The sequence below is a fragment of the Myotis nattereri genome (genome assembly GCF_964212035.1).
Source record: "Myotis nattereri genome assembly, chromosome: 12".
In the NCBI taxonomy this organism is placed as follows: domain Eukaryota; kingdom Metazoa; phylum Chordata; class Mammalia; order Chiroptera; family Vespertilionidae; genus Myotis; species Myotis nattereri.
Window position 1 is genome coordinate 58,618,543 of NC_138087.1, and position 241,886 is coordinate 58,860,428.

A 241,886-nucleotide genomic window follows, 5' to 3' on the forward strand; every position below is an offset into this window, starting at 1 on the left:
AGAGTTGTTCTCGGTTTTCATTCTGAAATAGTTTAAAAAATGAATATGACTCAAACAGGGCTTAATAATTTACAAAGTTTTCCCACAACTATCAATTCATTTTCTTAATGAACAAGTGAAGTAGATAAGGCTGTATCATCATCATCATCATTCCCATTTTATGGAAGAGGAAAGAGGGGTTCAGTGATAAGTGCATTGCTCATGATCACATAGTTGAATTTTAGAGGAAAGGATTCAAATACAGGTCATCTGACTTTTTCCACCGTATAATATTGTTTATTAGATCACAAACCATCCTAATGCAATTACCCAAAATAGAAGAGAATGTTCACTGTGGCTTCTTTCATAACTCATTCAAAGTACCAAATTCCTGGATACCAAAGCAGCAATTTGTAAGAAAAGGATTAAATTATGCCAGGGATTTTCATTGATATTAATTTGCACTTTTGTGACTTATTTCCCAAACCATGCTATTTCTTTGAATTGGGAAGACCTAAGAAGAATTGTCGTGAAGGGATATGGAATCAAGGAAATGATGTAAATCCTGTCCCTGGATTCATTTCTGTAGAACTGTTACTGGTAGTAGATGCTGACCTTTAATTCAGAGTTCCTAGAATCCCAAAATAGGAACTTAAATATAAAAAATATCTTTCATGGCAATACAAAAACTAAGATTGATGGGAAATAAAGTACAAGCATCTGAGAGAAATTTCTGCTAAGGCAGAAAGGGCGACTTTGAGAAAGAACCTATTCAGGCTTCACCTCTGGAAATAGACACCATTGAGAAGTTCAGGAGTAACTTTGTACTTCTATTTTAATCTGTCTTCTGAACTAGAGGACCAGCGACTGTGCCAGTGAATCAGAAAATGTGCCAGTGTTCCTGATCACAGGTGCTTCTCCACGAGATGGCTAAAGTACTGTACCTCACATTTGTATATTTATTCAGAAAAGGTAACTGGGAGATGTGAGAGATGTACCCTTTAGTTGCTGTAAATGCTCTGTCAGGAGTTTTTTCAATGTATTTTTATTGATTTCAGAGAGGAAAGGAGAGGGAGAGCTAGAAACATCAATGATGAGAGAAAATCACTGATAGGCTGTCTCCTGAACACCCTCAATCCGGGCATGTGCCCATGACTGGAATTGAATGTGGGACCCTTCAGTCCACATGCCAACATTCTATCCACTGAACCAACCTGGCTAGGGCTCTAACAGGAATTTTAAAAGAATTTTTATCAGTTCAGAATCAGAAAGCATAAAGCAGTGGGAATAGGATATTTCATATGAGTGGAGCAAAGAGACACCAGAAGAAGGAAGAAACTGCTGGAAAACTGGTTTGGAATGCAATTATGCAACAATGTGTCCTCCAGTTGAGGGCAAATCTCATGAGCAGATTTGTGTTTATCTGAGAAGTGGTGTTAAGACCAACCAATTTATTATTAAGTTTGGATAGACTTTACCTAGTGGGAAGATACAGAGGTAGAAACAAATAAATCGGGGCTTTAGTAAATTAATACAAAACAAGGAGAAGGAAATATTATTCTCAAGGGTCAAGGATGTTTGTCTAACTGGGATTCAGAAGAATATTTCGTAAAACCTGACTTTGTCATTAGAAAGCAAGAAAGCATAATTCTTAAGAGACAGAATACTATAAAGAAAACTAAAAATTATAAACTAAACATGGGAGAAAACAGAACAAGATATGAAGGAATATGGATAATATAATAAGGATTTAGAGGCAATAAAATGCAATAGCAGCACTTCAAAATATGCTACTGGTAATGGTGGACCAGATGGCTTGCATCATTTTTCTTGTTGAGAACAACTAGAAAAACTAGACAAAATATAAACTATTTGTTTGAAGCCATTGGTGAGCCACTAAAATGGAAGGGGTTTGCAGGAAAAAAGATCTGGGGAAGAAGCAAACCTTGCATCTGGTACTGCTTTTCTCTTAAAGAAATTTGCTGATACTGAATGTGTTAGCCTAGAGTTCATGACAGACTAACGGCTCTGGTGGTGTGAAAGATGAAGTTCAGAGTCCACCAAAGCAGGGAGGTCCTAGTCCACACACGTGGCTTTCAGTAGAGACCACAAAAGGCTATGACCTAGGAGAGAATAAATCAGTGGGAGAAGGAGAGCAGCCCTCTCTATTGGGGGTCAGCAAACATTTTTCAGGGTCAGATGATAAATATTTTCAACTTTTCAGGCCACAGTCTCTGTTGTAAGTACTCAGTTCTGCTGTTGTAGCGTGAAAGCAGCCATAGACAATATGCACATGAATGGGTATGACTGCCTGTTGCAATAAAATTCTATTTACAAACACAGACCTAGGATCCTATTCTCCATTAACACTTGGGATTATGGAGCAGATATTGGCCATCGTGCCAGAGTTAATCAAACAGCTGCAGTGATAGACACCTGCTTCCTGAGTGGGAGAGGAAGACAGGAGGGATTCAGGTAACCTCTGGTGAGGTTTGAGGTTGCTCCTTATGTGGTAGGCTGAATAATGCCCCATTCATAATGTCCCAGTTCTAATCCCCAGAACCTGTGAATATATTGTGTTACTGGCAAAGGGAAACTAAGTTTGCAGATGGACTTAAAGTTGCTAACCAGCTGACCTGAAGATAAGGAAAGTATCTTGAATTGCCTAAGGGGTTCCAATATAATCACGAGGGTCTTTAAAAGTGGAGGAGAGAGGTAGAAGAGTCCATCAGAGTCAGAGAAGGAGATGTGACTACAGAAGCAGAAATCAGAATCATGAGATGTGAGAAAGATTTGATTGGCCATTATATCTTTGAAGAAGGAAGAGGGTTGTAAGACAAGGAATTCAGGGAGCCCTAGAAGTTGGAAGATACAAGAAAATGGATTCCTCTTAGAGCCTCCAAAAAGGAATGGAGCCTTAGTTTTACCCATTGCAACCAGCCCATTTGGGATTTTTGACCACCAGATACATAAGAGAGTAAATTTGTGTTATTAAGCCACTAAGTTGGTGGCAGTCTGTTGCAGCAACAATAGGAAATTAATACGCCCCTCATACCTGGGAGTAGGGCCAGCAATGTAAATGGGGTGAAAGGAGCCCTGTGTATAAGGAGAAGATGGAATGCTGATGTGGAGAATAAAGCTGAGACCAGCACTACTCACTTCCTTTGCAGCAAAATTATATAAATTAGCAAGGTATCAGTTCCCTAAACTCTATTCTGGGGATTAAGATCAAGAACAATTACCCAGCTATTCATAATACTTCATGATTTAATGTTCCTTTAAAATTAGCAAGTCCATAACTAACTCAGTTATTTATCCAGCCCCAGTTATGTCCATCCATACTGTTTGATTAGAACCCAGCTAATGAGATTTGAGTATAAAATTCACAAATGAATATTCCTTCCTATGAAAAAAGGAGTCTATATTCACAACCTAATGCTGACTAAGTCTCATTACGCATAAATTCATAAAGGTGCAATAGGGGCAGGATTTTACCTTTGCAGACTCAAGATGGTGACATGAGAACAAGAGGGGGAAGCATGAAGGTTACCTTATTAAACTACTTTAATTTAAAAAAAGAAGAATATTATCATGGGATGCATCATCTCTAGCTTTTGATCAAGGCATAAAGAAACTCACACAAATTGAGCCTATAACAGGATAATGTTATTAGCGACGAGGGGATTTTGTATAGAACTATACTGTGATGCCTGAAGAAGGTGGGGAGCAAGGGAGGAGTATATTTCCCTCCCCTCAGGCCTAATGAAAGGGAGGATTCTTTCCTGCATGTTTAGACTGATGTCTGACTAAAACCTGAAAATACCAGAGAGAAGCTATTGAAGCTGCCCATAGAAGCAGAGGAAAGCCTGAATCTGGAGAACAACGTATTTCCCTCCAACAAGGGGCAAATGATAGGGAGATCCTGAGGAACAGGCATGAAATTCATGTCCATTATGTTGACCTGGAGTCATTTAAAAAGACATTCTGTCTAAAGGGTTATCTTCCAGAGAATAAGGCGAGATCTCAGCAGATAGAAGCTGAGGGTGAGTCACTAGGCACAGAAATAGAAGGATATTTGTGATGACCAGATGAAGGGGAACCACTTCCAGTCGTCAGGCAGATCGAGTAGGAAGTCATCAATAGATGAGAAAAGCACCCCAACAGCTAGAGTCATTTAGAAACATCTGCCAGGTCCAAGAAGGGGCTTGAGTCGGCAGTTAAGTGAGACCTTTCCTAACTCTCCCACCCTCCACCCTCCACCCTCTGATGGTTTCTCTTGCCTCTCTCGGCTCTGAGCACAGAGGAACAGGGGAAATCTGGTGAGACAGTCTCCAGCGAGCTGGATATGGTTCCTTTCCTGAGTGATCTAAAGGCGAGCAGGGGTGGGCAAACTTTTTGACTCGAGGGCCACAGTGGGTTCTTAAACTGGACCGGAGGGCCGGAACAAAAGCATGGATGGAGTGTTTGTGTGAACTAATATAAATTCGAAGTAAACATCATTACATAAAAGGGCACGGTCTTTTTTTTTTTTTTTTTTTAGTTTTATTCATTTCAAACGGGCCGGATTCGGCCCGCGGGCCGTAGTTTGCCCACGGCTGGGCTAGAGGCTATGGCAACTGGCCTGAAGCAGGGCAGAGGGAGAGGGAGAGGATAAAAGGCTGCACTGTAGGTGGAGTTACATATTTGAAAGTCATGGAACATAAATGAATGCAGAAGACTGAGTAAGATTCCCCAGGGAACCTTCTCCCTCCCCCCGAAAATAGGAATATGGAGAATGAATCTGTGGGAATTAAATGATGGGAAGTAGAGTAGAAATTTGTTTTAAATACGAAGAACAGCTCCTCATCAAGTCCTGCTTTTCGACAAAGGCCCCTATTTATGAGTTTTCTTCCTGACATCAGGGCTTCATTCTGTGATCATGTTGAGGTCACGGGTAAAAGGTCACTTAGCATTTAAGGCCATCAGCTTGATGTTCCCAGTCTGCAGAACGAATGAATGGGACCACTTAGCCAGAAATGTAAAAGGGAATAGAACTACTATATGATTTTAGGATTAGTTACTAGTACTTTGAATCACAGTCTCATTTGCTCTTATATTTGAACAGTAATACTGCCAGTAGGGTCTTCTAGAATGCAAGGAAATGATAATAACTTGAGTAGCAATAACTACAATTTACTGGTCTATACTTTTCCAGGCCCTGACTAGACATTTTTGTGCACAATATTATTAATCTTCCCTTGGACAAAGAAGGGAAAATGTATCAACCAAGGACAAGAATTGGGTCATGGCAGAGAATTCTTATTTTAGTGAATGGTTTGTTTCAGCCTATTAATTATTTAAATAGTGATTATCTATGTTTGTCCTTCTTGCTTAAAATGAAAACTACTGATCTAAGCTTATCTGCGTAACATCTTCTAGCAATACATAGAGTGCGCTCAGGACCTTTTTAGTAGAGAAGATCTTACTATGGATCTTACTATGAGCCAGGCAGCATGCCCATCATTTTAATATACATCATCTCATTTCATTAGGGCAACAGATTTGAAAAATGGGTATCTTCCCTTCCCTTTATAAATGAAAAGACCAAGGTCACTAAGCTAATAAGTGGCAGGGCTCAGGATATAATCCCAGTGTCTGATTCCAGGACCTAGGATGTACAGTTAAGTCCTATATTCTTTCCATGATACCATTTAGAAAGTGATTTACATGTCCTACCTCATTTTATTTTTCCACATGCCCACTAAGTAGGCAAGAATAAATGATACGATGTTGACTTTACAGACTGAGCATTTGTAGAAATGAGCATAAGAGCCAGCCTAGGTAATCCAAAAAGTCCATGGGTTTTTTAGCCCCCTCTTCCCAAAACTATGTGTGATCTGAAAAGCCTGCTATTTTCAACTACGCTTGCCTTGTTGTGGCAGGCTGAAAAAAATGGCCTTTCCTCCAAAAAAAAAAAATTCACTTTCTAATCCTTGGAGCATGTAACATTACCTTGTTGGGCAAAAGATATGATTAAGTTAAAGATATTGAGAGGCAAGAGTTTATCCTGGATTACCTGGGGTGGAGAAACCCTAAATGTGATCACATGTATTCTATGAAAGAGAGATGGAGGGAGATTTAAGACAGAATGTAGAAGACACATATACACAGAGAAAGTGATGTGAAGAGGGACCAGAGAGAGATGCTGCCACAAGCAAAGGGATACTGGCAGTCATTAGAAACTGGAGGGTGCAAGAACAGACTCTCTCCTAGAGCCTCCAAAGGGAGCACAGCCCTGCCAACACTTTGATTTCTGATTTCTGGCCTACAGAACTGTGAGAGAATGCATTTCCGCTGTCTTAATTCATCAAATTTGTGGTAATTAATACCTACTATTAACTCTTAATTGGGAAGTTACATCTTCAATAGATACTTTTCCTAAATTCCGGGATGATGCTGGGAGGCAAAATAATGTGGTGATTATGTTTCTGGAATCATAAAAATATTGGTTTAAACCCAAACTCTTATCACTTATGATCTTGGGTATTATATTTAATTCCTCTAAGTATTAGTCTCCATATTTAAAAAAATTGGGAGATACCTACAAAATAGAATTATTTGAAGAATTAAATGAGGTAATTCAAGAGTAATGTAAAGTACTTAGTACAACACTAGGCACGTGATAAACATTTAGTGAAGGCTAACAATAAGAAAAATAATAAGAGCCTAAGGGACATGCTGAAAAATGTAAAAAGTAATAAAACTATCTTGCTATGTCTTATAGGTATAAGAAAAAAGTTATATGAAAAGGCAGAAAAGGAAATTACTTTTCTGAAACCTTATTTAGGAAACCTTCTTATTAGATGATTTTGAGTTTGCTAGCTTAACATTTACCATGAAAATAGATGAAAAAAAATCCTAAACAAAATAGTAGCAAATTTAATCCAAAAATATTTTTTTTAATATTTAAATATTTTTTTATAATATGCCATAAGCTTGTGGTACTTATTCCAGTAATACAAAGTTTTTATGTTTAACCAATGTAACATACCACATTAAAAGAATAAAAGAAAAAGATAAATAAAAAGGAGCCTTAAAATTGTATCAGTAGATATAGTAGAAAAACTATTTGACAGAATTTAACACCCTTCATGATAAAATTCTTAGTAAAGTAGAAATAGAAGAAATTCTCAAGCTGATCAAGAGTATCTTTGAACATAACATTGTACTTAATTGTGAACCATTAAACCTGTCTTTCCTCTGAAATTGGAAACGAGAAAAGGATGTCTACTCTAACCAGATCTATTCAGCAATTAAAAGAAAATAATGGCATAAATATAAAAAATAGAAGAAATAAAAGTGTTTGAAAAAAACTAATTAAAACTAACAAATTTAGCAAGGTTGAAGAAAAAAAGTGTTAGTGTGAAAAGAAGTGAAAAATTGGAGAACTTATACTACTTGCTCATAAGCTATACTATAAAACTAGAGTGATTAAGACAATGTGATATTAGTGTAAAAAGAGTTAGAGTCTAAAAATAACCCTACACATAAATCATTTATTGATTTTTGACTATGGTGCCAAGTCAATTAAATGAAGATAGAAAATCATTTTAATGAATGTTGCTGGAATATCTGGATATCCATAGGAAAGAAAGGGTCTCAATCTCTTTCTCACACTATATCAAAAATTAACTTGCAATGGATAATAAACCGAAACATAAAATCCAACTTCCTAAAGCTTCTAAAAGAAGTGTTCTCTTTCTATTTGTATTTTATTAACTATTAAAAAAAAAACTGTCCTTCCTTGGAAGGTACCACAACATGAATGTATCATGTATAAATGTGTAACAAATTAATACACATTGCAGCCTTATGGGAGAAACTTTATAGGAAGAATCAAGTAATTCCTTTAATTTATCCAGATTCCCTATTATATTCCATTGACCAAAATCCAATTTAGTGGTTTATAGGTGTATAAATTTGCTAGGGCTGCCATAACAAAGTACCACAAACTGAGTGACTCAGAACCACAGAAATTTATGGTCTCACTGTTCTGAGGCCAGAAGTCTGAAATCAAAGTGTCGGTAGGGCCATGCTCCCTCTGAAGACATTAGGGAAGGATCTGTTCCAGGCTTCCCTCCTAGCTTTTGGCAGTTCCTTCCTTTGTGGCAGCATCCTCCAATCTTCACATGGCCTTCTCTGTGTGTGTGTCTCTGTGTCAAAATTTCCCCCTTGTATGAGGACATCAGTCATATTGGATTAGGGGCCTACCCTACTCTAGTTTGGCCTCATCTTAACTAATTACATCTACAGTGACCCTGTTTCCAAATAAAATCACATTCTGAAGTACTGGGGGTTAGGACTTCTAGAAAAGAACTTTGTGGGGGGGGACATAATTCAATTCATAACAATAGGTTTCTACCCCCCCCCCCCAAAGAAGCCTTCCACTAATATGTTAAATTGGAATTTATAGTCCCTAAAATGGAAACCATAAATTTCATCTTTTTTCAAAACATAGGAGAGAAGAAACCTATTACGTCTCCCAAAATAATAACCATGTCTTCTCATTGACAACTCCTATAGTTTTTAGCACCATCATCCAGGTGTCCGAAGAGAGGCCGTAAGAAATGAGAATCTCATCAAGTGTTGCCTGTTGGGCTAGTTTGTGCCCCTGGATAAACACACGTGGCTGGAGGCCAGTAAGGAGTTGTCTATCTTTCAGTTTTTTATTTGCAGACATTTACATGTGCTGCCCACTTTATGATAGCTTGTCTGTATGCCAGCCATTCAAGAACAGCAGGCCTGAAAGACTGACAGGGAGTCTGAGTAAAGGCACGCTGACACTGACAGGTGGACAGGTTGACAAATTGAGAACTGCTTCCACCAGGCTCCATCTATTGAACTGGAGCCGATCAGACCCCAGACGCATCAGACTCCTTTGGAAAAATGCCATTAAGTGTTTGTTTCTCCATTTTCACAAAGATCTAGCTCAGGCAGTGGTGAAGTGAAATATGTCTATAATAAAACAGGTGATGGCCTAATTTTTCTGCTGAATTTCTCACTATGGAAAGGACTTCATCATTGGCAAAGAGCACTGCTTCTGAGGGCTTGCCCTGCTGCTCCTCACTCCCATCCCAATGGAGAATTACGACAGGAGCTGCAGGAGGAAGCAGTGCAGCTGCACTTTCCAAACCAGGCTCCCGTGAAGCCTAAGGAGCCTTTCCTCATTAGCGATGTGCAGAAGCATGGAGCTGCCCACCATAGATGACATTGGTGAGGGCCCAACACTCTGTCTGTTAGCTGCTATGAAATGGGTGTTAAAGGGGAAGCCTGTGCCTGCATGGGGCTTAATTTCAACAACAACAATGACAATACATATTTGCCAGAAACTGTGCTGGTTGCCAAACATGTTATCTTATCAAATCTTATTTATATCACTACTTTACAGATGAAACCAAGCTGGGTGATTTTCAGCCATTAGAGAATCTATGTTTCCTAGCATAATGCTATTTCCACTCATCTCTTGTACTCCTCTGCTGAATTTGATGCATATGTTTCTATCTATATGATGAATCCATGAGACCTAGGTGTGTGTGTGTGTGTGTGTGTGTGTGTGAGAGAGAGAGAGAGAGAGAGAGAGAGAGAGAGAGAGAGAGAGAGAGCGCACATGTGCTTCTATACTCTTTGAGCTGCGTAGGAAAGCCTTCACCACCTCACTCACCTTACTGCCCCTGCTTCACAAGAAATTGTACCCTATGATATCACTGGTCCTGTCTTATAGGTCCTACTGTGCCTGAAATTTTCTGGTGACCACAACATAATCCAGTCATCCACACGCTCTAGGACGTGCCCTTGTGTGGCCTTACTTCATTAAAGTAAGAAGTCTCAGAAGAGTGGCTCTTTTCCATTCAGACCTGATGGTGAAGCTGTGTGTGGCTTTTGTTTGGTTGTCCTTGGCGATATCTACCCACAATCAGCAAAACCCTATGCTGTTAAATAGTCAGGGGAGAGTCCAGCTAACTACTCTCTGCAGTTCTTCACCTCTCACCTTCCTCAGGGGCACAAGGCAGAGCTCAGTGGGACTGTGACAATCCCTATGGATACCCAGGAAGTGGGATTGCTGCATCAGAACCTTGGAGGCATCTTTTCCACTGAAACGAAGACTCCGGTCCTGAATATTTTTTCTACCCAGCTGCAAACCATTGGCAAATGTCAATCCTTTCCCCCAAACTGAGGAGAATGATGTGACGTGGAGAAAGTAAGGATCTATCAATTTATCCTGGCAACATTTCAGTGCTGTGTTCAGAGCTAGAGATAGATCTGTCATATTTCCATTCAACAAATATTCATTGAGCATCTTACTTGAATAAAGTATCACGCTGGGCAGAGTGGCTGCTGATCACGATCCATGCTTGTAGAGCACTGATTTACATGATCTTATCTAATCCATAAGTTCATCCAGGGAGGTGGGGCTTTGAAGGACCTTACCTAACATCAGTGTGAGAAATAAAGAGCAAAACCGGGATTTAAACTCAAGGTTTGGGGCTCTATTTCAATACAGTCCCTAGAGTTGGAATGTTATCTTAGGCCATGCCAATGTAGAGGGAGTTATCTCATTGGGCAGGAAAAGCAGCAACAGTATTCCTCTGGCTTCTTCTAGTTTGTTATGGTTATCAAATGGGGTCACAAGTAGAGATGAAAAGATCCTCTCTCTACCACATAGAAACAACCAACCATTTTTCTATTTAATCCTGGCTGCTGGCAAGGGAAAACCATTATACTGAAATGGGAGCCGCAACATTGCAAATGCTGCTGATGTCCCTCATGACTGGCACAGATGCTGATCTTTGTGACAAAACGAATACACTGAGCCAGCATTGCAGGTGCCACGGAAGTCCCACTGCCCTCAATACTGCTGACACTTATCAACATAGGCATGAGGTGGCACAGCAGCCACTGGACCTGTGGGGGTACTGGCACCACTAATGCGACAAGCAGGGCTGCGTTCCCTGGTTCTCTGCACACCCATGACATGCTGCTATTTGGGGAGTGGGCACAGAGCTCAACATGATCTGGTTCAGTGGAAGGGGTGATGGGATGCTCCAGAGCCAAGAGTCTTTTATCTTAGACCTAGTAAGTAGTGGAGGGATAATGTTGCAAGAGTCCTCCTGCTTCCTCTATGTCCAGGCCAGCACAGTTCACACTCACTTTGGATAAGGCACTCCTTCGGATGAGCAGAAAAAGACAGTAGCATTTTCCCCTAGATGAGACATCCCTTAAGAACCCAACATTTACTGCCACATTTCATGTCCTAGTTCTAGTAGGGAAGCATGCCTATTTATATGCCACTTATTCATTCAACAAACATAAGCTAAGCACCTATTACATACCAGGTAGAAGACCAAACTCCTATCTTCCATTGGTTCAGAGTTTATAAAGGGAGTCATGAATATAAATGTGCAGTTGCAATACAGTATGAGAAGTACTAGGCTGGAGGTAAACTGAGGGTACTATGAGATCACAGAGGAGAGGGTGCTTCATTTCCTCCCTCCTACCTGGGGGGTTTCAGAGAAGGCTCTTGGAATGAGGTAGTGTCTGAGCTGACAGTTGAAGGACCAGAAAGATTTGGGTTGACATGGTGGGGAAAGTCAGAACAGCATGTGGGAGGTACTGGGGAGAGAACATTTGGCACACTTGGAATGGTTGGGGCGGCGGGGGTGGGGGGGAGCAGTTGACAAGATTTGGGTGGTTATGAATGATAAGATTTGGGGCGATACTCATGAAGTCTTTGTCAAGATCATGAAAAACCTTGAGCATTAGGCTGGGGAAAGTCACTGAAGAGTTAAACCAGTCAGTGACATGGTCAGATGACATTTTAGATCAGCAGTTGCCAACCGATGGTCCTTGAGGTCCGAAAGGTTGGCGACTGCTGTTTTTGATCACTTCTGGGTGCAGAATAAAAGATGGAGCTGGGGGCGGGGTGGCAACAAGAACATTCTTCTTTCTCTGGGGAGTTGATGTGTTTGAACTGAACAGCTTTGGGAGCTGTGTGGAAGAAGGGAGCGCCCACCAAGCCAATCAGATGGGCCTGGCAGTCAGAGAGGTGACAGCTGCTCCTGGCACTTTCCCTGACTCCTCCTGTAGTGCAGGAGCCTCTGGGATTGGGGGCAGCTTCAGCCTGCCTGAGTGCCAAGGGACACCTGCCTGACCATACAAAGCCATGATTGGCACATGAACCCACCAGGCCTGGGAGGATCAAGGAGTTTCCAACACCACTGTCATCTTCAGGAGCCTAGAGAAGCTGACAGTTTGGAGAATGGAGACCACCCTTAGCTGACAGCAGCAGTGGTTATAGAATAGGGCTGGGCCTGAGGCCAAATGAGTTGGCAGGGTCTGCCTGGCCTCTGCCTTGCCCCCCTCAGCTCCATCTGTCTAACGGTAGGTGTCAGCCTTGAAGAGTGCCAGCCTCTGAATCTGGCCATTCAGAAAAGGGGAAGAGGACACGCAAGATGTATGCGTATGGGTGGAAGACTGCCTAAAATGTTCAGTCCTAGAAATCAGTCACAGTGTATGATCCTTGAAACATTGTTCTTACCCTTTGCTGGCTTCCCCTTTTGCCATTTATTCTTAAAGAGCTGCCAAAATTAATGTATCATAAAGACATTTTCAATGGGGCCTGGGAATAAAAACCTAATCCAAAATGCCTTAAGCAAAAATGAATTAATTTCTCAAGTAATTGAAAAGTCCAGTGATATTTTAAGACACAGCTAGGTTCAAGAGTTCAGAACTGTGTTAAGGCTTCTCTCCTTAGAGTCTTTTTTGTTGTTGTTGTTAATCCTCACCTAAGAATATTTTTCCATTGATTTTTGTTTTTAGAGAGAGAGAGGGGAAGGGAGGAGAGACAGAGAGAGAAACATCGATGTGATCGATGTGAGAGAAACACGTCGATTGGTTGCCTTCCACAGGGATGGAGCCTGCAACCACATGCCCTTGACCGGAATCGAATCCGGGACCCTTCAATCTGCAGGCCAACACTCTATCCACTGAGCCAAACTGGCTGGGGCTCCTTAAAGTCTTTTAAAAGGAGACATTTTCTTTACTGTTAGCAAAAGTCCTGGATTTTAATCTAATTTTCCTGGTCTGGATCATTTGCCATCTCTGAGACACTACAATGGCTAGGACAGTGGGCACTTCTGATAAATTAGGTCAGGGTTCTATGCCCATGTTTGTACTGGGAGGTGGTTTTCATCCCAATACTATGTGGGTTAGTAGTTGGCGAATGGTGGTTTCTTGGAGGAAGTGTGGATGCCATTACTGGTCAAAGGGGGAGTATTGCAAGCCAAAGTAACAGCTACCCAATCTTTGGTTTACCAAGCTATGTAAACTGAAGTTGACTAATTCTGATGAAGACTATCTGGTGATGATAATGATGGTCATGCTAATTATCATTGATATTTTATGAAGAGATTTGTATAGTTTGGTATATAGTTCAGTGATTTCCCGAGATTTCCTAGTCTATAGTTTAGGCACTTTGCTAGGTTCATGTATCATATTCCAGTTATAAGGACTATGGGATGATCTGAGGATGAAGAGACATACTCTTAAAAAGTTTTATCAAATAATTTTGTTATACTTTATGTCTATATCAAAGTTAGATAATTAAAATAAAATTTTCATGCGATTGTTGTACTGTTCCAGTAACACTGTAAGATTGTTTTTAGTTAAATCCTCAAGGCACTTCCTTTATACCTTTCATAGAATTGTTATTTTAGCAAATATATTTATAAACTAAAAATCACACAAATACAGAGGCAGGATATTAGGCATAATTTTCAGTAATACCTGGAATTCTAGATCTCAAATTCCCTGATTTTATTGGCATCAAACATTTAATGCATAGTGGTTAAATTTTAAAAAGAAAGAATAAATGACTATCTTACCTGGTATGTTACTCAGGAATACACCCAGAATGACATACCCAGGTATATACCCAGAACTGGAATTCCTGGATCATATAATAATTCTATTTTTAATTTTTTTAGTAACTGCCATCGTATTTTCCATAGCGACTGCACCATTTTTCATTTACACAAGTAATGCACAAGGGTTCCAATTTCTCTACAGCTCTGCTAACAATTGTTATTTTCTGATTTAAATTTTTTTATGGTAGTCATCTTAATGGGAATGAAGTGGTATCTCATTTTTTTTCATTTCCATGAAAATCACACTTTATTACCTATTCTTATAACCATTTTCATTGTGGTTTTTATTTTTATTTTTTTAATATATTTTATTGATTTTTTACAGAGAGGAAGGGAGAGGGATAGAGAGCTAGAAACATCTATGAGAGAGAAACATCGATCAGCTACCTCCTGCACATCCCTTGCTGGGCATGTGCCCGCAACCAAGGTACATGCCCTTGACCAGAATCGAGCCTGGGACCTCTCAGTCCACAGGCCGACGCTCTATCCACGAGCCAAACTGGTCAGGGCTTCATTGTGGTTTTTATTTGCATTGCACTAATGATTAGCGATGTTGAGCATCTTTTCATATGCATATTCACACATAAAAAATGGCAATTAGATACTGTATATCTTCTTTGGAGAAATGTCTCTTCAGGTCCTTTGTTCATTTTTGAATTGGGTTTTTGCTGTTGTTGTTAAACTGTAGTTCTTTATAAATCCCATTAACCCTTTATTAGAAATATAATTTGTAAATATTTTCTCCCATCCCATGGGTTGCCTTTTGATTCTGCTGATAGTGTCCTTTAATGTAGTACAATTTATCTATTTTTTTTCTACTGTTGCTTGTGCTTTTGGTGTCAGATCCAAGAAATGATTGCCAAATCCAATGTCATGAAACTTTTCCTGTTTTCTTCTAAGAGTTTATAGTTTTCGATTTTATTTTAGGTATTTTATTGATTTTGTGTTTGTTTTGTACATGGTGTAAGATAAGAATCCAACTTCTTTCTTTTGCACGTGGCTATCCGATTTCCCAACACCATTTGTTGAAAAGACTGCCTTTCGCCATTGAGTTGTCTGGACATCCTTGTTGAATATCATTTGACCATATATGCAAGGATTTATTTGGGGCTATCTATTCTATTTCATTGGTCTATATATCTGTCTTCATGCCAGTACCACAATGTTTTGATTATTGAAGCTTTGTAGTAAGTTTTGAAAATAGAAAGTGTGATATTTCCATATTTTTAAAGATTGTTTTGGCGATTCAGATCCCTGAGATTCCATATGAATTTTAGGATGGATTTTTTTTTTGCAAAAACAAACAAAACACCCCACAAACAAACCCAAAACATTATTGAGATTTGGATAGTGTTATGGGCTATATTGTGTCCCCCCCCCCCCCCTCCGCTAAATTCACATGTTAAAATTCTCCCTAGTACCTTGGAATGTGACTGTATTTGGAGATAGGATTTTAATGAGGTAATTAAGTTAAAATTAGGTCTTTAGGGTAGGCCTTAATTAGATATGGCTTGTGTCCTTCAAAGAAGAGGGAATTTAGACATATACATGTAATTGAAGGAAGACAGATGAAGACACAAGGAGAAGACAGCCCTTTATAAGCCAAGGAGAGAGGCCTCAGATGAAATCAACCCTGCAAACACCTTGATCTTGGACTTCTAGATACAGAATTGTGAGAAAAAAAATTTCTGTTGTTTAAGCCACCAAGTCTGTGGTCCTTTGCTATGACAGCCTCAGTAATCTAATACAGATGGGGATTGCATTGAATCTATAGATTGCTTTGGGAGAATGAAATTTTTACGTAGGCTGATTTCATAACTTTGGACTAAATATGTAAAAATGTTCAGCCAGCAGCTCAATTTGTGTGAGTCCAACTTTTAGTAGAGGTGTTGTTCCTACATTGGACTTACATAAGAATGTATATTTTTTTTTATTGGGGTTGAGTTTATTTATCTTTAGAGAGGCAGTTTTCTTAAGGTGCTAGTCATAATTAGAATAAGTTTACCTGCCCTATTTTAACAGGCAGGAATATTGTGCTCACACTATTTTTTTCCATTTTCTTTTAAAATATTCCTCTCATTAAACTCCTACACTACACACGTTTGTTTTAGACTAAAAATAGAATAGTTGCTGTTGCTGCCACTGTTCCATGTGGAAAACATAGTCAACTACTGGGTAGAAAAAAATAATTTTCTGAGTATACTCTTAAAATACTGTGAAAGCCACACTGACAAGGATCCTCTAAACCAGGGGTCCTCAAACTACGGCCCGCGGGCCACATGCAAATACAAATATTGTATTTGTTCCAATTTTGTTTTTTTACTTCAAAATAAGATATGTGCAGTGTGCATAGGAATTTGTTCATAGTTTTTTTTAAACTATAGTCCGGCCCTCCAACGGTCTGAGGGACAGTGAACTGGCCCCCTGTTTAAAAAGTTTGAGGATCCCTGCTCTAAACTGACAATGGAGTAAGATTTCCTATATCACTTTTGTGGTATTTTCCTACCGACAGGACAAAAAGCAGGGTTCTTCAGGTTCCTTCTACCTAATGCGTTGCTGGTGGCAGAAGTTAAAGGGCAGAAAGTGAAGGATTTGACTCAACTATAGTTTGTTGGCCAAGGTCAGTCCACCACCTGGTTTTGTAAATAAAAATAAATAAAAAAAGAAAAAGAAAAGAAAGAAAGGAAAAAAAAAATTGGAACACAGCCATTCTCATTCATGCAATTTACAGAGTTGATTGAGTAGCTGTGCCAGAAATTGCATGGCCCACAAAGTCTAAAATACCAGAGGGGCAAAAGTAGGTTTACAATTGTGAGTACACGAAACACAGAGTTTACTGTATTATTATTTTTTAATATGCGGCCCTATGCATGAAAATTCATGCACTGCGGGGGGGGGGGGGGGGGGCGGTGTCTCTCAACCTGGCCTGTACCCTTTCATAGTCTGGGAGTCCTCAGGGGATGTCTCCCTCTGCAGGAGGCCACTGGGTACGCTCCTGATTGCCTCTCCACCGCCACTGGTAGCCGCCAACACCCCCTCCCCCATTGCCGTTCCCTCCCTCTACCTGCTGGCATGCACCTTGGATGGCCTAGCATCACCTGCTTGCCAGCTCCACCCCCCACGAACTGGTCGTTCGGTCAATTTGCATATTACACTTTTATTATATAGGATTATTGTATCCTTTTCCATATGAACAACTGTAAACTTACTTTTATCCACCACTGTGTATATTATCTATTTCTTTACAGAATAATTTTGTTGACCTCTGCACCAGACTATTAATAAGTGATGACTGAGTAATTTGTTCAGACCTCTCATTTTGAAGATGAGAAAAACAAAGACTATAATACCATTGGGAGTAAAGGGTTCCATGTTGGCAGCATGGAACAGACTGAAGAAGAGGGATAGATGGGCTCTTGCAGACCAGTCTCTCCTGGATTGGGAAAGGGTCAGCAGACAGAATTGCCAGCAGTGGAATGTCTACAATGTGTAAAGACCAAGGGAGGTTGAGTCATAACTCTAACAATTCCTGGAGAAGTTTCCAAGAGGAGATGACAAGGATGGCACTAAGGACAGAACCAAACAGTGTGGGAATCAATGATTAGTATCTGGGTCCCACTTTTGGGGATGTGAAGACTACATAGGAGTTTCAGCAACAAATGTACTTGGATCCTGGAGGTTGGGCCACATAAGGCAGTAACCCAGAATACAAATCATCCAGACATCAGAAATGAAGTAGCAACAAGCATTAGGTCCAAAGTGGGTGTGATAAGTATATACTAATATATATATATATATATATATATATTAGAGAGGGAGGAAGAGAGAGAGAGGGATGTGAGAGAGTTACATTTATCTGTTGCTTCCTAAAAGCGCCCCAACTGGGGGATTGAACCCACAACTCAGGTATGTGCCCTAACCGGGAATCGGACCTGTAACCTACCAGTGCACAGGATGACACTCCAACCAACTGAGCCTCCCCACTGGGGCAACATTTTGATTCTTACAATAAATCACTAGTTTAGCCCTTATAGTCATGGCTTGACATTTTTACTGAACCAGAAAAGATTGCTATATATTCAGTATATAAAATTTATACAAGAAGAAAAACTTATAAATCTATTTTTCTGATGAGGGTGGATTTGAAAAAACAAACTTATAGGTAGAACACAATTCAAATGCAGATGGTAAGTATGCGTCATAATTATTAGAATATATTCAGAGCAGAACTTGCGTGCATACTGATCACCATAGGGTTGTTATATTATTTCAGTAACACATAATCTACTGGAGCTACTTTCATATAATTTTCTAAGAACTGAGGCATTTCTATTGCTTCCATAACTTTGGAGAATTTTATGTTCAAACACTGTGCCTATTACTGCTTTTTAAAAATTATTTCTGGATATCTTTTGTATATACGCTGTTCTGAGCACCAACAATACTGGGTTATTTTACTAACATAGGAAGTAAGGCCACTGGATGTATTTGCTGGAGAGGTGCTGAGTTCAGTGAGTGTCCAGTAGGGAGGAGGATGAATGCTAAGTCTGCAATCTGAATTTAAGGAGCATTGAGAAATACCTGCAGCCACCGAAATTCTTCCCATTAATCTCTCTCAAAACCATCTGCAGATGTGTGCATATTAATTGGCTTTGGGCATTCTGTTACCTAGGAGGAGTTACACATTAAATGGCTAAAATTAGAAGGGAGGCAAAAAAAAAAAAAGGTGAAAATACAAAGCTTGGTAAGTCAGTGTAGGGGGGCGGCGGGTGCTACAGCAGGAGACCCCAACTGCTAGAGGGGAGGGGACCTCAATCTCTGTGAGATGGGAGTGGCAGAAAATGTTTGCGGCATATTACTGAAAAACCATGCCATCTCACATTTATGTCTACATCCCAGTGTGGAGGGTGAGGGTGGGGTTATTCCCCATGCACACTGCCACACATTTTTATAGCATGCTTTTCATTTCCTGATTTGAATACATCAGTGATCAGGGTGAGGGGGTGATGGAGGAAGCCAGCAGGAAAATTGGAAGGCAGTTAGCTTTCATCTGTTTTGTTGAAGCTTAGGGGGAAAAAGTATCTCCTCAGCCTTTAAAAAAAATATTATAATAATGAAAATGTTAATAACCAAAATAATAACAGCTATTAGTTACAGAGGGCTTGCTTTGCGTTAGGCCCTGTGTTTTATGTATATCATCTCATTTAATATCCCCTGTGCTTCCTCCATGCTCCCCAAACAGTAAAATTCTCTTCTAGAACTGCCAGTTCGCCCTCTCATAGCAGCACCATAAAGGCATTCTACTTTATTTGCAATTCCAGATTTACAAAGTCTCCTTCACCCTTGACCTTGTTAGAGCTTTGAGATGATGAACAAGATGTCCCCATTCTCATCACCCAAGGCCAGGCTCAGACAAGGGAAAATGTGCTTGTTGGTCAGGCAGCCCTGCACACTTACCATAGGAGGAAGAGTCCCAGTACATCTCTACTGACAGAACGATAGAGTTGAGACCTACAGCTACCCCAGCCCCACCTCCCTGTTTCAGCTCCCACCCACTTCTTGGATTCAGAGTCCTCACTCACCTCCTGATCATACAATGCCGGGGCAGGAGGATGGCTTTCCTGCCTCAAGGCCCTGCCAATCCTAACACCCTGAAATCCCAGGGAACACTATTCACTGTTCTGAGGATAATGTGGTAACAAGGCAGATCTGTCTTGGATGCCTTCCAAGAATCCTGGTGCCAAGAGGAAGGCCTGAGAAAAATAGGCAGGGAAGTAGGAGCCCCAGATACTGTTAGTGGTTCACTATAGCGACTTCGCTGCTTTTCAGGAGAACCTGATCTCCCTTACCTGGTGCATAGAGGCTCAGACTCACTGTCCTTTAAACAAAGAGATGCTGCAATTCTATTCCTATCAACCAGCTGCCCATAGAAGAAAGCAGGCACTAACACTCAGGGCACTTATACTTTTTAACAACTTTCCCTTTCTTCTTTCCTTCCTCTGTCTTTTCTTCTAAACTTTGCCTTTGTGGGGGGTATTTAGATATGCTGTGTTCTCTCCTCTGGGTGTGCTCTCGGGTCTGATCTAATTGGCCTGCTGTTCTAATGTCACCAGGCATTATTGGGAAGACGAATGGGACTGGGGTCAGAGTTCAGCAAGAAGGCATCTGCTCACTTGCATTGCATAGAAGTGCTCAGAGATGACCTTTATTATTTTTTATTTTTTCTCTTTTTTTTTATTGCTTAAAGTATTACAAAGAGTATTACATATGTCTTCTTTCCCCACCCCCTTGACAATCCCTGGGCCTCGCCTACCCTCCAGTGTCTTATGTCCATTGGTTATGCTTATATGCATGCATACAAGTTCTACGGTTGATCTCTTACCCCCCCTCCCCCCGCCCCCCAACCCTCCCCAGCCTTCCAGCTGTAGTTTGACAGTCTGTTCGAGGCTGCTCTGCCTCTGTATCAGAGATGACCTTTAATGAAAGCCTGGGAAAGATTTGCATGGAGTAGACTGTCTTCTATCTCTCCAAAGCTGGGTGGCCAAAAGGTAGCCCTTTCCTGGAAGGACCAAAACTGAATAAACAGGACCTAGGCATCCCTGCTGGGGATGTCTTCTGCAGGAGAGAAAATGGGGAGGGAGGGAAAAGGGTGATTTAACAGGAAGGAGGTTGAAAATGGAAGCTCTTGATTGGGTCCTAACTGGCCTGTTTTGCTCATAGAACAATCTCATCAAAGAAGAGTTTCCACTCCACTCACAAAGCCTCTCACCCAGTGTCTCCACTGGCCTCAGGTTACTGCGCCAGCGCCATGGCAGGCTCAGGTTCTCTACTGGACTCCCTTCGCGTTGACAGTTCTTCCACTTTACCAAGTAGCAGAGTCCTCACCTACGAAGAAATGCTTCTTCGGCACTGGGGAGAGGGGTCAAGGGGGAACAATGGATCTATTGTTCTTTTGGCCGTCTTCCACAGGGCACGTGTCTCCCCGCTCTAACCCTGTCACCAAAGGGGGCTGAGTGTGGAGCCCTCGGAGCCTCGCCTTCCTTCCACTCCTGCTTTGTTCTCCGGAAGAGGGTTTTTGTGTGACCCTCCCCGCCCTTGTCCCATCAAACCTGTCTGGGGACCCGAGTGGACAGGTGTCTTCTGCGCTTCACAGAGTGGAAGTTGGGAGGGAGAGAACGAAGCACAGATCAGATAACTCCTTTTAGTTCAGGTGAGACCTGCCTGCGGTTCCTGCTGGACCTCTGGGGAGACGCTCCTTGGTCCCCCGCAGCGCAGAGGCTGGAGAGCAGTGCACAGAAACCGCGCAGCCAGCACTAAAGATACAGGGAGAAGAGAGCTCAGCTCACCAGGACTCGGGGCTAAAGCGGTCCCCTAGGATGGATCGGGGAACCCGCCCCGGCTTCCCGCACCGCGGGCGCTGGGAGTCCCCGCGCAGAGCGCACCTTTGCTGTGGGGTTTCCCAGTTGCCTCCCGGGAACCCCGTGGAGCCCCTGCGGCTCGGGTGGCGCCGTCATTCTCGCCTCGACCCGCATCGCCCGCCTCCCTCCGCCTGAGCTCCGAAGTGAGCGCTCAGTGTCCCTCTCTGAGCATGCGCGGCCCGGCGCTCTCACCGCCTCTCCCGCCCCCTCCGCCCCCTCCCCGCCAGCCTTTTGCTCCTTCCTTTCATTAAACAAACACGAGATCCTGAAACCTGGACCCCGCGCGAGCGGCGGCGCTAGGAGGGGGCGGAGGCGGAGGCAGAGCGCGCGATGGGCGCCGAGGGGGATCTGTGATCCCGCGCACCCCCGCCCCGCGCGCGCGCACACACTCGTACACACATACACACACTCGCACAAACACACACTCGTGCACGCCCGCGCCGCACGCCCGCCGGCTCGCTCTCCCACGCAGGGGAATGCAGCAGAGCCCGGGGAGCGTGTCTCCGGCCGCCGCCTGAATGCGCCTCGCGCGCGGAAGCGGGACGGCCCAGTAGGGCGTGCGGGAGGACGCGCCGCCACCAGAGGTGAGTAGGGCGCCCGCAGCCGCGGGCAGTTCCCAGACGCCGGGCAGGGGCCAGGTACCCGGCCGGACGCGCCGGCGCAGGTGGCCCACATCCGGCTCGTGGGTTTCCAGGTGCAGATGAACGCGGCGCGGGGGCTGTGCGAGGCGAGGGGGAGATCGCAGGGAGGCTCGCCTCCCGCGAGGTGTCAGATGGACCCGGCAGAAAGCTGCACCGTCCCAGCTCGTAAACTTTCCTCCCCTGTCATTTGGGAAACGTGGAGACAAAGGGGGCGTGGAGGCTCCCTCGGTCCCATTCCACCCTCGCGGCTGCATTCGGGCTGCGACGGAGCCGGTGTGCGAGCGGGGGCGCCCTGCAGGTAGCAGATGCCAAGTATCTCCCGCCTGGGCGGGGGCTGGGATTCGCCCCCAGATCTGTAAGCCTGGGCGTTGATTTTCCCTCAGGCGTGGGCACCTGTCATCCTTGCCTTCTCCCAACCCCCGCACCCTAGACGTATTGGGGGCTAGGGTGGGATTGTCACCTGGAGGATTGGAGGGGCAGCCTTTGGCTTTCTCGTTCAGTGCCCGTGCCAGAGGCGCCGGGGTGAGGCTCGGGTCAGTGCGGGATGAATGATGAGTTACTGAAAGGCTTGCCATAATCACCTCTAGAAACGCTGGGCGCCGGGATCTCCTCCCCCGGGAAGGTGCTGTCCTTACGCACACCCAGGCGGCAGCACTGGGCGCTGGGCTGGGCTGGGCTGGGCTGCTGTGGCAGCAGCGGCAGCAGGGGGAAGCTGGGCTTTATTTTGCCCTGGGGTTTTGTGACACACGTAGAATATGTGGAGGATTGTGGGGTTTTTTTCTTTGTGGGGATATCATTTTCCCTTTTAGCTTCTTTCGTGGGAAAGATTCTCTGCAGCCTGATATGTAGCTGGCGGACAGGCACCGTTCTGATATTTTTCGGTCCCAGGGAAGAGGTCCCCAGAAAAGGATTCCCTAAAATGCCAGGTCCATTGTGGCGGGGTCTCAGAGTGCTCCTGGGAATTGCTTCAAATCGAAAGGCTCCTTGAAACCGCAGGGACTGGGTTAGCGTGTGAGGAGTCCAGGACTGGGACAAAGGCAAGTAGAAGGGGGGCAGTCTATGGTCATTTAGGAGAGGAGTGACTAGAGGCCCATTAAGGCAGGAAAAGGTCGAGCGTGAGGCAAGGTATTCAGCAGCCTTAACGGAGTGGATCCCTTCTACTTCGGCTGTGGTTAGTGGCTTTTATTCATCAGTGGGACTCTAATTTGGAGATTTCTGGAATGTCACATCTGGAGTATCCAAGACTTGGTTATTCCTGGGCTAACCTTCAGCACAATTACAAATCCGTTCTTCAAGTCTAGAAAGTGCCATGTGTGAGAGTTTCTATCTTGATGCTCTATTTAGACGTGGACGGTGGGAGGGGCAGACCGGTATGTTTTGGGTTCTGTACTTCAGGAGCTTTGGGTTTATAGAAGTGTGGGGAACCTGGAAGCCACGCTGATGCTGACAGAGGAAAACACCAGAAGCTGGATCCAGGACTTGTGGCTGTGGGTTGTCAGAAGGTATTCTCTTCCATTAAGATGACAGGTGGAGGACATCTCTCTGCTGTTCTGGGGACCGTTTTTAATTTTTAACATTTTGTAACTTTTTTGAAGTGGGAGAAAACGTGATATGCATGAGGTTAATTGAGAAAGCTCACATATGAAAGGGAGCTTGATTCAGAAGTTAACATACTGAAAAGTGAAGAAGTTTTTGAAAAGGAATAAAAAGAAATTGGAAAAGTGATGCATATTATTAAAAACAGCTTTGCTTTTATGATATTTAAAAAGCTTTCAGTAAGATAACCTGAACGTTTTTTTATTTTTAAAACAACTAGTGAAGTAAAGACCTTTCCAGAAATAGTCCCAAGTTGAAATTGGCATAGCAGGGGTTTAAATATAATTGTCAGGATATGTCCTTTTTATTTCATGGTGAACATTGTCATCATTTTCTTTGCCAAATGTGGCAAGAAAAGATTAAAATTATTTTTTTGATTTTTACTCAAGCTGCATTTTCTCCCTTTATGATCTATTTCCTTTTCCTACATCTGCAAGTTCAATTCATTTGATTATATTAGACTGTATTTACAAGTATTCATTGACCACCTATCCCATACTTAGCACTGGAGTTCATGTCAAAATGTATAACATAGTCCTGGCCCTCAAAGAGTTTATGATCTAGTTGTGAATACAAGATTAACACACATGAAATAATTAAAGGGTAGGATAGCTCTGTACTTGACTGTAAGCCCTTAACATACATGCTATTCACTCCATCCTTACTCCTGGGTTTTCCCACATTTAGACAACATACCTCAGCACTTACTATGTGCTGGATGCTGGAGAGAAAAACACACAAAAGGAAGTAAAAAAAAAAAATAGCTCCAGCTTTCAAGGAAGAGGAAGCATAACATAGTATTTAGCTAATCGTGATGCAGTCTGATTAATTGGTATAATTGTAGGGCAGATCAAGTGCCAATAGCACAGACATGTAAGTGATTTTTTTTTTTCTTCCTCTGTGGGATTGGAGCAGGTGATCTCTGAGATATTTTTTTAAAAAAATGAGTAGTCTTTTACCAGATAGGGAAGGATAGAAAGGACATTCCAGGCGGAGGAAATTTGTGAGATTGCCCAATGAATTAGGGTAACTATAAGCCATGTGGGTAGAGCACATGGCACTGGAGTGTGGATACAGAGATGAACAGCAACTGGGGGACACACAACTAATGTCATGGAGTTAGTGTTTGGATACAAATATGCCCAGGTTGCTCTTGTAAGCACAAAGGGATTAGACATCATCTACAGGAGGGAAAGAAGGTCAAAAGGTTTCTTAGGGAGGTCGAGGTGAGCTGAGCCTTAAAGGACAAGGAGTAGAGAAGGACTTTCTAGGCAGGAAAAACTATGTAAGAGTTGGAAGTAGCTCTGTGGGCTGCAGTGAGAGATGTGGATTTTTAGCTACATGGCATAGCAAACCATCAGGCCAGAGAGAGAGTCAGAGATCAAGTATGAATGGAAATATCCCAAGCAAAAGAGCTTCAGTTTTATCCAAAAGGCTAGGAGAGAGTTCAAAAGTTGGGAAAGTTTGGGATGATAAGATTTGCATTATGGAAAGAAAGCTGTGACTACTGTGTGGAGGATGGATTGGAGGTGGTGAGACTGGAGGCAAGGAGCTTATTGTGGAAATATAGGTGTGAAGTGATGAGGATGGAGGCAGTGGGGGTGGAGCAAAAGAGCTATGACGGGGAGACAAGTGAGAAAAGAGAATCCTGCTAATCTAAGAAGGGCCTCCTTCTGTGTGCTCCTATCCTACCCCCTACTTCCTCAGCGTTCACTTGTGTAGCTCACTTCCCTGTATTTTGCTCACAGCTGCACCTCCAGCATTCATCACAGGGTAGAAATTCAATAAATATTTGTTGAATGAATGATTAAATCAGTGAGTGAGGAAGTCCAGTCATGAAGTGATGATTCCTGTGTAAGAATACTAGGTGACCCGGTTAATAATGCGGATTTTTTTCAATAGATGGAGTTACACAGATGTTGATATGTATGCGATTTGATATGTGTGCTATTTTGTTGTATTGACAACAAGCTTCAAAACTTTACATGTCAAATTTTCTGAAGGTGTTAATATCATAGATATTTTTACACTTAAAAATGTCGAATTTCGTGCCAAAAAAAAGAGCATTTGTGGGAAGTTTTAACTCATTACTTTATTTTGAAGAAAAGTGTTGCTGAAAGTTATTGTATACTTCCGGAAGCTTATGGTGAACATGCTCCATCTCAAGATACTTGTGAACGCTGGTTCAAATGCTTTGAAAGTGATGATTTCGATGTGAAAGACAAAAAATTTCCAGGTCAACCGAAAAACTTTGAAGACCAAAAATTACAAGCATTATTGGATGAAGATGCGTGTCAAATTCAAAAATAACTTGCAGGAAGATTAAACGTTGCTCAGCAAACAGTTTTTGATTGTTTACAAGCAATGGGAAAGATTTTTAAAGGCAGGAAAATGGGTGCCACATCAACTGAACAAAAGACAAGTGGAAAACTGAAAAGTCATCAGTAAAATGTTGCTTCAACAGCACGAAAGAAAGTCTTTTTTGCATCGAATTGTGACTGGCGATGAAAAGTGGGTTTATTTTGAGAATCCCCAACGCACAAAATCCGCATTATTAACCGGTTAAAAATTAATCCGCATTATTAACCGGGTCACCTAGTATTCTTACGCAGGAATTACCTAGTAGTAGACTTCCGTTTGTCCAAGGTGATCAACCTTTGGGAAGTCAGTGACAAAATGATCCAAGGAGACTACCTCCATAAGGAACTGTCCTGTGAAGTGCCAATAAGAAAGCAGCATTGTGACATCACATTTTTATATTTAAAAAATTATATTGTCAGTCCAACTTTGTGCAATTCTTCATTCGTAGTAGGCTGTTAGTAAATGTGAGTCCCTTTCTCTTTCCTGCTGATTTGTTAGGATTTTCTGATTCCATGTACTTTGCTCTAACTTTTAAGATAATCTTGGGCTAGGGAGTTTGTAAGCTCCATGGTCTCATATTAAAGAGCTCATAGCATCTTGGTATCCTGGGATGAGGGCCTGACCACCCACATTCCAGTCATAATCATGCAGCCCTAGGGATTGAATCCCTTACTAACCAAACCCACATATACTGAGTCACAATCTTAAAAATCCTTAAAATCCCAATAAGCGACGTTAGAATGGACAAAAACATGAGACTTTGTTTTCAGGTTGACTACAGGGGGTGAAAGAGGAGTTGTCAAAGGTAGCACTTGGGTTTGACCTTTGGTAGCTGGATGAATGGTGGACAAAGAATGGGGGAGGGAGGTGAGCTCAGAGGAGTGAAAGGCTTAGTGCTGTTTTGTAGAAATTGATTTTGGGGTGACACTGGAACATCTGGAAGGCACATAGCATAGATCCCAGTGTGTAGTGATTTCATGGTAAATGCCAACTATTATTTTCTTTAAGGGAGAGGATGGAGAGAGCAGGAAACCATGAAGCCAAAGACTAAGTCTTAGCATTTTGCAAAATTTAGGAACTAGGAGAAAAACAACTATCATAGAATACTTAGACAAGAAGGGAAAGAATTGGTGTGAAAACAAAAGCCTAAGAGAATCATGAGATGTGGTGGTCAGACCTCACTGAACGCATTCGACGTGTGGGTCAGGCCTTGTGTGAGGGCCCACGTGTGGAACCTTGTCTAATCCCCATGCCACCTGAGGTTCCCTTCTCCCCTTGACAGCTGAGATGCCTGAGACAGAGATTCCATTAGCTGGTCCACAGTTACCAAGCTAGTAAGTGGCAGAATGAGGTCTCAACGCCCATTTTAATAATCTTACAAACTATGTCCTCTCATCAGAGGCATAAATTACCAGGATGATTTTAAGTGCAGAGATGTTGAAAGGACAGAAAGCAGAGAACTGAAAAAAGACAATGACAAGTTCACTGGTGACTATTAAGAAAGCAATTTTAGTCCAGCAGCAATGCTGCTCAGAAGCTGTATTTCAGGGAGTTCAGTGGGGAATGGGAGCTGAGGAAATCCAGGTGAGGTGTTCCTATCAGTCATTTATGATGTCTGCTGAAGGAAAGAGTTAATGGGGCCAAAGGGAGAAGGTTCAGTGAGCCTCGACTGCAGTGATTATCAGGGGGTAACAGATGGAAAGAGCTGGTGTCTATGGAGAAGCGAGAGCATGAGAGAAGACACAGGGGAAGAGGGATACCTCTTTCCAAGAATATGGAAAGAGGGATTTGAAGACCGATAGGGGGAATGCTCTTCTCCCCCAAAACTAAATTACTGAGCTGCTTACTGATGCCCAGAGAATTCAGATCCTTGAGTGCTCTGGGAACTGAAGCAGTGTCTGCGTGCTGTGCTTTAAGGGTGTCCCTGGGGCACGCAGGATGATAAACTTAGTTTGTGTAGCACAGTGACCAAGAACACAGACTCTGGAGTTAGGCTGTGTATTAATTTTGATTGTGCCACTTATCAACTGCGTGACTTTGAGCACACGATTTACTTCTCTGTGCTTCAGACTACTCCTGCTCTTATGATGGAGATAACCATCTTAACCCATTGCCTACAGTTGTGAGGACTAGATGAGTTAATATGTGTGAAGCTTGGCAGAGAGTGCGTGCTCAATAAATAGTAGGTATTATGTGTGACAGCAGTGAGGTGAAAAACACCAAGCTTTGACTTTATGCTCCAGACTCTAGAGATTGTGTGTTTCCTCATTGGTTTAAAAATATTTTGGTTGGTTATAAATATCTGGCTGTAATCCTATCTTCCTAAGTGCAGGAATTAAACCAACAGACATGAATATGACAGGAGCAGACCAGGTCTACCATCATACGTCTAGGTGGAGGAGACGCATGCTGCGTGTGTCTACCCAAAACAACAACAAACGTTTGCTTGCTTTGAGGCTGGTCCTCACATTATTCAGGCTCCTGGGCATCACACAACAGCTACTTAGCAAATTGTTTTTAGGGAAGTGACTACGTGTATTAATTACAGCGCTTCTTTGCTACCGAGGGATGTAAACTCTAAATAGCTCATGTTTGACGTTTACAGCATTTGGGGGGAATTAAAGACCTCCCTTCTTCATGGAAATGTTTGTGGTGTTTTGGAAAATAGAAGCCCAGTGGTATGGAAGCCCTGTTATCCAGCCAGTTGACAAAAGGGCAGTGACTGGAACCGAGGTCTGACCAGTGCTCTTTGCATTACATTCTGCCAAATACTCTTTTTTATTGTTCTGCAATCAAAGACTGATTTTTTTTTTTTGTTTCATTGATCCTATTTGTGCTTCAGCCATACTAAACTCATAGTTTTCCAACGGAGGTATTTGTTTTTGCCTTCAGGTCTTTGGCCATGCTGTTCTCTCTCTCTGGAATTCCATCCTTCCTAAGCTTAACTCCACTAGTCCTTTTGGTCAAAGACATTTTTCAGGGAAAAGTGTCCTGACCTTTTAGCATTGGGGTTGGCTTCCTTTTTCGTGTGTGTTTCTGTAGTCCTCCACTTTGTATTTTTAGCACCTAACAAAGTGCTTTTCACATAATAATTGCTCAGCAAACACTTTGGATTGAATGACTGCCTAAGCAAATGACTTATTCTTTTGAGTCATTCCTAATGCCCCTATAATGCGACTTTATGTTATAGAAAATCAGCATTTTCAAGTTCAAAGCTTTACTGGAAGTTTTAGTATCAGACTTCCAAGTGAAACCAGATGGGTAGACTGAGAACTAGAGAGGCTGGGTGATTTGCCCAGGGCCATGTAGCTAAATAGGGTGAGAACTGGGGCCAGAACCCCAGTTCCTGATTTCAAGTGCAGGGCCACCCAGGGCCAGGATCAGGGTGAGCTGAGGGAGGCAGTGTCCTAAAAGTCAGGGTTGGTTCTTCTCTTTATTTAAAATGTTGATGTTTTGTTCACCTTGGGTATTTTTGCATTAATTTTGATTTTTTTTAAACATTGTGTTAGACATATTGTTTATATTGATTACTGAGTTTTTGACATCCCTTTAAATTTTGTGCCTGGATGCAAATGCCTGACTCTCTTCACACTGGTCCCAGCTCTGCTCTTTCCAACACTGGTGTAAGAATGCAGTTACACTGTGTATGGCAGGGGCCCTAATTGAAAGTAACAAAGGAAACACCATTCGACACGGTGGTGTGAGCTGTTAATAAACAGTTTCATGACCTGGCTGACCTGCTAATTAGTACACATATTCACAGTATAAAAGGCCAAGAGGAAAAAAATAAAAGTTGAATAAAAGCGTTATCTATTACCTGTCTATCTATTCATACATCTCAGGGCTAATGGACATTGTAGAGATTGTCTTCATTTGTAAGTATATGTATGCTGTTTATACATATACTATATTTTTTTAGTTTTTTAAGATCCAAGATGGAAAAAGAAGGAAATTATTCTACCCATCAGCTTGGCTAGTCTTGACTTATGGCACTACTGGCCTGTTTTGAAGATTTGAGGTCAGAAGTTAAAAACAAGCAAGCAAGCGATCAAACAAACAAACAAAAGCTTGGTGTTTCTGCCCTAAAATAAGAAAGCAAGAAAAATAGCATTGATGGAAAGAAGAAAGAGATATAAATGGAGGACATTTTAAGGAGGAATCTATCGACTAAGTAGCATCCAAGGTACAACTGTCAAGTATACATATATTATTTCCTTAATTTCTTTGGCATGCTTTAATGGGCATGAGTGTCTCCATTCTCCAGCTGAGCAAACCAGACCTTGGAAAGGTGCGTTAGCTTACCCAAGCTCTCAAACTAGAGCTTGAGTCAAACCCAGGTCTGGGTGTAAAACCTTTACTCATCCCACTTAATCCTTCTGCTTCTCAGATCACCCCATTACCTTCCGCTCTCACCACATCCTTAGGTGCAGGGCTTCGGGGGCGTGTCTGGGTTCGATGGATGGGAAGTAGCAGTTAGCTCCTCTCCAGCCATTATTTTCTCTCCCTACGCTACATTTATCTTTTCCCACTCATCAATAACAGCAGAAAGCAGAAATGCATACACGTAGGAAATAAATACCCCTTTGTGCGAATGTCATAAATTTTGATGCGACACGAATGCACAGATTTTACATTGCCTCCATTATGCTAGAAGGGCCTTTTTCTTTAGGCATTATGGCATTGAGTGTGCTAGAAATGCTCCCAGACACAGACTGAAGAAAAGGTGATCATAATTACTGGAGCATATCTGTCACGATGAGGGGGTAATGTGTTTGCACGGTTGACGGTCAAGGGCTTCTAGGGTGCTCTTTCTATTGATGTTCCTGATGAATAGCATGGAGCAGTGACCCCCAGTCTCCCAACATTTAAAATTCAATAATATCCATAATCAAGTGAAATCAGATATAATTAACAGGAAATAAAATCTGGTTGAGAGTAATGCTGTTCAGTTCACAGCTCTACAAGCTGAGAATGCTTTCTCATTATTCCCATTTCCAGGCCTGGATAGCTGTTGCTTCCATGTAAACCCCCACACTCAAATGCTATAATAATCAGCCCGCAGCCTTTTCTCTTGAGGGTCACAGGAACTGAAAAAAAAAGAAAAGAAAAAAAAGTAAGACCTTTTCATTCACATTTGTATTAACTGGAAAAAACATTGTCTCTCTGTGTGTGTTTTTTCTCAGTGTAAAAGCAAAACAGTATCTCTAGGTTTGAGGAAATCCTTGGGGTTTAGTTTTTACCATGGGCTGACATATAACATGTGGCACAAACAATTCCTGGCCTGGCTAGTTTGGAACAATTAGAGTAATTTTGCAATAAAAAAATGAATTAATCCCATTATATATGCACTACAATGTTGTACAAATGCAGATGTAATGAAGCACATGGTGTAAAAGTCAAGATCAGTCATATTGCTGCTGTAACTTCTTTCCCAGAAAACGACTCTCAATTGTTTTGTGTACGTTCCTTCAACATTTTTGATCCATTAACAGTTATATATCTTATTATATTTTCTTTTTTTTAAGGTGGGAATATACTTTACATATTATTTTACTGTGTACTTTTAGTTACAATTTTAAATGAAAGCAATTTCTTCAGATTAGTAAGCATTTGGTAAATATTAGGATGAATGCTACTTTCCATCCTAAAATAGAGCTCAGCTGACATACCCTAGGGTCTTTGGCCATCTGTCCTCCTGTATATTTTGTAGATACCATCAATGAACAATTTTCTGAGCTCCTCCTAGGAGCCACCTACCATACCCTGTGCTTTTCAGGAGGTCACATTCTAGCAAGAGATAGAGTAATGAGAGGATTTAATTTGAACACAATGAATAGCAACAGCTGTAAATTCTTCTTGATTCACAGAATTGCTGCAAGGGATAATCTATTCCAATTGTCTTATTTTTCCAGATGAGAATTGAGGTCCATTGGGGTTAAGCGACTTGTCCAGGGTCCCACAGCTGGTGATTGGAGAGGCTGAGATGACAGGCTGGTTTTCAGCCTGTTATTAAGTTAGTGGTGATTCCATTATACCTGCCTGCGAAACAACCCTCACATCTGGAAGAGGGAACTAGGGAATTCACTTTCCAACACTAGTTTAAGCAATGAATCCCTAGCAGATTGAAACTTACACCTTTTTTTTTTTAAGAGAGCGAGAGAGAAACATTGATGTGTTGTTTCCCTAAATGCATTCATTAGATGCTTCTTGTATGTGCCCTGACGAGAGATCGAACCTGCTACCTGGACATCTCGGGAAGACACTCTAACTAACTGAGCTTCCCAGCCAAGGCAAAACTTACGGTTTATGTAAACATTTTCACCTACAAATTGCTCCAGAGATTGCCTCCCTATCCTCATACCCCTCTGTGCCCATGTAAGCTCTGCCCAAGCTCCATCTTCCCCTCCTCCCTGGCTTGATAGTCTCCAAATTTAATAACTTTGAAGTTAGCAACAATCTGACCATAATGTTGAGAAGAGATGGTGCTGACATTGCCTAGGGAGGGTGTTCTGTAAACCTACTTACAGAGATTATTTTTCAGTTTGCTTCTTGCCATCTTGAACCTGAAGGAATGATTTCCACAATAAATGTGTTTTACCTGCCAACTTTAACCAAGGCATGAACCCTTCCGGACTTTAACTGATGACTTTTCTCCCTGATGGAAGCATAAGTAAAGCCCTGATTCTTAAATTCTCTAATTGTCTTTTCCTGCTGTGGAGGCAGGATCCTGTGGTGGGTGACAGCGTGGGCTGTGGAGTCAGATGGAGCTGAGTTCCAGTCCCAGCTCTGCCATTCACTGGCACTTCGATGTCAGGCCAATCCCTTGGTCTTTCTAAGTCTGAGATCTAAGTGTAGGTGGAGATAATAAAAGTACCCCTCCCCACAACCGAGATTTTGTAAGGAATAAATAACTTATTTGCCTTAATACAGAGTCGAGAATATAAGGACTAAGGAAATTGAAGCAATTATTATTCATTACTTATGATATACACATGACATATAGCTGATATAGCTCTTAGAACCACTTGGATGTCAAGCTTTCAAGTACTGGATTTATAAAAAAAAATAGAGATTCAAGTTAATAAAAAATAAAATGAAATACTGGGTTATTTTCCCTTTCTTCCATAACATTTTAATCTCCTCTTCTTTTTGGAAATTAATGTTTAAACCTGAAATTATGTCTCATTATCCTGGAAACCTCTCAAAATTTGTGGGTCTTTGTCAGAATATCACCTACAGTTGCTGCTGACCCATGCATGAACCATGGAATCCAGAAGCATAGCAAGAAGTGGGTAATGGCGGGATTTGATTATACATCGAAGCTTTGCTTTAAAGAATAAATCTCAGCCCTCTTTCTCTGCATAATTGTACTTTCATGGAAATGCTTTGGAACGGATGAAAATGTATGCCTTTCTCAAACATTAAGTCAATGTTATTAATTCCAATTGGTTAAGTGCATGCTTTAAGTCTCATTTTCCTTGGTTGTACTGGTAGGTTCCCTAGATTCCACTCATTTGCATAGAATCTTCTTCCTCTTGTTCTTCCAGCAACATGTACAGACCACCCAAAGGATGCTTTCTGTCAGGAGTTTTTCTGGCCTACCACATCCATTAGTAGCAAAGAGAAATATCTACACACCAACAGTTTTACTCAATTTTTTCTCCCAGGTATGAGATCCCCACTTCCCTCCTAACCCCCGCCCAAAAAATAATAGTAAGTTACTTTTAAGATAGATTTAGCTTTTAAGTAAACCTGCTTCAGAGCATCTAGAACTATAGGAAGAAACTTGAGCTCTCTTCTTTTTTCTCAAAAGTAATTCTGAATTATTTCTTAACTAAGAGGCCGGTGCACAAAAATTTGTGCACTGGGGGGCAGGGGGGAAATCCCTCAGCCCGGCCTATGCCCTCTTGCAGTCTGGGACTCCTTGGAGGATGTCCACCTGCTGGCTTAGGCCCTCTCCCTGGGGGATCGGCCAAAGCTGGCAGTCAGACATCCCTCTGGCAGCCTGGCAGCCCTCGGGGGATTTCCACTTACCAGCAGGGAGCAGACCCAAGCTGCAGTCGGACATCCTTAGTGCTGCTGAGGAGGCAGGAGAGGCTCCCACCACCACCGCTGTGCTGGCAGCCATCAGCCTGGCTTGTGGCTGAGTAGAGCTCCCCCTGTGGGAGTGCACTGACCACCAGGGGACAGCTCCTGCATTGAGCACCTGCCCCCTGGTTGTCAATGTGTGTCATAGTTACCAGTCATTCCCAGTCGTTCTGCTGTTATGATCAATTTGCATATTACCCTTTTATTATATAAGACTAGAGGCCTGGTGCACAAAATTTGTGCAGGGGGTGGTCCCCTCGGTCGAGCCTGCACCCTCTCCAATCCAGGACCCCTTGGGGGATGTCAGACATCCCTCTCACAATCCTGGACTGCTGGCTCCTATTCGTTCACCTGCCTGCCTGCCTGATCACCCCTTACTGTTCCCCCTCCCCCCCATGGCCTGGTCACCCCCAACTGCCCCCCTCTGCCAGCCTGGTCACCCCTAACTGCCTCCTCCTGCCGGCCTGGTCATTCCCAACTGCCCCCCTGCCAGCCTAATCACCCCAACTCTCCCCCTACTGGCCAGGTTGCCCCCAACTGCACCCCCCCACACACTGGCCTGATTGCCCCCAACTGCCCCCCTTGCTGGCCCGGTCACCCCCAACTGCCCCCCCCCCCCCCCGCCAGCCTGGTCACCCCACACAGCCTGCTCTTCAGTTGTTTGGTCATTACTCACTAAGCCCCCTGCCGACATGGTTACCCCATGCAGCCTGCTTGTTCAGTCGTTTGGTCATCCCTCACTAACCCCCCTGCCAGCCTGGTCACTCCATGCAGCCTGCTTATTCAGTTGTTTTATCGTCCCTCACTAACCCCCTGCCGGCCTGGTCGCCCCGTGCAGCCTGCTTGTTCAGTGGTTTGGTCATTTCTCACTAACCCCCCTGCCGGCCTGGTTGTAGGCAGCCATCTTGTGAGGGCATGAGGGTTAATTTGCATATTACCTCTTTATTATATAGGATTTGGGTTTAATGACTATAACTTAAGTGATTATGCTTTTGAACAAAAGGATGTTTTATCAAATTATAATTACCTGGGAAAATTACAATTACCTGGGCAATCTGTATATATAAAAGCCAAGTGACCGGAATGATGGAACGACCTGACAGCCGGTCGCTATGACATGCACTGTGGCAGCCCCCCCAACCTCCTGACTCCCTACCCTCTGGCCAGCCTGGCCCCCAATCAGCCCCCACCACCCCGATTGGGGGTGGGGCCAGCTGGCCAACCTCCTGTGTCCCCTCCCCACTGCCGGCCTGGCCCTGATCGGCCCCCATCGGGGCAGGTCGGCCGGTCCCTACCCGTGCATGAATTCGTGCACTAGGCTTCTAGTATTTTATAAATGAAGGTTATTTAAATATTGTTAAAATGTGAATGAAAAAGAATGATTGTTCTGTTGTTATAGAAGATGAAACACAGAATTGACTGTAATAATTGTTCTGTACGGGCTTTACTCAGGGTAGTTTCTCCTCTGACAGTTTTCCAGCCTTCTACCCCCTTTCTCCAGAGTCCCTTTCTTCACATTTATTTTTCTTGCTGATTGTAGACAGCCACTGCTGCTAATCCTTAGTGCATGACTCCCAACCCTCCTCCAGGTAACTTTGCAGCCCATACCCATCCCCAGCACTTGAAAGAGAACATAAAGATCATTTGGAAGTGGGGGGATGTAGTAGAAAGGATGAGACTTCAATGAAAAGGTGTGAGTTTGAGCCTTGACTACATTACTTATGCACTGCGTGACCTGAGAGTTTCCTTAATCTCTCTAGATTTAAGTGCTTCATTTGTAAAATGTGGACCAGAGTAATTCATAAAGAATCATTCTAAAATTCTGCAAAAATGCTCATTTATTAACACATTATTATTAATTCAGCATCATTGTTCTATAGAAAATGTAATTCATAAAGAATCATTCTAAAATTCTGCAAAAGTGCTCATTTATTAATACACCATTACTAATTCAGCAGCATCATTGTTCTATAGAAAATGAAGGGAGATGAAGTAACTATTCCAGGAATGCAAGGCTCAAGTTTTTACTGTTCATTTCACAATTGAAATTCAAAGCATGTCGGATGAATCAGATGGAAATGCCTGTGTTGGTTGCAGATATAAATCACCCTGGGATCAGATGCGTTTCTCTTTGATGTGACTGGGAAGTGTTCTCTGGTAAACAGAGTGCATGCTCAGCATTCATACAGGAATCACTTTACCTAATTTGCCCAAAATTACTTACCTAAAGCTATTGAGTTTTATGGTTACTGTGTTCCTGTTTTAATATGAAGTGTGTCTGAGATTACCCAGAGGAGCTGAGAAGGCTCTCAGCCTTGATTTTAAAACTGTAGGTGGGTGGAGAGTGGGGCTGCTTGCAAAGGAAAATGAAGAGGTCAGAGGGAGGAGGGGTCTGAACTGGTCCAGAAAGAACCACTTAATACGAACCTAAAATAGAAGGATAGGGCCTGCCATATAGGGCTGGGTGGGTTTGAAAGCATCAAATTCAATAAAGAAATAAAGGTCCCACGCCCTTTACCTCTGTAGAGTTGGAGAAACCAAAACCATTTGGATGAAAATCACCAGAAAAATTCAAGTGGATGAATAGGCAAAACCTGGAGAGGCTGATTGAGGTCTTCATGGCAGGCAACAGTTGAAACTGGACACATTGCTTTTCTTTGATTATTAGACATATTTGAGTATGCAGCAAATATTTATTGAATGGGTAAATGAATGGAAGAGTAAGTGAATGAGTAAGTGAGCTAAAGGAGTCATGAATGAATGGAATTACCCTGAGCTTCTGAGAGTTGAAAGCTAGATGCCGAATGGAGCAACTTAATTGGGCAAAGGGTAGGGGAGAGTGAGGCAAAAATATGCTGGGTTAGAGATTTCGAATGATTGCTCTTAACAAATGCATTTTCGCTAGATGGTGTCAGTTGAGAGGCTTGCCCCAGAGCTGTGTAGGCAATAAGCTATTATGCCACCTAATGCTTAAGGAGTTTGTGATAGCCTGGTTGGTGTGGCTCAGTGGTTGAGCACCAACCTATGAAGGAGGAGGTCACAGTTTGATTCCTGGTGAGGGCACATGCCCAGGTTGTGGGCTCCATCTTCAGTGGGGGCATGCAGGAGGCAGCTGACCGATGATTCTCTCTCATCGATGTTTCTATCTCTCTTTCTCCCTCTCCTTCCTTTCTGAAATCAGTAAAAATATACTTATAAAAAAATAGTTTGTGATGTCCTTGTCCTGCCCCAGAGATATACATAGTATAGAATGAGATGAGTGTGTAGGTAATTATCAGTTCTTCTTTGTTGGCTTTCACCTGGGCAAGATATTTAACGTTTCTGACTTTCAAGCTCCTCATCGAAAAGTGGGTCAGTAACATCTACCTCATATGATTATTGTAAGGAATGTCTAAGCTGTTTCTAAATCTCCTTCTTAATAAATGTCAGTTGCCTTCTCTTTTATTTACTCTTATATCGGCAACACCATTTAGATACAGACATGTTGAAAATGAACAAAGGATCGTAACTTCTTCCAACGTTCAGAACTGTGTATTACCTAACCAACACTGGCTTACTCCTACAATATCCGACATGCGCATGTGCATTCTTAAGCATGTTTGTGTTTATAAATGCACTAGATTGAGGGCCTGCTAAACACAAATTTCACCTGATCAGTAGCTCCATATGAACTTCACCCAAGATAGCTTCTCCTTTGACATTTTTCCATTCTTCTGTCCTTTTTCTATGAGCTACCTTTCTTTTGCATATCTTTTTATCTACTCTCTTGACCATTTTAGACAGCCCTTGCTGCTGACCCCTAAGGCGTCCCTCCCTCTCCCTCAGACAACTTTGAAGTCCCTATCTCCTCCCCGATCAATAGGAGAACTACCAAATCCCATGTTTTTCTTTTCCATCATCTGCCCCCATTTGCCATCTCTCTTATGCTAATCAGAGCCAATGAAACCCCCATTTTCTCTCTTAACTTTTTCTGAACACTTAGTTCCTTTAGTTTATTCTTGCTGTTACTGTTCTTACAAATCTTATAATTTATTGTAATGCATTTATCTTGGTTATGTGTCTTTTTTAGCATGTAGTCTTTAAATTGGAGCTTATTGAAACCCAATCTTGTGTAGTCATACTGTCCTGTCTAGATAACTCACCTTTCCTTCCCCAGAAGAATCATTTATCGTTTTTGAGTCATATTTTCACTCTCAAGTTTCCCTCCCCCCACTCTACATACATACACCTAGTCCTTTTAAACATTTCTAGAGTTTTAGATTAAGGGATATTGCTCCTTTCTTCTCTGCAGTTCTTGAAATATTTGTCATTGGCTATCATGAACTCTCATGTTCCTATTTTAAGGATGTTTCCCTCACTCCACAAAGCTGTTCATCAGAATAAGTTACAGAGTCGTCCACCTAATGACTTCATCTGCTCCTTGAGAAATGAAATCACAGAGTGAATTTAAGTGTGTTTCTGAGCACTGGGTAAATCCAGTTCTCATTTAGCCAGTGTATCTTCCATCCCCGCTCTGCCTCACCCTGCTGTCCATGCTATGGTTTAGGTCAGGAGCACACCATTTATTTTCTTCATTAGCCCAAGCAGTGTCCCTTATGCTCTTACAAAGTTATCATTTTACTATCTCTCTCCTTTTACTTTTTTTAGCCCCATTTTAGGTTGTAGCCAGCACTCCCAAGTCTGAACCATGTGATTTCCTCATCATTTGATGCTCAGTATTTGTGCTTTAAAAAAATATGTCTTGTATGCATGCATATAAGCATAACCAATGGACACAAGACACTGGGGGGTAGGGGAGGCCGGGGGAATATCAAGGGGGAAAAAAAGGAGACATATGTAATACTCTTTGTAATACTTTAAGCAATAAAACAAAATATTAAAAAAATAAAATAAAATATTTAAAAAAATATGTGTTTGAATGATTATTGGCGAGGATGTGGACAAAAGGAAACCCTCATGCACTGTTGGTGTAAATGCAGATTGATGGTGTCACTATGAAAAACAGTTTGGAGGTTTCTCAAAAAATAAAAAATGGAACTGTTTTATGATCCAGCAATTCTACTTCTGAGTATATATTTGAAGAAACCCAAAACACTGATTCTAAAGAATATATGCACCCCTATGTTTATTGCAGTGCTATTTACAATAGCCAAGATACGGAAGCAACCCAAATACCCATCAGTACACAATAAAGAAGTAGTGATACATATGTATAATGGAATATTACTTGGCCATAAAAGTGAATGAAATAAGTCAATCAGAGAAAGACAAATACCATATGATTTCACTTATATGTGGAATCTAAAGGACAAAATAAATGGGCAAACAAAATAGATACAGACTCACAGATACAGAGAACAGACTTATGATTGCCGGAGAGTAAGGGTCGCTGGGTGACAAAGGTGAAGGGATTAGGAAGTATAGATTGGTAGTTACAAAATAGTCATGAGGATATAAAGTGCAGCGTAGGGAATATAGTCAATAATATTGTAATAAATATGTATGGTGCCAGGTGGGTACTGGAAATATCGGGGGGGGGGGAACACTTTGTAAAGTGATAATCATATACACTTTGTAAAGTATATGATTATCCAACCACTATGCTATACACCCAAAACTAATACAAGATAATGAATGTAAAAAATAAATAAAATCAACTTAATTTTCTTTAAAAATATGTTTATAATGGTCATGCTATAGATTAAAAAAATAAATTCTGTCTCTAAATACATCTGTGACTAGTTTTCCTTGAATGCCTTCCTATCTTTGAGCAACCCTTCCATTTCTTTTCTTCTTGCCCCTGTTGATTAGTCCTGTGTTTCTTTTTCTAAGACTGCTGGTTTGGCTAACGTTACTAAGATATTTAGGAACTGAATTTTTATTGTGGAGGGAGGTGTTTTAGCTTAGACAAATCTTATGATTTCCTCAAATTGTACCATATTGGTAGGTGGGCACCCAGCCTATTTCATAAAAGAAACTCAATTAGTATTTGTAGATTGACTGAATGACTGAATCTCCTGCTCCTTCATTCCATTTGCCATATTCAGAAGCCACTTGGCCCAATTTCATTCTTTGTGTCTTGAGAACTGTGTCAGGAGAAATGTGCCAGAGAAACAAGTCCATAAATAGATCATTGCTCAGAGGGAGAAATGCCAAATGGCCTTGTTCTGGATCCAAGAAAACATCGGGGCTCCTGAAAAGCAAAATGAAAAATGACAACTGAGTTTACCATTTTATTGGGAAGACAAAACACATAGCCATAAGACAGACTGCATGATCCTGAGCTAGTGAGTGTTCAGATACACCAGGCCTGCCCTGAGCTAATTGAAAACCACAGGGGTCCTAGGGCCCTTCCTGTAAACTTCTTAGTGAGTCATATATCCGATAAAGTATCAGAGAAGAACACAACGCTTTGGGTTGCGAGACTGTCCTGGTAAAACGGTCATAATGAGATAGTGAATAAACCAGATATCCCTTTTTAGGAAAAGGTTTATTTTTTTAAGGTAAACTGTGAAGATTGATGCGATGTTGTTTCACGGCAGGGAGATTCTTAGAAGTATTGATTTTATAATAGGAAATATGCATATATCCTAATGCATTTGCATTACATGCTCATACTTCAATAGCCACAAATCCTCAGAGGCCAGCAGAGATTTTGATTCAGTCATTGTCTAAAGAGTGGCCATTCATTAGAACATGGATGATGAAGCCTTGAAAGACAGGAGTACACATGGCATACAATGGGTTAATAAACGTGCTATCAAAGAGCACTACAAAATGATGAGAAGTAGACAATAATAAAACAAGCAAAGGTACAAATAAGAAACTCATAAAAGGTAAAATGCAAATAGGCAAGAATCATACAAAGGGAAGTTCAACTTCACTAATAGGTAGAAAAAAGCAAAAAAGAAAAGATACCATTTTATAGCCATTAGATTGGTTAAAAATATTTTTTTAATAATTTGTATTGTCTAAAGTTTTACATATGTCTCCTTTTTCCCCACTTGACGCGCCCCCCCCCCCCCCCGCAGCCATTCCCACCCCGGGAAAGCCCCCACCGTCCCAGTGTCTATGTCCATTGGTTATGCTAATATGCATGCATACAAGTCCTTTGGTTGCTCTCTAACCACCCTCGCCCCTGCCATTTGTCTCTGGATCTATTCTTGTTCATCAAATTATGTTGATCATTACATCCCACATATGAGTGAGATCATGTGATATTTATCTTTTTCCAACTGGCTTATGTCGCTTAGCAAAATGACCTCCAGTTCCATCCATGCTGTTGCAAATGGTAAAAAGTTCCTTTTTTTTTTTTATAGCGGTGTAGTATTCCATTGTGTAGATGTACCACTGTTTTTTGTTTTTTTTTTAATATTTTTTTATTGATTAAGATATTACATATGTGTACCCTCTACCCCCCCCCCCCGCTCATCCCCTCACCCCCCCCCCCCCCCGTTGTCCGTGTCCATTGGTTAGGTCTATATGCTTGCATATAAGTCCTTTGGTTGATCCTTCCCCCTTGCCTCCACCCTCCCCTACCTTCCCTCCAAGGCCCGACAGTCCAATCACAGCCTCTCCGTCTCTGGATCAGTCCTTGTTCATCAGTTTATGTTGTTCATTATATTCCACAAATAAGTGAGATCTTGTGGTATTTATCCGCTCTCCAGTTCCATCGATGCTGTGGCAAATGGTAAGAGTTCCTTTTTCTTCTTCCTCTTCTTAAAGACTACCTTTCAGCATTCATATAATGCTGGTTTGGTGGTGATGAACTCCTTTAGCTTTTTCTTATCCGTGAAGCTCTTTATCTGACCTTCCATTCTGAATGATAGCTTTGCTGGATAAAGTAATCTTGGTTGCAGGTTCTTGCTATTCATCTCTTTGAATATTTCTTGCCACTCTCTTCTGGCCTGCATGGTTTCTGTTGAGAAATCAGCTGACAGTCGGATGGGTACTCCCTTGTAGGTAACTGACTGTCTTTCTCTTGCTGCTTTTAAGATTCTCTCTTTATCTTTTGCTCTTGGCATTTTAATTATGATGTGTCTTGGTGTGGTCCTTTTTGGATTCCTTTTGTTTGGGGTTCTCTGTGCTTCCTGGACTTGTAAGTCCATTTCTTTCACCAGGTGGGGGAAGTTTTCTGTCATTATTTCTTCAAAAAGGTTTTCAATATCTTGCCCTCTCTCTCCTTCTGGTACCCCTATAATTCTGATGTTGGTACGCTTGAAGTTGTCCCAGAGGTTCCTTACACTATCTTCATATTTTTTGAATCTCTTTTCTTTTTTCTTTTTCGGTTGGGTATTTTTTGTTTCTTTGTATTTCAAATCTTTGACTTGATTCTTGGGATCCTCTTGTCTGCTGTTGGATCTCTGTAAATTATTCTTTATTTCAGTCAGTGTATGCTTAATTTCTAGTTGGTCCTTTTTCATGTCCTCCATGGTCTCACTATACTCCTTGAGGGATTCATTAAATTTATCGGCGGTTTCCATAAAATTCTTGACAAACCTTATAAACGTGGCCTTGAACTCTATATCCAGTCGTCTGCCCTCCTCCGTTTCTGCCAATTGTGACCTGTTTCTTTGTCTCCGCATTTTGGCTGCTTCCCTGTGTTGATAGAGTGGCCCTGCGCGCCAGGTGTCCTGTAGGGCCCAGTGGCTCAGCCTCCCCAGTTACCTGGGGTGGACACTCTTGGTGCACTCTTGGTGCCTTGGTTGTTGTAGGATCACTGGGAGGAATTGACCTCCAGGCCAATTGGCTGTGGGAAGCAGCTGTGTCTGAAGTGGGAGAATGGTCCCCCTCTGACCACTGGGTACAGTGGCTCCTGGATCTAAGGAGGTGCTAATTCAGCCCCTGCCTGAGGCCACACTGCCGGAGCCGCCACGAAGAGGCTCAGCTGTGAAGCAATGCAAGCCGCTGCGGGGCCTTGGGCCTTCTCTTGGAAGTTCCAGGTCTGCTTGGCTGGGCTGTAGTTAGGTACACTCACATGCAAAAGCCTCTGCTGCAGCCTGGGTGGGGCGGGGTCTCAGGGAGTCAAAAGGGCGTAGAAAGAAGCTATGGCTGATTCTCCGCGCCCGGAGTCGCTCGTCTCAGTGTCCCGGTAACGGCTGCAAGCACCTCTGAGGGAAATCCACCCTCAAGTTCGCCCGCTGCCCCCTGACAGAGCAGCCTCTCCCCGTATGAGTCCTGGGTCCCCAGAGACTTCCCAGAACCGGAGTTCAGAGCAGTCGGGAGCTTGTGATTCAAAAAGACAGCCGCGTCCTCAGGTGCCACCCCCTTTCCACGCGCGCACGCGTGCGCGCGCGCGAGCCGCCGCCATACCTCTGCACTCAGCCTCCGCAGCTCCTCTGGCTCTCAGCGTGCTTTTCTTTTCTTCTAGTTGTAGAAATTACACTCAGCCAGCCTTCCTGTTGTTCTGGACGATGTTTGCTCCGTCCTTTGGGATATTTCTCAATTGTTGTGGGAGGCGACTATTTCCCGGTGTTTATCTATGCCGCCATCTTAGTTTTTTTTTGTACCACTGTTTTTTTATCCACTCATCTGCTGATGGGCCCTTAGGCTGTTTCCAAATCTTAGCTATTGTAAATGGTGCTGCTATGAACATAGGGGTGCATATATCCTTTCTGATTGGTGTTTCTGGTTTAAAATATTTTTAATGTTTTTATTCAATGGTGGCAAATGTGTGTGTGGGTACTTTGTACTGCTATTGATTATATGAGTTATTACAAGAGTTTCAGAACTTAATTGGAAAATATTTTCAAAACTGAAAATGTATATCCCCTTTCACTTCATAATCTGAATTTGGGGAAGATATCCTAAGGAAGTGAGGGCCTGAATTTATACACACACACAATAATAGAGCTTTTAGTAGCTAAATTATGGGGAAAACATCTGAATACTTATCAATAGGGCATTGAATAACTTATAGAATACAAAATAAAACGAAATATTGCACCACTTTGAAAAATGAGGCTTTATGTTTATTCAGAGGGACGTCCATTACCGCTTGGCAAGTAGGAAAAGAAAATTAATAATAGTAACTAAAATATATATTACTTACCATGTTCCAGGATCTATTCTAAGCTGCATATATTACTTCATTCAAATGTCAAACTACCAATTACAGTTGAGAAAATAAAGCAGAGAGAGGCTGAATGACCTTGAAGTCCACACAAGGCTTAGTGGTAGAGCTGGGATTTAAACCTTCCTGGGTAGCTCCAAAGCTGGCCCTCGTAATGACCATGGTGCACGTTCCCTCAGGCGATGGTTAATGAAAAATCCCATTTTTGTATAAAAACACAAAAATAACCACATGTATATATACACATGTACGTATCTATGCATATGTGCTTATGTTAAAAATGATGCTTCTAATAAGAGCCTTAATGATTTTAAAAAATAAGATAGGGAGATCAGTTTGTCTTTGAGCTTATCACACCCCAACAACTAAATCAAGAGCCTCCTCAAAGATTCCAGGATATTCCAGGGTCTGTGATTTTTGTGTTCTCAAAATTGATTTGAATCCCCCTCAATGGTTCTTTGTTGTTGTTGTTTTTAGCAAAATAACTTACGTACTGAGAGAATTTACTGTCCACTCTGATGAGTAGGGAGGAATCACAGAGCAGGTTGTTTTAAACATGAAGTCATGAATGTAAAAGACAGAAAAGCAATGAAAACTACGTATAGTTGAGCTTTCCAAGTGTGGCTGGGGTCTAATTTTGGGTGCTGTGATATATGTGGGGAAGGTATCCCCAGTGAGGAGCTGCTGTGTTTTCTGCTATTTCTGTTGTTCCTGGAAGAAGTACGTGTGAAGAGACAGGGGGTATTGTAAGAAGACTTTAAAGTGTTGTGGAGTAGCTAGATGAAGGATCCCAGGAGAAGGAGGAGGTTGATGAGAGAGTACTCAGTGGATCTTGTCTCACTATTGGTAATGCTAAGTCAATAGAAAACGTATCTATGAGTCAAAGTTGGCCCACGTTGATGCCAATTAATGGTGGTATTGATTGATCCCAGACAAACCAGAACTGTTCTGCTTCTAAAACCTGAAATTCTGAGCAGCTGTGCACCACTACGTCTTAGCCTTTCATCTGACTGACTCTGCACTTGTCCTTTCATCCGTCACCTCTTACCTGGACTCAGCCTTCTCTTCACAAATCGAACATTTCACTCAAACTCTACTGTCACTCTGGATTCACTTTGTCTCCTCCCACGGCTTCCTTGCCATGGTCCTTTCTGAGTTGGCGCAGCTGACATGATTGAGATGACTGGGTGGGTGGGGTTTCTCTCTACATTGTCTTTCTTCCTGTGGGAAGCTAGCTTGGGCTTGTTCACATGGTGGAGGACAGTTTCCCAGCAGTAAGAGAGGGCAAACCCCACTGTGGAAATGTTTTTCACTCCTCTGCTTGTGTTGGTTTTCTAATGTCCACCGCCCACATCAAGTTCTTGGGCCAACCCCAGATTCAAGGGGTAGAGAAATAGACTCCACATTTTGCTGGGAGGAGCTACAAACCATTGTGGCTTTTTAAAGATCTACCACGTAGGGTCGGGCACACTTTTAACTGAGACTCATCCTGCTAACCTGCCCTCCAGGAGGGCTGGGTCAATTTACTCACCCAACAGTTGCCTGTATTTCATTATCTCCCCAATACTCCTAAGTTGGTGTTAAAAAAGATATTAGCACTTAGAGTCTTTGATCAGTTAGGTGAAAGCAAAAGGGCAGGATGGAAACAATAAATCAGATACTTTATATTATAAACATTATTTTTGATGTTTTCTCTCAGAAGAGCCGTGATTCATGTGGTAAACAGCCTGGTGGCATCTCAATGTGGCTGTCACACAGTATCTAAGCCAGATGATATAAAAGGATTTCTTTTCTCCCACAAACCTGCTTTCCCTGTATTTCCCATTTCCGTTAACGGCACCAGCATTGTCTAAGTCAGAAACTCAGCTCTCCTCCAGGAACCTCCCTCTCCCTTACGTCCTTTTTCAATATCCTCCCATTACTCTACCCCCTAAATGTTTCTCATATTGATTCCATGTTTCCCTATTCCCATCGGCACAGGATTAATTCATACTTTTATTACTCCTTGCTTGGATCGTTACAATATCCTCCGTGTCCACTATCAATTACCCCAGAACACCCGCCTACTCTAATGCTTCCAGAGTTACGTTTCCAAAATAAAAATCAAACCAAGTCAATCTGCATATCCTTCAGGGATTAAGTTCAAATCCCTTAGCAGAGCATTTACGTCCCTGCTCCAGGAGAAATTGATAATACTCTACCCATCTTATGAGATTGTTCAGATAAATACATGAGACGCTGTGTGTATGCTGAATAAATGGAGGATGTATGAATCAATAAATGAACCAATGAACAAAAAGGAAGTACTCCTGTGTGGCTGGAGTAAAGGATTTGGAAGTTGTCGGGAAAAGATGCAGATTGAAGGGCAGCTGAGACTTGATTATAAATTGCCTTGTGTGTCAGGCCGACAAGACAGACTGTGGCTCTGTAAGAAACCAGGAGCATGTGATAGCCTCTGCTACTTGAAATAATCCCTAGAGAGGGAACTAGCAAACCCTATTTACAGTATAGTTCAATGTCAAAAAAATGATGATCGTAAATGTTCATTTCCATGTTGAATCACAATTCCCTGATGACAACTAGTCCACTTAATAGTCTGAATTCTATAACTTGACTTTCACAGAGTCTTCAAGTTCACAAAATAATTTCTGGAGCCCCTCTCATGCAGGCATTTCTTTAGACACAACCTTTGACCTGTGTCAGAAAATCGGCCCGGCCACATTTCTGTGGCAATGACACAGTCGATTGGAGCAGAATCCAAAATGGTTTTGGTGTACTGAAGTCAAGGTGTCATATTTCTATGAGGCCCTCCCACCTGTCCTCAGCTGTGCTTTGCACAAACCCAGGAGCCCTCTTTCACACAGGATTTGCTCTTCACAAAGACTTACCGCTGATTATCCAGTGCCCTGTGATCTCTGAGGTTATTGAAAATTGATTTCTCCCAGTGCCTTTCCCTGGCGCCAGCCACCGAAATCCTTGACCATTGATGGAGGGAGAGAATTGCAAACAAACAAATAAATAAATAAATAAATCTGAAAGGAGCCTTCTTTGTTTCAAGTCTCTGGCTCCTGCCAGGCTGCAAAGCCTTCCGTGTGTGTGCGTTTGCTGTGTCAGCCCAAAGTGAAGCAGACAGAATGGGAATTGAGGAAGGCCATTAGGAGCTGAACCAGCAGGAACCTGATAAGGAGAGTCACTGGCCCTGCTGTGAGCCGGGAAGCGGGGGGCAGGGGAGGGGGGGCTGTCTGTGGCGGGTGTGGAGACAGGTGTGCGTTTCTCTTTGCTCCTCGGTAACAGCATGGCCATTTCATAAACAGAAGGATCCATGTGGACTGCTGAGCCTGAGCTCATCAGTTCAGTGTCTAGGATTGGGAGCTGCTTTTAGTTGAAACAAATGATTGGATAAAGCAGGTATCATTGGAATGAGGTTTTTTCACACTTCGAATAAGACCTTGAAGGAGCTGCTTTCTGTACAGCGTCATCTGTAATATCATCTTGTTTTTTATTTTTTTAAGCTGACTATGAAAAAGAGCTTAAATTTATTAGTCCTTTCCTCTTCTTTGCTAATCCCAGAAGCATCCTTTTGATACCCATCTAATAAAGACAATCTCTAAAACCAAAAAACAGATTGAGATGTGTTATGAGTTCTTATTACATTCAAGACAGGGCTTACCTTTAATTCTCCAGCTGAGACAGTGTGTTTGTCTTTCTGAAAGCGGTTTGCTCAAGTGTGTCAAGTAACTCAAAGATCAGTTTATTAATTCCTTATAGAACCGGATTAGACATTCTCATTTCAAATGGCAGCTTTATGCGTACTCATTGTCTTGAATAACCCTTGTCGGGAGCCGGTCCATCCTTGCTGTTTCAAGGGACCTGGCATATATGGCATACTGTTCTTAATATGTTTGCTCACCTTCTTGGCACTATGTGTTTTAACCAAGGTCTCCTCTCTGAGAAAGGTTGTTTCCCCATGTAGGGATTTTCCCCTGAAGTTAGGGAGGGAATAAAACCCCTCAACTAAGTGCCAGGCGGGTAACTAATCACTTTAACTACGAAAAATCATGCTTAAGCTACATAATCTTTACTCCCTGGAATGGAGATAAGAAACGCCCTAACCTTTGTAATAGAGATTGATAGGATTGAATCAACTGGTATAAATACAGATGTAACAAGACAGCAAGAGACAGAACTTAGAAGACAGAACCTACACAGAACCTAGAGACAGAAGAACTTCGCTGGAGAGAACATGGCAAAAGATCCTGGACAGAAACTGGCAACAGAACCTAGAGACAGAACCTAGCGAGAGAACCTGGCTGAAGAACCTAGAGACAGAACCTGGCTACAGAACCTGGATAGAACATGGCAAGAGAACCTGACTAGAACCTGGTGACTGAACCTGGCTGGAGAACCTGGACAGAACCTGGCTGGAGAACCCAGTGAGGGAACATGTCTACAGAACCTGGCTGGAGAACCTAGCAAGAGAACATGGAGACAGAACCTGGCTGGAGATCCTAGCCAGAACTTCGCTGGAGATCCAGACCAGAACTTGGCTGGAGATCCTGGCTAGAGATCCTGGCTAGGCTGCTGATCAACTGAACGCTGTCTCTGTGTCATTCCTTCTTCGCCGACTCCGTCCACACCTTTGGGGACCCCTGGACCTGCTGGGGTTGGACCCCAGCAAACCCTAAGTATGGTTGCTACCTTCCTGCTCCTTTATTTATATAATCACTAGCCCTTGGTAGTCTGCTTCAGGTCATAGAAAATCACTTATAGGTATTTCCAACATGTACAGGGAGGCCCTTTATGTCATAATCCAATTTGATGGGTTTTTTCCCTGCATTACCTCATGTGGGAATTCTTGTTTAAACTTTATTGATCCGCCTGGTTTATTTGCTGGGATGTACAGTTTCAGGTCACATGGGTGGGATGGAGAGATGCAGTGAACAGACTTACACATTTTGAGTTTTCTCTTGCCAGTGGACACAATTAACTTCATCTCTTTTGAGCTGTCAGTTTAAAGTTGTAGTTTGTTTAAAATACAGGGACAAACATTGTTTACATGATGTCAATTCCCCAAAGCTAACCATCTCCTCTGTCTGCAGTTGGCAACTTCTACTTTCTCCAGTTATTAACACAAAAGCAGTAACAATAAGTTTCCATTGATTAAGTCTTCTTAAGTGCCAGATTCTATGTAAGGGCTTTATATATATTTATATCATTAATCCTTCAACATTCTAGGGAAGTATTATTAGTCATCATCCTCAGGCGAAAAAGAGACTCCCCAAAAAATTGAGTAGCAGAATCAGTATGAGTTAAACATCAGGATTCCCATTCATGGTTTTCTGATTCTCAATTTTATCATATAGGCTGCAGAGGTAACTTGTTTCATCTTTGGTTGTTAAAACATTTTATCTTAAATGTCTTTGAAATCTGTCTTCCTGTAGCTTTTACTCATTGGTGTTATTTTGGCTAGGTGAAGTGGCTTTCCGTTCTCTCTGTGGGTTATTTTTTATAGGCAAAACATTCCTAGTTCTTTCTGGAAGTATGTATTGGGCACTTGACCCATGGATATTCCCGTGAAAGTGTTGTTCACTCCTCAGAACCACATATAACTTATACAGAGTTTATTTTTCAATGTCTCTCCTTCATCCTTATATATCAAGAACACTGTCTTGGGTTATTTCTGTCCCTTAATTATTATTTTTCTGGTCACGTGTCTCTATCAGATCTGGACCAGGCTGCACCTATAGCATCCTCTCTAAAACAAGGGCACCTTCAAGTTTCAGCCATTCCCAAGTCATCTGCATATCCTGAGGTCATCTTACAGAGTCAGGACAACTCAGTGGACGGCCAAGGGATCCAGTTTGATTTGGGAAATCAGGTCCCCTCATTGCCAAGTTGGGCCAAGATGCTACACCTACCCACACATACCTGAACTTCTCCACTAGGATTAGATTAACATCAAATCAGAATTTCATTCCCCGAGGACTACCTGACTGTAACTCATGATACAAAAAATAATAAATAAATTTTAAAATCTACCTTTAGTATTCTATGAGAGATCCTTATATGTCCCTAGTGTCCTTTTGGTTTTGAAGATTTCTAAGGCTGGGAAAATGTTATATTTTAACAGTTGCCTCCGGTTCATTTAAAATTTCTTAATCCAGCCTCTGAGTGGTCATTCAGCTCTTGGGTATATGGCTCAGTACTGGCTGCAGAGGTCACCACCATGGGTGGGGGCCCCTGTTACTCTCCGGGTTCAGTTGCTCCTGGGATTATTAGGGTGTCATTAGGGAGAAGAGCTTCTGGTAAGTGTTGTTGGGTCACAGGGCTTTCTGTACAGAGTCTCTTATTCTCAGATTTTCCCAGAGAGAAATGTCCACTTGAATCCCTTCTTCCTTTTCCTCCCTGGTGACTTGTCGGGGTATTTAGAAAGCAATATGAAGATCCCAGGTCTCAAGGGCCCTGTTTCTTCTCCCTTAGGCCACACACACCCTTGTCTATTTCATTGAGGGAGCAAAAAAAAGAAAAGGGAGAATTTCCTCTCAGCCAGAATGAGAAAAAGAAGATTCTAGACACATTGAAAATGCATTGCAGAACAACAATGACCACACTGAATATAGTAAAAAAAAAAAAATGAACTACTTCACCTCTTCCAAGTAGTCAGCCTGGAGGGAGAGAAGGCAGGGGGCATTTCTTACTTTTCCAGCACCATTTTTGTTCTATATTCCACACATGTCTTGTGATGGAGAGAGCTGGAGGGAAGCCAGGAGAGAGCCCAGCTGAGGACTGGACCAGAGGAAGGGCCCTACACCTTCCTCCCCCAAGCAGAGCCTGGGTGGGGGTGAGAAAGAAAAGCTAGGTCAGAGGATACCAGAGCAGAGGGGACTCACTTCTCTTTTCTTAGTGAGAACCTGGGAAAGAGCTTGATCTCAGAATCCCATCATGGTGCACAGGGCCGCCAAGACTTGGTTCAGGCACTGGTGAAAACTTCTGGGGGGTTTCCCTCAGCAAAGGTAGGTTTATATTGACATGCAGAATAGTTGGACCCTGACTCCCTCGTGGACCACTAGACCGGTCATTTGTGTGGCTTCCTCCGCCCCCATCAGCCTGATTGTTACAGGAAAGCTGAAGTAGGAGAAGAAGAGCCTGATAAGTGCCATGTGACAGGAACTAAAAGAGATGTTTGTGAGCACATAGGAGATACCTTGTGGGGCCAGCAGACATTCCTGAGTGCGACTCTGAGGATGTGTGGTGTGGGGTTGCTTGCAGGTCCTGCCTGAGTCTAAGGAGAAGGGACCAGTGAAATTTGCTTTGTTATACCTACTATGATTCCATCTGTTGGTGAAGCTGGGAGAAACTCAAGCATCTCAGATGGAAATGACCAAACCCTTTGTGTCCAGTCTGAAATGGCATGGGGAATGCGGTCTTTTATTGTTCTTTGTAAGGCAGGTAAAAAAAACGTTATGCATTTCATGACAATATCCAGCACTGCATAGCATTAAAATGTTCTATGTTGTCTCATTTATTTCTCACTGATCAATTAGGTAATCATCCCATTTTATTGGAGAAAAACTGATGCCCAGAATAAAGTAGCTCAACTTAATAATTATATTAATAATAACAACTAATTAAGCCCCAGATACTATGCTAAGAATGTTACCTGTATTCTTCTATTTAATCCTTAAAATCACTTTGTGAAACAAATATTGTCAGTATTTTCTTATTTTTGATGAATAAATTAAAGCTCAAAAAAGTTAATTACCTTGCTCAGAGTCATACAAGGTCAAATAGCTGAGTCGTTCTTTAAATCCATATCTCCCTGACCTCAAAGTCCGAACTTTCAGCTACTTACTATTGTGGCGGGAGCAGAACCAGAAAGTCAGATTTTGTGATTAACTATAAAATAACCTTTCTATCTGTTTTACCTGCAGAGGAGTTTTTCATTGCATGTACGGTAGATACCCTCTTCCAATAAGTTTTTGGTATGTGAGCTTTTCATGACTCAAATGGAAGCGTATAATTTTCAGATGGATTCATTTCTCATTTCTAGTGCTTTCATTAATTTGAATATCAAAGCATTTGCTTGTTTATACACACTGAAGATTGAGCTCTCTAAAGAGAGACAAAAACAACTCTCTGAAAAGGTTTTGGCATGTTTTTATGAGTAAAAAATAGTTTGTGCGAGTCATTTAGGGTTTGTGTGTATTACACACAATAAAGCAAATGAGTATAACAAGTTAAATTGTGAATTAAAGATCCGGTAATTCATCAGCCACCTGTCTGCTGAAGACTTTTGAATTCAGTGCATATAAAAATGCTTTCTGTCACCACACAGAGGAAATAGGCAATATGGCTATAAAGTAATGACGTTTAAAATATATAAGGATGTAGACAATCCTTGGCACAAATTTTCTTTAAAATACATAAAAAATAGTATGCCAAGTATAAGCCCTCCACTCTATAGCAAGCTTTGAAGGACTATATATCTCCATGTGTGTTTTCCTCTCCAAAGTAGTCATTTTAGAGTTTATTTCAATAATACTGCCATTTCTTAAGACACCTTCAAAAGGTCCCTGGATGAATTTCTCCCAAAGTCAGTTTATAAGGAGTAAGAAAGTAATTTTCATTAATTTATTACCATCCTCCTTTCTTTAAAAAGTGGTGATTCTCTATCATATATCTAATCTCTTACCCATCCAAGCTCTGCACTGCCTTTGACTATGTCCCCAAACCAATCCCAGTGTCTCAGTGTCACCTCTGAAGAGAGCCAAAGGACTGGAGGGCGTCCCTAAAATGAGGGAATAATTTAGTAACTTCCCAAAGTGGATAATACCTGACTGGGCCCATGTACCTTTGAGTACAGACTCAGGCCTGTCCTTAAAAAAACAGCTCTGTCCGTGATCTCATTTTGCCATTCATTTTTCAATGAATCCAGAAGCAAATTTCTAGACATTGTGAGGTGTTCTTTTGAACTCTTCATCCTATTAACTTTTGCTTATGATATTTTTTAAATAACACATTAATTAAAAACTTGCAAGACACTTTGTAATTGCTTTGGAAGGAGGCTTGCGGTAATTGAGGATTTTAGCTGCAGGATATACTTCTGACACCGAATTAAAAAACAGCTCAGCCAGACATCTTGATTATGGAGCATAAGTCACATATTAAACAGTTGAAACATATTCTTTTGATTTGGTTCCTCTTTTGGATTTGCAGCAATTCACACAGACTGGTAGGGAGTTTCTTTTTGCATTCTCTGGAGTTTACTTTAAAAAAAGAGGGGGAGGTGTGTGTGTGTGTGTGTGTGTGTGAATGCTTGCTGGAGAAGTAATAACTTAATGTAAGGAGCAGTTCGTTTATTGGGATTTAGAAGAAGTCATTGTCCTAAATAAGAATAATGAAGTAGGTGCATTTTATCACTAATGCCCTCCTCTTTCAAATCCTCAGAACCCCTCTCCTACCTCCTGGAACCCCTGACATTCCTAGTATTTAATTGCCACAGTGCATGTTTCTCATCTTCACAACCACAATGGAGGGTACTGACCCAGAAGCATTTGTAAACAGTTAATTTTCAAGGCAGTAGATTTGTATTGGTGGTCTCCCAGGCACTGGTAATATGTAGTAATTGGGGACAGCATGGCCTCCCAGAAAACCATAAATCCAAACACACTGATGACTGTAGACCCCCAGGGCTAGCTAGAAAATGGAGGCTAAATTTTCACAAAACTAGGAATCATTAAAAGTGGCACCTTTACTTGGCAATAAGAACTCTCCCCCAATCCCTTCTTTTCCCACTCCCCGAATTCTCTGGAGCCTCTTTACAGTTACTAATAAGCATCTCCCTTCCAGCTTTTCCCCCAAATACTTCTACTTTCTTGCTTGAGAAATATCAACACATTCCCCTTGCCCTGCATTAAAATTGCAACCCTGGCCTCTCTAACTCGGGGCTCCCATGCCCTCTGTTCTCCTGTACCCCGGATTTTCCCCTGGGTTCCCTCTCGTACTTCAGACCATTCTTTAATCATCTTCTTTTACCGACCTATCCGTGTTTGAAATCCACTGTCTCCTCTGGACTCCATCCCTCCTGTAATACTGTTATTGAAGCCATGCCTGATGGTGGGCTTGTCCTCCCACATTCTTAGGCTATTGGGCCTTTCTGTAATGCTGGGCAGTCAGTCTCTCCTTATTTAAATTCTATTTTCTTCAAATTCCCATACCTTCTGACTTGTCTTTCTCAGTCTGCTCAAACCTAAACAATATTGTTATCCCATGCTTTATATTTTCTCCCTCTACATTTTTCCCATGTATGAGCTAATCACTCATTTCCCCAAACTCTCTTGAATATGATTCTTTATTTCCACTTCCACCGCCCTCACTCTAGCCCCTGTCCCAGTGGAATAAACTTCTAAAATCATGTCTCCTTGTCTTTGTCTCTCCCTAAGTCCTACTCAGTTTCCATTATGTCTCCAGAGTCATCTTGCTGAAACAGACCCAATCCATGCATCACATTCTTCAGAAGTTGGTAATGAATCCTGTTACCTACACACACACACACACACACACACACACACACACGCACACGCACACGCACACTACAAGCTGCTGCAGGCTTTGAGGGAAAAAGGAGGTGAGGAAGGGAGGGAGCCATCAAAGGTGATTTGTTATACTCTGGCCACTGCTTCACGAAAAGCCAAAAAGAGAGATGAATGGCATGCCTGTCTACTTGCCGCATGGGCTATCTTCAGAACAGCTCGTGTACAGATATTGTGCCTTACAGCGGGCCGTGGAAGTGAGTGAGGAGATGAGATTTATCTCTCTGGATCCCTATCATCTTCTGCTTCTTCATTGTTGAAAGTCTGATGGAGCTGAACTCCCCCACGCTGTGACTTTCAGCTCAGAAGTCGGATCTTGTGCCTGTGGTGTGGCCTTTCACCAGTCAGTGGCCGGAGGAGTCATAGAGCTGGTAGGCCTGACCACACTGACAGCCAAAGTGCATCCTGCATTCCTGAGCAGGGAACTGCTTGCCTCTGGGAAGGACTCTCACAGGCATGTGTGAGGGCCCTTGGTTGCTGCTACAGCAAAGGCAAAGTAAGAAACTGAGAGCCCCAGAAGCAAGTGAGGCCAAGAGAGATAAGTAGGCAGATAAGGTGCGTCCAATATAATGTTCAACCTCACTCCTCAGGGAGAAATTGATGAGGTTCCATTTTTCACCTATCAGATTAGTAGAAGCCAAATTGACAATATCTGGGGTTGGCAAGATTGTGCAAAAACTGGTAGTCTCACAGAGAGTAGCCGGGCACCCGCCTTGAATAGTAAGAAGTATACGCACTCATGCAGGAGAGTGCAAAGAGCTTTAAAGGGCTTGGTCTAGTGTCTGTCTGTGTGTCTGTCTCTCTCTCCAATGGGTTCCAATAATTCTGGTCCCTGCCACAAGTGAGTATGAGCTCTGTGGAGAAGGAGATTATGGACAGAAGCTGAAAGCTGCTTAGCTGACTAGAAAACAAAGTGTGACACTGACTGTGAGAGAGGAACCTCCTTCACTCAATATCACTCCAACCATGAGATGCCCTGGCCTGTCAGTGACAGAGCATCAAGGAGACTGGGATGACCAGTGGACGTGGAGGCCTGGTGGGAGAATGGAGAGATTATGTGAGATGCCTCCTAAAGATGCCTTGAAATATTAAGGGAAGGCTTTCCTCAAGATTGAGGTCTTGGAGGAAAATTACTGAACAAGCAAAACTTGAAAATGCATGTGAAGATGAACTTAGACTACCTGGGTGAATTGTCCCTTGTCTATGTTCTCAAAACATGTTTTGCATTACATTAGAGCTTGTCCTGTCATCAAGGGTAAGGATGATGTCATATTTATCTCGGTCCTCAACATATGGTATCATAACTGGCACATAGTGAAGGCTCATCAATGGTTGTGTAATGGATGAATAGATGTTTGGTTGGAGTCTCTGGAAATCAGTTCCAACTACATTAGGATGATAACCCTCAACAACTTCTCTCAAATCTGAACAAAATCTTCAGGTGGGAAAATCACAAAATATTATATGGTTGGCCTGAGTCTAGAATCTTCAGGACAGACAAGAACTATCATGCCATTTAGGAATCACTTTGAATATTTGTAAACAGCTGCATTTTTGTCCTTTGGGTCATGTAATTGCATGGGTCAAAGCTAAATAAGGGTAAAAGCTAAAAATTGTTAATGCATACAGTTGCTTGCTATCAATCAAATTCTGCCTTTTGTAAGTAGTTCTGGGGAACTCACAGTTATGACAAGGTTTGATGTTTGTATGTGTTATATAGAATCTTCATAAAACATGAGGATTTTAAGCAGATGATAAACACCACACATTAAGACCACATTAACCACCACAATACAAAACGAAAGTCCCTTCCAACTGATAGATGTTCTCTGAAAGAAGGTAATTTAAATATATATATATATATTCTTTTCAGAAAATAAATGTGTAAATGGGGCCTGGGTTTATTTCAGTTTAGCACTCCTGAGGTCACACATTGGTTTATATATTTATTTTTATTGTTTAAAATATTACATATGTTGCCTTTTTCCCCAATTGACCCCCCCCCGCCACTCCCGCCCACCAGGACAAGCCCCCACCACCCTGCCCCAGTGTCTGTGTCCATTGGTTATGCTAATATGCATGCATATAAGACCTTTGGTTGATCTCTTACCTCCCTCCCCCTCCTGCCTTCTCTCTGAGGTTGGACGGTCTGTTCAGTGTTTCTTTGTCTCTGGATCTATTTTTGTTCATCAGTTTATGTTGTTCATTATATCCCACATATGAATGAGATCATGTGATATTTATCTTTCTCCAACTGGCTTATTTTGCTTAGCATAATGCTCTCCATGTCCATCCATGCTGTTGCAAATAGTAAGAGTTCTTTCTTTTTTTACAGCAGCGTAGTATTCCATAGTGTAGTAATCCACTCATCTGCAGATGGGCACTTAGCTGTTTCCAAATCTTAGCTATTATAAAACATGCTGCTATGAACATAGGGGTGCATATGTCCTTTCTGATTGGTGTTTCTGGTTTCTTGGGATATATTCCCAGAAGTGGGATCACTGGGTCAAATGGGAGTTCCATTTTAAATTTTCTTGAGAAATCTCCATACTATTTTTCACAGTGGCTGCACCAGTCTGCTGGCTCCACCAGCAGTGCACGAGGGTTCCCTTTTCTCCACATCCTCTCCAGCACTTGTCATTTGTTGATTTGTTGATGATAGCCATTCTGACAGTTGTGAGATGGTACCTCATTGTCATTTCAATTTGCATCTCTCAGATGATTAGTGACTTTGAGCATATTTTCATATGTCTCTTGGCCTTCTATATGTCCTCTTTTGAAAATTGTCTACTTAGGTCCTTTGCCCATTTTTTGATTGGATTCTTTATCTTCCTTTTGTTAAGTTGTATGAGTTCCCTGTAAATTTTGGTGATTAAACCCTTATCTGAGAGAGCATTGGCAAATATGTTCTCCCATGCAGTGGGCTTTCTTGTTGTTTTGTTGATGGTTTCTTTTGCTGTGCAGAAGCTTTTTATTTTGATGTAGTCCCATTTGTTTATTTTCTCCTTTGTCTCCATTGCCCTAGGAGCTGTATCAGTAAAGATATTGCTAGTATATATGTCTGATATTTTGCTGCCTATGGAGTCTTGTAGGATTTTTATGGTTTCCCATCTTACATTTAAGTCCTTTAGCCATTTTGAGTATATTTTTGTGTAAGATGGTGTAAGATGGTGACCCAGTTTCATTTTTTCTTGCATGTATCTGTCCAAATTTCCCACCACCATTTATTAGAGACTGTCTTGACTCCTTTGTATGCTCTTGCCTCCTTTGTCAAATATTAATTGAGCATAATGGCTTGGATTGATTTTGGGGTTCTCTGTTCTATTCCATTTGGGTTCTCTGTTCTATTCCATTGGTTCTTGTGCCAGTACTAGGCAGTTTTGAGAACAGTGGCTTTGTAATATAGCTTGATATCTGGTATTGTGATACCTCCGGCTTTGTTCTTCTTTCTCAGGATTGCTGCAGCTATTCAGGGTCTTTTTTTATTCCAGATGAATTTTTGGAGAGTTTGTTCTCGGTCTGTGAAGTATGCCACTGGTATTTTAATAGGGATTGCATTGAATCTATAAATTACTTTGGGTAGTATGCACATTTTAATGATGTTGATTCTACCAATCCATGAACACGGTATGTTCTTCCACTTGTTTATGTCTTTATCTATCTCTTTTTTCAATGTCCTGTAGTTTTCTGAGTACAGGTCTTTTACTTCCTTAGTTAAGTTTATTCCTAGGTATCTTAATTTTTGGTGCAATGGTGAATGGGATTGTTTTTTTTTTAGTTTCTTTTTCTGTGAGTTCATTATTGGTGTATTAAAAAGCCATAGATTTCTGGGTATTTATTTTGTATCCTGCTACATTGCTGAATTCATTTATTAAGTTTAGTAGTTTTTTGTATATTAAATATTGGTGACCCTGAGTCTTGCAGAATAAGAAGGCTTTTGATAGACTATCCTTAAAAATAGAAAGCAACAAACACCCTTGTCATGCTAAATTATACATTAGCCTCTATTATTTCAGATTGATTTAACCAATTACATTTTGGGGAACATGTTAAGACTACCTTATGACAAATTATTATAGTGCATTGAGAATATACTAACTCATGAAATACTATTTAGAGAGGAAAGATAACTTAACTTTGTGTTTGGCTAAAGAGTCTTTCTTTAGAAAGATCCAGTAGATAACAATTATAAGATAAAGCAAAGAAATGATAGACTCTATATTATCATAGGACATAATGCTTCTTTGCCTGGATAAGTTCAGGGTCTGTCCTCTGGCTCTGATCACCCCCATTACACAAACTACTGGCCAACTGGGTAATTCCTGGTCTTCTGGATAATTTGGATTGAAAGTGTACTGGCTCCTATGTTTCCACTGGATTTGCGTTTGAAAGTATGGTTTACTTTATATTATTTATTCATCATTGTGTCCACCTGATTTATTTAGTCTTCAGAATGATGGTATCTTAATTTGTTATAGAGTCTTAGGTCATGCTCTGAGTTTGGTTTTAGGGGCAGCAACAAGGGCTTGGCTTGATGCAGATCACACTGTCTGTATGCCGACATATAATTCAAGTGGTGAGAAGCCCGGCATTTTAGTTAATGTAGTCAGAGTGAGATGATATGAGTATATGTTTTATAAAACATTTAAAGTGTTTATTAAGAATCCCAGAAAATCTAAAAGCTGCCAGGTAATGTCCAGATCACTCTCTTGAACCAGATCGTTATTCTTTTTCATTAAGAAAAAAAAAAAGGTTTTGATTCTGTGAACTGTACTCTTTTGGACCAAGCTGAGAGTTCCCAGTTGACAGAACATGGGACTTCGATTTCTTTACTTCATGTTGCCCTTTGGTAATAACACAGCACAATACTTTCACTCTTTTGCCTCCCAATCCAATCTCTACAGAGACCAGAGTGATCTTAAAGTATAAATTAGATCATCTCACTTCCCCGCATACAATAATGGGTTCTCAATGCTCTCAGAATAAAAATCAAATTCCCCACTGTTTGATTCAGCCCCTCATTGTGAATTGCAACTGAATTTTACATCACTCTCCCTTGTTTGAGTTAAGGTAGTACTAGCTGCTCTAACAGCTAAACCCTGAAATCTCATGGCTTGATACCCGTCGAGGTTTATTTCTTACTCATATAAGCCCAATTGGTAGAAAGAGGGAGAAAGGATGGGCCTTTGCTCTATGCAGTTACTCAGGGACTCACATTGATAGTGATAGGACATCTCACATGCAGTTTTCAAGAACACTATTGGTATTAAGGTCCAGCTGGCACTTAAGTAAATACAGTGAAGTATTTGTATGGGCCAAGTCTCATGGTGACATTTCCACCCTCATTCAGTCACGTGATTATTTGCAAGCAAGGTCCTCAATGTATAGTATCATAACTGTTACATAGTGAAGGCTCGTTAATGGTTGTGTAATGGATGAATAGATGGTTGGTCAGGATCTCTGGAAATCAGTTTCAACTACATTAGGATCAGAAATAAAATCGCTTATTGGAAAGAGATCTTTCCAAAACAACTCTACAACTCGAAGGGGCATCTTTGGTGGAAGACTAGCTGTCTCTTCCACACTCCTCTTGCACAGTAAGCTCAAACCACACTGACTTTACTCTGGTCCTCGCACATTTCTACCACAGGGCCTTTGCTGCCCATGTTGTTCCTCTTCTGGGAACAGTTCTGCTTTTTCCTCACCTTTTGGCATTGTCTTAAATGCCATCTCCTCAAAGAGACCTTTCTTAACAACTTCTCAGAAGTAGGATTTTCCAAAGCACCTTGTTGGTCTCCTTGGTAGCACTTATCATCATTGGTAGTCGTTTGATTTATGTACTTGTTCATTTCTGTTTCTCCTACTAGATTCTTAGCTCCATGAAACTAGGTAGATATTTGTCTTTTAGACCACAAAACTCCCAATGCCTGTCACAGTGCCTGACACAGTAGGTGCTCAACAAATATCTTATAAATGAAGGCAGAGGCTGTGGGTAATAAATAGGTAATTACAATATTATACTAAAACACCATTGTTTACCGCTAATATAAATTTATACATTTATGATTCTATGACTGGCTTTGACACAGCCAATGAATCATGATTACTCTGTCCTGACACTTTATATTAACCTACCACTTAGACAATAATAAAGTGACTATTTCAGTTAGCTGTTGCTGCACAATAGATTGCCTCAAAATTGAGCAAATTAAGACAACAACAAAATTCTATCCCCTGTCACAGATTTTGTGGACCAAGAATTTAGGAAGTATTTGACTTCAGTCATCCTGGCTCAGAGTTCCTCACATGGTTATGGTCAAACAGCGCTGGAGCTATGACAGCAGTGGGACCAGAGCAGGCACAGGGGGCGAAGGCCTCAAAAGCAAGTATCCCAGTGAGCAAAGCAGGAGCAGGTTGATTGTTTAGACCTGCCTTGGGAAGCATTGTGTAACTTCCGCCGCATGCTATTGGTCGAAGCCTACAGTTTCAAGCATGGAGGACACAGACCTGGGTAGGATGAGTGTCTAAGACTTTGTGGACACATTTTAAACCACCATACTGACCAGGAGGGAACAAATCATTGAATTGTAAAAGTATTTGAAGGAATTATTATTACCAGGCTTTCTCTCTCACCCTACTTTTTACACAGGCCACCAAGGAATTCCCTGGCATTGAATTTTTCCCAGTACAGAACTCTTTAAGTAGCCAAGATATGTATGTATTCAGGACTTAGTACTTGAAAAGTGCCTCCTCGTAGGGTGTTGTAGATATCATATTATGAGCACTCTGACATTGAATTGAGTATTCACTTCTTTTCATACCATTGGAATTAGGCTGCATTAAATCCTTACCGTTGCTTTGGCACATTTATAGAAAAGAGCTTTTCTCAGAATAATTTGTTTTGGATTTCTAGCCTTAATATTCTACATAGCACATTCTCTGTTTTCATTAAAGCAATTTTTAAAAACAAATGTGTCTAATATGTTTTACTTTGGTTAGAATTCCAGAGGAAGGAATTACCGTGAATTCTGTGATCCTGCTTTTTAACCATCTCATTGAATTTACTTAATGAGATGTTTTAAAACATAGATAATTTGGGTTAGAAAACTCACGGTTATATTGCTCCAAGCTTCAAAATGTACTCTTTTTTTATGAGACTTTATAGTTAAAAATATTATACTGTTCCAAGTGTGACCCTGAATAAGTATTCATTGATTTTTATATAAAGTTGCAAGAATTACCAAGAGTTCTTATATAACTAGCACCCACCTTCCCATATTGCAGTGTGTTTTTTAAATAGTTATTAAATTTTATCAAGTGTTTTCTCTGGCTCTATTACAACAATAATGTAGTTTTTCCTCTTTTATTTTTATTTATTTATTTTTATTTATTCTTTATTTTTTTATTGATTAAAGTATTATATATGTCTCCTTCCAACTTCCCACATTGTTAACATTACTATGGTACATTTGCCAAAACTGATAAACCAATACTGATACATTGTTAGTAATGAAAGTTCATACTTTATTTTTCTTTGGTTTTCACCTAGTGTCTGTTTTCTGTTCCTGGGTCCCTTTACAAGGCCACAGTACATCTATTTGTCATGTCTCCTTACACTCCTCCACACTCTTTCAGTTTTCAAGCTCTCCTTGTTTCTGGCAGCCTTAACATTTTGAGTTGAGAACAGCAAAAATGGATGGGGAACACTAAGCATTATTCTGATAGGAAGTTGAACATCGTGACTAAGAGGAAAAAAGACTTAAGGACAGAATACCATGTGTTTGATTCCTAGTTCAGGCACCTACCAGCTGTATGAAGTTGACTAAGTTCTTTCACGTTCCTGAGCTTCAGTTTCTTTATTGTGTAAGTGAGGAATAATAGTACCTTCATTATAGGGCTGATGTGAGATTTAACTGAGGTAAATAAAGCATATACTGTGCTTAGCATAATGCTCAATGCTCAGAAGGTACACAGTTATTATTCAAAGGTGTCTAAAATGCAGGTCAGCCCACAAAAGACTCTTTAAGGCAGCGGTTCTCAACCTGTGGGTCGCGACCCCTTTGGGGGTCAAATGACCCTTTCACAGGGGTCACCTAAGACCATTGGAAAACACATATATAATTACATACTGTTTTTGTGATTAATCACTATGCTTTAATTATGTTCAATTTGTAACAATGAAAATACATCCTGCATATCAGATATTTACATGACAATTCATAACAGTAGCAAAATTAGTTATGAAGTAGCAAAGGAACTAATTTTATGGGTGGGGGTCACCACAACATGAGGAACTGTATTAAAGGGTCGTGGCATTAGGAAGGTTGAGAACCACTGCTTTAAGGTATACTGTAGTTGACAATAATAATTATATTAATGCCAAACAGTTACTGAACATATACCATGTACATATCATTAGTGTAAGCACTTTGCGCATATGAACTGAATTAATTGTACTAATAATATACTAAATCCAACCAGTCTTTATGATAGTACTAGAGGTCTGGGGCACGAAATTTGTGCACAGGAGTGGGGGAAGCCTGCACCCTCTCCAATCCGGGACCCTTCGGGGGATGGCTGACAGCTGGTTTAGGCCTGATCCCGGGAATCAGGCCTAAACCGGCAGTCAGACATCCCTCTCACAATCCTGGACTGCTGGCTCCTAATCGCTCACCTGCCTGCCTGCCTGGTTGCCTCTAACTGACCCCTGCCAGCCTCATCAACCCTCACTGCCTCTGCGTGCTGGCCTGATCGCCCCTAACCCCTCCCCCCCCCCCCCCCCCGCTGGCCTGGTTGCCCCTAACTGCCCCCTGCTGCCAGCCTGGTCACCCCCAACTGCTCCCCACTGTCAGCCTGGTCGCCCCTCACAGCCTCCCCGTCGACCTGGTTGCCCCATGCAGCCTGCTTGTTCAGTCGTTTGGTCATCCCTCCCTAACCCCTTTGCTGACCTGTTCATAGGCAGCCATCTTGTGAGGGCGTGAGGATTAATTTGCATATTACCTCCTTATTAGATAGGATTATTATATAGGGTGTCTAGGGAAAATACTTCTCAAATCTCAGATGTGGGGGAGAAGACAGAGAACATTCCAAAATGAATAAAGTCATGGGCGTAGAGTAGATGTGTAGGTTGGTATATTGTTGGAAGCTGAGGAAAGTGAACAGAGCAGACAGGTCTGGTTTTAAAGAGTTATTAGAGCACAATTTTCAACCATCTTTGGAGGGCTCTACAGACCTGAATTTATGGTAAACTTTCCCATATCTTCTTTCTCAGGACTTGCTAGCCAGGCCTGGTGGGGGTGGGGGCAGGTAGGTTTTGAGGACCACCCTAATACTTAAACATTTTGAATGGGGGAGAATTCATCCACTAAGAGGAGGGAAAATGGTCTCACTTTTAGGGTGCCCATGGCTTGGAAGAAATGGAAACCTGGCCTCACTGGCTCCATGATCTCTTCCCCAAACACCAAGAGACAAAAGTGCCCGTGACTTACTAATTAGGTGGAACCATCTTAACGATCTCATGGCTGTTGCAGTTTCCACCGGGAGAGTGCGTGATTCATGTAAGGCCATCAGAACCATAACCCACGGCTTGCAAATGATGACAGACAAGAGTGTTATTCCTAGTGAGTGTATCAATTTGCTTAATTTGCACAAGGGTGACCGGGGATAAGAAATGGTCTGTTAGCCAAAAGACTACTTAAAATTACTGTTTATTATTGTGGACAAATGTTTCATAAAATAAAACAGTGGCATTCTCCTAGGATAGCTTTGGGAGCTGAAGACAGAGGAGGAAATTAACGACTGGAAAGAGTTCCCCTGATGATGCTTAAGCGGATCCAGGCTTCCCTAGTGGCTATTTTCCATGCGGATGCTCTTAAGGAGGAAAGCAAAAGAACAAACTAGCATCGTTGTTTAATAAAGAAGCTGCAATACTGCAAAATCTAAAATTTCACATCAACAGCAGCCCAAATTACTGGCTACTTGCAAAATGCTGTGCATAACCACCTTTTAAAATCCTTAGGTAGACCAACATGTTAGACATTACGACTTTCACTGTAGAGATGAAGAAACTGAGGCTGAGAGAGGTAAAGCAACTTGTCTGAGGTTAAGCCACGGCATTGGGAGTGAACCCACCCACACCTGTGATTTCTAGAGCCCATGATCGGAGCCACTGTGCTGCAGACCTGTGTCTAGAATGGACACGTCCATGTAATGCCTGAGCAGTGTTGTGGTGCTCGATGTGGGAAGTCCTAGTCATCGCAGTGAAAGCTTTCTGAGTTAGAAGGGATTGTAGAGCCTCCACAGGTTCTCAGCTGGCCTGCACTTTGTAATCATCTGGAGATTTGAAAGTTTACTGGTATACCTGAACCCCGCTCTCAGGGCCTCCGATTTGATTAGCTTCATGTGGCCTCGTTATGGAGATGAGAGGTAGCTAAAAGTTCTGCAGGTGGTTCCAATGTGAGCCAGGGCTGTGAGCCACTGACCTAGCCCGTGGTCAGCAAACTGCGGCTTGCGAGCCACATGCGGCTCTTTGGCCCCTTGAGTGTGGCTCTTCCTAAGCCTTAGGAGTACCCTAATTGAGTTAATAACAATGTACCTACCTATATAGTTTCAGTTTTAAAAATTTGGCTCTCAAAAGAAATTTGAATCGTTGTACTGTTGATATTTGGCTCTGTTAACTAATGAGTTTGCCAACGACTGGTCTAGACCAGCCCTTCAAGACAGGGCACTCCTGTGGCCCATGGACTATCAGCATCAGGATCACCTGGGAGTTGATTAGACATGCAGACTGCCAGATTACACTCAGGTGACTCGTATGCACACTAGAGTATAAGAGAACGGCATGGCCAGCTGGCATGGCTCAGTGGTTGAGCGTCAACCTATGAACCAGGAAGTCACGGTTCTATTCCTGGTCAGGGCACATGCCTGGGTTGCAGGCTTGATCCCCCGTATGGGGTGTGCAAGAGGCAGCCAATTAAGGATTCTCTCTCATCATTGATGCTTCTATCTCTCTCTCCCTTTCTTTCCCTCTCTGAAATCAATTTTAAAAAGAGAACGGCAGTGCCCTGCTCACTCCTAAAGGACGAGGAGGAGTTACAGAAGTGGAGGGCATTCTAGAGAGAGAGTTTAACTTCCAGAAGAGAAAGAAAGGCATATTCACGAACTAGAAGTGGGTCTTTGTGACTGAAGCAAAGATTACCAAGGGGGTATAAGATCAACCTTTGCGCACAGGCTAGATACGCTTCTGCCGCAGGACTTGGCGCTGGCCACTTCCTGTAGCTCTCTCAGTACTCTTTCAAATGACACCTTCTCAATAAGCTTCTACTCTCATTGTTCCTCCAGATTCATTATTTGCTCTATTTCCCCCTGTAAAACTTAAAAAATTCTAACATGCTACCTAGTGTACTTACTCTTTGTCTTATTTGCCGTGTGTCTCAAGCTAGAATCCAGCTCAGGGAATGCCCTGATTTTGTTGGTTGTGCACCAGCACGGAGAACAGGATCTAACACTTAGAAAAGGTGCTTCCTATGTATTTCTTCAGTTAACTAAGCAAGTTCTGAAGGGCTGAGCAGGTCACGCTGACTTTCCCTACGTGATTGTGAAATTCAAGATCCTTTTCAGAACGTTAAGTGGGCAAAGAACAAGATCAGATTTGCCTTTGATTTTTAGAAAGAACCTCTGGCTGCTGTGTAGCTTAGTGGGCTGTGGGGAGGTTAAGGGCTTGACTAAAGGCAGGAGGGCCAGTTTGGTGACAGCCTGTGCTAAGGGGAACAGGGCTGGACAAGATGGGATGTATTTGAGGCCTGCTTAGGAAGTTGCGTCTGCAGGGATTAGCTTAAGGGGCTGAGGGAGAGAGAAAACTCATCCTAGGCTTCTGGTTTAAGCGACTGGAAGGATGAACAGCCTCACTGAGATGGAGAGTGCTGGGGAAGAACAGATATTTGGAGAGAAAGAGTAAAGCAATTGTAAAGCATTAAGCTCTAGACTTATAGAACCTGAAGGAAATTTGAATTTCACATTCATTAAGTAACTATATATTTTTAATTCCTGGCATTATGTTAAGCCAATGAGTAAGTGATATTCATTCAAAAAATATTGGCATGCATTCCCTTACCGGAGCATACCTTTCTTTCTCCCAAACTCCAAGGGCCCTTCTTTTGCCTCTGTAACGTGTTTCCTGGGCCCATTTCCTCTACAGCTCACTTCTTCTAACTCTGACTTTCTAAATAAACTTTCTCTTAGAGTTTGAAAAAAAAAACCTACTACGTGCCAGGCATGGTGCTGGCTCCAAAGGATACAATGATGAACAATTCCACATCCCCCTGCAGTTTTGGAATTTATATAAAGAAGCAAAGTGCTGCGGCAGTTCGAGGGAGAGAGAGAGAGGGAGAGAGAAGGAATGAAATAGAGATTGAGAAATACCCCAGAGGAGAGATTACTTTCAGCTGTGAGTCAGGGAAAAGCAACTTTCTGATAATGGTAGCGTTTACACTGGAGCTTAAAGGACACCCTTTTTAGAAACATAGAGAAGGCAATGGAATCAAAGCATGGAGGCCAAAAGAATCTAAGTCGTACGTCAGGAATAGCAAATAACTTAGATCGTCAGAAATTCAGAGGCATAGGGTATTAGGCGTAAGGAGAGAAAAACTTATGAACACAGATGGAGAACCCTGAAAGCCAGGGGAAGGGTTTTCAACTGTAAGATTCTGTAAGAAATTAGCCTGAAACATAATAGATGCTCAGCACGTGTCTGTTCAGTACGTCTGTGAATCATTTTTAGTGGGGGTGATGGTTACAAAGTGCTGATTTGGGAAGATAAACATGATTTCAGTACAGATGATGGATTACAAAAAGGAGAAGTCGGGAAACGAGGCTATTTTACTAGTGTATTATTCAGATAAACTGGCTTCTGTCAAATAGCCATTATTTTTTAGTGTCAACACCATGAAAGTTTGCGTCTGGTTTTTGCAGTCCCTTGCAGGTGTTTCTGGTTAGGTGGCCCATGCAGACAGATCGCTCTCCTCCAAACTGTTAGTTAAGTCAAGCCCCAGCCTCCCTATACGTGGTGGGTCAGCTATGCTCTCGATCTTTGGAGTCTCCTCCATTTAGCTCATAGGTTGCAGAAGAGAAAGGAAGATAGGTGCTCTTGAGGGGGTCCTGCGGGCCAGCCTGAAGGAGCAGACAACACTTGCAGGCCCATTCCATTCGCCAGAATACAACTCGATGGCTTTAGCCAAGCTCAAGGGAGGCTGGGAAATATAGTCTGTGGGCCCAGAGGAAAAGGGAGCTAGTTTGTTTTATAACTTAGACTCTGCCACAGTAATGACTGAGAAATAAAAAGAGTAATTGAGGGGATGAAGAGGAAGATTTGCATTCAGTACGTTTTGGGAGAGTACCATTGACAGTAAGTTGAGTGGGCACGGAATGCGGGGGGTGGAAGGGGGAAGGGGTTGGCTGTGGGCAAAGGATACATTTTCCAAATGAAAAGATTCACAGGCCATTGAAATTATTTCCCTGATGCTTTCTATTTGAGGAGACAAATAGTCTTGTAGCAACTCATGGGAAGGTTTACAGAGAAATTTAGAAGTTCTTGCATCAATATGAAAGCTTTTTATTCTCCTATGTTTTATTAAGGAAAATAAGGTCACCATTCATGTGTACTGTTAGTTAAAAGCTTAAGAAAGCCTGCATCCAAATTGGTGAGGTTTAGGAATACTTATTGGTTTAATAAGAGATAAACATTGCAACAAAATGGGAAAAATCTGTGGGGGTTTTTTTTGTTTGTTTTTTGTTTTTAAAATACCTTGACAGATTGTTCTGAAGATTGAGGAGATAATATGTGTAACATACCTACCACAATGTTTAGCGCTTGGAAAATAAAAAGTAGCTACTATCATTATGAGGCTATACCAAAGGCAGTTCAGGAGGAATGGGTCTGAGTCGTGTGAACTAGGCACCAAGTAATAAATCACAGCATGTTTGTACAGCATGGTGATACTTTAAAAGTCTAATTTTGCTGGGTTATTTCTCAAAGGAACTTCTACTTCAATAGGAGCTCACCAATACAGGATTCTCAGCTGAGATGTGTTCTGCAGCAGATCTATTGCACAAATTGAGGCAGCTGTGCACAGCATGTGTTTCATCTCAATGACTACATGGTGAAGGGTGTTATTCAAAGGGCCACTAATCCGGGGAAAGGCTCTCTTCAATTGGCAACTTCTCAGAGCCACATGCAAAGGAAAATTTGCATGTTTCATTAAAAATGAACCAACGTATAGGTTTGTGTGCAGCCTGAATTATTTACATTTTCATTTTAAAAAATTGCTCAGATGTTATTTCCAGTCCCATGTCTTCCCCCAGTTCATTAGCCTGAATAAACTAAGTTCCCTTGGCGGAGAAATTGATTGTTGAACCGTGGGTTTCTGAGGGCTGGTTGTTGCCGAATACCCAGATAACCTTAATAAGATTAGCCTTGTGTTTTCCTCTGGGCTTTGATGATGGCAATCTACTATATTCTCCAACTAAAACCCTTGTCACACTTGACTTTTGTTTTGCTTCATTTTTACAATGTGTTCAGCTCGCAGAATAAAAGTAGATTGATCTGTTTCATTCCTTCTGAGTTTTAAGTTGTTCCTTACACAGATTTCCAGGCCCTGGCTCCTGTGTGTGTCTGTATTGAAGCAGACAGGGCTAATCTAGATGAATGTTTCATGGAGAAAGAAGACGAAACCATGAATATTAATATCCTATTATCGTGCAATGATATTCTAAACACATTCACCATAAAAATCTCAAAATATGAAAGGAAAGGATCCTGGGGTCACCTGTGTCCCAAAGCAACGAGCTAGGAAAGAACATGAAAACAAAGTATGATTTCCTAAAGGACTTTGCCACAGACACAAGCTGTGGCTCTAAGGCTTCAACCCTTAGTTCAGTTGTAAAGTCCTTGGTGGTATATTGATGCATCGGGAAAAGTAAAGCAGGCATCCAATATCTTTGTGGATCAATAAAATGAAAGACATTAGCCTGATGGTCTGTGAATGCTCACTTATATTTCAGCTTAGGTGATTAGCTATTACAGAAATCATATAAGCTGTAATATTTTTCCATTTTCCCAGAAGGGGTTGCTAGAAATGGATCAAATATTGGCTTTTCAGATCTCATGAATTATCTTAACTCCCTGAATTTTCCCCCCCAAAAGCAAGGTTCCGAGAGATGAAGCAAGCTTGCCTAAGGTAGCCCAGCTAATTAATGACAATTTTGCTCCATCACATGATAGCCCATTTGCAGAAACAGGTCCATAAATGCTCCTCTCCTAAAATAAACATCAAAGGTCTGAATGTTCTTAAATAAAATATTTTTCTGAGGTCATGGGCAGTACAGGTTACCGTAAAAACAGGTTTCCTTTCTGTAAATATGACTTTATTCTCCTGTTCTCTTTGATTGCTGTGTTGGTCATTTATTCATTAAGTACCTGGTAAACATCACATGTGAGGTTATCCTGCAGGATTTAGCCAGAGAAGGGTGAATACGTTTATGTACGAATGGGGCCCAGTAGTGGGCTAATTATCACATGATTACCCAGAGAAAAGTCCACATAATGGGAGCATATTCGGTACAATGACTATGAGGGCAAAGACTGCAGATACGAGTTTATGAAGTGCCATTAAAATCCCCAGGAGTGATCTGATTCTAAAGTGCAGGGGTTCATTTCCCTTCCCACCTGAAAGAAATTAAGGGAGATCACTTACTGCGAGCCATAGAATTTGAACCAAACATTAAGCTTCTTCTGAAAACAAGTTTTCATGGCCAGCAGTTGTGAGAAACCACTCAATGAGTGCTGTAAAAGTTAAGGTTTTTGTACGAACTGGAGAGCAGACCATTGTTAGATAATGCAGTGTCTAAGAGAAGTGACTTTTCATTTTAATTTAAATTTTTAATATTTAATTTTATTTCATTAAGAAGTGATTTTTTTAAAAACTGTTTTTGTTTAGTTTGAAAACTGAGTCATTTTAATGACTCTAACAACATAAAAAATCTTGAAAGTCAGCATTTTCTTTTATGGATTTGCAGTTTGGTGATTTGCCAAGGGTCATAGGCCTGGGATCACAGATGTAGCTTCACATCAAAATAAATCCCATTCTGCTTCTTTTTAAAATGTGTTAAATTTGCTTACAACACCATTATCCTTTTCTGTAAAATAGCTTGATTTTCTTTGACTAAGGCTAATATTACTATACTTCTGCTTAGCTGAACTGCATTCCACCAGCTTTGTTATAAATTCTACCTCCTGGTCTAATTTTCTAATTACAGATGACATGTGGAATAAATTTTCTAATTACAGATGACATAGGGAACAAAAGGTTCTTGGATGAGAGTAATGGAAAGCGACCAATTGATATAAAGTTGTTAGATGCCTATTTGGCTAGAGATGAAAGCCCTCTTGTGACTAGATCTGGTCTCCACACATTTATTTGTTCATCTAAAATTTAGTTCTTATTTGCCTTCAACCACTACAGATAAACCCAAGAGCCAGAGGAAGTGCCTGCCCACATGGAACTTACCCTCTCTAGGGCAGACAAGCAAATAATTCTAGCACACCTTCAGATAGAGACAAGTGTCAGTGGTAAGAGAATGAAATAGGATGATAGTACAGATGAAAGTGGTCGGTGGAGAGTTCCTTTACCTAGGGTGGCTAAGAAGACGCATCTGAGAAGATGAAGATCAAGGAGAGAACAGATTTAGGCAGAGGAAACAATAAGTGCAAAAACCTGAACTGAAGGAAGCATGAGGTGTTGAGGATCAGAAGATGATCAATGTGGTGGAAACATAATAGGCAAGAAGGTGGGTAGTATTAGGAAATGATGCTAGATTTGACAGAGACCTGAGCAGGTAGGGCAGTAGCTCTTCAAGTGTTGACCCTGGACCAGCAGCGTCAGCGTTGCCAGGAATCTGTGAGGAATGCAGATTCTCAGACCCTATCTAAGACCCACGAATCAGAGTCCCGGGAGTGTGGCCAGCCAATGTGAGTTTTAACCAGCTCTCCTGGTGATGGGTGCGCAAGCTCCACACCTTGTTTGCCATGATAAGGAATTTGAATTTTATTCCACACGGGAGGGTTTTAAGTGTGAAATAATGTGATTTAGGCCTTGACAAGATAGCTTTGGCCCTTGTGAGGAGAATGGACAGATTGGTACTTACTTTTTAATGGATATATTCTAACTAAAAACTGTAGCTCAGTAGGAAAGAACAATTAGCGGATTCATGCCGGGCTCTGTTTACTTTTACTGTGAAGGATAATTGTGTTCAATCTCATGCCTGAGTTCCAGATGTCCTTACCTAAAAATGCAAATAGTAATTCCCTACTGTGAGATGTCAGATAACTAAAATTCAAACATACTTGTGGAAATGCAAACCCGTTATCAACTGCGATTTTTTTCTAGATGAAACAAACAATTGGCTTTAGCAATGAAATATAATTAGGGCAATTATAAATTAATGTTGTCTATTATGCCCTGGGTATCAGAGCCCAGAGTTGGTAGGGTGTGTGTGTGTGTGTGTGTGGTGTAAAACATGCTTCATAGACTGGGAACTTAACCTTCCTACCATAAAATCCCTTTGGATATTATGGAGTTTCTCAGGGATAATTCCAGAGTGTTCTAGAACAAGTCTTCTCAGTCCCACTTATATCTGCCATTTTCCCTTCACTTCGTCTCTATTTTCCTCTCTTCCTGTGATATAACACATGAGGGTGTGTTATTTGTGCCACAACTACCACAGGTGTACCTATGCTATCTCCCATTACTGGAGGCGTTGCCTGCTGTAACATGTCCTCTGACTCCATGCCAGCATCCCAGCAAGGCTAGTGCTAAGGCTGCTCCCACGATTAGACACACTAAGCCCAAAGGAGTGCTGTCTCTACTTCTCCAAATCTCAGACATTGTGAGAGAAAGCCTCTTTTCCCATTCCTGTTTGTCTCCTCTCTCCTTGGGACTCAGGCAGGATGCCTGCTACTCCTCCCCCCCCCCCCCCCCCCCCCCGCCCCGCCCCACCCTCCCGCCCCACAGACATCTACTTTCCATGCTTTAGAGTACATTTCCTCTTGTTTCTCATTAGGCAAGCTTTACATCTGATGTTCTTGGAGAAATCTCTCCCAGAGTCTTCTGACATAGCCCAGTCTGGCTGGTGACTCTCTAGGCAGGCTGCACACCGCTCTTCACTGACATATGAGGATCCTGTTCTCTGCGTTCTTATGAAGGATTCTCTGTTCCCTGAATTCATGGTTTCCACTTTCTTGCTTTACTCTGTTTTGCTGAAAGACACCCCTCACTTTCCAAGAAGGGTGCATGAGAGATACAGCTTTTTTGTTTTGTTTTTTCGAATTTTCTGAAATTGACTCTTTTATCCTCACACTAAATAATAGCAGTTGGAAAGACTTCTAAATTAAAAATCATTTTTCCTTAGCATTTGGAAGACATTGCTCCATTGTCTTCTCATTTCCAGCGCCATTCAGAATCTTTGTGTAAAAACATATACTTTTCTCCATTTGGGAGTCTCTAGCATCTTTTCTTTCTCCCTAGAATTCTGACATTTTATTGTGAAATGCCTTGGTGTGGGTTTATTTTCACCTGTTATACCAAACCATTATGCTGATCAGAACTTAAAATCTGATATCTGTGTAGGGAATTTTCTTGAGTTATTTCACTACTGATTTCCTCTCCATTTTCTCTGCTCTATCTGCTGATTATTTATTTATTTATTTATTTATTTATTTATTTTTAATGTGAAGCTATTTGGAAATTCTGAGCCTGCCAAGAGGCTTGCTGACTCTGGTCTTCACAGTCAGGTGATTGGATGGACTCTTTTCTTGGGGGAATTGCTAATATCAGCATCTTTGGAATTTTCTTTTTGGTTACAATCCTGAGAAGATTCTGCCAGTTCCCTGGTGGGCTGCCAACCTCTGGGAACTGAGTGGATGTGGGAAAGGTCTGAGGTCTGAACATTCAGTAAGCAAAGGTGGTGTAATTCCATTGTTTTCAATATGGGGCCCAACTCTCAACTGTGCCTGGTGTCCGCCAGTTCAGAGGGCCTCTGTTCCCTTTCTCGAACATAAAGCTCCAAGCTTCCACAACATGGAAGAAGAACAGTGGGAAAATACTTTGGGGAGACAGCTGCTTCTTAAACATTCTCTCAACACATTTCTTGTCATTAGCCTCATCTTCTCTATGCCTTCCAGAAGCATTGGGTGCCATTCATTCCTGAGCCTACTGGGAGTTCTGCAATGCAAGGCAAATTGCTTCTTGCCTTTCCCTGCTGCTGATTTAGGATTTTTGCTTTTTTAAGTCTACTAAGTCAGTTACCATCCAACTACCCACTTTCTAACCCCCAACTTTTTGGTTTATTGTCTCCTCTCCCATTTTCCTTTTGTGAGTTCATACATTAAAATAATATTTTACGTGAGATTTAATAGGGTTTGAGAGGGAGCAGAACTAAATGCATGTGTTTCATTCACTGTTTTAAACCAGAAGGGCTTTCAAACTTCTCTTCTCTAGTCTCTGAATTGGGTTGGAAGAAGTAGAGAGTCATATGCATTGTGGCATCTCTATCCCTACACTTCTCATTAGAAAGCAGAAAAGGCTACAGTAAGTTAGATTTAATTTTTCCCCTGTGCTGCAATATTGACATGGTTCGATTTTGTTTCTGCTTAAGATGAGCAGGGATGTATTTAAATTTCAGAAAGTGGAATGGAGATTAGATAATAGCAGAAATCTCCTTACTGTGTGGATTGCGAAATGCGTTATCAGGGGAATCCACTGAAACTGGTGAGGAGTTGAATTGACAAAGAGATGGGAGCATAAGTATGGATCTTCTCTTGGCTGGCATTGGCTTTGGGAGGCCTAGCAATTAGTGCAGGAGCAAGCACTCTCTTCTTGTTGGGATTAAGAAATATCTGCATTATAAGCAAATGCAATGCTCTCATGGATGCATGTTTAGATATTACAAAGTTGTCTCTGAAATCAGCTCACATCTTTTTTATGTTGAGGGTTGGGGTGTTGGGGTGAGCTGGAAAGCTTTTCTTTTTTTCAAGGAGAGGATTACAATTGTTCAGCGTGGTCTCGCATGCGAAGTTCTCCTGAGGTGCGAGTGTTCCTGCATGTTGAGAAACCAGTGCTGTTGGGAGAAAGCTATAGTTGCCATACCAAGAAATTGGGTTGGATTTATGTTTAACTGCGAAGTCAAACTCAAGAAAATGAAATAGTCATTTACTACTTTGCAGTGGAAGCTTGGCAACTCCTTGTCTTTTCTGGATTTTAAGTTTGGAAGGACAGCACCAATATAATGCTTATTTATTTGGCCAGGATTTCCTAATCCCTCATTTCTGGGGGTCATTGTCACATGTGAGTAAAGAGTGTGGGTTTTGCAGTGAGACCAATGTGTGTGACTTTGATCAAGCTACTTAATCTCTCTGACTCTCAGCCTCCTTGTTTGTAAAATGAGAATTATGTTCATTATGTATGTCTGAGAAGATTAAACAAGCAAGTATAAGTAAACTGCCCAGCACATACCAATGAGGGACAGCTTTTGTCATCACCATGACTGATTGCTATTATTACTAGTCAAAGGAAGAATGGGAATGTCAGAGGGAGAAGGGGGGAGGCATCTTAGAAGTGGCTTGGGAGTGACCAAAGACAACCAGTGAGTTCAGCCTGCTTCTCCTGCAGAATCTAGTGGAAAAGCTGGATAAACTTGGTTCCACAGCAGACTAGTGAATGAATCTGGAATTACAGCCATTTGTAACAACATGGATGGATATTGAGAGTATCATGCTAAGCCAAAAAAGCCAGACAGAAAATTACAAGAACCATATAATTTCACTTATATGTGGGATGCGAAACAGAAAGCAACAAGTGAACAAACAAGACAAACAAACAAACTCATAGACACAGACAAGCATAGGAAGTTCACCAGAGGGAAAGGGGAGTGGGGAGAGGATGAAGAGGGTAAAAGGGATCCAATATATGGTGACAAAGGGAGACTAGACTACAGGTGGTAACTACACAATGCAATATACAGATGATGTATTATAGAATTGTATACTTGAAACTTAATATGATCTTATTAATTAACTAGAGGCCTGTTGCATGAAATTTGTGCAAGGGTAGGCCTTCACAGCCCCGGCTGCCTTGGCCCTCATAGCCCTGACTGCCTCGAGGCCCTGCCCACCTCAGCTGCAGCCCTGTTCCCTGTCCACTGATCATTCAGGAAGGTCGTTCCAGAAGGTCTTTCTGCCATCCAGTCTAATTAACATATTAGCTCTTTATTATATAGGATGTTACCCCAATAAGTTCAATTTTAAAAAATGAATCCTGCTTTATGGAATGTCCACTAGTTCTCCTTATAATTTCTCTTATCACACACCAGACATCCTTGTTTTCAAACCTCTTAGCTGATTTATTTTCAGAACTAGAGAGAGTATTGGGAACAAAAAGTTGAGCCAGGGAAATGAGCAGGACTCAAAAGGATCCGTGATTCAGAACTGGGTTTCTGGCATTAACAAAAAAAGGATTTCAAAATTGACTTGAAAAGAATAGCCCTTAGTCAATGAAGCTTTTTTCTTTTTCCTGTGTATCATTTCAGATACATTTCATAAAGGAGCAGGAGCCTCTGCAAATAAATGCAATGATGCCTCCTTTAAGCAGTTACTCCAGGGACTAATGAAAATCAATTGTCTACTGCAGGTAGATCTTTAATAAAAGATTGAATCAAAATGGTATTGGAAACTGTATCATGCTATAAAGAAGTGGCCCCTTAAGACGGGTAATTGCCCACCATGCAGTACCCGTTCCATTATCTATTTTAAAGGAGAAGCCTTGAGTGAGGAATGCCATGGTGAATATAAAGGTCTATCCTTCATCTGTTTACTTATTAATGATCAGATTCATTATCTTAAATGACACAGAAAGAGAATATTTCTAAGCCCCATAATAACGAGCGAATATATTTATGTGTAAACCTCAGGAGGACTCCACTTGGCTGATGTCGCCTAATTAATCTTTACGGTTTGCCCATAAGGAGGATGCAGTTTTAATGTCCTCCAATCTGTAGATCTAATAACTGAGGAACAGAGATGAATCGTGTTTGCCCTGAATAGCTGGTTTTAACAGATCTTTCTACAGACACAGCGATGAAGCCTATTCTGAGCTTTGGACACAAGGGGACTTTGACTCAGCTGCCTGTGCGGGGATGCCTGGAGGCTGTTTAAACAGGGAAAATCTGTTAGAAATGTTCAGGTGATCTTAGGTTTCTGGGGAGCAGCCTAGTCTGTGCAATGCCGTTGGGACCTAGGGCCTATTCTCTTCTCTAAATTCCAGGATCTGAGTGAGTCTTGGATGCTCTGCCCAGCAAAGTACAAGGTGGCAGTCCCTACCAATGTGAGAGAAGGCTAAAACTCCCTTGTACGTCACTACAGCCTTGTGGCTGGGAGTAGTAAGAGTGAATGCAGAGGTAAAGATGGCGATAGCAATGGCGACGATGACTTCATTTATTAAAAGCTACTCTATGCAGGCCCAGAGCCAAGTGCTCTATGTGCTTTGTTTTCTTTAATCAACACAATTCTCTGTGAAGTTGATACTAATGTGAAACCTGGGTTACTGGGAAGAAAGAAAGGTTTCTGACTTTGTTAGTAAAGAAAAAGTGGAAAATCAGAGCTTCACAGAGGGAGTCTTTTTTCCTAATGCAAAATAAGGCAACTCTAAGTTCCATGAAGACCAGGAGTCATATCTTGCTTCTTAGGCCTGGAGTACTTTAGTGCCTCGTTGGTACTAGATGTATAGTAAATTCTCAATATAGACTTGTTGAGCTGGAGAAAGAGTCAGTATAGTTCAAATCCTTAATCAAATAAAGTGGCTCTGCGGGGTCCAGCCCTGCCCACCTCTTGAAGTGCATCCTGCCTCCCTCTCGCTCTGGATGTGCGTGATCCGAGCACACTGGCCTCTCAGGGCTGCCAGGGCTGCTGCTCCCTTGTGCTGCAGAATCATTGCCCATGCTGCACCTTCTCTCTGGAATAAATTCTCATGCCCATACTGATCCTCCAGACCTCAGTCCAGGGCTGATTGCTTCAGGGAAATTTTCCTTGACTCTCCCCCTGTTGTGGACTGAATGTTTGTTTCCCTCCCCGCAAAATTCATATATTGAAGCACTGAGCTACAATGTGATGGTTGGGCCTTTGAAAAGTAATTAGGTTTAGATGAAGGTGGGTCCCCCATAATGGGATTAGTGTCTTTATAAGAAAAGGGAGAGGCCAGAGTTCTCTCTCTCTCCTTCATGGGAAGATGCAGTGACAAGACAGCCACTTACAACCAGGAAAAGGGTCCTCCCCAGACACTTGAATTGGCTGGTACTTTGATTATGGACTTCTCAGCCTCCAGAGCTGTGAGAAACAAGTGTCTGTCGGTTAAGCCACCTCATCTATGGAATTTTGTTGTGGCAGTTCAAGCTCACTAAGACACTTTCCATCCCCTTTCCCAGTCAAACTCTCTTGTTATATATTTTTCAAAAAACACTTATATTAGAGCCATTATCTCAGTTAGTATTTATGCATTAATTAGAGGAGATATTTAATTAATGTTTGCCTCACTAACAAACTAAATTCCATGAGAACATTATCTATTTTGACTCGTCATTATATCTACATTTAGCCATAAATATATATTTGTTGGATGGAAAAAATGAATAAATGGATGAATGAATTTCTCTCCTTTTATCCTCTCCTTTAAACTCTTTTTCTCTCCCTTTCTCCTTTCTTCCACTCCACTGTGCTAGCTAGGCAACTTATCATAAACACATAAGCACAGAAAGAGTTTCTTTGTCTAATTCAAATGACAATGGTAAGATCCTGAAATCATCAGGACCATCTCATATCAGGCCGAAGTGCATTCACCAACCCTGGGGCTTGGGTGGATAACTTATGAACTTTTTCAGTTACTGGTAGCTATGACATGTCAATTTACATATATAAAACCCTAAACGACTGGTCAACCGTTTGACCGGTCACTATGATGCTCACTGACCATCAGGGGGCAGATGCTCAACACAAGAGCTGGTCCCTCATGGTCAGTGCGCTCCCACAGTGGGAGTGCCATTCACCTGACCGATGGGCACCACATGCAGGCTCATAGCTAATGAGTGCAGTTGCAGTGGCGCAAGCCTCTCCCGCCTCCACAACAGCACTACTAAGCTGGCGGCGGCAGGCACATTGGGGCCAGGATGAGTGGGAGTGGTACTGCGTTTGGCCTGGGCTCCCAGCCGCCTGCCACTTCAACCACTACTACATCCCTCGGGGGTTGTCAGACTGTCGGTTTCGGCCTGATCCCTGCAGGCCTTCGGGACCCCATCAGTGCACAAATCCGTGCATCAGGCCTCTAGTACATTATATTTTTCAGTAGTTCTGATTGTTTGAAAACTCTCCATTTATCAAACCAACAACCATTTTCTTAAATTCCTTCCATTAATCTTATCTCAGCCCTCTCTTGCAATACAAGATAAAGTGATTTTCTCTTCTACTTGAGTCCCTTCAAGTATTTAAAGGCAGTTAAGACTTGTCCAGTACTATTTTCTAGGTTCTATTACTTTCAACAATTACTACCCTGTTTGTGTTTTATGGCTCTTCTCTTGCTTTTCTCCCTATCTCCTTTCTTCTTTCCCCTCCCCCGCCTTTCTTCCTCCCATTTTTTTTCTTCTTCCCTCTCTTCTCATTATTTATTTGCTTTATTTTCTTCCTTTCTCCTGCTCCCTGTCCCCCTGGGCCTTTTGTTTCCTTCTACCCGTTCCTTCCTCTCTTCCTCTTCCTTTCTCTACTTAATTCCCCCCAAAATATAAAGCAACTAGGTGATCTCTAGTTCGCATTTTCCTCTTCAGGATCAGACCTGCCCTGATCATCACAGAGGACAGGGAAGGAAGGACAGAGGGAAGGTATCATCCTTGAGTCTCTTGATAAAAATGACAACTGTGCTTTCATCCAAACTCTAGACAGAAATGTTGAACAGAGTTGAGCTATGAACAGAAACCTGGGAACGCCACCAAAACTTCCTCTCATGTTAATGCTGATCCATTAATCAACACTCTCAGTTATTAATATGCCATCACCAAGCCCATGTAGAGAATGTGAACAGTAATGTAATCACCAGGGAATCTTGAAAGCTAGATTTAATATTTCAGAGAAATCCATTCATTTATTTAGTCACTCAATTCAGTGCCCACTTAATATGTAACCCTGACATTTTTAGCTGAATATTTTGGTTGTGGCAACTATAGTAGAGCTTTGAAATTCAGAATGCCAAACTTCTGTCCATTCAGAAGTCATATAATTGGTTTCCTGTCTGTTTTGACGCAGCCAGCAAATACATCGCAGCTACTGACCAATTTTTCACTCGATCTGGGTCCTTCCGCTTTAACTTTAGAATTTCCATTCGTCAACTCAATTGACATGTAAGTCCATCACTGTGGCAGCTGCTTCTACCATCTCTGCTAAATGAAATGGAGATTGTGACCATCTCTTTTCATTAGCTCAACTGTGCTGCTTTATCATCCCAGAAGAAGCAGGCAAAGCCCCAGAATGCATTACTGACTGGATATCTGCGGCTCATGGCCAGTGTTTCTGGATGCTTCAACTAAGGTGGCCCCGTGGGAGTGCCAGATATCAGAGCAAGTTTTTGACTTAAAACTTGCAGTTATTCTGAAAGTGTGATAGGACATACTTCTCTGTCTCTCCGACCCCTTGTTCAAGTGGTCGCCACATCCTGTTATTTCTAGCTCTTAACTTTCTGTCATTTGTGTTCCCATCTTCATCTCTCCTGCTACTACTTAATCCAGACCATCATCTTCCATCTGAATTTCAGCAAGAATGCAATGCTAGCAGGGTTTCGTTCTTCCTGCCTTGCCTTCCTTCAGATATACTTCACTTTGTAGCCAGAGTGATTTTCCTAAAAGATAAATCAACTCAAGTCACTTTCTTGCTCTAAAACCTTCAGTGCCTTGCTATTGCCCTCACATGAAAGACCATGTGGTTAAAAGTGCATTCAAACTCAGTGAACGGCTTACCGTTGCTAGAACAACGTTGCCCACGTGGAGAAGGGTATTTACGTGTGGCGAACTGATATAAATTCTATACAAACAATGGCATGATTGGGCTACCCTGAAGATCACAGGAAGCAGTGAGGCAGCTGGTGACTCAGCACATTCTGTGAAGGGAGTGACACACCAATGGCATCTCAGAGGCCAGGTGCCGTAGAAGACCAAGTAACCTTCCAAAAACCATAATCAAGGAGGAGTCAGGCCTGTGTAGCTCGGTGAAATTAGCGTTGTGTCATACACCAGAAGGTCCCCAGTTTGATTCCTAGTCAGGGCATATGCCCGGGTTGCAGGCTCAGTCCCCAGTGGGGTACGTGCAGGAGTCAGCTGATGGATGATTCTTTCTCATCGATGTTTATCTCTCTCTCACCCTCTCCCTTCCTCTCTCTCTCTCTCAAAAAATCAATAGAAATATATTAATTAAAAAAAAGGGACGTGGCCAGAAGAATGCATGCCCTTTATCTCTAGGGTGGATTGGTTGGCAGTGCATACAGGGCATGGACGGCAGTATCTGAATGAGTGAGCATACAGCTGAATGATCCCATGGACATCTGATTGAGCATCGTGATCTGAATTAGCACATTTACCATCAGAATTGGCTTGTGAAACACCTATGTGTGCTGTGAAACATGTACGAACCTGTGTAGGATCTGAGTGAGCATGTGTATTATCTGAAGAAAGATAGGTGACGTCTGTGGAAGAGCATAGTGAACAGGTTAACACATGTAAGATTTAAGCAAACATTTTTAGCGACACACTGATCTGTGTGTCATCTCAGCACGCAGGTGTACTGTCTGGTGGGGGTTTGTGATGTCTCAGATGTGACTTCCATACAAGCACATGCACGATCTGAATATCGGTGTGGAACCTTTGAGCTGTTTACTATCTAAGTGAATATGTTTTACACAGCTAACACGTGTAATATTTTATTAAACGTGTATCACCTGCAGTAGTAAGGATATGATCTGCACAGGCAGGGAGAACATCTGAATGAGGATGCGTAGCATCTGTGTCAGGGAGATTCAAACTTGAGAATGTGCCAGAATCACCTCCAGGGCGTCTAAAAACACAGATTGCTGGGAACTCATCCCCAGAGTTTCTGAAGGAGAAGGTCTCAGGTCAGGCCCAAGCATGTGCATTCAGGTGATGCTGCTGCTGCTGGTCCAGGAACCACACTTGGAGAACCACGGTGTTAAGTGTGTGTGACACCCATGCGTAATGTTTAAGGGCACTGATTAACTTCTACACAAACACCTGGAACATGTGAGTGATGCGTGTAGATAAACTGAACCTAAATATGTTGGTGAAAACCTCTGAACCAGCACATGTGAAATCTGAGGGTACGTGGGGGATCTGAATGAGGGTGAGCACCATCTGAGTAGATATAACATAGAAAGTGTGTATGTGTTTTATACCTGAAGGCATTCATTATCTGTAGGACTAGACAGACACTTACAGAAATAACTACTATACATTGTGGGAAATACAGCAGTGGGTGTCCAAGGAACAAGGATGCACAAGAAACATTATCTACATTAGGAGCAGAAGCTACCAGAGGAGGGTGTGTGGGCAGAAGAGATGACATGTGAGGTCTGTTTTAAAAGCTGATTAGGAATGCTCAAGGATGAGAGGAGGCGGTAAATGGGAGAGGTATTTCTGTAAGAGGCCCCGCATAGGCAAAGGCATAAAGCATGAAAGAGCTTTGGGGAGCCACAAGTAGCTCAGGATTTCTAAAATAAAAGATGAAGAAGGAGCAGGGGGCTGAGGCTAGTGTTCCCGAGATGTCAGACCACAGAGATCCTTGCAGGCCAGGATATAGAACACGGTGTTTTGTTCCTCCCAGTCTGTGATAGAGGCTCGGTGAATGATTTTAAGCAGGGGAGTAATGTCATCAGTGTAGATTTAGAAATCTCTCTCTGGAGCTCGAGTGGAAGTACATTGGAAATGAAGTAGAAGTCAACTGCAACATCTTTTTATGACGGATGATGAAGTCTTAGACTATAATAAATGCAATGGATTGTAAGGGGCAAAATTAGAAGCTAGCTTATTTTTATTTATTTTTAATCCTCACCCGAGGATATTTTTTTCATTGATTTTTAGAAAGAGTAGAAGAGAGAGGGAAAGACAGAGAGAAATATCAATGTGAGAAAAGCACATCAATTGGTTGCCTCCTGCAGGAGCCCTGACCAGAGCCCGGGCAGGGAGGAGCCTGCAACCAAGGGTCAAGCCCTTGACTGGAATCAAACCCGGGACCCTTTGGTCCACAGGCCAACATTCTATCCACTGAGCCAAACTTGCTAAGGCATTAGAAGCTAGTTTAGGAGATAAAAACCAACAGGACTTGTGGACCTGTGCATCAGGTACAATGAATGGGAGAGACAGGGGAGGAGGGGAGAATGAATTAGAAGGAATGATGTATTTGGTATTAGACACCGTCAGTTTAGGCACTTATGCCACATTCAGAAGGAGATTTTGTATGTAGTTGAGGCCAAAGTTACAACTTTGGATTTGTCGGTAATAACTACATTCATGGGAATAGAACTGACTTGGTGAGAAGAGTGAAAAGCAAAGAGGCCAAAGATGGGGAACCCAAGGGGTCATCAACATTTGAGAGGTGGGCAGTAAAAGAGACTCAAGGAAAGGGAAATTATGGGGAATCATCAGAAATGTAGGGGGGTGCAAACATGTGACCTCATGAAGCAGTGAGTCCCTTCTAAAGTAGGGGGAAGCCATTGAAGTGACTTACAGATGGTCCCAGACAGAGCGTGTGATTCAATAGAGTCTTGCGTGCCATCCTGGCAAAGCCACTGGGTACATTTGTGGCCTTGCTCCATTAATTTGAATCTCTGGGTCTGAGTTTTAAAATATAAAAATAAGGTGGCTTCTGTTTTGTGGATGAGGCTTTAAAGGCTGTCCTTGGCCTGCTTGTTACAAGGGCAGGCTCTGAGTTGCTTAGTTCCGGGTTAAAATCCTGAAGGCATCCTTTCCTGGTTCTCTGACCCGGGGCAACTTACTTAATATCTCCAAGCTTCAGTTTCCTATAAAATAGGGCTAGCAGCAGTAGACTTGTGGATTTTGTGTGTGTGTGTGTGTGTGTGTGTGTGTGTGTGTGTGTATCCAAACAAGCCATGTATAGTGCTTCACACACTATGCCTAGTGCAAAACATTCAAACTAACAAACACAAAAACCATCAGCGGCAACAAAACCTGGTGAAAATTATGATGATGGAGGAAGTTGAACTAGAGATCATCTCTAAAGTCTTCCTACCGAGCACCCTTTGCTCTTTGCTCTTTTTTCTGTCTGATCCTTTGATGAGGGGCTCAGTAGATACCTTAATGGCCTAAAGATTGACTAGGAAGAAGGACTTGGCTTCTGATTTCTGACATATATTATACACAGTCAAGAGAAAATTATTCTGATTTTAAAAAAAAACAACAACAGCATAAAATGCAAATACACACACAAAAAAATATGGCTCAACAGAAAGTGCCCCTCCCCCACACCCTTTGAAGCAGCTGAACAGCCTGAGCTCCATGGAACCGAATAAACTGATGACCCGTAATAAACTGTTTCCTAGATCCAGTCACTGTGACTGGTGATTATTTGTTTCTCAGAATATTGCAGTTAAATGAGAAAGAGTTATGGGCTTGGGAAAAATGTGGTGGCTGATTAGTCCTCTCCCTTTTATCACACTTGGTCAGAGGATCTCATTACTTCCTTTGAGAGTCACATCTTAGGCATATCTAGAAATATGTGACGTTTACAAAAAGTGCGATATTAATGTAGATTTCTGACTAAATCTAGGACCCAGTAAGGTGGAAGTATAAAGAAGCGTGTTGCACTCAGAAAGTGAGAACATGAGATTGTACCTTTGTAGTGACAACCACTATTTTGCAATGCAAAACCATTCTCATCTCCGTGCAAAGGCAAGCTAATGAGAGCTAGTGGGGTAAAGGCTGGATCTGGAAAAGGAATAAGAATTTATTTTTTTATTTGAGAAAAAACCTAGGATTCTAGGTATTAGTTGAATGCTCATGTCTGTATATGTCTTCCATCCCAACTCCTCACACTTTGCCCAGCTCACCTCCTTGAAATACACCATCAGTGATCACAACCACTGAAAATACTGTAATTATTATGGAAATGTATTTTGGAACATACATTTTTACATGCTAGCATTTAAGAATTTTAAGAAATTGTATTCTGATATGATGAGATAAACTTAAGAACAGCTTGTCAGAAATAATTTACTGTTGTTTTGTGTGTGTGTGTGTGTAGTTGTGATCATAGCTCACATTTATTGAGCTCTTTGAATAGCAAGGTGCTGTCCACGTTCTTTATAATTAAATCCTCACAGTTAGGATGCCACCATTAGGTCTACAACGACACTGTGAGAGCCCACACTTAGGACTATTTCCCCCATTGTACAACTGAGGGAACCGTGGCTAGTGATGACAGTAATGCACCCAAAGTCACACCGCTAAATGTGGTGGAGTCACGTCTGAACACAGGTCTGCCTGGCCCTGAAGCCCAGGCTTTTGAGTCACTATGCAATACCTGTGTGTACAAAAAATATGTGCATGTAAAGTAATCCTTAGGAAATGTGCATTCTTTTACCCATTGTTGCTTGTGTTTTGCTTAGCTTGGGACAGGATATTTGTGTATTCTTTATGATAGCACTTATTGCTTTGTGTCATAATTGGTCTATATTTCTTCTTTAATTTTTTACCTTTGTTGCCATATGTCACCTGTTGGTCCAACTGAAACTCCGGAACCAGCTCTGGACACTAAGTTGGGACCTGAGGGTGACTTGTACTTCAAGAGGGGACAAAAAGTAAAAGAAAAACTAACAATTGGTTATCAGGCATAACTTTCTCTCAACATTTTATTGGCCACTTTGCCCAATATTTGGTCATCTTGTTGAATAAATGGAATAAGTGGATGAATGGAAGAATACTAGTAAATGTATAGACTCTTTAGATGTTAATGAGCCAGGTAGTTTAAACCCTTGCACAAGACAGTAAGCTCCGTAGGGGCAAAGTTTTTTACTGCATTCTTTACTATTCTATACCTAAAAACTGGTGCTTAAGAACTATCTATTGAATATATTTAAAGAATAAGTCTATGAACCTAAGAAAGACAACCCTTGTATGTTGGTATACTACAGAGCAGATTAGCTTCTCTTTTTCAAACTTCTTCCTTTAAAACCAGACTAGGAGCCTTTTAAAAAGTATTTCTGCTAAGAGTTAATCTTACCTTTTCTTAGCATTATTAAAACATCTGATTCCATATTTTCATTACCCAATTCTATTTTCTTAGTTCAGTAATGCTACTCACTGCTTGGCTTACATGCCATAGAATTCCTATAATACTGATGCATTCATAAAACCCTGTCTCTGTAGCAGTCAGACCCTTTAATAAAAATATTTTGGAGCTCCTGTGGTGAAATATTCTGGGAATAACATTTTTCTTTTATACTTGTATTTATGTAACTAAACAGCATTAAATGATCGATGCAAATCATTACGGTTTGCCAATATTCTGTTGGTGCTACTCTGGCTTTTAAAAATAGATTTTATTTATTTTGGTAAGATGGACAAACGGAAGCATTGTCAGTTACTTTGTGAAAATTTCAGATACCAGGTAGTAAAACCTTAATCACACAGTGATAAACACTGTACATTAGGATTTCCTGAGTCTCCCTCCCTGATCACAGAACAGTGCAATGCTTGATCTGATTGAACCGTGTCATTTAAGGTGACAACCAATCCAACCAGCCTATTAATGAGAAATTTAGAGGGGCACTGCATACTAGAAAGATTTTGTAGCGGAAGAACAGGATAGAATTCTTTCTCTCAAATACCAATGCTTTAAAATAAATACGTTGCTTCGATGTTAGCGCCCCCCTCCCTAACCCTCAAATTTGCTTTATTTAAACAAATTTGAGCTCAGAGGATTTTGAGCTCAGAGGATCATTTGGCATTTCCCTGCCCCATCTACACACTCTTACCAGCAGGCATACATGCCAGTTGATCATCATACGTAAAGACCATGTGGTTTTCTAACCCTATTTGAACACCCTAGCTGTATATTAGGTTAATACTGGCTTAATCACTTATACCGCAAAACCATTCAGGGTGGTAAAGACAAATTTTGAGGTGCAGTCATTTCTATGGGGTATCATGAAGCTCATGGACGTGTCTTTATTTTAAACCCACAGGCAGTAAGTCTCCACACAGAATTAAAAAGGGAGTACAGGTGGAAATAAAAGCCCACCTTCATGAATAACATTTAGCCGAGTTGGCTGTTTATACTGTCCTTATCCATTAATACTGTGCTCATATTCCCATAGCTCTTTAGAGTTTGACTACTGTTTCCATCTAAAAATATCCCAGATGATCAGCTTCAAATGCAAGCAGTATTGTTCAGTACTCCGAGTGCTGTAGAACAGAAATTCCCTCTGCCTGCATTTAATCATTGTCTCCCCTGCGTGCAGAACACGTGCACTGTTACTTGGTTACCCCAAGCAGTGCAGAGCTGAGCTTGGCAGTTTCCAAATAGTGCCTCACACTTTGGGGGAAACGTGGGAGTGAGGAATGCTGAGGGTGCACTTTCTGTCCCCCAAACTGAGACAAGAAGGGTGCTGGCAGCTGTCTGACTATGGACAGCTTGAGCAGGTATGTGAAAACTTCATCCTTGCACTGCCAAATGCTAGGGAGTGACACTTGCTTGTTTGCTTATCATTTATGTTGAAATAAATAAACCCAGCAGAAATGCGTCCTTGTCAAGTCACACAGGATGAAGCACAAACTGGCCTCGCCATTGAGATGTCTGCTTCAGTATTGGCCATTTGCAATGAACGCAGTTTGGGGCTTGTTGGGTCGATCCTTTCCTCTGTTTGTTGTTGTTGTTGTTTTTGGTTTTTTTTACTTCTTCTTTGGGATAATTTCTGAAAGATATCCCTAACTATCTGTTGGGATATTTGTAGATGCTTGGGAACCTCAACTTTGGCTGTCTTATTCTTTTAAAGATGTAGACCCTCAAGTTTAGGAGGTGTTAGAATGACAATCAGAAATGGGAGAGAAAGTGATAAGAAGAATTTTATTTTGAGCATTTTAATGCTTCTTACCTTGGAGCACGGTTCAGTAGCCTCCAATGGGAACCCTGGTTCTGATTTACCCAAATGAAAACTATGCTAAACCAAAGCAAACCCAAACCCAACAGAAAGAAGCTAGGTCAGTGTTTGTGTGCATTTTTGCCTCATGCTCTGTAAGTGATGTTCGTCCTTTAGAGGAGCAGCAAGAAAGTGGCATGAGTAAGAGATAGATGACTGTTATTGATGTTTTTAAATTTTCTGCAGATGCACAAACCAGAAAATGTATCATCCCAAGATCTTTACAAATCAGAATTCACATATATCATGGAACCTCAATTTGCATTCCTAATGAAAATTTTTATGCAGCTTCTTAAATAAAGTCAGTATTCAGTCTGCTTCAGGGGAAATGTGGTGGTGTTAAGAAAGAAGAGTCAAAATCAGACTTTATTTTATGCTGACACTGCAGCTGTTTCACATGCAAAATAACCCCCCTCAAAAAAAACAAAAAAAAACAACACACACACACAAAAAAAACACAAACCAAATACAAAAACCAACCAAACCCTTGCACTGTTGATAAACAAATAAATTCTCTCCACAAGAAACTTTAAAAATATTTTAAAAATATTAACAAAATAATTTGTGTATTTCTGCGGAAATGTAAGTAAGCCTCTATGGCTCTTTTGGTTCCGTGGCTGAATTGTGGAGAGAGGTCTGTCTGCCCAGCGATAAGTGAAGGCAGGCGTGGAAGCCTGGTGAACTGAGGAGGAGGGGAGGCCTGGAACCTGGGAGCAGACCTGTCAGGGGCAGGTGGGAGGGACACAGCTGGAGAAGGAGGGAGAGGCAGCTGCAGGGGTGGGTGGTGACTTGACAGATAATGGGACAGCTAGCTGGGTGGCCCCACAGCAGATCAGGTGAAGAGCGAGATAGGTGTCCTGAAAAGTGGACAGGAGTCGGAAAATTGAAATATTGAAAAAATCAGCAAGGCCAACAGCAGCATCCAGACCTAGGGTTCAGAGTCCGGCAATGGCTTCCCGTTGCACACAGGAAAAGTCCAAAATCCTTACTTACCAAGGCCTGCAAAGGCCTCCAAGATCTGGCTCTCACTTTCCCCTTTAGGCCCATCTCTCTACACAGACCATTGTGTTCTTTTCTTTCTTCTTTTTTTGCATCAAACAATTTTATTATTTTTTATTTTTTAAATCTTTAGCGTTGAAAGTATTACTATGTCCTCATTTTCCACCCATTGACTCCCGCTAGCCCGCCCCAGGCCTTCACCACCCTATTGTCTGTGTCCATGGCTCATACATATATGCATACAAGTTATTTGATTGATCTCTTCCCACACAACCACCCTCCCCTGTCTTCTATGCTCCTGAAAATTCGCCTCTGGTTCCTTCAAGCTTTTTCCTAACTCGGGGCCTCTCCCCATGCTGTTTCCTCTGCCTAGAATATTCCCCCTTTCTTTCCACCCACTGTCCCCAGTTTGCCTGACTCCTGCTCCTCCTTCAATGGAACCTTCAGAGAGGACTTTCCTGACCTTCCAGTTTATAAGCCTATAACCCTGCCTGCTCTGTCACAGGCCTTTTGAACTCTCCACCTGTTACCCCTGTGACCTAGGCCCTATCATCCTCCTCAACATAAACAGAAGACTGAGACTCACGGAGATCAAGAAACTTGTCCAAATCATGTACTAATAATCGGTGTGTCAGCCAGGATCTCAGCAAGGACAGACAGTGCACTTGGACCTGCCTGATTTAAGGAGCCTATAAACCTGAAGATCCAGGAAGTAGACAGGGTTGCATAGAGAGGGTCACCTGCAAACGACTGAGATATTTGTGTGAGGGGTGAAGGTAGCTGGCGTAAGGTGACCATGCAGAGAAGGAGGCAGAGGAGGGGATACCAGACCACGCTCTCTCCCTAAATCTCCTGCTAGGGCCCTTCGTTGCACAGCAGGAAGGTAAGGGAGGCAGCTGATGTGATTCCCACAGAGCAGCCCCTAGGACACAGAGCGGGGGCGGAGGTAAGATAGGTCGATTGCAAGTGGCAATGGAACAGGGATTTGATTTCAGTCTGGTTCCAGAACAGATGCTCTTATCGATGGCCTGTGTCTGTCTCTCTGGTACAAAGTGCTTAACTGGTGCTGGTCCCCATTTAATGAGACCGGAGTGGTCCGGGAGGGTTACTGAAAGCAGAGGAGGCGAATGCTGCTTCTCTATAGGGGAGAGCTAAGGGCCACTAATTAATTCACTTACTCAGTACTTTGAAGGCGTGAAGGAGGGGGCTCTTTTATTTTGTAACTGCTTGTAGCTAATTTTGTTTCTTGGAATAGTCTGATCCTGGCAGCTGCTGGAATGACTCTCCAGATAACTTCGGCATCACACCCCTGGGCCATCCTGTGGTTGATTCTGCTGCCTCATCCCGTTCTGTCCAGCCTCCGCAGTAGAGGAAGGGCGTGCTTTCAGGACACCTTGTTCCGTGCTCACAGCAGAGGCTCAGTGAAACCAAGTGCCCCGCTCACTCCCAGGGGGACGCTTTCCTCTTTGCAAAGGGAGCTTCTGGAACACGTGGAGAAAGAGCAACCTGAGCATTACATGCATCCACGCTCCGAGGCTGACTCACACAGAGGCTTGGCAACCTGTGTAAAATTAGCCTACGAGGGCGGTTGTGATCGTTGTGAGAACAGGGACTGATTTCAATTATGCGATTATTTATTGAGTGCTTACCCCGGGCCAAACACTTGGGGCTACAGTAATGAACAAAACAGACATGGTCTCATCATACTTTCAGAATTTCACTTTAAAAAGTGCAAATTGCCAGTTGAGATTGAAGGATGTCTTTTCCTCCCTTCGGGAATAAAGAGAGGACCAGGAATCAAGCCTAAAAACATCATAGCCGCGAGAGACATAAAAAACCACATTGCATAATAGCCCTTATAACAACCGTTACATAAACCTGGTGGTGAAGACTACACACCATATGGATGTGTGCATTACGCTTTTATCATCTAACTTGAATGTACACTTAGCTGCAGCTCATTTTGATGAGAGGGATTACTTCCTCTCTGTATACTGACAGCATTCCCTCGGCTTTAGTTAGGAGGGATTCTAATAGCAGCAATATAGTAAGCCACTGTATTTAGGACCATCACTGATTGCTGAGTTCCAGATCATTCTCACTGCTTAACAGTGATTCTTGGGTTTCATTCAAATATTTCCAATTTGGAAGCTTCTGTACAAGCACAGAATTTGCAAGATTTTCTAGGAATGACCACAAATCCCAACGTGGCCCTGTGGCCAGAAGTCAGTATCATTTAGACCAGCGGTTCTCAACCTGTGGGTCACGACCCCTTTGGGGGTCGAACGACCCTTTCACAGGGGTCGCCTAAGACCATTGGAAAACACATATATAATTACATATTGTTTTTGTGATTAATCACTAGGCTTTAATTATGTTCAATTTGTAACAATGAAAATACATCCTGCATCTCAGATATTTACATGGCGATTCATAACAGTAGCAAAATTACAGTTATGAAGTAGCAACGAAAATAATTTTATGAGTGGGGATCACCACAACTTGAGGAACTGTATTAAAGGGTCGCGGCATTAGGAAGGTTGAGAACCACTGATCTAGACAATCTAATATAGAGCCCTTACTCCCTGCAAGGCAGGCAACCAGGAAAAAGATGTGGTGAAGAGTGCAGGCTCTGAAATCAGATGTCTGAAAAACTTGGGCAGATTACTTAATCTCTAGAGTCTCTGTTTCCTTCTTTGTAAGTGGAGAAATTATGAACACCTCCTTCAAAAATTAGCTGTCAGAGTTAAGTAAGATAATGTACCCAGCACGGAGCCCGGCACATGGTGAGCACTCAGTCAGCCTCATCTAATCCTGCCCGTGTTCTCATCATCACTTTAGTTACGTCTGAGTCCCTCTTCTTAAATCAGTGGGGCCCTGGGATATTGAGGATTTCCTGCCCAAGAGCTGATTTGTCAGAAGAGGTCAACAGAAACAGATTCTGTGTCAGAAATGGTTTCCAGAGGAAAGTATGATGGAACCACTCAGATGGCAGCCAATGGGGGTAGAAGATAAGAGCAAATGTTCAGAGTAGAAAGCAGAGGCTTGGTCCAGAGAAATTAACCAAGGCAAGGTGTAGCTGTAACAATTTTGATTAATTACTAACATCCTAGGAGATAAATGGGCATGAGGCTATAGGCAAGCATAACTTGCAATGATGTTAAATTGTTAAATGCCACTGCCGTCTGGGACAAAGGTGCTGCCTGCATGGGTTCTGGGGTTCTGAATCTAGTGGGGCTGATATGAGGGAGCTAAAGAGAGAGAATGTGTCTGGGGCCACATCTTAGAGACCAAATTTACTTTCTTGGAAGCAGGGTCTAGAAGAGAGAGCCGAGTAAATGGAATGGGAGGTGAAGAGATAGATGTTTAGGAGGAGCGGAGCACAGGCGATCTAGAACTCGTCCCATGAAATGAGAAGGGATGCCTGGAATGCTCTCTCTGGGTTCCGGCCACACCTGGAGATGGAAGTGCGTTTTCAGCAGGAGCAGCAGACGTTAGTGACGAGAGAGGCCCTTCAGGAAGGTAGGCAAAGGTGATGAAGCCTACCTTGGACATGCTCAGGGCTTTCCATCTGAGCCTATAGACAATGCGGAGCCATAACATTATTTTCTTTTAAAATGTGCAAATGGCATAATGAAGTTTTTGTTTTAGAAAGACCTCCTTACCTGCTTCTTCTTATCCCCATTGTCCTAATTAATTGCATCTTCCTCCGCACACAGCTTAGGTCTTACCATATGACTTATGTTCCAGTTATTCTTTTCCATGACTGTCTTCCTCCTTCCAATTGTGAAATTCCTTAAAGAAAGACCCAGTGTATGAGATTTTATACCTTCAAAAAGCCTGGCTGGTGTGGCTCAGTCTTTGAGGGTCAACCTATGAACCAGGAGTTCAGGGTTTGATTCCCAGTCAGGGCACATGCCCGGGTTGCAGGCTTGATCCCCAGTAGGGGGCGTGCAGGAGGCAGCCAATCAATGATTCTCTCTCATCATTGTTGTTTCTATATCTCTCCCCCTCTCCCTCTCTGAAATCAATTAAATAAATATACAAAAGAGAGAGAAAGACACAAAGATAACGTGTTGTTTTGGATGACATCCCATGAGAAGTTTGTTTCCAGAAACTCTAGTTGGCTTGGGGCTCCTGTAGTGAGTGACAACCCCCCTGCACTAGAATGGGTCAGCTGTAATTGGGCAGGCAGCACGGAGAGCTTCCTGCGAGTCCTTTCCCTGTGTCCTTTTCATCTGTGTTTTCCAGCCATCACCTATGCTTGGCACACAGCATGTAACGTGTTTAGTAAATGAGAAGCTGGTACCTCTTCTTTGGAAGGTGGTCTTGGGTGGGACCTTCTTCATACTGGTGCTTTCCCCTCTGTTATGGTATCTGTTTGTTCTACAGACAGCCGTGGTAGTATGTTGCTTTAGCAACGTGGAAGCCCACCCAGTCTCCTGGGAAATGCTTAGAGTAAAATGATTTCCTATTTTATTGCCCAGAGCTGAACAGCAAACCCTGGCCATAAGATGTGGCCAGCAGAGGGCAGCAGAGGGCTGCAGAGCAAGGTCCAATTTTTCATAAACTTCACTCTGGAGGCCATTGAACTATCAAGAGATGTCTCTGGGTGGAGGAAGTAAGAGTGAAGAGTTGACAGGGAATGTTCATAGGCAACCAAGAAGAAGAGCCAGTAGCCCCTTAGGAGAAATTAAGGAGCTGTCCCCTTGAAAAAATTGCAACAGGTTGGGAACTGCCAATGGGATACTAGGAACTTGAGCTGAGCACAGCAGAAATGCAATCCCACGGCGTCTGCAGACCACCAGAATCGTTGGTGAGCTGGATGAGACCCACTTGCCAGAGGACCTCAAAGGGAACCTCAAATGATCTTTTGCCCTTTGATTTACTCAAAGAATGCAGTGGTTCCACTCTCTGGAAAAATTCCCTCCCCGTACGTACCCTTTCCCACATTCCTCCCCACCTAAACCACTCTTTTCTGCCTCATCTATTTGTTCTATAGGTAGCTGTGGGGGCTAGTCCTACACTCAGGTACCAACCCAGGTTTCTGTTGGTATCTCAATGGCCTCAGTAGAGGCCAATTATCTCAGTTTACTGCCATAACTAGCAGAATGTAGGAGATGTTCCTCCCTACTTTTAGCCTATGCTTTACTGCACTTTTGCTTACTGGCTAAAGAGATCTCTGGGTTCTTTCTGGTGGCTGATTCATGTCCCACATCTTCACATCTAACGTGGTATTCCAGCCTCTTCTTACTGTGGCTTCCCTGGAGAAAAAAGATCTTTACCCATATAATAATAAAAATAATCATCCACAAAGAGGGAGGAAGAGATATGGAATGAGATATCGCACTCACTTTCTCACAGTTTCTTTTTTCTTTTTTCTTTTACCCTACTTATAACAGCCAATGGAATCAATTGTTGTGAAGTCTCATTGTTGGCCTTGATGGTTAGAATTACTGACATTAGGCTTTGTGACTTACTTAAAAGAGAGGTAACATTTAAATGTTCTATTACTTTTTTCAGTTTCACTGGCCAGTGCATCTTATTAATCAACGTCTTTGTTGTTTTTGTCATCTAAGTTCATTCTTCCTCAAAGAAGCATCAAAAGCCTATTGACTAGAGCCACATTACCTGATAGGGTGTTTTTCTAAATGTGTTATCAATGGCTTTTTTCCCCCCAGAGTTGGTTAGCAATAGGTGTTATTTAGTTAGCAGCAAGTGCTATTGAATGAATGGATGGGTGAGAGCCTTATATAATAAGTACCATCCCCTTCTTTTCACCTATGACCATTCTATTTCTTCACTAAACAAGGGAAATGGTTCCTTATCATATTCTTTTAATAGATGTACATGTGGGGTCCTCAGAATGGAAAGACTTAAGGATCATTCGTTCAGCCACTGATCCCACTTTCATTTCAGAATCTCTGTACCCTTGGGAGAGAGGATGACCCCACGAAGCCCTTCCTCATCTGTCATTTCCAGGACTTAGTAGCTCTTCAGTCTCATCACCACAATTACATCGCATTGGACATGCAGAAATTATTCTTGGTGGCTTAGAGGACAGAATCAGAATCCATCAGCAGGTGTTATCACAGAGAAAGAAATTTGGGCTCAATTTAAAGAAGCATTTTCTCACAGTGGAACCTGCCCAAAGATAGCCGCTTAGGCAGAAGGTGGAAGGCTACGTATCATCACTGATCTCTCTGATGCTCCGATTGTTTTTGAAGTCTTTTGTAGCATTCAGGACACATAATGATGATGACCTTCCAGAGTGGATTTACTTGAGCCTTAGCCAGTGGAATAGTGCAATGCATCTTAGAAGCAGCAGTTAGCTTCTTTTTACCTGATGAAGAATGGATTTGCTTTTTTAATTGTTTATCTTTATTGTTGAAAGTATTTACAGATGTCCCCTTTTCTTCCCCCGTGACCATCTCCACCCCACATACACACTCCTAGGCCTTTACCACTATTGTCTGTGTCTATGGGTTCTGCATATAGAACATATTTGCATTTATTGAACTCCTATGTGCCATGTACTGTATCAGAGGCAAGGTTTGTTTTGTTCATTCCACAGGTAAGGAAACTGAGACTCAGAGGGTTTAAGTCACGTATTCAAGTTTACATCGTAACAGAGCCCAGATTTGGAGCCAGATCTGTCTGTAAGTCTGTCTTTTCAACACACTGGGCCACCTTTAATAGAAACAAAAAAGAAAAGAAAGCTACACTTGCCAAAGCTCTGTCTTCTGAGCATTACCATGCATTTTAGCCACAAGTAACAACATTCTCAATAGTAATTTATGATCAAGGAGCTGTTGTAATTCTTTATAAACCACTGTAGGGTAAACATAACTCAGCCTCATTCTACATTCATTTCAGCACATGTGTACAGTCAGTCAGTTCTCAGACCCCGGCAAGTGGAGTGATGCTCAAGGAAGGTGAAGAAAAATTGACCATGTTAGATTTGCAGGGGTAGCAAGGTTTTGATTACTGGTTATTAGTATGGTGCCAGAATGGTGAACGGGGGCAGGTAAGAACGAGTTCTTCCAGAAGGTAGCAGGTTTTCATGCCACCCTTCTTCTGGCTGAGTCTCTTTCCTCTTCTTTGGATATGGGATGTGCACTAGGCAAGCTATTTGAGGTCTGATCCCAAATGCAGCATGGCACACGGCCAAGCGATTCCACTAACTTGTGGTTTGAAGAACTCAGAAGTCAGAGTCACCCCAAGGAACATGGTCGTCAACTTCCCAGTGCTAACTGGAAAATGGGAGCCCATCCAAACAGTCCACCATTCAGTATTTATTTCCTTTATATAAAAGCAGACATTGAAACTTACTTTGTATGCATTTGTTTTCCAGGTTAGCTTTTGCAATTTGCTTTGAATGTGCATAGAGGGATTTTTCAGAAGTAGCATCTGAGCCTCAACATGGAATCTTATCTGGCAGTCTTCCCGGATCTGCCACTAAAGGCTAATCTCACCGCAGGAGCTCTGTCATACGTTATAGAGATACATACCCTTTCCAGACATTGTAAACATTGCCGTCTTCCTTTTGCTGAACAAACACTGACTTTGTCTACAACTGTTGGTTTTCATGGCATTACTAGCAAATAGCTCATTGCACTTGCTCTGTGCCCAGCACCGTTTTAAGAGCTTTTTATCTCACAACTCGGAATAGTTCTCATTTTTACAGAGATGGATACTACATCAAGCTTAATGTTTTTTTCCTAAACAGACTAGTAGAAATATTAAATGTTGACAAAATACCACCACCGCTGCCCCACAAGCTTTAGAATGATATTTAATTTAAAAAAAAAAATTTCAAAGAAGTGTATTCTAGAAGTTATTTGTAGAGTCATTTTTACTGTTCACCTTAGTTTTCAATCTTATATAACAACTAGGGGCCCGGTGCACGAAATTCGTGCACTGGGTGTGTGGGGGGTGGGGGGGGGAGTGTCCCTCAGCCCAGCCTGCCCCCTCTCACATACTGGGAGCCCTCAGGCGTTGACCCCCATCACCCTCCAATCGCAGGATCGGCCCCTTGCCCAGGCCTGACGCCTCCGCCAGAGGTGTCAGGCTTGGACAGGGGACCCCCATCTCCCCCCGATCACTGGCTCTGGCCTCCGCCCAGGCCTGAGGCCTCTGGCCCAGGAATCATGCCTGGGCAGGGGACCCCCATCTCCCTCTGATCGCTTGCTCCACCCCCCGCCCAAGCCTGACGCCTCTGACCCAGGCTTCAGGCCTGGGCAAGGGGACCATCATATCCCCCCAACCCCCGGCTCCGCCCCCCACCCAGGCCTGATGTCTCGGCCAGAGGAGTTGACCCTCATCACCCTCCGATCACCAATCACCGGATCGGCCCCTTGACTAGGCCTGAGGCCTCCGGCAGAGGTGTCAGGCCTGGGCAGGGGACCCCCAGCTCCCCGCGGTTGCAGGTTCCGCCCCTGCCCAGGCCTAACGCCTCTGGCCTAGGCGTCCGGCCCAGGCAGCGGGGACCTGCAGTGGCAGCGGGGGGCGCCGCAATCGTGGGCTTCGCTTTAGGCCCAGGCAAGGGATCCCTAGCTCCCGGGACTGCCAGCTTCGACTGTGCCCAGCTCCCATCGCTGGCTCCACCCCTACTTCCTGCTATCACTGGCCAGGGCGGCAAAGGTGCCTGATTCTCCGATCATGGCTGGGGGGCAGGGCAAAGGCGGCCCCAGGGCCGCCTTTGCCCTGCCCCCCAGCTCTTAGCTCCCCCCCTGGGTTTCCAATCACTGTCAGTGGCAGGGGGCTTCTTCCTGCTTTCCCTTTCGCCTCCCTGCATTGTGCCTACATATGCAAATTAGCCGCCATCTTGTTGGCAGTTAACTGCCAATCTTAGTTGGCAGTTAACTGCCAATCTTAGTTGGCAGTTAATTTGCATATAGTCCTCATTAGCCAATGAAAACGGTATCGCCGTACGCCAATTACCATTTTTCTCTTTTATTAGTGTAGATTTCTGTAGCTAATAAGAATCCATAGTCCACGTAATCAAATTTATTGTGAGATACTTGATGTCCCTATGAAAAAACTGCCTGTTAAAAAACTGACCCAGGGTAAACTCTGAGTTGAAGTCATTGCCTTTTGTTGTCTAACTTCCAGCTCCTAACCCAGTGGTTCTCAACCTTCTGGCCCTTTAAATACAGTTCCTCATGTTGTGACCCAACCATAAAATTATTTTCATTGCTACTTCATAACTGTAATGTTGCTACTGTTATGAATCGTAATGTAAATATCTGATATGCAGGATGGTCTTATGCGACCCCTGTGAAAGGGTCGTTCAACCGCCAAAGGGGTCGTGACCCACAGGGTGAGAACCGCTGCACCCTATAACTAACCCATCTTTCTTCTGATACCTAGTTAGCACCTGGTTACTTTCAGAGACTGCTGACTTTCAGGTCTGTCTGTAGAAGCTAGGTCAGTATTCTTCTATACCTGCCTCCAGAATTGCAAATAGTGACACTGAGTATATAGATGGCTTTATCAAAACAAACACACTGCCAAAACCGGTTTGGCTCAGTGGATAGAGCGTTGGCCTGTGGACTGAAAGGTCCCAGGTTCGATTCCGGTCAAGGGCATGTACCTGGGTTGCGGGCACATCCCCAGTAGATGTGCAGGAGGCAGCTGATCGATGTTTCTCTCTCATCGATGTTTCTAACTCTCTATCTCTCTCCCTTCCTCTCTGTAAAAAATCAATAAAATATATTAAAAAACACACACACACACCATGCAATATTTTTAAGGCTTCTTAATATCATTCTTTCCCTTAGACCTGAATTTAGTTTCATTTTGATAGATTCCCCTGGGCTTATGCTAAGGAATTGGTGTTCCTAAAGCCCCTCAGAGACTTTGTTATGGGTGGTTTTCCTATAAGCAAACTCAACGTATCTATACATTCCCAAAGGGGCTTTGGAAATGTATAGATACATTGAGTTCGCTTATAGGAAATCGAGACCAAACAATCTGAAAGTCTCCCTACGTTAGGAATGTTGAATGGCTCTACCTATAAGCTAGTCCCAAGGCTTTTAAGACACTAAGTAGAACATTTCAGTGAAGCCTTCACACTTTGAGATCAGACCGCCTGGTTTATACCAGGAAGGGCAAATATGGATGACAGTAAATGTAATGTGCCCAGTGATGACTGGGTGCTCACGGGACAGTAGGGAGTCCATGGTGAGGGGTGGGGTATGAGTGGAGTGAGAGCAAGTAGATAGTTGGAGTATCATTTCAAGAGGATCAGTGAGCATTGGGACAGGATAGAGGGAAAATGAAACCACAGCGGACATGATGTAGGGGCTATCGGATTGAGGTGGACAGTATGTCTTCTAAGGGTAGTCCAGGGATTTGTGTGGGGATCTAGAAAAGAATTAGCACTTTGGGATATTGGGAAGTTTCTTGGAGGACCTGTTGCTGTGTCTGGAGATACACTTAAAGGAAAACAGGGACCTCTAGCATCAAAGAACCATGAGGTCTGAGGCTTGCATGGGACAACCCCCAGAACATTCCAGTGACAGAGAAATTCCAAGGAAGAAAAGCCACACTAGAATCTGATAGATTTTTGTTTAAATTCAGAGAAGTTCTGTTCTCAAAAGAGTGAATGCTTTCTCTTAAGGTAGCTAGAAATCATTTTCTTTTGAGATGTAATAATGATCTTATCTCTTCTTGCCAAATCTTTGTACCATCGGAGTCGATGTGTGGCAGACAGTTTACCGAGTGCCGAGCTCAGTTCCAGTTGCTGCTCTGAGGGGGTGGGAAGCCCGCACTCCCTGAACACCAGCAAATGAGTAGGATGTTTGGCACCCAGCAGAGTGCGAGTTTAACGTGACAGAAGGGTGGCATTTGTTCTGTTGATACGCCCAAGGTCATTGGTGCTCTCTCTCAAAATATGTAGGTAATTATTCATTTCTTTGCCTAAGTCCATGAAATCTGCAGGGTTGACACACTTCTCTGATGAGAACTTTGGAAGGGGGTGACGCCACAGTGCTCTGTCTTGTAGTTTGATGTGGGTCATTCAAGTATAACCCCTGTTATGAGTAACAGAGAGATTCAACAACTGACCCAAGTTAACCCAGGCAGCAGCGGATTCTGAAACACCACCTTTTTCTTCTAACAACACAAATCCTATTGTTCTCTCAAGATTGGTACAAAATGTGTCTGTTCCCAGAAGCTAAACCTGACCAACGATACTTAATCATGCTATGCTCTTGTTTCCTATTTCCCCTTTACATTGTTTTTTTTTTTATCATATTTAGATATCCTATCCTGTTTACCCTTATCATATACATAATAATAGGTCATAGACATATATACACACAGAACTAACAGAACTAAAGGTGTTCTAACTACTTCATTGTCTCCCCAGGTAAACTTTGAGCTCCATGGGGTTTCCTTTGTCCTCTAATTGTTTAATGTCGCCATGCCCACTTGCACAGTGAACAGTACACTGTAGGAGCCAAAGAAATCCTTATTGAAAATCAAAAACACTGACTGTCCCAAATGGTCGTGAAGATATGGAGCAGCTGGAACTCCTATTCACTGCTGGTGGGAATGTAAAATGGCACAGCCACTTTAGAAAACAGTTTGGAAGTTTGTTGTTTAAGTTAAACATTCATCTACCATATGACCCAACCATTCCATTCCTAGTTATTTATCCAAGAGAAATGAAAACATATATTCATACAAAGACTTGTACACAAATATTCATAGCAGTTTTATTTGTAATGGTCTAAAACTGAAACAACCAATATATCTACAGGTAAACGGATAAGCAAATTGTGATCTATTCATACACTGGAGTACTACTTACCAATAAAAAGCAGCAAACTATTGCCCTGGCCAGTGTTCTCAGTGGTTAGAGCATTGGCCTGTGCACCAAAGGGTTGCAGGTTCGAGTCCCAGTCAAGGGCATGCACCTGGGTTTCAGGTTCACTCTCCACCCCCAGTTGGGGTGCAGAAGGCAATTAGTTGATGTGTGTCTCTCACATCCATGTTTCTCTCTCTCCCTCCCTCCCTTTCTCTCTGTCTGAACAGGCAATGGAAAAAATATCCTCAGGTGAGGTTTTTTTAAAAAAGCAACAAACTATTAATACATATAATGTGGATAAATCTGCAAATAAGTACACTGAATGCAAAACAGGCAGACAAAAAAGAGTACATATTGTATTTCCATTTATATAAAATTCTAGGAAATGCAAACTGATATACCATGTGACTGCCTGGGGAATGGGAGGGCTGGAGGAGTAGATTATGAAGACAATGAGGGAGCATTTTGGGTGATGGATACATTCATTATCTTGATTGTGCTGATGTTTAACAGATATATACATATGTCAAAAATCATCAAACTTACATTTTAAATGTGTTTGGTTTATTGTCAACTATACCTCATAAAGATTGGGGGGCGGGGGGAAGCAAAAGGAAAGCGCTGAAACTATTCTGCACCCATCACTTTCCCGTAAGTATTCCACCGTGTCCATGTTTCCATGGTGAGAAGCTTCCCCTTTGAGGCAAGCATAGAGACGACATGAGCAGATGGGACCTCTCGGTCAGGCAGAGCTGGTGGGACCCAACCGTGCTCCTGACACAGTGCATAACCCTGGGCAGGTTACTCAGAGTCCTTAGACCTCTGTTTCCTCTTCTGTAAAATGGAACTAATTATATACCCACCTTAGAGAGATGGTACAAAAAAATAAATTAGGTATAAAGGGCCTAGCACTTTATAAATGGTAACATCACACATTACATATTGCTAAGACCTTTTTATTTTCCATTTTTTTATGAGACTGGCACACAGTTATTGAGAACGTTCTCAGCTTGATTTCGTTCTCACTGATTCCCAACCAATTACTGAGAATAAAGCAACTAACAAAGAAGGAGTTGAAAATATAAATAATACAAAATCACTTCTGGGCACCTGTCCACTTCACTCTCCGTCATTTGTGCTCAGCTGGGTTGGCAGCACATGTGTGTTCAGATGTTCTCAGTGGAGAACAGGATCATACAGAGAATGTGGGTCACGGGCCAGGAGGAAACTGACCAGCTGAACAGCATCCAGAGGTACTTGAAAGAGGGTGGGTTTTGATTGAGTCTGATTTTAAATGCGAGCTCAGCCACTTACTATTTGTATGTGAAACCCTGGACAGGTTATCAAACTTCTCAGATCCTCCCTTTACTCATTCGTGATATGTAAATAACAGTCTACATGTCACAAATTTACTGTAACAAATATATTAATATTAGAAATAATTTCAAGAGTAAATATACATAGAATGGTCCTTATTCCACTTCTTATTATCAAGGAGGGCAACTTGTGCACTGATGATAAACACACAATTTAACCTGATAGTAATGGTGTTATACCAAACTTATTTTGGAATAAGTGTGTGTGTGTGTGTGAGAGAGAGAGAGAGAGAGAGAGAGAGAGAGAGAGAGAGAGAGAGAGAGATGAAATTGCCCCATCTCTCCAGTCCTTCTATTAATACTTCTTTTAAGGAGAAAATTTTGTCACATTAAAAACTAAGTGCTGGGCCTGGCTGGTGTTGCTCAGTGATTGAGCTTCAACCCATGAACCAAGAGGTCACTGGTTCAATTCCTGGTCAGGGCACATGCCTGGGTTGTGGGCTCGATCCCCAGTAGGGAGAGTGCAGGAGGCAGCCAATCAATGATGTTTCTCTCTCATTGATGTTTCTCTATTCCTCTCCCTTCCTCTCTCTCTAAAAAATCAATTTTAAAAAGCATATTTAAAAAAAGACAACTGCTGGAAGGCAAAAAACAAAACAAACAGAAAACTAAAGCAGTACTTCTGTTCCAAACCAACTCTAATTCCTAAGGCAGGCCCACTCCCTGGCCCAGGTGTGTCCATATTTGGGACCATAAGGTATAAAGGGACCACCTGAGGAGGAGCTGGACCCAGAAGCTCTGTCTGGGAGATGGAGGCAGAAAGGGCCAGAGGGAGCCAAGGAGACGGCTCTCCTCGAGGCAGGAAGCCCCTCGACTGGCCCTGGGAGGGCTCTTTCTCACACACAACATCTGCTCATGGATATGAAAGACTTGCCACCACTTCTTGTTCTTCGCTCACTTTCCATGGAGTGTTAGCACAACCATGGTTGCTTTTACAGGGCTGTCCTGGGAAGGGGAGGCAGCTGGAAATGCTGCAGATAAAATGCAAAAGTACTATATAGCATGAGCTGTGATTGAGGTTATGGGGATATAGGGGAGTTTCCCTGCTAGTTTTTTCATCAGCTTTAATTCTCCTTCACCTTTGAGTGGCTGTAAATTACTTCAGGTTTTTCCCCACCTCACCTCCTCCTCTTCTCTTCCCTCCATTTCCCTTCACAGCCCCTAGAGGTAGGTGAGTCAGAATTAGTGGAGGAGTAATTACCTCATCTGCTTCTCCTTTACCATTTATCACCCACCCACTTCCCATTAAAACCTGAGATCCTGCTTGCATGTTGCAAAGTGCCCAGAGTGCCTTGAAGAAGCATGTGGGTTCATAGGGACAGCTTATGCTGTCAGCTTTAGAGTTGAGAGAATAAATGAAGGTATGTATGCTCATCAAACCAGAGACCTATGTCACTGAATGTGTTAAAATTTGAGATCAGGAATAGACTCCTGGGTTCTCCTTTGCTGCCTTATTTGATGCCATTCAACACATGGTTTGCATGACAATGTTCTCTTTTCCTCCTACTGTAAGCTGTTTTCATCACCCTAGTCAAGCTTCCAATCTGTGTATCTTGTTACTACTGAACATTTTGCTCAGAAATCCTTTGCTTCCTCTTCAGTTTTGGTTCACTAGATGTATGTGTCTTTCTTTATGGACTGCATTTGTTCTGTTATGTTTGCTTTGCAGAGCTTTATGGACGTTTATGTATGAAAATATGTTGTGTGGTTGTGATTATTGTAAACCACAATTACCTGGTTAGGACTTGACTGTGGACTATGGTTACCCACTTTCTGAGTGGCAACATTTGGGTCCTCTGACCTGTAGTCTAGATGGACTGCTCACAACACCTGTTTTTTCAGGCCTTCAGAGCAGGCCAAGAGGTGACATTCTTTGGTAGACTAGGTGGCAGATCTGGAGGGAGGGATGTTCTGTGTATTGGGCCTTGGAGGTATATACAGTGGGGCCCTGACTTACGAGTGTCCCGACTAACGAGTTTTTTGAGATACCAGCTGTCTCTTGGCCACTTTTTGCATTGAGTTGATAGAGTAATTTGAGTTAACGAGCTTCTTAACGAGCTCGGTCTCTGAACAAATTAAACTCGTAAGTCAAGGCCCCACTGTACAGTCAAGAGAAGAAGCAGCTGGCAGGGGGGGCGCCATGTTGGTTAGAACAACTGTCGGCAGCACCGCCGGCTGAGAGGTGGGGGGAAGAGAGAAGAGTGCAGGCCAGAAGGAATGGAAGTTGGTGGGATAAAAAAAAAAAAAAAAAAAAAAAAAGAATTAATTGTACAGAAGTAGATAGAGTCTATCTGATAGACGAAGATGAAAGAAGAGCACTGAGTCTAAGCAGGGGCGCCACCAGCCCATACTTTCCCTTTGGGCGAATTAGAAAAAGTTGCCTGTTACTCTGTGGGGAGGTGGTCCTATGTTCGGGTGCACAGCTTGGTGAGCAGAGACTGACTAGGTTGGATTTTAGCTATTGTCTGTCTCCTTGGTGTGGTGTCCTTGTGCAAGGCATGGCTTGCCTACTGTCCGTGCAGCTCTGAGTGGACTGAAGAAGAATATGCTCTAAGCCAGTGATGGCGAACCTATGACACGCGTGTCAGAGGTGACACGCAAACTCATTTTTTTTTGGTTGATTTTTCTTTGTTAAATGGTATTTAAATATGTAAAATAAATATCAAAAATATAAGTCTTTGTTTTACTATGGTTGCAAATATCAAAAAATTTCTCTATGTGACACGGCACCAGAGTTAAGTTAGGGTTTTTCAAAATGCTGACACGCCGAGCTCAGAAGGTTCGCCATCAATGCCCTAAGCAGTGGTCCACCTTTAGTGTGTTACCTCTGGAGAGAAACCTTCCTCTCTGGTGGTCATATTATAATATCCTTTTACGTAATCTAGTGGGATTTACAAGTTTTCTGAACATCCTGCCTCATTTGATCCCCCAAGCAGCCCTGTGAGTGTATTGCTAGCCCCACTGTGTAGACAAACAGGCAGGTTCTGGAGATCAGGTTGCTCACAGAGAACACGTGACAGCAAGCAGCCATGATTTAAATCCAGATCCTCTGACGGAAGTCCTGAGCTTTTCCGCTGCATCAGGCTATCCGCACTGACAGCACCCAGATGGAATACATGAGGCTGTGTTTGGGAATAATCACTGCCATTCCTCATGGATAAGCCTCCTTACGCTAGGCATATGCGATAATTAAGACAACTCGGCCTCTTGTCTATACCAGGATAACTGGCCTGTCACCAAGGTCACCTGGAGGAATGAACTCCTCTGCCTCAGTTTCCTGGTATGTAAACTGAGGCTAGTAATATCTGCTCCAGATCTCCCCGGGTTGCTCATAATCATAATTATATTTCTGAATATTAAACTCCACAGGACAGGGTTTCTGTATGTTTCCTATAATCACTATCTCCAAAGACAAGAACAATCCCTGGCACAAATAGGTGCTCAATATATATTTGTTAAAAGAATACATGGATTTGAATGTTTACTGCATTGTTGGTATTGGGCAAAAGGCTTTACAAATGTTATTTTATTTATTCCTCACCACAGATCTGCAGGCTGGGTATAGTAACCTATATTTCACAGGTGAGGAAATCATGACGCCGAGGGTGAAGTAACTTTCCAGATGTCACACAGCTAGTGAGAGGCAGGGCTGGGGTTGAAGCACAAGATTGCCTGATTCTACAGTGTATGCGCTTAGCTACTAGAGTTGTTTGAAAGATTAAATAACATTAGGTACTGGATCTAGCACTGTGTGGGACACTGAGATGCTTGGTTAGTGAAAATTCCCCTTCTCATTCTAAATCTAAAATTCATGATCACTTTTATTTTTTGTACTTTTAGTTAGTTATTGAATTTATTGGGGTGATATTGGTTAATAAAATTACATAGGTTTCAGATGTACAGTTCTATAATACATAATCTGTATATTGTGTGCTCACCACCCAAATTTAAATCTAGTTCCACACACGGTAGTTATAAAATAGTCACGGGGATGTAAAGTTCAACATAGGGAATATAATCACCATATTGTTGTCTGTGTCTATGAGTTTTTGTGTGTGTGTCTTTGGGGTTTTTTGCTTAATCTCTTCAGCTTTTTCACACAGCTTTCAAACCCCCTCTCCTCTGACAACTGTCAGTCTGTTCTCTGTGTCTGTAAGTTTGTTCCTATTTTAAAATGTCTTAGGAATCTTGGCCGGCATGGCTCAGTGATTGAGTGTTGACCTATGAAGCAGGAGGTCACGGTTCAATTCCTGGGCAGGGCACATGCCTGGGTTGCATGGGCACATGATCCCCAGTGTGGGGCATGCAGGAAGCAGCCAATCAATGATTCTCTATCATCACTGATGTTTCTCTCTCTCTCTCTCTCTCTCTCCCTCTCCCTTCCTCTCTGAAATCAATAAAAATATGTTTAAAAAAATAAAAATAAAATGTCTTAGGAATAAACAAATAAAATGTTGTAGGAATAAGAGGTTTTAGTTGGTAAATAACTGGGAGCCCAATTTCTGACGGCTCACTAACAAGATTCTCTCTCCCTGTCAGGCTCTCTGTGGTGACAATTTCTTGGGGGTACCAATTGATGGCTTTTTCTCCTTCAAACACCTACCCCACGTTAGCTTTGGTGAGTCTTGTTCTCACCGTCTCACAGCTTGGGAGACAATGATACTGGCTTCTCTCCAAGGATAGAGGAGCAGCCAAAAGCCACTAACATCCCATATGGTGGTAGACACAGTTCTCTGTCTTCATAATGTATGCATCCCAAGAGGCCTCATGGTAAAGCACTTAATATTGCAATTGGTAGGGTTTTTGTGTGCAATCAGTAATCTAGCTTTCTTCACCTTTCAGAAACAGAAAAAAAATGGCATTTAGAAAATATCAAGTAAATAGTTATAATAAATTCTAATGATACAAACAGAGTTGCCGGAACCCCGGAACCCCTTACTATGAAAAGCAGACAACTGTGTGCCAACAATAAAATAGACGCAGAAGTGACCACTGTTCATGAAAAGAGGGAGCTCCCATCCTACCAAACCCCATCTACAAAGAGAAAACATGACTTTGAAATAAAAATAAACACACGGTAGTTATAAAATAGTCACGGGGATGTAAAGTTCAGCATAGGAAATATAGTCAATAATATTGTAATAACTATGCCTGGTGCCTGGTGGGCACTGGCAATATCAGAGGGGGAGAGCACTTTGTAAAGATGCGATAGTCTAACCACTATGATTTATACCTGAAACTAACATAAAATAATATTGAATGTAAACTGTAATTGGAAAAATAAATAAATAATGGGTTCAGACCCTAGCTCTGCCACTTCCTAGCCTTGTCATTTTGGGTGAGATAGTCTCCCTGCTGAGCCTCGGCCATCCTCTCTCATATGAGGGTGGTAATCCCTGTGTCGCCGGCGCTCTGGGAGGACTAAAGGAGGCAACAGATGTGGCTGACCTGGCCCAGGGCCTGGCCTAGTGGGGGCTCTTGGGTTGCCAGTGCGGAAAGTGGGTAGTCAGATAAGGTGCAGGAGGCGATCCCAAAGATAGTGAAGAGTCCATGTGTTGCCCTCACATTAGGAATGACACCATTATAGTCATTTTTGCAGCAAGGAAATGTAAAACCGAAGTTACATATGATTATAATTGGTCAAGAGAAGGGCCATTTTGAAGTAAAAGATGCAAGTGATTGTGAGGCCAGTGTCAAGGGCTGCAGCCCAGAAACCAGACCCAGACCTGAGTCCGCTGGAGCGCTTCTCTGCTCCTGCCTCAGCTGCTCCCCCAACAAGTGGAATAAACATCTACCACGCACTGGCCGCTGGAGTGAGGCAAAACTCATGAGCCTGTGGTATCTTCAAATGAGAGGGACGATGTGATCTGGAAAGGTGTCCTTGTCCCCCTCCTTGTGTCATCTAAAGGGCAAAGGCTGAAAGCAAGGTTAATACGTAGAGAAAAACACACACAACCGATTCCCTGAATGGACTGAAGCTGAGTCTAAGTTCTGTTCATTCAACAAGTGATGGTTGAGGTTCTATATACCAGAGTCTCTGCTCAGCACAGCACATAAGAGACACAGGTATTTGAAATACCAGCAAGAATGAAACGGCATTGAAATGGTTAGGGTAGTATCATTAGGAGTGTGAAAGGTTCTTTGCATTTCATGTGCTTTGGCAGGTGGTTGAAAGACAGGAGAAGGTGCCTCATCGATTGAGAGAGAACAGTCTCTTTCTCCAGGGACTTCCCCCCATTTAAATGCCCCCCTATCATCTCATCTGTTCTAGAAGGATAAATGGCCCCTTCTGAAGGGTACAGTGCTGTTTAATGACACATAATAATAACATGAATAACAGAGAAAACACCAACAAGATCGTTCTCCCCTTTAGGAACAGTGAGGGAGAATGGGGGTGAGAAGATAGCAGCCAATGACCTACCATAGAATTTGGCTGTTGTGTTGGGAGGATTGTTCTGGTGGAATGTGTAATAAGGCTTATTGAACTTCCACAATTTGATGTGTATGTACTCTTCCCAGCCAAACAGAAAGTATAGCAACTCAGTGCTAAGATGAGCAGCATAACAAGACATGAATGTGAGAAAAACGGGTGGAGAGCATGCGGCAGAGGTGAGTGACACCAAGGCCTGCCAGTAGGTAACACTCTCTGCTTCGAGGTGTCACAACGATGGCACCTGGAAGAAATCCCATGAGAAAAGGATTAAAATACGGACATTTCTATCTGGAAAAAAAGTATAACACTCCAATATCCCTGTGTAGAAGTGTCATGTGGAGTAACAATTCTTTGAATAGAAAATAAGCATTAATTACCAACTGCAAAGGACATGGGGTTCTGTTAGAGATGTTTTGAGGAGAGATGGGTCTCTTAGGACCCTCTGACAACAGGGAACATTATAATGATTCTCTCTCTCTCTCTCTCTCTCTCTCTCTCTCTCACACACACACACACACACACACACACACACACACACACAACAGGGAACATTCCAGTCTGTGAAAATATTAGCTCTTCTGTCTCATGTCATTTAATCATTGGCATCGTAAAATCTTAGGCACAAATGGGGGTTGATATAGCAAATATAATCATAATTTATTGAGCATCTACTCTGTGCCCATCACTGGGGTAAGCCTTCTGTGTAAACTACCTTATTTTTCATCATGATTTATGAGGTAGCTATTATCATTGACAGTTTTCAGAATAGAATAGAGGATTAGAGAGATTAAATACCTTGCCAAAAATCACACTGTAGGTGGCAAATCTGAGTACTCCCTGTTTGATGGAATTGAAGTCGGGTCAAAGCTCATGTTGTAATAATAATGATGGCTCTTTCCTAGCACAAGATGAGCAAGAGGATTCTAGGTTGTATATGGGTAAACACTTTAAAACCTATCTATTTCTTGAATGAAGATTAGAAAGAAATCTAACTCATGACTTCATTCTGGGTATTTTTTAAATGAGACTAAGTAAAAATTGTTGATTTAAAGGTAATTTTCTAGCCATAGCATGGATACAGGAAAGCCTTGAATAAATATGTAATTGAAATTGAGAAGCTGCAGTAGGAAATGCCCTTACCTGATTCTTGAACTTCTGTCACCAGCACCCTATATGTTTACATTCTCTAAATTTCAGTTCCTGTACCCACTCTGTGATTCCCCAACTAGATCAATCCCATTGTTGATTTTCTCTGCTCCTGTTTCTTTGATGCCTAACAGTATATGGGAAAGAAAGCATGAACTGGCCACATCACTGCATATTGTACCCAGCCCCAATTTGGTTCTCCCTGTTGGTGTGAAATTCTGTTCTCTATCCCAACCCTTTACCGTGTTTCTCAATCCAGTTCCATCTGAACATCCCTCTCACTAGAAGTTTCCTCTTTCACCAAGAAAAAACCCCATTAGAGTTACTCTTACTAGTACCTATAAGTAAACTGAGGCACAGAGGTTCAGTAACTTGCCCAAGGTCTCACTGGTAATGGTAGAGCTGGGATTCAAACCTTACCCTGGAACACAGGACCCACTAGCCTTATCAGGGAAATCCCCAACCTCCCAGCCAATCCTGCCCTCTCCCCATGTTGCCTCGTCTAACGTCCTGTAAAACTCACTCTTGCCCAAATTCTGGAAGAGCGCTCCACTGCTTCTGAGACCAATGCTCACCCCTCCGTGGCTTGCTTCCCCTTGAAAGAAGGAGATCAAGTTTTGAGCACAGTGTCACCTCAGTTCTGACACAGTGCGGTCATAGCCCAGCCACCCAGTGACTTTAGAAGGTCGCTTGACATTAGGTGAAAAGAGCTTCAATAAAGAGATGATGGAGGAAGAAGCCAGATTGCAATTGGTAAAGATGAGAAAATTACATCATATAGAGCACTCTTTAGATTAGATGGAAAGAAAAGGGGAAGGGGAGTTAGGAAAATAGAAAGGAGTAAGAGGGTTTCTTCATGGAATGAGACAAGATTGACTCCTAGGAAGAAGAGGAAGTCAGTGGGGGAGAAAGTGAGATGGGAGATGACAGGACTGGAATTCAAGTGGAGGGACTGGCCCTCATCCTAGAAACATGTGAGACAAAAAAGCAAGTACAAATCCTTTCTTTGGGAAGCGTAGGAAAAGTGAGAGTGGGAAGGAAGGCAGCCGATAAAAGATGAACTCTCAAGCCAGCTACACTGGTTGTCCCTATCTCAATCATGTGGGGAAAGTCTGGGGAACAGTGTGGCATTCATGCCTCAGAGTTTTCTCTCCAAGGGGCCGGGGAGCTGGGACATTTTACTCCAATTACCATCAGCCATTGGCTGGGGGCTGCTTCCAAGAGCTTCTGTTTTGTTTTGTTTTGTTTTGTTTTGTTTTGAGATGAGCATATGTTGCTTTGTTACAATAAATACAATATATTTTGAGAATAAAAGTACAGAGCCTGGCTCTATTTAGTATTGTGGCAATAAAGGAATGAACTAAAGGTTGTTCCATGTCCAGTTTTCCCCATATGGCAATTTGTGCTCTCACGGTGTGTGATAAAGTGTTTTAAAATTACTTTTCAGGTTACATTGTGATATATCCGTTTGTCTATCTGCCTCTCCTGTAGCCAAAGCTCTCCCAGGACTGGGATGATTATTATTCATCTTTATATGCCTAGCACTTAGGTCAGGAATTTAGTAGGTGATGAGTAAATGTTGAATAACCGAGTAAACAGTACACGAAAGAGTGTTGACAGGTTTCGATTTTAGTTCCAAGGCATGATGTTGGCAACCACATCATCCATCTTGCTCTTACCGAGGGACATAGTCAATGTACTTACATTAAAACAAACTCTGATTTGAAAAAAGCAGTGGTTATCAAACCTAGCCGACGATCAAAATATCTGGGAGCTCCACTCCCACACAACCCAATAGAAGTCTGATGGAAAGAATCTCCAGTTGTAAATAACATCGTGGCAAAAATTCAATCCACCCCAGGAAGTCCTTCAGTCCTTCAAAGTTAATATAAAAAGATCTGGGTCCAAGAGTTCTCATTCTCTGGAACTTTCAGCCTGCATTGCAGGATGTGAGCCATTATCCTCTGCTTCAGGTAAAATGTCCCCAGGCTAAGAGATGTAGAGAGTGCAGAATTGGGAGTTTGACCAGATTAACTGAAGTAGTAAGTAATGCTCAAGGGATATGTGCTGGCAACAAGAGCTTCTCCTGTGCTTGGAAGAGTGAATAGAAGTGTGGGATTTAATGGACTCTCCATTACCTTTCATGTAATAGGTGTGTGTATATTAAATCTAGCTCAGATCTTTGTTACATATCCTTGATTTTAAGAGTTAAAAGTGTGTCTAGACAGGAATCTATAAGATAAAGACCTTCTTTTTTCCATCTTACATATCTAATTGATCATCTTAATGATGCCTGACTCCATTTTCAGTAGAATTAGATAGTCTTATTTGATTTCTCATAACTGATCTTTCAGAAACACCTGGAAATGAAATTTCACTGTGAAAAATCAAATTTATGTGACTAAATACATAGAAATTAAAAATCATCAATCAGACGGTCTAGATATCTGAGTTGAATTCTCCCCCTATAGAATTCATTGCTGTGGTCTTTCTCATCATCTAGAAGGGTTCCAGGAATCTGGAGAAGGGCTGCATGTAAATTAATAGAGACTAGACATGCAATATAAATTTGTAATACATGGGGGAGCCAGAGGAGGGCTTAGCTTCAGTAACCAAGTTCTCTCTCTGAATCTCCTGACCCCTCGCTTTTTATTAACACAAATTGTCCTAAAGCAAAGAAGATATACATATCAAAGGTTAAGGTTTAGCATACAGTAGGCATTGTCAGGTTGGGGGAAACTGCTTTCACAGCAGCAGGTAATAACATGTAGATTTTCAGGTTTGGGGAAATGCCCTCTGCTGTCTGGCAGCAGGCAATAATATGTATCTTCAGCCCTGCTGAAGCCTCAAGGTTCCATCAACCTTTTGATGAAACTTCTTGCATTTATGACCTGCTGGAATTAGCCCCCAGCAATTCATAACCTTAAGATAAGTCTTAGAGCCGAAACCGGTTTGGCTCAGTGGATAGAGCGTCGGCCTGCGGACTGAAAGGTCCCAGGTTCGATTCCGGGCAAGGGCATGTACCTGGGTTGTGGGCACATCCCCAGTAGGAGATGTGCAGGAGGCGGCTGATCGATGTTTCTCTCCCATCGATGTTTCTAACTCTCTATCTCTCTCCCTTTCTCTCTGTATAAAATCAATAGAATATATTAAAAAAAAAAAAAGATAAGTCTTAGAGCCCTGGTTGGTATGACTCGGTTGGACACATGCCCAGATTGAGGACTCAATCCCTGGTGAGAGGTGAGCAGGAGGAAGCCGATCAATGTATTGCTCTCACATGGATGTTTCTCTCTCTCTCCCTCTTCCTTCCTCTGTAAAAATAAATTTTAAAAATAAGTCATAACATGTTTGGGCTCTCTTATTACAGAGACTTAAATACAGGCATTATTCTCAGATTCATTGTATTTTGAGTTGTCTTGGTGTGAAAGAGTTGAGGGATCATTTAGTCTATAGTAATATAAGTTTTGTCTAGACTTTCTTCTCTGGAGTTTAGATCAAACTGAAAATGACTTTTTGCCTCCATAAAGAACTGATCACTTTACTTTCCCTTTAATGCGTGAGTCTGCTTACTAAATACCAGAAAAAAGAATTAAAATATTTCAAAGGGGTTGCCTCTAATGAGTAGGATATGGAGGTGAGAAGAGATGAAACGGGAGACTGCTGTTGGGGTCATAAGCTTGTAGTTTTATCTGACCTTTTAAACTCAGCACATAGATTACTTTATAAATAATGGTTTGTGGAACAAGAGAGAAAGGCTAAAAGAGAGACAAGCGGGAAGAGGTGGTGAGTCAGAGCTATAGGATGAAAGAACAAAGACCCCAGGGAGGTGAAGTTAATAAAGCGGCCACATCTGAAACAAGCTGGAAGGAAAATCACGTGAAACACTTGAATAGAAGAGGGCATTGGTGGGGACTGAGTTAGTTGAAATGAACAGCCCTTGTGTTGTAAGAGGGTGTCGCTTTGCACCTCACTTTCCAGGAACCAAGACCCTGAGAGTCAGACCCTTAAGACTATAATTAAGATTCTTCCACAGAAAGGAATTATTTCACTTATTATGACACGATGATACCAGAACACAATGCAGCTCTTTTTGTACCTAGAAAAATTTGGTGGTGGTAATAGCAGTACCTTATAGGATAAAAAGATGAAGTGAGGCCCTAGTCAGCTTGACTCAGTGGACAAAGAGTGGGCCCATAGACTTAAGGGTCCCAGGTTCAATTCCAGTCAAGGGCATGTACCTCGGTTGCAGGTCAATCTTTGGCCCCAGTCAGGGCATGTGCAGGAGGCAACCAATGGATGTGTCTCTTTCACATTGATGTTTCTTTCTCTGTTTCTCCCCTCCCTCCTTCCCTTCCACTCTCTCTAAAAATCAATGGAAAAATATCCTCGGTGAGGATTAACAAAATAAAACAAACAAACAAAAAGATGGAGTGAGGGTACTAAGTGTCGATGAAAAGGCCTATTGGGTTCCTAAAGTGTGAACCTGGGGAAACCTTGAACTTCTAGAAGTGGGTAGAACAGAGAGAATGGTTTATTCCTCTCTGGCCTTCCTCTGTAACTAAAGAAGTGGTGCTGCATCTGAAGACCCAGCTGGAGAACTCCTTTTGTTTAATTCTGTGTGATACTGAAGTTTCTTTCACAGTTAAGTAGAACAGTAATCTCCACTTCCAAGGGTGGTTGTGGGGACCACATGAAGACATCAGTGTAGAAGGCAGCCTGGTTGATGATATAAAGCACCAATTTGTGCTTTTTCCTCTCTTGGTTTTGGGGGCATTTGGTACTTGACTCCTCTTTGATCAAAATGAAAGCATTCACCCAAGAAAGCCATTTTATCATGGGATTTGAGTCTTTAGACTTTTGTCAAAAACAAGGATTATACATTTCATGATGTAATATGCATAACAAATGTGAGAATTTAAAATGTAGCCTTTAAGGCTGTTGAAACAAATGCTTTTTTAATATGGACCAAACCGAGATCAGCAAAGAGCTCAGGTTTCACGGACAGCATAAAATTGGACAAATTCCTGGATAAAAAGCTTATAATCTAATTAGCCATTGGGATTCCATAAATATTTATGCAGAAGTCATAGGACTGGAAAGAATTTCAAATTAAATGTAAATGCGATTTCTAAAAAAGTCTTTGGCTTTCTTGTTCACTCCAACCTCTTATGTGCATTCAAAATGTCATTGAAATATTAAAAAAAAAAATGTGGCCACTTTAGTGTGACAAGTTGTCTGTAGCGGATTGGGTGGCTGGATATAAAACATTATTCCCCTTCAACTATTAAAGCTGTCCTTGAAAAAGAATCTCTCAATTTCCTTCAAGATCACTTGTGCTTCAGTGAATAGCATTAAACCTCTTTGCTTTTGATAATGTCACTTCATCGACAGGATTGTTTTTGCCCTTGACCTACAAGAGATACAAGTGGGAGGTTCCTAACTGAATGGCCTCATCAGCTGAAGATAAGAATGATTTCCTGATCACCAGAGCTGCTCCTAAGTGGAACAAGCTGTGAGAGTATTTTCCTTCCCTGCAGATGTTCAAATGCAGGCTCTGTACATGGTAGTTAGCATGTTGCCTCAGTTACTCCAAAATGCTCTGACTCTAGGAAACCGAAGAGAAGTTGGACGTGCCTTAGGTTGAAGAATGTATCGGGTTATTGGATATCCTTCCAATAACTTGCAAATAAGCACAACTGCCTATTGTTGTCAGAAAATAGTAGGAACTCATTAGGTTTGTTTCTATATTTCACTGTGTCTCCACATACCTTGAAGAACACATTAATAAACTGGGTTTGTATCTTTGTACTAAGGCTTACTGGCTGTGTGACCTAGGACAAGTTGTGCAGCCATTCTAATCCTCAGTTTCCTTCCCTGTAAAATGGGGATGTTAATAATAGTGCCTGTCTTGTAAGATTATTGCGGGGATTCTTAAGGCACAGCTGGCGTGCCTAGCGCAGCATAGCACATGGTAGGCATTCAAAATATGTTATTTATTAAAGGGGGGGGGCGGAAATAGTGCCTTGTAAAGATATTTCCTCATACCCCAAGATTTTCTTGTGTTTATGGAATGTTTTTACCTAACCAGAGGCCTGGTGCATGAAAATTCATGCACAGGAGGGGGAGTCCCTCAGGCCGGCTTGCCCCCTCTCACAGTCCGGGAGCCCTCAGGGGTGGGAGGTGACCAGGCCATCAGGGCACGGCGACACCCCCATCACACCTCTGCTGCTGCCACTGCCAGCGGTGCAAGCCTTGGATGGCCCTGGTTACCTGAGCCTCGGGCGGCCCTGGGTGGCTGGGGGGCTGAGGGGACTGGGGGACTCTGGAGGCAGGTGCACAGCGGGGCTGAGAGGACTGGGCACCGCCATCTTGTGGTTGTGGGCGCCGCCATGTTTGAGGACGTGACAGCAATTAGCATAGTCCCTCCTTATTGGCTGTGGGCGCTGCCATCTTTGCGATGGCATGAGGGTCAATTAGCATATTCCCTCTTTATTAGACAGGATTGCAAACTGTGTAAAAGTCCTTTTCTGAAATTCTAAGCATAGGATGGGTCCTTGGACTAGGTGACTTCCTATCCTGAGACTCCATTATTTTTGGATATTTGATTCAAAGTATTTACTGTGGGTAAATATTTCACTATTTCTTATCCCCAGATATCAATAGTGTGGCTATCCTGGGTAAGCATCATGTAGGGCGGGGAGCTAGCAGGGAGTGGTACTCAGTGGAGTTTGGAGCCCAGTGGGCCTAGTTTATGTTCTAACTTCAACACTTTCAGTCTGGTAACCATCTGAGGCGAATCACTTAACCTGAGCCTCAGTATCCACAACAGTAGAATGAGGAGGACAGACTATGCAGAATATCTGGAATGAAGAGGTAACGACTTAGTGGGTGTTCTATCCTAGGGCACTTGGTCTCCAGGAAACAATCTTTCTGTTGGCTGCAGCTGTCACTTTTCAGCCAGATGTGTCTGCATGATTAAACCCAGCCTGACCCCAAAAGCACGAATAGCTTCTGCCTTGCCTTGGTCCCAACACAAAATCAATGTAACATGTTGAATTACACTCAGATTGTGTTACTCGAAAGGCCATAAATAAAATGCTTTCCTTAGAGACAGTTGGGGCTCATCCACACATCAGTGACAAAAGTACCTGACTTCCCATGGGCAAAGCAAATGAGTTTGCGAATGGCTTTATTTACTTAGGGAAAAACTTGGGAGTTTTGTGCCAACAGCACATGTACAGGCTTCTGCAGCATTCTTCCCCCTTTTCTGAGCTGTTGTGGCAAAGCTGTCTTAGCACCATGTGCCAAACTTGAGGAAATTGGATTTATTAGTTATTATTAAGTGTAGGGCATTCTAGCTTCAACCTCACCATTACTTTTGATTCTTATTTGGGCGAGGAGGGGCTTCTAAATTCTTCAGGGCCTGTGACCTATCACTCTGCACCATTGACCATCCCTGAGCTCTAGGGGCTGTTGTTATTTTGGGGTTGCCCAGATGGATTTGCTCTGCGTTGTGGAGAACGTGGTTAATTAAGAGCTCCAGGCAGAACCCACAAGTGCTTTTTAGTTTTTCTTGCTGTTTCCTCCACCACTCCCCTTATCTCATTATCCACATTTCTCCTCCAGACTCTAGCATGAATTCCCTCCTTGTAAATCCCTGCTGGCTGAAAGGTGGCCTGCAGACTGCTACCTGCTCGGTGGCCTTGTGCTTTCTCTGTGAGGGGGGAAATGTGAAATTAACTCACATCCAAATCTGAAGCTTTTCTGAAAATGGATGTGAGCAAATGAGGTGTCCTGGGAACTAGCCAATGTTCGATAATTAATAATCCTTCTATCTGGATGAATAAGGAGATGTTTAATAAGTTTTGTTGTTGTGCTTTCAAAGCAGTCCCCTCTTATTAAGCAGAATAGTACAGTAGTGTTTCCCTAATTGATGGTGTCTGGATACGGAAGGGAAAAGCAGCAAACTGAACTGCAAGTGCTGAATATAAAGAGCTTTCATTCAACAAATGTTTACAGAGCACCTGGCATGTTCTAAACACCACGCACATTGTGTCATTTAGCCCTCAGAACCATTCCCCGGTGCAGCCCCAGCGAGACAAAGGAATAGACAGAAACACAGCAAGGCACAGGGAGTTAGTATAATTTACTTTCTGTGGTGACCTGGGTCCAGATCCACACCTGACAGCTCTAACTCCAGCGCTCAAGTCCATAGGACTGTGGCTTTTCATTGAGAATCAAAGTTACATTTACTCCTGTGATGAGGGTTGTGGCTGACCCTGGAGGAACTCTACCATTCAGTGGCGTTCTGAGACATCAGGCTGCTGTGTAGGCTGCCGGTGAGCCTGGCCAGGTTTCGTTCTGTAGGTTATAAGCTGGCCTGGTACAGAGAGAAGGGACATTATTGCAGAGGTGGTGAAGTGAAAGGAAAGGGTGTTGGAGCTAAGGCAAACTTTAATCACCTCTTCCACACTTCTCCTTGGAACGAGCATAAATATTCACCACTTTTGTCATTTAGCGCAGTGCTAGCTGCTGTGAGAGACACGGACTTGCAAGTCAGCCCAGCCTTGCAGTTCACAATCCAGAAGGAAACAGAACCCACTCACTCATGGAAAGTTAGCCATGAACTTTGGAGTTTGGCTGAAAGATAATAGGAGAGCACAAAAGGGAAGTCATAGACTGGAAAGAGGCTAAGAGATTGCCCTGCCTCATCCTTTCATTGATGTCCTAATGTTGCCTGAGATTAAACGCCACACCAATGGCTCATGGCTTATTGGCAGATCAAAGCATGATTGTTGTGAATGACTGACTGACTGACTGAACTCCGAAGGCTTCCTGGCAGAGGCAGAAACTGAACTATGCCTCGAAGGGTATGTGGAGATCGGAAAAGCAGAAAGGAAATAAGGAAAGGCATTCATATAGGTTTAGGGACTCCAATTTATCAGGGGAATACATTTACAACAGGGTATTGATTTTTTTTCCTTCTTTTATTTTTATTTTTTTAAATTTTGTTTTATTGCTTTAAGTATTACAAAGAGTATTACATATGTCTCCTTCCCCCCCACCCGTGACCTTCCCCTGGCCTCCCCTACCCCCAGTGTCTTGTGTCCATTGGTTATGCTTATATGCATGCATACAAGTCCTTTGGTTGATCTTTCCTTTAAGCACGGTGTTTTAAAAGGCAATGTGTTAATTTTCAAGAATAAACTGTTTCATGCTGCGCCTGATTCTGGGCCAGAGGAAGCTGATGCGGAAAGGACACGATTGGGATTCAGGAGGGGAGCTTGAAGAGGAGGCTGCAGCTGATTGAACAGAGCAAACAGAAAGCTCTTATCACCTGTTCATCACGACTGGAGACAGCACACAAAAAGATGTATGTTTTAGTTTGAGGGATTTAAACAAATAAGAAAAGGCATTTTGACATTCCCACCACTCCCACTCTAATCCTTACTCAGTCTTATTTGCTCTTCTAATTATCTTGAATTCACTCGCCTGTCTGTCTCTGTTGCCTTATCCTTACCCCAAACCACCTTCTCCTCTTGTCTGGATGATTGAAGTTCTCTTCAACTGGCCACCTCACTATATTCATTCCTTTTTTCCAGGGTGGTGGGAGGGAGAGATCATTTTTAATGCTTTTTTTCTTATTGTTGGTTATTTTACTTTCTGTTTGTTTGTTTTTTACAAATATACCAGAGAATCGTGCGATGCTGCCAGCATCGGACGCAATCCTGGGCCACAAATCTGCACACTCTTTTGCAACTGGTCCTGTGATGGCAGACTTTTCATCTCACCTTTACTATTGACTTTGACCCCCACATTATCTTCAAAATAAAGAAACACGCCATCTTTTCTCCCGTATGACTTTGTTGTTGGATTACCATCATTGGATGTACCTTCCTTCTGAGCTCTGGTTTGCCTCTTTTGACTGGGGCCCTCACCGTGCCACCCACACCTGTGGTCGGCAATCTGTTCAGTCATCCCCAACTCCCTTCCCAGAGGTGATACACAGATTTTCGGCTCCTGTGGTGTCAGCACAGTTGATCACAACTCCTCCCAGAAGACATGGGGAAACCCGGAATGTCCCACCAGAGGGCACACCACGTCCTCACTTCTGTAATCTTGAATTCCAGAAAGGGATGGAAAGGACCCTTTTATTCTTGTCCCACTGTTCCAAACTACTCTCCGTATCATGAACAATCCTTTCATAAAATAAAGCCGGGCATAGCAGCTTTCTTCCTTAAACCTTTCAATAGCTGACTAGTAGTCTCATAACTAATTCTAAACTCTTTAACAAGGCCTCCCTGGCCCTGTATCATCTGGGCCCTCTCTGCTCTGGTCTCTACATGTCCATTGCCGGTGCTCTTCATGCTTCAGCCACGTGGCCACGCTTTGTCTCCTGTCAGGTACTTTCCATATGCTGTTCCCACCACCCTCTTCACTCCTGGGTATCCATAGATCGCTTCTTTGGAGGAGACTTTCTTGGATCCCTATCGATTAACCCCATGACAGGACTCAGAGAGGCATTGTCTTTATCTGACTTGTCATTATTTGTTGAATGTCATCATCTTTCCAAGAGACACTTGGGGTTCAGTTGGCGAACAAAATAAGCAAGGAGTCGTGAAACATACATTTTCACAGCTAGAGAAAGATAATAAAATAAACATAATAAATTATAAAGTATGTTAGGCCACAGAGGTATAAATAAAAGAGAAAGATATAGGGTGAGATCAGGAATGCCAGATGAAGGAAACAGGTTGCAATAGTAAAAGAGAATGGTCAGCATATCTCCAATACCATATGCCAATTACTCAAGACGTGTTACGGTAAACATAAAAACTATAACTATAAAGCTATATATACCTTTGTATAAAGCCTGGCATGGAATAGTAAGCCCTCAATCCATGTTGATCAGAGCGGCGAGTGGGCAATACACTCATATAGTTACACTCATTCAAAATCCATTACAGAACAGATGCAGTCACCCCATGATCACGCAGCAGTGTAGGCAAAGCAAGGCGGTGCCAGTGTTGTCTGAGTCCTCCTCTGAAATCTCTCGTGGAGAAAGGGAATTTGTCTCACTTCTTTCTCCTGTCTTTTGTGAGACCCCAACAGGGCCCAACAGAGCTATTTAATTAACCTGTCATGAGGGCACAAGGACTTCCTGGCAGTGAATCCTAAGAGCGCCCAAGGACCAAGGAGCTAATGACACACACACACACACACACACACACACACACACACACACAACTAATCTGTTCTAGAGATTTGACGTGAGCATAGATTTGGTATCTCCACTCATGGTTTTCTCTCTCTGTGTCTCTCTTTCTCTGTCTTCCTCCTTCCCTCCCTCCTTCCTTCCCTGTCTTCTCTTCTGAAAAACAAATAGCTTGGTTCCTGGGCAGCTGAGCTTTAAATTGGAAATGCAGTCTTCCTTGGCAGAACAGCAGTGTCACAGCCTCCCCACTGCTCGGAGCAGCCTGTGACATACACCCCTGCAGGCGAGGCCATAAAGGGCTGTGTAATATCCTGGAACCATCCCCCTAAAGGACCTCCCTGCACGTTTCCTTTAGGATTCTACTCCAGCGCTGCATTTCCGCTCCTCTCCAGCAGTTTCTCACCCTGGATTGATCCTTTGCTTTTTTTTCTCTCCACTTAATTACTGACCCCATCCCTTGGATCATTCGAAACCACCGTGGCCCTGACAATGAGGACCACACAGACGTCAAAGGGAAATGTAGAGGGACCAGTGCCTGGGAAGTCTGACAAGGCGCTCTGGTACCGCCCGCCGCCCCCCAGCCCTCCCCCCCCCCCCCCCCGACCTTCAGAAGATAAATTCCCTTTCTAGGCTGTTCCTGAGAGGCCCAGGCGCAACCAGGGACTCTTATCTATCTCTTGTCTCTGCTGATCTCAAAAATGCAAAAGTTGGGTTGAAGCCAGCTCCTACATGGTTCTGATTCCCTCTCACCTAGATGATTGTGGTCCCTGATAAGTCTTCCTAACTCCAGTAGTCACCCACTCGCAGGTAAAGGGGAATTCTTTACCTTTAATCTAGTCAGTCCTACAACATAGATCATGATGACAACATGTTGTTGATACTGCAGTCACTTTTGAAATGTTATAACCAGAGCCAGATGCAAGAGGATGCAAACACTAAAGTACATTTAAGAATCATATTTACTGCCCTGGCTGGTGTGATGCACCAAAGAGTCACAAGTTCGATGCCCCGTTAAGGGCACGTACTTGAGTTGCAGGTTCAATCCACGGCCCTGGTCCAAGCAAGTGCAGGAGGCAACCAATCAATATGCCTCTCTCTCATATCGATGTTTCTCTCTCTCCGCCCCCCCCCCACTCTCTCTCTCCCCCTCCCCCACTCTCCTTTCCACTCTTGCTAAAATAAATAAATAAATAAATAAATGCCCTTGGGTGATGATTAAAAAAAACAAAATCACATTCACTGCTTTTCAATTGAGAGCATTTGGGACATATTCTCTGCCTATTTTCTCCCCAGACTTTAAGCTGAGCACAACTTTCCTTGGAATTTACCCAATGTCTGTGCCCTTCAGGGGTGGGTGCGTGCATGTGTGTCCCTGAGTGTTCTTGCTTCAGGGCATCGAGATTCCAGTTTAACTGAGCATCAAAACCTCATTTCCTTCCAGCCTTTGATTTTATTGAAGGACACATTAACTACGCTTTCATCAAGAAAAGCTCTTTGTGCCCTGCTTTTTCCAGCTATGTTTTTTTTTTCCTGGTGGAAAAGTAGGGGTAAACAATATTAACAATTTAAAAAGAAGTTAGGACCAAGCTCTGCGTGTCTTAGCATGTGTTTTCCTGGCGGTGACCCCTAGATGACCCAGGGTCCCCTTCCAACAGCCAATTAGATGGTAGTATGTTCTCTGCTTTCTCCCCAGCTTCTGGGCGTCTGCTGAGCTCTGTGCTCAGCACATCCTTATGCTACAGCTTGTTTTGGAAAGACTGGTCTCTACCAGAGATGGCTTACTTCTAGGTAGACTTGGACTCCCCCCCCCCCCCACACACACACACACCCCATTTTACTTCAGCTTTTGTTATTTCTATATAATTAAGGAACACATCTTTTAGAACAGCAATCGAAAGTGATTTTTTTTTTTAACAATCAAAGAGATCCAGAGGTAGAATTCAGTGGAATAATTTCCCCTTTCAATTTTACATCTTGAAATACATTTTAGGTTTACATTTTTATTTCTAGGCTTTCCAGGCACTTTATTTTTCCTTGTTGTCTGGGTCCAAGGTAGAGTGGGACTTATCTGGATGGAGTAAGCAGAAGGGACTGACCTAAGACCTATATTAGGACCGTATTATTGGGTTCATGCAAGACCTGGAAAGGATGGACCCCAGACCTAGCTTAGGGCGGGGTCAGGAGCTAAGGAACGGACCCAGGGCACGTGTGATATTGAATGATGGAGCTGAGCAGCTTAAGCACAATGTTAGTGTCAGCATTTGTGTACCTGCGATGTGCAGGGTGCTAAGGTTACCGTTCTGGTCACATGGAGTGAAGCAGACGGACAGTCTAGAAAAGGATCAGATATTAAACAATTATACAATATCACGAAGGAGGAGGATGAAAGTGTATAGTAGAGAGATCGGAGCCAGTCAGGCAGTTAAGGGTACTTTGCCATTAAAGATGGTGTTTAATGCCAGTCGGAAGGAGAGGCAGACATGTGCTGGGCAAACATGGAGGAGGAAGAGTGCTCTAAGAGGCGGGATGTGAGAGGGCCCAGGCCTGAGAAAGAGCTTGGCATGTTGCAGAGACTCAGAGAGAGGCTGACGTACAGAAAGGTTGGGGTGAGCAGGGAGCAGAGACTGTTATAAAATGGGCCTGGAGAGGTTTAAGAGAGTAAAAAAATGATTGCAAGCTTACACATTAGCCAGGCAACCTTCTGTCTCAGTTCTGAGAGGCCCAGGAGCAGGGGCCCTGGACATCAAGTACTGCTCTGGTGATAAGAGGCAGTGGCTGGGGGGGGGGGGGGGGGGGGGCGCTGGGCGGGGGAGGGAGAAGCAGTAAGACTGTCCATTCAGGCTTAGGGCTGAAGGGAGGTGGGTGGGAGAAACAGTAAGACTGTCCATTCAGCCTTAGGGCTAAAGTGTGAGCTAGGCATGCTAGTCTGCCTAAAAAGCCACTGATGACAATGTGGGGGCCTGGTATCCTCACAGGACCCCTGAGTCCTGTGTCGTTGGTGAAAATTTGACTGGATTGTGGATGGATTTTATGCCCTTTGTATCTCTCTGCCTTAATCTGGGCTGTTTCAAGGGCTAAACTATGGATCTAGTTCTGAGAGAATGTGGAGGGGGCTAGACTAGAGAAAAAAGGGAGTGCCAATTCCACCCTAATGTCATATGTGGGTTTTCACACTGTCATTCCTTACAAGCTTTGAAAAGCATCTCTCAAACTTAACAGTCAAGTATTTTCTTAAAAGCCTCAACAGCGCCTTCTTAAATCCCACACCATCTCTTGATGAAATCTAGTTTGCACTCGTCTACAATCCCATTTAATTTGTTCCTATCCCTTAATGTCTTTGCTGCTTTAAAAAAAAAAAAAAAAGAAAAGGTTTTTCAGCATTGGGAAATTAAATGCACACTGTGATCCTGGTTGGAGATAATGTACTGAATAGAAATGATCCAGAACAGTAAGGGGTAGCTCAGTTATACCAAGGAAGTTAATGCCTCTTTAACATGTGTCAAAGAGGAGTTGGATTTGGGGATTGTGGCTAACTCGTAATATAAGTTTTTCTTTATTTTATTTTTTTCTATCATCATTTATCCCCTTATACCACTTCCATCTGCCTCCACTCTCCCCGCCCCCTGCATCACCACACTGTTGTTCATGTCCATGAGTTCTTTCTCTTTATATTTTATTTTTTGTTCACTCCCTTATATTTTTAAATATATTTTATTTTTCATAAACTATAACTCTCTCAACTTATTTTTTTCTTGCCTTTCAGTTTTCTCTTTTCTACTGAAAACTCCCACCCCCACCTTACTTCCAATTAAGATTTGGACCACATAGAAAATAAGCTCTATTCTTCCCCTTTCTCGACATTATCTCATTTCAATCTGATACCACCTAACTCTGAGGAGCTTTTAGAAAGTTTCTCCACTTTGAAGGTTGTAAAACTCATGTCAAAGACCTGAGAATGGATTGTGCTGTCACATTCTTGCTTCCGGTGTCCCCTGACACCAGGGAAAAGTACACTGCTCGGTGGCCCAGAATCTCAATAAATAATCAGCATTCTGTATCAGAGATATTCAAGAAGAAAAAAATCAATACTCTGCAAGGAGTACTTCTCAGCGCCACTAGGGGTCCCTGTTTGAGAATTGTGTGAACCCCGATGACTATTGGCCTCAATCCTTTGATGGTTTCTCTCTGGCCCTCAGTAGTTTCCCATGCCCCTCAGCACTGCGCAGAAGACTCAAGGGGACCGATGCACAGCCTCCCAGCTCTCTGTGCAGCCTTCCCCTCTGGTGCTCTGGCCACCCTATGTTCCCAGCTCTAACTACTCAACTTGGGAGACCACCAGCCACTTTTCTGGGTTCCCCCTTTCTGTGTGTGGCCTGGAGACTGTCTCCAGGCAGTAAACTAGGGCAATCATGGGGACTCACTTCTTTTGGTTCCCACCTTTCAGGGATCACTGCCCTTCACTGCCTCACAGCCAGGCCAATGCCTTGAATACCATTGTCTCCTTTATCTCTATCTTTCAGTTGTGTCAGGCGTGAAATCCAGTTACAATCATTTCCTCTTGGCTGGAAGCAAAATCCCTCCAGGACTATTTTAAGGTTGTTTAAGATTGTTTTCTGTGCTGCTTTTTTGAGGTGCCACTTCATAAGAGAGAGTAATCTGATGATAAATTTTTATTTTGTGGCAAAATGACAATTTAAGACTTTTCTCTTGGAATTATGTTCCTGTGTCATTAATTTAATTTACAATCATTATCGGTTTTTTGCAAAGGAATTTTTAGAATTAAGAAAATTTTACCTACAAATAATTTTCAAATGAATTAAATTGTTATGAACACTAATATTTAGTCATGAATGTAGTTGTACGAATTTTACAGTTTTAGGTATATACTTACATATTTATTCATTTGGTTTTTCATGGTTTGGGTGCCTTTTTGTTCACTTCGTCTATGTTCATGAGCTCTTAACTAGCTCACAGGCCCTAGGAATTGGGCCTTATTGCACCCAATGGATAAAACAGCCCTGATTTCCTTTATGGGTTTGAAGTGGTAATAACACCACTTACAGGAGCTTTAATATCACCCCAATCATGGCCTCTGAGCTTGAAGTGCCCTTCATTTCCCCAAATGTCAGTAAGGCAACTCAATCATTTTCAGATTTTCCTCTGTTAGGTACCAAGCAAGAAAAGGTTTGTCCCCTTTGGAAAAACTGTGGCCTTTATCCCAGATGAAGCAAGTTCCTCAGCCAAAAACTTCTCATGTCCCAGGGGCTCACTTTCCGTCCCCCTAAATTAACCAGGGCCATATGCCCTCCTTGCTGTTTCTCCTCCCCACCCTGACAGGGACAGCTGCCAGTGTCTGGAGACATTGTAGTTGCCACAGCTTGGGCAGGAGGGTTGCTGCTATTGGCGTCTCGCGGGTGGATATAAGTAAATATTCAGCATTGTCCAGCATAGCCCTGAAACTGGTGTGGGCTGCATGTCAGACATAATGTTGAATTTGATCAGAGAAAGTGTTAATCGAAAAGTCCAAAGTTGGTGTCTTGGAAAAGGATATGTGTTTCAAAGTTTCATTCTGGAAGAGGTAAGGAAGGACTTAGTTAAAGGAAACACAAGTTTAAAAAAAAAGTTGGCATTAATTCATGACCTTTAAGAAAATGCTGGTGGCCATAGCAGCCCCTGTGTTCCTCTTCATACCACGGGGAAGGGTGACACAGAAACAAGACAAACAGAGAAGAAGAAATAAGCAGCAGAGCCCTGAAGCGTGTTAAGTAAGCATTCCTTTGCATAGAGAATGAAAGGTGTAGTGGGAAATTCGTTGTATCTGGCCTCGGAAGTTTAATCAAAGTCTCAAATCTCCGCTTGGTCGTTTTGGGGTTTTTTTAAGAGAAGAACCGCAATGGACTCATCTCCTAATAGAATAGTTTCAGGTCAAAATAGGACAGAAATGTTCTAAAATTATCTGCTGTTGCAGCTACTCCATTCTTACCAGTTAAGAGAATGTATTATGGCGTCGGTGTTTTGTGTTTGGGACACACACACACACACACACACACACACACACACACACACGGCTGAAGGAACCCAGTGAGAGGGATTAGTGATGTATTGACCCAAGGTGGTTAAAGCCGTGTAGTCAAGGGAGCCAGGGCAAAGAGTGGCCATGGAAGGACATCCGAGATGAGTGCGTGGGCACAATTGTCCGCAAGAGCAGAAACACATAAGTCCCTAAGTTGCAAACCCAGAGGATGGGGCACAGAAAGAGGAGATCCATGTAGGATGGACAATATCAAATATCTTGTAGCAGAAACCGTTTCATGGCATGAGGCACTGTGAAGTGCCAGGCAATTAGAATTCTGCTGATCACGGCTGTGTGCACAGGGACTCCCTGTCTGGTCGTTTTGTCTCTAAGACTGTTCATGGCTTGTATATATCATTTTCCTTTCTCTGGAATGATTATTAATTTGACTTGACTGCATTGTAGATCACTATTTTGCATTGTTCGACTACAGCCTGCTTATCTAGAGGACAACTGATATTTTTAGGTAAATACCTAAGGGACTGGTAAACATATGGTCTTACACCATGCTACGTGTTTCTGTTTCAGCCTGGACAGTTGTCGACGGTGCAGCCTTGCTTCATGGTGTAAGAAATGGCTGTAGGAAACAACACTCAGCGAAGTTATTCCATCATCCCATGTTTTATATTTGTTGAGGTATGTGTATTTTTTTTTTACCTTTATGGAAAAATTGCAATCATAGTAGCAATTTTTATGCTGAGAAATTGGAGTAAAATTATTTCATCTTATGATTGATAATTACATTTTGATAGCACAAACAGGATAAAGATTTAATAAATTATGCAATGTTTCTTTAATAGGAAGCCATAGAACATATAAACTTTACCTCCATGGGGGTACAAAATAATTGTGTTTATTATATTTCTTTTATATTCAGTGGTAACTTCAATATATTATTAATTACGAGTGCAACATTTAAATGAAGCTATTCTTCAAAAATCAATATCATGTTTCAGGAATTCAATACACCAGGCAGTTTACAGATGATGTTAGTTGATGGTCCTTTGCCCTGGAGTCCAAATAAAGAAAAAAGTCTTCAAGTTGTCTATCTCTACTGGGCATTTTTCTTCAGTGGGTATTGAAAGCTCATGTACTGTGCCATTTTCTTTGGTCATGAATGATTCTCTTGAGTTGCTCCAAGTTTGTACCCGAAAACAGTTTCTCTAGCACCTTTTTGGTTAAACTTCTTGTACCCCTTCCCATTGGATCTCCCTCTGTATGTGTTTGCTATGGAGCAGACAAAGACATGAAAATTTTAAGAAATGTAGAATTATATGATTCACATACATAAAAAAAAGCTATTCCAGGTTATCTCAACATAAGATGTTCATTTGCCAGAGACAGTGGTGTTTCTCCCTTCTCAATAGAGAATAGGTATCTAATGGTATGTTTTTATCCTGAAGATCAGGTTTCAAATATGAAAATGTAAACAGCTGAAAAGTAACTGTCAGAATTTCCTTTCAGGGTAACTGCCTGGTAATTTCCACATCCCAAGGGTCAGTCAGCTGTAGCATGTTCTTGTGTTGTGGGATCTTTTTAGCTGAGTGTTACAGGAACATGGATATTGACCCATTTAATTCGCCAGGTGAAAACAAACACTTGGATTAAACCTCTGCTTATATTAGCAGAGATATACTTTCAGTACACGTGCTATTTAAACACACTCTTGAATCAATGCAACAAGTGTTTTTATCTTTTAACTCTTGAAATAACTTCATCTATATAGTCAGGTGGATGATTTTGAGCATTCTGATTTTGGATCAATAATATATGTGTTTGATCCTTAAGTTTCACCTTATAGACACCCCTTTGTAGTTTAGATGAGCAAATATTACTTGATGATTTATTTTCTAGTGATATTTATGAATCTGTATTGCAGAATCAGGTGGAAATAGGAAATTAGGGTGGTACAGAGGTATTAATATAAGCTGAGATGCACATAGACAAGAGCTAAGCTAAATCTCTGAAAGGGTAGGCAAAGAACTCATCTCTCTTCATAAACACATATTCTTAATACTCTTCCTTTAACTTGCTATACAAGACCAAGGGTAACTCCATTCAGGCCATAACTATCCATCATGTATATTTTGAGTTCTAGTTGCTGTTGTTCATATTGGAATTGTAATGCAGGAAAAGGAGTCCTTTCTCCTGCTGCTCATCCAGGAAAGGGTAGAACACCATAGAATTAATTTTTGATGGTAAAACTTTCTTTTGTTATAAGAAAAATGAATTTTTAAAGTGAGCTGCAGAAATTGGAGTATAAGTCATCTGTCATCATCTTTATGCTCCCAAAAGCAATTTTATTGGACATTTTCTTAAAAATCAAACAGGAACCAAACCTCAAAGTAAGAGCTTTAATTTATTGCTGGAAGCTATATTTCTGAAGATTTTTTAGCCTGCTAATGCGTGAATGATGAGCTTTACTGGTAGAGCAGGCAGTAAGAGACATAAATCAGTTTTTCTGTGCCTTAACTTGACACAAACATAAATATCAGTCTAAAAATCTGGGAGAGGAAAGATAGTTTATTCTTTTTCTTGCTGCATTGTCATCCTTATTTTGCATGGAAATTTAAGATTTACCAGTGAGTTCTCTCAGAAACAAGGAGGAGAAAGAAAAAGAAAATGAATAGAATTAAGTAGAAATTGAAAGAGAAGGAGGTGAATCTCAAAGTGGCTCTTAAAACTCTCATGTGTTACATTCATCAAACATTTCTTGTTTATCTACATTATTCCAGGTATTTTGACTTAACTGAAATATCAGAAAACTTGGTCAAAAATAACTTGGGTAAAATGTCAGTTTGATCAATGAATATCTTTTCACTGTTATTTTTTAATCATGAAAGAATTCCAACAGAGAAAACAATGCAATAGACATCCTTGCACCCACCATCAAGACCACATCTTAAAACCCTGCTATATGTTCATCAAATATTATTTCAAGGAAAATAAAATATTACAGGACAGCTACGGTTAAAGTCTTACTGTCCTGAACCCAGAAGTAACTAGATTTTTTAAATTAGAGGCTTCATTCCTCTGTATGATTCACATGTGCTTTTCATATTTTTTCTCCATGTGTACATATCCATAAATAATATTTTAGGGAGATTTCACATAAGTTATACTGTACTGAACTTTTTCTTTTCTTTGTTTTGCAACTTGCCTTTTCATTCAACATTAGGTTTCTGAGATTTATCCAGATTGGCAATTATTCATTTTAATTGTTGCATTTTATCCTATTGTGTGAATATACCTATTGAGGGACAGCTTGGTTGGTTCTTTTTTGTTTGTTTTCCTAATTTTTTTCACTTTTACAAGTTGGTTTTGTTTTTACTCTTACAACTTTTTCTTTTGCAGAAAATATTCTTATTTCTGTGTTCATGTGCATGTGAGCAAGAGCTTCCCTTGGATTAACACCTAGCAGTGGAATTACTGGGGGATAATTACATTTTCAAGTTGTTTATTGCTGCATTATAGGATCAGTGTTGATATTCTTATATCAGTTTCCTTGAAAAAACTTTGCTAAACTCTATGAGTATGTCTGTAATTTTCTTAGATTTTATTTTCATTTGCAGGTAGTAACAGTTTTGTTTCATTTTTTCTGATTGTTATGGTTTTAATTTGTTTTTCTTATCTTATTGCTTTGGTACTATATTGGGTAAAAGCAGTGGTAGAGGACAGACATCTTTACCTTGTTTCTGACTTTACATCTTTACCTTATTTCTCACTTCTCATTTTTCTGTTCTCTGGCTGCTAGATTAGATTTGTTTAACCTGTTTATGTTGTTAAAAATCTGCCTGTTTTTATAGTTACGGTTTTTCTTTTATGTTCTTTCAGATTATTCTGTTATCTGAAATTATTGGTATGCTAATTCTCCTGAATGTTGTGGCTGCTGTCTCTAGCACATGGTGAATTATTACCTCATTTATGTTTATAATTTGTTTTGAGCTAATTTTTAGCAGAACTTGCTTCCTTTGTTGGATTCCTGTGGGCCTTAGGTTTTAAGAGTATTTTCTTTGAAGGAATTTTGCATGCATGTTTCTGTTGAGCTTAGGCTTCTTTATCCAGAACCCAAACTTGTACATCCCGAAAGTGTAATTAGTCCAAGTTCACTTTCCTTGTAGTCTTCTTATGCCAGCAGGTGGGTTTATATAGAGCACATTTTCTCTGAAATGAAAAGCAAACTTTCAGAACTCTGACTTTTACACGGGAGTCTCTGTTCCAACTCGAGTCCTCACGTCCTATCACCATGGCCATTAAAGCCCAAATCCTCTTACTGAGATTGATATATAACCCTTTCTCTACTCCCATCTAGGTCTACTGTAACATCAGGTTATTCACTTACTGCTCTTATTTTGAGGACATTTACTTTCTCATTTCTGTTCCTTGAACTCAATAATATTAACTTTTGGTGAGGTAAAGGTACTTACAACAAAATAGCTAAAAAAAATAGTGATCTAAATAATCAGATATTCTCTCTATGGTACTTTTTCACCCATGGTACTTCTTTGTCTCTTTCTTTCCCTCCTTCCACCTCCCCGACCTTCCTCTCTGCCTTTCTTTCACTATGTATTTTTTTTCTTCTCTCCCTCTCTCGCTGTGTTCCTCCTTTCTCCTTTTCTCTCTGTCATTTCAGCAACCCCTCTCATACTTGAGGACCTACAGAAGGAGGGTTTCCCTGGGGAAAAACACACTCATTTTGGTGATTAGAGTATCAGTTTTCCCCTAAAAATAAAAAAAAATATGAGCTGGATAAGGTCTTTTATGCCTCCACAATCAGTTCCAGATATATTCTTCCAAAAATGCTTAGGACTGAGATATTCCTTTGACAAATCTTCCCAGATACCAACAGATTTTTCTCAACAATTTCGCGGAATTCTCTGTAAACTCATGAATAACTCAGTCAAGTCTCTTTCAAATATATCTGTGCTAAGAGCAAAACTCTAAGTGGAGCTTAGCTTCCTTGGAAGACAGTATTAAGTATCAGGATTTTGGGTGTAATGAATGCAATTCTTGCTTAATGTGTACAGATGTGACAGTTTTATCATTTTGACGGTTGCTTGTACCTGCGATTTTTATTGCCTGTTTTTGACAACTCATTTTTCTCAGCTCGAACCTACTAGGTAAATGTTATAAATCCCAGCCTGGAGATAAATAATCTCATGAAGTTCTGCAAGAACTTGATGATTCTGAATATTTTTCTCAGGGGCCAGAAGTTAAAGAATTTCACGTCATAATTTTTGGAAATGTGCCATCTCAATGTTTCTCATTTTTTTGTGTGTCTCAGGTTATAAAAAACAACGAGTCTTGGTCTGGCTTTCTGATCTTTACTTACAGGTGCTTAGATTTAGCAGCTCTTAATGTTTTATTCCTGAGACTTAGATTGTTACTGTCTTAGATGTTTATGTTTAAGTCACACTGAGAACTTTTTCTCCTTTAATTTTTTATTTTTTTATTTTTTTAAATATATTTTATTGATTAATTAATATATTTATTTTTTAAAAAAAGAAATAAATGATGTAGTGGACCTGAAAGTACTTGCCAAGTAATAAGTATCTAATAAATATTAACAAAAACAATTTAAAATAACTGCTCTTACCTATTGAAACACAGATAAAAACAAACAAAAAAAAGAAACAAACCAAACACACACATACACACACAAATGCAGACACAAACACCAAAATCCTGACATTAGAGAGGGACATTGGCAATACTGCTAGGTTTTGGGGACCAATGTTTTTAGACTATATACTGAGGTGCTGTTGGATAAGATTTCAAACAAGGCAATGAAAAAATTGTGGGTCTTCTACTGGAGCAAAAGGACAATACCAATATTTAGGTATCTATTTTCCATCGTATCAAAACACCAGTGTTTAGTTTTAAAATGAAATATGGTGGTCATTACCCTTTATCCTTATCCTCAGGTGCTCTTCGGCTGAGTGAGGGCTCCCCTGTTCCTCAGCACTGAGTCTCTCCAAGTGGGATGTTTTGAGATCAAGGTTGCAGTTAAAACAAATTACCACGAGGGGAAGAGAAGTTAGGACTAAGCAAATGCATCTGGCCCCAGGGGACAAAGGATCAGGAGAGGTGGAGGTATAGCTCTGCAGGAAATCAAGTGCCTGGACTCCTAGGGAAGGACTGAGCATTGGGCCAGGGGACCTTCCAGTTCCTTCTTTTTGTAACCCTCCCACCACACCCTCTTCTTGTTTTCTAAAAATGGCAATGGCCATAACAATAAAATGTCAGGGGAGGATTTTGCATAGGCAGGGGTGAGGTCAGAAGAAAGGCACCTTTGCTCCTGTCAACATTGTAATGAAATATATAACTCTCTGCAGTATATTATTTTGCACAGTCTGCAGGTGAAATGATTTTGATGCATTTTTCTTGCATAAAATTTATCCTTTAAATATACAGTGGGGCCTTGACTTACGAGTTTAATTCGTTCCGAGACCGAGCTTGTTAAGGAGCTCGTTAACTCAAATTATCAACTCAATGCAAAAAATCGGCCGAGAGACAGCTGGTATCTCAAAAAACCCGTTAGTCGGGACACTTGTAAGTCAAGGCCCCACTGTAATATGAACTAGTCTAAGTTGTCACTGGTATGTGTGGCTGGCCAAGCTCTTATTTATTTTTTTGAATCTTAATTCCAAGATTATATGAAACCTAATTTCCAAGTCAATGCAAAGTTATGATTATTTATTCCAAAACACAAATAAACAAACAAAAGTATTCTGATCTATCTCACAGCATATAAAAATACAATTTATAGGAATGCTCACTTATAAGAAAAGAAGTATAAATTAGCTATCTGTAGGGAGAGCAGTTTGGAACTGGGTACCAAAATCTTCAAGCTTTTGCATTCCCCCTTTTGACCCCAAAAGTACACTTTAATTCTACTCTACAGAAATAATCACGGATATGGCATATTTTGCTATAAGGCTACTTCTCATAAAATCATTAATGATGAAAAAACCCTAATATTAAAATACAGGGTGTTTAAAAATTCTTTTCTTCATTAAAAAGGTGGAACATTATGCATCCATAAAAATCATACTATAGAAAAATACTTAATTCCATGAAAAAATATTCAAATTAGAATGTTAGGGGAGAGGGAATGGGTTCAGAGCAGACTATGACCTGCGTTTCTCTAGGCTTCACCAGACTGTGCATATAGCTGGCATGACATCAGTAAGAACCAAAATCTCATTGTCTGTTGCTGACACCTGCTCACAGACGATCCAGCAGCCCTGCGGTCTTCCCCAGTGAAGCCAGGATTGTCATGTGCGCTCATGAAGCCGGCTCTTGTTACTCAGAGAATTGGAGGATTCTCATTATCTCCAGCCATGCACATTCACTCCCTCAAGCACAGAAGCAACAGAAAGGCGCCTCACTCTCGTCATCACTAGCATTGTGCAGATGGGGAAGGTTAACGCTGAGCCCCTGATGCTTTCCCTGCACAGAGGCTGGGAAGAAGCCCTGCTCCAGAACTCCTCCTCTCACTCTGTCACCTGAGCTACAGTGGATGCTGCTGTGGCTGACGTTTTTTGTCTACAGCCCTCCTGGTCATAGAACTTAGACATGAATCCATGTGGAAGGACCAATTCCCAAAAGCACACACTTTAACTCTCCTACCCTCAATTATTTCCTTCTGCTTTCTCCGTGCAGATTAATTCATGGAAAATGTTTTTTTTGGGGGGGCGGACCATCAGACTCACTAACTTCCCAGACATGTTAGGCTCATGGCAGTAGATATTGTAGCCTCCAAGCCAGGTAACTTTTTCATTCAAATTCCTCAGTACAGACATAAAATGTGATGCCTTTTTGGAAATATGTGTATGTGCCTATGCAACCATATGCCTAGAAAGAAAAGATATGCATAAAAATCAGTACTCATCTCTGGGTGTTGGGATTAAACATATATATGTAAATATATATATTGCATGAATTTGATTACTGTTTCCATCAGAAAAAAATTAAATAACTAAATAACTTTTTTAAGGCTGACGTAAGTTAATGACATCCAGTATGAAATACAGAATTCTTTATACAAAAGTACAAACACTTAATTTTGGGTATATTACATGGAATTTAGATAACTTGTGAATTCATTTTCTTTTGATAGTAGACAAAAGAATACTTAGCCAAAAAAAGGAAGGCATTTCAAAGACTCATTTCTTTGGAACTATATGTTATTTCACCAAGTAAAAATTTCAACTCTATGTTACTAAAATGTAAGTTTCCCTCCACTGATAATTGTTCAAATTCATCTTTGGCATTTCCTGAGACAAAACCCTTTGAAGCTGAAATATTGGTGTGCTTTCTTTTCAGCCCTGAAGGAAGACAGTGTAATATTTGGGGGAACTTTAGATTTGAGTATCTGAAAAAATAGTTGTATGCCCTTCAGCAAGCTACTGAGCATCTCCAAGTTTCCATTCTCTCATTTATAAAAGGATAATAATAATACCTGCTTTACTAGGTTGTTCTGAGGTTAAATAGTTTTTAAGGTCCCAGCACACAGCAGGTAGATGCTCTCTAATCATTAGCTCACAGGACAAACCAGCTAGAACTACACACCATAGAAAAGCAGGCATTTGATCAGCTCAAGGGTGCCCTTGAGGTTTCTTTATATTTATGTTTATTCAGCTTACTCTGTTTTGTCATTTTTATTCGGTAACCTGTTGTGGTCTGAAGGAGAGTTATTTATAGGGTTCCAGGCAGCCAAAGTCTGCGACCTGCAAATGTTTAGGTGCCTTTGGCACGGCCTCTGGCTCAAGTGAAAACTCAAATTGCTGACTTGTCAACCTAAAGACACACACAATTTCACTGTTTAATTTGTTTGCTTTCCACAGAAATTAGACTATTTTGACAGAGTTGAATGAAAAGGCATAGTTTTGACACACTTCAAACCCAAGATGCAAAATAGCCAACTAAATTTGTCCAGTCAGTTTGGGGGGTTCTGTGTTGATCTGGCCACTGAAAAACAACCTTGGGTTGGTGAAATTTTTCCATTTGGACTGAACATTTAAGCTTGCATTGTATAAGCAGTGACAAATTCTGACATATATTTCCAGGTGAAATCAGGACCTTCATTGTTTACTGGATGTGTATAATCTTACCACATTGCCTTCCTGCTGTAGAGAATTCCATGCTGAGTTCTTTTTTAAAAAATATATTTTATTGAGTTTTACAGAGAAGAAGGGAGATAGTTAGAAACATTGATGAGAGAGAAACATTGATCAGCTTCCTCCAGCACGCCTCCTACTGGGGATCGAGCCAGCAACCAAGGTACATGCCCTTGACCAGAATCAAACCCGGGACCCTTCAGTCCATAGGCTAATGCTCTATCCACTGAGCCAAACCGGTTAGGGCTCATGCTGAGTCCTTAATGGCAAATTCCACTTTTTATTGTGAGACTCCTTCATGAGTGAATATATTTATTTATTTTTAAATTTTATTAAATTTATTATGGTGACATTGTTAATAAAATTATATAGGTTTCAAGTGTACAATTCTGTAATGCATCATCTGTATAGTATTAGTACATTGTGTATTCACTACTCAAAGTCAAGTTTACTGTCACCATACGTTTGACCCCCTTTACTCTTTTTTACTGCCCCCCACTCCCCTTTCTCCCAGGTCACCACAATACTACTGTCTGTGTCTGATTTTTTTGTTTGTTTATTTTGTCTTGTTTGTTCATTTGTTGTTTTCAGTTTTCTATCCCACATATGAGTGAATCATATGGTTTTTTACGTTTTTCTGACTTATTTTGCTTAGTATGATATTCTCAAGACCCATCCATGTGGCCACAAATGGCAGTATTTCATCTTTTCTATGGCTGAGTAGTACTCCACTGTATATATGTTCCACGTCTTCTTTATCTAGTCATCTATCGAAGGGCACTTTGGTTGTTTCCATGTCTTGGCGTACAGACATATGTACTCCTGTGTGCATTGCAGCATTATGCATGGTAGAAAAAGACAATATGTTTTTCATCTTCATATCTATTTCTTCCATCTTTATATCTCTTGATACCTATTAAAAAGAAGTTATTTTTACAGAGTAGATGCATATCTTGGGTTGGATTCCTTCAGAAACAGAGCCTGAAACAAAGATTTGAATTCAGGTAGTTTATCCGGATGATAATCCCAGAACGTCCCTGTGGAGAGCAGGGAAATGAAGAGGAATGAAGCAAATACAGGGGGGCATGAAAGAGCAGGTTCCCAGGTGGAGGTCTGGGGCTCAGTGCATGCTGGAGATGTTGGAAGGCTACCCAGATTATGCCTCAGAGTTATCCCAACTGTGGGGTGAAGAAGCTGGAGTATTTATCATACAGTAGCTGCATGGTTGTTTGAGGTTTACTCCAACGGGTGTTGATTCTGAACACTGGCCAGTCCTGCATGCATCGCATACTCCTGCACCTCAAGAAGCTCTCAAGCAGAGAGGTGCTTTGTAAGAAAACTGAATGCCAAGGGACTATGGGCAGGACACTGGCTGCCTCTGCTGTTAATGTTCAATAAACTCATTGCACGGAATTGAATGGAATTTGCCAAGAGCTATAAGAAATGTCAAGTGATCCTAAGGCCTGAAACCATTGATTTTTACTCACCTCCTGCAGATACACGTTTTCCACAGTTTCTACTTTGTCAGGACAGAGTGACTTGAGGGCAGTGCCATCCCTGAAAGCAGCTGCAAGGCAGTTTTTCTTCTAACTCCGTCACTTTTGGGATGTCTCCCATGCCCAGGCTATGTTATAGATGGAGCAATAAAAGCACTTTTTCTGCTTTTTTTTTTTTTTTTAAAAAATCAAGCTATATGGGATCCCAGAAGAGATGCTAGGATGGGGGGAAGATACTTCATGGTCCTTTGGAAACAGTACTAGGCCAGGAGGTAGGGAATGTAGGTTTCCAACTTTTGTCTTGTGTGACCTGTAGCCATGTGACCTTGCAGAATTCACCTTAAACCTTCTAATCTTCATTTTGCTGATCTGTAAAAGGTACAAATTGAATACAGAGGTTTCTTCTACCTTCAAGTATGATTGTCCTATGAAATAAAGCAATGACACCTATATCTGTTATGTGGATCAAGTAGGGATCAGTAGGAAAAATATAGCCTTAAAACATGTGCAAAAACACATACTTATTTCTGAAAGATGTAATGTGTCTACTTAGATGTAATGTGCCTGCCCTCCCCTGCAGGCCTGGCCACCCCCAACTGCCCTCCCCTGACAAAATGAGCAAAAATTTCCATGGCATTCAGAATATGTCCTTTTCAAATGTTTGTTTTTTTGTTTTCCTTAGAAACAAATGATTTCTGCCCTGGCCGGATGGCTTAGTTGGTTGGAGTATCGTCGCATGCACCAAAAGGTTATGGGTTTGATTCCCAGTTAGGGCACATACCTGGTTTCGGGTTTGATCCCTGGTCAAGGCATGTATGGAGGGCAACCAACCAATCAAGGTTCTCCTTCACAGCAATGTTTCTTTCTCTCCTTCTTCCTCTCTCCCTCACTCGCTTTATCTCCCTCTCTACTAATCAATAAAAACATTTTAAAAAATGATTTCTTTTCCCACTTACAAATGAGACTATTATATTTTTCATGTATCAGAACAGGGGAAGGAATTTGAGAAAGAGAATATGTCTTTTGTTTTTCTTGTGACTGACATGATTAAGTGGTCTGTAGAGATTAATATCTATTGAAAATTTGTGTGCTCCCCCATGTGATGCAAATTTCTCTGAATTTCTCATTTGTCTTTCTAAGCTCAGCAGGGTTAGAGTAGTATAAAAGATCCTCCATCTCTTAATATTTTAAAAAAACCACTTTGTATTTTTTTTTATTTTTTATTTTTTTGCTGATTTAGACTCTAAGTGGTGTGTAGGGGTTATTAGCACCCAGCTCAAGTCCACTGGGGATTTGTAGGGCTCACTTGCCCCAACCCCTGTCTCTTTTGAGGACTTTGTATCACACTATGAATAAGGGAAATCAGGTATTTCAAGATAGGGATGAAAAGTCATATCATGATATAAATGTTAAAGAGAAGGAGGGCTCACATCCCATGCTAGCACTACCTATAATCACCTTTGGCTCTGACATCCCCACCTGGATCCCTTAAGGGTGTTCCCCGGCTTGGCCGATGCTCAGCTGAGGATGCAGAGTGGACACCAGAACAACCTCTCCATTGCCTCCTCCGGTCTTAGAGTGATCATAGCCCCTTCCTACTGGAATCCCTGCAAAAGGAACATTACTTATCACAGTTTGGGAGAGTAGACATGCAACAAATGCATATGTGGTAAGAGGTTTTTCTGCTGTGATTATTTGCATTCTCTTGATTATTTGCCAGATTATGCTTTTTACAATCTGCAGTTATCTTAAATTTTCTTGTTTGTGTTTTTATTGTCTCACTCAGTGTACTATAACTCTATGTATAGCAAATGTAAGGTAATAAATATTGGTTCAGTGGATGAATAAATAAACCTTCAAGGAAAATCTAAATATCCAGTCCCCTTTTCTTCCACTTTCAAGAATTGAAGAAGAATGAGATAGAGAATGAACTAGAAGCATCAGAACACACTAACCTGTAGGATTATTACAAAGGCTGCCCTCTATTTCATTGTACCTGGACTGGGAGAATTAAACAGAGTTGTCTTTATACCCTCTACTAGAGGCCCGGTGCATGAAATTCATGCACTGGGGGGGGGGGGGGAGGTGTCCCTCAGCCCAGCCTGCACTCTCTCCAATCTGGGACCCCTTGGGGGATGTCCGACTCACTATCTGGGACTGCTGACTCCTAACCGCTCGCCTGCCTGCCTGCCTGATTGCTCCTAACCGCTTCTGCCTGCCAGCCTAATCACCCCCTAACCACTCCCCTGCCAGCCTGATTGACACCTAACTGCTCCCCTGCTGGCCTGATCGCCCCCAACTGCCCTCCCCTGCAGGCCTGGTCACCCCCAACTGCCCTCCCCTGCCAGCCATCTTGTGACAACGTGGGGGTGGCCATCTTGTGACATGAGGGTGTGAGGGTCAATTTGCATATTACCTCTTATTATATAGGATTGCCTTGATTTAGTGTCTGTATGTGTGTTTTGATGCTGTGGTTTTTCTCCAGCCATGGTTTGAAGGTTTTCCTACTCTAAAGTCTAAACTATTGGGCAAAGTATTCCCTTTCTTGGAGCCCATGTGCACTTTCAGAACATTGTAGCAGGGGGCTGAGATGGAATGATGGGGTGAGGAGAAAGTGGGGGTAAGCATGGGGGATATAACCCAAGCTTCTACCCCTTAAGTCAGCTCCAGGCTATGTGACATTGGGCCACTCCTATTCACCACCAATGGCAATTTTATCACCAATGGACTGTATTTTAGCGTGTGAACTAATCAAGGAATTCTTGATGGAACTATGATCTGCCTGGCTTGTCCTTCAGGAATTAGAAGGAAAAGAATTAAATAATGAGATAGTTAGGAAAACAGTGAGGACTAGAGTCTAAGGAGAGGTCCTATGAAAGACTAGTGGCCCCGTCCTAACCACAAGCATCATTTGTTCAGGTCACACACCATCTTATTTATTTTTTAAAAATATATTTTATTGATTTTTTACAGAGAGGAATGGAGAGGGATAGAGAGAAACATCAATAAGAAAGAAACATCAATCAGCTGCCTCTTGAACTACTCCTACTGGGGATGTGCCCGCAACCAAGGTACATCCCCTTGACCGGAATTGAAACTGGGACCCTTCAGTCCACAGGCCGATGCTCTACCCACTGAGCCAAACCAGTTAGTGCTCACACACCATTTTAACAGTCAGGACATTTACCAAGCTCTGAGACCTCTTGAAAAATTGAAAGATGTGGTAATACCTGGATCATATCCCGTAATGCAACCATCTCCTAGAGCTTGGAAACAGTGTCTCCTTTAAATAGAAGCTAGAGTTCTTGGTTAACCAAGTCCCATTATTACTATTATCTTATGTTCTTCTAAGTTCACTCAACTTATATTGGTCCCTATAGGCTTATAAGATTTCAACTCTGGTCTGTGAATAGATTTAGGATTATTAAAGGAACAGCACTCACTGGATATGTATTTCATTGTCAGGATGGAAGTGAATGGGCAGTCACTGACTACACTGGAGAAAATCCAGGGCTCTGAGAAATTGTGGTTCTTGCTTGGGCATCTTTAAGAGACACACACATGGAGATGTCTCTTGACCCCGAGTATCCGTTGGTGGTTGAGAATTTTTTGGTCGTGGTGGTGGGCTTTCCACTCCCTTGTGATAGCTTTCTTTGTCAGCATGCCAAGCTTTGCATTTTAGTCAATTTGTGCTGCTCTCTTTGTAAACACCCTCACCTCTTCTGGATACTGCAGCTATGCTGTAATCTTTATACTTCAACCTTCATTTGTTCCAAGTGGCTAACTATCTCTCTGTTGGAAAATATGCTTAGTCTCAGTAAATGTGTGTCTATTATTAGTTCAGATTAGTTTTGCCAAATCACTGAATGTAATATCCTTGGGGCAGAATAAATTAATACATTTGTAAAGGTAATTTCATTAACTACCTTTTCCACAGCAGTGAGAAAAAGGAGATAGAAAATGTCTAGTGAATCCTTAGAGTGATTTTCTAAAAGACCCACACAAATTCTAATTAGTTGTAAACTGCAATTTGGTCCTTTTCCCATTTGCAATGAGAGATCTCTCTGGCCACTACCACCTTCTTTAGTGGTTCCCTTTGGGCCAGACTCAAAAAGAGAAATGTCTGACATGGGTATGCCATTTTGGCCCCCTGGTCCTTGGTTTCCTCACGCACTCTCTAGCAATCATTTACTGAGTGTGCCTGTGAGAGCCCTGGGCAGTGAAAGAGAGAGCTCAGAAACTAATAACGTGGAAGAACCAGACCTATGATTCTCAAAGGGTAATCTCCAACCTGTAGCATCAACATGATGTTGGAACTTGTCAGAGATGCAAATTCGCAACTCCCACTCCAGATAGAATGAATCAGAAAGTCTGGGGGTGGGCCCCATCATTGTGTTGGTACATGCCCTCCGGGTAATTCTGACCATATTAAAGTTTAAGAGCTGGAGTGTTCTGTGTTCCGTCCATGTACAGCAGTCTACTCTGAGTTTCCTCACAGAGCTTTCTCTGAAACTAAACAAATAAACAAAGGGGTGAGGTCCATGGTATTCAAAGAGGCAGCCTTTTATCTGCTGTAAGTTCTTCCTGGCTAGTAGAGATGTGTGCTGTATGGGTATTGCAGCATAGGTGTGTTACAGACAGGACCAACCTTTCAGGTAATTCTGGAGAGGGTGAAACATTCGTTTCTTATTTATCTTTATATTTAAGGTCATTTCTCAGATTTCTTGGGCATGTTTAGTCAGCCAGTGCCTCCAGAGCCCAGTAATCAATGCTTCTTCCTTCCTCACAACCTCCTTTCCATTGTCAATTGATCAGAAAGATAGGATCGACCAATTCTCACAATGAAGGACTCATGTTTAGTCCAAACCATGGCAATGCACAGGGTAAAATTGGCAGCATATTGTGAGCAGTTGACAGTGCAATTTCCTTGCTAGCCAGAGTATTTGATTTCAACGTCACATGAATATAAAGGAATCTGGTTATTCCAGATTTGCCCATTTTTTCAGCTACTGAGGTAGTCCCTTGAAGGAATTTCTGCAAGTGTGGGTTATTTTAGCAGTGAGAAGTTTAAAAATAGCACATCGGCTATCTTCTGGATCCCAGCCTTGCAGATTTAATCATTTGGTCTGTCTTCAAGATTAACTCTGATTCCTGCAGACAGTTTGATTGTGCAGTGACGATTAACCCAGGTCCCAACCCAGGAATAATGGAGCCCTGCATGTGAGGAATGAGCAGTACTTCTTGGAAATATATGGATTATTTTCATAACCACTTAAGCTTCCTTCAGATGTAAAATGATTATTAGAATTATGAAACCAAGTATATTGGTTTAAGTATATTTTCTATGTCCTAACAATTGCTTTAAGTTGTGATCATGAGCCATGCTTTGCTAACCCCACCAACAGTGGTCAGTGCTGCAATCAAACACACAGTGGCATGCTGCCCTAGGCATACGCACTGCACCACTGGCTTTGGGGTAATGAGGTATAGATCGTATGCACCTCACAAGAAATTAAAGTAACCGTGCTACGTCTTCAGAGCACTGAGGGGGTCATTTGGAAAAAGGTAGACATGTGTAGATAATGAAGCAAGCAGTTCAGAGGCCAGTGGATCCTTAATTCAGGGGACGCAGGAGTTCCCTGGGCCCTGTGGGGTTTGTGTAGGGAAGACCCAGTGTTAGGAACAGACAGGGAAAATGAGTTGGTGCATCCCACCCACCCCACTCCCCAGAGCCGTCTTCAGGGGATACTTGATTTGCCTTGAGTGTTACAGGATTCATAATCTCTCATCAATTTCCCCCCAAAATTTGACAGGGTATCCTATGAATATGATAAAATGTACACATGTCTGTTGGCAACTTTGTTGGTAAAAATAGAGAGGCATTTAAAACCAAAAATTTAGAAGAAGAATGCAATTTTCTTTATTTATTTATCTTTACAATGGTAATTAAGCACCCCTCCATTTTTTAATCTTAACTAATTTTAATTTTATACTCATGCTTTAATTGTAATTATAGTATTATAAGCCCCAGGTTAATTTCAGAGTTAAAATTGCTGCTGAAAATAGTAATCAAAAAGATAGGAGTGGAGATTTCACAGGGGACACCCGGCCAGTCAGGAATGAACTTCATTAAGATGGAAAGAGAAGAGCCGCCCTGACACCCAGGAGCTGGCCTGGTACTGCCGGCTAGGCCATGGCGTTCTGTTGAACACAGACAGTTGCATAGGACATCAACATCGGACAGGGCCATTCTGTGACGATGATGGATGAAAACAAAAACAAGACCACTCTGAGTTCACATCTGAGCCGACAAAACACACACATTATCCAAGTAAGAAAATGCCAAACATCCCCTCTCTCAGCTAATAGGAGTGACTATTGTTTCTTTACTAGTTACAGCTTTAGTCTCCCTCTAGTCTGCCTGCCCTTAGATAAGATTTATTCAGATAATCATGAAATTATTCCTTCTTTCCGAAATTACCCGACCCAGAGCGAAGCCTGCTTCCTTGGATCTTCTTCAAATCGCTGTCAAATCCCCAGTCCCGTCGTCCTTTCTAACATCCTCTTCCTGAGACTCCCACAGTTCCCCTCGGCGTGCCTTCTCCCTCCCTGCAGTGAGTAACAAGCCCAGCTTGCTCACCTGCAGGAGTGTCCCTGGTGGCCTTGGCTAGAGAGTATTCTGGAAGTGCATTTATTATTTGGTTGTATCCATTCTGGAAAACAAATTTGAATTGTTCTGGTTATGCCCACCTCCTTGACCCTGGGCATAGCTTGCTGATACAATAACTCTGTCCCTCTCTGACTTCAGTTCTTCTGGGAGTTTTGTTCTTAATGGGTTTATATGCTGAAAAGAGTATAGTCCTTTGGACATAAAGGGTCACCTTAGAATCCAAACTGAAAATGTGTATTAGTCAGTCTAAAGAAACAGAACCAACAGCGTGGGTGGATGAGGTTGTTATTATATTAAACATCTTAGTATACTGCATGGGAAAGTAAAATAGTTTATTTAATTTTTAATTGAGTTGTTGTGGTGTTATGTGTGCACTTATAGAAACTTCTAACAGCTGTCTTTAAAAATGTAACAATTAAGACTACAGCAACCTCAGCAGGTAGCAAACTAAATCTATTAAAGCATGGAAAACAGAAAGACTATTTTAAAGATTTCACCAATGGAAAAAGAACTGCTCAAATGTCTTAACATAAGTTGCTAAGCAGAGTCACAAAGGCAATTAGAGTGAGCACAGGGGAGGGAGATGAGTGGTGATAATTAAAGCTGCCACCAGATCCACGCACAGTGCAAGCCCACACTCATCTATGAATACTTTAGAGAGGTTGATGAAGCCGTTACTAAGCCAGTCGTGTAGTGAACACTCCCCTCTGCCCAACTTCTCCCCCATGGAAAAGAGAAACCATGTCATCTCGTTTTGGCCAGGAAGCTCTGCCATTCACACCTAGTCCTTGCCCTTGCCTCTCACTGAAGATGAATGGGGCTCCCTGACACCCAGCAGCTGGATGGTCTGGGGGGCGGGGGTGGGGTTCCCCAGTTGAGTTATTCTCAGCAGCTCTGCCCAGGGTCTGGGGTGCAGGGTGCATGACCTTTAATTCACTCCAGCCATTTGGTGACAAAAGCTTCATGAGAAAAGAAGCATTTAGTGCAGAAATCTGGACGCATTTTGCAACCTCTTGATGATTATCATTACCATAAGGGCCGGGTTATGACTGCTAGGACCGTCCCACCCTTTTTCTCTCTTACACCTGGGAATGCCTGTTAGGCTGAATTAGGCAATGTTGCTGTAGTCTTAATTGTTACATTTCTAAAGCCAGCTGTTAGAAGTTTCTATAATGTGCACCCTCAGCACATGCACACACACATAACATAATTAATATGACATAGTAATATATACAATTGTGTTTAAAGAGTATAAAACAACACATCATGTAGAGGAGGTCAGTAGCTGGTTGATGAAATTAAGATGTTCTATTCCTTCCGACTCCAAGTTCTCAACATTTTGACCGCATTTCACCTCACAATACTCAGATGCGGGGAGCGCTCCAGAGCTGTGTCTGTGTCCTGTGTCTCCCCCACCTGCCCCCCACCCCGCAAGGTGACATTCATCCTCCTACTGCAGCACTGTCATGAGCCCTCGCTGGGGACTCAGGTTTGCACCCCCCAGTTGCTCCACAAACTCAGCATTTTCTCACCTGACGCTTCTCTCCCTGGTTCACTCTAAAACCCACCGATCCCAAGTAGAACTCCCCTGGCCTCAGAACAGGGGCAGGGGGTCCCCCCAGTTCTCCCTTTGGTGATGCCATCTCATATACTTGCCATTTCCCATAGTGTTTTGGCAGAAATAATGCAGCTCCAGACCTAGTTTGAGTGCTCCACTGATACGAGTAGGCCTGTCTTCTAGGTCTGAGTTTCCTAACCCCAGCACAGGGACATTTTGGACTGGATGACTTTTGGGGCGGGGGCTGTGCTGTGGATTGTAAGATGTTTAGGAGCACCCCTGGCCTCCACCCACTAAATGCCAGCAGCGGCTCCCCTCCAGGTGTGGCAACCAGAATTGTCTTCAGGTCAGTGTTGCTAGGGAGGGCCAAGTAATGTGTCCTTACACCAAATCTTTTAACCTGCCTCCTACAGTTGGTAGTTTTCATTACTTAATCCTCCCCTTATTCTATCACAGATTTTTTTACCATAGACTTGTGTGGGTTTGTGTGTTTTTTAACCTGGCATTTCTGGAAACCACTTGACAATCACCCAGTAGACCAATGTGGTGAAACAGAACAGGTTTCAGCCTAGGACAGGGCCAAGTTAGGGGACAGCCCACTGCTCCTTGGAGAGCCTCCCAGCCAGTCCCTATCATTCAGGCAGAACCTGTCTTCATTATGGGGACTGCAGTGCCCAACTGTCCACACTGCAAGTGGGATTGCTCTTCATTCTTCAAGTGCAAGGGAAAGTGACGTAACCTTGTTGAGCAGCGACTGTATACCCAGCAAGTTGCATTCTCTGTATCGTGTCTTCCTACAACCACCCTGACACAGGTATTACTATCCCACTTGAAAGATCAGGAGATGAAAACTCGGAGAGGAGAAGTAGCTTGCCCAAAGTTATACCACTTATAAAAAACAGACCATGGACCATGGATTCAAACTGGCATGTCTTCCACGCCAAAGCCTGTGCTTTTTGTCATCAAAAGTGAACTCCCACCCTAGCTGGTTTGGCTCAGTGGACAGAATGTTGGCCGGTGGACTGAAGGGTCCCAGGTTGGATTCCAGCCAAGGACATGTACCTTGGGTGCAGGCTTGATCCCCGTGCGGTAGACAGCTAATCGATGTGTGTCTCTCACATCGATGTTTCTCTCTCTGTCTCTCCCCCTCCCTTCCACTCTCTCTAAAAATCAATGGAAAAATACCTCGGATGAGGATTAATAAAAAAAAAAAAAGTGAATTCCAAGGAGATCAACCAACAAATATATATTTACAAAGAATCTATTATTTACCAAGATATATGCTCAACATTATTTGCCTTTCCCCTATCCTTCAGGAACAAATGAATGGAAGAGCGAAAGAAAGAAAATAGGAAAGATAAAGGTTGAGTGTAATGGCATCCTTAGCCCTTCCAGTGGTACACAGAGTGCCTGGAAAATCAGCATCAAAATGTAATAACAAGAGCATCTGTAGCAATGGCAGAGCAAGTTCTTCAGCAGAAGTGAAGCGCGGGACTTCTTTAGGCAGTGACACCGCGTCCCCAGAGAAATTAGCAGCAGCTAGGGCAGCCCTGCAGTAACGTGGGAATCGAAGTAGCACTTGAGAAAGAGGGTCAGCCAGCAGTATGTGACAGTTATAAAGCATTCCAGCCCTGCCCCAGATAGGTATGTCCTAAGGGACTTGGAGAAAGATAGCACACAAATGCACAGGAACATGGGTTTTGCTAAAATTCCAACTCTGCTGTTTGGAATAGAACAAATAGGAAGAATGTTTGCTCATTCCCAGGCTATCTTGACAAGCCAACTTGGCCATAAAATTTGTGCATGCTCTTTACCTGACAGGGTGTCATGTGGATTTATTTCAGCTCTGGTGAGAATGTGGCTTTTAGCTGCACCAAAATGCATCAGACAACCCCCTAACCAACTCAATCTCTATATTCCTTTTAGCTGTCATCCCAAACCCACGTAAACCTTTCACAGATTGTGAGTTAAACTCAGCCCTTTGCCATGATCCATATTATATAGTAGGATGGCACAAACATAAATAGTCATTTCTCTATTATATGTTCTGAGAATGCCGACAGCTGTATAGGATTTGGCTTTTTCTGCAGATAACTTAGAGCAGGAGCCCTCCAGTTGGGTTCTGCAGAGAATGAGGCTTCTGACAGTCTCAAAGAAGGTGAGGGATGGGGCCAGGAGAAAGCCTGTGTGATTCCTCCCTCTGCCCCATCTCCTGGGAACCTCCATGGCAGTATGCTTCTAATACTGGAGCTCTGGAGAAAATTGTGCAAACATTTCACTACTCACAAGGCTTTAAACCACAGTCCTGAAGGAAACACCATGTTTCTGCCTCTGAAAGGTCTGAGCTAGCCTCAGGATGACAGGTCCTAAAAGGACTAGAAGTCAACAGCTATAGAGGATACCAACTTTGGGGGACAAATGTCTCCTGAATTTGCATGGCAACATTCTAGTTGGCATAGACTAGTGCTGGCCATGACATCCAGAAGATAGAACTTCCAGAACTTTAGTGAAGACTATCCATCATATTCTGAAAGACAACTCCCCCTCCCCCACCCAATTATTAAATCCTTTTGCTAATTTACCTGCAGCAACAAGGACCTATAATGATAAGTTCTAAGGGGATTGCCCATCCCAACTATGGGGTAGCAAAAGAAAGCCACAGACTATTTTCTGCCTGACCAGCCACCTAAGGGTGTTAGGAAATGCATTTAATACATGGGTTGGGAAAATTATGCTCTATTTTGAGGTAGCTTGAGCTTCTCTGGGAAATGATGGCATGACAATTCTAGTATAAATGAAAAGCCCAGTTAGTTTAATTCTGTCAATTTAAAGAAAATGATATATAAATATAGATGTGAACCATATACACATAATATGTCAATATATGTAACCAAACCAGTACTTAATCATTGTAGAAAACAAGTCAGTCTTCAGATTATAGTTTTATAAAAATTTTCAGTAAATTATGGAACAATATGAAACCCCTGTTCAAACCCCTCTCCTGTTCCTATTGCTGTGCTGGAACCTGTGGCTTGATATCTGGGGCTAAATCTCGCCCATCTTATGAAGATGGACTCACAAAGCCTTTCGCTGCCCTAGATGAGCTGTTGTGAGGAATAATAAAAAGATGCCACTGAGCTTTAGCCTCTGACAATTGACAACGGGAGAGGCTGAATGCGATGGAAAGATTCTGCAAAGAGTTTTCTCTCCCAATCAGGTGGTGGATTCTTTGCTGTTGTTAATGGTTACACACTACCAATGGTTAAAAATGTTCTGCTAGGAAAATAATGAGGATTCCAGGGCCATACCCCAAAAGATACGACCCACTATTAAATTTTGAGCATTCATTTCAGTTATGGTGGGAAACTTAATTAAAGCTTCCACTTAGATGACTGAACTTCTTTTTTCTTCTCACTGAACCCAAAGTTACTGATGTCCAGGCCTCTGTCATTGAGCCTTGAGGGAGTGTCCTATTTCTTCCTTATGAAGAGGACACCCCTGTGGCAGTTTTACTTGGTGGAGAAAATGCCCTGTGGGCTCCTTCCCAGTGCCCACCAATGGCCCAGGGTTGGCGCTTATCAACACTCCGGACAGGATCGGTGGGTGTGAAAGGCTGTTCACATGTGGGGCCTGAATTTGAGCCTGCTCAGCAATCTGTCATTTGGGGTCATTTGAGGAATGGATTTTACCAGCAATTCCTCCTTAAGTGGAAAGAATCATTAAGTCAATTCCTTTAAAGCACATGGCATCTTTAATATTTCTGATGGGCCATTTGTGGAGAGAAATACTGTCACTGCTCACATGGCAGGATCCCAAAAATAGAAGACAGCGCAGACAGACTTAACAAGGGCCCTTCCTCACCTCACTGCGCAGGGCTGATTGGCTCATTCTGGTCCCACACAGCTCGCCCAAAGCGAGAGCCAGACAGACCACTACCTTACAAGAATTCACCCATAAACTCCCAGATTCCCAGAACTTCACATCTCAGGTGCAAAATGTGCAGCTGACCAAGGCGCACGCAGTGAAGATGGCCAGAAAGGAGCAACAATAGGAGGCCCCCAGCAGCCGGTGGGAGTGACATGCCTTAGACACACCTTTCCGCCCATGCTTACCTATGTACTACATTGACCTCTGGAGGCTTCATGCACCCCACTTCACATTACTTCCCCACTGTTCCTGTTCTTGTCCAGCCAAATAATAGTGCTTAAAAGTGTCAAAATTAGGACAATAAGTTGGTGACGATTAAGATGCTTTTGTAAAAATGATAGATCCACTCCTGTTACACCAAACCAGGTACATGTACTAGGGCTTGGAGGGCCCTTAGGATCAACCCATCCATATCACTTATTTAGCACTGGGGAAACTGAGGCCCAGAGACATTATGTAAAGTCTCTTGTCCAGTCACACAGTAACTTTAGTGAGAGAACGAAGACCAAACCCCATGCCTCCTGACTCCCAATTCATCAGTGTTCTTTCTACAAGACCAGAGCCCATGACTTCTTTTCATCTTTTTCAATCTCAGTCCCTTTTTTTTTTTCATTTTATTTATTTTACATTTAATTAATTAATTTTAAATCTTTATTGTTGAAAGTATTACATATGTCTCCTTTTTCCCCCACTGACCTCTTCTAGCCCACTTCCACCCCCCACCCACCCCTTAGCCTTCACCACCCTAATGTCTGTATCCATGGGTTATGCATGCAGATTCTTTGGTTGATCTCTCCCACTCACCACATTCCCCCCACACCTTCTCTCTGAGTCCCCGAGTTTACACCCTGACCTGAGGATTCCACTGCCTGTCCCCTGGGCAGGTGTCACAGTAGCTCTTCTAAAAGTGAGTTTCCTGGGACACATGTAGCTTATGTGGCAGAACAATATAGTGCGATATTAATTTGTATGTGTGTTTATCCCCGCTCCCCTACACACACACACACACACACACACACACACACACACACACACCATTCCATTTCAACATCAAGCCAGTAGCCAGGGGCTCAGTGTACTTCACAAATGCCAGGGAGCCATGCCATGAAAACAGCTGAAACTACTTAAATTCACTGACTTTTCTTGTTTTTTAGCAAAGCTTATATTCAGAGAAGGATATTCCCCAAGACTAGACAAGAGGAACAAAATGGATGGGTCTTTCAATTACTGGGGCTTATGTCCAGCTGGGTGGCAGAACTTCTGTGTGTTGGCAAGACCTCAAAGGTGACCACCACTTGGGACATCAAAGAGGCTGGACCTTGGGCCCAGAGGCTTGGAGTCCCCGCAAAGATACCTGTGACCAAACTGTGGCTCAAAAGTAGCAGAGCCACTGGAACTAGAAGGACCTGAGTGAGCAGGAATCTGAGGGCTTCGGGGCTGCCCAGCGCAGTACAGACCAGCACCCTGGGGCTCTCTGATGCACTCTTAAGATCCTGTGGAATCCCATTAATTATTATAGAATAAATTTCTGTGGCCCCATGCGATGGCAACTCAAACTCAGATATAAATTGACTTGTTTTTAAAAGGGAATTTTTTAAAATATCCTATTTTATAGGCAAAATTTTTATCTGTTACATTTGTATGAAAATTTTTATAAAAGCATAGGTATTATCTTTGCTTCAACAACTGGCATCCTGGCAACTTTCGTTCTCAGAATCTAAAAAGACCCAAATTCAAAACTAATGATTTTCCCCAAAAGATTTATGGTGGGGTGGAGGTTTTGTTTGCTCTGTGAAGTCTTTCTTGACCAGACATCCCTTCTCTGGGCTTCTACTGTGTCTTCTAAATGCACCTAGAACTGTGCCTGCCCCTCTGCATTATACTAGTTTTGCATAGGACCATCTCCCTTCCTACACTGTGAGCCCATTAAATGTGTGCCTTAGTCTTCAGGGCATCCCCGGGAACCAGCACGAACTCGGGCATGCAGGTCAATCAGTGTCTCTGTATTATGCTGCAGTCGGAGCTGTGGCTCTCCCGTAGCCTTTTTCCTGAAAAGAGGTTCAGGACGAATTGGGGATCAGCAGCTCAGGCTACGTGTCATTTCATCTTGAGGTTAAAAAACACAAACAAACCTGTGCATTCTTCATTTGACCCAATGAAAATCAGAAAGCCCGAAGTTATTTATAAGGTGTGAGGGGTCTAGCTTTTCAAATTTGTTGCTGCTGTTGTTTCAACTCAGGTCAATTCAATAAACTTAAAGGGAGTACCTAGTATATTTGGGGCACTTTGCTGTGAGAAAGAGTGTGCCTATTCACTCGCATACACACACACACACACACACACACACACACACACACAATCTGGAAGCTCCTGATCTGGAAGCTCCTGGCCTGTTGAGGAGGGTAGACAAAAACCAATACAAATGGTGAGTAAAAACCATATTGCAAATTCCCTTATGGTCATACCCACTGTAGGACCCTCTTTCAGGACTAGCATAAACCCAGCTGATTGTAACTCTGGTACAAAGACCAACCCGTGCAAGTCACATCAGGGTGGGGTGCAGGAGTACAAAGGCTGGATTCTGAAAGCAAGGAGCCCACATCCTTTATTTGGACCTGGAAGTGGATATAGTATTTTCCTCAGAAGTTTGGTGAGAATATATCACACTTAAAAGTGCAGTATTAAAAAAAGTATAAAAAGGGTGTCAAAGAAAGCATCTATATATATAAAAGCCTAATATGAAAAGTGTTCCCTCAGGAGTTTGATCTATGAGACTGGGAATTCAATAGCTCACTATGATGTGCGCTGACCACCAGGAGGAAGCACAGAACAAATGAAGGCCCTGGCCAGCAGGAAGGAAGGCCCCGGCCAGGCCTAGGGATCCTACCCATGCATGAATTTCATGCAACAGGCCTCTAGTCTACACTAATAAAAGAGAAAAATGGTAATTGGCGTACGGCGATACCATTTTCATTGGCTAATCAGGGCTATATGCAAATTAACTGCCAACTAAGATTGGCAGTTAACTGCCAACAAGATGGCAGCTAATTTGCATATGTAGGCACAATGCAGGGAGGCGAAAGGGAAAGCAGGAAGAAGCCCCCTGCCACTGACAGTGATCTGAAACCCAGGGGGGAGCTAAGAGCTGGGGGGCAGGGCAAAGGCAGCCCTGGGGCCGCCTTTGCCCTGCCCCCCAGCCATGATCAGAGAATCAGGCGCCTTTGCCGCCCTGGCCAGTGATAGCAGGAAGTAGGGGTGGAGCCAGCGATGGGAGCTGGGCACGGTCGAAGCTGGCAGTCCCAGGAGCTAGGGGTCCCTTGCCTGGGCCTAAAGCGAAGCCCACGATCGCGGCGCCCCCCGCTGCCACTGCAGGTCCCCGCTGCCTGGGCCGGACGCCTAGGCCAAAAGCGTTAGGCCTGGGCAGGGGCGGAGCCTGCAACCGCGGGGAGCTGGGGGTCCCCTGCCCAGGCCTGACACCTCTGCCGGAGGCCTCAGGCCTGGTCAAGGGGCCGATCCGGTGATTGGTGATCGGAGGGTGATGAGGGTCAACTCCTCTGGCCGAGGCATCAGGCCTGGGTGGGGGGCGGAGCCGGGGATTGGGGGGATATGATGGTCCCCTTGCCCAGGCCTGAAGCCTGGGTCAGAGGCGTCAGGCTTGGGCGGAGGGTGGAGCAAGCGATCAGAGGGAGATGGGGGTCCCCTGCCCAGGCATGATTCCTGGGCCAGAGGCCTCAGGCCTGGGCGGGGGCCAGAGCCAGTGATCGGGGGGAGATGGGGGTCCCCTGTCCAAGCCTGATACCTCTGGCGGAGGCGTCAGACCTGGGCAAGGGGCCGATCCTGCGATTGGAGGGTGATGGGGGTCAACGCCTGAGGGCTCCCAGTATGTGAGAGGGGGCAGGCTGGGCTGAGGGACACTCTCCCCGCCCCCCCCCCCCCACACACCCAGTGCACGAATTTCATGCACCGGGCCCCTAGTAAGTATATAAAACAGATATCAGGGAATTAAATGGAGAAAATAGAATATAAAGAGATAGAAAGGATAAATAAGGCACATTTAATCAATAAATTTAAACACACAAAAAAGAAACTGGACAGAGGTTGAAATTGACCATAAATTCCAGTGGGACTATTGGAGATATGATAGATTGGGAAATATGAGATTGTTTAAAAGCAGAGCCCATTGATTTCACCATAATTGCTACACAGAAACTGGGGAAACCATAATTTTAAAAGAGTAAAATAGCCAATTCATTGTAGAGGTGATTGGACAGGGTTGCTGCTAAATTTGGAGGAGAATGAGTTGACTGGGAGGAACAATAGGGAGTTAATAGAAATTTGCAGGGGTGAAATACAAACTACGTGAGCTGAAGGAATCAAATGTCGAAAGATCCCTCTCCCCAAGTCACTATATTATTTACCCAGGAGTCAATATAAAGTATTTTGAGCTGCAGCCCCCAAGGAGATTCTTCTGACCAAATTGGCCATTCCCCTGACCTGCCCTGTCAAAATCAACCAGTTCTTAGCTCAGAATGAAAAAATGATTAGGTCTGCTTCCATACGTTTGCCTTATTTATTATTGGATCAGAGGTTTGCTATTGAATCAAAGCCACAATGATATATTAATCCTTTTTTTTCAATTACAGTTTATATTCAATATTATTCTGTATTAGTTTCAGGTGTACAGCATAGTGGTTAGACAATCATGTACTTTTAGAGTGGGCCTATCCCCCCTATCTTCCCCCTCCTCCCCCCCCCCGATATTTCAAGTACCCACCTGGCCTCATAGTTATTACGATATTATTGACTGTATTCCCTATGCTATAATTTACATCTCTGTGACTATTCTGCAACTATCAATTTGTACTTTTTAATCCCTTCACCTTTTTCACACCCAGTCCCCTACCCCATCCCCTCTGTCCACCATCAGTCTATTCTCTGTCTCTATTTTGTTTGTTTTATTTTGTTTTTTAGATTCCACATATAAAGTGAGACATTAATTTTTAATTAATTCTCAATTTTATATTGAAATAAAAATAAAGAGTGTCTGTAGTTGTTTAGTAAAAATAAAAAATTCAATGTAAGATTCAAATAATATCTGTTTATTTTCCAGTTCATCAAATTTTCCACATCTCCAAGATCATAGAAACAGGAACAAAAGCTAGTTTCTTAAGTGCCTTACAGCTAATTTGGGGTCACTGATTAACTCTTCCTGGAGAATCAGTAGACATTTAGAAATGAAAATTTACTTTATTTTTTCCATGTATAAATGCAGGGAGCATAAAATGCAGAAAAGAAAAAAAAAGAAAACATCCATTGTCCAATCATTCAAAGAAATCTACTGCTAATAATTTGATGTTGTTACAAAGTATTAGCAGTAGATTTTTAATCACCCTTTTTATCTTTGTAATTAAAAGGGTGATTAAAAGGGCTTTTGCAAAATAAGATGCCTAAGTCTAAAGTACTGGCTACTTGAAAGCCTCCATCTCTGCAACAAGATCTTAACAAGCTCTTTAACGGGAAGTAAAATTCGGCCTTAAAACTGACCATAAATTTAGAGGACCCGTTTGGAGGGCCGCAGCAGCAAGGTCAGCAGATTCTAAGGCCTCTCCCGTCTCTGTGCCTTGCCAAGTGACTGAGGTGGAGAGGCAATGTAACCATTGCCTTCTGACTTTATTAATGTTTAATTCTCAGTAGCAAAAGTATACTTCCTCTTGTAAGTTCTCATTAAGTTTCTTAGAATCAGTTAACACTCTGCTTATAAGGATGTGGGTATTTTCCCTAATTACTATGATTTTGAGTACTGCTGTCAAAATCAGTGCCCTGTGTCTCACTGTCAGAGATCATGACAGCGGCGTACATCCTTCTCCCCTCCCTCCCCTGGAAACCATCCAGTCCTCTCTGGAAATTAAATGCAGTAAAAGGTTTAATAAAGTGGAGAAGAGGGGGTGAGGGGGAACCCAGACATATCACGTCTCATTTCAGGCCGTTCCAGAATAAAACCAGAATGTATTCATCAGAGTGATGAAATGTGCGGTCTGTTTAAACATTAAGGATATGGATGCTGAGTTCTGTTACTTAGGATAAATTTCATTATTGCAAAATCCAATTCATTCTGCTGAACAGGAATGCTGACATGATTTATGCTCTCAGAAGCACATTTCCCACTCCTGCTTTCTCCTATCATGTGAAGAGATATGGATGAGGGTATATGTAAATCCTGGCTTCTCCACCCCTTCAGCTGCCCCTGCTCTGGGGTAGAGTAAGTTTCATCACTGGCAAAGTTTGGAAGCAGCACTAGACATGCACGGCTCAGCTTCTACCTCCTTCCTACCCATTGGGAGCCAGATACCATGGGAAACATGTTCTGGTCTGTGCCTTCTTTGTGGGGAAGGACTGTGGTTTTCTAGCACTGTCTGTGCTTAAGTAGGTAAGTCCACCTAATTCTGTGGTTCAGTATTAGAAGATCCATCTCAACCCCATCCTCCAAACCAGCCCTTAGAAATACCAAGGGAGACTAGCTTGATCTCTCTCACACCTTCTCTCTTAATTGATTCAAAATACTTGGTGGGTGAAAAGGGTGCTATTTACTGGCTCCCTTAAAAATGAACATCACTAAACACAAAGGCTGGTAATTAAAAAGAAAACAAAACAAAAACACCACTCTATTTTTAGGCATGTTTTTAAGGAGCTTTTTTCTTTAGTCACTCTCTATTCTAAATTTTCAGTGTAAATTCTGTAACACACCCTGCCTTTTAGCATTTAATTCTGGATCTATTTAATTAAAAGGAAGGATAGAGAAGAAGCCTAGCTATCAATAGCCAGAATTTTCCTTAGCAGAAGGCTGTTATCTTCACAAATTGATATCCCCCCCCCCCCCCGTTGTATTAGGAATGATTTTTCCCCATTTTACTGGGATGAGGTAAGCTTGAATGACTAGCCCAAGTTCTCATAGCTGGTTAGCAGCAGAGCAGGGAAATGAACTGTACAGTTCGAAGGCCAGAGCTTTTTCTTCATGTAAGCTTTCATTACATCTCTCCTCACAACCCTATCTACCCTTTCACTATCAAGGCCACTAGAATGGGAGGAGAAATAAGGAACAAAAAATGTTGCCTTGATAAATAATACTTGCTGGAAGTGTAACCCAAAAATGTAGTTTTGGCTGCTTGCTGCAATGAAAGACAAACTGATAAGGCAGGTGTTGGTGCAAAAGGAAAGAGATTTATTCAGGTGCCATGCAACCTGGGAGAATGGTGGACTCTCATCCCAAAGACTATTTCCCCTTCCTGCTCAAGCCTGCAGTTCTTAGAGGGGAGGGATTTTTTTTCCTATCCAGTTATCTTGCTGGCTTTTGGCATGCTCAGGTCCTGTCCATTCATCTTTCTAGGTTTCAATGTATTGGGGCCCTATCCATGCATCTTTCTAACTTTTGGCAATGCTCAGTGGCTCAGTGTTAACCTCCCCCAGAGCCATCTTGGTCAGTGGGGGAGACTCCCTGGCCCTCTGACTGACTGTCTACAGTATCAGAAGAGGGCAGTGATTTGCCTGGAAGTCATTTTTTAAAAATACATTTTTATTGATTTCAGACAGGAAGGGAGAGGGAAAGAGAAATAGAAACATCAATGGTGAGAGAGAATCATTGATCAGCTGCCTCCTACCTGCCCCCTACTTGGGATGGGGCCCACAACCTATGCATGTGCCCTGACCAGGAATCAAATGGTGACCTCCTGATTCACAGGTTGACACTCAACCACTGAGCCACACCGGTTGGGCTGCAAGTCTGCTAGCTATAAACTGAGTTTTTTTAAGTATTTTTTTTCTGCCCCCAAACAGATTAAGCCACATGAAACAGGGATTTAGCAAAATTTCTCCTACTGCAATAATTTATTTTTTCCAGGTGCTTTTGAAAAAGACCTGTGTGAGATCCCACATTTTTTTAAAAAAAAAAATTCTTATTTGAATATGCTTTTGGTCTAAAAATTATTTGCAATTGCAAAACTATTCTGATGACTCTTTTCTTCCAAATTTGTTGAACTGATTTGAAAATGTCACTACAAAAGTCAACATTTTTTGAGTTTATTACTCAGAAATTTCTTGCCTATGAGAAGGTTAAGATTTATTCATGTCACCACAATAACAGAACCCATATTTTACAGAAATATCCAAGTGAACTTTGCTCAATGTTTATTAGTTGTAGAGTGGGGCTGTTTTCTTTCTGTGCTTGTAGGCAGTAGCAGGGAGAAATACTCTAAGGGTTTATGAAGTTGGGGAAAATATAACTCAACTGGAAACTCATGTTCTAGGAGTTCAGAGTATGACCCTCAGGGGTGAAGGCAAATGTTACAGAGGAGTATGTACTCCTAGCTCAAGTCTGCCACTTACCCGGCAGGGCCTCATTAGTATGTACGGAATGAACTAAGGCAAAAACCTGGATGAGCCTTAGGGTCGGTTGGAATTAGACAGCCATACCATGGTTCAAGTAGAATTAAATATGAGAAATCTAGAGGTGTGTCTACGTGGGTTTGATGTACTCTTCCTTTGTGTTGTTCCTTAAGATATCAAATTTTAAATCCTAGAATTCTAACTTCTAAGGTGTAACACTAAAAGCATGTTTGAGGATAGAGGGTGAGAAAGGTAGGATATTAAAATTTTCTATAAAGTGTAATCATTCATAAGTAATTATATCAGCCATCTGGCATTTACATGATGGTAGATATGGGAAAACTTGCACTTATTTTTTTATTGGTGTTTAATAATTCTTATCCCTGACAAATTACAGGGCTGTATGTGTTCTAGAGTAAAGAAATGCAGTTCTTCATGTCATACGCTGTGCATTCCAAATCTGCATATTCTCCCTTTCCCTCCCAATTCCTTTCATGATCCTGTGCCTTTACCTGTCTGTACCAGTGGAAGGAGTGAGACCAGACCAGTATTTGTTGTATTAGAGAAGTTTCTCACACAGAGAACGGTTGAATTTTACTCTCATTACAACTAAATGGGAGCTGATCACTGATGCTCTTCACCACCATGCAGATTCAGCTGTCTCCTCGATTCCTAGGACTTGGAAATACTGAATCCACAGCTGCTGTGATATTTTTTTTTCTGCTCAAAAACAATTTTTAAGGCCACCAACATCTTTCATTTATTTTGGGGGGAAAAAACCGAATATGTACATGCTGTACTTTTATTTCCTTCAGTTTCATTTAAAACAGATGATGTTTCTATGCAGATTTTTCTAAGAAAAATAGTTTCCTATCCGCTTTGATTTGTTGATCATTTTATAGTGCTTAGAGAATTACCAAGGGCACTTATTCTTCTCCTGCTGCTAGAACACCAATGCCCCCTACTGATAAATTCCCCAGAACTTCCTTCAGAAAATGAGAACATAACCCTCTGTGTTACAACAGGCACGGTACTCACCAGCCTTGTCTGAAAGGGACTCACGCTTCTAGGGTCATCTTAGTTGGCTTTATTAGCCTCTCACTAGTGTAATTTCCTCTATTAGCCTTTACTAACACCGAAGTTATTTCATGCTTGGCTGGCTTTATTACAAAAACAATTTTAAAGGTATCGATAGAGATTTGCACCTGACAAAATGAGAACCAGAACTAACAATTGATTATGATAATATAATTTCTGTTACATTATATTTACATTTAATGGGAGACATCTCTCAACAAAATACCTTCGTATTTGTCTTTGTTTCTTTGGTATTTTAGAACTTATGTCATAATGAGATTTTAAAACCTAATGCTCTTGATTTACTTGAATTCCTCCTAATGTCACCTCCATCAAGTAATTTCTTGGTTTCCCTAGTGATAGAAACATGTCACCTACCAAAGCAACCTATTGCATCTTTGCCTGCTATAACAGCTTTTGCTATAACAAATCTAATTCTTCTTAATTCTTCAAAAGTTGAAAAGAAAGAATGTTCTTCTCCTGACATTCTTTTCTTTCCCAGGAAGAATACTGTCAACTATAAGAAAAAAGACAAATACATTTACATTTGACCAAAGGGATAAAATGTCAGAATGCCAGTAGAATATAAAATTCCTATTTTCAAATGGTATGCTAATTTTTAGTCTCCTCTCTCTCTCTCTCTCTCTCTCTCTCTCTCTCTTCATTGGTTACAAAACACTTTAAAAAGTGTTATTTTTGGCCCTAGCTGGTGGTTTGGCTCAGTGGATAGAGCATCGGCCTGCAGACTGAAGGGTCCCGGGTTCGTATCTGGTCAAGGGCACATGCCTGGGTTGTGGGCTGGATCCACAGTAGGGGGCGTGCAGAAGGCAGCCAATCAATGATTCTCTCTCATCATTGATGTTTCTATCTCCCTCTCCCTTCCTCTCTGAAATCAGTAAAAATATTTTTTTAAAAAAAGAGTTATTTTTTAACTCAATAAAGGAAAGAGGAGACAAATTCCATTTCTGTAAAGTGTGATTTGAATGTTCCCAAGAACATGCAATCTCAGGGCTTCTTCATAAATGCCTAGAAATTGTTAGATCTCCTGGCTCAGCCCACATATTCTTAAGCAAGCAGTGTCATGTCAGATGCGGATTCCTCACGAGATTGGAAAATTAGTGAATTTGGACTGAGATGTTTTAATCAGCACAAGGCCAGTTGGATCTTTGTGAGACTCATATTCCATTGAGCTCTGCCACGTCTCTTCAGGCAGATGCAAAATTAAAGCTCCTAGTGCTTTCTATGCAGCCCACACCCACTCCTTTCATTTGCAGCTAATTTTGCTGTCCTAGTAGCCAATAACCAATAACAAAACAAGCAATGACCTTAAGCCAAGCACCAATAGCCACATTCATATTGCTAGCCTTGTTCTGTCACTGAGTCTTAAAAGTTGCTCTTTGCTATTATAGTGTTCCTAAGATAATGCAAGATGGTTTTATTTTTTGAGGGAACAAATTATAATATATATTTTTAAATTTTCATTGAATTTATTGGGGTGACATTGGGGAATAAAATTATTTAGGTTTCAAGTGTGCTATCGTATAATTATATATATGAAAGCCTAAGTGACCATTACAACTGAACAACTGGAATGACCAGTTGACCTGTCGCTATGGTGCGCACTGAACACCAGGGGCCAGACGCTCAATGCAGGAGCTTCCCCCAGTGGTCAGTGAGCTCCCTCAGCCAACCTTCCTCGTCAGCCAACCTCTCATGGTCCCTCCCCCCAACCTCTCCAGCTAAGGCTCTGGGCACCGGAGAATCTGGGTCCGGGAAGCCTGTAGGAGGAGAGCGACCCCAATGCTGATTGAGACAGTGTAGCAGCTTGGAGGGGGCAGAAGGGGCAAGGCAGCAGCCTAACTGCAAAGATATCAAGTAAGCACCACCACCATCTTACCTCTGCCACCACTGGTGCATCAACCACTTCTAGCTCCACTGGTGCCTTTCTGGGCTCCCAACCGCTGATTGGCTAGCACTCCTACGGCGGTGTGCCACCATTGGCCAAAGTCAGCTACCTCTCATGCTTGGGGGTGGAGCCCCGAGAAAATGTGTGGCTGAGGTAGGAAAGATGACCTGCCTGTTAGCAACTCTGCCTTGGGGAGAGTGAGGCGGCCCAAGCACGGGCAGTGAAGTAGAGCTGTATTTCCACCTCAGAGTGTAGCTGGTGTTCAGGCCATTTTGGGGTGCTCTGTCTGTGGTCTTTGCTTGCCGCTACCTCAGCACATCTACACAACTAGATCAGGGCCTGCCGCCAACCTCCTGTGGTCCCTCCCCACAGCCAGCAGGCCCTGATAGCTGCTCTCTCTCTCTCTCTCTCTCTCTCTCTCTCTCTCTCTCTCTCTCTCTCTCTCCTGTGCATGAATTCGTGCACCAGGCCGCTAGTAATTGTATATTGTATTGTATTCACCATTCAAAGTCAAGTCTCCTTCTATCACCATTTAACTCCACTTTGTCCACTTATACTTGTCCCCATCCCCCCTCTCCTTCTGGCAATCACCATACTATTGTCTGTGTCTATGAGGGGTTTATTGTTTTTGTTTGTCTGTTTATGTTTGGTGTTTGGGTTGTTTTTATTTTGTTCAATCCCTTCACCTTTTTCACCTAGAAAATGAAGTTATCTGAGTAACTGTACAGTGTAGGAAAGTAAACACATTGGGTTAAAGGCAGTCATAAAATCAAGGGAGGGTTTTATTTTGTGCTTTACACTTTTTTGTTTGTTTTAAATGTTTAAGATGTGCTGAGAGGCAGTGAAGACAGGGAGGTCCACAACTCAGAAAGAAGAAAAATAAGAGAGAGCAGTATTTCCAAGGAAAACAAATTAGTTAACAACTGAGAGTGAATGGGTGTCTTGTTTCTTTAAGTATTGCTGTTCAATTAAATTACATTTAATGTTCCTCTCATTACCATCACCCAGTATTTGAGCAATATATTTTAGACCCAAGTGTTAGGGCTTTTGTTTATCTTTATGAAATTTTTTAAGTTAAATGTAGTCATTCATTCCAGCCTGTTGAGAAATTTCCGGATTCTGATTTTGTCTTTCAGTACATAGGCTATCCTTCAAAGCCCACATCATTCACAGATTTGATAAGGCTGACTTCTAACTCACTGGCATAAGACTGAGAAATGACCACATCTAGAATTCTCCATTAATATTACTACTGTTCATTAATAAACTCACTTTGAGTTCCTCCAATATTCAATATACCTATTATCCAGTCCACTTTTCTATCTTGTCCACCAGGTTCTCAAGGTCACATTTTGCCAAGTTCCTGGATGTAATCTAAATATACCACAAATAACTAATTTCCCTGCTATGCCAACCTAGTAACTCCATTAAAGAATGAAATAAGATCAGTCTGAGATGACCTGACTCATGCTTACTGAACCCATCCTGGCTCAGAGTGATCAGTGCTTCCTCTTCTAAGAGCAAAGAAAGTTGCAAATCAACAAATAGCAGGTGATAATACCACATGTATAGTGCTACTTAGAGACTATTCTAAGGTTTTCATATGTAATTAGTTCATTTAATCTTCACATCACCCATCGGTTGGTAGATAGTATTGTCTTCATTTTATAGATGAAGAAACTGAGATATAGAGAATTTAAGTGACTCTCCCAAGGTCAGTGAGGGACAAAGGCAGGATTTGAACCTAAGCTCCCAGCTTAGAGTCAGGTGCCTTTATCACTGATTTATACCCCTTAACAGTAATGGAAAGTGGCTGCATCTGGTGTCTTTGGCCAAAATAATGATGTACAACAAACCACTCTAAAACTCAGTGGTGTGCAACAGTGATCGTTTATTTAGCTTATGGGTCTGTAGATTGCTTTTTAGACCTTACTGGGCAGTTCTGATCTTGGCTTGGCTCACTCATAAGTCTGAGAGTTGCCCAGCTATTGTCTGGGGCTCACACATCTCTGTGGGTTAATTGGCTGTCACCTGGGGTGACTTGACTCTCCTCCATATATCTAATGGCTCCCTCTAGCAAGCTAACCAGGCATGTTCTCCTGGTGAAAGCAGAGGTGCAAGAGCAAATGGGAACACACAGATGCTTTTTATACCTCTGCTTGTAGTCACATCCAATGAGGTTTGCTGCAGTGACAAGGATTCTCCCAACATCAATGCTGTTCCCTGAACCATGGGCAGCACCTCCCAGAAGGAGGGAGACCCCAGTAACATGTCACCTGGAGCCAAACCCTTTACACAACTAGATTCAGAAATCTGGCCTCCAGAGATTTTTCAAAAAGAGAGGAATACACAGAAAATAAGCAACACAAAAGCATCTCCAGCTTCCTCTCACTCCTCCTGCCTCGGCCTTCTGGATAATGTCACTGGGTGCTTACATCAACCTGTTCTTCACCTGTAATGTCAGAGAAGAGGATTTTTACAACCATAATAAAGACTGGAAGGGACTCTAAAGAGATATTTAGGAGGAAAAGTGTTTTTGGTTTCTAATGGGGTTTAGATTTACTACATGGCAATTTACAGAGCATTCCTTGTTATTAATGGTTGTCCTGGGGCGCTTGAGAGAACGTGGGCTGTAGGAGCAGTGGTCTGTGGGTATTGGCACCCATCTGGCTAGCATCTGGATCTTGAATCCTAGTCTGGCTTTTATTCATTTACTGAACAAGCCCTCATGGAGCACCCACCACACACCAGGCTTCGGGAACATAATGGCTCTGCTGTATGCACCATCCCTGGGGACCTCTTGGTCCAGGACACTGATTTTTTATAGGCTCCCAGGTGGAAGGATATATCTTTCAGGCTTAGGGTACTCATTGTAATCTTTTTAGGAATTGAAGTTGCATGATTATTATTATTACTAGAAGCCCGATGCATGAAATTCATGCAAGAATAGGTCTTCCTTCCCCCAACTGCCGGCACTGGCTTCCCTCTGGCACCCGGGACCTGAGCTTCCCTTTCAGCCCAGCTTCATCCCGAAGGTTGTCCAGAAGGATGTCCAGTCTAATTAGCATATTACGCTTTTATTATTATAGATTCCCTCTCCAACACCTCTGAGTCCTGGAACTTGCTAAGTGACTATAACCTCCTCTTGAATATATCCAGCTAAACATATTTTTTTTCTGATTCCAAGGGAATAGAGTTGCTGTCCTCCTTCATAGGAAACAAGGGAGCCATTGCCTGGGAATGGGTTTGGCGAAACCTGGCTTAGCTCATACAGCAATACCAATAGTCATCAGAACCTACTTTTGGAGGCTCTGTGATGGTGATGATGCAGGTTGGAAGGGGACAGTTGGCACAGCTCAGACCAGTACCTTGACTACACACTCTGGTTCTGACATCAAAAATGTCACGAAAATGTAAAGACACCATTGAAATGAACTTTCACACACTGGACTTTCTACCCTCTGAGGCCATGTGACAGATCAAAAGGCAGAGGCAGCAGTCAAGAATGACAAGGTACCCAATGATAAACAATTATTAACTTCCTAATATGTAACTAAGTCCCTGAACCATTTCAGCTCAACATGCCTGGCTAGAGCGAATGCTCTAAATGTATCTTCTAAAGTAATTTCACATTTCATTGAATAAATTTCCATTGACAAGGCATGCTCAGCCATAAGAACCCTGGAATAATGGCAGAGTATTTGGAGTGCTAAATGATACAGATTATGCATTGTGCCTTGTTCAGAATGTTTTAAAATGGAACAATCATTTGAAAAGGAACAAATATCAATCTGAGAGGATAACAGCAAGAAAAGGAGGCTTAGATGACTTTGCAGAACCTCCAGTCAAGCATAGATAGCTAGAGAGTGACAATTTTTCATAAGAATCGGGAGATTATGCACTCTTTCCCCTATCATTGGGTATTAGAATAATTGTCCCCCTAATTCAGATTTCTAAGCAGCTTAATTCCTGTTCTTATCTCAGTTCAATTTAGAGAGAACATAAGAACAAAAATGCTGTATCTTTTCAGTATCTGCTTCTCTAAATGGAACTGTTCAGATGACTCCAAGCTCTGAGTTTATGTTCATGGCTGGACATTCCTCTCAAAGACAAGGTAAAGAAAGCCTCTCCCACCCTAACCGGTTTGGCTCAGTGGATAGAGCATTGGCCTGCAAACTGAAAAATCTCAGGTTTGATTCCGGTCAAGGGCATGTACCTTGGTTGCGGGCACATCCCCAGGAGAGGGTGTGCAGGAGGCAGCTGATTGATGTTTCTCTCTCATTGATGTTTCTAACTATCCTTCTCCCTTCCTCTCTGTAAAAAATCAATAAAATATATTTTTAAAATAAAAGAAAAAAAGAAAGCCTCTCCCAAGCAGAGACTCAAATTGAGACACAGTCTTAGGATTGTTAGTGGGGCGGAGGTGGGGGGGAGGGGGTGGTGTATAATAACATCTTCCTAACGAAATACGTTGGCAGACACCGTAGCCTAAGATTAGAGGGGAGAACATCTTTGCTCCATTCAATGCTCTAAATTTAGTAGAATAACCATGTTTGCATCACTTTTCATGCCAAACTCCATGATACAGCAACAATATCAGATGCCAGAATTGGGGCCATCCCTGGGGCAGGAGATAGCCATCTTAACTGAAGCTACTGGCTTCCTCCAACATTAAAATAAACCATCATTGATGAGCAAACAACTGGCCACCCCCCATGCTAGGTTGCCTCTTGTGCCCTCTCCTCTGGAGAGGATACTTTGGAACTAGTTTTCTTGTTGCAGGAACATGAAGTACTTTGAAGGAGCACAGAAATGCTTCCAACATCTACTAAAAACCTTGTGATATTCCATTTCAGGACCCATTTTATGTGTCTGAACAGGTGGTGCTCCTTATGTCATCAGAGGTGGCCTAGTTCTAATCAATTGTAATGGCTGGAGTACCATGTGGAAAGAGATTGAAAGACCCAACTGGCTTCATCAGGAAAGAACCCCAAGAATTACTGCTGTCTTTCATAATTATGGATGAAGGAGCATGGCATGTTTGGCATGTTTTGATCATTCTAGTACTGTTGACTTAAAACTACTATTTTTTCTCATTTCTTTAAAGAAAACACAGGGAACAGGAAGCCTAGTTGGGTGTGGCAGATGGGTTTAGGTCCTCCACATTTTGAACAATGAAGATGTCAGCCCTGTATGCATGTCATCTGATCGTTTATTGGGTGCCTGTTATAAAACGGTGCAGGCATTTCTAAGCTACAGCTATCCAACATAGGAGCACTAGGAAAAGTGGACAAGTGGCCTGCCCCGAGACAAAGGAGGAGCTGCGCCTCCTGGAATCCCAACGAACAACAAAAGGTTTGAAACTGCCAAGTCTCTTCTTGTCACCTGCTAGGCAAGAGGCGCAGCTGCAATGGAGGACACACGTTTCCTAGAGATGACTGCCTTCCTTTCTTTTCATCCTCTCCCAGGCCCAGTACAGTATAGATATTCAACACACACTTGTTGTGATAAGGGTTGAATCCATGCTGCCTAGAGATGCTCGTGCTACACTGCCACAACTTAGAAAACACATTTTATGATGAAATCATTTGTTAAGTGATCACATTCCTGCATTAGCACTCAAAGGTTTATTGTTTTTTAATTCACAACACAGAAGGGCTCTCTGTCTCTTCCTTCCTTCTCAATGCATCCCCACTGATCTGCCTCAGAGAATACTGGGGTTAGTTCTGTTATGTCCTTCATCCCTGTCTATATTCACCACAATTAGAAACCAAGGACTCCAGGCAATCTCTCACCCTGTGGCCTCTTGTGCCCACACAACACCATCTCTAATTGACTCCATCTCCCACCTACCTGTGCACTCCACAACTCACAAGTCTGTCATCACTAGAGTCCCTTGTCTTTGTAACCTTGTCTGAACAGTTCCTTCCTCTTCTTACTATGAGCTTGGCTTTAGCAATTACATAGCTCCCTAGAGCTCTCCCGAGTGCCTATGTTTTATTTCCTCACACCCTTGTGCTACTGGCCTGGGAGACAAGGTGGGTGTCCTTGCTTCTCATCACTTCTAGACAATTGCCCTATTCACCTTAAAAACCACCAGGCTTGGCCGAAGCCGGTTTGGTTCAGTGGATAGAGCGTCGGCCTGTGGACTGAAAGGTCCCAGGTTCGATTCTGGTCGGGGGCATGTACCTGGGTTGCGGGCATATCCCCAGTGGGAGATGTGCAAGAGGCAGCTGATCGATGTTTCTCTCTCATTGATGTTTCTAACTATCTCTCTCCCTTCCTCTCTGTAAAAAATCAATAAAATATATTTTTTTAAAAAAACCCACCAGGCTTGGAAACTCATGCCATCAATTGGTACCACTCACTCTGCCTCCTTGGTGCAGTTATACAAAGTTCTGGACCACTCCCTCCCTCATTCTTTGAAGAATCTAGTTCGTGGCTCACTATTACTTTCTCTTCAACTCTGTCTCCTTTGCTCAATCATCTCATTTCTTTGACTCCTCCTTTCTCTCTGTATGTTCACTTCTAGGTGATCATATACTCTGATGACTCCCGAAATGTATCTCTACCTGCTTATCTGACTGCCTCCTGGACATTTCACTTGGATGTCTACGAGGCATCTCAAAATGTATATGTTCAAAATTAAACATCTTATTTTCCCCATCCCAAATGTACCCTTTTTTACAGCCTTCCCGTGCGACAGAGACTTCACTTTGTGCACTGCTGTTTCTCTAATGCCTGGCATAGTTTATCAATAAAAGCTCAATTAATGAATTTCTTTCCATCGTCATAATAGTAGTCGAAAACTAACCTTACACGGTATTTTACTTCCTCTCTGTTGTGAGAGAACTAAGCTGGATTTTGTGAGCTTGCTACGGAAATGCCATGGCCCAGCAGGATCAGTGATATGCCGAGTCCCTGGTAACTGACCTGTAAACAGACCTTTCCACCAACTCTGATTTCTCTGACAAGGGACTCTGCTGCACGCGAACGTGGGTTACTGCCAAGGTCACCCTGTCCAATGACAGGTGTGAAGGTGTCACTTCCCTGCCCAAAACCCTTAAGTTGTTTCCTCTTGTGTATAAATAATGTTAACGACTTCTGCCTGCATGCACAGCTCTCCGCTTTTGGGTTTGCACCTCCTTGTCATCTCTCATCCTGAGAAGGAGCCCTTGGTACACCCAGCATGCTACCCCTAAAGGTGAAGCTGGTCCCTGAACACATCTGTGTCAGTTTCCTTGACGGGAAATAACAAAAATGAGACTGGCTTAGCAAAAAAAAAGGGGGGGGAGGGATATATTAACTCATGTAACTGTAAAGCTCTCTATTTACTAACATAGGAAGATAATCAAAATATGCAAGCTATGGAGCAACATGTGCAGTGTAATTCTGGTTTATACATCTTAAAATCTATCTATGATTGTGTGTGTTCATATGGGGAGGAAGAAGTCTAGAAAAATAAATAGATACTACATGTTAATAATAATCTCTAGTGATTTAATTCTGATTAGAGTGTTTTATCATTTTTTAAAAGGTTCAATTTATGTTTGGTTCATGGTACAACCCTGCTAATGAAGTCATCATGTCCTGTCTCATAGGAAGCCACTAGACATGTGTGGCTATATAATTTTAAATAAATTAAGATAAAATAAGATTTAAAAGTCTGTTCTTCAGTTTCAGTAACCACGTTTCAAGGGCTTGGTAGCCACACATGGCTAGTAGCTACCATATTGAGAGTACAGACAAAGAACATTTCCATCGATGCAAAATGTTACTCCCACAGAGCGAAGCCTGACAAGCGAAATGAACCTAGATGCTCACGAAATTGCTTTCAGTAGGATAACTGACTTTGCTTAGATGCAGCCGGAGTGAAGCAGGTGCAGGCCTGAGCACCTGTGATCGCACAATCTCCAGGAGTGTGAGTGAGCATCGGGTCTGTGTTCATTTATGCAGCACAGTGTGTTTGGGAGAGGCACTATTACAGAGGCAACTTAACCAGTAATTTTAAGGAACATATGGAAAGTCCCTACCTGGTAATTTTTAAAGGAAAATGAGAACATCTAAATCTTGTGCAACATTGAGATTTACCTGTTTTAATTAGAAAGAAGAACAAACTGGTTGATTTGGAAAAATGTTTTTCCTTTTCTTCTCATTTGCCTAATTCCCAAGAAACTTAGCAAGGCATTTGGAGAAAGAAGAATCATGTTGCTTTCTGGTAGGGAAATGAAAATGGTATCTTAAGTACTTCTGTCGAAAATTATTTTAAAGGAAACAGGAAGCTCTACCTTGTTTTTTTAGTGTTGCTGGGGTTTTTGTTTGAATCATTAACATTTGTTCTACACAGCATGCAGAATATTCAGTGTTTTTTATATGTTTTATTCTCATTTAGAGTCATAAAATCATTTATAGTGCTTGTTTTTCCCCCAAATAGATCTGTAATTTAAAGACTCATGATGAGAAGATGATTCATGTTGTAAATAACAAATAGGAAGTCTCCATAATTTTCATTTAAGAGATAACAGTGTGATTTTAATACTTAATAGCAACTGATTTTATATATATACTAGAGGCCTGGTGCACAAAATTTGTGCACAGTGGGGGGGTGGGGGGAGGTCCACTCAGCCCAGCCTGCACCCTTTCCAATCCAGGACCCCCCAGGGGATGTTTGACTGCCAGTTTAGGCCTGATCCCACAGGGTTTGGTCATCCCTGTAGCAACAGGCCTAAACTGGCAGTTGGACATCCCTCCCGTAATCCTGGACCACTGGCTCCTAATTGCTCACCTGCGTCCCTGCCTGATCTCCCCTCACTGCCTGCCCTGCCAGCCTGTTCACCCCCAACTGTCCCCCCTGCTGGCCTTGTTGCCCCCAATTGCCCCCCGCTGCTGGCCACATCGCCCCCAACTGCTCCCCTGCCAGCCTTGTCACCCCTCATGGCTCCCCCATCAGTCTGGTTACCCCAAGCTGCCTGCTGTTCAGTTGTTTGGTTGTTCCTCATTAACCCCCCTGCCAGCCTGCTCACCCTACACAGCCTGTTCGGTCCTCCGTTTGGTTGTTTTGGATGTGACGGTCACTTAGGCTTTTATATATATAGATTATATATATTCCATTTAAAAACCATGAAACAGTAGGTGCATGAAAATATCCCTCATTTTTTAGAGCAAAATAATTACAACTCTTTCTTTTCAAAGCACCTATTAAGATCTTGCATACCAGACATCACTGTTCAGAACACGTTGATTTATATTCAAAACTTTAGTTTTAGCCAATATGCTAATAAGATGTCTTAAACAGTTTCAGGTTATATGTTTGTTGGACAGATGCCAGAATTACTGTGAGTAAAATGAATTCTAGAATCTCATCCACTCATTCAACTGATATGTTTTGAAAATCTATTATGTTCCTGTGCTAAATTGGAGTTACAGATATGAAGGACACTTTCCCTTCAGGCCTCAGTTTGGTGGAGGGAGACACAGGAAAATCAGAGATGGCGATGCAAACTGTGAGGGCTGGGGTCCTGCAGGTTTTGCCAGGGAGCTGTAGAAGCACCAGAGGAGACATCTCACCGCACTGCAGAGGTGCTCAAGGGGGACTTCCAGAGCTATTTCAGGAACTCCAGTGTTCAGCTAAGCCAGTGTGCATCCACTCTGGATTCTTCTTTACAGCATCTGTACCTAGTGTCCTATACCACAGTATTCCTAGGGATGAAAAACCCATTACATGCCCCCACCCCCAAATAAGGAAAGTACAGGATCAGACATACCATGGAGCCTCATTGAGCTCAATCCCATTCCAGTGAGCCATAATGACTAGGCAAATTTCTTTTGTTGGGCTGAAATCCTATCCTCTCCTGTTTCTCCAAGATTAAGTGGATTAGAATGTCGTAAATTACTTTTATTTGCAACATCATACATTAGGATTTTTAATGTGGATATTATTATAACACGGACAGGCCAGAGGAAGTAACAATGAAGTTCTCTTTTTTTCTTCAGAGGAGGCACAAGGCTCAAAACGATTTGTTAGGACCAATTAGAAAGCCATTCTTTACACAGAAAGACAAATCACCCTCCCTCAAGCCAGTGCAGTGCTCAGTTAGAAAACAAAAACTGCCATGATGATTCAAACACTAGGCTTGTGCATTCACTTGTGCTATCAAGGTTTGCTCACCCGGCGGCTATGTCTGCTGATTAAAGCCATATCTCTTTTACTGGAAACCTCTTTTGATTATTAATGAAAGAAATTTTAAAGATGGCAAGAAAATTACATTTCCTTTGGAAATTATAGTTTAAGTGTAGTTTCTTCAACTGGCTTTTTAAAAATTGAGAAGGCCTCAGCCTTATAGATTAATGAGATTTTCCTCCCTATGCCCACTCAAAGCGCCCCCCCGCCACCTATTTATTTACATAATAAGTCTATCGCACACATCACACCTGTCATTCCCTAGAGTAGGGCTAACTATCCCGGATGTTTTGTATTTCCAAAAGTTTTCTTTTCTTTCTTTCTTTCTTTTAAAACAAATACACTTTTATTGATTTCAGAGAGGAAGGGAGAGGGAAAGAGTGATAGAACCATCAATGATGAGAGAGAATCATTGGTCGGCTGCCTCCTGCATGCCACACACTGGGGATCAAGTCCCCAACCTGGGTGCCCTTACCAGGAATTGCACCTCCTGGTTCATAGGTTGAAGCTAAACCACAGATCCATGCCAGCCAGACACTTTTTCACATTTTGTACAGTGCAAGGCTTTCCTCCACCATAAAAATCTCTGATATTAAGTAAATTTTCAGCTGTGCAAACAGGCTCTACAACATTCTCTACATTTGTAAGGTTTCTCTTCAGTATAAAGTCTCTCGTGTACAGTAATACAACAATGCCTTTTAAAGGCTTTTCTACATTTTTCATATGCATAAGGCTTCTTCCCAGTTAGAATTCTGTGGTATTCCCAAAGTTCTCACTACTGTTGAAGGACTGACACTTCTCATTTCTGTAAGACTTATCTCAAGTATGAACTCTCTGCTGTACAGTAAGGGTTGAGGATTTGCTAAAGTCTTTGCCATATCCTCTACATTTATAAGGCTTCTCTCCAATATGAACACTCTGGTATGCAGTAAGGTTTGGGAAGCGGCCAAAGGATTTGTCACATTCTCTACATGCAGTGGCTACTCTCCAGTAGGTGTTATCTGATGGTCAGTAAAGTCTGAGGAATGCCGGAAGGCTTTGCCACACCGCCTTTATTTATGGGGCTTCTCTCCAGTAGGAACTCTCTGATGATAAGTAAGGGATGCTGAGGCAGTGAAGGTTTTGCCACATGCTCTACATTTATAAGGCTTCTCTCCAGTATGAATTTTCTGATGTGCAGTAAGGGTTGAGGCCTGCTAAAGACTTTGCTACATTCTCTACATTTATAAGGCCTCTCTCCAGTATGAACTCTCTGATGATAAGTAAGGGATGAGGAGTGGTTAAATGCTTTATCACATTCTCTACATTTGTAAGGCTTGTCTCCAGTATGAACTTTTTGATGTCGAATAATACTTGGACGGTGGAGGAATGCTTTACCACAATCTCTACATTTAAAAGGTGTCTATCCAGTATGAACTCTGATGTCAATTAAGGCTTGAGGACTGACTGAGGTTTTCCCACATTCTCTACCTTGATAAGGCTTCTCTCCACCATGAACTCTCTGATGCATAGTAAGGTTTGAGGACCGGCTAAAGACTTTGCCACATTCTTTACACTTGTAAGCCCTCTCTCCAGGATGAATTATTTGATTTAGAGTACAACCTGAGAGCCAATTAGATGTTTTACCAGAATCTTTTCATTTATAAGGCTTTCTCCAGTATAGATTTTTTGCAGTTTATTTGGATTGAATATTTGACTGAAGACTCTACCGCACGCATTCCATTTGTAAGCCTCTTCCCCAGTATGAATATTCTCTTGTTCAGTGTAATTTGAAGATTGCAGACAAGACTTGACACATTTACTTCCCTTGTGTGTCTTCTCCACAATAGGAATAACCTGATGCGTATTGTGATCGGACATTTGGTCAAAGACTTTTCCACTTTTATAATGGTTCCCTGCAAACTCAGTTCTCAGATGATTATTAATATACCACTTTTGCTTAAAGTTTTTCCAATGTGCATTCTATTGATAACTTGTGTTTCCATTATATGTACTCAGTATTATTTCAGAGAATAAGTCTTGTATTCTGGGCTTTGGGAAAAAGGCCTGGGTATCTTCAGATGACATAGCCACAGAGTCCAGGTTGCTCTAGTTCTCCAACATCACATCCATGTACAATTTCTGCTGAGCTGGGTCCAGGTATTCCCTCTCCTCCTCAGAGAAATCTATGGCCACATCCTTGAAGTTCAATGGTCCCTGAGAAGCAGCCATTTGGTCCTGGTTACCGATCCTGGTCCAGGCATGTTTTCTCAGGTGACAGTTGAGGAGACACAAAATGTGCTTTTAAAGGCATCCACACAGCCTGTTAATCAGCTCACCTCACAGCCACAGTCAGAAGGACCTGGAAATGAGGAAAAGGCCGCGTCCTCCTGTCCGCTGTGAGAGGCTCCGGAGCGGGGACTTGAACAAGGCCTTCAGCGCCTGCAGTGGCCCTCAGCCTTCACTGCCTGGGAAGGTGGATGGAGAACATCAGCTTTAAAGCCCCAAAGATTTTCTTTAGTGTTTTTGACTGGAGTGGGTGATATAGCAAAGGCCCTTATCTCACATCTTCACTTTTCTCCCCTTCCTCTGCAAGAGGGAAGTGATGCCTTTGGTGTCAGTGTCTAATGACTGGCCCACATGTTATTCTTAGCTTGCCCAATTAGATTCATTCCTATAAAGAAGTCGAACCTAAGAGTATGTGTGGATTTGGAGCAGAGGTTGTTCCAGAGCCCTAAAGGACTATATCCTATGAGAACAGCAGAGGTTGTTTTGGATATGGCTCTTTAGATTCACAGAACAAAAATCAATTGCATTATGTGAAGCCAAAAAGGAATTTTTTAAAGAAGGACAAAAGTGAATCCTATGAATCCCAGAAGCATGGACTGGCTTCCACATAAACTAAAATGAGAATCTGAAAAATCACCAGAACCAAGATTGTTCTTTCTCCCCAGGCTTTCTGGTCTCCTGGCTTTGCAAGTCCACTTTATTTTTTTCTCTATGTATCTGTCCATTAGCTTTCCCAGCTGCTCCAGGTATAGATGGCCACACTAGGCAGCTCGTAGTTCTTTGTAAGTCCTGAGTTCAAGTGATCAACAAAGACACACAAATGTCTGTGAATCGTCCAGCTGCCATGATTCAGTGGTGAGGAATTGTCCTGTGAACCAGGAGGTGACAGTTCAATTCCTGGTCAGGGCACATGCCCAGGTTGCAGACTCAATCCCCAGTGTGGGGCATGCAGAAGGCAGCCAATCAATGATTCTCTCTCATCATTGATGTTTCTATCACTCTCCCCCTTCCTCTCTGAAGATATATATATATTTTTTAAATAAAGGTCTGTGTATCTCACTTCAGATTCTTGAGAGAGAAGCTCATGCCATAGTTCAAGTGGGCTGCAAGCCAGGGAATCAGTCTTGCAGTAGAAGCATGACTGTGGGTTCATGTGTACTTCTCAGAGGACATCAGAGTCTGGACGAACATCTCAGATGATGTCAACTACCAGGACCAATGAGATATTTTCTGTCTTTTAAAAAGCTTGAGAAGTGAAATGTACATTTATCCATGCTAAACCTATAAGGAATAACAAAATACCTGATTTCTTTGATTTGGGGTTTGGTTACTCTGTTCATTTCATGCCGGTCAGAATACCTGCTCTTACATTTAATTTAAAAATAATTACTTCATTAAAATTAGAAATCAAGTTAATTATTCTAAAGTAAACAAATGCAACTTGCTAAGGAAACATGTTTCAAGTTTGGGAACCACAGAGGAAAATAATAAAAGAGGATCCTGGTGTTGAAATGCCGCCTCCGGGATCACTGCATAATGAAGGAGATTCAGGGAAAGTGTAAGAGCTGCGATTCTGCTGCCCCATTAGAGCAGTCCCTTTGAGGCTGACCTGCTCATAGAGATCGCTGAGAGCCTCTCTGCTTACATTAGTGTTCTGTGCTATGTAACAGATTGCCACAAACATGGGCATTTAAAACCACACAGCCTTATATCTTGCAGTTTCTGTGGGTCAGGAGTCTGGGTGTGAGTTAACTGGGTTCTCTGCTCGGTGTCTTATTAGGTGGAGGTTAAAATGTCAGCTGGGACTATGTCTCACCTGAGGCTCAGGGTCTTCTTCCAGGCTCACTGGTTGTGCAGAAATCAGTTCTTTGCAGCTATAGGACCGAGACCCTCAGCCCAGGAGTCAGCCTGCCATTCTTGGCCATGTGGTCTTTTCCAGTTTGGTGGTTTGTTTCTTCAGTGTCTCTGATGCTTCGACTCTTTTGACTTCACTTAAAGGTTTCAGCGGATTAGGTCAAGCCCACCCATGATAATCTCCCTTTTCATGAACTCAAAGTTAACTGACTAGGAACCTTAATTACATCATCACAATTCCTAAGTCTTTGTCATATCATGTAACATAATCAAGGGAGTGACATCCTATTATATTTATAGGTCTTACTGGCACCCAGAAAGAAGGGTTATACCAAACATGTACACCTGGGGCAAAAATTTTGGGAGCCAGCTCAGAATTCTGCCCCAAACAGCAGTCGCCAAACTTTCAGATCTCACAGACCACCAGTGGTCTGCAGACCACCGGTTGGCGACCGCTGCATTAGAACACAATGAAGACTAAAGATTAACTCGGTTCAAACTCGCCTAGGCAAAAACTCACCAGTCTTTGGCCTAAAGGAGACTTGGGCTGTGGGCCTAGCTATGTTCATAAATTAAAGGAAATCCAAATAATGTATGCATTTATTCCATCCGAACTGTTTTTGGCTATTCATCTCTTATATTGGTCTGCCTTTTTTTGTTAATTTTTTCATTGATTATAGGTACTTGTATAACATATGTACTATTACATAATGCTTTATGTATCATATGCTACGCAAAGACTTTCTCCAAGTCTTCTTATTTAATTCCACTTTCCATGTTATGTTATGCTCATTAGGGTATTTCCCCCCACTGTGGCTCAGAAAAGCCAAAGTTATATGTCTAGGATTATAAAGCCAGTCAGTGGCAGAACAGAGACCAAAGGCTAGGCCTTCATCTCCAAATTATGGGGGTATTTTCCTTCTTAATTCTTCCTTATGATATCAGAGTATAATGGCTAAATGTGGCACATCATGACCAAGAGAACATTCAGCTACCCTCAGGAATGATTTCCAGGGCCACCTTCCTTTGGTACATAACTGAGAAGAAATTGAACACAGTTTGTGTATCCTTTCTCTAACCCTCAATATCATCTTTAAAAGCTGAGCAGCCCAAGTCCTTGTTAGCATATCCTACTCCCACAGGGCAGCAGGCCTCTACAAATGGACATAGTGGACAACACCTTCAATTTTATGGAGTTTCTGATTGGTTGGTTGATTTTGGGTAAGTCATGGGCTTATGTCTTTGCCCTCACTCTCTGATACACTATACACTACACTACACACACACACACACACACACACACACACACATTCACACTCACTCAGATGAGTCTATACCACCATTGCCTCTCCCCTGCTCTCTCAGCTTCTATCAGGTCATATAAATGAGTGCTCTGCAATTGCTCCAGACTTTACAGACTGATGGAAAACACTCGTATCATCTCAGCCTCTTCTCTCAGCTTTGTGCCCTTCCCAGCTATGACTGTTTGTGACATTCACTTTTCTCTGATCTGCAGAGATCCTGGGTAGAAACACAGTGCTCTCAACCCTGAGAGGCTGGATTTCAAGTAGTGGTGGATTCTGCCTTCTGAATCCTTGTGGAATGATCAGGAATTAATGCATTTTCATATACAGGGTATATTGGATTGTCGTTCTTAGAAAGAGACAGCTGAGGGCAATCCCTGGTACATAAGCTCCTTACACCTCATTATCCCCCCCCCACCTCCACCCCCATCCCCACCCCACAGCCATAGCTGCTCCTTTCTCACTGACATCGTCAACCTTTCCACCAGCTCTTGGGTCCAGCACGGCTTCACCATCTGCTCATGTGACACCAACATGATGGCTTCCCTCCATGCATCCCCCCTAAAGGGGGCTGGAGAAGGCAACAGAGATGGCAAGTGTGCCAGCTGGCACCAGTGGTGTAAACCTAGACAGTGATGAACCGTGGCCCAGACAGAGAGGAAGAAGGGAGGATGCTGATAGCTAATTGTGCAGTGTCATCAGTGCAGCAAGGCAGACAGGCCTCTCTGCGCCTGGAAGTGGAATCAATGTGGTGTTTCTGTCCCTGCAGTAAATGCATAAGCTTTTTTTTTTTTTAATATATGGTACGAGAGAATATTCCATGGAAAAGAAATCGAGAATTGAATTGTTCTATTTTTGCATCTGTGCATCTCTAACTGACATCACTGGGGACTCTCTGGGCAGTTTGAGATTGCTTGAAAATGACAGGAAGGGGTTCATGGCTACTCATGGGGGAGCAAAGGGCAAGGGTACTCATGCCAATGGGTCTGTTCTGTCCCATAGTCTGCCCAAGTTCCCACCTACCTCTACCACCCTGAGTCTCCAAGCTTTCCTGTTCTTTACGTCATGCCCTGCAATTAATTGGTTCATTCACTCATTCGTTCAATGCTCTCTGGATGCTGCTTTCAGGGTTAAATTGGTCAGGCAGCTATTCAAAATTTCAAATTTAGACATATGACCATTATTGTTGATTTCAATATATTTGATGTTAAGACAATTCTATGTCCTAAAAGTTTCTATTAAGTCCGTTTACAATTTACACCATATGTATGTGTATGTGTATATGTATGTTTTTGCTTTTGTTTACCTCATTTTTATCTTTCCCGTTTTCCAGTGAAAGTAGTAGCCTTCCTTCCTTCCTTCCTTCCTTCCTTCCTTCCTTCCTTCCTTCCTTCCTTCCTTCTTTCGCCATTCATTCATGATTTCCCTGCCTCTAATATTTTATAATAAGGTAAGTCTACCTCTCACAGTTTATGGAACTTCTCATGAACAGATCTCACATCTACATCTTGCCAATTCTTCTGCCACTGCCCTTTGACTTTTCACCTCTGTCCTGAATGGAAACATTGCCTTGGCTCCCGCGCACCCTCTGAGAGGGTGGCCGCAGAGGCTGGGTCCCCTGCTCGCCTCGCTGTGCTGTGCCTCTCAGATGGGAGCTGTGCGTTATTTGCTGGAAGGTTTAGATAACAGATGTTACAAGGCAGACAGGCGAGCACACACTCGCAGAGCCCGGAGCATGCCGAGCCAGGCACGCACACACGCGCCAATACCAATACCAGGAGAGCTGCGGGGTGATGGAGGGACTGTGCTCTGAGGGGCGAGCGCTGCTGCGAAGCCCTGCTAATGCCTCTGTGTGGCCATGCTGTATTTTCAGCTTGTCATCATGGCCGGGACAGTGCTGCTTGCCTACTACTTCGAATGCACTGACACTTTTCAGGTGCACATCCAAGGATTCTTCTGCCAGGACGGAGACTTAATGAAGCCTTACCCGGGGACAGAGGAAGAAAGCTTCATCACCCCTCTGGTGCTCTATTGTGTGCTGGCTGCCACCCCGACTGCTATTGTAAGTACAGAAATAGACTCCCTGCTTTGTCCTCAGAGGCTAAACCACATTTCTGACTGCCTTCTCTCCTCTTTCCTCCCTTCCTGGGCATTCAGCAGCAGCCTTATCAGGGGTGTCCTGTTTCAGCCAAAACAGAGTCAGTGGGACTCTGCAATAAAAGCTCATTGAAATAGGTCTTGTCTTTTATAAGTGGCTTTTGCTTTCTGGTATCTGAATTTAAATATATATATGTGTGTGTGTGTGTGTGTGTGTGTGTGTGTGTGTGTGTGTCATAACTCAACAGGCATGGTCGGCTAATGTGTGAAGGACAGCTACTGTGCTCTTTACAAAATATATGGTGAGTGGTTTGTATTAAGAAGAGGTCTTGAATGCAAATGCTGGGGTTGATCTAAAGCCTCTGGATCAGAGTGGAGTAGAATCCCCGGGGCCTGTGTCTCCTGATGTTTTGATTGAACTTCCAGAGATGAGAGCAATCGCTTGACCTGATATTTGCTCTGATTCATTCTTGATGCTCTGGTTCTGTTCACGTTACATCACATTCAATTAAGTTGTAACTTTACCTTCATTTATTTCATTCCTTTCTCTCATGAGGCCAAAACAAAGGCCAGACAATCCTTTAGGGAAACTGTTTCAAAGCATAAAGCTCACATATTTGGATTATCTGGTAAAGTGATTTAACACTTAGACATTTTAATTTTAAAAATGACTTGGCGAGGGTTTTAAAAGAAACATTTCTGTGCCAAAACATCCTACAAAGTCAGATTGTTTGGGATGTAATCTCAGTGATCATTTCCCCACTTTTCTTCCAATAAATGCTTTCCTAACTCTGCCTCCTCCCCAAGCTGCCCTCTCCTTCTCCCTTCTTTTTTGGACAGTAATATAAATACTTGCTGGTGCGCTGAGGAATATACTGATTGCTCAGGCATTCAGCTCCAGTATTGTTTTCTATGCATATTTTTGCTTGCTTTAAGATGAGAAAAGGAATAAACTTTTGAAAGGTAATGTAGACATAAGGAATCATAATGCTTTATTATTTTAATCATTTTGATAAGACTGCTGTAGGGATGAGGGTCAGCACTGATTAAACATGATGTGTCAGAGTGATTAATACAACCAGTTTTGCAATCCGACACCTAGATTCAAATGCTGGCTGTGTGACTTTGGGCAAGCCACTCTTTGCCTGCCCCCGCCCCCATAAAAAATGGGGGTAATGTGACAACTATTTCATAGAGTTGTCTCAAGACTTAAATCAGATGATACATAAACATGACTTAGCTCGGTGTCTGGCATGTATGTACTAAGTGGTTAGAAGCAAGGGAGAAAGAACCTGTCTGGAAACCCAACCACAAAGCACCCTCAATAGTCACAACAATCTCACTTAGGATTGTCGATGCAAGCATATAGAAAAGGACTGGAAGATTCGCCTACCTAAAAATAAACATTTCTATCAGAAGAAAAAGTATATAAAACCTGCAAAAAAGTTTGCAGCATGTGAGACTCAAATGTAAATATCCTTCATACTTAAAAAGATGAACTTCCCGAAGTAAAAATGGGAGAGGACAAGAATAGACAAGTAGCAAAACCATGAGTTGGCTGTGTGCATATAAACAATTCTAAACTCACCGATTATTAAAGAAACGTAATATTTAAAAATACAGCACTTTTCCCATAGAAAATTGACAAATGTTTTAAAGAGACATAGCCCGTGTTGTTGAAGGTGCGGATGCTTTTATTCAGTTCTAGTCAGAGTGTAAGGTGATATTTTCTTCCTGAAGAGCAGCTTGTCAGAGATGTACTAAGAGTTTTATAAACTTCAGAACCAATCATTAATTCCATTTTCTGAATTTATGTTATGGAAATAACCAGAGTTTTAAAGATTTGTCTAAAGGGATTTTCATCTCAGCAGTAGTTTAAAAGTTTAAAAAAAAAAACTTGGAACTAGCTAAATACACAATATTATAGGATTGTGTAAATACAGTATGGGTCAGCCATGTTTTTGAAACACCTTTCATAGCAATGAAACCTGCTTGTGATTTATTGTTAAGATTTTTTAAAGGCTAAAAATTGAATATAGAAGGGAAACCTTTTTCCCTTCTCCAAGATAATCTAAACTTCCCTTAATTTTCTGGCTTTGTTTCCCTAGAAAAAGAAAGAGAATAGAATAAATGTTTAAACATGTCTAAAATGCTCTATGTTGCTAGGCAAAAATAAGCCCTGATTGGTGAATCCCTCTGGACTCAGAGAACTATAATTAGCCAAGGAGGTACCATGCTTTGACGTTCGAGGGCAGAGACGCCAGAAACTTGGCATGTCCATTTGGGGGCATGTCCGTGAAAGCTATGCCTATATCAGCTCCTACAGGACATGAGGCTTTTTAGCCTGGTGGGTCCTGCATCCTCTTATATACCTGTGGTCCCCTTACACCTGAGCTGTAATGCTCTGCTGGACCACGGCAAGGACACGTGCTGAAGAGGAGCATGTGATGCTGCCCCGTGGGCAACCTATGATTCCTCCCAAGGGGACCAAGGCCACGTGTAGGATGTGGTTGTCTATGGGTCTTAATATTTAATAGACCCTAAGAAGATACCTTGTGCGTGTTGCAAGTATAATCCCAAATGTGTACTTATATATAAAAACACTAGTAATAAATAAACTAAAATTTACAATGATTATCTCTGAGTATTAATGGTACAGCTCATTTTTTAAATTCTCTTTAGTATTTTTATGTATTTCTTTCCACTTCTGCATGAATGCATATTATTTTCAAATCAAAAAATATATTTTAAAACAAATGGTATACTCCAGTTCTTCTGGCAATAATTATGAAATGACCACTCTTTAATAAGACTTGAAAATGGCAATTCTAAAAAGCATAGCCACACATGGTCAAAAAACAAATATAGAAAAATAGAACTAGGTCCCAGCTAGTTCTATGTATGACTGGGCGGATATTGGCTCCACTTTTATTTTCTTCCTGAATGAGGGGCCTTGCTAGGAACCAGGGCTGATTACAGCTGATGGGTTCATGGCAGAGAGCCATGTGGCCTTTGAACCCAGCTGATGGTGCTTGATCTTCCCCCCAAGGTCAAAACAAAGCACAAAGCACAAAGTAAGTAAGCAGCATCAGGTCAAAACACAGAACTCTCCAGACACTCAGAGACATTGCCTGGGAGCAAGGAGCTATGTTCATTTCTTCTGCCCCATCCTAGGGGGAGGGATGGCTCATCCAAAAGCAGTCTTTATTGGGCCACGGGGACACAGATGCCAAGAGCCAACTCAGCACAGGCCCTGCTTCTGAGTGTGCACCCTTCATTCTTCACCTTGCAGAGTGGTCCAACTCAGGTTTGATCTGACAGGTGAGGCAGGGATCCCCAGCATGGCTTTGCCTCCAGTGACTGTGTGACCTCTGGTAAGTCATGTTCCCTCCATGGGCTCACTGTCTCATCTGCAAATAAGAGGAGGGGTTGGGCTAAATGAGCTCTCCAGTTCTGATCTTTCATGAGAGCTAGAAAAAGAGCATTCTGATCGATAGGCTCCAAATGTCAGATTCTCGATCCCCAGGTCTCAACTTTCTTTCTGGAGTTTAATTTTACAATCCTGTACCTGGTCCGGTGTTTCATAGAACTGTAGCTTTTTGGTTATGTTCTCTTTTTTTTTTTTTTATTCCTCCTTAAACGTAATCCTATTTTCCCTGGAGTCAAAAGCAGGCAGGGGTCCTCTGGGGTAACGCATTCGTGTGGCACTAATGGCAATGTTCAAAAAAGTAGCTCGAACTAGACCAGCCCTTGGTTTTGTCTGCATTCTCAAGCACATTCCCCATAGGAACACCTAGCACCCTGCACTGCACTGTGTCTCTGTGGACACGCATCCACAGCCCCATTTAAACTGCAGGGACGCACAAGAAAGACCCGAGGAGAACAACAATGTGTTTGACCTGTCACTTCCTGTTTCTCCTTTGTGCTTTGTCAGAAAAGATCAGCGTCGTGTTGAGGCAAGATCACGTGGGAGAAACTGCACAGGGACAGGCCCTGCTGGCCCAGACCTTCAGAAACAAACAGTCAGAGCTTGGAGGATTTATTGTGTCCAGAACCCTTCAGCTAAAAGTGGTGGCCCATGCTTCCCAGAAATCTATAGGGCGCACTCGGACCAGCCTGGAAACCCTGGCTGACTACTGCCTCGGGCCTCCTCAATAAACTCAGCCACTCCTAGTCCAAGGCAGAGAGCCGTTTAGATAAGAGGATTTAACTGGGCAGAGAATCTGATTTACCCTTATTTGATCTCCGCTCCAGTGCCACAGGGCATGAGAAAATGGCTATTAAACCTTTTTCCTGGTCTCACAACAAACTAACAGGGGAGTATTTAGCAGTGAAGCTGCAGAGCATTTGACACCCAGCCGGAGAGAACTGGGACAGCCCGCCATTTGCATGCAGTGTGCACGCACGCACAAGCTCAGCTAGAATTTCCCAGGGAAGGAAGGGACAAGCACAGTTTGATAGAAAGGCTCAATGTGGAGGAAGTTATGAACCTTCACTTAGGGGGTGTCGGGGCTGTAAGCTCTCACAGTGAATATAAAAGCCCCAAGCACACTGTGGATCACAGAGTGGGCTCAGTAAATGCAAGTCTGTGTGCGGGCTGCTGCGCGCACAGCTGCTGAAGCAAGGGGCCATTGTAGGACCTTGTCCTGCCTCCTCATCCGCCCCTTCCAGGCTCTGAGCATCTCATCTGTTGAAAGCCCTTTGAAGGCCTCATAATTCACATCTTTTTTCCTTTTGTACGTTACCACAGGACTTTTTTGTGTGGTTTTTTTGTTTGTTTTTGTTTTGTTATTGTTGTTGTTTTTTTCCCATAAGCATACTTTCTTTGTTGCTAACGTACAATTTACAATTTTTTCTGGGAAAGATTTACGTGAATTTTTAACCCATAGACACAGACAATAGGGTGGTGAAGGCCTGGGGTGGTGGATGGGGCCGGCTAGAAGGGGCTTATGGAGGTAAAAAGAGGACATGTATAATACTTTTAACAATAAAGATTTAATTTAAAAAACGATGTAAAGAAACAAATTCATTTCCCCGTGTTCAGTCCGTGAGTGCTCTCAATTCCTTTACAGATTGTTTTCTGCCCTGACATTGTTCCACAGGGAGATTTGCTTACCACCTTCGAGATAGCTCTTCTAATGGTCAGTGACTAGTGACCGTTTTAAGGAGCTTTGATCATGCGTGTCTTCAAAAGACTATTGTTTGCCGAAAAGATATGAGGATCAATTTCCTTGGTGATCATCACGCATTTTACTTTTTATTGAGAGCAGTATTTTAACTAACTCATTTTAAATTCCCATTTCTCTTGTATCCACTGTCCAGAAAAAAAGGCATAAGAGACGACTATGCTTTAGAAATGCAGGGTATCACCTTGGAGCTACATTTTCTAACCAGTGTGAATTTAAGACAGCCTTCTGAATGGGTAGATGCAGCCCCTGGATTAAGACCAGCAGGGAGGCTGCAATCGATGAAACACTTATTATCTCAGTTGCTGAATGATTTTCAAAATGCCATCCATCATCCCAATGACCTTGATTCTAGCGCAAGCCTGGAGCTTTGAAAAACATAAGAAGTGCCTCGAGCTGACTTCCTTTATTTACACTTAGGTGTGATGAAGCAGAAGTCAAGAGCTCTTAAAACAACCAAAACTGAGCAGTGATGGTGGGAATGCAGACTGGTGCAGCCACTATGGAAGACAGTATGGAGTTTCCTTAAAAAACTGAAAATGGAACTCCCATTTGACCCTGTGATCCCACTTCTAGGAATATAACCCAAGAAACCAGAAACACCAATCAGAAAGGATATATGCACCCCTATGTTCATAGCAGCACAATTCACCATAGCTAAGATCTGGAAACAGCCTAAGTGCCCATCAGTAGATGAATGGATTAGAAAACTGTGGTACATCTACACGATGGAATACTATGCTGCTGTAAAAAGGAAGGAACTCTTACCATTTGCAACGTCATGGATGGAACTGGAGAGCATTATGCTAAGTGAAATAAGCCAGTCAATGAAGGAAAAATACCACATGATCTCACTCATTCATGGATAATAGAGACCATTATAAACTTTTGAACAGTAATAGATACAGAGGCAGAGCTGCCTCAAACAGATTGTCAAACTGCAGCGGGAAGGCCGGGGAGGGTTGGGGGGCAGGAGGTAGGGGGGTAAGAGATCAACTAAAGGACTTGTATGCATGCATATAAGCATAACCAATGGACATAAGACACTGGGGGATAGGGGAGGCTAGGGGACTGTCTAGGGCGGGGTGATAAAATGGACACATATGTAATACCCTTTGTAATACTTTAAGCAATAAAAAAAAAACAAAAAAAAAACTGAGCAGTGAGAGGACCAGCCCCTCTCTGCAGACCTGGTTGGCCAGTGACACCCAGCAGGAAAGATTTAAGCAGAGTATGAAGACATTGGCAGGCAGGACTGGAGCATAGTCTACATGTATAAAAATCTCCTAGGCCCTGACCGGTTTGGCTCAGCGGATAGAGCGAAGGCCTGCGGACTCAGGGGTCCCAGGTTCGATTCCAGTCAAGGGCATGTACCTTGGTTGGGGGCACATCCCCAGTAGGGGGTGTGCAGGAGGCAGCTGATGGATGTTTCTCTCTCATCGATGTTTCTAACTCTCTATCCCTCTCCCTTCCTCTCTGTAAAAAATCAGTAAAATATATATTTTTGTAAAAAGCCACCCATTAAAAAAAAAAATCTCCTGTGTCACTTTTAAATAAAACCTACAGCAAAAACCATGTCTGTTCATCTTGGAAATGCTCATGCCTATGGAAGCTTCTCAGAAAGCACATTGGAAGCTTCTAAAAATCCCTGGGACTGCCCTAGCCGGTTTGGCTCCGAGGATAGATATCAGCCCAGGCGCTAAAGGGTCCCGGGTTCAATTCCAGTCAAGGGCACGTACCTCGGTTGCACCCTGGCCCTGGTCGGGGCGTGTGGGTGAGGCAACCAACCGATGTGTCTCTCTCAAAACAATGTTTCTCTTTCTGTCTCTCTCCCTCCCTTCCACTCTCTCTTAAAATCAATGGAAAAATACACTCAGGTGAGGATTAACAAAAAAATTTATAAATAAAAATTTCCAGGACTGAAAGCTCTGAAGCCACTTAGACATTAATATTGGGACATGTGGAAAGAACCCTCTCCTCTTCCTCAGAGCAAAACTCAGAGAGGGGACTGCCAGCCTCTGCTGTCCTTCAGGAACCCAGTGGATCAGGACATCCGGAGTGTGAGGCTGCGTCTACTTTGCTTCAAGGGAAGAGAAACATTATCACTAACATATTCTAGGCATTAGGTCAGTAACTGGATATATAAGTTCCACGCTGGGCCTGGAGAGCTTAACCGACAGGGCTGAGATTGAAGCCCGCAATGTGATTTCAGTTTCCCTTAATCAGCCTCTCTTGTCAGCTCCTATCATAAAGCAAAGATGTTGGAGCTGCAAAGGAACCTTCATGGTCTTCTAGTCCAACAGATGAGAGCCTGACAGAATGACAGATCAGAAACTGAGGCGCAGAGAGGTTCCAGGTCAAACGCCTGGTTGGAGCAATGCAGAGCTGGAGTCACACCATGGCTCCTGGCTCCAGGACCAAGGCCAGTGATTTTTTAAAAATCAATGCCAACAGGCATACTTACCTAGATAGACCAGGAAGCAAAGGCAACAATCATGCTTTGAGCACTTATAGATGTTTTGACATATATTTTTTAATACTCTCAACAATTTTCTACAACAGTTATTACCCTCATGTTCAATATCATGAACAAAGGGGGAAAAGTGAGGCTTAAAAAGATTCAATTACTTCCCCAAAGTCACACATCAAGAAGGAAGAGAGCCGTAATTTCAACTTCACAGCCCACAGTCAAAAAACAGCACTGACTTTGACCTTGCCAATTATCAGAGCTACACCTAGCATGTGTGTGCACCTAAAATATATAGTCCAGTAATTCTAGATGCCCTTTTTAATGACAACTACATACAACATGGAGTGAATCCCTGTTACAATATAGAATTATAATACATCTTACAGTGTGTATTTTTTTCTGTAGACTGTTTATAATTTGAAATCTAAAAACTGTTCCCTAAATATTTTGCATTTATATCACTTATTAATCACTCACCAGATCTCCTATAAAACATTGTGAAGAAATGAAGTCTAAAAGATAGCACACCAAACTGATATACTACATTCTAGGGTTATTTATTTATTTGCCATTTGGGTTTCCATATTTTAAAGACAACTTTATCAAGATAGAATCGTTACCTCATTACTTTAAAGTATATTTACTGTTATCTAAGTGTCTTTTGTCTCTTGGGATTATTGCAGGTATAGCTGGGGGGTGAGAAATGCACTAATGGAATCCATTTGCAGTTCATTCATTGCCAGATCTAGAGTTTGGCCTTGATGATTTCTCACCAGAAGGTGTTCTCATTTGCCATGAGTGATACGATGTTTGTCAGCTAACAATGAGAAAGGCCATAATAGGGCAGCCAGAATGGAACACATGGTGCATCCCACATGCCCCAGCTGCTCTCTGAACAGAGTGGTAGATAGAGGCAGAGTGTGTGTGGCAACGATACAGATGGATGAACCCAGCCATTGCCAAAATCAGAGTCATAAATCTGACACAATGTGCTAAATGGGATCCAACGTGGGCTGGAGGCCTGGCAGGAAAAGAGACCCCTTCCCCTGATCAGGAAGAATCCTCCCTCTCCCTTTCTCCAAGCAGAATCAGGCCCTAGATGAGACTATGGGATCCAGTGGATGGAGAAATAGCACCCTATGTGTGGTCAGGAAAATGAACATCCATGAAGCCCACTCACTGGGACCGAGAGCTAGATTGTTTCCTATCAGCCTTAACTAAACACTAGGAAGAGCTTCCTAACAAAGTGTAAGATGACCCCCCTTCCTCCCTCCCTTTCTTTCTTCCTTTCTTTTGTAAACATTCATTATCACTTAATATATTCTAGGCATTAGGTCAATAACTAAATATATAGATTAGTATAGATATCCTTGCTCTGATTTTTTTTTTTTTATGCTTCATACCTCAATTGTGGTTTGAATATTGTTGGCTATTGATAATATTTTTTTGTGTGCTGCTAATCACTTTGACATGAGAGTCTTGAGACATTTCACTTATGGATTTATTTGAACCCCATACCCTTTTGCCTAAGTTCTATTTGGTCTACTATACCTTGAAGTGATTTTGTTTCAGTTTTTTTTTATGTACTTTAAATATATATATTTATTGATTGATTTCAGAGAGGGAGAGAGAGATAGAAATATCAATGGTGAGAGAATTATTGATTGGCTGCCTCCTGCACACCCTCCACCGGGGATCGAGCCCGCAACCCAGGCATGTGCCCTTGACTGGAATAGAATCCTGGACCCTTCAGTCCGCAGGCTGATGCTCTATCCACTGAGCCAAACTGGCCAGGGCTGTACATGTACTTTTTAACAAGAATAGGTTGTGTATAGATTTTCTCACATATCTTCTTGCCTTTTTCTTTAATCCTCACTTGAGGATACTTTTTCCATTGCTTTCAGAGAGATGAAGGGAGGGAGGGGGGAAGGGAGGGAGGGAGGGAGGGAAAAATAGAAACATCCATGGGAGACAACCACTGGTTGCCTCCCACACACACCCTTACCAGGTGTGGGGAGCGAACCACAAGCTAGATACATGCCATTGACTGGAAATTGAACCCATGACCCTTCAGTGCTCAGGCCAACGCTCTAACCACTGAACACACCAGCCAGAGCCATTTTCTTGCTTTTTTGCCCTCTTGCACGAGCAGTAGAAAGCTTCAATGAATGTAGAACTTCTAGAATTTTCAGAGCTCTTTCCTATACAGTAAGAATGTTTTCATCTTCTGAAATGGCTGTGACAAGCAATGCTTTTTTTCTCTTAGTTTGTTTGTGTCACTCCCCTAACCCCCACAGATGTGTCTCCAATGTTAGAACAATTCCCTCTCCAAAACTGGTGAATGAAAATGAATCTATAAGTAAATCTTGTTTGGAAAAGATCACTTACTATGTGTTCCTTAGTCCTTGGTTTCTATTTATTCTTTTTTTAAAAAAATATATTTCATTGATTTTATACAGAGAGGAAGGGAGAGAGATAGAGAGTCAGAAACATCGATGAGAGAGAAACATCGACCAGCCGCCTCCTACACATCCCCCACCGGGGATGTGCCCGCAACCCAGGTACATGCCCTTGACCGGAATCGAACCCAGGACCTTTCAGTCCGCAGGCCGACGCTCCATCCACTGAGCCAAACCGGTTTCGGCTTCTATTTATTCTTAAGCAATACACCACTAATTGCATGTTGTCTAGTCCATATTAGGAATTTCCTGCAGTGTTCATCTTCAGAGAAACTAAGGTCAGAGGGTTCTATCCATAAGAAGAGCCTCTAAAAATTCAATGTTTTATTTGTTCAACAAATATTAAGTCTACTATATACTGGCCCTGTTCTAGGTACCATACAGGGAAGGCAAAAGTTCTTCCCATAAGGACATCATAGTCCAATGAAGAGGGACATACAAACAGTAATTGTAGCTAATTGGCTAGATGTCAGGATAGATATCTATATGATGTATTGTGGGAGCAATGACAAGACAGGGTCTACCTTTTCCCGAGGGGGCCTGACAAGGCTTTGAAAAGAGCAGTGACATTTCCAGTGAGTCTGGAAAGATAAATAATAGAAATCACTTTTCTTTTTTTTTATAATCTTCCTCATTAAACCTATATTCCAAAAGACCTTCATTACTCTGACATGCTTAATTCATTCAACATTGATTAATTACCATGTACCTTCCACTGGGTTAGGCCCCTGGGATGCAATAGAGAATAAGAGAGGCATGACATCCCGTAACAGAGAATAACAATAATAATATGTAATTATTTGCGATAAGACCTAGAAAGGAGAAACACGAGGTAAGAGATTCGTGTACAACAAGAATGCCTGAGCTAGTCTGTGGAATAAAACTCCCTCAAGGAAATACTATCCCCTGTATCCGAGCATCCATGAATTTACCCCCATCTGTTCACTAAGATAAAGAAGAGCAATGCAGTTCCATCATGAACAGTCGGGACAAACAAAGCCCCATGGCATCTTATTTTGGCAGCAATCGGTCTTAGGGGCAAAGAGGGAGGACTGGGTTCTTGAAGCCATTCAGGTATTTTTACATGACAGAGCTCAGTAACTCGTTGTTAATTCCCAGGGATGTTAGCCCAGAATATTCCAGCACTGGCCAAGGTGATCCATGCTGGCCCATCGTTTGCCTGTCTGACCCTGACTTCTGTCTATTCCAATTGACTTCCCACCCGTTCTGACTGCCTACAGTTCTATTTCTGCTATTACTAGTCTTCCTTGTACTTTAGTGTCATATGAGTTTTTCAGTGATTAAGGCATATTGCATTTAACTTGTTTTGTTTTCTATGTTCTCATTGTTAAACACAAATTCAACAGATATTTTTACTGAGTCACTAGTGAGTAAGAGTGTAGTGGTTAAGAGGAAGAACGCTGGAGCCTGGAGCCAGGCTCTCTTGGCTTCAAAGTTAGGGTTTGTGACTTACTAGCTATGATGACCGTGGACAAATTATTTAACCCCCATATACCGCATGGGTCTTAGCTGCACAACCAGGTGACAGTGTCTATTTAGAGGCCACATCCTAGAGCTGCTTCAGACACAGTCTGCCTGTGTGTGGCCAAGTCCCCGAGACTTTCAATTTCCTCACTTGTAAAAGGAAAGGGCAAACATCTATAAATGATTCCAATTTTAAAATTCTATAGTTTAAATTCCATCACCCATGTGCCATTCACGATATTGTTATTTGTATTCATCTAAACAGATATTAATGACGGGGGAATGTAAGGCGTGGGAATTCTTAAACATTGGTAGAGTTTATCTGAGACCACAGGATATATAAAGCAAAGAAGAGCATCTATCCGATCACATTCCCCTGGGGCTGTGGTTGGCAAACTGCGGCTCGTGAGCCACATGCGGCTCTTTGGCCCCTTGAGTGTGGCTCTTCCACAAAATACCACGTGCGGGCGCGCATGTACAGTGCAATTGAAACTTCGTGGCCCATGCGCAGAAGTCGGTTTTCGGCCTGGGCTAGTCTGTTTTGAAGAAGTACTGTTGATATTTGGCTCTGTTGACTAGTGAGTTTGCCAACCACTGCCCTGGGGCAATGTTGAAATAAAGGATTAGGAAAATAAAAGTGGCATATGAGGTGGTGGGAAGTGTGGACTTCAGCACTCAGCTATTCTGGGTACCTCACGTGCCAGTGTGTGCTCTAATAGACGATGATAACTATTAACTTTCTATTCTTCATTGGTGGTTCTCAGTCTTCAATTATGGCAGTGTCAGAGTTGGTAACAACTTTCTCATGCTAGTCCCTTGTTTTAAATGGGAGTACACTGTGCTGGGAGCTAAAGCATAGGGAAGAAATATAAGATGTAGTTTCTGTCATTAGGGAGCTTATAATCTATGCAAAGGCATTATGATTTAAATTATAATACACATGTATTAGTTCAAGATAACAAGAAAGAGGAGCCAATCATAAAGAAGGGACAGTCAACCAGTTTAGAGGAGGAGAAATATAGCTCAGGCAAACATTCAAATAGACTTTATCATGTCAATAAAGGTAAGATTGCATATCACGAAGTAATAACTTATTGTGCTGTGTGCATATAGTGTCTTGTTGGGAACACTGGCTTTCCCACTTATTTCTCAGTATTGCAACTCACATATGGAGTTAAAAAAAAATTCAATCCCAGCATGAATAAACCTTGTCATAAATTCTATTACAGTTCTTTGTTTTAACTGATGTTTTATGGCCTTAGGATTTAATATTATAGTCTGAAAGTGATCTGAGATTAATTATTGCTTTCTCTAATACTCTCAACAAGTTCAAATGCAAACTATTCTTTAACTCTCCACCTCCCCAACATGATATCTTTTAAAAGGATTCTGGAGCCTCAGAAGCTCTTTGTGTTGTTTGTGAATCCACTGGTCTTTTCTATCAGACAGCTCTCCAATTTGACGTTTCATACACATTCCTTCTGCAGATTTTTATTGGTGAGATATCCATGTATTTCATCAAGTCAACCCGAGAATCTCTGATTGCCCAGGAGAAAACAATTCTAACCGGAGAATGCTGTTACCTGAATCCCTTACTCCGAAGGATCGTAAGATTCATAGGTGAGTACAAGAGCGTGCTGAACTGAGTCACGCTTATGGGTAAAACCTACTAAACTTAGTGAAGACAAACCCACTGGAGCCAGGTGCTTTGAGGCTTTTACCAAGTGCAGACACTGAGCCTGGTCATAGCACCAAGCCACATTTTTGACCCTTGAAGCGGAGAGGTACTTATTTTAACAAAATAATGCTTTTGCTACCAAGGATGAGAAGAAACTTGGGATTCTAATAGATTTCTGGGAAGGCTAAGTTGATAAACCTTGCTGCATAGTGATTTGACAATATATGTCAATGGTCTTAAAAATAACTGTTATTTTAAACCCAACATTCCACTTTAAAGTATCTGTCCAAGGGAAATTATCAGAGACATAGATAACTTTTTATGGACTGAAATTACTTTATCATAATATAAATTAGAAATATATAATAATACGATTTTTAAAAATAATGCTACCACGATGAGTTGCAATCTCAGAAAATGGTATTTGTAAGAATTATTAATGAAAGGAGAAATATTCAGGGTACAATGTTATGTGAAAAAAAGTCAAGACACTATGAATCTGTAATTATTTTAAAATAAAAAGGATACCACGTTATATAAATGTATGTATGTGGTATGTGCATATGTATTTGTTTGTGTATGTGCATCTCAGAAAAAAATTAAAGGGAAATGTGCTCAAAGTTAACTGTTGTCTCTTTTGTCTTGTAGGATAATGGGTGAATAATTTTTATTATTTTGCTTTCTGTTGTTCTGTATTTTCAAATTTTTATCATGAATATGTATAATTTTAAAATAAGAAAATTAGCTAATCATTATTTTTTTTTAAAAAAAAAAAAAAAAGAGAGGGGTGGCAAAATAAAGGCTATTCAGAAAGATGGCCCCGTTCTTTAACATCATCTCCAATGTACAAAGCACTGCTGAAAGTGGCACCGCAGGTCTCCTGTTCCTTGTCTTCTCTAGTCTGTGTGGCATAGACTTCAACAGATAGCCCCTCACCCCATTCCACAGATCCAAATTCAATGTTAAATGAGAAAATGACAAGAATCGCAAAGTAAAGGGGAAAACATTCTAATTAAGCCATCTCCTCCTGTAGATAAATGTTATTGTGTTGACCTTGCCAGGGAGGATTGAATTCCTTGGATTCACAAATCCAACAATACATTTTTTCCCCAAGATTATCATTATAAGATGTCCCACCTCCCAGGCATTGTGTATAGACGCTCATAACTAAACTCCTCTACCCATTTCTAAACCTTGTATAATTTCTTAGATTTCATGTACATGATGTGTGAAGGAAGAAAAGGCATTGACTGAACTAACAAATGTGACCAGGGTGCTCCCTTTTCTCATTTCTTCACTCCCCTTCCCTTATACCATTTCCTTTGGTATTGCATGACATTGAAGAACAATACAAAGATTTAAGTTCTCAAAAGATAAGCACCTATATTTTGCTTTTTCAGCAGCAAAACAAAATAAAGAAGTCACATTTTCCCCAAAATTCATGAAGATAAGTTGAGTTATATCCTTTTCATACACAGATATACTTGAATAAATATTTTCATGTAAATATCAATTATTCAATAGTAACTTTTTAATTTAATATTGAAAAGCATTAGAATTCGCTGAGGGTTTTTTGGGTTGTTTCATATAGAAGAAAATAAACTAACTTTCTCTTCCTGAATAACTACCTTTTTTTTTTTTTTTAAGTTAAAGAAAAAAAAAATGGATGCAAATATGCTAAGATTAGACTGTTAGCACCTAAAATAGCCTGTTACCCAGAACCTATTTATTGTTGGCCTTTCATTTGGAATCACATAAGTGCTTTATTATTACTTCTAATAAAAACTTAATTACATTCCAAGCAAGTCTTCTGCCATTTAGGTCAGGTCTAAGGAATTGGTAGCACTGGGCAGAATAGAAAGTCCCTTGGTAAATAGTTAATTCATGTAACACTAATTAATTGCCATAAATTAAGTGTGATCTAAATGAAGCATGAATATTTTAAATGCAGTTTCAAAGGTCATAGTATTTTATGGTTATAAGAATTGATACCCTGAGACAAGTCTAATGTTAGCCTTTTCAAGCACTAGAAAATCCTTCTCAGTTTTGAAAGTCATTAAAATGTACTTTATCTGAAAAGAGACTTTATTTGATTCAATCAATCCATTTCTACTTGCATTTACTTTCTGTACTTCAATTATAGAAACTTGGAAACTGATCATATTCATTCAACCTTGAGTGAATAATTTGTTGGGCATGTATTATACATTAGGCACTGATTAGGGTATTAAAGACATATTAGTGAGCCAAATAGAAAGAGATTTGTTCCTCATTGAATTTATATTCTCGTGGGAGAAACCAGACATTAAACAAATAAGTAAATTATAGCGTTTGTTGGAAAAGTGCTATGGGGGAAAATAATAATGTAGAAAAGGGAAATAAGGAGTTTGTGGAGGCAGATATGCAGTTTTAAATGGGGTGGGAGAACCTGTTTTACAATGAGAACTGTCTAAAGGTGGCAGTGATGTCATAGGAGGACAGGGACCATCCCAGCCAACCAAGTGCCTAGTGAACTAGGCTAGCTCCATGTGCTGATTGAGGAAGCTGAGCCTGGTGGGTGCTCTAAAAGTAATTTTCAGTGCCCAGGCACCCAACTTTAGTTCTGAGACAAGAGTTTAAAAGAAAAAAATGTCAGGAGCAACCCAGGTGGAGATATTTCTAGACTCAGCAGCAGGAACCGGAGTTGAAGAAAAGATACATCGATCAGGTGGAAAAGCCAAGATGGATCTTAGGGGAAGTAAATGGAACCTCAGCATCCAGACTCCATGAGTAGGCAAGCCACCAGACTTTGAGACTAAGCTGTTGGTTACTTCTGCCTGGCCTGGCTCAGTGGTTGAGCATCAACCTGTGAATCAGGAGGTCACAGTTCAGTTCCCGGTGGGGCACATGCTCAGGTTGTGGGCTCAATCACCAGTGTGGGGCCTGCAGGGCCAATCAGTGATTCTCATCACTGACGTTGCTATCTCTCTCTCCCTCTCTGAAATCAATAAAAATATATTTATTTAAAAAGATGTTTGGTACTTCCTACTACATATCAGGATTGGCCCTGTGGGTGGAGGTCAAGGGTGCAAGGAGGGGAGGTACGCTGAAGCTGAGAGCTTTAATTGATCTAAAAGGCATAGCCAGGATTAGCCTCTGCTCAAGGCCCAGGAAGTGCGGTGAGGCTGTTTGGGGTTACTCTGCTCAGTGCGGAGAACAAATCTCACTTTTGAAGGACATTTGAGAGAGAAAGCACTGAGTTGCTGTCCTCGGAGGTGGGAAGTAAAGAAGATATTCTTGTGGAGACTTTTTTTAAAGTCACAAAAACATTATTTAATTTTATGCTCCAGGGAAGTAGAAGTATATTTGTTATTTCATTAGTAAAAATATTTGGGGGTGTTTCTAGTGGATTACTCACCATCTTTATTAAGTAGTTATCCTTCATCTTCACTTATGATGATGAATAGTTATAATATGACAAATAGAGGATATTTTTTTAATATCATGAGTAAGGTACTAAATGTGTTGTTTGAAGTTGTTAGAATTATAGGGTTCTTGTCTCTTCCCTCTGTTTCAAAACTATTTTTATAATCAACTTATTTAAAATACTGAGGGCATCTACTTTCCTCAGATATAAAAATAATAACACCTATATATAGCTCACAATTTACAAAATGTTTTTATAACTATTTCTATGATTTGCATAATAAACCTGTGATATAAAGTAACTGAGGTTCAGATTAATTAATTTAAATAAAACCTATACTTAGAATTAAAACCATGTCATCAAGACAAGTAGACTGCTGTCAGTCTTGGGTGTTTTTGTGAAGTCTAGAGGAGACCGAGACCAAAGAATCTTGAACTTATGAAATTAACTATCCAAGGAACTGATACATTTAATTCTGTCAGAAACTTCTTTTAGAAGCATAAGATAATATTTAATATCTATAGATCAATTTACACCAATGGTGTTTATATTACACTATTTAAAAAAAGCTGATTCCTTGCCTAAGGGATGAGAAAAGTGCCTCATTCAGTGATTACATATAGATATTCTGTCATATTCTTGGTGGAAAATTGCTGGCTAAAAATTCAAGGAATTTTTGTTCTGTTGTTCAAGGCAATACATTCATCAGGGGCATGCTCTAAATCCTCCCATTTTCTCAGTGTGTGTGTGTGTGTGTGTGTGTATGTGTGTGTGTGTGTGTTACCAAGCCTACAGAGCTAAAGCGCTTTTTTCATGGCCTAATGTCTACCCATACTTTTTAAAGAACATTAAAGTATAAGCGTAGAGGGTAATGATTAAATGTATGGATTTATATCCATACTATTTAGTTTCTAATCTCAGCTCTGCTACTTATTAGCTGTGTGAACTTGGTCATGTTATTTGACCTCTCTATGCCTCAATTTCTTCATTGGTGAAATGTGGAAATAATAATAGTGTCTACCTCATAGAATTGTGGTGGGGATTAAGAGCAGTAATACTTTGAAGTATTTAGAATAATACCTAGTACATACTAAGCACAGTGTATTAACTTCCATTATTTTATCTTTATTATTACTATTTTCAAGTATCCATGGCAGTCCTAATCAAACATCTCTCCAGCTCAGTATGTCCTTGCAAGAAAATGAGATGGACATGGTAACTACAGATAAGCAATCTTCATTAGGAAACTTCTCGTGTGAATAAGGCGTGTTAAGGAGAAAGCATTTTCCTATCTTCCCATCATGCTAATCAGGCGCCCTGTTGCTCTGATCCCATGCTGCATGTGAAACTTCTCTGATGGGGTGTGCAGAGCTTCTGGGCTACACCTTGAGAGGCACAGGATTTCCCAAATTGTTCTGGAGATTGCTATCCTTCCCCTGGAATTTGACAACCAGCATGAGGCAGGGAGCATGGGAGTGGCCCTTGACTCCTGCAGCCAGATCGGGAGGGCTCTCTGTCCTCCTTGGGTGGGTGACATCCTCAGCCAAACCCTCCCCTAGCCTAGAGTTGATCTTGAAACCCAGTGGTCTGGTCCTCCAGACCATGGCTCTTGGTCATCGCAGCCAAGCCTCTTCAGAATTCCAAAGAAACGAAGCAACAACAATAAGGCTGGGCCCACAGCTTTAGACTGTGTTGTGTCTGCTGTAAATCCATTCAGAAACATAACCAGCTCCTGGGGCAGGGAGCACCACTGGGAGCCGAGCCCTACGGTAAATAGAACCCACAAGGAGGAAGAGTGACAGAGATGAAAAAAGCATCTGTTAAATTTTCAAAAATAGGATCTCACCTAAAGGCTTTTAGACACCAGTTTTAGGGTACCTAAACATGTTTTAAATGCCTTCAAATAATACCTTGCAATATAGGAGACCATCAGTGGTGTTCCGGCTGACTCGGAGGACAAACACAGCTATTTTTAGCTTCTGAGGCTTGTAAAATACACACAAGGAGCTCAGAGTGGAGCGCCAGGCATGGAGGGCGTTTCTTACAAAAGCGCTGTGGGATCTGCCGTTGTCTGTGAATCACCCGCGCTGCAGGTCCCACCGCCCTTTGTTGGCGTGGCCTGTGCCAGGTGGGTGTTGCCCAGCCTGCTGCAGTGCCCTTTTAAGGATACATCAAATGCACCAGAATGAAATGTTTGGGCAGCGGATGCTTCTTAAGCCATCAGGAGAGGTAGACGTAGTCCAGGGGAGGCAGAGGAGAGGGGAAAGCAACTTTCAGCAATGTTATCGCGCGACAGCCAAGAGAGCCGGCTGTCACCATCACCGTGGCCACAGAGCTGGCACTGCAGACACGCGCCAAGGAGCCTCGGAATCCTCTGTCGCAGAAAGAACGAACCCGCCCTCGTTGGAAGCACTTCTGACAAATACAATGCCAGAGGAAAACGCTGTCACTTTCCCCTTTCAAATCATAAATTACCCTCGTTTCCTGGAAAAGAATGTCTAGACGGACTTACTGCCCCCTCGAAAGAGCCCCAGACCTGCTCTTGGAGAATCCCGCTTGAAGATGAAAAAAAAAAAAAATTCTAACCATTCAGACTTGCAGAATGTAGGGGTGAAAATTGCCACGAATGATCAATGAGCGCCTGCTCTGGGAGGTCAGACCCTGCGAGGGTGAGCTGGCTGATGCCGTTGAAAGAGCCAGTTCTCATTGTGAGAATGTGAATCCTGGCAAAGCCACAAAAAAGAAAATTGTAGCAATCAATACAGATCACAGTGAAACCGGATGAAGCTTTCAGCCACACCTGTCTCCATTCTGCTATAATGGATTAACTTTCGAGTGCTGATATCAGCACAATTTGCAGATTCAGGACATTGAATATGGGAGTCAAAATTGGGTAGAACTTTAATTGAAACTATAGCAGACCCTTGACATTCACCAGGGTAATGCTGCCTCTCACACGTGCCAACTTCTCCCATAATTGAGCTGCATTTGGAAAGTCGACTTTATCCCTTTAAGCAACTTGTATACACACCTGGGCTCTGAATAGCCTCTCTTGATATACTTAACAGATAATCTCTACATGTACTCTCTAGGCTTTGGAAGAATTCACAGTGGGGCTTCCTGTGAGGAAATCTGCCCATCATTTCCACACTTAGCAGGGTGAGTCCTGTGGAATTTACCAGAGAACAGAGAGAATCCAGGAAATAAAGCCCAACCACAGGATTCTCAGCCAAACAGCGGTGTGTGTGATAGGAAGAATGATGCCCTCCTCTCGCAAAATGTCCGCATCTAAACCCTGGAAACTGTGGACATGGCACCTTACATGACAAGGGGGAACTTACAGGTGTGATTAAATTAAGGGTCTTCAGATGAGGCTCATGTCCTGGATTATCCAGGTGGACCCAATACAATCAAAGGGTCCTTATAAGAGGGAAGCAAGGGAGAGTCAGAGAAGGAGAGTGGAAGCCGAGGTCATAATGATATGATTGCTGAAAAGGGGGGTGGGGGTCACATGATAGGAATGAAGGCATCTTGTAGAAGCTTGAAAAGGCAAGGAATGAATTCTACCCTGGAGTTTCCAGAAGGAATAAACCCTGCCTACACTTTGTTATTAGCCCAGTGAAACCTGTTTTATATTTCTGACCTTCAGAACTGCGCGAGGATACATTTGTGTTGTTCTGAGCCACTCAGTTTATGGTAATTTGTTACAGCAGCAATAGGCAAACTAATACAGTCAACAGCATCTGTCTTTAATCCTCTTTACTTCTTCTCATTTTCTCTTCCCAACATCAAAAGAAACACGCAATTCAATCAAGGTTTCCGGAATGATCTTTTCTCTCTCTTTTAAGGACAACTCCCCAGCCTCATTCACTCTGATAGATAACACCTGCTAGGAGAAGTTGCATTTCCAAACAGCATCAGGGAGAAACTGTTTTCAATAGGTTATCCTGGACTCAGTGTTTCCTCTTAGAGATAAAACCAGTCAACAGTGTGTGGCACCATTTCTAATTCTTTTCAATCTTCTTCTAGGGGTATTTGCGTTTGGGCTTTTTGCTACTGACATTTTTGTAAACGCCGGACAAGTAGTCACTGGGCACCTAACGCCATACTTCTTGACGGTGTGCAAGCCGAACTACACCAGTACGGACTGCCGAGCCCACCACCAGTTCATAAACAATGGGAACATTTGTACCGGGGACCTGGAAGTGATTGAAAAGGCTCGGAGATCCTTTCCTTCCAAACACGCTGCCCTGAGCGTTTACTCCGCCTTATATGCCACGGTGAGTCTGCGAATCTGGCCGTCTCTCCCAAGTGGAGCGATGGCTGGGATGTGTCTTTCTGCCGTCCTCGCCCCCATTCTTTCATCAAAGTCTTGTTACAAAGTGTTTCTCCTGGGTGATATCATGCTGTTGCCCCCACCCTGCCAGAGGATATTAGTTCTGGAAAGAAGGTTGATAATCAATTAGTCAAATCTCCCCATTTTACTGATGCAGAAACTGAGGTCCTGAGAACAGCTAAGAACAGAGTTAGAGCTGGTACCCAGGTTTCTGGCTTTTGCCAAAGTTTTGGTTGGTTCCAGGACGGCACAGACTCCTCACACCTGCCTACAGATTGGCAGGTGTGGGCCATAAAGGAACGGCTGGCCCTGCAGTGCACACACCCCGGGGAAAGACAGCTTCCCTCGCTCCTCCTGACACTTCTCCATTGCGTTGCCACACGGATGGCTGATCCCACAACCCCCAACACTTCACTGCTCCCTGCTCTCCAGAGCTCTCTGGCTTTGGTGCCCCCACTGAGGTATAATGTTCTCTACATTTTTTGCTGTTATCACAGAGAAAGCCTAAAGTGCAACTCATCTTAAAATACAAGGAGAAATGATGGTCTCTCTTTTTTTTTTTCTAATCTTTAATTTCTTCCACGTGGGAAATGATCTCATTTCACCTTCCTCTGGCCTCTGCTTCTGTGGGGGCTAGAAGAAATAATAATACTTTCCCTCCCACCTTCTAAGTGATTCTGGCTGTGCTAATTATCAAATTAACAGAGATAGATTAACAAGGGCAAAACCCAAAAGTTCAATATATATGCACTGGGAGTTCTCATAGGCATGAAAATTCCAAAAAACAATGAAGCCGCCTTGGGTATATAAGACATTTTGGACAAAAGAGAAAGGTGGGGAACAGGAAATTAGATTTCAGAAGTGAGGATGGGCGAGTCGCAGGTAATTGAGAGAAAGCAGAACACACTGGCAGGAAAATCCTTGCTAGGCATCTCAGAAATGGCGGGACACAGGGCCAGCTAGCTGCTAGGCTCCAGCCCCAAGCCCTCCTGTTTACCACACTTAATTCAAATTAGGCTATCGGCAGCATCCTAAGATCTCCCTCCTGAAACAGGTTTCTCTGAATCCCCTGGGCAGGAAAAGTGGGGAGGTCCTGTTTCTTAATAAACAGCTTAAAATCAATATCCCAAAAAGGCAGCTTCAGGGTGGAAAAACTTTGGTTCCCTTCATTTGCATAGAACTGACAGTTAGGGATAAGATCAAAGGCTGAATATGATAGGCAGTTAGCATGGAAGTGCAACTATTGGTGGAAAATATCCCTTTCCCTTCCTTCTACCCATTTTGTACTCAGGAGATGGCTGGTCTAGTGATTCTCAATGAAAGGTGAGGGAAGGAGAAGACAGAGAAAACACCCCTTCAAACTGCCCATTCTGCCCAGAGCATCTGAGCATGCCCCCCACCCCCGGGGAGCACGTCCCCATCCCCTCCCTGAGAGTCTGCCTCTGAGGGAAGAGAGTTCCTGCAATTACTCTGAATTACACACATTCCGGGAGGAAAAGAGCGGCTCTGTCTCTTTCGTAGACTTTAAGATAATCGCTAAATATTCTCTCTAAAACAAAGTTTCCTTGGAGTCCCATTTACAGGATCACATCCATAGCACCAATTTACCAACCACCAATTATCCAAAATGTCTTCTTCATTATTCCTTTAAGATATTTCTTTAATGAATGTGTGATGAAAGTTATTTCAGCTGCCCCTCCCCCCACAGTAAGAAAACACAAACATAAATCATAGAAAAGCCTCAATTTACGAAGCAGATCCATTATAGCTCAGTGAGGCTTCTTCACTTTATTTAAACAAACAAACAAACAAACAACTATGCCAGGTTTCTTTTCTTTCAAGCAAAGAAAGTCCTCTCCGCAGGCATTCACCATATTTTTTCATATTCAAAATATTGACTTGCCTTAAGTTATCTAGAACCTAAGTTATATGAAGCATGTACTTTTAAAATATTTTTATTGATTTTGAGAGAGAGAGAGAGAGAGAAACATCGATGTGAGAGCGCTCAACCCAGGCATGTGTCCTGACCAGGAATCCTTTCAGTGTATGGGTTGACACCCAACCAACTGAGCCACACCAGCCAGGGTGAAGCAATGTACTTTTGCACCATTTTCTATATTTTTATCAGGCTCAACTCATTGCTATGTGAAATTAATTTTGTAATACCATTATAAAAATTAATAAACTGCCCTCATCAAGTAAGATATAAATTTATTTTGGGGGAGAAAAAGTAAGTAGAGCCAGCTCACTCAGAATAGATGCAGCTATAGCACATTTTCAAGGATTCAGATATAAGCCAATTCAAGTCACGCCTCTCTATAAACCCTGATACAAGATTCCAATTGTGCAAACATTTCTGAGCTTCTATTATGTGTGAAGTCCTTTCAGAAATTACTCAACAGATATTTCCTAAGTACTAGTTCATACTGTGAAGAATGCTAATTAACTGTAGGCCTCATACTCTGAATAGTCTGTAATTTAATAGGAAAGATTTATAAAGGTTATATTTAAAAACAATATAGAAAAACTAAACTTAAATATACCTGGTATAAATGTTACATAGCATTGCTTACACAGCCTCAGAATGGTAATAACATGCTGTATTTATGTAGCTCTGATCTCACCACAGTTTTTCAGGGTATCTGCTACATGTAATGAAAAGAATCCCATCACCCTGTGTTCACACCATGTTGAAAATCATCCTAGGAAATTAAGTTTCCATTCTGATATTGTAAAATGCACCTATTGGAACTTGCATGTGCTCAGGCCACACAAACACACCACAGACTATAAATTAAGTATCAGCATACTATTTTTCAGGGTTGCAAATGCATTTCTCACTTTTGTTCAAGAAATGATGGATCAATAGTGCCCTCTACTGGTTTCTTGTAACTATTACCAAAGAAGATCTAACAAAGTGTTTATTTGAGAGACACATCTTCCTAACTAGGCCACTGGGAACCCATTTGATAACTGAGCCTATGAAACATGGCCCAGCTCCTCACAGTGAAATGAGAATAGCCTACATATTACACTTGAAACTAATATAAAATGATATTGAATGTCAACTGTAATTGAAAAATAAAATTAAAGAACAGCCTGCATACACTCAGGCTTCATAAATTTCAAGTGTCATAAATTTAATCATTCTTTACTTAGTTTAGGTCTCCCCAGTCTTTTGTATGTCCTGACACAGTTTTGTAAATTAATACTTTAAAATACACTAGAGTCAATGAATGGATAGAGCTGATCACAGTTGTCCCAAGGAATGTGGAAATCAATTTCCAGCACAACTGAAATCTATTCATGTGACACACTGGGAAGTTCTAATTTAGTCAATCAACTAATCAATAACTGTTTTCGTATTCATTGCTTAGAAGTGTAAAGAATCAGCTAGCAGTATGGGGGACGCAAAAAGTAAAATGTAGAGTCATTCACCTACCTGATCTTCTCCATAAACTTCATTCTCATAGAAGGATTATTTGGTATCTGAGAATCTCACATGGGTTTCTTAATACCCAAAACGGTGCTTAAATTTGTTACGTGAAAACCGCAGCTTCTGAGCCTGTCGGTGTGGCTCAGTGGTTGAGCATCGACCTATGAACCAGGCGGTCACAGTTCGATTCCTGGTCAGGACACATGCCTGGGTTTCAGGCTCGATCCCCAGTAGGAGGCATGCAAGATGCAGCCAATTGAGGATTCTCTCTCATCATTGATGTTTCTAGCTCCCTCTCCCTTCCTCTCTGAAATTAATAAAAATATATTTTTAAAAATACACCTGTGTCTTCTGCATCCGATCATTATTACGTGCTCATTCTTCCTGTCAAGCATAGGTTTTGTTCACATGTCCCCTAGAATACAAAACGCCACATTAGTGGACATCTGTCCGTTGTTCTTGCTTCATTGTTTTTTCTACCCAAACTCCACTGCGTAGCTGAGGGGAGCTGTTCACCCGGTTGACGTGGTTGCTTTGGCACAGCCCGTTTGCGTGCGTTGGTGCGTGCATGTGCGTGCACTGTATGAGGAGCCTCCGGGTCACTCCCCATCTCTGTCCTGTTCCAGATGTACATCACAAGCACAATCAAGACGAAGAGCAGCCGACTGGCCAAGCCCGTGCTGTGCCTCGGGACCCTCTGCATGGCCTTCCTGACAGGCCTCAACCGGGTCTCTGAATACAGGAACCACTGCTCCGATGTGATCGCGGGCTTCATTCTGGGCACTGCGGTAGCCCTGTTTCTGGTAAGTCAGCTTCCCTCTTTCTACCTTTCTCCCTTTCGTGCCCTCTGAGAGGCTGCCCAAGACCATGGGGAGTCAGGTTCCCAGGCGTCCCAGTCTACACCCATGTTTCTCTGGCCTGACCCTTGAGAGTTGCAATTATTCTCCAAGTATTATGCATCCTATTGCTGCAAGAATGATTTCTGACGCACCCTTTCCTTCAGAAATGCGATTGCATGTCCCCCCTGGGGATGGGGGAGAAGATTGCCCAGGAAGAATGGTTGCTCCATTTTCTTCAACACTGGGATTGGGATTGGGATTGGGATTGGGGCTGGGGCTGGGGCTGGGGCTGGGACTGGGGCTGGGCAGATAGTGATTTGCATACCTTCAAGCCATTGTTCTAAAATGTTTGTTCAGGATGTGTTGGGAGCAGCTAAGTGTTGCTTGGGGGAAGCACAGAGAACAAAGACCACTGGTGGAAGCAGACAGCCTCTTCCCCTGCATCCCAGGAAACTGAGCCCCTGCCCACTTGCATATCTCACTCAGAAATACGAACACTCTCAGCTAACCACAGACTTCTCAGAAAGCTTGTTATTATCTGAGCATGCCCTCGAACGTCTTGTTTCTGCTACAAGTGGCTTCTCAACAACTATTATTCTCTTCCTAGAGAAGAGCTGTGGGTCACACAGTTTTCTCCATATCTTTATGTTTCTGATGATATTTTAGTTTCTCAAATACATGGGGACCTGCCTACGTCTTCAATTAGGAAATCCCTTAATCCAAGTTGGATTGGAAGAGACGGGGTTAATTTTTATTGTTTTTTGGGGGGGGTGTTTTTTCCAATTTTATTGAGGTCTGATAGGCCTATACCATATGGCACAACAAGTGTACAATTTGATCAATTTTAACATCTAGATTCGTCCTTGTCTCCCACCCTCTCCTTCCCCTCATTCCCAAGCTACCACTGATCTTCTTTTCCTTACCCTATATTAGTTTGCCTTCCCTAGGATTTCATAGAAATTGAACCATATAGTATGTATTTTTTCTCTGGCATCTTTCACCCAGCATAATTACTATTAGAGGCGTTTGTGTTGTAGCATGTACTAGTATCAATTCATTCCCTTTTCTTGCTGTATAGTATTCTGTTGCATGGGCATACCATAGAGGTGCGGGTTTTTAATAATCCTCTCAAGGATTTAAAATAGGCCCAAGAGGATTTACGGCCACTCACCAGGCCTGGAGAGCCACATGTTGCTCATGAAGTGAATCCCTCACAATATTCAGCCCGCTTCCCGTCTAAGACTGAAGCCAGCACAGTCTGGATGTCCCTCCTTTCCGCAATCAGTAAGACTGGCATCCCACACAGAAGGATTTCACAGTCCTATGACCTAACTCCTCCTTGTCCTCCCAACATATATAAAGTGCACAGATGCCTCTCCCAACCACTAACAGTTTCCCAGTGTTTTTGTTGGCGAAGGTTACACACAGAAAATGCTCACACTTATTCAGAACACTGATTGGGAAACTCCATTCCAATTCAGAATTATTTTTAATGGATCCAGGCTTTTCTTTTACAGTGAAAGGTGTACTTACACGCAAAATCGCTGGGTGAAGCCGCAGGAAGCGTGGTGCTGAGGATGTTCTGAGGTGTTGATGTCTCATAGGGGATATTTTCCTAAGGTTGCTTTTTTTTTTTTTTATTGATTTTTTACAGAGAGGAAGGAAGAGAGATAGAGAGTTAGAAACATCGATGAGAGAGAATCATCGATCAGCTGCCTCCTGCACATCTCCCACTGGGGATGTGCCCGCAACCCAGGCACATGCCCTTGACCGGAATCGAACCTGGGACCTCTCAGTCCGCAGGCCGACGCTCTATCCACTGAGCCAAACCGGTTTCGGCCTAAGGTTGCTTTTTTTAAAGAGGGAAAGACTAGAGGTGACTTCAGAGAGGGTAGAGTTTTCAAAGAGACATCAAGACTGCATCCATGAGAGGGCTCAAAAGGAAAGTCAGCCAATGTTGCTGTCCCTCTGCATTGGAGCCAGCCCGCCCCAGCTCGAGAGAAAGAGCAGTGTTGACTACCCCCGCCCCCAAAAAAAAAAAAATGCGATGGGGTTTTTCCAGGATGAAACCTATAAAATGCTTTGTGTTTGCTAAGGCCCCATATACAGATTCTGCTTTAACATTAAACTTGTTTTCTCTCAGTGACTCATAGCCCTGCTTCCTACTGTGTGGCCTGTTATTGGCTTCCTAACTGACGGCAAATGTCGAAACTTGTTCTCCACAAATGATCTTTTTGTAAGACCCAGCCCTGCTGCTGAGTTGCTCGGCAGGTGACAGACCACACTGTGACTACATGTGCTCGTGCACACAACCTCACACGCCCACTCAGTAAGCTGGAATATGGGAAGGGGAGGATGTTATAGAAAAGACTGGAAGCATTCCAAAGCAGAGACTTGTAGAGCAGACAGAAAAGGAGAGGAGAGTCCAAGAAGAGGAGCACACTTGTGGCATATGTCCATCATTGTTTCGTGTTTCCTAGGAAGATGAAAAGGATGGGTGGGGGCGGAGATTATTAGTTGAGCAATTACTATATGCCCGACACTTCACGTGCCCCTAGGACAGCCCCCGCAGTGTTCTTATCCTCATTTCATAGAGGAGGAGACTGAGGCTCAAAGATAAGTAACTTGCCCAATGGCTACACAATCAATAAGCTGTGCCAGCCTGAGTCTTTTCAACTCCAGAGTCTCTTCAACTTCAACACCTTCCACCTCTCCCATTTCCTGAATGGAGGGAGTTTCAGCAGAGATGGAGGGAGGGAGGGAATATTTATGAAAATGTTCTGCAGGGTTGGAAGAATGACAGGAAAGACTCAGAGGCACTGGATATAGAAGCAAAGATGCAGAACAATGAGAGAACGAGCGTGGAAAGAAACAGGCAAACCGCATGGGCAACAGAAGCAGACCAGAGGGTGAAAACAGACTGAGGTATGAAGGGGCCTCAGTAGGAAATAAAGAAGAGTCGGTAGTTATTTAGAGGGAAAGTTTCTTAATGGAAGCAATAAAAGTGTCACTAATGAGTTATTTAATCTCCAGCCCATAGTGGTCACATGATTTAAGGATGATCATTTTAGGTAGAAGTTCAAGACTAGCTAACAGTGAATGAGTATTTGCTGTATGTTTGGCACTTGTTAAGAGGCAAAATATAATAGTGGTGTGAGCTATGGAGTTTAAATCTCTTTATGACGTTGGGCAAATTACCTAGCTTCTCTGTGCCTCCTTCCCTAAGTTGTAAGATTGTTGAGAAGATTAAATGAAGTAAGTAAAAGTCTCAGGACAATGCCCAACACATAGTTGCCCTCAATAAATGTCAGGTGTGTTATAATCATCGTGTCTTTTCATCCTTATGAATTTATGAGGTAGGTATTATATTACTCTCATTTCACAGGTCAGGCTCAGTGGGTGGATGGATTATCATTGGCCATCTGGTGATTCAACGGGTGCTTCCTCAGCACTTAAAACAGTGATGGCGAACCTATGACACGCGTGTCAGAGGTGACACACGAACTCATTTTTTTGGTGGATTTTTCTTTGTTAAATGGCATTTAAATATATAAAATAAATATCAAAAATATAAATCTTTGTTTTACTATAGTTGCAAATATGAAAAAATGTCTATATGTGACACGGCACCAGAGTTAAGTTAGGGTTTTTCAAAATGCTGACACGCCGAGCTCAAAAGGTTCGCCATCACTGACTTAGAATGTGCTCAGCAGGTACCCTGGGCTGCGCCCCAGGTCTTTCCATGGTCCCTACCCGCTGGCTCAAAGGAAGAAGTCACTATGGCAATGACATTCCAGGGGAACAGCCTGCCACTCTCAGAGATGGCCAGGCCCTGACGGCTGTAGTCTGACCCGATCTTTTTACCCCTCATCCTGCAGGGAATGTGTGTGGTCCATAACTTTAAAGGAACACAAGGATCTCCTTCCAAACCCAAACCCGAGGATCCCCGTGGAGTGCCCCTAATGGCTTTCCCAAGGATAGAGAGCCCTCTGGAAACCTTAAGTGCACAGGTATAGTAAAGTGGCTATAGCAACCAAGCCCACAGGCTCAGGCCTGTTCCGTTCAACTATTCTATTGAGAGCAGGCACCACTGCATCCGCCCAGCAGCAGTAAAAGCCTGGTGTAAAGGCCCTTGGGAACTTCACAGCTCCCCTCAGGCAGTCTTGCCTTTATCCTGGGGCTTGGCAATCATGAGTCCCAGGAAGTTCTCAGCCGCACGTGAACCTCGGCTGCTTCAGGACACCTTGGCCTCCAGGGTGATAGCACAGTTAAGAAATCTGGACCACTTACGTGGGAGGTCCACTTGATTCAGTAACTAGGACATCGTTTGGAAAGAAAACGGTTTTGTTATATGTTCTGACGGATGTAAACTAGAAGCACATTTACAAGGTCATTGACAGAATAGATGCAGGTGTCCTTTTGGATCTGTTCTGATAACAACCATCAAAAATCCGATGCAACAATACTTGCTGATCACTTATTTGCACCAGGGATACAGAAAATAATTAGCCACACCGTCCTTGCCCTCAACGAACTCTCAGATGATTAGGGAGGGCAGATGTCAGTGAGTCATCATAAGCTGGCATGATGAGTCACAGGTCCAAGATTTGCTGTGTGAATATAAATGAAGAGAGATACATTCTGTCTGAGAAGACAGGGAAAGCGTGGAGAAGATGGCATTCCTCGCTCTCTCACTTTTACCTTGGACAGTTGCAAGGGGCTTTACAAATATCCTCTGATGTGAACAAAAACCTATTGAATCAATAGTATCATCCCCATTTCCGGGTTAAATATAGGAATACTGAATATCAAGGTGTTAAATCACTTGCCCAAAACCACATACCCGGCATGTCAGAGAGCTAAATGGGTAGCTCTTTAAGTAGAGAGGGGAGTGATTTCTGCCCACATGTTTACTTTCTATAACAATCTATCTTGAAATCTTGTTTCTATTTGGCATTTTCTTTCTAATCCATTTGTATAGATCCTGCAAAGGAAAGTAAGTCACCTCCCCCACTGGAATTAGTGTGTGCTTCATACCAGTACAGTATAAAAATATTTTTCACTATTTTATTTAAAAATTATTAACGCCCTAGCCAGTTTTGCTCAGTGGATAGAGCGTCGGCCTGTGGACTGAAGGGTCCCAGGTTCTATTCTGGCCAAGGGCACATGCCCATGTTGTGGGCTTGATCCCCAGTAGGGGGTGTGCAGGAGGCAGCGATCAATGATTCTCTCTCATCATTGATGTTTCTCTCTCTCCCTCTTCCTTCCTATCTGTAATCAATAAAGAAATACATTTAAAAATAAATAAATAAATAAAGATTATTAACTATCAGCCATATCTCTAAGACGACTATACTCTTAAATGTTATCAATAAACCAGAAGAAAAATCCAATAAAGCTATTTCCATCCTGGGAAAAAATATTTAGGGCTCTCCCTTAAATCCAGTGCCAAGTACTTTATTTGTTTATTTTCTCTTAACCTGTATTAAGGTGAAATTTTTGACTGTCTAATTAGAAAGAATGTACTGAAAATATCTTACTGGTTTATTTATAGAAAGCCTGTTGATGCAGGTGGAATGTCAAATTAGCTTAAATAATGAGACCTTGTAATGAAATGGTGAAATAGACCCTCCCTGGTTTTTTTCCCCTATCTCATTAAGTTTCTATACCTGGTGACGTCAGAGTGGCTCCCTCTATTTTTTGAGGTGAAGCAACTAAAGACAAAGGTCGGTTTGAAAAGCAAACAGAAATATTTGCTGAGTTCCACAAACATGTCAATCTCTGTGTCCTTGTAAATGTTTACTTCACCTGGAACATCCCGGTCTAAGGACACCTCGTGCCGACCCATCTTCCCTCCCGACATTGCTCAAGCGTTACCCTCTGTCTGAAGCCTTCTCCACCTTCCTTCTCTCTTCTCTTCAAGACCATGAATAGTTGACCAGGCCAAGAGACAACCAGGCCATATTTTGGGAGATTCCACTTACATTGAAAAATGAAGTGCCAAACAGGGTTTCAAAAACTGCTATTCACAAGATAGATTTTTAAAAATCTTTTAATTAATATATTGATTTATTGCTCACAATAGGCAATAGTGGAACTTCTTTCACATATCTTTGTATCCAGGTAGATCACCTCATCTAGGTACAACTTGAGGCCTTCCCTGAATACCAGTCTTGGGCCAGAGGACCCTCAGAGTCCCTCTGGACCGCCCCTCACAATTAAAGCCAAGAATATCCCCTCACGTCTGCCTCCTACAAGGACTTAGAGATCTTTGAGGATCTGAGCTATATCTTCCTGACTCTTCATATTTCCTGGCATTCACTAGGTGTGAAATAATGTTTGGCGAGTAGACAGATGCAAGCCAGAACCAACGCCTGAGCTAGACGCTTGAGTCAAAACAAAGAACCTAAAATCAGGCCATAGAACCTCGATGGGAATTAGAAATGTATGAGCAACAGCGAACAGGACTTGTGCAGGCTAGTCCAAGTGAAGCTACAGGAAGCTGGATGGAAGTTCTGACCTCTCAAGTGATGTCTTTCATACCAGCGTGGGAGGTTCAAGTAACCGCCCACCGCTATTAATGTCAAATATTTCCACAGGGCGAGTGAAGAGAATGTTCCCTGTATTTGTTGGTCAAGAAAGCTGGTTTATTTCAAACCATCACATTCAATCTCACAAGAATCCTGCAATTGGCATCATTATTCTATTTTATAGATGAAGTGAGTAAAGCACAAAGTGTTTACGTAACCCAGTCAAAATGAAGACACAAGCCTATCTATTTCTCAAGGCCCTGATTTCATTCCAGGGACATTTCATTTTGAAATCTGCAACTCTCATTTGAAAATGGAAACATGTCCTAGGGGTTAGTGTGTTTGAACTGAGCTATAGCTCTTCCCATATAAATATTTCCTCCCTTTTCCCCTGTGGGCAAGAGCTCCCCTGTGCAATTCCAACACCCATGTTTTCGGTTAGAAGCTAGTCCTTTGCCATTGCTGAATTGGAGCCATCTACCCAGGAGGCAGATCTGGGGGATCGGACAGGAGATCTGAACCTCTCTTCAGAGCACCATTCACACCCATGAAATCCATCCGACTGTTCAAAATACCTCAAGGAGGAGAGTAGATTGTCTGGATAGGGAGGGTACCCAGTCGTCCCTCTTTCCTTCCTCCTGGCACCTTCTTTCCCTTTTGCCACATGGAGTCTCCAGAGCTACTGTGCTGCTTTCCTCTCTCAAATATCAACTCACATTTGAATGTCTGCCTTCTGTGACTCCCCTTGGTTGGGTTGATGGAGACAGGGTGCATTTTTCTAAAATCTTTCCCAAGTACTGAAGAGAAACCAGAAAGTAGATAATTACAGAATGCAAACAAAACAAAAAATGGCCACGTTTCCAAAGCATTATTCTGTGGTCCTATAGAGTTATTGGGATCCTAAAGACACTGGCTTCAAGCCACTCTCTGCATCTGCATGCCCACATTCCCCAGAGCAATCAAGCCTAGTGTTGAACAATTTCGTTTCCTTGTGTCTCCAGATGGGGGAGAGGGGAAGAAGACTTGTTTTTTCTTTAACATACACAAGAATCTAATCCATGGGAGATCCAAATGCCTGGGACCTTACTCCAGGAGATTCTAATTCAGCAATTTGGAGGGGGAAAAGATTACATTTAAGAAAAATCCCCAGAGGAATTCTATTGGCCCCCTTCATGCCAGTGATATCAAAGATTTCATATTCTAAGTAGCAAAGAGGACTTGGAGAGAACGAACTCGGAGAGAAAGAAATCTGCCCAAAGTCACCCACTTAGTTATCTTAGAGTGTTGGATGACTTTATCTTAAGCTTTTACTCTTAAATGGAATATTATAAATGACCGAAGTATTAGCCAAAAATCAATTTTCAAAAGGGAAGCATACTATAACACAGTTATTTTTCACATTATGGTAAAAATGCATCCAACCTTAGTTTTTACAAATATGACAGATAAGAAGAGTACCTTGAAAAATACAAAATAGGCAATTTCTAAAATTCTTATTTGAGCTCTCAAACAGGAATCAGGAAACCTGTAATAATTAATTACAGCTATAGCCACAGTTTCTTAAGTTATTTGCCAATTCTATGGACTTGGGAGCTGAGGATGAGATGGGAGAGGTTAAGTTCAAACAAAAGAGGAAGCTTTGGGCCGCAAAATGTGGGGGTTATGCAATTAACTCTTGAACAACATAGGGGTTGGGGACCTGACCCCCCCCACACACACACAGAGTTGAAAATCCATGTATAAATTTTGACTCCCCCCAAACTTTGCTAATAGTCTACTATTGACCAGAAGCCAAGAACATAAACAGTCAATTAACACATATTTTATGTTATATATATTATATACTGTATTCTTACAATGAAGTAAGCTGGAGAAGAGAAAATATTATTTTAAAAATCATAAAGGAGCCCAGCCAATGTGGCTTAGTGATTGACAATCGACCTATGAACCAGGAGATCTAAGTTCAATTCCCGGTCAGGGCACATGCCTGGGTTGTGGGCTTGATTCCCAATAGGGGGCATGCAGGAGGCAGCCAAACAATGATTTTCATCATTGATATTTCTATTTCTCTCTCCCTCTCTCTTCCTCTCTGAAATCAATTAAAATATGTATTTTAAAAAGAAAGAAAATCCTAAAAGAAAATACATTAACAGTCTTTATTGGAAAAAATCTGCTTATAAGTGGACCCACACAGTTCAAACCCATGTTGTTCAAGGGTCAACTGCATATATAAGTTATATAAACAAAATATAGGGGTTATATAAACAAGCATATAAACAAAAATTGACTAGAAAAAGCTGCAATCATAGTAGGAGATTTTAGCACATTTCTCTCTGTAATTAATAAGCAAACAAAATATAGTAAAGACATCAATGTTTAAAAAGGGTGATCTAATGTGCATTATGTATAATCCTTCTCAAAACACATGAAACATGAAAACAAACTACATAGAGGACTATAAAGTAAATCTCAAGGAATTTTAAAGAATCTATATCATACAGACTATATTCTCTATAAAAAATTTTAAAAATATCTAAAAAAAAACACCTATGCATTTGAAAATATTAAACTCACTGCTATATAACTCATGACTCAAAGAATAAATAATATGGAAATTTTTCAAAAATTAGAACTGTCCAATACTAAAAACATCTATAATAATAAAAGCATAATATGCAAATTAGACTGACGTCCTTCCGGACAACCTTCTGCATAAAGCTTGGGCTGTGAGGGAAACCCGGGTCCCGGGTGCCAGAGGGAAGCTGGTGCCGGCAGCCAGGGGGAGGAAGGCCTACTCTTGCATGAATTTCGTGCATCGGGCCTCTAGTTTCCTTTAAAAAGATGTGGGAGATAGCTATAGTTATTTGAGATCCTATATATAGTAAGTATAACATAAAGCAGAATTATATAGAGAGAACAAATTTGGATGAAAAAATCATCTGATTTGGGTTGAAAAATGAGGGAAGATTTACCAGGAGAGGAATAATTTCAGAGGTCTCAGAAGAGCATATCAAAGAGAGGGAACAGCCTGTGCAAACTCGAGGAGATAAGAAAGCAAGAGAGATTCAGGAGGGAAAGATGAGTGTGTGCATGTAGGTGTCAATCAACCCATCGCTAAGATTTTATCTGCTTGTGTTTGCAGAATCACTCTGCCTCCATGACCGAAGTTACCTGAGACGGCTGATGTGTCACAAGCTGGTTTGTGTTTTTTTTAATCACCCTCTAATTCAATACTTCAAGACACACAGTTACTCAATGTCAAACTGTGAAGACAAGTATTATGTTTATCTAGTTAGAGGCAAATGTTTTGTACATTTTTGTATGAGGAAGTGATGTAGCTTGCCCTGATTTTTTTTTTTTTTTTGGTCAGCTTTAATATATTTATGCCAGAATTTCAAACCAACAAAATTTTCTTCTTGTTCAAGTGTGCATTGAAGAACCACATTTATTCAATGATTGATGTTGTTTTGTGATATTTGTACACAGATCTTTTCTCAGTTTTATAGACACAGAAATAAAATTAATATTAACAATTCACTTTAACCGTTTATTATCACAGTTGCTGCCTCCTCCAGAATTTTTGAATATTAATGAAAATTAACTTTTGAGTTGCAGGGTGGACAGTGTTGGATAATGGCAAATGTCAAAATCAAATTGTACAGAAAGAAATATTACTTTCAAAAAGAACTTGGTGTTCTGATCTCTTCATGTGTCATTGCATTCTAAGTTAAACTAATATATTAATGAAGTCACCTCGTTACACAAACAATTGGCAGAAAAATCCTGAATTTGAGGGGTATTGGGATTATATGATTCTTTCTTAGACAATGGTCTCTCCCATCTACGAAACTCAAGATGATTCTGGAATTATGCCCTTGGGTAGGCATGTGACCCTAGCCTTCTTTCAAAAGCAGCCAGCACCAGCCTCCCCTGTCAACTCAATAGTTTTGTATATCATATTGTATGGACTTTATATGAAAATGAATATTTTACAGTTTGCACAGTATTATTTTACAGAAAGGTTATTATCAGAGCATCTACAACCCAGAGCCCAGAGCAACAGCTTGATTTTGTGGCTTTTAATTGTTCTAGAACTTTAACTGCATCTCATTTTTCTAGCATGGTGATAACCGATGTGACACTCCTTTAAGAGAGGAGCTCCCTTGTCTGTACCTATCCGAATGTTTTCTTGACACTTCCATGTTGGCTCTTCTTACCTTTTTTTGTACATATTTTTTTTCTAAAGAGAAGGGAAAAAAAAGTTATCACAAAATGTATTCTGGCTCATGTCCTTTATTTTCAGCTTCATCCACTGGGCAGAGGTATTGGAATCATCACAATGAAGTGTCCTCAGTATACATTTATACTTTGCAGTTCCAAGCCTGCTGAGCTAAATCCTAAAAGAGGCTGCACATACAGCACCAGTGTTAGAATCCAGGTCTGCCTGGCTCCGAATTCCACTCTTCCCACTACATCACGATGCCTTCAATGTATCCAAAGGCTTTTTTCTCAAAAACAAACAACAACAAAAAAAAAGTTACCTGCTTAGATGGTTCAGGGGGTGGTACAGGTGAAATACCTACTTAGATGGTTCTGCGGATGTTGTAGGTAAAAAAAAAAAAATGTCATGAGAAGGATGGATTCTGTTTATGAGAAGGAACTTGCAAGCTTTGGGCTCTTATATAAACTATCTACATGTAATGTTGCTGAATTTCAGACTGATTCGTTTTCTAAACATATTTTAGGATTTTTATTTTATAACAACAGTGAAAATTCAACTCTATTTCATGCTCATGGAAAGACATTCTGGAAAATGCTGTCAGGCTATACTGATTTTACATTATCCATTTCTTGCCTCAATGAGAGGCCATTTAACTATCTACCTACCAGATGGTATTTGCAAGAACTTAAGTTGATGATTTGAGCATTGTCCTTGTATTCTTCTCTCTGGTTTCAATCTGGAAGGACCTAGTAGAAACGTCCCGAGCTCTCTAGCCACAGACCCCTATTTCCTGGCCTTTGGCTTCGGGTATATTGGTACATGACGGAGTCATATTCCACAGGACACCATACTAAGGTACTTGGAACTAAGGGGCATGTCTGGGTTCACATCGCTGGGACCCCTGAGCCAGTCTGATTCCTACCATTATGCCATGGCAACCTTGGTGTTGCCCCTATTTAGCCCCAAGTTGCTTCACGGACCTCACATTATCTTTCAAGCCTGCCAATGGAGATTCATTTCTTAGGGCTAGGGACCCCTCACATGGGCCTTATCCCAAAACAAAGCCCTCTGTCTACATAGGACAAGTGGTCAATTAGCCTCAGAAAGAATGAATTCTGCAATGATCTTTTCTTCCTCTTTTTAAGGAAAGCCCAGAGGAGCCTGAGAATTCTGAGTCACTGTGAGAGGGAAGTAGGAAGAAACTAAAGAAAGGCTAACAAAGAGTGTTGATATAAGCAACCTCATGAGACGATTAGCCCCTGAGGATAACTATTTCTTTGGTTCAGCACCCAGAACAGGGTTTGACAGGGTAAACAGTTAAAATGTGTCACGTCTATGGATTACAGACTTCCTCCTAATTTGGCTAAAGAAGACCTGACTCACTTGGACATAAAGAGAATTTGAATGGCTCCTAAAGGCATCTGAAAGATAAGTTTATTTAGATACAGGAATAGTAAGGGTGAGGAGACTGCACTCAGCAGTTATGAACATGTGGGTGTCTCTTTCAGTAAGGCCTAAAGATCTCCCTGTTAGGCTGTGATCGACAGAAGGGCTGTATGTTGCTCTACTGAACTGGAGAATGCAAACAGGCATAATCCCATACTCAGAAAGAGAAGGAGTGGGTATCACTGGGATGATTTAAAGAGCAGAAGAGCCAGGGATAGCATTTTTGTTTCAAAAAGTTGACTTGATTTCCATATTATGTGCAACCACCAGAACCTCTCAAGTGTGTTAAATATCTTGGAAGCAGATACATTAAATACTAGATTGCCCTAGTTTGTTTTAAGGAGTATTTACATTAAAGCTGTTACACTATTTCTGCCCTGCTGAATTCAAAATGTGTACTAGAACTAACCTGTCATTTTCTATCATCCCTTGTACTACTGTGGGAATTTTGTAATGAACACCAAACCTCTTAGTTGTGTCTTTGTTCTTGATCCAGATGTCCCGGGATCGATTGATACATTTATTCCTTTGATAAGTATTTAATGAGCTTCTATGGTGTGTCAGGAATTATGCTAAGAACTGGGAATGTGCAGCAAAATAAATTGACCTACTTCTTACCCTCATGGAACTTAGAATCAAGTATAGAAAAAAAAAGGAAAACAACCACAAGCCAATTGATACATAATTAGTGCTTTGAAGGGCGACCTGATTTAGATAAGGCAAGATAGTTAATAGAAAAGGCTTCTTTAAAAAACTGACATATATGTTAGAATGAGTAGGAAGTGACTAGACAGAAGCAGAGAAATGCATATGAGTCTAAGGAAACAGCATGTGGAAAGGTCCTGGGGCAGGAAAGAGCTTTACGCACGTGAAGAAGTAAAGGGAAGCCAGAGTGACTGGAGGACAGTGAGAGCTGTTTGATGATGCTGGTGAGCATGTTGGTGGCTTTGGAGGCCTTGTTGTGGATTTTAGAACTTACTCTAAAGTTACAGGACACCCTTAAAAGACAGAAAGCCCTCAGTAAGCAAGAGAACGACATAATCAGGTTTGTCTTTCTCAGAAATCCTTCTGAGCTGCTTCTGTGTGTAGACTGAATTGAACAGAATCAAGAATGGAAAGGAGATGATCAATTAAGAGGTCGCTGTATTGGGCAATCCATGATTACGACTTGAACGAGGGTAGTGGTAGTAATAATGGAGAGTGGGTTGGAAGGATACGAAAAACAGCGGGGAGGTAGACTCAACAGGATTTGAAGCTGGATTGGATGTGGTGAGATGACAGCTTTCAGTAACACTTGCTTTCTAGAGAAAGTTTTCTAAATTTAACTCCCCTGCTTGGGAGTTACAATTACCACCCCACCCCCCACCCCCCACCCCCATATGCATATTTCCATAGCTTTTCACAGTAACTTTACCACAACTGGTGGGGCAGGGTGTCAAGGCAAGTAAGGTGTGGTCTCTGATTCTACCTGATCACTCACGCAGGATTCTCAGGACAAAAGTCACCACATGCCAGGTCTGAACCTCAGCCTGCGGGGCTGAAACTAGGCTCTGAGCTCCTCAGAGATGACCAGTGTTTTGTGAAGGACTCTTACCGATTGAATGTAGCAGGATAACCCGTTTCTCTGCATAAATATTTTCTAACACTAATCTAAACCTCCTAACGAGCCTCTCTATCCCACTGAGTAGAGGGGGAAAAAGTAAACTTAATTTGCCTATTAAGTGTATTTGCCTCTCCTCCGGTTAGTCCAGTCTCTTCATGGTAAAATCAATCCCTTTGGCAGACATTAACACTTTTCTTCTCTTCACATGATTGTTGTAATAATTTTAAACCTCCCCAAAGCAAGTAAATAGCACGGGGTGGGGGAAGGAGCAAGGGAATGCCGAGAGAAATGCATGTAAGTACATTTAAAAATATTATCTCTAACACATCATAACCTAAACTAAAAAGCCATTTATTAATTGATGGTAGAATCATCTCTCTCTGGTGTCCAGAATGTGACATTCTCTCTCTGGTACCCCATCTTGTAATTGAGATGTCTACAAAGCCATTCTGTTAGTTAAAAGGTTGTTCGGTGAGCATGAAATCCCAGCCAAAAAAATAAAATAAAATAGTGTATATGGATATTTCAATAAGCCCTGGGAAAAGCTGACTGCACGGCCCTGGTCCCACGGCCAACATGACTTTTCTCTGATTTTCCTCAACTGGTGGGTTGTCTTCTTCTCTGTCCCAGTTTTTCTCATTCCGGACGATGCCGAACACTCCCTGGACCTTTCTCTCTGAGGTCAAAACACACCTCTGCTTGGCCTGCTTTATCTTTCTGTGCGTGTGGTAATATCAAAGTATTTGCAAAGGCCCCGTCCCATGTCTTTGGACTAGGAGAAAGTCTGTCTTTTACTATTATGTAAGAGACTTTACATAATACTTTTTTTTTTAACTGCCAAAGTCTGTCTTTTACTATTACAGGCTGAGCCAATCAAACTGAGAAATTATAAGGACACTTACCACATTCAGCCTCAATTATATTGGAAGCCATAAGAGAAAAGCTACGGCAACCTGGGTAGATACTGCTGTCAGCTTGGTGAAATAATAGTTACAGGAGTCTTGGGGAAAGACTGTAAGTTCAATCCTATTGTTAACTTATCTCTACTTATGTGAGTTTAGATAAAGTAAGCTCTCCACAGCTTAATTAACACAGCACTAAAATGGAAATATTTTAGTGTCTCCCTATGCTGTGACGGTTCATTTTATATCAGCCTAACTGAACTACCAGGTGCCCAGACATTTGGTCAAACATTATTCTGGGTATGTCTGTGAGGGTGTTTTGGATGAGATTAACGTCTTGAATCAGTAGACGGAGTAAAGCCCATCCAATGAGTTGAAAGCTGAGTAGGATGAAAACGCTGACCTTCCTTCAAGTAAGAAGGAATGCCCCCTGCCTGGCTGTTAGAGCTAGGACATAGGTCTTTTCCTGCCTTCACGCTCAGATGAAGCATTGGCACTTGGACCTTGAGCCTGCCAGCTTTCAGACTGGAATTTTCATAGTGGCTCTCCTGGTTTTTAGGCCTTCAGGCTAGACTTACATCAGCTTTCCTCGGTTCCAGCTTGCCAATTGCAGCTCTTGGGACTCCTCAGATTCTACAGTTTCATGAGCCAATTCCTTGTAGTAAATGTATTTCTCTGTATACATTCTGTTGCTGTTGTTTCTTTGGAGAACCTCAACTAATACACATTTGGGTACTGACTGGTTGGTAAACTAACAAATGTAAGATCACCTAGTTGATCTTAATGTCACTGGACAAAGTGAAGAAGAAAAGGATGATCTCATGGATTTTAATTCCAAGCTTATGTGCCCATAAATGATCTGAAAGCCTCTATGTGTGCTCTGAAGAATATCCTTATCTCCTCTAGCCACAGGGCTGAGATTGCTAAAAATCAAACCCAGAATCTTATCTTGTGACTGGCTGAATTACAGTGCAAGTTGAACTCCCAGCCTCACCAGATGCTCACTGTTGAAGTGAGAGCATTGAATGGGGAAGGTACACCATAAAGTTAATGTGAGAATTAAATCAGGTAACTAACTCGTGAAAAGCCTTAGCAGAGTTTTTAGTATACAGTAAACACTCAATAAGCATTTTTGTGTCTGCATTTCTGTAAAATAGGTGGCTTATTGTCAGCTCATCTCCACTCAGAAGGTGACTCTACTCACCATAGATTTCACTTCTCACTATCCCATCATCACAAAGAAAATGAAACACAGTCACCTCTCACTACAATACATAATCCTCAGATTATGCATATTATATGAGCTTACAAAATTTTAAAAGTCTAATAAATAAATTCAAACTGGTTATTGATTTTTAGTTCCTCTCACTCAATTTTCATTTTAAAATTTTGGCTGTGCAATTTATCCTACTATACCACCTCAGTCCAGATCAAGGGAGAGTGTCCACGATCCTGATAGTCTTCAGTACAAATAAGAGACAAGCCCACAGTCCGTAGCTTAAACAAATAAGGAAATTTATTGAATCCAATAACAAAAAATCCAAAGGTTAAACAGCTATGAAAACAACATAATTAGAGCCCTAGTTCCACTCTCTGCAACTCATTTGGCTCAGACCTTGTGTATTGGTTTTGTCCTCGGTCTGGCTGCTCTCATGGCCCCAATATGTCCTCAGTCTTAAGACAAAACAACATCCAAAGGGAAAATCTCCCATATCTTTGTTTTCTAAGACAAGGAAAACTTCACCCCAAATTCCCAAATGGTTCTTTCAATCTCCATTATCTTCAGATGTCTCTGACATCTCATTGGCCAGAATGATGTCACATGTCCAAGCCTACACTAATCACTGGATGAAGAGAAAAGACCAATATGATTGGTCTACACCAATTAACACTCACCTGTGGGGGCTGGAGTTAAGTCTAGAATTCTCCAAGCACAGGGACCCAATTAGATACTACTAGAAAGGAGGAAGGTTAGGCTACCAAGAATATATGCAGCACAGATTTCAAAACCAATAAAACTTTCTACCAGAAGCAACAGAAGTCTGTGAAGAGCACATACAAAGAATGAGAAAAAAAATACCCAGTCATGCTTAAAACATGACAATGAAACAATAGAGTGGCAAGCCTCAGAGATAAAGAAAATCCAGAGACTGTTTAGGGCTGACAGGTCTAGAATTATTTGTATATTAAGAGGCACATAAACTGTTGTCTTTTGTCTAACCATCATAGAAAGGGAATCTGATAGGGCAAAAATCACTGGGACTCACATGTGCACTTAAATAGGAAAATAACAAGTCTTCCACATATTAATTTAAACCAAAGGGACTTCTGCAGGCAGGCAAAGGATACATGCAAGGAGGGAATAGCTTGGAGAATCAAAATGTCTGGACAAGACAGTTCAGGAGTAATCTTTGTCCATAGGTTACAGAAAACACTTGAAATGTGGTTTCACCAGAAGAACACTCCCCCCAGCTTTCATTTGTTATGAAGATTATTAAGGAAAAGCAGGTGGGGCAAACCATGCTGTTGGGCAATTCAATAGCCCTTGTTAGTAATGGATCTCATTTTTGTTCACTGTCCACCAAATGGACACGTTCTTCAATGGATGCTTGGCTCATCTCCATACCCATGGGTAGTAAGTCTTGATTGTCTAAGATGTTATAGTGGTCTCATTTCCCATGCCTGTGATTGTTTCAGGCATGAACATGGGATAATTTTTGGCCCATAGACTATCAAGCAAAATAAAACAGAAATAATAGACCCACTCCTGGCCACATTTTGATGGACTCTCAGAACACTAAGAACAAAACAGAAAATTGTAAAAAGCTTTCAAAGAAAGAAGGAAAAAACCCACAAAGGAGTAATAATCAGACTTCTCATTGGGGATGCATTTATTTTAAAGAAACAGAAATTGATGAACCAGATTTGACTGATAACCAAACCAAAAGCTATTCTTAAAAAAGATCACTGGAATAGACAAGTATTTGGTGAGTCAAACGAAGAGGAAAAGGAGATAGCATGTAAAGAAACAACAAAGGCACTTGATTAAATTCAATCCCATTCCTGATTGAAATTGTAATAAGAAATATATTTTGGGAATAAAAAGAAGCATCCTATTCTAAAAAAAAAAAAAAATTGAAGTATCAACTGGAAATCTATAGCAAGCATTACACTTGCCAAAATAAAAAGACCAGAGCACTGAGGGAAAATAATTGTTAACATCAAATTCTATATGAAGAATTCAGATGACAGTCTGATCCCTCCATTGCAAATTTTTCTTGCAACGAAGTTGTGAAGAAACCAGGTCAGTTGGTAATAAACTTGTAAAGAGACCATGTCATGGAATGACCCACAATCTGGATTTGTTTGACTGTTTTTGTAAGTGCCATTTAATTTGTTCTCTAGCCACCACAGTAATTAGATATTTGATCTACAGGCTTGATTAAGTTCAAATTCAACAGTGTTGTTAGAGGTAGTTTGGGCACTCTACCTTACATCTCATCATGAAACACATAACATCAAATTGACCATTTTTAGAGATGCCAACTTTGATAGGAAAGTTGAGGTGGTGGCAATACCTGGACCCAGGACATCCCTAACAGGGGTACAAAAGATTCAGTTTGCATTGAAATAGCAACATTTCCTGGTGCATATAAACTAATATTCAATTTACAAAAATTCAAAGTACATACAAATTTGTCATAAATACTTCAGAGGCACCTATGCCCTGATCCTTTGATTTCGTCCAGTTTTCTTGCAGTTCATTCAAGATGATTGTGAATATAGAGAAATCAGAAGGGCCCCTCTCCTCACCACATCCCTGCCTTATCCTCCTCCATCTCAGCCTCAGCACTTGCTCAGAGCTGGCTTCTGGTTTGAGTGAGGTGTTGCCTGAAGAATTTCTGGATCTCTCCCCAGGCGTGCTCCTGGGCTGCAGCATGCGCAGCGGGGTCCCCACCCCAGAGAAGCGGTTGAGAAAAGGAGTAATTATAGGAACCGGCAATGGGGTTATTAAGGGGAGCAGAAATGGGGTAAATACGGGATGCGTAGCACAGGGGTGCATAGGGCGGCTCTAGAAGGTGGCCTGCCCCTGGGTAGAGCAGCATCCTTCCATTGCTTCTCCCATGGCTCTTCAGCTGCTCCAGGGCCTGCTTAGCATATTCTTTGCTATTGACCGATTGGTCATCCTCTCCTATAATGAAGAGGATCTGACCCTGGGCCTTTTCAATAGGAAACACGCTCCGCTGATTCAGCTTCTCCCGGGGGTCCCCCCTGTAGTGGAGGAGGCTCACAGCCCCTGAGACGTGCACCTGCATACGCTCCAGAAACGAGGGAATGGGTGACATAACCAGACCCCTGTACCTGAACGGAAAGTCATAGAGGGCAGTAGGCCCATTGATACAGACGGTGGCGACCACCTGCTTCAGGAAGCAGGCCATGGCCAGCCCGATCTCTGCACCTTTGCTCACGGAAAGCACTCCGATGCCTGGCCCTCGGATCTGAAACACAAAATGAAGGGAACCCATGGCAGGCCATCCACTGAGAAGCTGGGCCACAGGCCACTAGCTAGTATGACGGGCATTAGAACGAGTGAGGAGGGAGTCCTGGCACTCGGGGTCACCAGCTTTTGCAACTGTGAACACTACCCACCTCCCCTCTCTAAGCCTATTGTCTTGCAGGGATGATAGTATTACCTACCTTGCAGGATTATTATTGAGGCTCAAGGGAAACAATAGAAATAAACACTCTTTATCAAAGGCAGAGTTCTGTAAAAGCCCGAAGGATCTAATGCACCAGCAACAATCTACATCCTAAAAGCAGAGGCAGGTGAGCTTTCTGAAGAATCAGATTCTTCGGAGAAACCAAGATGGCGGCATAGAAAAACACCGGGAAATAGTTGCCCCACACAACAATTGAAAATTATCCCAAAGGACGGAGCAAACATCGTCCAGAAAAACAGGAAGGCTGGCTGAGTGTAATTTCTACAACTAGAAGACAAGAAAAGCACGCTGAGAGCCAGAGGAGCTGCGGAGGCTGAGTGCAGAGGTACGGCGGCGGCGGCTCGCGCGCGCGGAAAGGGGGTGGCACCTGAGGACGCGGCTGTCTTTTTGAATCACAAGCTCCCGACTGCTCTGAACTCCGGTTCCGGGAAGTCTCTGGGGACCCAGGACACATACGGGGAGAGGCTGCTCTCTCAGGCAGCAGCGGGCGAACTTGAGGGAGGATTTCCCTCAGAGGTGCTTGCAGCCATTACCGGGACACTGAGACGCGCGACTCCGGGCGCGGAGAATCAGCCATAGCGTCTTTCTCCGCCTCTTTTGACTCCCTGAGACCCCGCCCCACCCAGGCTGCGGCAGAGGCTTTTGCATGTGAATGCCCCGGCCCTTTGCAACCTGATAATTACCTAACTGCAGCCGGGCCAGCCAGACCCGGAACTTCCAAGAGAAGGCCCAAGGCCCCGCAGCGGCTTGCATTGCTTCACAGCTGAGCCTCTTCCTGGTTCCTGCTCTGTGGCCTCAGGCAGGGGCTGACTTAGCACCTCCTTAGAACCAGGAGCCACTGTACCCAGTGGTCAGAGGGGGACCATTCTCCCACTTCAGACACAGCTGCTTCCCACAGCCAATTGGACTGGAGGTCAATTCCTCCCAGTGATCCTACAACAACCAAGGCACCAAGAGTGCACCAAGAGTGTCCACCCCGGGTAACTGGGGAGGCTGAGCCACTGGGCCCTACAGGACACCTGGCGCGCAGGCCACTCTATCAACACAGGGAAGCAGCCAAAATGCGGAGACAAAGAAACAGGTCACAATTGGCAGAAACGGAGGAGGCCAGACGACTGGATATAGAGTTCAAGGCCACGTTTATAAGGTTTTTCAAGAATTTTATGGAAACCGCCGATAAATTTAATAAATCCCTCAAGGAGTATAGTGAGACCATGGAGGTCATGAAAAAGGACCAACTAGAAATTAAGCATACACTGACTGAAATAAAGAATAATTTACAGAGATCCAACAGCAGACAAGAGGATCCCAAGAATCAAGTCAAAGATTTGAAATGCAAAGAAACAAAAAATACCCAACCGAAAAAGAAAAAAGAAAAGAGATTCAAAAAATACGAAGATAGTGTAAGGAACCTCTGGGACAACTTCAAGCGTACCAACATCAGAATTATAGGGGTACCAGAAGGAGAGAGAGGGCAAGATATTGAAAACCTTTTCGAAGAAATAATGACAGAAAACTTCCCCCACCTGGTGAAAGAAATGGACTTACAAGTCCAGGAAGCGCAGAGAACCCCAAACAAAAGGAATCCAAAGAGGACCACACCAAGACACATCATAATTAAAATGCCAAGAGAAAAAGATAAAGAGAGAATCTTAAAAGCAGCAAGAGAAAGACAGTCAGTTACCTACAAGGGAGTACCCATCCGACTGTCAGCTGATTTCTCAACAGAAACCATGCAGGCCAGAAGAGAGTGGCAAGAAATATTCAAAGAGATGAATAGCAAGAACCTGCAACCAAGATTACTTTATCCAGCAAAGCTATCATTCAGAATGGAAGGTCAGATAAAGAGCTTCACGGATAAGAAAAAGCTAAAGGAGTTCATCACCACCAAACCAGCATTATATGAAATGCTGAAAGGTATTCTTTAAGAAGAGGAAGAAGAAAAAGGAACTCTTACCATTTGCCACAGCATGGATGGAACTGGAGAGCGGATAAATACCACAAGATCTCACTTATTTGTGGAATATAATGAACAACATAAACTGATGAACAAGGACTGATCCAGAGACGGAGAGGCTTTGATTGGACTGTCGGGCCTTGGAGGGAAGGAAGGGGAGGGTGGGGGCAAGGGGGAAAGATCAACCAAAGGACTTATATGCAAGCATATAGGCCTAACCAATGGACATGGACAACGGGGAGGTGAGGGGATGAGCGGGGGGAGGGGGGGTAGAGGGTATACATATGTAATATCTTAATCAATAAAAAATATTAAAAAAAAAAAAAAAAAAAGAATCAGATTCTTCTCTCCAGCTAGGAAAAGAGGTTTCCTGGGTGCTTTCAAATAAGATGTCAGTGTCGTTCCTATCTAAGTAGCGTTTTACAGCTACAGAGGTTTTTGCACGTCCACTAACCCAAAGGCTAATCCTAAAGAGAAAAGACTTGAATTCTACCGACAGGTGAATTTCAGGACCCAGTCCAACAGGAAAAGCAGTAGGTCAGAGGAGTGGGTCCTTCCTTCTATTGTAGGCTGAGGAAGCAGAGGGGAGGAAAGGGTCTGAGAGAAGGGAGGAAAGGGCCAGCATTCTGGGTAGACAACAGCAAAGACATAGCCTCTGGTCAATGATTTTGCTCACAATTGTATTCCCAACAACCTTCTGTCATCACAATCACCTGATAAAACATTGAAGCACCATCGTAAATAAAAAGGAAACACTTTAAGTGCAATAAGTCTTGGCTTTCTGCCCATTGAAAATAATCACAATATATCCACCCTTTTTTTCTTGTCTTTTTCTTCACGGGGTACTTAGTAAGCACTAAGCTGATCTCCAATCAATCCCACAGTCCCCTACGGCAGATATGAGCATCAATCCTCCAAGGTAGATAACAGCATTCCCATTTTAACTGTAAGCTGTTGTACTATGCCCAGGCTTAAACAGACTGGTAAAATGATCAGAACAGACATCTGTGATTTTTTTTTTTTATCTTTTGCTATAAGGTTACAAGGTAGAATGAAAAAAAATTTAAATACCTTGGGATGAGCTAGTAGCAAGTTGGCAGCTTCCTCAAAATATTCCAGGTCCACCTCCTGCATGTGCTTGGGCAGGTCTTCATAGGCAAAGTATGCTAATGCCAGGACTGCAAAGCCACGGGCAGCCAGCAGGCTGGCTCGGAATTCAATTAGACCCCCTATACCCCCAAACATATCCACGATTCCTGGGAAAGGGCCTTCCCCTGAGAACAGCAAAGAGAGGAGAGAATGAGATTAGAAAGAGGGAGAAAAGGGTCAAGCAGAGAGCACAGGCGGACAAAATGAATTCCACCTTCACACACAAACACACAAGGGCAAGTTCCTTTTAATAGATCGTGGGACATACTAGTCCTCCAACACTCTGATGCCCTTTGATTTTGTCTTTATTTCCATCAACACTGTTTTCTCCACCACCGAAGCCCAGTCTCACCTGGAGGGAGAAAAAGGGCTCCCCGCACGCGGCCTTCTCGGATGGGCACCCGCTGCGTCCCGGGGCTGCTGAACCAGCGCTGCACCACCTGGCTGGCCCGGGGCTGAGCCGTGGCTGAATCGTGGGAGCAAACTGAGTCGTGTAAGTCCAGAGTGACCAAAAAGGGGCTGTTCACATCCCTCTTAAGCAGCCTCCCAAAAGGCCTGTCAGGCTTCATAGACCAGAAGAGGCCCATGGGATGGACCCCCACATAGTCGCCTCCAACTGCAGGAGCCTGCTTCAGGTCCAGCTCACCAGCCTCGTCAGCCCTGTAGAAGGCTTTGGACCGGTACAGGTGTCCCTTCTCATCCTTCAGAGATGCCGCGAGGGTCACCAGCTGCAACGGAGGCAGGCCTGTCGCTCGGATGTGCACGGGCTCATCAGAAAGCGCACTGGCTGGGGTGGCTGTCAGCTGGAACATTGGAGACTGCCCTGCAGCAGAAGAGGAGGCTTTGCATTGGAGAAAATTCCAAGGGAAAGGTCCAGACCAGGCTTGTGTGAGGTCCAGCCAGGTTAGATTTCTGGAGACGGTACAAGGTCTGCTGAACATTTTGAGGAGGGCGAGGAAACTGTGCAGAGAGTGCCCATTATTCTCATTTAAATAGGAGGAAGCAGGTTAAGTGACACGTCAAAGTCTCATAAATAATTAATAGTAGAACTGGAAATTCAAGCTGGGTCCGGCACCACTGTCTCCTGTCTTATCCATTATATAACAGTGTGTTAAATCTTAGTTGTGTGGTTTTAAGACATTTGAGCTTTAATTCCTCAGTGGAGATAATATCCGTGGGACCAATTTCACAGGGTGTTTATTGGAACCCAAAGGTGCATGAGGAAGGGCTTAGAGAACCACCAGTGCTGATTTTCTGCCCCAGCCTACCTGGGCAACAGGCACATAAACACAAAATATACTGTGGTGTGTTTACTTTCTGTCTCTAAGCTCTCCCTGCCCTTGTAAATCTGACCTGCCTCTCTATCACAGTTCCTATTATTGGTTCCTTTTAAGGGAAAACAAAACTTTATGATCTTGTCTCTATGTTTGTAGTAAAGAAACTATAATGTATATTTGATCAGCCATTTCTTACTCTGCTCAATTATGAGGAAAATTTGGGGTGTTCCTTTCTAATCTTACCTTCCTTTTCTTCTTTCCTCTCTTCTTTCTTTCTTTCTTCCTTTCTTTTGTTCTTTCTTGCTTTCTTTCTTCCTGTCTCCCTTTCTCTCCTTCCTTCCTTTTTTCAAATCCACATTTCTCAAAGGATTTGAACCTATTTACAGACAAACAAATACAGAGTAAAATAAAAATAAAATAGGGACCTGGGAAAATATGAACTAGAATCAGAGGCATTGATAAAAGAAAACCTGGAGCATGAAAAGTAGAGCATTTTGTGGGCTGTGAGTTTGGCACTGAAGTCGTGAAAACCAAAGGAAAAAGGCAACCCAACTTGGTCAGCATTGTTCTAAGTATTCTCGTAGAAACAGTTGCCACTTCCTCAGGGAGAAGAAAAGAGTGAGGTCTTCCCAAAATTTAGCTCTGAAAAAAAAAAATTATTCTATGAGACTCTGACATAGGTATGTAGTGTGGGGGATTTTCCCAATAATATCTTCTCACACATTGTAGCAGTAGGTGTCCCCTCAAAAAGTTTGATTCTCCAAGGGATCCTTAATTTTTTATGGGGGAATATGAATTCAAGACTTTCAGGGCTAGATTTGTGAGTAGAAAAGCCTTGAGGAAATAAACTGACAGAGACAGAAAAGAGGCTCTTGGTGTCCAGTCCTTCACTGTGGAAAGAGAGTCATTGGAGGAAGGCGATGGTCAAGAGAAAAGTGCCTTTCTGCATTTTTTTAATGTGATTTTCTTCAAAGACCTCATTCCCTCCCAACCTGATCTCCTATCAATAACTGGCATTACTGGTCATGTTGTATAAACCTAAAGCCTTGGACCATTTGAGTTAATTGAATAATTGTAAATGTTTTTCCTCAATACCCAGAAGGTTCTTAACAGAAGACGGTGGCATCAGTTCAGACTTCATGGGTCTTTCATTCATGTTAGTGAGATGGGACAAACATTTTAAAAATCCCATGTCCCATGTAGCATTTTGATGCTCTGTGGGTATTTTCTGATCTGATCCTTCCTGCAAGCCTCTGTATCTACTGTTTCCTTTGTCTCCCCCAAAAGAGATCTCAAAGAAGGGACCAGTGATTTCCCCTATTTTACAAATCCATTCCCAGGTCTTCTTGTTCTTTTCTTTCTCAAAATTCTATACAAAGTATTGACTCTAACAGATTTTATTTTCAAGTTGAATTAATTTGAATTGTTTCCGTACCCACTCTCCAGCAGGCATCCCGCCTCTGTTCTGACCCCCCCAAGTGGACTAAAAACTCCTCAAGGACAGGAACAATAGGCTAAAACTTTAAGGATCCTATTAATACTCATGCTTCATACCATATACATGCTTGGGAGCTATGAGATTCATAATAACACCAGAAATGTAATAAAAGTACTCTACTTAAATAGTGCTTTTGTAATAATATAAGATGTTGAGATTTCTTCCCCAAGACCTGTTTCCTCTTTATCTGAGAATTGCACCCCCAAAAGCCCAGAAAATAACTCTCAGTACCTATGTTTATACCATGTGACCTCAACCTGGGGTCATTGTGATTGGATCAGGTCCAGATAGGTGATTCAAGACTTGCCAGGATTGTTCTTCTCCCACCAATTTAGAATTGAGACTCAGAGATCACTGGTCACTCTATCAGGGTCAGGACAAAAGGTGAGGCAAAAGGGCACCTAGGTAGCAAAATGTATTGGCATTGCCAAGCTCCTCAAATTCTGAAAGTTTGGATCCCAGGAGCCTCTCTTGCCTCATCCTAGTCCTGGTCCTGGACTCTTTGTATGTGGCTAACTTCCCAACATTCAGAAGCTATACCCAGGTCATCACAGAAAGCCTGTCTTGGGGTCGAGTGTGGGAGCTGAGGAGAGAGGGACAGAGACAGAAATGAGATTGTTTTTATCTTGAGAAACCCCTGTTCCAGGACAGCACAGCACTTTGCACCTCACTCCCCCAGCCCTTCAGGGGAGAGCTGCAGGCTCTAGGACCATTTTGCTGCAGGCCAGAGCAGCTTCTCACCACAGGCTATGTCCCAGCTGTGTGGAAGTCATAGGTCTCCTTTTGTTTCAGAACTGCCCTTTGGGGTGTGAGACAAGGACCCTGAGAGCTGGCACCTTTAGCTATGCTTGTGAGTATCAGGTTGTCTGATTCTAAACAGGGCTTATTATTTCTTTATCAGCTACATCTCTCCATTTTAGCCACATGCAGCTAATCAAATTTCAGTTCATTAAAAATAAAATTTAAAACTTTGCAGCCGGGAAGGGCAGAGTTCCCCTGGAAAGGTAAAAACCAGGGATCTGGGCAGGAAAATTTGCCGTATCTCTGAGCCCAGAGGGTCAGAGGGAAACCTGGCAGCAGCACACAGCCGTGTCCCTTGGGACAGGCACAGCTTCTGACGGGGAAAAGGAAATCCGCAGGACTGTTGGCATGGGGATTTGAGATCTGGGTTCCATAATTACGGAGGACTGAGCCCAAAGGGGGCAGCCTGAAGCCCTGACCAGACCACGCGGTGCCGGTGGTCACTTATATTGGGGTTATCAGAGTCGTGAGTAATTCAGGCTTTGTTCCTTTTGGGTCATGCCTTGTTAAGGTGAATTTTATCCTGTCTGGCTAAAGTGCTAGAGAGCAAGCCACATAACCAAACACCTGGAGAGGAATTTTCATTAACGAACGGGTCAATTACACCCTAGACCAGGGGTGGGCAAACTTTTTGACTCGAGGGCCACAATGGGTTCTTAACTGGACCGGAGGGCCGGAACAAAAGCATGGATGGAGTGTTTGTGCGAACTAATATAAATTCAAAGTAAACATCATTACATAAAAGGGTACGGTCTTTTTTATTTTATTTTTATTCATTTCAAACGGGCCGGATCCGGCCTGTGGGCCATAGTTTGCCCACGGCTGCTCTAGACCCAGCTACAGAGGCAGGAAGAAGGCGGCAGCAAGGAAGCAACAGAGGAGTGTGTGGTTGTGTATGGGGTGTGTGTGTGTGTGAATGAGGCACAGTTAGACCCCGCAGACGTTCGGGGTCAGGCTAAATGGGCTCGCCTAACTAGGCAGCCTCTGCTACCATTGCAAACAGGACCAGGAGGCCAGCTCTTCCTCAGAGGCCTTGCCTTTTGAAGGGGAGAGCTGATGTAACTGAGAGCCCAGCCTCACCTCCACCCAGGGTGCCCTGAGGTAACACCTGGGACTTTACAACCACCCCTGCCAAGGACCTGCTACCTCGGCTGTGGTCCCATGGTCACCGAGTCTCCAGCCACCCCGGGCGCAGGATCCTGTGAGTTCTGAAGCACACTCCCCTCTGACCAGCCCAACGCTTTAGTCCAGGGCACTGCAACCACGTGAGCAGCAGACACATGAGCAGCACGCTCCTGTCCAAGAACCATTAGCCCCGCGAGCAGCCTGCCCCAGGCCTAAGAGCAGCAGTCTCATGTGGCCTGCCTGTCAAAGGAGCACCAGCTGTGTGAGCGGCCCACTCCCCCGTCCGAGGAGCAGCAACCATGCGAGCAGCCCAACCCATCCGAGGAGCAGCAGCCACATGAGCAGTCTGCCTATGTCTGAGGAGCGGCAGCCCTGTGCAGCCCACCCCCATCCGAGGAGCAGCAGCTGCGCACAGCCCGCACCCTGCACAAGTCCGAGGAGCAGCAGCTGCGCAAGCATCTTGTCCTCGTCCAAGCAGCAGCAGCCGCATGAGCAGCCTGCCCAATCCGAGGAGCAGCAGCTGTGTGAGCAGCCCGCCCCCATCTGAGGAGCAGCAGACAAACGTACAGCTCGCTCCCACCCAAAGAGAAGCAGCCACGCAAGCAGCCCACCTCCTGTCTGAGGAGCAGCAGCCACGCAAGCAGACAGCCTCCATATGAGGAGCAGCAGCCACACGTGCAGCTCACACTGGCCCAAGGAACTGCAGCCGCCTGAGCAGCTCGCCCATGTCCGAGGAGTAGCAGCCACACGAACATATAGACCGACCACACCTGAGGAGCAGCAGCCCTGAGCAGCCCACACTGGTCCAAGGAGCAGCAGCCACACGCAGTCTGCACCTGTCTGACGAGCAGCAGCTGGGTGAGCATCCCACCCTCATTTGAGAAGCAGCAGCCACACGTGCAGCCCATCTCCCATCTGAGGAGCAGCAGCTGCGCGAACAGCCCACACCCGTACGAGGAGCAGTAGCCCTGTAAGCAACCTGCCCCTGTCCAAAGAGCAGTAGCCTCACGAGCAGCCCGCCCCATCTAAGGAACAGCAGCAGCGTGCAGCCAGTCCTGATCCAAGGAACAGCAGCCACGTGAGCAGTCTGTGCCCATCCGAGGAGCAGAAGCCACGTGAACAGCTCGCTCCTGTCCAAGGAGCAGCAGCCGTGCTCAGCCCACCCCCACCTGAAGAGCAGCAGCCTCGTGATCAGCCCACCCCTGTCCAAGGAACAGCAGCTGGGCAAGCAGCCTCACCTACCAGACAGAGGAGACACCACTTCTGTGAATAGCACCCACCAGAGAAGCCGCTGCCAACTGAGGAGCAGCCGCTATTGTGACCACTTGAGGGGCAACTGCAGCCCGAGGAACCACTGCCACCCAAGGAGCAGCCCCTGCGTGACTCAACATCCAGATCAGTTGGTGAGACCAAAAATGGGTAGACAAAAAAATATCCCAAAGGAAAGAAAAGTATGAATCGCCAGAAAAGCGGCTAAGTGAAACAGAGGCATGCAATATGTCAGAAAAGGAATTCAGACTAAGGGTCCTAGAGTGCATAAACTGGATGGAGGAAAAAATCAACAACTTATGCAAGAATCAAGAAGAAATGGATGAAAAAATCAACAACTTATGTAATAATCAAGAAGAAATCAAGAGTGATATAGCTGCAATAAAAAACACCATGGAAAGTTTCAAAAGTAGACTAAGAAGCAAAGGACCGAATTAGCGAATTAGAAGACGGAAGCAAAACACACCCAAACTGAACTGCAATTGGAGAAAAAAATTAAAAGACAGGAGGAGTCTAAGGGAGCTATGGGACAACATGAAACAAAGCAACATACGAATAATAGGGGTTCCAGAACAACAGGAAGAGGAACAAGGCTTAGAAAACCTATTCAAAGAAATATTGTCCGAAAACTTCCCTGGTGTGGGGAAGAAAAAAGTCACACAAGCACAGAGAGTCCCAAACAAGATGAACCCGAAAATACCCACACCAAGACACATCATAATTACAATGGCAAATGTTCAGGACAAAGAGAGAATCTTAAAGGTTGTAAGAGAGAGACAGAAAATTATGTACAAGGGATCTCCCATTAGATTATCAAATGATTTCTCAACAGAAACACATCAGGATAGAAAAGAATGGAAGGAAATTTACAAAGTGATGCAAAGCAAGGGACTGAATCCAAGAATACTCTATCCAGCAAGCCTATCAGTCAAAATTGAAGGGGAAATAAGGAGATTCACAGACAAAAAAAGGCTAAGGGAGTTTATCACTACCAAACCATCAATGCAAGAAATGCTAAAGAGACTGGTGTAAAAAGAAGAAATAAAAAGGTAAGAAAGAACACAGGCACAAAAAATAAAAATGGCTACAAACAAGTACTTTTCAATAATAACTTTAAACGTAAATGAACTAAATGCTCCAATCAAAAGATGTCAAGTGGCTGAATGGATTAAAAAAAACATGACCCATACATTTGCTGTCTACAAGAGACCCACCTCAGAAGAAGGGACTCACATAGACTTAAAGTAAAGGGATGGAAAAATATCTTTCAGGCAAATGGAAATGAAAAAAAAGCTGGGGTGGTAATACTTATATTGGACAAAATAGACCTCAAAGTGAAGGCCATAACAAGAGATAAGGAAGGCCACTTCATAGTACTAAAGGGATCGATATAACAAGAGGATATAACCCTCGTAAACATATATGCACCCAATGTAGGAGCACCCAAATACATAAAAAAAAACTCCTGGAAGATATCAAGGGAGAGATCTACAACAATACAATCATAGTAGGGGATTTTAATATACTACTGACATCACTGGATAAATCCTCTAGACAAAAACTCAGCAAAGAAACAGCAATCCTAAATGACTCACTAGATCAGATGGACTTAATTGACATCTTCAGAACATATCACCCCAAAGCCACAGAATATATGTTCTTCTCAAGTGAACATGGGACATTTTCAAAAATAGACGACATATTGGGTCACAAACAAAGTCTCCCCAAATTCAAGAAGATTGAAATCATACCAAGCATCTTCTCAGACCACAATGGCATACTATTGGAAATAAACTACAGTAAAAACAATCCAAAACACTCAAACACTTGGAAGCTGAATAGCATGTTATTAAATATTGAGTGGGTTACCAATGAGATCAAAGAAGAAATTAAAAACATCCTGGAAACTAATGACAATGAAAACACAATAATCCAAAACATATGGGACACAATGAAAGCAGTCCTGAGAGGGAAGTTTATAGCTCTACAGGCCTACCTCAAAAAGCAAGAAAAAATGGTAGTAAATCATATAACTCTACAACTCAAAGAATTAGAATGAGAACAACAAGAAAAGCCCAGAGTGAGCAGAAGGAAGGAGATAATAAAGATCAGAGCAGAAATAAATGACATAGAGACCAAAAAAACAATACATAAGATCAATGAAACCAAGAGCTGGTTCTTTGAACAAGATTGATAAACCTCTAGCCAGGCTCACCAAGAAGCAAAGAGAGAGGACCCAAATAAACAAAATCAGAAATGATAGAGGCGAAATAACAACAGACCCCACAGAAATACAAATGATTGTTAAAAAATACTATGAAAAACTCTACTCCAACAAACTAGACAACCTGGAGGAAATGGACATATTCTTAGAAAAATACAACCTTCCAAAACTCAATCGGGAAGAATCTACAAATCTCAATAGGCCAATAACTATGGAAGAAATTGAAGCAGTCATCAAAAAGCTTCCAGCAAACAAAAGCCCGGGGCCAGACGGCTTCACAGGGGCGTTTTACCAAACATTCAAGGAAGAACTAGAACCTATCCTCCTCAGACTATTCCAAAAAATTCAAGAGGAAGGAACACTTCCAAGATCATTTTATGAAGCCAGCATCATCCTCATACCAAAACCAGATAAAGACAACACAAGGAAAGAGAATTACAGGCCAATATCCCTCATGAACATAGATGCCAAAATCCTCAACAATATCTTAGCAAATCGGATCCAGCAGTACATCAGAAAGATCATACACCATGACCAAGTAGGATTTATCCCAGGGATGGTACAATATTCATAAATCAATAAACATGATACATCACATAAACAAATTGAGAGAAAATAACCACATAGTCATATCAATTGATGCGGAAAAAGCATTTGACAAAATCCAACACCCATTTTTGATAAAAACTCTCAGCAAGGTGGGAATAGAAGGATCATACCTCAACATAATAAAAGCCATATATGACAAACCCACAGCCAACATCATACTCAATGGGCAAAAACTAAAACCATTTCCCTAAGAACAAGAACAAGACAGGGATGCCCAATCTCACCACTCCTGTTCAATACTGGACATAGTACTGGAAGTATTAGCCATTGCGATTAGATAAGAAGAAATAAAATGCATCCAAATTGGAAAAGAAGAAGTAAAACTGTCCTTATTCACAGATGACATGTAATTGTACATAAAAAACCCTAAAGACTCCATCAAAAAACTATTAGACTTAATAAATGAATTCGGCAATGTAGCAGGATACAAAATCAATGCCAAGAAATCTATGGCATTTCTATACACAAATAGTGAACTTACAGAAAGAGAGACTAAAAAAGCAATCCCATTTACCATCACACCAAAAAAATTAAGATACCTAGGAGTAAACCTAACTAAAGAGGTAAAAGACATCTACTCAGAAAACTACAGGACGTTGAAAAAAGAGATAGAGAAAGACATAAACAGATGGAAGAACATACCATGTTCATGGATTGGTAGAATCAACATCATTAAAATGTCCATACTACCCAAAGCAATCTATATATTCAATGCACTTCCCATTAAAATACCAACAGCATATCTCACAGACCTAGAACAAACTCACCAAAAATCCATCTGGAATAAAAAAAAGACCCCAAATAGCTGCAGCGATCTTGAGAAAGAAGAACAAAGTAGGTGGGATCTCAATACCTGATATCACTCTGTATTACAAAGCCACTGTTCTCAAAACTGCCTGGTACAGGCACAAAAACAGACATATAGATCAATGGAATAGAATACAGAATCCAGAAATGGACCCGAACCAATATGCTCAATTAATATTTGACAAAGTAGGCAAGAATATACAGTGGAGTCAAGACAGTCTCTTCAATAAATGGTGTTGGGAAAATTGGACAGATACATGCAAAAAAAAATGAAATTAGACCACCAACTTACACCATACACAAAAATAAACTCAAAATGGATAAAGGACTTAAATGTAAGACGGGAAACCATAAAAATACTAGAGGAATCCAAAGGCAACAAAATCTCAGACATATGCCAAAGCAATTTCTTCACCAATACAGCTCCTAGGGCATTGGAAACTAAAAAGAAAGTAAACAAATGGGACTACATCAAAATAAAAAGCTTCTGCACAGCAAAAGAAACCATCAACAAAACAACAAGAAAGCCCACTGCATGGGAGAACATATTCACCAATGTTATCACCGATGAGGGTTTAATCTCCAACATTTACAGGGAACTCATGCAATTTAACAAAAGGAAGATAAACAATCCAATAAAAAAAAATGAGCAAAGGACCTAAATAGACACTTTTCAAAAGAGGACATTCAGAAAGCCAAGAGACATATGAAAACATGCTCAAAGTCACTAATCATCCGAGAGATGCAAATCAAAACAACAATGCGGTATCATCTCACACCTGTCAGAATGGCTATCATCAACAAATCAACAAATGACAAGTGCTGGAGAGGATGTGGAGAAAAGGGAACACTCGTGCACTGCTGGTGGGAATGCAGACTGGTGCAGCCACTGTGGAGAACAGTATAGAGTTTCCCGAAAAAACTAAAAATGGAACTCCCATTTGACCCCGTGATCCCACTTCTAGGAATATATCCCAAGAAACCAGAAACACAAATCAGAAAGGATATATGCATCCCTATGTTCATAGCAGCACAATTTACCATAGCAAAGATCTGGAAACAGCCTAAGTGCCCATCAGCAGATGAATGGATTAGAAAACTGTGGTACATTTACACAATGGAATACTATGCTGCTGTAAAAAAGAAGGAATTCTTACCATTTGCAACAGCATGGATGGAACTAAAGAGCATTATGCTAAGGGAAATAAGCCAGTCAATGAAAGAAAAATACCACATGATCTCACTCATTTATGGATAATAAATACCATTATAAACTGATGAACAAAAATAGAGACAGAGGGAGACCAGCATTGAACAGACTGTCAAACTACAGCGGAAAGGCTGGGGAGGGTTGGGGGGCAGGGGGGGGGCGGGTAAGAGATCCACCGAAGGACTTGTATGCATGCATATAAGCATAACCAATGGACATAAGACACTGAGGGGTAGGGGAGGCCGGGGGAAAGTCAAAGGGGAGGAAAAAAGGAGACCTATGTAATACGCTTTGTAATACTTTAAGCAATAAAACAATTTTTTAAAAAAGAAAAGAAATCCAAAAAATAAAATTTAAAATGTAATGCTTCACTCACATTGCATTTTAACTGCTCAGTAGGCACAGTTAACTAGTGGCTACTGCCTTGGACAATGTAGATATAGACCATTTTCATCATTATAGAATAGTCTATTGGATTGCACTACTCTAGATGATAAATTATTCCTCAAGGGCAGGAATTATACCTTGTTCAACACTCTATTCCTTGATTCCCAAAATAGTGTCTGGCACATATTAATGGCTCAGTAAATGTTTGAGGAATTCAATTTTTTTAAATGATAGATGTTAGGTTAGGTGGCTCAGGAAGTGGCATAGAGAACAAAGAGAACCAAATGGTTAAAGAGGAGAAAAGGAAAAGGTTTTAATCTGCGTCCCCGGGCGACCCACAAACCCCAAAGACAGGGCCCATGGATTCGCACCCACAGGGCGGGGGTCACTTTGTTTTATACTGCGGTTGGGTGAGGGGCGGGGGCATGAACTGAGGAAGTCCCTGCCACAGGTGGTCAGCAGGGTATTCAGGAAGGAGTCAGTATCTGTGTGGGGGTCATGTGGATTCCAGGAAGGGGCCGGTATCTGTGTCTGGCACGCCGATCTGTTAGAAATTCCAGGGAGGGTCCATTATCTCATCACACATCTGCATGTATCCGATACTGGGCTCTCTCTGACCTAACATCCTGGCCTTTTGGTGATAGGGGATGCCTACTCGTTCTGACTGCTTCCAGCTGACCAGGGGCAACGAAGGGCGGCGGGGGGGGGGGGGGGGGGGGGGGTTAAAGGCCATGGTCAGGCAGAGGCAGATCAGAGGGCAGCCAAGTGTAGGGATGGAGCAGGAGCTGATTCACAGTCACTCGTGACATCTCCGTGATCCAAGAGCGGATGAACTTGAGGAGGCAGGGGGCTAAGAGAAAAAAGACACAGATGAGAATCAGGGGCCCTATCATGGGTAGGACCCAGGTAGCTAAGCGGCTTTGGAACCAGCCAAAAGGAGAGTTGTCCTGGAAGTGTCTTGCATGTAGTTCTTCACTCAGCTTAGTCAGGGTCTATACGTTTTGCTCCACTACTCCGGACTCGTTGATGTAGTAGCAGCATTCTTCCTGAAGGAATATACAGGTTCCTCCTTTTTCTGCAGTCTGAAGGTCTGAGGCGTGCTGGTTCTGTAGGGCTACTTGGGCTGTTGATGTCGCTTGCCACTGTAGGGAGGCTAAAAGAGGCAGTAGTAGTCTCCAGGGCTAACTGGAGCTTGTCATTAAAGTCCTAAGCAGTGACCAGGCTGTTCCCGAGGGCCCCCCTGGTGAGGCCTACTGAGGCAGCGATACTCACCCCTAACATGACAGGGAGGAAGGCGGCCCGGCAGGTCCGGGGTGGGATGGAGGGAGCAGCCAGGTGAGTTCCGACTCTCCATATAAGGTTAGCTGCGGAACTATTGTGACCACAAAGCAAGGCCCGGGGGCAGAGGAGTTCATGCAGTTGAAGGTACCTGGGCTGGCCTTGGTGAGACTGGCTGCGGTGTGGTTTTGGATGCAGTTCCAAGTGACTCATCCCCCAGTTACCGGATTACTGGTCTGGTAACACATCCGTGGGGGCAGGGTGGGCTCTGGAGTTTCGGGAGGCATCACGGACCTTGAACCTCCACACATAAGCGGGTGGGGTGGGGATGGGTGTAGGTTGCTCAGGGCTGGGAGGAGAAGGAGGAGGGGGAGGGCGACCAAGGTGGACCTTAGTGGGGCCCAACACCTCACATTTATAGAAGTCAAGCTGCTCCAGGGTCCTCTTGAGTCTGGAGAGGTGGTGCCACGATGGGTTGCCAAGCTGGGGTTGCCAAGCAGCTTGGCCACAGTGGGGGCTGTGAGGATTACAGTGTGAGGTCCCGTCTACCTAGGCTCCAAGGCTTGTGGATGTAGGTTCTTAAGGAGGACCGAGTCACCAGGGTGAAGGGCTGGTCGTCGGGAGTCCTGGTCGGTCGGCTCTGGCTTGGGCAGAAACCTGTTCTCATGTTCTCGGAGCAATTGCCTAGGTAAGATATGGAAGATAAGTACCCGGGGAGGAGGATCAGTAAGGAGACAGTGGTTGAGCAAGAAGGGTCTCCCATATAGGAGTTCAAAAAGGGCTTAAGAAGGTGGGGCTCTTTGGTGTAGCCCGGATTCAGCCAGGAGCTGCGAATTTCTAGAAAGAGAGTTCAGTTAGATGGTCCAATAGGTTGGAATTGAGTGGCTATGATGAGGGTTCGAGCCATTGACAGACAAATCCAGCAGGATATAGAGGAGGAGGGATTGATGTTAGAGAATAGATGGAAAGTTGTGTTGATGAGGGTGGGCATAAGAGTAGGTCCAGGGTTCATAGATACAGAGTGACACTAGAGGATTTCCCATCCCAGATAGCAGAATTGATGACTCCCTCATCGTTCCATGTCCGTTTCACCTGAAAAATATTAAAGACCTGAGCTTCTTCCAGAGTAAAAATTGGAGGGTCCCTTGCCAGGTAAGAGCCTGTGAGGAATGATGGGTCATCAGGTCCTGGATGGTGTCGCCGAATCTTCTTCGGGGATGGTGGGAGGCATTTGGTGAGCCTGAGAGAGGTAGGTATTGCAGTGAAAGTGGGAGGAAATGTTAGAATGTGCTGTTATCCACGGGAAAAGAGAAAGGGAAGGAGCAGTGGAAGCCAGGGACCTAAATATGAGGCTGGAGAAAAGGCAGGCGGAGAGAGGGAGCAGGTCGAGCAGCCTGTTCCCAGGCCTCTAGCCGCTTGGATTTTAAAACTGCCACATTTTCCCTAGAGATAATGATCTCAGTTTCTGATAAAAGCTGGACTGTTGAATAAACCTGTGCATTCAAGGAAGTTTCCTTTGGGAAGGGTGGAGGGGGATGGGACGGGAAGGTGCCGAAGTCAGAGCAATTTTCAGAGCACTAAAGGGGTGAGGATGTTGGCCTTGGGATCTATGGGCTCAGTGAGGGGGTCCCTTCGCCATGTCATGTCATAGAGAAGGTTTGCAAGAAGACTACAGTTGTGAACCCGTAGGCAAGAGTACCCAGTGAGCCTGAAGAAGGAGAACATTTCTTATTCAGAGGAGGGGACAGTCGTGGAGGAGATAAGGAGATAAGGCATTCACAGCAAGACTGAGGTAGACGACTGTGGTCTGGGACAACAGGGCCCCATAAGAGGGCGCATGGCAGTGGAGGATTGGCGTCCCTGTGAAGGGAGGGGGCCAGGAGTGGAATGAGCAGGGAGGCTGAAGGGCTCCGAGTGGGCTGCAGAGTGGCCGCTAATTTGGTGAGAATATCCCGTCCTAAAAGGGGCACGGGGCATGAAAACATGACTAAGAACGAGTGGGTTATAGGGCTATTATCAAGGAGGCAGGGAAGAGGTCTGGTGGTCAGCGGGCAGGTGGATTTGCCGTCAATACCCATGACCGAGATTGTGGAAGGAAAAAAGGGGCCCTGACAAGGAGGGCAGGACAGAGAAGGTAGCCCCCGTGTCAATCAGGAAGGTGACCCACTACCTTCAGTGCAGCCCTGGGCTCGGCAAGGGTGGTGGGGGCCATCAAGGCTGGGCTTCTTCAGTCTTCAGCCAGTCCCAGCATGGCCAGCAGTGGGTCATGACCTGGAAGGGTGGCTCCTCCACACTGGGGTGCAGAGGGCCCGCCACCTTTCCAGGGGCAGTCACTTTTCCTATGGCCGCTTTGACAGCACGATGGCCAGGGCTTGGTTGGAGCCCAGGGTGGGGGGCATTGCTTTGCCCAGTGGCCTTCATTTCCTCATTTGAAGCATTCTCCGGGTGGTGTTCATTTCGTTGCATCCCCACCGCACACAGCCCCCTTGGGGCCATGGCAGCTGCTGTCAGCCGCAGGGCTGCAACCAAGTTTGCAGGTCTACCTTCTGTCAAAGGCAGGCCTCCCATTCTGACCGTGCCTGCTCCTCACGGGCATTAAAACCTTAAAGGCCATATTTACTAGATCTCGGACCGGGGTCTGAGGGCCAGTAAGGACCTTAAAGGTCAGGTT

The 241,886-nt window shown here is 42.3% G+C and overlaps 2 protein-coding genes across 6 annotated transcripts; one reads left to right on the forward strand and one right to left on the reverse strand.

Annotated features, from left to right (window-relative positions):
• Nucleotides 1-21,593: 21,593 nt before the first annotated feature.
• PLPPR1 (phospholipid phosphatase related 1) lies at nucleotides 21,594-215,340 on the forward strand. 5 transcript variants are annotated; one of them, XM_081103584.1, is made up of 9 exons: nucleotides 21,594-21,942; nucleotides 127,596-127,703; nucleotides 178,682-178,870; nucleotides 191,993-192,125; nucleotides 199,619-199,869; nucleotides 203,988-204,164; nucleotides 208,079-208,210; nucleotides 213,873-213,928; nucleotides 215,034-215,340. In XM_081103584.1, the coding sequence occupies exons 2-8, from the start codon at nucleotides 127,641-127,643 to the stop codon at nucleotides 213,903-213,905; spliced, it is 978 nt and encodes a 325-aa protein (XP_080959710.1). In that variant the 5' UTR covers nucleotides 21,594-21,942; nucleotides 127,596-127,640; the 3' UTR covers nucleotides 213,906-213,928; nucleotides 215,034-215,340. The 5 variants fall into 5 exon arrangements, with proteins under 5 accessions (XP_080959710.1, XP_080959712.1, XP_080959709.1 ...); XM_081103586.1 differs by lacking the exon at nucleotides 208,079-208,210; XM_081103583.1 differs by lacking the exon at nucleotides 215,034-215,340 and having other exon boundaries at nucleotides 213,873-215,007.
• A 7,420-nt stretch (nucleotides 215,341-222,760) lies between these two features.
• Nucleotides 222,761-227,718, reverse strand: LOC308528080 (acyl-coenzyme A amino acid N-acyltransferase 2-like; the record flags this gene model as incomplete). Its single annotated transcript, XM_081103588.1, is given in 4 exon segments — nucleotides 222,761-223,402; nucleotides 226,653-226,855; nucleotides 227,083-227,692; nucleotides 227,695-227,718. Coding segments are annotated over 4 exon segments (1,479 nt in total).
• Between the last annotated feature and the right edge of the window lie 14,168 nt (nucleotides 227,719-241,886).

Coding starts and splice junctions, on each gene's coding strand:
- PLPPR1 (XM_081103584.1), top strand. CDS start 127,641: ATGGCTGTAGGAAACAACACTCAGCGAAGTTATTCCATCATCCCATGT. Junction 127,704..178,681: donor CATGTTTTATATTTGTTGAG/GTATGTGTATTT, acceptor CTGTATTTTCAG/CTTGTCATCATGGCCGGGAC. Junction 199,870..203,987: donor ACTCCGCCTTATATGCCACG/GTGAGTCTGCGA, acceptor GTCCTGTTCCAG/ATGTACATCACAAGCACAAT.